General features: G+C 42.4%; 5 protein-coding genes across 15 annotated transcripts; 2 read left to right on the top strand and 3 right to left on the bottom strand.

Annotated features, from left to right (window-relative positions):
* Positions 1-36,999: 36,999 nt before the first annotated feature.
* TMEM65 (transmembrane protein 65) lies at positions 37,000-67,851 on the bottom strand. The gene is made up of 8 exons (XM_084223309.1): positions 67,416-67,851; positions 60,345-60,425; positions 46,903-46,947; positions 44,778-44,845; positions 43,971-44,025; positions 42,745-42,787; positions 41,997-42,102; positions 37,000-40,482 (listed from the first exon to the last, which is right to left on the bottom strand). The coding sequence occupies exons 1-8, from the start codon at positions 67,732-67,734 to the stop codon at positions 40,390-40,392; spliced, it is 810 nt and encodes a 269-aa protein (XP_084079435.1). The 5' UTR covers positions 67,735-67,851; the 3' UTR covers positions 37,000-40,389.
* Positions 67,852-99,458: 31,607 nt separating this feature from the next.
* Positions 99,459-106,585, top strand: RNF139 (ring finger protein 139). The gene is made up of 2 exons (XM_084210765.1): positions 99,459-99,839; positions 104,763-106,585. The coding sequence occupies exons 1-2, from the start codon at positions 99,659-99,661 to the stop codon at positions 106,571-106,573; spliced, it is 1,992 nt and encodes a 663-aa protein (XP_084066891.1). The 5' UTR covers positions 99,459-99,658; the 3' UTR covers positions 106,574-106,585.
* Positions 106,586-107,457: 872 nt separating this feature from the next.
* On the bottom strand, positions 107,458-123,050 carry TATDN1 (TatD DNase domain containing 1). The gene is made up of 12 exons (XM_084210779.1): positions 122,991-123,050; positions 121,690-121,755; positions 121,060-121,109; positions 118,635-118,698; positions 117,282-117,425; positions 117,139-117,181; positions 113,553-113,638; positions 113,406-113,446; positions 111,963-112,039; positions 111,232-111,302; positions 110,235-110,361; positions 107,458-107,596 (listed from the first exon to the last, which is right to left on the bottom strand). Exons 1-12 carry the CDS (start codon positions 123,010-123,012, stop codon positions 107,494-107,496), a joined length of 894 nt encoding a protein of 297 aa, XP_084066905.1. The 5' UTR covers positions 123,013-123,050; the 3' UTR covers positions 107,458-107,493.
* Positions 123,051-123,072: 22 nt separating this feature from the next.
* NDUFB9 (NADH:ubiquinone oxidoreductase subunit B9) lies at positions 123,073-126,653 on the top strand. Its single transcript, XM_084210753.1, has 4 exons — positions 123,073-123,196; positions 123,322-123,514; positions 125,358-125,471; positions 126,414-126,653. The coding sequence occupies exons 1-4, from the start codon at positions 123,111-123,113 to the stop codon at positions 126,543-126,545; spliced, it is 525 nt and encodes a 174-aa protein (XP_084066879.1). The 5' UTR covers positions 123,073-123,110; the 3' UTR covers positions 126,546-126,653.
* A 3,591-nt stretch (positions 126,654-130,244) lies between these two features.
* On the bottom strand, positions 130,245-254,863 carry MTSS1 (MTSS I-BAR domain containing 1). 11 transcript variants are annotated; one of them, XM_084217070.1, is made up of 17 exons: positions 254,494-254,863; positions 254,223-254,359; positions 238,040-238,101; positions 235,236-235,309; positions 163,708-163,792; positions 162,168-162,259; positions 160,395-160,469; positions 154,649-154,660; positions 149,315-149,472; positions 147,961-148,068; positions 146,939-147,036; positions 144,746-144,956; positions 137,029-137,148; positions 135,831-136,025; positions 133,617-133,781; positions 133,118-133,280; positions 130,245-132,060 (listed from the first exon to the last, which is right to left on the bottom strand). In XM_084217070.1, the coding sequence occupies exons 2-17, from the start codon at positions 254,292-254,294 to the stop codon at positions 131,369-131,371; spliced, it is 2,382 nt and encodes a 793-aa protein (XP_084073196.1). In that variant the 5' UTR covers positions 254,295-254,359; positions 254,494-254,863; the 3' UTR covers positions 130,245-131,368. The 11 variants fall into 11 exon arrangements, with proteins under 11 accessions (XP_084073196.1, XP_084073193.1, XP_084073197.1 ...); XM_084217067.1 differs by having other exon boundaries at positions 254,223-254,863; XM_084217071.1 differs by having other exon boundaries at positions 144,746-144,953; positions 254,223-254,863.
* Positions 254,864-288,358: the final 33,495 nt, after the last annotated feature.

The following is a 288,358-nucleotide window of genomic DNA, read 5'->3' as shown; positions in this document are numbered from 1 at the left end:
ATCACAATGAAATCCGAGGTTGCTTAAGAGGAGAGAGTTTTCATCCAAGGTTTTCAATGCACTTGACAGTCAGTAACTTTATTATTTAATGAGGCAACAGGGCCCTGAACATTCACATTTCAGAGAGGCAAACCATCTCAAACATCCTGAGTTCCTAAAATATCTTCACAGCTCCTAAATGAGAGCAGGCTCTAGCTCCAAACACTGTGCTTGTTTTCCTGTCTAGCCTTACAGCTCAGGGAATGCAGCAAGCAGGTAGCAATGTGTGGAAGGAAAGCAGAGGCTCTCCCCGGGGATCCTGCACAAGCTCCAGGCTCCTGGCAGAGGGATTCCCTCTGCAATGGGGCTGCTGCAGTTGGACAGGCCAGACACAGCATGGGAAAGCCTGCACTTGACCTGTCTCTCATCCCAGCAGAGCCAAGAACACAAAAATGGCCTTGCAGAGGGGGCACTCAAGAAAATTAGAATGAGAGTCAGAAAAAGACAAAGTCCAAAGCACACAAAAAATGCAATGGCAAAACACTTACTGAGACTCACAAAATGGCAAGTTAGCATTGTTGAAAGGAAATTTAATCCTTCTCTGGGGTTTGTACCAGGCTTCCCCCCAAATACCCAGCTGCAGCAGACACACCACAATTTGTTGTACATGGGGAAAAAGCTCACATCTTCTTCTCATTCAGTAAGTTCATTACTTACCTTTCCCACACCGAGGGGCTTTGTGAAGACTGACTGGCCCTGACTGCTGGACAGGCTGACAGGTTTAAATGACTTTTTGAAATCTTTGCTGCAAGCTGAATCCCTTCTCAGCATGCTGGGAATACAAGCAGATTTGGAGCTGGTTAAATTGGCAAACACCCCAAAAGATGGTTCCCTACATGTTCACATCTGTTGCTATTTATGTGTGCGCAGAGAGGTGCACATGTAGACTTTCCCTCTATTTTGCAATATTCCTGTATCTCAAATGCTTGCCTTGCAGGAGATTTGCCTTGTTGGCAGATGTCTGCTGAAATTTATTAGGAATGTCATTTTTTTTTTAATTTGAGGTATTTATCACTTTCCAATGTAATAGATACCATCTGGAAAATTTTTATGTAGTCATTAAACTAAATTCTTTTGCTTAGAGATTTCATGTGTGGAGAAAAGCCACAATGGAAAATCAGATTATGGATCCAGAGAAAACATAAACCTCCTTCCTCATGTACAATAAGATTGTTATGACCTCTAGTTTTTCGTCCCTTCCAATTCACTGAAGGGCTACACTTTGATTGCTTGATTCAAAAACTGACATGGAAAAGGTCCATGGTAGAGAAAAAGAACCTGGTGAGAACAGGTTTAACAGTCTAGCTGATCATGGGAACTCAGCTCATTTCTGCAAATTGCTGTTTCATGGCTTTTTCTTTCCAGTGTTAGGAAGAACTTTGCTTTGCAAAGTAACAGATAAAGCTGTTTCTGAGCAGATATTCTCTTTTCTGAGAGTCTGTAAAAGCCATACATCTGCTATATCAAATGTAAATCAGGGTTGATGATAATTTCTCACGTTCTCTCTTTCTCCCACTCAGCCTTAAATCTCTTTTCTTCTTTGCCTGCTTTGCCTTCCTTTTCTTCTTCTTCACCCAACTCCACCTCCCTCCCTGTCACCCTAATGGCAGAGTTGTGTGTACTGCAGCCAGGTCTGACCTCACAGCTGCTGAGACTTCCATTTTAACTCCTTATTTCAGAATTAGCAGAGCAGCAAGCCATTTGTCATTAGACTCTGCTTTTCTTCACTTTCTGCCCTTCCCCAGCAGCAGCCAAGCCCCCCACACCTTTAAAGGAGAGTTGACCCCTTAAAGCAATTAATTTTGAACACTTTCAGCCCATACCATCAGTGTGGCTCAATGTCTGACTCACTTGGGGTGGATTAGAGTGAAACAACATTGAATTATCAGTGTTTGTAATTACACATATGTAGGGCTTATTGTAGAACAGTTTGGTTGCACATGAAAACAGGTATGGAGGCATTTTAATTGTTGTTATCTACAGTAATATGACAATATAAAAGGATAAAAATATCAGTTCAGAAAATGTATAAGAAAGAGAAGGAAATTATAAGAGTAGAAAAATCTCACCACCCATAGGCCTTGTGAAGAGGCTCAGCTGCTGCCACTACAGTGTTTGCTGGTCAAAGTGATGATCCCAGTCTTACTCAAAGTGACAGTCACAGACTGGATCCATCAGGTGGTGAGGGAACCCCCAGAATACAAATGCACTCAGGCTCAAATAGGAATGCCCCAGTACCTCCTCTGGAGGAGGGAGCTTCCACTGGGTGATGTAGTGTTGTGGAACTCAGGACATTTTGGGAGTCTTTGACACCTTCCAAGGAGGTACAGCTGCCTATTACACCCGTGCAGCTGAGTCCATTATGGCCCATCAGCAGAGACAGACACCTCCAGGACACCTGTGAGGGTTCTGGTACTTCCCTGGCAGGGGAGTTAACACAGCTGAGTTTGCTGGAGCATTAACAGATTAATTCCCCATCACACAGGCTTTGACTCTTTCCTTACCTCATTCAACAGCAGCTGAAGCCTGAGGAGAGCTGTGCCCACCCTCTGTGCCTCTGCACATCTGCAGCTTCCCCCTGAATATCTGAACCATCAGCATGCCAGTCTCTCTTTGTGTATCATTCCTGGATCCATTCTCCTCCCTAGATAGGGGACAATTGGACAATAATACCCCCTTCATCTTACCTGAAATTCCTGTCACAATCCAAATTCCAGGTATTAGGCATATTTGGGGAGGGGTGGGCTTGAGTGCTCACAGACACTCAGATGTGTCTTTGCTGTTTGCTATGGTGGGCAAAAAGTCCTTCAATGATTTTAGAAAGTTTAAGCCATCAACAATTTCAGTCTCTTACACATGGCTTACTTCAATTCACAAGTCTTTGCAAATATATAGGTACTATATAAGGCACTAAGTAAAAGCCAGACTGACACTCACTTGGAGATCCATGCAGTCTCACCATTTGTCATCCAGCCCCCTCCAACTGTCTTCCCAGCTGAAGACTGGAACAGAAATGTTACTTTATGAAGCCCTAGAACAGAAATGGTGCTTTATGAAGCTGACCTAGATATAGATCAGTAAGCTGGTGAAATCTGCAACAGAGTAAGAAAAATGAATGAACTCAGTGAGCAGCTCCATCCAAACCCCAGCCTAAAGAGCCTCAAGGAACCACATTAAGATGGCAATTTGAATGAGATTTATGGCCTTCAGCTCCATACCTGGGGCACTGGGGGCTGTGAAGGTTAATCAGCCCACTCCAATCACTGCAAGTACCTCTTGTACTTCCTCTGTGAGGTCTGGCAAAAAAAGGAACAGGGGGAGGGGGGGTGGGAGTGATTGGCACCTTATCAAAGGAAGAGAATGCCAAGCAGGGGAAGGATCAAAGGAAATGCACATCATTTATGCTGGTTCTTCATTCCTGATAGCAGAGAAGTATCTAGTGGGACTAAAATCCCTCTGGGACAGGGACTGTGGCCTAGATCTGCAAATACACAGATATACTGAATTCTCACTGACATTTCTTTGACCATTAGAGCCTAGTAAATCCAAGCACCTAAAAAATTTCCTATATTTAACCTCCTAACTATATGTATAACTTATGCATGTACATGTGTGTGCACCTTTGCAATTTCACCTCTGGTGATGTAAAGATGTGCCTCAGCCTGGAAACCCCAAGGAAGGGTTCCCTGGCAAGGTTCTCAATTTTCCATATTGTTAAACTGTTACCACAGTGCTGGCAAACACCATCTCTGATAATGCCCAGACCTGGCACAGGCTGGCACATGGAGTGACACCAGTGCCAACACACACACTGGATGTGGGCAGGCTACACCATCTAAGTTTGCTAAGCTGGGCTCAGCATCAGGGAGCAAGTACAGGCAGGTGCCTTTATCCTCATCCAGGCATGGCATTCAGCAACTGCCCAGGGCCACAGAAATCTGTGGCAGGGAGGAAATGTCATGTCTGGGGCCCTTGCTGCAGGCATTTCTTCCCATCATGGAGCCAGAGCCGTGGGATACCCCAGTACCTCCAGTCCTCAGCTCAGCCAGAGCTTCAGCAGGAGACTTGCATTGTTTAATACTAAAGCTTTGCTGCCATTCCAAAGTAGAAGCTGAATTAGCCCTAATCAAGCACAGATGAACAGGCAGATACTTCACTGCCTTATTTATAACCTCACTATTAGGAAGAGTCAAAATGCTTTGTAAATGCACTTTCACTTCTGCAGATGGAACACAACACAGGTGGGGAACCCTCTCACCCTGAGCGGGGGCTCAGGATGGTGCTCCTCTGGAGCATCAGTTTGGGTTCAGGGTGCCTTTGGGCAGCTGAAATGCAATGTAATGTGACAACAGATGTATCAGCTTGATTGGAACTGTCTCTTCACAGCCCTCGATGGCTCCCGTGGAAATGACCTGTCTGACCTTTGTCTCACCACTTCACTCCAACTTTCAGTGTCTGTCTTCTTATTTACCCTCAGTGGGATTTCACTCCCCCATCTCCTTCTATCACATGCTGGCCTGGAGGAACAAGAGCCCTGAATTAACACTGAGGCTCTGCTCTTGCCCATCTTTTCTCCATAGTCCTCAGTGGATGTGCTATAATACAAAAACTTGATCTTGTATAGCTCCCTGCCAGGCTGATACTCCCACTCTGACTGTCAATCTGTTAAACCATGTTAAAGCTCCCTTGCTCCTAAAAGCTCACAGCAATTAACTGTCTGCTCAATGTTTATATACCTGTGATCCTACAGAAAATGGCAGAATTAGCAACAATTTGTGCTCTTGCCTCCACTGCAGTGCTCCCACCCACAGGGAATGATGACTTCTCTCCCATTCAAGTGTCCTTCAGATACTGTTTGTCTTTGGCAGTGCAGGCAGATAAAGGTGCACACTGTCATGGTATTCCCAGGCCACTGAGACTCCCACTGCCCACGCTGGAGGGGCAGGATTGTGTCTGCAGCTCTTACCTAACACACACCAGCAACAGACTCCTTGGGAAATACTTCCTGCCTGCTGCCAGACTCCAGCACTATATATAACTCCACTGATATCTGTGAAGTGTAGAGGAGGCAAAGTGAAAATCTATCAACAGGAGTATTTTAACTCTATGCAAAAATATCTTTCAAAAAGTAATTTTTGAGGCTGGGGGTGGCAGCAGTCTGTTTATATAACATGTTATTTTTTGATTAGTAGCTGATTAATAATAATCATACCTGACTGTAGAAGCAATCATTTTATGGGTGAACTACTTTCAAGCATGGTAAAAAAAATGGGTTCAGGTTTTGTATTTAAGACTATCCCATATGTTTTACCAAAGGAAAAGTGGGGAGAATCAACAATGCTCAGTGTTCAGCTGGAAAGTGAAGAAAATGGGTCCAGTAGCCAGGTACAAACTGGTACAGTCTTGGTCATTTTGCAGGTACACACACACACAAGAGTGCAGCATCTTGGGGACAGTGTGTCCACAGCCACCTCAGGAGAGAAAGCAGGATGGAGATTCATGGATACAGCTACATTCCTATCAGTACCACTGCTTGTAACAATGGCAAAAGACTGGCAAACTTTTTGGCAAAATCTTCCCATTGATTCTGCAGCACAAATTGAGCTGCTGAGCAAACTCTGCTGCACACTCTGTGAATGGCTTTGCATCAGGAAGTCAATTTGTTTATTCAGGACAAATGGATGGTTTGGGGCTTTTCTTTAACTGAGTGCAGGATTTAAGTCCATTGCAATAAATAACGGCTGACATGGCAATAAAGCTGGCGTGATTTTCATTTCCTGATAAAACTCTGTCCATTTTCTCTCCCTCCACTGCAAAGAACTTGCAGGATCTGTCCCTCTATGCCTAATTTTAATTTCCCAGTAATGTGATTGCCTTATAAAAAATGAAATGCTGCTGAAAAATATGTGTATAAGATTTGATGAGTGTGTCAGACTGGTGGAAAATGCACTGCAGCTTCCTATCATATTTATGAGGTGATGTGTGTTTACCCACCTCTACACAGTATTCTCCATATTTTATGGGCTGAGTGCTTACAACTCCCATCAAATTGGTGAGAGTTATTGGTGTCCTGCAAACCTCAAATAAGTAATCGTATTAAAGGAAACTCATTCCAGTATACAGAAACCTCATGGCAGCACAGGACACCCATCATCTCCTCTTCCAGGGACATTTGCAGTAGTAACCCAAAGCACAGAGGAGGTTTACATGCAGGGAGTTAGACTCTGTGCTCAGGTATAGGCAGCAGCCTGTGGTACAGCTCAGACCGCAAAAATTCCTTTTCTGTGTTTAATGCTTTTGCTTAAAAGGATGTTTTCTAGGTCAGGTACCGAGTAGGCAGCATCCTGGAACCTCCCCTGAAATATTTGCCCTAATTTCTCTGAAGTCATGCTGTTGCCTGAAGTTCCTCTTCTCTACAAAGGAAACATGTAGATCTGTACTAAGAAGCAGACCCAAATCTGACCCATCATCTTTGCTGTCTCCCTTGGAACTGCTGAATCTGAAAAGTGCCTCGGATTTCCAAGATATTTGTCTAAGAGAAATAAATGGACAAAAACTCACTATAACTTATTTTGCAAGCATATCAAAATATTGCCGAAACATTTCCAAAGAGGCACCCTGCAAAATTCATGCTTTCTTACTGGCTTTTCCTATGTGATTCCTGGAGAGAAACAAGAAAGAGAACCTTGAATACCATCCCCTGTAACCTTTTTGCCTTGGATTTCAGATCATAACTCTGATCTGTAGCAGTGCCTGATGACTGAGCTCCTCTTACAGCATCTTCTCCATGAAACCTGGATGAAACATCCTTGAAGTGAGAAGGTCCCATGTGGCATTCACATTCTGTGAAAAAATCCCTTCACCCAGGATGTTTCTCCTGGGAAGCTGAGAGGACTCAGAGAGGAGGAAAACAATTCTTATCTCATTTGCTTTTCCTGTGTTTTGCTCGTGTGGAATGTGTTTGGAGACTGTTTACCCACAGGTGATTGCCTGATTGGATTCTGGTGTGAGTTGTTTTGACTCATTGGCCAACTGGGGCTCAGCTGTGTCGGGACTCTGGAAAGAGTCATGAGAGTTTTAATTATTGTCTTTTACCATTCAGTGAGTACCTTTTTTTGTATTCTTTAGTATAGAATAGTATAATATTCTTTAATATAAAATAGTATAATAAAGTAATAAATCAGCCTTCTGAGAACATGGAGTCAGATGCATCATTCCTGCCTTTGTTGGGGCATCCCTGCAAATACAATAGTCCCACTTCCCAGTCCATGTGCTGGACAATTCCAGAGCCAGCCTAAGCACCAGCCTGCACCAGTCAGGGTCTGCTGCCCTGCCTGTGTGGCACCAGCTCTGGTCACTGCCTGGGACAGCGTCCTGGCTCTGCTGGTGGCTCACGTGTGGCACTCTGCAAGGAGAGGAGCCACCACTTTCCTTGTGCTTATCCCACACGGACGCCAGGGGTGATCCTAGGAACACCAGCTGACTCACAGAGAGCTTTTCTGTCTAAACTGCCCACTTAGACAGCCAAGAGCTCTAAATTTGGTTTGGGCTGATGGTAAGTTGAATTGAGCCAGGAGCAGGAGCTGGCAGCCAAAAGGGCCAACTGTGTCCTTACCACGAGCTGCCTTGGGCTGTGCCTACAGTCAGTCATGTTGCCAGGGAGAAAATCCTGTGTACAGCCATACTGCAACTTTTGCACTAAAACGTGCTGATTTTGGCAACATTTTAGTGTGAAAATCTTCAGCCCTCATCAGGTTTAGATGTGTAGGTTTAGACAGTTGCCAAGCTTGTTGAGTGACTGTTTAGCTTTTCAGTATGTGAAACACTCAATCCCTGGTGGTACCAATTTGTGCCACGCAGGTACAGACTGCGCTGTGCCACCCGTGCTCACTGTCCTGGCTGTGGCAGGGCAAGGCTCCCTGCCTGTCTGGGCTGGCAGCTGCATTCCAGGCACTGCTGCTGCTGGAGCAGAGCCCTGAGCCTCGTGTGGAGCCCCCTCTGGGCTTGGACTTGCCCGTGCCAAACTGGGACTGAGGCACAGGAATATATTCAATCCATATGATGTTGGTGGTGCTCAACCCACAGGAGGAGCAGAGGAGGAGGTGAGGTGCCATTGCTAAAATTTGCAGACAAGATGCCTAGAGGGAGGAAGCAGAGATGTTTCAACATTTCTAGGGAAACTAGGGAAAGCACCATGGGGCAGAAATACAGCTGAAGCTCCCAAAGGAAAACACAGTAGCCCCAGATAATGTACACTGTAGAAAGGCTATCCCAGAGCAGTAAAATAAGAATTTAATTTAGGGTCTAGATACCACCCTGTAATTCAGCTTGTGGAAAAGGAAGGCTTGGGCATTTTCCCAACAAGATTACAGATCTATACACTGTATTTATATTCTCAGATATTCCTGAGACACTTGAGTGTTATGCAATATTGTGCTGGTTTTGGCTGAGAGAGAGTTAATTTTCTTCATAGTAGCTGTATGAGGCTGTGTTTTGGATTTGTGCTGGAAACAGTGTGGTAATACTGGGATGTTTTATTATCCTGAGCAGGGCTGACACAGTCAAGGCTTTTCTGCTCCTCACCCCACCAGCGAGGAGGTTGGGGGTGCCCCAGGAGCTGGGAGGGGACACAGCCAGGACCCCAGCTGACCCCAGCTGACCCAAGGGACATCCCACACCACATGGCTTCATAAAGCTGCTGAAGGAGAAAGAGTGGGACATGTTTGGAGAGATGGCATTGGTTTTGTCAAGTCACAGTCACATGTGAGGGAGCCCTGCTTTGATGGCTGAACATCTCTGACTGTTTTTGGGATGTAGTGAATGAAATCTTTGGTTTGCTTTGCTTGAGCATGTGGATTTTGCTTTACCTGTTAAACTGTCCTTACCTGAACCCACAAGTCTTCTCATTTTTACTCTTCTTGTTCCCTCCCCACCTCACTGGGGGAGGGAGCGAGCAGCTGTGTGGGGCTGAGTTTCTGCCTGGGGTTAAACCCCAGGTGTGTTCATCAATCAACATCCATGACAGAGATGTGCACATCAGGGAAGTGGTCCCAGCACCAAGCCTGTCTGAGTTCAGGAAGCATTTGGACAATGCTTTCAGGCACATGACGTGATTTTTGGGGTGTCCTGCGCAGGGCCTGGAGTTGGACTCAGTGATCCTGATGGATCCCTTCCTATTGAAGTTGCTGGATGTCCCTGTCACGGGAATGATCGGCATCTGACTCCAAGGCTTCAGAATGCTGAACATTTGCTTTATTAAAACTAGATTATATTACATTATACTATATTAAAGAGGTGATATACTACAAAAGAATACTAAGGAATACTAAAGAAAACTCGTGACTGTCTCCTGACAGTCAGGACACAGGTTTTTCCAATTGGCCAAGGAAACAAAACAATCCTCAGCAGAATCCAATTGACAAATCACTTCAGGTAAACAATCTTCCTAACACATTCCACGTGTGCAAAACAAGAGAGAAGAATTGTTGTTCTCTTCTTCTCTCTGTGCTTTTCCAGGAAAAAGCCCTGAGAGAGAGAATTATGTCTCTCTGTTCAGAGAATGTGAATGCCCACCTTCCAACTCAGCATATTCCATTATTCTGTGATTATCAATGATTAGAGACATTCAAGGCTGGGACACATTTAAGTCTTCAAGCCTTCCCAGGCACCAACCATGCCACAGGAGACTTGTTTGGTGCAGGCTCCTCCAGAGATCAGACTCTCAGCCAGCACTAAATAAATGTTTTGACTGTGACAAACCTTTGTGCTGTGGAAATATGCAGCAGATTACAAGATCAGGCAACTAAAAAACAAACAAGAGAGTGTCTTACTTTGCAAAATGATCTGGACTACTTGGTAAAATGGCCAGAATTTAAAAGAATGCATTTGAATATGGGAAACTTGGTTAAAAAACCAGTCTCTTTACGCTAAAAGAAAGCATGTTTCAAAGCAGGGCATAGTGAGACCGATGGTTCTTTGACAGCAAAGCAATAAATGTGCTGACATCTGTTGGGTGTCAGAGAACAAAAGTTACAGCTTTTAGAAATACTCCTCAGCATGTTGTAAACTTTGGTCTGCAGGCTGAGGTCAGCAGGGCAGCTGCTGCCCTGAACAGCCCTCCCTGGCACTCCCGTGGGGAATTCCGAGAGGAGCAGAGCTCCCAGCATCAGAACTGCCCCAGCACTGCCAGGACAGACGGGCCTTGGACAGACACCACACCAAAACCTTGCTGGGGAGCTTTTTACAGACATGATTGAGCAACATAGAGAATTGAAAGAATAAGAGATGTCAGAAGAGCAAAAGTGCACATGCCAGTCAGAAAAGATATTCTGACTATTCAGAGCGTGGTATCAATATTTTGATTTGCAAAGGTCTCAAAGGAATGACATTAAACTGACAAGAAAGGTCCTAAACCAGCAACATATTTAACCTAATCGTGATTTATCTATTTAGTCTTTCTCTTCCTGATGGAACTCTCCCAAGACTGATAATGTAGCCTGCATCAGCAAATGACATCACCAATAACATGCAATCATCATTAATATTTATCTTGTAGGTCGATGACTGGGAAAAAAATAAACTATTCCAGGCAGTATTTTAAAATATGTGTTTCAAGGAAGCATATGCCCTATCTGAATGAGTTATTGGCAGTGAATATCCCAACATTCTGTCTTTCCTAACTACTGAATCCCCAGCCATGAATCCATGGTGTGAATAGAGGGCAAGCCTTTAGGATACAATTTTCTTTCCCCTCCATTTACCAAACCTGTTGGCCTCCCTGTGGCACCAGCCTCAGGAGCCCAAGCCCTGCCTGGAGGTGCATGGCAGAAAGGAGGGACCAGCGCTGGGGTCAGCTGTCCTGGCTGTCCCCTCCCAGCTCCTGGGGCAGCCCCAGCCTCCTCTCTGCTGGGGTGAGGAGCAGGAAAGGCCTTGACTGAGTCAGTCCTGCTCAGCAATAATGGAAATATCAGTGCTTTATCAACTGCCTCCAGCACAAATCCAAAACACAGCCCCATGCAGCAAATTAACTCTACCCCAGCCAAAATCAGCACATGAGAATCACTCCGCTGAGATTTTTTCTCTCTTTCTTAGCTGGTTAGTGTGCACTGTCTGTATGTGAAATGGAGGGAAACAGGCACTTTTATCTAAACAATAGATTCTAAATATGCTTTGCTCTAAGTATTTCTTAATGTAGTTTCCATCTAAAACTATAGAATGACACGAATGAAATGCTGAGACTGTGAAGGGGTCTGGATGACTTGCTCAGATGCAGATGTGCAGTGAATTGTGGGGTCTAATCCCAGCCCACACAAAATTACAGGTGGCACAACAGCACAACACACACCAGCCAGCTCTGAAGCCAACATCAGCTATGGCAGCCATGAGCTCTGCACAGAGGAACACCATCCCCACCACTTCCACTGAGTTTTTCATTAAGAATGTGTATTCTTATTAATACCTTCCCACTAGCAAAGCAATTTCTTCCATCACAATTTAACTTAGCATTTTCTATATAGTGCAAGGAAACAGTGTAGCAATTGTTTATTGGTTTCTTTAGCAATTATTTTCATGGAATAATCAGAATTAATTCAATCCAAATAGAAAATTTATTTATGTAATACTGTCAAATTTTGCTGCTGTGGTGAACTGCTGAAAAAATGAAACCTGAACTTGAAATTTAGTATAATAAAGAAATACTTTCTGCCTAGAGCTCAAAATACATTTCTGAAGATATGTTTAAAATAGGCTCACTGGGCAAGAATTTTTAAATTGTTTTACAGTTGAATAAACAAAAGTATAGAGAGATAGAAAGAAGATGACTGATTTATTGCAAATATCAGACATATCTTTCCCCTGTCAGTAGAGGCAGGCACTGCATGTTATTTCATTTTTAAGAGATCACTAGCAGACCTGTGGTAAATCAGCATTTATACGGAAGTGTCCCTTGAGGAATTTGGCTACTTTACTGTTCTGAAACAAGAAGTAACAAATCAGCTGTGAGAGATCACTCTTCCTAAAACTGCTCTGAAAACTTGTGTTTTCATTGCTGACTCAAAAGAAATCCCATAGAACTGCACAGTAGCAAAGATACAAGATATGCTGCTTTTTTCTAGAAACCTGACATTGTGTCTTCTCTGTCACTTGCCTATAACCCAAATCAAAACGAACTGCAGTCAGTGAGAGGTTTCCAGTGATGTGTTGAGTGAATGTATAGGAAAAAAAATCTAGCTTTTGGGATCCTATGGAGCAGTTTATAGGGAGCAGAAAGTAGAGGATGGAGCTATACATGAGTGCAGTGTAGGCAGCAAACAGGGGGACAGTTTGTGCATGAGTATAATATTTATATAACTAAGGTGCAAACAGGATCTTTTCATTTGGCTTTTAAGTGGTTTCTATGCCCCAAGAAGAGGCTGAATCATAATAAGCAAATTCAGCTTTGCCAGCAAGCACCTAAGTGGGTGTGTGCATTTCTGTGGTGCTGATTAATGGCTGGTGGACATCTAACAGCTCTGCAATACTTTTGTTGCTTAAAGTTTTCTGCTGATGGCAGCTTTTCCCCTTGCTCTCTGCCAGGGTCTGGGTGAGCTGTTCCCCACCCCAAGGCTTCTGGCACCACAGTCTGCAAAGAAATGACATCTGCCAGCTCACACCTCCCCTCCAACAGAGAATGCCAGCCACCTTACCTTGAGACACATAGAAACATTTGAAAAACCATTAATTCAGGCCAGAGGCATCTGACTACAGCAGTATTCTCAGGATAACTATGAAAATAAAGTCAGTGAGGCTCTCAAAAGTGCCCTACACAGGTTTATACTCCTGCTGAGTTCAAAGAAATCAGAGTTAGCTCAAAAAAGGCCAAATAGCAGCTCCAGAGAGGCTCATTTTAACTTGGTAAAATTCAATTATTTTTCCAATCTCTACCTGACAGATTTTGCTCATCCTCTTCCAGATTTAAGAGGCATTGCTTGTAAAACGTTCAGTAAATCTGAGTCTCAGAGTTAAGGAACAGGCTACCACCATAAAACACAGCAGAGAGAATAGACACCCATGATATGACTAATCTGAGACAGAACAAATACAAATCAAAAGAAACATCCAAATGTAAAATCACTGTTGCCTCAGAGATTCTGAGAAACAGACCTGCTGCCTCCGTCCTTTCACGCTCAGACATTTGCTGCCTTTCAAACATTCAAGTCCACTTTTTCTCTTAACAACATTGATTGATTTGATATTTCAGATAGTGGCTTTGCAAAAAGCATTTTCTTCATATCCCTTCCTCACACACCCTTCCCACACCTCTTATGGTAAAACAATAAACAGCATAATCATCTATTGTTTTTCTGCTCATCTTTCTTCAACAATACCTTGGCTTCTGCACAAAGCTGACAAGACATTTTTCTGTTCTACTATTTGCTGTGGAGACTGTTTGCTGTTTTACTATTTGCTGCTTTTATTTATTCCCAGTCAATCCTGGAACAATTCTTCATTTATGGAGATTTTTGGGCATAAAACTGAGAGTTTAATTTGTGATATTTGCTGTTTAGGGCTAAACTCTTCATGGTGCTCTTGCAATACTAACACATTTAGGAGCTGAAGTTAATACAGGAAGGCTGAAATCCTGATTTGTATGGGGAAGGCAGAGGTAGATTTCAGTAAATGCATCTACAAACTAAGTTTCTCAAGCAGGCTGTTCCTTAAGGTCAACCCCTATGTTCTTATGCTCATTTTTTCTCTAATATGAACCCAAAAGAGAAGTTACATATTATTTAAAAATTCTTGAACTCCAGCTACAGACTTATTTCTAGTAACAGTCTGTAGGCCTGCAGCATGGCTCACATGTGGCATGGACCCCAGCCAGCAGCAGCCTCTGAGGATCCCCATGGGACTAGAGAAGGTGAAGAGTTTCACCCATTGACCTCGGCCTGTAACTTCTTCACTGTATCAAGTTCTGTGGAAAAGCCTTGGGTCCTGACTCATAGATTCCTGATGAGCTATGGATTTTTAAAAATATCCACAAAGCAAAAATAAAGCAGATGAATCAGAGAGTTAACTGTTACCCTCACAATTCATCACTTCACTGACACTGCAATCAGCATTTATTTACTGTAATTAGTTTTCTGCAGCTCTTTAGTCATGAGTAACCACAGGGAAAGAGAAAAGCACCAACCATCCACCACTACTTTTGGATGCAATCATGTGGGGAAAGAGGCCCATATTAAAAAAAAAGGAAAAAAGAGGAAGAAAAGGGACTTCTCCTGCCATGGCAGCCAGCCAGGGGAAGCAGGTTAAGAGGCAGGACCCACGTGAGACGCTGGGCTGGGGTGCAGGGGGCAGAAGCTGAGTGCTGCAGTAGTACTGCCTTGTGTGACTTAGGAAAAGCAATTTTATCCCTCTTCACATCTCATTTGTATCCTGGAAATATCAGCAGCTTTCCATTCCTCCTCCTCCCATCCCACTCACTCACACTTGGAACTCTGCAGCTGCACCTCCCGTTGGTGTTTCCATCCCGTGCCAGCCCCGCTCGGCCGCGCGCACGGAGCTGCAGCGGCACCAAATCCCTGGTGCCAGCCAGGGGGGAAACTCCACTGCCAAGACCTGCCAGCTCACCTCCCACCCCATGCCTGCCCCTGCTTGCCTCTGTGGGGCATAAAACAGTGCCCTCAGCCTCAAGTATGAGTCCATGGGCAAGGGTGAGGTTTCTTCTTCTGCAGGGTGCTGGAGGCTTTCACAGTCATTTTATTCACTTTCGATTTTAACTGAGTGTCTCAGTAGTGAGAAGTAAAACCCACTTATGTTGTGATTAGATGTGCCAGAATTAACCTCATGCTTTTACTGACACTTAAATTAGCATTCATTGGGCATAAACCACTGTGAATAAGCTAATGAAATTATTAATTTGTTGATTTGCCTATGCACATTGATACCTATATGCCAAGAACCCAATGATTAGTTAACAGCCTCATTTATTTTAAGGAAGCTGTTGTCTTTCATAAAGCATAGGCCAACTACCATGCATCCCTTCACAAATTTCTGAGTAACCTCTTAAGCATCTTTGGCATTTTGGTGAGAAAAACAGCAGCGTCTATATGAAGACAACTGCAACTCATCTGCTCACCTTGCAAAGGTTTCTTGGCCCCTGCCCCTTCAAATTGCATCCTGTTGATGCAGCTCATTACTTCCAGCTTGCACTGACCTTTCTCACAGTCATTTGATGCTTTGTCACTGCTCTGTAAAAGAGGAGATGAAGCCATGGCTCTCCTCACCTCTTAACCAAGCCCATAAAAGTAATCATCAACCAGATCATTTGCTCTCAGCATGATTTTGAACAAAGCCGTCAGAAGTTGCTGTTATTCTCCATTAGACAGAATTTCAATTCTCCATCAGAGACACACACAAAAGAGCTGTCCCTCTGCTACTGGATTTGGCACAGAGGCCACCAGAAACCAGTGACTGGCAGCTTTCCCAGCCACAAGCACTGTTGGTGCTCATCCAGCCTCTCTGGATATTTCTGACCCATGTGAGACAAGTGGGCTGGTGCCATTACCTCTTTTTAGAAGTGGGCACTTGAGGCACAGAGCTGAAATGGCTCCTGAAGGTCACCCACAAGGCCTGATGCAGGAATGGAGGACATGTTTTCCCATCCCCTAGATTAGACCAAATCCTTCTATTTTGGGGGAAAGTGAGCATCCTTGCCCAGCCTGCTCCTAGAGTTCCAGAAGGTTTCAGTGGGATGTCTTGGGAAAACTTTCCCTGATTTTAAAGCAGGTATCTCCAGTTTTCGTGGTGGAACACAGTGCTGGGGTCACTAGGACTGTTTGGGTTCTAAGGAGGCAACTGCACCGTTTCAGCATGCACAGAGAAGAAACACTTCTCATCAGCCTTGCACAGGCAAGTCCACTTCTTTCCCTATCACAGCCAACCTGCAGCAGGACAGTACTGATGAATATGGGAGCCTCCATTTCTGTCACAGCTGAATGACAATGTCACCATCTGCTAAACAGTGTCACAGTTACTGCTCTTAATTTGCATTGCAGTAGTTTTCAAACCACGACCCACGTGCCCTTGAGGTCTGTGAGCAGTCTGCAGCTGGCAGCTTTTCCACAGTAAACATGCTCACAAACCGAACAATTAGAAGCTTTGGATACCTGGCACTCCATCAAATGAGTTAGTCCCAAAATGGTTTGGGATTGTCTGGATCTTTACTAACAAAAGGAAAAATATCTGCATCCTAGCTTGTGTTCCAGGTTTGGTTTTGTCATCATTTGCAAATTAGAAGAAAGACAGTGGGTATCAAAAGGAGCTGAGTACATTACAAGGAATGGAAATATAAAGGGAGGAAAGAAAGGAGTCACAATGGTGGAAAATCATGAAGGATGCAGCTTTGACATCAGGTGAAGTGTTGGATAAATCCTATAAATCCTGTTCAGGGGAGTGAGGATATTGGGTATGCTCAGAAGCATCTCTTGTCTGGGTAAGCTCAGGAAATCACTCTATTTTCAGGTCTCCAGTGAGCTCTTGATCTTCCCCTGGCCCTTTCCTAGCAGTGCCTTGGTGCTGCAGAGAACTTGCAGTGGCTGGGGTGAGACCCAGGGAGGAAGGGCTCAGCAAGGAGAATCACAACACCCTGGGACTGGTTAAAGCCCCTCCTGCTGTTTCCCACTTCCCTAAGTAGCAGCAACACATGTTCAGTGACACTGGTGCACCAAGTGGAGTTTATAATGGTAACTGCAGTCTCACTAGCTCACAAACACAAAATTGATGAATAGCACTGCTGATCTTCATCCTGAGCACCTCTCCTTCATGCTGTGCTATTCCCAGTGTGGGATGCATCACTAGGACGTGTTTGGAATGAGAATCAGCAACCTGCCCAGTGCTTTAGCTCCTTGGAATGGGATATACAAACATTTGTTTCTTATTCAGCCACCTCCCAACTAATTAATGCATGAGGGCTTCAGAGGGAAAAAATGCTTGCTTCTGATTTCATTAATGATGTGTTAACTTGGTGGTGTGATGCAACCAAAGTTTCAAGAGTACAAAACCAAAGTGTGGAAAATGATGGAAGCAGATAAGATTTGTGCTGCTTGGCTTTCTATCAAATAAGGTAGAAATTACTCCTGCACAGGAACAACAGCAAAGTATTTACTCTTGACTCACCTTGTCCTGCCCAAGTAGAGCTGCTTTGGCACATTCTGGTATGGGCAATCAAATGTTGAAGCAGAATGTCTCCTGCTGGCACCCTTCAGCAGCAACTCTGCCCTAAGACAGCTTAGTGCCAATTCTTCAGATAGGTTTTACCAGTATAACTGTAGTTGGATCCCAAGAACAAATTCATGGCTCTCACACAGCCACATCCAAGCCCATGTCACTTTCAGAATCATAGATTAGGTCAGGAAGGAACCTTGAAAGGTCACCTGAGGCAACCTTTTGTGGAAGGGGGAGCCTGGATTAAATTACCTGGCACCATATCCTATCACACCTTGAAAACCTCCATCTATTTGGACTTTGCCACATCCCTGAGGAGGTTGTTCCAGTGATTGTTCTCACTGTAAAAAATTCATTTTTCTACTGGGGTGGAATGATGCCCTATGATACTTGGTGACTGCCCCATCAGAAGCCCATTCCATTTTCCTGGTCATTTTTCCAGTGCACTGCTCCTGCTGGCTTCTAGCACATGACACTTGACAGGCAGCTGGCTTGGTGAGAGTAGCTGATACTTGCTCCTCTTGCAGCAAACAACTGGCTTCCATCTGCCACCACAGGACACATGATGAACATAATTTTCCAGTGCTCATCCCCAGAGTAAGGTTTCTACAGCCACTTTAGCATGTTTTTCTCCTTTTTTGCCATTTCATTTTCAAATATAAATGCTTTTGTTCATAGAAGGACCCAGACTGTCATTAGCTGCAGTCCATCTGCCCAGGGAAAAGCACTCACCTATATTTACAGGCACCTCAGTTCCTTCCTAAACCTCTTCCTGCTGTGATGCTTCACCACCTGCATTATGATGTTAATGCTCTGCACAAGGAGAGAGTGGAAGAGCTCCCCTAGGAAGGACAGCACCTGAGGCACCAGGTGCTTGTTTAGATCTGTGCTGTGTTTGGGCCCCTCACTGTGTCACATCCCCTCTGTACAGATGACAATTCTTGCCCTCTGCTATTCCTACTTCAAGCAGAGCAGCTGTGGCTCATCAGACATCCCTCTGCTGCCCCAGCACTGACAAGGCCACAAACCCATTTAGGTTACAGACGTGATTTGTCACCATCACATTAATAAGGCCAATTGATGATTTTTCATCAAGTGAGCAATCAGGTGAGCCATACATTAATTAGTCTCCTTCACCTGCCCCAGTTGTACTGGTGGCTGGTTCCTGGTGCTGAACTGACAAGTTCTGGCAGACCATGTTTATGAAAAGACAAATGCTCTGTCCTCCATCCAGGGTAAGCATTTCCAACTTACCCAGAGAGATTCAGAGTTTACATCCTTATCCAGCAAAGCAGATCCAAAGCAAATCATTAGGGGCTTAAGTATTAGTTTTAATATTTTTAGAGCCTCCTAGAAGGACCCATCGATACATTTTTCAGCAGCTGGATTTGTTACTAAGCCAATTCACTTCACAGCAAAAATATACAAGTGAAAGTACTGGTATGGAGTCTTATAGTCCATCCCTTTTCCTGTGCAAGTCTGACAGAAAAAAAATGGAGATATTGTTTAAAGGGAGCCCATATGATTGAAGTCAATAAAATATTTATGCCAGATACACACCTGAAAGAGAAAATCTAGACTTCTAAAATTTAACAGAATTTAAATGATAACTGATTCCATTTGAAGAGGGCATCAGTAAAATGCTTTTCTATGTGATTCTAAACATTCAGCTGTTCCAAAAGACAAGCACGAGCCCATCCTAACACAGGGATTTGTGTGGCTGTAATAGCTCATCTCTAGAGAGCTCTCTCTTCCTCCACTAAATATGGGGGTCAGGGGTTTTGATGTGGCTAGATACCATGACACTAATTCTACCCTCAATTTTTAAAAATCTGAAAACAGAAAGGCAAACACTTTTTAGTAACAGCAAAATGAGCTTGAGGAGTATCTTTCCTGAAGAAGCACAAAGCATTGATCAAAGGTGGTATTGACTGACTCATTTATTGCTTTGTCTGCCTCTGCCAGTCCTGCAGCTTTGACAAATTTTATAGGTCAGTGTGGCTTCCAGTGCAAAATCGCAGCAATTACAATTGTTCTCAAGTTTTAAATTATTGGCAGTATTATTCTGCTGTCATTACTACTGATGTAATGATGATTCATGCCCAAAAGACATTCTGATTCGCTACCGTTCATCTCAACCAACCACATGACTTTTATTTAACAGACAAGGGAATTAAAAAGTGAAATTTAAGGAAATCATTTATAACAGACAGGGTTCAAGCATTAAATCAGTTGATTAGATCACCAATAAGAAGGATGGCTTCTACTTATAGAAGTTATGCAGACTGAACTACCAAAGGCAAAAGGCTGAACCAAAGCAAATGTCACCTTTCAGGATGAGAGACTTACTTGCTTCCACAAGTAAAATGCTGGACATCCAGACTCAGACCTAGAAATTAAAGCTGAAGATAAGATGTTCAAGAGCACTTTCTTTTTCTTCAAATAACTGCTACCTGCCTAATAAAAATGTGTCATGACAATATGCTGTGTTAAGATAGATGAAGAACTTGGCATTTTGAGAAGCTGTCCTGGGAGTCCATCCAGCAAACTTTACCTTTGAAACATTGAGGTGATTAAATCTAATGTTTGCTCATAATTTTTAATGGCATAATAAGTCATAATAGAAAAAAAAATATTTAATCTCAAAGGGTTGGAAAGAGAGATAAACCAGACTACTTCAGAGGAATTCTTATCTGTATGGGAAACCACTGAAAAGCCAGATCACAATGGATTAGGTATATCCATGCTTAATTTGGAAATTTCATTTGTGAGATCTGTTTAACCTGTATTTAACCTAGAGGCATAAAAATAGTTTTTGCCTTGCTATTTAACAACCAGTTTAGAACCCATGTGACAAAGCTAGCCAGGGAAACTTAAAATGAAATAGAGAAAATTATTTTGGCTATTTGGAATCGTTTTAGGGTATAATGCACTTAGCTCAGAGTTGAAGATTTGAATCAATGAATATAAGGGCATTTAAGGTCACCTTCACCAGACAGAAAATAAAATGATGAAATTACAGGCCCTTTTCAGAAGGTCTTCCCAAAATGGCCAAGGTCCATTGGGAAAAAGGTCTCTGAAAAGCTGGGCAATGAGATCTTTAAGTGACTGTCTAAGAGCTGTCAGGGGGATGTGAGCAATATGCTGAGGAGCCTTGAAAGACAGCTGATGACAGAGTCATCAGAGATTCAGTTAAAAAGTACAATCTTAGCACTGTTCATTCAGACCATGCCAGAGATAAGTGCAGCACCTTATCAGCAGGAGAAAGGCCAATTTCATGTGCTGGCCTCAGCCCAGCTGACAGTGACCCAGAAATCCCTGGGGGCTTCTGCAGGCTCAGGAGTCCTCCTGCCTGATGGCATCACCCAGCAGGAAGAGGACGCTGCAGGTCAGCAAAGGTCTTTAATGAAATCAATTTATTCTGAATTTATTCATACTTTTGCTGGGGTTTTTTTCACCAAGTCCCCCATTAATAGCAGGGGGACTCCACTCTGGGAAGCAGAACTAGCAGAGCCAGAAGTCTGTAGTGCTATCACTGCATCACACTGAAAGGAAAAGCAAAAAAGCATCAAAAGGGCACTTTTATTTCCCTGTTCAGTTAAATTTAGATACAATGTTTTGTCTTGTTCTACAAATGATATTTTCTCAGCCAGCAGTGATTTTCCCAAAGAAACCATTTACATCTGACCATCTCACAGCTCTCCTCCCACCAGCTCCGTTTCCAAGTGTGACACCTTGCACGCTAATGCCTCTAAATATTGGGAAAGGCAATACATCAACCACCAGCTCAAGCAGCCAGAAACCTGACCCAAAGTTGTGTATTTATGCAGTTAGAGAACATGCCAAGGCTTCTGAGAAAACAGATACACATTTTAACCTGTTTTCATTATTTATGTTGTATTTTAGTCAATGCTGTGTGCATAACTGGCCAGTTACCTTCCCCCCTTGCAAGAAAATCCCTGCATCGAGAAAAACAAGAAAACGTTTTTACAATGGATTTTAGGAAATTAATAAAAAGTCAGATGCTTACCTGTCAAAAGGCCAGTAAATGCTTCACATTAATTGCACAATATTTATTCCAGATGAAAATGTGACCCACTCTCTAAGGAAAGCCTTAAAAATTCAGTAACCCTGAAAATGACACTTTTTTTTTTTCCCCAAAGGCATAGAGTTTCTCTTTAACATTCTACAAATCTCTTTTGCAGGGTAAATAATGTTCAGTCACCAGACACCAGACAAATCTTACAATCTCTGGAAATGAGAATTTCTTACTGCTCTGCAGCAACCCCTGCATCTGCTGGCAGCAGCCACTGGGCTCACTCTGCCCAGGATGCAGGGGAGGGACCACCCTGTGTGTGAGCAGGAAGATGCCTTGGTCTCTCAGCCTTCTCAGGAGAAGAGGATCAGACATTTTTTCCTCCACAAATACACTGAACAGCCAGAGCAGGGTGGTCCTGCTGCCAGCTCAGCTACCAGCACCTGCCAGAGCACTTTGAGACATCCTCCCCAAGCTGCTGGAAATGTGCAAACAAGCTGCAATGCATTCTCATAAAGCCATTGATCAGGAAAGTCATTGATGTACCATATGCATATTTTTATGCATCAAATATTTGTTTTACCCTACCAAGCCTGTAGAGAAAGAACTGCAACAGCTAGAGGGCCCTGGCTTTGCAAGCTGTGGTACAATTAAAGAAAAAGCACTTAAGTTAGTGTGGTGTTGCTGGTTTTCAACACTTGTTCAACAAGCCCTGAATAATTCAGTGGTACCTTTGCTTCTTATGAATAATGTACTCAGTCTTGAATCTGAGCCAGTAAAAACTTACATTGCATCACTGAATTTTCTGCTGGGCACAACACCAGCAGTGATGCTTACAGATAAATGTCTAATGGCTTAAGGTACAAATTTGTTTTGCCTGTACTCCAATACAGCCATACCCTTATGAATAACACCTCCTTACCATTACTTAAATGCCCCCATGACACATGTGACTGGAGTTTTCCATATCTTGAGGTGGTTGTTAGCCTGATTGCCTGAGACTGCTCAAGAGTCACAGAATTTGCTGCTCTGTCCTCTTCTTACTAATTCCTGAGCACCTTAACTTACTTTTTTGACCACTGTTGAGCAACCCAGGTAAACCACTCCTGAATAGCAATGGTCAGCTCAGAGCCAAACATTTTGTAGACTGGTTTTCACCATGTATATCCCTGTACAATTACAAATAGTGGGATCTCATGGTTTTCTGCCCAGTCACTATGTCTCCAAAGATCCTTCTCAAATTCTTCACACATGGTATGATTTTTTTACTGCCCCCAGAAGCTTACTGTGAATATATTGAACAAAGCACTCAGTGCCTTGGCCATAAAATCATTCCATCCTTCCTCAGGTTATTCATTCCTCTGCTCCATTCAAGTCAAAATAACTGAATTTTGGAGAAAGACAAAAGACAAAAATTGTTAAGTCAAGGTGTAGAAAAATTAGGAGCAGAAAGTAGATTGCATGCAAATATATAAAGCTGGGAGAGGAGGCAGCTTTAGTCCCAGCCTTACACTGTCCAGCTGGGACATCCCCCATGCAGCCCTGGCTGTGCCATGGTGGGACAGTGCAGGGCCACCTCTCTGCAAGCCTGCTCTGCACAGGTGTCCATGTGTGCCTGCCGAGGGAGGGCAGCACCCCAGGGCGTGGGAGCTCGGAAGCTTTGCTGGCTCAAAACATTTCAGGCTCGAAAGGCTGGGGAAGGGGCAGGGGCAGGTCTGGCCTTGGCTCTGGGGAGGTGATGCCCTGCCCACCCCACACCCCGAGCCTGTACCCCAGCTCTGCAGTGGCTGCCAACCCCTGGCACACCAGAGGCCACACTCCACACCCATCTCTGGAGCCCCTAGCCCAGCTCCTGAGAGGCCAAATGAGCAGAAGTTCCACCTAGGGCAGGGGCCCAGGAAAGCCAAAGGTTATTTAACCTGAGACATGAGGCAGGCATGTCTTGACCCTGCCTTCTCTTAGAATTTCTATCAGCTGAACACTGCTGGAACCAGAAGTGTTAGTTATGTTTGTTCTTTTTTATATCTTTTCTGTCTTTCTCACTTTCCTCTTCTTCTAATTCCCGCTTGTGATTTTGAGAAACTTAAAATCAGACAGGCTTAGCGTTTGCTACGTGAATGGGCTAAGTTAATGCTTTGAGAAGTGCTTTATGGTGATTGATTGCTGCTCTAAATCTTTTGTCAAAGTTCTTTGATTTTCTAAAGTTGCCAGTGAAAATCTTTTTGTTGTTTTGATTTCTTGAGAATATGACCAGCATTTCTCCTGTGTGTCTGACTCAGAGTATGTGAACAACTCAGTCCTTTTTGGTGTCTCATTGAGGGAGACTTTTGGGGCCTTACACAAACCCTCAGGGGTTTGGTTTGCCTTAGTGCTGAGCAGTGGCACCACAGTCAGTGCCTGCAGCAGCACCCAGAAAGAGAATTCTCCTGCTAGCCAGCAAGTGAATTAATTTGAATAAATAAATCCACATCCTGGCTCCATCCAGAGCCTGGCATCTTTACAAAACAACAGCATCTCTTCAAAGCTCATTGCTTAGGGCTGATTGCAGAATATTGTCCCTTGGCAGGTCAGGTCCCAAGCACCCAGGCCATGGCTGCTGGTGGTCCAGGGAAATGCTGCCTGGCCTCAGAGCTGGAGCCTGTGGGAAGACAGTCACCAGCAAGGGCACCTTCTGCACCACACCTCCATGGCAGGAGGTCTGGGGCCCTCCACTCATCCCCTGTACCCCATGGGAAGGAGGAGGGAGGTGGATGGAGCTCTGGGACATGTGCCAGATTCCCTCCCCGTGCCTTAGAAAAGCACCAGCCTCCAAATGCAACACCTTGCTCACCTCTTGCATTCATTCATTCTCTTCCTCTGTGCCCAGGGTTTATCTGACATTATAGTCCCCCTCTATTCAAGCTCCAACACAACGCATCAAGGGTCAGTTTAAGGGAATAAGATACAGAATTTAGAAAAGAATACTGAAGTAAAATTCCAGGAGTCTATGAGATGAGAGTAAGTAATCTCACAACTGCTCCAAATCCTTGCTCATAAAGCCCCTAAATACACTATACCTTAAGATCAAACATTATCACAGCTGAAGTAGATTTTATTTATAATAAATTCTAAATTTCTAAATTATAAATATATTTTTATTTATAATAAATAAACATTGCCAGTAGTGCCTCTGACAAGAAACTTCAACACCTTTCTTACATAATAAAGTCTCTGCTCCTTCTGGCACTTTTCATTTGCATCTTTTCCACTCACTCAAGTTTGAATATTGCATTACACCAAAGGGAATACAATAACCTCTTTGCAGACCTAAGTCTGAAAGGAACTCCTAGGCATTTCAGTGGAAAAAAAGAAAGCTACCAGTTAGAGACCATAAAAATCAGCAGGTATCAGGGAAACATTTCCATTTTGATGAAATTACACTCTTTGCTGGGAAAATATTCCACCTGAAGATTGAATTTATTCTAGCTCGTGTGAAATACTGCAAAATACAAAACATTTGAAATGCCTGCATGCAGGTGATGACCACTTAGTTCTGGTCATTCACCTGTGAGGAATGACTGGTTTGCAGCACAAATGCAGGCACCACCTGGATCGTACCAATGCAACCAGCCCATTATTCTCAAAACCATGGAAGAGACTCTGCACATCAGATATGCAGGTACCCTGTGGTGTCTGTGGGTCTGTCCTGAGAGCTCAGCAGTCCAGGTGCAAATAGCCTTGTACTCCAGGAGAACCTGCTAGTGAGACCCAGGAGACAGCTCTCTCTTCCAAAGCTGTAATAATGGTTCACAGATTTTCATTTTGCCTTCTTGTTCGCTACTTATTTATTCATGTTTACACCAAAAAATCCAAGATGATACCCAAGATTTACAACAGCCCTTAGAGAGGTTTCAAAAAATAGAAATAAAATTTAATTGTTCACCAAGCTGCATTGCTCTCATCCTACCTCCAAGTTACATTTGATCTCATGTCCATGTTATGTAAAATGACATAATGGGCACCTCTGCTGCAGGTGTAACTCAGCAGCATGTCTGTGCTTGGTCTTACACTGCGCTGAAAACATTCTCTCTGCCCAAGACAGGCTGCTCTGAAGCAATCTCTGAAAGCCCCCCTTGACCTGGCTCCTTTTCCTCCCCCCAGATTTCAAGCCCAGGCTGTACCCAAGCCCCAGCAGACAGGTACCTGCACACTTCTCTGCACTGACTGCCCATCTTCTCTCAAATGGCTGCTAAGGTTCACCATTTGCTTTTCTAATTACCACAGAAAGTTAAAGACTTTTTCTATCAGAATCCTTATTAGAGAGGTCTGAATGGGTGAATCCTGCTTGTGGTTTCTCTGTAATGAGCTGAAAGGCTCATAGGCTCACTTCTGGTGATCTGCTCATCTCTGGTCTTTGCATTTTCTTGGTCTTGACCAGCACTAGGGTCAGGTTCAACCTGAAAAGCCTCTGTACAAAGACATAGCAAATAATTACCCCAAATGGGAAAGCCTCACGAAATGGTAGGCACCAACAGCCTGGAGAACTGATTGCAACACAATTTTGGCTCTCTCTAAGCCAAATATTTACATTTACTTGAATAACCACAGACATGTTCCTTTCTCCCTATCATCTCTCGTCTGTTTACACATTGTTGCAAACACTTGTCAGCAACACCTTTCCTGCATTTAAAAAGACCAGCCTCATTTCATGCTGAATTTCAAGTGTTCAGAGTCCAAGGCACCCTCTGACACCAAGGGAAAGGAGCACTCTCCAGCAGTGCAGCTCCCATAAGGTGGGATTGAACTCACCAACAGCAAGGATCATCTCTTGCTGTGGCTGCTGAAGGAGGCTCATGCTGATGCAGGTGGGCCCTGGGAAACTCCAAGGATAAACACAAAAGGATTTGCTAGCTGCACTTCCTCTGAGTTCCAGAATTTCTGAAAATCTTCAGCTTTCCTCTAAATGTTAAGCTTAGTTCCTTGCAGGTATCCATAAGTATTCCAGATCCAACCCTGACCCATCCTAAGTGGGCCTTCCACCAGGCCAGCTACGATTCCCAGCAATCACTGACTGTCTCATCATCCTCTGTTCTTGTGTATTTTCAACCCTCACTCTTCCCTACCTCCTGCCCCAGTGCCTGGTGAAAGCCTCCTCCAGTGTCCAGCCTGAGTCCAGAGACAACACCTCTGACCAGCTCTGCCCAGCCTCAGAGTTATCTGAGTCCTGAGATGGTGCCATGGGGCTGAGCATCAGCACCCTCTGAGGAAACAGGGAAGTCAGCCCATCCTGAACTGTTTTCTGTCCCACTGGAAATGACTCCTCATCACTCACCCCTAGAGCTACTGGGCAGGGAAAGGCCAAGGGGCTGACCCTGCCATGGCTGCTCTGAAAGTCAGGGATGAAAGGGTACAGAAGAAAGGTTCTACCTACTTCTTGTCCTTGCAGGAGTGGCAGGATTTCTTTCTTGATGGAGAAATCCAACCCTGCATCCCCAGGGACAGGGATCAGCATGAAGTTTCTGTGGCTTACCCAGAAAATCCGGCAGAACCAGCATAATTTACTATACTCTCAAGGTACAGGGTTACTGCAGGATCTCTGTCTGGATGCAGATTTTGGTATAGTGAATTCACACTACTTCCAGATGGGCCCAAAAGTCTTGACTGTAAAAGAAACCTGAGATCCAGGACTCTAACACAGACAGCTGGAAGAAACGTGTTTTCATCATGTCAGGCTCATGCATTGCCCAAGGTCACCCTGTGGCTCAGGGTACAACAGCTTAACCAGGATTTGTCAGCACAGCTGTCTGAAGACCTTCCCCACACAGCACAAAAACATAAAGCAGAAAAGGAATGAAATGGGGAAAACAAGTGTTGATTTGAAATTAAATAACAGCCTTTACATTTTCCAAGCTTTATTCCAGCAGCTTTTACATCTCATTGTGCATAGACATGTCTCTTATTTAATGTTTGCATAGAGCTGATGATGTGCAACAGTTTTTATTAATAAAAAACCCCACCTCCTCTCCACTTTTTAAATTCACAATGATAAATACATTTAGAAGAAAATTTTCTACTCCAGCTGCAGCCTTACAGCCCATTCACACATGAATAACACTGGGGGTGCCTGTGACCAGGATTACTATTCAGCAGATACTACTTCAGCTCTTGCTGCTAACATCTTTTTCACCTACACTCCAACCAGTCTTTTCCACATGCCCACCACCAGTCAGCTGCAGATTATATCCCCTCCCTAGCCACTGTTTAAACTGTACATTAATACCAAAGATGGTTTAGAATAAAATTCTTCAGTTTTGTTCTCTTCCCTACAGACAAAAAGAAATGCCCACTCCTGCTGCTGCCACCTCCAGTTCAAAGAGCCCTCAAAACCTGCCAAGTTATTCTCTTCCAGTGATCAATACTCTCCAGGCTTGATTACACAATAATGGCTTTCAGGAGGAAAGCCCAGAGGGAACAGAAAATGCTCAGTGGTTGCATGGAGATAAACTTGGCCTGCAAGAGAATCACAGAATACTCGGGTTTGAAGGGACCCACAAGAGCAATTTCATACCAAGCCCTGCAAGCTACTGAAGTTTTAGACTGCATTTCTCACAAGTGTTCCAAGAAATTCATTCCAGGGAGATCAGACCCTGCAGCTGTTATACTCCCAGCTTTCTCAGAGCCAACCAACTTAGAAAGCCAAACACACAAAAAGGAAGGTAAGCAACAAATGAGATGCATTTAAAAAGCAATAGAGATCCTGGTCCTGTTTACTGCTGGCAGGGAGGCACAGAAACAGACAAGCTCCTCTAGGAGTTCTCCCCAGCTGTGGTACCTCACCTACAAAGGTAACACCACGTGCATGATACACTGCCTGCAGGAGCTCATCCTGCTAAGAAATTCAAAATCACTTTTTCCAAGCCAGGCTTCCACCACCAAAATTCTCTTAGTATAATTGAAAACAAGTGCCCTTCATTCTCTTCCAAGCCCAGGCTGGATGAGGTCCTGAACAACCTGACTTAGTGGGTGTCATCTCCTGCCTATGGTGGCAGAAGTGGAATTAGCAGAATTTTAACATTCCTTCCAACCCAAACCATTCTATGATTCTGTGCTCCTCTGACAAGAACTGACAATCCTGTAAAAGGTAAAACATGGACCTGAACACAGCAGTGTTTTCAAGTTTTAACTACCAATGAACTTTCAGCTACACAGTGCTTTATACTTCTATTTTGTCCTGAAACCATCTAAACAATTGCAGTGTCATTCCAGTGAAGACTTTTTTTTCCCCACATGATAACAAAAAGATATCCTACCCACAGAATCCCATCATGACTGGGGTGGGAAGAGACCTCTATAGATGGCTTAGTCCAATCTCTTTCTCAAAACAGAGTCACCTACAGCATGTTACTCAGTGCTGTGTTGCTAGGTTTTCAGTATCTCCACAATCTCTCTGGACAGCCCAGTCCAGTGTTGCATCACTCACAATAAAATGTTGGGTGTTCTGTTATGCTTAAATAGAATTTCCTTTCCTAACACTGAGAACTAGATCTCACTTCTTTACTCTCCCCACCCAGTCAAGGACTCACACATGGGTAAGGTCCCCTTGAATCTCTCCTTCTCCAGACTAAATAATCCCAGCTCTCTGAAGCCTTCTCATATGACACATGTTCCATTCCTTAACGTCTTTGTGGCCCTTTACTGGATTTGCTCCAGTATGTCCAAGTCTCTTCTGTAACAAGGAGCCCACCTATGGCACAGGTCCCAGATGTGGGTGGTCACTCTGCCTCAAGAGCAGTTGATGGCTTATGGTCATCTTGGGGTCCACCAGGACCACAAGGGCCTTTCTGGGGTCAGCCCCAGCCTGTAGCAATGCATGGGGCTGCTCCTGCCCAGGGCCAGCACTCACCATGCCCCTTGGTTGGACATCATGAGGATCCTGTCACCTTCCTCCAGCCTGTCCAGGTCCCTCTGGATGGCAGCACAACTCTGGTGCATCAGCCTCTCCTTCCAGTTTCACATCATCTGCAAATGTGCTGACACAGCAGCACAATCACCCAGGATCATTAACAATGAGGTTCAACAGCTCTGGCCCCAGTATCAACCCCTGGGCCAGCAGTCCTCTGGCTGGACATGGCTCTGTGCCCAGACATTCAGGCAGTTTTCAGTCCACTTCACTGTCCATGTGCTCAAGGCAGGATAAACAACATCCACCACTCTCTGCTTGACCACTCTGCCCATCATCCCTGTAGGAGGGTACCCAAATTCAGCCAGAACTAGAGAGAAGTGACACACAGGACACATTACATTATATCAAAGTTTAAATAATAATGATCCTTGAATTGTGGTTCAGTTTTATGCTTATCTAGAACAACACACATTCCTGCTTTGTTTAAGAATGACCAGTTTCTAACATCAGAGTGAGGTTTGTATTAGTCAGGTAAGTAGCTATTTCCTCCCATATCTCCCCTGGAAAAGCACACTTGCTAGAGCTCCAGCAGAGATGGCATCAAAATAAATGTGCTCTTGAGTGAAAAGAATATGTCACAGCCATTCATATGCTGACTTGTTCTTGTTGCCTCTTGACTTAAATTCATGATCTATATTAAGATTAATGAGAAAGACTAAGTATGTGCTCTGAAATATGCATGCTAATGAAGATGGTTTCGTTTGAAGCCAGTTGAGAGGGAAATATCTTGACCTCTATCTGCTATTGAGCTACACAATTATCCCCCCCATCAATTTACTCAATTTCCATTTTGAAATGCTGCACATCTCTGCCAAATTGTAACAAAATGCCAAACATATCTAAAGCAACCCTGAGATCACAAGGAAAACCATGCAGAGGCCAAACTTTTCAAGCATGTTAGTCAGAGCAACAAAATGCAAGATCTCAAGTTCCTCAACCAAAGCATTTCTGATTTTCAACACCCATAAACTGAGCCCAAAGAACACTGGCAAGGTGTATTCCTGCTGCCTGCCTTAATATCCCTAACAGTCCACACATCCCCATGAGGTTTTAATATGTTGGTTAATTTGATAACATTTTGAAGCATTTTTTCCTTCTTTCTAACAATTTCTTGGAAGTGAATTCTCATTCCTCTTTCACTTGTCTGTGCTCTGTCCTACTGACTCATCTCTTCCCCCTCCCTGTCAGCCCAGTTTTTAACACCCAAATACTGGTTTCTCTCACACCTCCCTATTTGACCCATCCATTCTGTGCACCCTAAGTAAAGCTCCATAGCAGCAGGCATCCCTCACATATGTCACATCCCTGTTTGAATAAGCTTACATCTCATTTTAACTACCATAAGTAGCATTACTTCAGTGCTATTTTTCCTCTTTTCCTCCTGTCTCTCTCTCCTCACTGACTCCACTTTTTTTTTTCTCCAGTTGTGAGCTTCTAACAATATTTTAGGCCTCTCTTCCACAGCACCAAGCATTCAGTATGAGCAGATGGACTTAGCACTGAGCTGCTGTGACAGTTGAGTTTTGTGTCCAGTGCCAAATTGTCTTTTAAATGCATTAACATCCCCCCGTTGCTGGTACAAACCCAGTCTTTTTGAGACAACTTTCCACACCTGAGTGACTCCAGCTTCACCAGACTGGATCCTTAGTAGTTACATATGTACTTTGGTGTTAAAAGCCCAAGTAAATTAACAAATAATACACCTACAGCATTGCAGAGGGCAGGAATGCACCATATCTATGGTTAGATGCTCTGTACCTATGCACAGATCTTACAGGCCCAACTAAACTTTAGTTAAAGGGTTCATCACAAGAAGGAAACTGGAGTGGCCTCAGCACAGCATGAGTTTACCCCAGTCTTGTGCACACAACGGGTGCTCATCCTGTAGCAGCTGCTCAGATCCAACTGGAGCTTATGCTCCTGGAAAAGGAGCTTCCCCGGTTTCCCAGACAACCACCATGCACCTTATAGAGACAAAAAATGCCCATGGTGATCTATGCATCTCACCTGGTGGAAAATCAGACCAGCAGCCACTGGACAGAAGCCCTGCTGTCTGTTCTCTGAATTTCACAGAAGTCTGTGCACATTTTCCATTCACTATTGTGTTCTGGATACAGCCCTGTCAAATCTGCTTCAAACTGTCTAGAAGACCTGGTATACCACTGCCAGAATCTGCTCTGCCAAGTTTCCAGAGCTGAATAGGGAACTAGAGGCTGTGAATGCAGTTTTGCAAAGAACCTGACCTGCTTTTCCAAAAGTCACTGAAGACATTAAGGCAAGTCTCCAACAGGGATGAGACACTGCTATTCCTTTCAGGCCAAGAACGTAACAGCCTCCCTCTTTATCCAGTGAAGGACAGCAGCCCTTTTATTGTCTGCCAACAGAAATGCCACTCTGCCAATCCCACACCACAACCAAAACCAGTGTCTTTTCTTAAAAATTTAGTAGTGTTTAGTCCTGAAGGAGAAAGTCTTTATTGTAGCTTTGAGTTTACTCCAAGTTTGGAGCACAGTCATGTTAAAATGAATTCTCATCCACCACTATTATTCTTCTCTACACTCACACTGATTGCAAAAGTCACTCATCTTCTAGACCCTACAAGCTATGTATCAAAGAGTCCCAGGAGTCAGGGAAATTAATGTGGGACAGCCCCAGGAGGAATCCATCACATCTGCAAATGGCCATTTCACTGGGCTGGGTCTTCCCTGTGATTCAGCTGCACAATAGATTTTGCTGGCTCATCTTCTCCCAGGATCCAGACTGGGCAGCAAATCTTCAAACTCAGCCCCACCAGCTGATATGCCATGAGCACAGGACCTGGTCCGAGGAGCCAGACACTGCACACAGCTCAAAAGCCATAAAGTGCTAACACTGGATTTACCTCAGCTTACCCACAAGTCTAAGGTTTGGGGCATAACTTAGAGTTAGTCAGCTATTCTTCCTCTTTGGAAGCAGGGGGATGCACCACCCTCCAGAGGCACCTCTCTGACTCCCTGCGTGGCTCAGACAGATGTGTTACTTCTAGACAGCCCCAGTTAAGTGAGACAAATACTACCCTGCAAAGAGAATGACAAGCTGACATGCTGTAGACTCCTCCAGCGTTATTATTAAGTGACAAAACTGCCAGTTTCTATAAATTGATTCACTAAGATCAGCAAAACCAGACTCTGCTCCTGTGGGTTGAACATTTAATAATTCTTCAAAATTATGAGATGGGGCAGGGGGGAAGAGACAGATTGTGGAGAAAACCAGCAAAAAATTGGTTTGCATGGGTGCTAAGTAATGCTGAGAATAAGCACAGTTTGACATAACCGGTGTTTAGAAGACAGGAAGCAAAATATTAATGTTAATATATAACTAAATACATTTTCCCCTTAACTACTGCTTACACTCTGCTAGTGGCAAGACACTGTCAGAAGGATTCAGAGGTTAGGAGAAAATTCAAACATTTTAAATACAAAATAAAATCTAATTGCACAGGCAGAAATTTTGGAACAGCCAGTGAGTGTTAGGAGGCATCAGGGTTGGAAAGCCAAAGGTGAGTGACAATTAAGGACACTCCTCTGTGCAGTCATAAAGGCTGACACAGTTTTGACTGCACAGACAAGAGTATCAGGAAGAAGGGAAAGTAACTCAGATTTTCCTACTTGTTACAGCTGTCTTGTGACAGTCCCTGAACTACTTCATGCTGTGTTTTAAAGCACTAGAAAATGGAGCTTATTTACTTGTAGAAATAACAGTGCTACAGGGGATTAATGGGATATACAGAAAAGAGTGGTTATGTTGCAACAGTGACTAAGTGTAGTTAAAAGAATGGACATATTTCCGATAGATGAATGTTTTTCAATATGCATATACACTTACCATGGGAAGGAATTACTCAGTGTGACACACTGAGGAGTGCTAATTCAAAGCAGCAAACCGAGAGCAGTTAAAAAATGAAGGTTAGGAAGAAATTTCCACACAACTGAAAGCAAAATGTATCAAAGCTGTAGGCCACAGCTTGTAAAAAAACTACAGCATCACCATGCCTGCAACATCTGACACAATGCTGCCAGGCACAAGCAGAACAGTCATTTATGGACAGCAACAGCTATGGATGCTTAATTTTTTCTAACATTTACACATCTCCAGAGCATTGATGCGAAGAAAAAAGCATATTTAGGAAATGCAGAAACTCCCCACCTTTTATTCTAACCATCTGTGGCACTACCACTCCTTCTGCATTTTCTTATAATGTGGAGGAAATAAAAGAAATAACCACATCACAAACTAAAGGAGGCTATCTGCAAACTTTACCCAGAATAAGATTAGATGAGGATGTGAGGTAAGATCTGCAAAAACCACAGTGCATATTGAGAGTTTATCAGAGGACACCCCTGTATGTTAGAAGACACACACGACTTGTCCTGCAGCAGACAGTTTCTTTCTTAAACAGGTGCTTCTGGCAGCAGGAGCTTTCCAGCCTGTGAGTTGCTGTCCATGCCCTCTGGTCTCTGGTATTACAGGAACAAAGTGTGGGTGCTGCCTCATGTATGCTTTAAGTTCCTTTTTGTTGAATTATCTGTTTAATTTAGCAGACTGCCTTTTTCATGCAAAGTAATTCACAACAGAGATCCCCACTGCTGTGCGATACATAACATTGGCATCACTTGTCGCAGCAGCTGAAATGAAAACCAAAACAAAAAACCATTGTAATTTGCTGCTGACACGGAGTGTCAGAGACAACAACCATCAAGAAAGGAGCAGCTCTTCCCTGCTGGAAAGTTTTAAAGAAGTCATTTGTTTCCCTGTCAACCCCGTTTGCTACCAAGCTGCTCCACTCAAAAGGTCAGTTTGCTTTACAACAGTCAGCAGTTTCCATCCAATGAACCAGTTATTTCATGGGGAAATAAACTCTTCCATTTCATGAAGCAAGCTATCTTGCACAATTCATAATTTCATTGACCAAAAGCAACATGGCATAGGGCAGGTCAATCAAAACCTGTGCAAACTCTGGGCAAAAGACAGGGCTGAAATTCCATTACACTCCAAATATTCACCATGGCTTAAAGAATATTAGAAGACTGTAGGAATTAATATTAGCACTGCATTTTTGGTGCAGAGGCTGTAAGCCAGTACCCTCCTGTCTGCAGCATGTGAGAAATCCCACCTTGAACTGCAACACCTACATCAGACAAAATACACTCTGCAGGACTGGTTCTGCCATACACTAAGGGGTCATGAGATATCTAAAACACAGATGGAGCAGCCCAGTTGCAACATGGAAAACCTACATTTAGGTGGGGAAATCCCATCTCAAGAATCCCCCCAACATATGAAAACTGAGCCTTCAAGCCTGAAGGATATCCACATGTGACTGAGTTTACAAGTACCCAAACCCCTCACATGTCATCTTGGTGACCTGTAGAAAATTGACATGCAATTGCCTTTTGGCTTTCCTAGGACTTTATAATCTGCAAATCATACAGCCAGGCCATTCATGCACTGCAGAGATTAGGAGAGGACAAGCCTATGAGATGTTAAGGTTTCCAGCGGGGGTCAGGAGGAACCTCTTCTTTTTTTAACGGCCACATGAAGGACTGCCCTGCTCCTCAGCATGTCAGCACAATGACCCCTGCCACAAATGAACACTATCCAAGATAAACATTTATTTTCCCAGAGAAACTATACCGGTGTCTGCTTCCCTTTACAATGCAAATGAGGACTACAAATGAAAATAAGACCATTTATCACAGCATGGGCTCTTCTCGGGATGTTTTCCTACAAACAATGGCTCTGGCTGCCGACTCTTCTCCAGTCCTGACATTCCTTAGAACATTGTGGAGCTCTCAGGGAGCAAAGTGTGTAGAAGGAAAATGATACTCCCTCTCCAGTGTTCCTAAACAAAAAGGGGCAAGTAACTAACAGCAGAAACCATGCAGAGAAAAAAAACAGTCACAGATCTTCATGAAAGCCTACCTGAAACTTCACCAAAAGAGATTGTTCCTCCTTTAATATCCTTTAATATCCAACTGGCTTTTGGTATGGTCTTTGGTAGCTTGCCACTTGTATTGCAAAGGGAAATCACCTGTAAACATTCTTCTCTTCCTGTTCAAGGACCCCTGTCCTTTTGTATCCCTTTCCTTTGATGGGTCCTTCTATGATTCAGTGGCTGAGATGAGCAGAGAAGCCAGTCTGGGGGAGGGAAACCTCACCAACCCTTTGGAGTCTTCCAATGTTCCAGCATGTCAAAAGCGCTCTCAAGGCACAGAGAATAGTAGGAAAGTATACTGAATAAGAATCATAGGGTCTTTTTCCTCTTTTAATAAGACCCCCATGCATCCCCATGTAGGGAAAATGACTGAGAAGAATCTCATTCTCCTCACTTTCCTTGTTACTAGCTGGAAGCAACGGACAAGTCATTTTCACAAAACTATAAAGAAACACCACAGTGCAAACAGACCACCCTGCCAAACCCAAGCAGCAGTGCTGTGCCAAGACAAAGCAGCACTCCCTGCTATTGTTCTACTGATCCATGGTAGTGCTCAGTGGAAACCTCTTCTCAACAGGAATGGCAGCAGTAGGTCCCATATGGCAAATCTTACCCTTTGGATCCAAGTTTTCTAAATAGTGAATGGTCCCACTCAGGACACTTCATGTTCCATAACAAGATACTCTATTTTCTAACAGATAAATCAATACTCATATGTTTGGAAGTGCTTAAGCTCTCCAGGCAAAAGCTTAAGGTCCTTTTCATACCAACAGACAAAAACAAGACACTCTGATAAGCACAGTATCAAGAACAGAACACAAAATGGACACAAAATGCATTAATTTAAGGTCTCAAATAATTTTGGTATTTTACAGCAACCTAATCTTTGCACACATACACAGAAGGAGTAATTCATGACTGTGAAGCAGCATTTAGTTCTTTAAGCCATTTGCTCACATACTTTCCACTACTAAGTTGAAGACTGTTAAGTCAGAACTGTTTCCTGCCCACAAAAGGCCTTACCTTGGCATCATCTACTAACAGGAGAAGTACTACATCAGCACTCTAACACACACAACTGTCTTCCAACACAAAATAAAAAAGTCTCTTCTGCATTTGTCTTGCCTGGCTTCAGAATCTCAAGTTTGCCCAAACCCTCAGCCCACAGCCCCTGCCCTGCCCCAATGCTATTTTGAAGCAACACTCTGGATGCCAAGGGTCCTGAACACTAAGACAAGGGAAAAGCCTTAACACCTAATAAAAACTTTAAAATGGGAGCTTGAATTTGTGTTATGAGATCTAGCTATTTTCTTAATATTTTAGATTGAAAAATTCCAGAGGCATAAGATTCTCAGAGCAGGGTGATAATTCCTCCATACTTTATTAAGGCCTTCCGTTTATATACTGCTGCTCTGTTAGCTTGTCATTAGACCATGTAAAACATCAGACCAAGAAGAGGGAAATGTCAGGTAGAAGTGTGACAGGCTCTCTGAACAGCAGGAATGAAGTTCAACTGCAAATGCAACCACAAGAGAGTAATAAAACAGCCAGCCTGTACAGGTTCTCAAAATTAAATGAGACCATCCTTACAGTACAGAAGTTTTACTCATAGCACTTTTTCTTGCACAGCCATGCACAAAAAGGACTGACCAACAAGTTAAAAAAAACCCTGAAGAGCTCCAAAGTCCAGGAAAATTCAAAAAGGTTTCATTTACCTACAAAAAATTTCAGTTAATTCCCAAAGTTCAAGTGCAAGTGAACTTCTGATTAATATTAATCACAAACACCACCAGTTTACCATGCAAATATTTTAATTATTTAAATTGCTCTCTTCTGAGCATAAAGAGACAGAAGTACCACTCCATGATGGTATTTCCTATGACAGTGACAAAGGACCGCTTGCTTATAACTTAAATATAATAAATTCCTGTTTTGTATAACTGAGGCTGAATACCCACAGGATATTATTAATATTTCCCCTCCAGCATCTGGTCTAATAAAGAAACACAGAACAGCTTTGCTGTAGTACAAAAGTTTACAGAAAGTTCAACAATTTAATTAAAGACAATACAAAATATGTTGTTTGAATTCAAATAATTTATGTAAAAGTACACGCATGAGAAAATACTGGCAAGAAGATTTGGGTAACCCTATTATCAGATGCACGTTCTTTGTTCCTAGAGATAACACACAGTCAAAAATACATTTATAATTTAAATTGCAATAGAAGACAGTATTTCAAACACAATTTTGGGTCTACCAGCCCTTCAAGGCAAAAGAAATTCCTGTTAATACAGGACAAACTGATAGGATTAAAAAAAAAAAATAGAGCAATACTGAAGTCACTTAACAAGCCTGCAGTGTTTTGTTTTTCCTTTTATCAAGGAGGGAGAAGATACCAGAAAGTAAAGGGGACTGTGTCTCCTCAGTTAGGTTTTTAGTAAGCATGATCAGAGCATCAGGGATTACTTTCATCCATATACCCCAAAAAAACTCATTCTCCTTGTGGAGAGACAGGGCACAGATCTTCTCTTCCACACACAGCAGTGCCATGCCCACGCAAGTGTGGATCCTGAACTACCTGGTTCTCAGGGGGGCAGCTTGGCCCCAACAAACACCTTCTCTGAGCCTCCAACAGCACCACTAATCCTCTCACATCACAAGTTATTCTTCACCTTTATCAAATATTGAAACCCCAGAAGTCACCTTCTTCATTATGGTATCAGACTGAAATACCCAATATTTCTTACCATGTGTCACTTGCCCTCCACATTTTTGTGGTCAACTAAACAGTTTAACAAGACGACACATGATTAACTTCTTTCAAGATACTTTAGTTCATTGATTCTCAATAAAAGCACTGGTTGCAGTACAATAGTTTAACATACAGCAACAAAAGGTACTCAATTTACATGCACAAGCTATTTAACAATATTACACAGTCTTTCCTATTGCCATTATGAAACAAATACTACTGTGACAGCTGGCACAACCTTCCAATTGTTCTCATGAGCTGTAACAGAGTGATGAAAACAGTGCTGCAATGGTACAATGCCAAAGAACAGAGATTTGGCCACTGCTGGAAGATTCCAATCAAAATGTCAGTATTGGAAAGGGAAACAGTGTTGAAGTAATTGTAAAAACAGCAACAAAAGAAGCTATGCAAAATTGCTTTGACTTGTACTTCAATTTAAGAAAACTGTGAAAAATACATAGAGCTTTGTATAGAAACAAAAGTGCATGCAGAGGCAGAAAAGTTAAAAGTTCAAGGCAAGACAAATGTGTGGATGAGTAAAAAAACCTCTGAACACTAAAGTACTGTAAACCAGCAGCAATCTGTTGGTGAAAGAGTGCATAATTCCCTTTCTGGATTGGTTTTGTGGGTTGGGGTTTTTTGGTGGGGTTTTTTTGTGTTAGAGTTGTGGGGGATGATGTTATTTGGATTTTTATTTAATTTTATTTTAATAAAGCTTCCACCTTTGAAGCACACGCTGAAACTCCTCTGCATTTGTGTTTGATGCTTGGCTGAGCTTTCATTCAGTTTTACAGCTCGGTCCAGATTTTCCTGGTTTAATGTGCAAAGTACAGCACATACTATTAGGACTACTCACTCCAAGCTTTCAACATCAGCTTTTTAAGAAACAGATACAAGTGTCACCTTCATTAAAGTCAGTTTCAGTATTGCTGTTAAAGGGCTTCTAGGAATCAGAACAGAGAAGTCAGATTTATAACAATGAGCTAAGCAATGAGCTTTGTAAAACACACACGTTACAATAAGACTTTTCCTATAGCAAATAAAAATCATCAGGGGACTTGATTTTTTCTTTTTTTAAACATTTCTCTCTAGGTTTCAGAAGTGCTAGCAATTTCAGCAACAAAACTTTCAAAGTGCCTTAGCACTTTGGGAAAGCCACTTTTTAGTGGCTTTCCCAAATGGTATTCAAACAAGTAAGAAACCTCCTCTAAGGGACAATTAGCAGTTTAGCATTATGCTATTGGCAAGTAAGATCCTGAAATATTATGAATATTCAATAGTTGTCATAATTTTTTCATAACCATATAAAAAAGCACTGTCAGGTCTCCAAGTAAGACTACAAAAATAAAAGTAAAAAAAAAGTAAAAAGGCCTCAATTCTCCTATTTTTGTTGCTTATTTTTTTACTAATTGTCTCAGGAAAAAAAAAGTAGCAAAGGCTTAATCTTAAACACAAAGGTATTGTCATCAAATCAGGTCCTCTAATCCAGACTGATGGAACACTTATTATTTCAACTGAACCACCCATAACAAATTTGCAATGCCAGCATTCATTCATACCCTGAACTGTTCCCTGGTCTCATCTACCCAATCAACTATTCACACCATATATTAAGCAGAACAATTTTAAAAGTCTTTTGTGGTTTTGAAACAGTTGGTCTGAATTCTTTAATACCACACTCAAAACAGAGGAAGACAAATTTAAGGATATTTCAACTCAATTCACAAAACACTGTTTAGAAAGGGAAAAAAGAGGCATGAATATGGAAGTACAGAAGGTGTTAAATCACCACTTTAAAAATGGACTTGGTAGAGAGCCTACACTGGAAACACTTACCTTGTCAAAGCATCAACATGATCATCAGAGGACAATTCAGAGACACTTAAGTCAGAATTGTGAAGAAATGAAACTATTATGTCAAAGATCACTGAAATATCTAATCTAAGGCAGTGCAAAATGATGGCTGGTGAGGGGCAACTAGTCTCCTTGCAAAGTGAGGGACTTCAAATTACTCATCACTGACCTTCCTAAAAATCTGCATTGAAGGACCTGATGAACACCAGTGATATTTCTGTCATGCAATTACAACTGTTAAGCAACCAATATGCAACTCAAGAGTGATACTGTCATCCATGGTGGATTATTGAAGTAATAATCCATTAAAGAATAAGTTCAAAGGGGAAAGTGGTAAACATCTTGCCATAAGTGAAAACACTTCCAAAATTTACAATTAAATAAAAAGTTAGATGATATCTTATAAAAAGAAGTACTGAACACAACAAGGCCACAATAAATTAGTGTTTCCATAAAATGACATGCTGAAGGTTTTGTTCCCAAGTCTATACATTTTTTTACTGTCTGTTAATTCCTAAATATTGACAGCATAATTGAATATTTGAGGTACAGTAGTTTACATTTGTATATGTCTTGTAAAAAGATTATTATTTTTCTTCCAGTTTTTCTTCCTCCTCGCCAAAGAACAACAAAGGAAACATTCCTAAAATGCAGCCAATGGTCACTCCAATAGCTTTACCCTAAAGAAAGAGGGGAAAAAAATTAAGTTTTTCACTGATCAGTTATTACTCATTTCCCATGTACCACCACAACCAGGGACACACAACCCTTGTTCTAGTTTTCAGCTGAGAATCATATTTTTCTTAGCATGCAGAGTAGAAACACAGCCTATGAGAGAGTGACAGATATGACAAGATTAGAAACAAGTGTTTGCTATGACAAAAGACAATTCTGAAGAAGAAGGGCAATGATCATGAAAAGCTGCACAAGTGGTAAAGGAGGAAACAGACATTCAAAGGATTAGCAGAATGGCCAGGAAGACAGAAAAGGGAAAAAAATAACCAAAACAACAAACCACCAAACAACACCTACACACATTTTAGGTGCAACTATAAATGCATCTGCTTGTATCTGGGACTGCAAATCATCAAAGGAATGATGGCTCCTTGCAAACATGATGGCTTTCAAAGGCACAAGGCAAAACCAACAAAAACTGGAAAACATTTCAGTTGACCTGAATGTGTAAGTCAAGAGGAGAGGAAACAAAGTAAGACAATCAGCCTCCAAACCACATCAATAGCAGTAGGTGGACAGTGTTGAAAAACTTGAGACAGCAGGTAAAAAAGACAAAATGCTACCATACAGGCAAAGGTGCACAGAAGTCTTTTCACAGAAAAGGAATATGAACAAACTGAGTGCAATTACAGGGCTTTGCCACAGGCTCAGGTTTTACTGAGAAGACTCTTGGGCTATAGGGCAGCCCCCTGACAACATGCCAACTCTTCACTGCTCTGTGCTCTGATCTATCACTGCTAAAATGTGACTTTTTGTACCATAACTTTTCCTCAGTAAGTGCTATTTCTTTTCCCTTAAATCTGCAAAAGTATTTTTCCCAATGAAGGTTCATTCCGGCAAAGTGAAGTATCTGTTTCTTTACACGGTTTCTGATAATCTGTTTCTTTAATCATTGCTCCCACTGCTGAAGTGGGACCACTTCAAATACTTAAATGTTAAGTAAGTAATCACTCTGAAAATGCATCTGCAAGGTGAGTGTCCTGTAACTGTAAACACAGGCAGTGAATACTACTCAAATGCTAAAAGTCTGGCCACAGAAAAGCTGATTTCATATCCAAGCTAATTATAGAATATTAGAAATTAGTACAGACCAGCACAGGTATATGAATAGCAAGCATTTGACAAAGAATGTATAGGAGTAAACTACTAAGTGGTCAAGTAAATTTTCACCAAAGCCAGAGCTCAACCCAAGTATCTGCACAGCATATACAAAGTCATTGCAGAGACTATCCATGTCACTTGTCACTTGGGGCTTGCTGCATACCAAAAAACCACTCAAGCTCAAAAAAATCCAATTTCTTGATTCTCCCTGACATGGGCTCAAGACTAAACCCTGTCAGGAGCATGCACAAAGTTGGTGGTCATTAAGGAATAAATGGAAAAAGTGACAAAATGCACTTATCAGCTAGTTTAAACACAAAAAGCTCCACACCAGCAGTGCTGCCCACAGGTTACTCACCAAGTGTGCACTGAGACGGGTCTGCCACATGTCAGCTTGTTTGGGTGTCAGGTCAGGGATTGACAGACCCAGGCGGGAAGCCAAAGCTTCCACATAACCTGCAAGACTGAAGAACAAGGAAATGAGAACAAACGATTTTGAATCTCACAGTAGATTCTAGTGAGGGTTTTGAAATACTTGAACTTAAAGACAAGAGCTTTTCGTTCAGCATACCAATAAAATGATTGAGAGAAAACTATGGGACACAGTTCAGACTTCTAAAGGTCACATTTTGCAATGTAATTTAATTATCTCACTGATTGAAGACACAATATTTCTAAAACACCTTATGCAGTACAACACAACTGGTGAGAATGTGAATGCATTTTTACAGAGCTTTTTAAGTAATCTTTACTGGAGAAAAGGTCACACACTAGTTAGTGGCAAGCCTTGTAATTTGCAGAAAACAAATCAGAGGGAAAGTGGGAAAAACAGGCATAACAAACAGCTTTACTTTCAGTAGCTATGCAAGAACTTCCTGTAAAACTAAAATAAGCTGTATCTGCTTTTATCAGAAATAGGTATGCCTAGACCTGAAGACACTGCAGAGATATTGTTTTAGCTGAGGAGAAGGAAATCTCTTCAGATCTGGCGATAACAGCCTGAGAAGTTATATTAGGCAGAGCTATATTAAATTTTAAAAAAATTATTTTTCCACTTTGCATCTCAATGAATGCCCTTAAGAATATTAACACAAGTTCATACATACCCCAGTCCAGCTAAATCTGAAACAAGGTTTCCCAAAGCTGCAGCTGGAGGGAGGAAGAGGGAAGAGAAAAAGGTATTATTTTAGCTACAAACAAAACCAATCAGCTCCCACCCTCCAGTGACCTTTGCATACACTCCATTTATAAAGAATTAAAGAGTAGACCAAAGTTCCTTATATTTTAGTTTTTATTCTGACCTTATTACAATTAAATAACAGCAGCAGATTAGAATTACTAAGAGGTGCAACTATTTTTCTCAATTTACATGGAGAAAACTTGACAAATCCAAAAAGACAACACTAACACCTGGAAATCAACATAACTTTTGAGAACAGGGATAAGAATGGCTGTGCATGTCAGCTTCATGCAGCTAATGCTGGACACCAAGCAAAGCCTTCCAGTGCCTGAAGAGGCACAGGAGCACTGAAAATAGGAGCTGTCACTCAGATATGCAGCTTTGACAAACATGTCAATATACCCATTAACTGAGTCAATTTAAGAAGAAATACTGTACACAAGTGAACAAAGTTACACACAAAATACAAGATTTCACAGCAGACCTTACTAAAATAACCTTCCCTGTGACTGTCTCACATTGAACCAAGGTCTGCAAATTTCCAAATCTTTAACTCGTCCTGCTGTAGCAGTTTCAGTTCAGCTCTCCCTCCTCGTGCTCTTGAGCAATGCTGCACCTGCAGCTGGTGGATCCATGAGCACCCTCTGACACAGCAGAGACACCAAAGCTGCTGAGCAGAGCTTATCAGTCTTGGCCCAGGGCAGGGGCAGGGTGGCTGCTTGGCCTTCCTGTGGTATCTCACCAAGGCAGAGGAGCCACCAAGAAGTGCAATAAAAAGACATCAACACTCATCTCCCCTTAGCACTGCAAGCCAACAGCAACATACAAACACACATCTCCACATACATTGATACTGGGCCCTGGGGAATTTAGAGGAGTTCCATTAAAGAAATGCAAATACACTTTCCCAAATGACCCAGGATTTGAATTATTAGGCTGAAATCAACAAACAAGCGCTTCAAAAGCTATTTGAACTGAAATTCCATTTCTACAAATGGAATATGTCCTAGCTTCACCCAGAGGTTGTTTCTTTATTAGGAAAGGCAGCTGCAAGACTGAGGAAGAGCCATTTCCAGCCCTGTGTGCTACTTTCAGCTTAAAATATAGGAATGTGCCATATTGGTCTAAATGTACTGCAATGTTAATACTTGCCTGCCATAGTTGAAATTCCTAAGACAACTCCAATTGACAATTCTATCTGGGTTCCCTGAAAAATAAACAGTTTTCTCATTATTTGAGGGATTTGGAGTTAAAATAAATAATATTGATACAACTGAAAAAAGTATTTATTGTTTATTGCTTGTCTATGTTAAAAGTCAAAGGATAAATGGACATTTCTTCTATTAGATCACAGAGATCTTATCTTCCTGGCCCTAAGGCAAGGGCCTACTTCTGAAAGTGTTTTAATATTTCATATGTACTCCCTCGGGCAGCTGGGGGACAAACCTGCAACCCCTATCCCTGCACAGCATCTTCCCCACTGCAATTCTTAGCTGAATGTAGAGCTCTGAACAAAAACTTCTACAAATACCGAGCAAACAAATAAAACACAGTATCACAGCTCCTTATGTTTTCAGCTGAAGAAACAAAACCACATGGTCTGCATTATGAAACACCAGAACGTGGTCAAAAGATGAGAGACAATGTGCATGAACTAAAACAAGACATGTTCCAGTTGGATATAGCAAATCATTTTCCATCCTGAGGACAGCTAAGCATTGGAACAGGTTGCTCAGACAGGCTGCCCTTGGATTTCTCAAGTCCCTCAGGATAAAACCATGAACAATTTGGTCTCATCTTACAGCTGGCTCTGCTTTGAGCAGGAGGTCAGACTAGAGACCCTGAGATCATCCTGAGCAGGGGGACTTTCTAGACTGGACCTCACAGGCCATTCTATTCTGTTCTCCTGAAAAATATGAATCTTACAGACTTGTTCAAGGAATTAAACAGTGAACTTACCGCAGCAATCATAATTGCGTTATCCAAAAATCCAAACCCTACAAAAGGTAATGCATTGTGGAAGAACACTAAAAGAAATAAGTAACAAAGAAAAAAAAATATTTATAAGAGAGTTCACTAGTGCACAGGAACAACTGAAATGTCTAATACTGGTTTTAAGAGAAACAAAGCAAAATACACAAAATTCCTTTCCTCCTGGTCACCTTTTTGTTGCTGGCAGGTGTGGTAAAACCCTTTGCTACACAGAAATGTTACTAATGGCTTGTGAGGAACCAGTTAAATTTGCAAATACTTTTACAATTTCAGGTGGAAACCACTTATGCCTACTAGTGCATAAGAGAAATATTTAAAACTAAAGGAACTCTGGTATTATTTGCAGACCTTACAGTGATGTTGCAGTATCACTGAAGATCACCAGACTGTCTCAGCAGACTTCTTGAAATAAAGGCCCTTTTTCTGCAAGTCCCTCATTATTTCTGTGCAAGAGCTCCATCTTCTTCACACATTCCTAAAATTTAGTATTTTAAAAGCATTGTCTGGAGCTAAACAATTCTTGTCAAAACTCCTTCAGCCAAATCTGCAAATGCTAAGGTGGGTTTCACTAGGGTGTCATATACTGTTAATTATCTCACAATTTCAACTGTGAATTGTATCATGACTTTCTCTGTGCATTCCTCAATGCAAGTTAGACCAGTAGCTGCTTCTTAATACAATGCTTAAGAAACCAAGCTCCACCTTTAGCTTCACCATTTTCTTCTTTTTTACTTCTAAAGCCAATTAAATCCTTTCTGAAAATATTTTCTGTTGCAGAAGCTTGGAACATGCTGGTCTGAGTAATTTCTCAGAAAGAGCACAGTGCTACTGTATCATTCCATTTTGTCCAGCTTAATTTTCTCTCACAGCTTTTAGCCTCTAAGCTTTTGATGGGGGTGGGACTGAATTTGCACAGCACTGCCTCCAGCTGAGTTTCAAGGTGCTCACTTCATAAGACTAAATACAGCATGAGAACAGACTGCATGACAACAATATGGCTGAAAGTTGATATATTTCATTTTTTTAGTATTTAAAATACAGCATTCAGTTTGGATTTGGTTTGAGTTCAGGGTATTTTTTTCACTTCATGTTGGACTATAGCTGCTACATTTTATAAACTTAAAAGAGATGCAAACCTAGAAGAGGGACAAAAGAAGAGTGCATGAACCTCAGAGTCATGTGAAAAGAAACTGGTATCCAGTACCTTCTGGGTTTCCTTTCTGCAGACAGTATGAATCCATGACTACACAAAAAAACCAAAGCCACATTCAAGATCTTTCATGCTCAGGTACTAGAACATGAATGGTCATCAGTAACTATTTTGTGAGAATGAACCTATTTTCTAAACTGCACAGGGAAAAGACTATAGCACAAAGCCTATGAAATGTTCCAATGAATTTTAAACTATCACAGAACAAGCCCACCAAAACATAAATAACAAAACAAGCACACAGATATGCTCAGTATTTTCAAAATGTGTGTACTGGAGCTAAATTGGGACCTCAAATTCTTGTTGAAATGCACAGAATTTTGGAATTCATGGAGTAAACAGAACACCAGAGAGAAAGGAATGGGGGGGGGGGGGGGGGCAACAAATTAGAAAAAAAAAAGTAGATAATTAGAAAAGGAAAATGTTTGCCTAAATAAATTTGCTCACTGCAGAGTACAAAACCACAAAAATACACTAATTTGGAAACTAAATCAGAATTTGAATCATGGTATTATAAATGTACAATGTTTCCAATTTCTTTGCAGTTTTTTACTACTTCTCAGTCCTTTTAAAACACAAAACCTGCACAAGGCACTGCAGCACCAACACTGCTTGGCTTAGAAAAACAATGTTTGCTGCTGGCTTTGAACAGCGTGCTCTCATTTGGGCTTTCTGTCCTACTTTCACTCAGTGTTGCTCATTCTCCAGCCGAGGTGTTATGAAATAAAGGCAGCAGGGTGAGTGCTGGTGCTTGCTTTGGTTTTCTCTTACTCCATACAACAGGGATGAGGACAGACCAGCACTCGTGGAACAAAGATGAAGCCAATTCAAAGAGAGACTGCACAAATACTGAACCACATTCAACAAACATTCTTCTTTTACCATGTCTCAGTTGTCCTGGAGATGGTGGTGCAACCTCCAACTTCTCTAGAGAAGTCAAAACGAAATGAGAAAGTTAGCGGCTTCATCACAATTTCAGTTTATTATCAAGTCTTTACCAAATTTCTAGCAGGCAAAAAAGCAGTTGTTATTTAACAGCTTTCAAATGGGAAAGAAAAATACTTCACACCTACATCTTTATTATTTTTATAAAAGAAAACATGGCATTAAAAGCCACAATGTCTTAGAATATTACAAGCTTACACCAGTATAAGTGATTATGCAAAGTAACAGCATACTTCAGAAGCAGTTCAACAGCCATCTTCATATGAAAATTACAAAACCACACCAAAATTAGAAAAATCAAATCTTCTACAGACAATTGTATGTTATTTTTTTAGAGGTCCTCTAAACATGCAGCAGACAACCTTCTTTCCCCCAGAGAGTCTGCAAAACAAATACTACCATTTATATTCTCACAAAAGGTATTTTTAATGGCAATATAAGAATAAAAGAAAAAGAGGGACCACTGATTTTGGTAACAGCCAATTAAGTTTGGTCATTTGGTGCATGTTTCAAGTATCCCAGACCTAAACCAGTGAGAGTTTGCAGGGACCAAAGATCACTCCTGAACCTGACAAAGTAATTTCTCTACAGGAAACCAGCACAGTTGTGATCAGAGATGCTGTGCAGAATGCAGCAGCAAGTCACTCGTTTAACAGCAGCAAGGGAAAAAAACTAGCTACTTTTTAAGGTTTCTCTTGTGCATTTTTTAATGTAGATATTGAGCATAAGACCTCCTTTTTAGAACAGAAAAAAATCATTCCCCAAGTATTTTTCAGTATTATGAGCCCTGAGATTATGACAAGTTGCTTCCATACTTCTGCTGAGGTAACTTCTAGAGACAAAGGTTAAAAATGGTAAAATGTGGAACCTACAACACTCAAGTATTCAAATTTTACTTGGGCAGACAAGCACATGGAAAGACAATGCTGCAAACACAGTGTGATTAATTTGAGCCTATGTCTGAGCACTGCAGACTGGAGTGAGAATTCTTGCATCCGAGCCTTTCTTATACTCAAAGCTATTTTAAGGAAGAAACGAAAACATTCACTTAAAGTACCTTTGAGGAAAAAACATTCAATCAGAATACCAGTATTTAGCCAACCAGGACACTGACTTTCAAAATAATTTCACTAACTGAAGGACTTTAACACTTTCTAGCTCTAGCAGTTACTGAAGAGGTGCTTCCTCTCTCTGCCCAATATAAACACTACCTAAGCTCTATAAACACCAGATGCACTCACCATGCAAATGGGACAAGTATAGCCCAAATACTACAGAAAAAAAGATTATTTTGCTCTCCCCCAGAAAATGCCAAGGAATCCACAGATTCAAAACTCAGTCTGGAAGAGGAACATGGTAAACAGAGAGGGGGCCTGTGAGAGTCAATCTTCTGAAGCCTCAAGTATAGATGGAAAGAAAACATCAGACCAAAATTTTCAGCTTGTGTTGAGGGTGAATGGGACTGGGGAAGGGACCCACTTTCATATGGTCTCCTTCTGTTCACACAGGTTAAGCAGATCTTTTACAAAAGCAGGGACAAAGAAAGAACTGTCTCTATGCACCAGTACTGCCCTTTGGGCAGCATTTCTCAGAGACAGTAACTTTCCACAACACTGGGGAGAATTGGAGCCACCTTGAAATAAAGAGATTATTAGCTGAGGCCACTGTCTCCAAAAGCTCCAGATGCCCTGAGGGTGGCCAGGAAACCTAAGTCAACATGGTCACATTCCTAATGAGGCTTCCCTAAACTCATTTGCTCCATCCTGCTGAATGCTGAATAAAAACCCCAAACTGAGCACAAGCACAGGAGGTCACAGAGTGCTGCCCTCCATGGCTTTCTGCTCTGATGGGAAGTTCCCACACCAACCACTGTGGTTCCTGGGCTTCCTGTGGCACTGCCACTGAAACCACCCCTGCTGCAATGCCCATCAAATTTCTAGATCTATGTCTCCATAGAAAGGATTTTGTGATAAGAAACTGTAACAACATAAATTTCCAGGAAACACTCTACCTCTGAGGAAGACATCTTTTCAGTTTTCCCTGATTATGACAGCCAGTTAGATTAGATAATTACAATCTATTTTGGGTATCAATACAGAATACAAAAGACTATTCAGCTTGTCACAAAATACTACAAAGCTCTAGAACATCAGTTCTCTGGATTTAACTACAACTGAGTTTGATAGCACCCGTCAGTCTACAAAATTACATTCTACTCAGTCTAGCTAGACAGCTGTTAAAAAAAGCTTTAAAAAAACAGTGAATATTGGATTTCAGAAACTTACTACCTAAAGAAGGAAGAATTAAAGGTGTTTGGTAGAAGGACAAAGAAATAAAAATGTCTTACATGTAGGCATAATGGGAGTTCCAAGTTATAATAACTAAAAAGAACATCAGCTCCTCCTTCTGAACATACATCAAGGGCTACCACGGGATGTTTCTAAAAGAAGGGAGGCTGGGGGGACACTGCTTTGAGGTTAGAGGAAAGATAAGTTAGTGCAAGCTAGAGGGAAATACCAGGGGATCAAATATAAACAAAAATTACTTAATCATTGACATAATCTGTTTCAGTAGCATGGGATTCCTGCTAAGTAGGCATTTTATCAAGCAGTCCTTCAACACTATCAGGGCAGAAGTTACAAGAGAGGTCACTGGGGACAGCATGATGGCACCATGCTCGGGAGACCAGACGGCTCCTGATCAGCCATAGCGAGCTCATGCCAGTAATGGCACCTTCCTACTGCACATGCAAGAACTTTATTTTATAAAAGGGAGTCCTGTAAATGCATGTGGAAGCATGCCTAGCTTACAGCTTCCCTCATCATCAAGATAAAAATTAATCTGTGAAAAAAATCTGTGATTACACATATTAATGAGACAGGGATAGGAGATGTCTGCCCAATGAAGTTCAGTAACTGGTGCTGGTGAGCCCTGCACATGGTCTGGGCAGGGCAGCTCCCTCTCTGCGTGAGCCAGGACAGAGCCTGAGAGAGGATCTCATTCCTCCCAGCACAGAGCAGGGCAAAGTCAGACCAGGGGGCTCAGGACCTTATCACATGGTACCTGCAGGACCAGGCTCATGGAAAAGCTATCCCCTCTGGAGCACTAAAACAAAGCTTTAAAGCACAAAGACAACTTCCCTGAGAACTGATGCTCTGCCTCTGCCAGGTACAGAGCAATGCCTGCTGCAGGAAAGGGCTGCTCCAGCTCAGCTCTACTTGCAGAGGCCAAAGATTGGTCTAAAGCTGGGACATGGGGAAGGAAAAACTGGCATGAAATCCAAAAACCTTTTTACAGAATCACTTCCAATATCACCTTTTTAAAGCATAACATACTTCAAAATTCTGCAAGACATAAAAGCACTGAGAGCCAAAAAAATTCTTCAAACCATTTTTTTAAAACTCCAGATAGCTAAATGTATTACAGTAAAGGGTACTTATTCATGGAAGTTGTTCTGACTATTTGAATTTTCAAGACTCAGCAAAAAACGAGAATAAAAATATTCAGAGAGTACAGCAAAGGAAACGTGTCCTTTGTTTATTTTCCCAGAGGGAAAACAAAATCCAAATTGCAAAACCCTCTTTAAAGAACTCAATTCAGTCAGAATCAAACAATTCAGAGTTTAAATGTCTGGAGGAAAAAGAAAACAACTCTAAAGTACTCCAGAATTGCATTTCACTATGGCCATTCACCAGCTCATCCTGCCTCACAGCACTCAATAAGACACAGAATTCATCTTACTGCAGAGGGAATAAAATGGAATGGTGAAGTGAGGAATTGCTATTTTCTAACTGACATTCATTAGCATAAAAGAGGTTATAAACCAAGGTTCAAGTGCAATACATGTCATGAGCTCATGAGCTCTTAATTAGCAAAGTCTGGGAAGCAGAAAAACATTTACTGCTTCTTAAATCTGTTCTTGGTATTTTTAAAATTTTTACTACCACCTTTTTCTCTATTTTAAAAAATAGTTAGAACCTGGAGGGGAGCACAGGGGTGAAGGAATGAAATACAAAACCATCAACATAAACAATACCATCATCCATAAATTGGTCCAAACCCAGCAAGTTAAAGTCACTCTGCCAATTGTAGGCAAGTACTTGCAATTTAGTTTTAGAATTATTATTGTTAGCTGACAAATTAACCACAATTGACTAACAGGTAATGGGGAATACATTTATAAAAAAAAAAAAAAACCAACCTAACCAAAACCCAGCAAGTTGTCATCACCCGTTTCTGAATTATCAGTTTTTTTAAGAACTGGCATACAAGAGAACTTGCATGTATTATATTCAGATTGCAGCTAACACCACCATAAAATTTTATAGCTGAATCTGTTACTGTCACCCAGGGGCAGGAAACACTAACACTGAATGCAGGTACTGCTGCCAGAGGTACCCCAGGAAAATAGTTGCTTCTGCTGACAATTGCCATATCTGAGATAAAAATATGAGCAGTGTTTTATAGATTTTTAAATAGTGACTGAATTGTTTAAATTAATTATTAACCAATGAGTATCAAGAAGATGAATACAATTAATATTAATAATCTAGATTTATTATAAAAGCATTTTAGGCTCCAAAGGCATGTAGAAGTTACAGAGGGTTTTGTCTTGAATTCACCAATTGGTTTCCTCCAAAAAGTCCGTCCAGATCATTTCAGCTAATTATTCAGATGCACATCACTGAAACAGCAAAAACATCACTTACACAGAACAAGAAATCAGAACAATTATTGTGTCTACTAAAAAGAAGCACTCCTTTGCACATGAGTTCATGAGAGGATCTATACAACCAAAATTCTGGATTGAAGCTTAAAAATGAGATGTGCTCTTGCTTTGTTCAGAGGTGGATCCTCAAAAGCAATTTCTGACTCAGATGTACAAGCTCATTCATGGAATAAGATCATAAGGCACCTCCTCATCATCCTTTTTTCTTCCTCTGCTCTTCCTCAGTGTTTGCACCAAAACTGCAACCAAGCAAAATTGAAAAATCTTGTCCCATTGATCTTCAGTTGGGTTCCCTTAGTATTCCAGATGGGGAAACAACAATTCATGAGTTGACAGTAAAGAAAAATCCTGCATCGTTTGTTATAACTCACAAGTGGTTTCCTGTTACTACAGCAATTAAGGCATGAAAGGAGGCTGACTTGTGCAGTGCTAAATATAAACCTGGCTGCCAGCCCCTTCAGTCACATGCACAGCAGAGGGAAAACTGGGCAAAGCTCTGGTACAAATAGACAGAGGAAGTGATAGAAAATTTTCCTATTACTATGGAGAAGGTAACTATGTCTAAACAAATATTCTGCATAAATAAAATTGGATAGTGGTTTTTTAATACTGTAACATTGTAGAGAATTACACAGTGATCATGTTGTATCACCCTCCCTGAAAAACCTCGAAGTAGCAGGAGATTATCACCTTTATTTGAAACCTTTGTTACATCTACTGAACAAAGAGCTGAATGAGCTTTGCAGGAATGCAGTGTGCTCTTGGGCCAATTAATTCCCTTCAGAACCCCAGTAGTGACTGCAAGCTTAGTTCATTCCTGTGATCCTCGGTAGTGAGTATACAATACTCTTATCCTATTATCCCTTCCAAAATGTGGCACAGCATTCATATCCTTTTAAAGATACTTGACAAAACAGAGAGACCTAAGATGGAAACCCTAACTGGAAATGTAGGAGAAAGCATGAAATGCAAACAGGTATCCAGAGCCTCAAATCACTGTCCTCATCATTAAGATGGTTTTATCCTTGACCTAATCCCCTCCTTCATCAGTGCCTTATAAATGTGAAGGTCAGCATTTCCACTCAAACAGGTTAATGCCAAAGTAGCATTTGCAGTGGTTTGCTTAAAAAAGGTCTCAAACCACAGATGGAAAAAAAAAGACTTAAGATGCTTGCCTTGGGATTCAAGGGGGTTAATCAGCTAAAGTGATGACAACGCAGAAAGGACTTGCAGCTTGTAACAGAGATGCAGCATAAGGATAGAAATAGAGTTTGAGCTATCTCCTTCAGAGAGAAATAGAAAATGTCAGAAAAAACAGCTGAAGTGCTTGCATAAAAGTGCCAGCAACATAGTAAAACTGCTGGGAAAGCAAACAGGAACAATAATGAGATCTCGGTTCCAGAAATAAAGGGTAATATTATTATTTAATAAAAAACAAAACAAAACAAAACAACAACAAAAAACATAAGAAGGTTCTTGAGAGCTGCCAAGAAACAAACTTGCTATAGCAATTCCCTGACTGGAAAGAACCATATTCAGAGTTAAAATTCTCTGCCACAAAAAACCAAATACTCCTACCAATAGGAGGCTGGCTCTGCCTTCCCTCCTCACCCTCTCCATTTCAATGCCTGAGGACTGCAAGGAGTTCTTGGGAGCCAGAGGATGGACATCTCCCAGTGGCACAGCATTTTGGATGAATGAATCTTTGCCTGGGATTATTGACAACCTCTCCACTAGATTTGGAAAAAAGACCGAATGAGTCCTTCTGACTAACACAGTGGAATTAATGCCATCCAAATATATTCATTTAACTGTTTCAGTAAGGTGAGGTTTTGGCATTTCTCTGTCAGCAAGGTTTTTTCTTGGGCCTCTCTTGTTCAAGGGAAGGATCTATCCATCATTTCATAGGTTTGCAGTTGAGCAGAGCAGCAGCACAGCAACAGTGCTGAACTGGAAACAAGACCATGGTATCTGTGCATTATCAGAGTTCAATACATACCCATAAAAGTACAAGCAAAGCAATTCTGTGGGACACCACAGAAGATTTGCTAACAAAAACTATCAGCACTCTGTGTACAATCAGAGATCTCATCTACTAGAGAACTTTCATCACCTTTAAATAGGGTTGCATTATGCAACACTGATGTCTAAACATGAGAGCTCATGAAATATCTAGGGAGTTATATGTACAATATCCTTTATTCATTTGTGTTTCCCCCAGGCCCTGCTTTAACAAGAAATCTGAACAGCCGCTGAGAGACAAGCTTGTTTATTCCTGCCCTCCTCTCCATCATGCCTTTTCCCATCCTGCACTAAACTATACTTCTTTCCCCAGGAAAGAAAGCCAGTGGGAGAACAGTTTTAAGAACAGGGAGCAGCTTTGGCTTTCAAGGCCAGGTCTGGTACCTGCAGGCAGCAGCAGAACCCCTTAGAGGAGACAGCTCACTGACAACAGCCTGCGCAGAACACAGGGGAACCAGGCACTCCCTTCTCCCCTGCCCTGGCACAAAACTGAGAGAGTGCAATGACACAAGGGGCTCGTGCCTCAGCCACAGCTGGGCTTCCACAGCCCCTGGCACCAGCAGTACCTGCACTCAGACAGCAAAAACCCTTCCCACAGCCGCCACCACCTGCAGGCAGCTGCAACAGCACAGCAGCACCAGGCGGGGGGGGGTGGGGGGGGGGGGGTCGGTCTGGCTCATTAAATTTGTTTGGTGGGATTCTTCTTTTCCTTTGAGAAAAATCAACTACAATCTTTACAGAGAGCTGAAGACAAACTGCTATTAAATCACATACCACTAACTACCAGCCCTCTTGTAAGCAGAAAGTTCCATTCCCTGCCGGAGGACGACCTTGGAAGCAAGTACAACTGCAGAAATAAGCTTCTGTCTGAAATAACTTTAAATGCATGTAGAGTTTATTGCTTTTCATCTGTCTCAGACTTAATAAAGCAACCCAAAATAAGAGAGACAGAGAGGACAGAGAAACTGAATGATTGCCAAACATTTAGTTACAGACTCATACTATGTAATGACATTCATCCTAATTTTTCATTGCATTGGGGCATTAAAGACAGAAGTATGAGCTGCCTTGAAGTCCGTAAGAATCTGTTCATTCCTGTCAGCAAAAGGAACACCCTAAGAAACCACTGACAATTTAAGTTCCAGCCATAAATTACACTCAAGTAATTTGTGCCTCTCTGTATAAATGCCTAATGAATACAGAATGCAGTAGCAATGAAGCTATTCTTAACTCTTCACCTGCTGCTAGAGGTAGTGCAGTAGATTCACCACTTTGATACCCCCTTCCCTTCCCCATGTAACTTAGCCTCATTTGTGAATCTACTCTGACACCCCCATCTACTCCCTGCATAGTCAAATTCAAACTGCAAAGACAGCTTCCTCTGGCAAATGGCTGAAGGAATTATTATAATATAAAAACAGATAAAATCACTCCACATGAACTTCACTTTAAAATATTTTCTTTTAATTTTTATGTTATAAGAGCATGAAATATCTACTGGGTTGTTCTGCAGCTGCATTATCTAATAATTTATTCTGCACAGGAATTTTAAGTTCTAGTAAAAAACTCACTCTGTTCACAAAAATTGTCTGAAATATTAAGATTGCTGGTTTTGTAAATAAAGTCATACAGAAGGAAGAAGAACACAAAGGCTACTGTGCTCTACTCTTCCTAAAAGTGAACAGTTCTGAGTTCCAAGCTCACATTTTATTCTTTCAACCAACTGCCTTTATTCTGCAAAACAAAAAAGGAACACCCTTCTCCTGGTCAGTGTTTCTCCAGCCTCTGGCAAGCATGAGACCACTCTCAGGAGGATTCAATTGCAAGTGCATCCCTACAGATTCCAGCTGCAGAGCCAGCTAAAGCTTCAGCTCCTGTCACACCCCTGCAAGTGCCAGCTGTGCACACACTTCCTCTAAAGCTGCTTCAAGACCTCTGCTCTATGGAGAGCTGCACATCTGGTCCACCTATTTAATCCCAATGCTTCTTAACTTTCCCAGAAAGTACACAGTGTCAGTTTATGAAATACACAGTTCTGCTACTTAGGACAGGTTTTTTTTTCAATTTTACACATTTCCCCTTTTCCACTGACAGGGTTTACCTGCTCTTTTGTCACAGCTTCACTGTAAGCAGGCAGCAGAATCCTGTGGGTGCTGAAATTACACCCTTCACCTCCAGTTCTGCTAATCAGCTTGAGAATTAGTGAAGTACAAACACAAATCCTCAGCTCAGAGTTTTCTGCATACAGAAGCCTGTTTTGTTTTCCACAGGAGAGGAAATATGGAATCTAATGCTGTGGCACTGCCCACATCAGTGACATACTGTAATGCCACTATTTACTGGAGATCTTAATGAAACATGCACCCCTGTAGTTTTTCACAGTGTGCAATGGAGACTGGTCACAGTGTGCCTCCAGCATCCTTCCCTGCCTCATTCTCTTCTCCCTCTGCTTCTCCAAAATCTGTGCAATGTTTACACAGCCCCTTTTCCAGCAGCAAAGTAGGGGATGGATTCAGGCTGAGGTTGCTTTTTGCAGTGCTGAAGCAAAGTCCTGTGTGATGTGGCGGGCAGCCACTCAGACCACGATGAATAATCCTGAATAGAGAGCCAGAGGAAGGAAGAAGAGAGACAGCTCCCTTCCTAGGCAAAAGACAAATGTTGAGATAAAAACTATAATTGCAAATAGTTGCCAAAACTTCAAAGGTAACCTGGGAGATGAAACCAGTATTGCTCACTAGTGCAAGTCACCACGCGCTGTTAGGGACACAGAGATCCCAGAAGGGACTCCTGCCTGAGACACAAGAACCCTCCTGGGCCTACCCATGAGAAACCAGAAAGGCAGAACCTTAGGTCAAATACAAAACTGCACCCTGAAGTGCTCTGAAGTCACGTTGTTACTGCAAGGAGTGTTTTGATACTTTTCCTCCTGTTTCTAAATTCCCTCCTGATCATGAATTTGGGACTTCTCCTTAATTCTGGCACTTATTCTTAGTCAGGTACACAGCCAGGCCCAGAGAAGAACAGCAGCGCTAGGATGGGAAGCAGAATTGAGACTTCCATACCCGCAGGTTTTTGGGACAGGGAAAGAACAGAACAGTCTTTACAACAACACAGGTGAAACCAGCAGTAAATCCACACCCATATGGCCCAGTCACATCTACTACACATCACCTCACACACAGCTCATCCAGGCCTGCTCTTACCCACTGTGTGAAACCCAGGAGAATGCTTTTTCTCTATTGAAAAAGTAATTAAAGTGAGCTTTTTTTAACTGAACTTTTAACACAGGATCAGATATAAATCATTGTAAAACTCAGCCATAGTAATGTGCAACTGCAAAAACTGAGGTAAGTATGGAAAAGAGGTAGACACAATAAGTTTCTAGTATCCAACCCTGAGATGTAATCCAACAGCGAAAATTTCACAAATCCAGACTTTTTTGTTTTGCTTTGGTAAACCAGATCCAATAAACAAGTTAAAAACTTATAAAAGGTCACATATAATTCCCAATAAGAACAGTCTTTTTCAGCCTGGACCATCTGTGACTTATCAGAACTCAACTGCACATTGGTAAATTTCTTCTGTTCAGGGAAAGGGACATTGAATCAGAAGACGTCTGTTGAATATTTGCAAGAGGAAAAGGTCACCAGACTGATTATTTATAACAGCATTGTCACTTTTGCAGCTACCTATTTACTTGATTAACTTTACTCCATAAAATAATATAAATATATAATGAAATTGCAAAAGGAGTGGTGGAGTGGTGGATTTCAAGCTGTTCTCCCATCTCTTCTTTATGGCAAAAACCTGTATTAGACAAGATGGCTGGAAATCGTTAAGTCTCACTAATGAGCGAAACAGTTAATTTTATATTTGTAACATCAAAGCTTTACCTGCACTTTGTTGCCAGAACTGAAGCAAAGAAACAACTGGATTAAGAGGTTATCTGTAATCTGAAAATACAAACTGATGGTATTTGAAATGGCAGCTGGCTAAAGAAATTGGTTTGTTATATGTACGTTTTTCTCCAGTCTTCCACAAAATTAAATAAAGCAGAAAAACCACATTTTCTACCAATTCAGGTTGTTATGAATGATGAGATAATAGCCTCATGGAGACTGATGATTCACACCTTAGTGTAAGATAAGTTACAGCAAACCATCCAGCACTAAGGGCAAACCATCCAGCACTGCACAAACGCTATCAAGTGCAAATAATTTAAAAAGTTACTGTAACAGTACAATAACCAGAAACTGATAATGCCTAAAAGAAAAATGTAGCAGGTCAAAGTGCAGCAATTGTTGGCTCCCAGTAAGCATTTGGACCTGAGCTATGTGGCAGTACAAGTTTACATACAACAACACAACTGAAAGCACAGACCTATGTCCATGGCACAGACAGGAATCACACACCGGGGACTGTCTCCAACCCCCCCACAACATTCCCAAAATGTTTTGGGAAGTCCAGGCAACAGGTCCCAGACAATCTCCAAGAAGTGAGCTCTGGGAACCTAAGGCCAGGCCACTCTGGACACTGTATCTGGCTCCTATTAGTTGAAGTTGGTATCACTGTAGAAACCTTTTTGTCTCAAACTTTTCCATTTTTCCTGAAATTGGAAAGATTTTTCGAAGCTGTGTCCTTCCCCCAGGTCATGCAGGAGCCTTTCACCAGGATCACTGCCAAACAGTAAGGCATGTTGTAATTCTGGAAATGCCTAAAAGCCATGAAGTATTTTAACACCAAGGTTTTATTCCTACACACAAGCAGTAGGAGATAATAAAACAAACCACCTTCTTCTTATGGCTGCTTTTAGCCAATAGGAGAGTTAATACAGAATCTGATCCATCTCAAAATACAGAGTCTTAAATATGTTTCTATTTCCCCTTTCTATTATCTAGAGAAAATAATGTGATATTTAAAAAATGGCCTGTTAATATTTGCCAAATGTATCTCAATCTAAATAAAATTTAATAAAAACTCAAAAGATACCAAAAAAATCAATTAATATTATGAGCAATCACATACAAAATGAAACTGGCAACTGATGCAGAAGAAAAGTATAGCAAGTAGCAAGAATCACTATGTATTATGGCTGCTAGGGAGGGTATTTTATTTAACAATTAGCATTTAAATATCGAAGAATCCTAAGTAAATAAACACTGGAAAAAACAGCTATGGTTTTATATCCCATAGTTTTGAATGAAACATGCACTCTGCTGGGTTGAACAAAGTATTTTGTGGGCTTTGCCTTAAAATACTCCCCATGTTTCAGAGGAAGCACGTGTTTCAGGCATGAGTTAGTCACGTCCCAAAAATTCCATGTTCACTCACTGTTAAAGGAAGTTCTCACACACAGAAACAAAACAGAAATAAAAAGGCATGCTTTCAGAATATTTGAAATATCACTGTGCTAATTTAAGGATAAAGTAGAAAGAAGGCACAAGGCAGCTCACATACTCATGTCCAACTTTCTCCAAAATGAGCCATTTTCATAAAAAAATCTTAACAACAGCACAGGGACCCAAGACAGCTTCTTTAAGTACTCTGCTTGCATGATATACTTATTTTTCCATTTACTTGTTGTTTTTAGAAAGGATTTTTTTCTGGAGATAACAGATGCCTCTGTAGTTTCATATTTGGATTGATTAAATAATAAATGAGGCTGACTAAAGCTCAGTTGAATGAGTCAGCTTTAAATAATTTCTTTCTTAGAGAAACTGGCAGACTTCCTTTTCTTTTAATTGAGGTTACACACTGGAACCTCTGTGCTCACAGAATAAACATGATCTATTTCATTCGTTCCTGTTGCAGGGAGATCTAAATGTTTTGAATCTATCACTCTCAAGGGTTTAAGTTGCACTCTAAGTAAAAGCTGCATTTCAAGTGATCTTCCATGAAAAGCTCTGAATCAAAAGCAGCTTTTGTACTGGACAAGAGAGTTCTTGGGAGACAGATTTTCCTTTTAGCTCTAAAATGTACTACTTTACAAAAGACACAGCTGAAGAACAATGGCTTAAGAATCAGATATTTTTTCTGATTCTGATATAGAAGATATTTCTGCATGTCACCTATTTTGTATTCATCACATGCTTAAGCACATGCAAAAGACAAAACATTTTAATTGGAGCAATGTTTTATTTTAATTGAAGCAAACTTATTTTACCTCTGGCAGGAAAGGGCAAAGGCAGCTAACTAAATAAAATTTTTTAATTATAGTATCATTCCTGTATTATATTTGGACCTCATAATTTAATGCACATCACTTTCCAAGAAAAAAGCATAATACTGAGCTGATACTGAGCTGCTTCAAAAAAAATGAAGTTGTTTCATCTGGTCAAGTATTAACTAGAAACTCTAGTACAGTGCAGCAGTTTCCAAAAGACCTGCGCTTGAAACACCTCGATCAAGTTAAACGTAAGTACCTGAAGATGGGGATTGCTGAAATTCTTGAGACTGAAGGCTTTATATGAACATGAACAAAAACTGTGTACTTTTATTTCTTGCAGCAATACATGCCAAATGCATCAAAACAAGCATGCAGGAAGTCTGTCAAACCAGCAGCCTGCTGGCCTTATGCAATGCACATGGCAGCAACCACACTTTTCCATTTGGGTTTTTTCTACTGTACCAAATTCACTGGTCGTCTCTGGTGACTCTACATCCTCTGCTGGCTTCTCAAGTGGTACCAGTGGTTTAGGATACCTTACAGCTACAAGTTTTCAAAAACAAAACAGCAATCAGTCATTATTTTAAATCTTCCAATCAATACTGGAACATCCGCCAGCAAGAAAAGATCCTTTAAAAATATTAAGACTGGATTTCTGTGGGTTTTACATCAATTCCACTGGATTGTTTGCAGGGTTTTCTCTGCAAAAAAAGTAAGACAAAGCTTCTGCATTTAAGCAGACTAGAACCTGCTTTAAGTTATGTGAGCAAGTAAAATTTCAGAATATGGAAGCAAACCAAACCACAACAAAAAAATCATGAACTTCAGAAAACATTACCTTGATGCAGGAGGTTAAAAGGTAGACAGTTACAGCTGACATTTTCAGAATAGTTTTACCATGAGTGACCATGCACCAATTTTCTTGTTTATGACATTAAACCTCAGACCCTAAATTACCTAACAGTCTGGGTTTGACAGGATTCAATGATCATCTAGTTCCAACCCCATGGGACACCTTCCACCAGACCCACTTGCTTCAAGCCCCATCCAACCTGCACTTGTAGGAAAGGGGCACTCACAGCTCCTCTGGACAACTTATGCCAGTGTCTCACCACCCCATAGTAAAGAATTTCTTCTGAATAGCTAATTTAAACCTACCCTCAAAAGCTATTCCTTCTTGTCCTATCACGAGATGTCTTTTGTGAAAAAGCCTCACCAGGACACTTGTAAACCCCACTTACATGCTGGAATGTGCTACAAGGTATCACCAGAGCCTTCTCCAGGCTGAACAGCCCAAACTTACTCAGCCCAGAGAAGCAGAGGGGCAGACACTGATCTCTTGTCTATGGCAGACTCAAAGGAAAGGCCTGAAGTTGTGTCAGGGAAGGCCGAAGTCGGATATTAGTAAAAGGCTCCACACCCAGAGGGTGGCTGGGCACTGGAACAGAGCACTTCCCAGGGAAGTGATCACAGCATCAATCCTCACAGAGCTCAAGAAGTGTTTGGACAATGCTCTCAAGAGACATGGTGTGATTCTTGGGGGTGTCTCTGTGCAAGGCCAGGACCTGGACTCAATGAATCCTGTAGGTCCCTTTAAACTCAGGATATTCTATGATTCTGTGATGCATGAGGTTCAGATATTAACGAAAATGATCAGCAGAGCCTCAGGAGCACTTTTCCTTTTTGCACTCTGCCTTCATGAGAGAGCTTCAAGACTCTGGGCAGGAGGTGGGGGGTATATTTAAAAAAAAAAGTTTCACAAGCAAAATGTAGCACATCCTTCCATCTGAAACACAGTATTTCTTTCACCACCTAGTATTTTTGACACAGCAGTGAGATTGGTAACAGTCCTGGTGTAGACTGCAATGGTTTGAGAGCATAAAGGAACTCACACAGGCAGGCCAGCAAGAGTTTGTCATTTTACCAGCTTGACAGAGCACTTCAAACTTGTGAATTGGACACTTGCCAGCAGTCTGCCAGAAGACCTTTTCCTAGAATAGCAATCAAACACTAGAGTTAAAAAAAATGTATTGACCTAGGTCACAGCAAAGGAGAGAGAAGTAGATGACACTGCTCCACACACAGCATGGCATTGACCTGCATGTGCTGGGTGTGTGAAGGAGAGAGGAAGAGAGCACTGTCCCCACCAGGTGCCATGGTACCTGGCACAACAGCATGAACAGTTCTCCAAGCTCAGGGGCTGAGGGCAGTGCTTACCAAAAACCTCACACTTGCATGGTGAAATCACTCTTCAAACAAGACAAGTACTTCCACGAGGATGGAATTATGCTTTGTTGTGTTATCACAGATTCAGTTCTAACAAAAAGAGGTACTAAAATCCAAGCAGTCCTAAACCACCATGGCAGATGAACCAGTTTGTTCATATCAGGAAGAAGCATCTGACTCATGCAAGAGAGGGAATCTTTCTCACAGGAGACTTGTTTAGAGTGTCTAAAAACCTCGGTGAAATCCACTCATCTTTGATGACTTTGCATCTTTTGAATTAACTCTTCTTGTAAAGCTGTGGAAGTAGAGGCACACAGACTCAAACACTCCCTAAGCTATTCTAATAAACTGGGGAGCTCATAAATTTAACACCAGAACATAAGCCAGTGAGGTTTCTTCTGACACCAAATGAGATTTCACCCAGCAATAGCTAAAACCTTGTGAATTCCCTGAGATTCTGCACCAGCTGTCAGCCCAACTGAATGCAAGGAAGTGGAGCCCTTTACCTGCACACTACGGTTTTGTTGTTGTTGTTTGGTTTTTTTTCCTTAACAAAAGGTGCACTAACTTGAGCTTATGAACAGTTTTCTATCAGAATGTACCATTTTGGTCAGATTATTTATGTATCTCAGATTATTATGAATGGTATGACATCCCATGCCTTCAAAGAGAATCTAGCTAGAAACTGCATTCTCCAAAATCTGCAAATTAAATTACAAAACCAGTTGTCAAGACTCATTGCTATGGTGTTTTTGCATGTTTTCCAGGTAATACACAACTTCACCAGGCAGAGGAAGAAGAAATTTCACTTCAAAAGACCTTTCATTTAATGATCATTTCACAAAAGTCTTCCACTTAAAATACACAATGCAACTGAGTGCTTCCAAGGAATTGTATTCAATATATAATGTACATACATTATATACTAGAAGCATCTATTTTATGTATTATATACACACATACATATGTATTTTATCTGTATGTACAGAAAGGTAGGAAAACAGGAATTGTTTTCCCATCTTTGCAACAAAGATGGGAAAATAAAGGATTCTTTCACTGTCGAGACCTGAGATTTCTTAGAGGCCTAGATAATCACTGTGTTAGTAATATTAATGAAAAGTAGTTAGATCAGGGCTCAAGAATATTGCAAAGCAACACATAAAATACCGACAGTACCCTAGGAAGCAATAAAGACACAGCAAAAATGCCAAGTTTAGTATTTCTTACCTAAAGTCAAACCCTTTAGTATTTTCCCACCTCATTACCAGGCTTGCTGCATTGCTTACAAGTGCATCTTTGATTAATCATCTCATATTATATACTGGAAACCAAAGGTAGAAACCCTAAATACAAGCTCCTTAAGTAAGAGGTTCTATCTTCTTCCTAATGCCACTTTTGTCAATGGAATATTGCTATAGAAGGTCAGAAGCATTAAATAATTCTCCATATTTCCTGAAAGATTTTACACTTTCATCTCCATCATGCAAGAAAGAAACAAGAAAAATCTGATTATCTGAAGCCAACAAAACTATGTCTTGTTTACAGGGCACCACTTCTAGAAACAGAGAGCAGGACTATTACATTTGAAATCAACGGGCCTACTTGCTACTTCAGTGTAACCATGAAAATAGAAATATACAAATTGCTTGCATTCAATTCCACATGTATCATCTCTATCTGGTATGGCTGAGTGTGGGTGACATGCTTACAAGAAACACAAGCTAAAATTTTAAATCTTTGTTTCAAAGCTCCTCCTGGGAAAATACGACACTTTATTCATCTTTCCAAGGTTCAAAAGGAGGAAAAAACAAAAAAAAAGAAAAACTTAAAGACTTCAATGCAGAACGAAAACTAAATCCAGATGAGAAAGGATTTGCAGCTGTCTTCAGAAAGAACAGCTCAGTGATGTTTTGACTAAATTTTAAGATAGTAAGATACAGACTATAGTCTAAATCAGGACAGTTTTCAAAATATTTTCTGAGAACTAGTCTATCAAGATACCGTTTCACAGTCTTCCCCCAGCTTCTACTATGCAAAACACATCTATGAATTCAAACTCAGGCTTTCAGCTCTCAGCCATCACATTCTCACAGACATAGTTCTGTCTTCTGAAGCACTACAACAAACAGCAGAGTTTCAGTCAGTGTTTATTCATAAGCTAGGCTGCTTAACTGACCTCTAGTGCCTGGTATCTGGAAGCTCCATGACCCTGCAGATAATACAGGTGACAAGGCGATGGCAGGCAGATATACACTCACAAACCTCTCCCCACCTACAGTTTTTGTGACTACAGCACAAACAGATGTTTTAAGTTTCAAAAATGCTTCAGAGACTCACCTAACTTACAGGTAACAGCTACAGCTCACCTACCTGAGGACCGTCCTTCAGCGTAGCAGCCGCAGCAAAGGATGGGTTTCCCCGCAGCCTCTGCCATTAGCGGAGGCCACAGATAGTGTGTCCTGTCATATTTCCTGCTAGGGCAATTAGCTGCTGGAACTGCATCCTTCTGGTGGTAGGCCTGGGAATGGGCTGAGGAACTTGCCCCATTTGGTTCTTGATGTGCCCAGGTCTCCCCATATTGCTGACAGCCTCCCCTAGCTGATATGGGGTCTGTTAAGGCACAGAAGAGGTAGTGAAGGAAGAAGGTCAAAACTTAACCCAATAAGGACTGTGTTAAGAAGGATATGGACTAACACCTCCCTTTCCATAAAGAATTATGAAAAGATCACAGGCACAAAACAAGCTTAAGCAGAGTAGCAAAACTACATAGACATTTCATGATCAAGGAGAGACTGATTTTTCAGACTCAAACAGAACACGAGAATTTACACAAGCAGTAAAGAAGAGAATTTGAAGGCTGTGTTTGGATCACTTTCATTGGAAATCAACACAAAAGTCCAACCAGGGACCTCAGCTAAAGAATCAGCTGCTGGGAGCTACAGCATGCTGCCAACAAATGAGAGGATTGATAACATTGCTATAACGGTTTTATCTTGACTGAAGTCATGATTTGTAAAGATCAAAAATGACACAAGTCAATCAGAGAAAGCACCTGGAAAGCAAGACACAAATAGCTCTCCCCTCATCTGTTATTCAAAACCTGTGAACCTATTCAGGTCATTGCTACACAGTTACCATTTCGACAGCAGGAAAGAACAATTATACAAAATATTTCTAAACATAATGAAGCATTTTAAATACAAAATACAAAACCTAGCTCAGAAAAGTTTCTAATTTTCTTTCAAGTGTAGCCCTTCTAACCGCCTTTTCTTTTTCTGGCACGGCACAGCGCTGGCAGTGATGATACATATCCATCACCTCTCTGCCCTTCTTTACACAAAATCTGAATTCTTTCAATAATCCTCTACAGAAAACAGCTATAGGCAATAAATTCAAGATAGGGTTTTTCTCCAATTTCTATTTAACACACTTACAAGAAGCCCTTTTCAGTTATGATTTTTTTTTTTTTTTGTAACACATGAAGAAACAGAATTTCTTATAGGTAAAAGCTGACAGCTGTTACCATGCTGCAGTCTGGTAAAAATATCCCATGAATAGAGCTGGCTAAAGGAAAAGGTTATCTACAAAAAAAGTGTTATCAAACTAGATGGGCAGATCAAGAATCTGACTCCAAGGATGAGGTCCGATGGCACTGCAACACTTTATGCAGCCCTCACTTGTAAGGCTTCTAAGCCCACAACTGAGATTTTTCTGAAACAATCTCTCAAACAAGATTAATGATTACAGCTTCAGGCACAAGTGAACTGCAATTTCCACTAGTGGAATAAACTTAAAACCAACTAATAAACTCCCATGCAGTAAAAATGTCTAAATGCAAACTGATGCTACTGTTACTTCGCTTCTACATCCTGAATCATCAGAAAGTCACAGCATTTTACACAACAGACTTTCACATTATAACTAACAGCATCTGAGCAGCAAGACATTAAATACGACCATCTGTTGATTTACATCTGTATAAAAGTTGAGACACTATACTGAAATTTTGAAGTCTCATTTTGATATCCACCACACAATCCTCCGCAAGGTTCCGTTCCATTTAACCTGAGCAATAATAACCGATGAGACAGAAACTCACACAAAAACCTCACAACAAGAACTGTTCAGATGCTGAGAAGGATTTATTTGGGAAGAGTATTAGTTGTTAGTATTCAAAAGTTAGTGTCAACTTACAGTTCAAAGCATTCTACTCTCTGCGTTGTAAAACAAATAAAACTGATTCACTGTCTGCAAAACAGAAGCGCTGCTGCTCCCAAAAATAGGCGTTTAAGCGAACTACTCTCTGACTAGAAACACTAATGTTTATATACAAGTGTGCTACAAACAAAACCAACGAGATACCTGGAAGGGTTCTGTCTCTTCACAAAAGCAACACTTTTACAGCTGACCCTCAGACCTGCTCTCTGCCCACCCAAATTTTCTTCCAGACATCTACAGAGGAGCCACAAGACACAGAAATGCCCTTTCCAAGGGCACGCTACTATCAAAGTCACAAAGAGGCCTAGATCAAATGCACACTGATCTCTTAAGTACCCGCTATCATCTTCGCTGCAATCGGGATTGTAAATTACAGCTGAGGATCAGAACTAGAAGTAAGGAGGCTGTAATTAAGAGGATTTGGTTTTGTCAGGTTTTGATTTGTTTAAGGAACAGTGTCAAGTTGGCAAGAACAGTTGGATCGGATGAGAAAAATCACTGTGAATTACTTAAACTGGCGTTGCATAGCCCTGTATTCAGAGATACATCTGTAAACCTTCCCAGCACACACACACACCTTCCGAATGAGAACAGACACTTCCAAGAAGCAGCGCCGGCAGGTCTCCGGGCAGGGAAGTGTAACTCATGAATGAGCTCCCAAAGCAGCAGCAGCCCGGCGTCTCTTAAGAGGTCTGAAATCAATTTACTGCTGCCCTGGTGTCAGGGGGATTTTATGAGACACACTTTCCTACTCCCATTCCGAAAAATGGCCACCCGTGGCTCTCTGAAACACCCGGTGAGATGACAGACCCACCGAGGATTTGGCACACTGGGCCGATTTAAGTTCCAAAGGTGCTGCTGATGCTTCTGGAAACTAAATTTCAGGTCGCGTACCTCATTTATACCAAATTACGCGAACACACAGGGGCGAGCGCTTTTCGATGCCTCCTTCTGCTGGAGTTTCCTACTCGCCCGAAGGAGTCGCTTGGGCGAGGGCGGGGGCACCCCCAAACTTCGGAGGCTCAGCCACCACTCCGGCCCGGCCCGACCCTCCCACCCCAGCCGGGCTCGGGGTGGGTCGCGGCTCACCTTGGGCGATGGCGATGGACTCGAAGCGGTGGAGCTCCCGCAGCAGGCAGCTCCGCTCGGTGGAGTGCAGGCTGTAGATGAAGTCGCGGGCCCCCTGCGCTGTGTTCAGCGCCTCCATCGGCTCCTTCTTGGGGTGGGTGCCGAGCGCCCGCGACCCTCGCGGGAGGAGCAGCCCCTCGGCGCCGCCCCGCAGGCTGCCCAGGCGGCGGCGGCAGCAGCACCGCGGGCCCCGCAGCGAGCCCAGGCAGGACGAGGGGACGGCGGCGGGGCCCCCCGGCCGCCCCAGCAGCAGCGCCGCCCGGCCGAGCCACGCCGACATGGAGCCGGGGAAGGGCGCGGCGCTCGGGCCGCCAGAACCGCCCGCGGCCGAGTCGCCCGGGCCGCGCTCCCGCGGCTGCTCCGCCGGTGGGGCCGGGCGGTCCGCGCCAGGCACCGCCCCGCCGAGCTCCCGCCAGCAGCGGCGGCAGCGGCGGCAGCGCCGCCCCGCCCCGGCCCGGCCCCAGCCCCGCTCCGCTCCGCTCAGGGAGCCTCGGCCGCAGGGCGGGGCGGAGGGCCCCGAGGGGCGGCCCCGCGCAGGCGCCCGCCCGGCCGCGCTGAGGGGAGCGGGGCGGCAGCGCCCGGCGACCTCCGAGCGCCGGCCGGGGCAGCGCTCCTTCCGAAGCCTTCCCTTGTACCCACTGCTTAGTGCCTGGGAGCTCACAGGGCTTCTCGCAGAGCCAACATCCGACAGCTTAGCCGGGCAACAGAAATGAGATTTTGCTTGTCTTCCCCGTTTTCCAGGCCCTTGCCTTAGAGTACTATGTTGTTGCATCATCCAGTTTAGGTTAAGTCCACTTCGCTTGCTTATAGCGGTTGTATTCTTTTAAATTAATTGGCAGGTATTCTACCTGACACACCCGGAACAGTTACTTTAAAAAAAACAAAAAAACCAAAAAAACAAACCAAAGCCCAAAACAAACCCATTAAGGACAGAATTTATATCTTGAGGGAACAGAGGTTACTTTAAAATCAGGTTTGATTTTAAACCTCTCTCAGTTTCGCTGCTACAAATACCATCCATGTGGGTTAATCCACAATTGTTCACTGTTTTGTCAAAACACTGTATTCAAATTGTGTTAGATATTGTAATTAGGCTGCGAAGACTCTACACAACCACAAGGGACTCACGTATTTTATGCCTAGTTTGTTTAATACGAAGGTGACTTCAGAAGGCACTCAGAATTTACTGCTGCACCTCTAGCTCTTTAACACCAAAGGTAGCAGACCTATTGATGTCCATCCAGGTGGTTTCTTCAGCCAGGGGGATCTGCTGCCTTCTTGGCGGAAGGCAAACAGAAAGTTTTAAATTTGTATGAAAAAGCAGCATTTTCTTTCCATTTCCATGGCTGCAGAGTTAACATATGGTATAAAGACAAAGATCTCATGATAAACAGAGGTGCCTTACTTAGACTATTCATTCAAAACTATGGGTGTTTACATATACTACGTGTACAGTACAGAGGGAGCAGAAAGTGAGCGCAGAAATGTAGAAAATAAGTTGTAAAGGCCTGGAATGTAATATTTTAATTCTCACCCTGTCAGTGAAATAGCGGAGATAGATGAGTATAGGCTACTATTTCCATTTAAGTGCATTTTCCCCATGCATCTAATAGAGCCTGCCTCTGAGAGGAGAGATTTTATTCAATTATGTCTCTCTGTACGCTCCTGACCCCGAGCCACGAAGCCTTTGATGGTGTTCAGAACTGTACTTATCTTCCCAACTGTTTCATTGAAAAAGCAGAATCTTCTGCTACTCTTTGGGGGAAATAGTAATAAATTTTGGGGAAATCAGTAATAGTTTTCAATCCCAGAGAACTGTAACAACAATATTCAAAATTCTGTTCAAAAATGCTGTTAAAATTTTGGTAACCAGATCTCTTTTACAGTAAAAATGCATGCTTCCACATGAAAAGGCAGGACATGCAATGGGGTTACAAACACCTGAAAAAAATGCCACACGAAAATAAGGAAAAAACAAACTTTCCAGAGGCCAAGCCTTTGCTACTTCAGTTTGATGTATTTTGGATTGGGTTATATATTATATATGATTTTACATTCACATAGCTGAATTGCACCACACTACAGAGACGGAGCAAATCAGGAACACTGGCCTCTGGCAAGAAAGAGACTTTATCTCTTTCCCACCACTGCAGCCCATGTCACACTGCTCAGATATTACAAAAAGGGATTGCATCTGGATTAGTCTTTGGGTGTTTTGACAGGACTCAAAACACTGCAGGTATTTTCAGACACTGAAGGACAATGAGCAGGAAGTTTCTAGTGTAGCCTTTAAGTATTTGCTGTAAAGGAATATTCACTCTATAGAGAGGTGCAAGGACATTATTTAAGTAGACAATATACAGTACTGTTATGAAAATAAAAGTACTTGTGTGTCAGGATTGAGATCAGGGTTTAGCAGACAGTAAATTCTTCTGTGGCCTTCAGCTGTGGTTTTCACCTTTCCGAGCCTTTAAACTGCATTGAACAAATTGGAAAAAAATGGCATTGGAGGAACTATTCTGCAAAGACAAGAAATTACCTAAATAACCTAATAGATTTTTTCCATATGTTTTTTTCTGGAGCTTTTATTTTGTGAAAAAAGGAAATTGAAACCATTGGCTGAACTGACACTTTAATTAATCAGGCTGTCTAGTTAACTCTGTTCAGTGGGTGGTGTACAGTAACTTTCATTAGTCCCTGCCACTCCAGCAGAGCTTGAGGACCTGCTGAAATTCCTATTTCTCAAAATGTTCTGAAAAATGCAGAAGTTTCCCTGTATTTTTTAGGTTTTTTGCTGACAGCCTAATTTTCTCCTAATATGATTTATGAGTGACCAAATTAATAGAGATGGCTTATGCACCAACTGACAGAACTGGAAGGAAATTGTTAAAAATATTACAGAGAAAGTTAGATAAGTTCAGCCTTGAAAACTGGAAGGCAGTTTATGTAGAAAGCAGCAGAAAAATGCCACCCATCTTTAAGAGAATTCTGCAAGGGCTTCTAGAGACTGCAGAGCTGAGAGACAAGTCTTTTTGTGGATATTGGCAGGAAATACTTTGCAGCCTTCATCCTATATAAATAATGGGTGTATAATATAATTATATTCTTATGTGGTCAAGTAATAGAATACTAATGAAGGAACTTTCTGTTAAGGATAATTACTCTGCCCACTGTAAAGGTGAATATTGTTAGCTAAGGTGAGACCAAGATTTAAAGGTTGATAATTGATAACATAAATTGCAACTACACACAGTTTGTGTTTTACTAGTTAAGTACTATATTTTTATAAAAAGTACTGTATTTTCACCTATGCGGGTAAAAATTTCTAGTAACTTGCAGATAAATAGCCCCAGAGAGCACAAGCTACTTTTATTTTGCCTCACATGATTTTGCCTCTGAAAAACAAGTGGCTCCTCTGGTCCTGCTAGACCAGCTAGGGGCTGACCCTATAGTCCTTTGTGTGCTGAAATATGCTCTGTGGAAGAATCCACAGAGTATGAAAAACAGCTGCTCACTCAAAAAAGGAGTCCTGAAATATATTGACCATTTGCTAAAATTAAAAATTCTATCTACAGTCTTAAATATTAATGTAAGACAAGTATAGGAGGTTAAATTACCATTAATTATTGCAATAGTGCAAAAAACTGAGTAAGATCTTATCATTTAGGAATAAAAGAAGAATTTGTAGTAGTCTTAAAATAATAATCATAGAATCACAGAATGTCTTGAGTTGAAGGGACCTGAGAGACATCTCATGTCCAACTCCCATGTCATGGGCAGGGATGCCATTCACTAGACCAGGCTGCTCAAGGCCCCTTCCAGCCTGGCAATGAACACTGCCAGGGACAGGGCATCCATAATTTCTCTGGGCAACTTGTTCCAGTGCCCCACCACCCTCTGAGTAAAAAGCTCTTTCCTGACATCTGATCTAAATATTTTCTCTTTTAAAAGTTTAAAACCATTGCCCCTTTTCCTGTCATGATATGCGTGTGTAAAAAGTTTCTCTCCCAGCTTAAGAACTTAAAGGAGATCAAGTGCAGCCAGAGGATCTTTCTCACCATCACCACTTCCCTCCTTGTAGAGCTATGTACAATCATATGCATTATAATATTGAAAAACACTTATAAATGATTTGAAGACAATTTTTGGCTTAGACTCTTCTGGCTTTGTCAGAGACAGAGTTAAAATTCTTTGCAATAACTGGTGTGGGGCTGTGTTTGGGATTTGTGCTAAAAACTGTTGATAACACAGGGATGTTTTAGTTACTGCTGAACAGTGCTTACACAGTGTCAAGATCTTTTCTGCTCCTCATCTTTCTCATGTAAATTATTCCATGCTTTTAACGTTCAGGAAGCAGAAGGTACAATGTGAGGTTTGAACAAACCTGAACATCACGGTAGACCATCAGTGAAGTAAGCTCCCTCTGGAATGCTGTGCCTGAAAGGGATAGTGATTCTTTTTTTAATTATAAACATGGGGTTATCAAATACAAGATGTGAAGTTACATATATTCTGTCTTGTCTGTCGTTCAGGATAAATGCTTTCAGAATACTGTATTCAGCTATAGCATCCTCAGTCTGGGATAATTTGCACATAGTTAAAAAAATATGGGGAAAATTAGTAAAGGTTTGGAAAAATGCTGGTTAATAAGAGACTTCAAAGATCAATTTATTAATTGGAAGTTTGTGAGTTTAACATAAACACAGTCTCTAAGACACTTGCTTTATAAAACAGCATTTTCAGCACACAATTAAATTATACAGTACAGTCACAGCCACCCATGTATATTGATGTATGGCAAATCTCGGAGCCAACACTACTCAGAATTAGAGTTTTATTTAAGCAGTTAAATTTTTGAAGGGTAATTTTCTACAAGATGGGATCTGCTTCATATAATAAGTGAAGTCTTATCTTAGTCAAACTCTTAATTCTGCTTAGACAATCTCTTCATTCTCTTAACTTTGAAGAGCCAAATATAGGTGTTTACTGTAATCCCTCACACAATTATAATATATGGTTCACAACATTTCTTCAAATGAGTCCTGGAGCTTTTCGCACTAAACATAATGGAAAATTTTGCCCTTTGTTCTCCAGTATTTTTGTTTTACTTAGAAAAGATAAAGATCAGTACATCCTTTGAGATAAAAAAAAAAAGATTGTGTTTGTAAATTAGTTAAGGTGAGAGCACTGAACTGTTTCAATTAGTTAACTGCATTAAAATGTGTCAGGGAATGTATGAAAGAAGAGAAATCTTCCAAAAGAGCGTCAGGAAGGTCAGAGGAAAGCAACATATGTAGCTTACATTTATTGAGCCAACTTAGCTGTTTTCTATTTCATCTCTCCCAAAAAAGGACTGGGTGGTCCAAAATTTTCTCTGATAATTTCTGCTGTACAGAGGGTCTCCAACATCAGTGTAAAGCTGTAACTGTCATCAGGGGGTACTTAGACATACTTCCAGGTGTGTAAGATTGATTTTTGGGTCTATAAAAACGTGGAGCAGGGCGTGGGGTGGCTGATGTGCTGCGAGGAGCGAGCAGCTCCTGCCCAGCTCTGCAGCCAGCTGAACACATGGATGCCGTAGAGCAGCTTAGCCCAGCGCCTGCGTCTGGCTGCTAAGTCCTGGGGTGGTGTGTCACACCAAGGATATCATACCACTGCCTTCCTGTGAAACATGAAAGAAAGATAAAGGTCTCAAAGCCTTACGACAAGCTGGGTTAGGGCCTTGGAGACATCCACCACTTTGCAGGGTAAAGTGGATGAGATGACCTATAGTGACCCATCTTGATTATGTTTTGCTGTGCTGGAGGCTGCTGCTCCCTCATGCTTTATAGAACATTGCCGTCACCATTATCCACGTTGCTGCTTGATCCTGTTTACTTCTAATGAGCAAAGCTAATTAGTCACAGGAGATGAGAATTAAATACCACCAAAAGGGCAGCCCAAGCCATTGTTCAGCCTATTTACACATTCGATGAAAGAGGTTCATGAGCAAAAGCTTTGTTACATCCCCCCAGAGGTTTTCAGGCAGTTTGACATCACACATTTCTCTGCTTTCCCTGCTTTTCCTTTACATGAGCCTGTTACTTTCTTTGGCTCTCTCACTTTCTACTCTAAAAGTCTTCCACCCACACTACTCTGTTAACATACTCAGCCTGGCTGTGCCTGATCCGTTACTTTAGAAGGGCTCGTGGCTCCTTTTTAGAGGCTTTCCCCAGTCCAGTTGCTACTTGCTGGTTCCCTCTTTTTCGAGAAGTAACCATGACAACTTGTATTGAAGCCTTCAGTGCAATTTTCAATCTCCATTCCCTAATTTCTTGGTAATTAGGTTGCTGTTTGAAGCTGCCTTGTTATACAAAAGCAAATATGATTATACACCGTGATAATGTGATGGCCCCTGTCAATAATTGTAAAATTTCATAGCCTAAACTCTTTTATGAAAATTCAATTTTAAAAATCACATGAGTTCTATGAACACAAGTTAGGATGCCAATTAATTAACTGATTCTATCACCTACATGGTTTTAAAGAAGGAAATAAACAGGTGTGAGGTACCAAAAAATCCAATGTCTTACTGTAAAATTATTTGTATCCTCACTGTCTGGAAGCTTGAGGGTCATCTAAAACCAGTGCATTAACTTGTTCCTGAACAAGGTCACATGTGCATATCCCCTCAAATTAAAAAAAATAATATTACTCAGAATATATTAGAATCCACAATTAGATGTTTCCTGTTGAATAGCTGCTGTGCAGATTTAACTGCTGGATTAATTCATTCTGAGAGTGGCAATGAATATTTAATTACTGTCTGTTTAAATTTCAGACAACTTCCACTGTTTCAGTGAGATCATCAAAAGTTCTATTGCCTACAAGATTTATTTAATTGTTTGTAGAGGACATATAAATCTATGTAAAATAAGGAGATATATGATGACAGAAAGATGAGAAAATGAGCAGAAACAGGTGGTGTGTAAGATCATGATGATAGTATGCACTAATATTTCATTCAGAAATGGGAAGTAAAAGCTATAGGCAGTTCATAATAACTACAGAGATATAATAATCTCTAAATGTGCAAGTGATTGTGAGATGCTAAATCCACCATTAAATCAAATGGCGTTTTTAACATGTTTTATGTCAGGGTGGTTTTGTTTTTAATCATCCACTTTATTTCTGTATGGATTAATAAAGATCAAAATTTTGAAAGTCTTGATTGCCATATCCTTTAGCAAAAAGAAGGTAACTTCCTAAGGATAAGAGTCACAAGGTAGAGAACTTTTACAGTAACTGGCCACTCACAGCAAAGAATTGGAATATGCATGTTATGCCTGCATGACTGACTCCTGTGCAGGTAAATAATGATGAGTTACTCCAGCCAACTGTTCCTAGTATTGTATTCAACCTAATATCAAATTGGATATGAGAGGAGGCAAAGAATTTGTTCATAAAGAGAAACTTCGCCCCAGAAAACCAGACGCAAATGTGAAATGGATCAGTAATGACCAAAAGGCACTCAGGCAGGGTCTCGGGCAGTACAACACCCTGAGCTCCTTCCTGAACAGCAGCATTTTGTGTCCAGCTGGAAACAATCTGAATCGTCAGGGGCAGCTGTCTGGGCACAAGGCACAGCCTGATGTTCTGCTTCACTGTCACTGAGGGTTCCCTGCTGTCAACCCCTCGAGTGCTTGCTGTACCAGAGGGGTGAACAGAGCAGTAGCACATGGAAAGAAGTCTTGCCTTGGCACTTAATTCCAAATGACCCAGAGAGGTTGATCCCCAGCTGTTACAGGTAAGGAATGACTATTGCATGTGTGTTATAATATTAGCATGTATTCTGTGAAAGTTAGTATCTGTGATGTTTTAGTAGTTTAGATTATAATTGTAATACATTTTAGTATATTTTCAAAGCATACTAAAGAAAGAACCTGGTTTCCTTCCCAAATTTTGAATACACAGCCTTATCCAGGAGACCTGGACAAGCACCTGACAGAAGGAATTCTCCCAGTCTCACAGGCAGGGGCAGAAATCTGTCAATATTCATTGCAACAAAGTATGAGGTTCTGGGCACTGCATTTTGGCTCCATTCCTTGTGTTCTCTTGATGTCCTCACCCCTTGTTTTCTGGGCTGTTGCTGGGAAAATTTTTATAGAACAAGATGCAAGGTATGAAATTTGTCCTTGTACAAGCCCTTAAGAAATTGCTCTGAAGCTGAAGAAGAGTCAGAACAAGATGAGACGTTTAGCAGAATGGTTATCAAAATTACAGGTGAAAAGGTTGGAAAAGAGAATGAACATTATGAGTCAGGAGTGAAGCAAACTCTAGTTATGAGCCACTTTCTGTGGAAAGCAGGTTATTCCACACGTACCTGCTGTGGATTTTTTGCATTCATGCAAAGGTCAGGTAGCAATCACTGTCAGAGGTGAGATTTGTGAACAATGGGCAGCATGAACAATGTCAGAATCAATGCTTCTGGATTCTCTCACACCCTTAGCCATTTGTTTGGAAGAAGATACAGTGGATACACAAGCAAACAGTCCTGTTCATAAAGGAGAATGCTTGCTGCCACTGAATCTCACTTGTCAAATCCAGGGATTTACCTTGCTTTTAAACTGCTTATATTTAACTTGAGTATTCTGGCACCTTCATAACCCATGGAGGAATGTAGTGCTGAAATCCTTTGACCCATGTTCTCTCAGACAGAGCAGTGCCACTGTTAAGAGTGGCTGAATTGTTCATTGTTCTGATCTTTTTAAATAAAGCAAAGGACAGATCAGTCTTGCATCCCTTCATTACCAACACAGTAGGCCACTATTGCACTCTTGTTTTTCTCTTTTGGTCTCAGTCTACAGCAAAGTGTCCTAGAATTACTGTCTTTACATATAGGGGATGAAATAAATGTACAAAATTTGCATGTGGGCTTAAGAGGTGCTACAACAACTGAAAATATATTTATTGATTTATTGACCTGTTTTTCTCAGGTACTTTAATGCTATACAGGAATTCTTTTCAAGATTATTTTTCTTCTGAAAGAAATAACAGATGGGGAGGGAATAAATGCCTTTTTGGGGATTTGTGTATTATGTAGATATTTGTATTTGATAAACAAACAGAGAATTTTAAGTGCAACACCAAACTTTTAGGTGCCTGGAGGTAAAGAGGCTCAGTGGAGCAATGACACTTCTATCACTCAGTGTAACGCTCCATAACCATTCAGTTTATAGTCTAGTTTTAACAGCAAAATAAGCTGCAAGTTTATATTTCTATTTTTATTTGTTTATTTGCCTTATTCCACTGGTTTTCTATATGCCTGCACAACTACAAGAAATAAAGATTTTATGTTAAAAAAACTTTTCCCCCAACAATGCTTCTCAATATCTAAGACTGCTTACCCATAGGAAGAACAGAGTCTCTCCTGCCGGTTTCTTCACAACTGTGTAATCTAAGAAGCTATTGATTTTATTTTATTACTCTGCTTCAGTACTGCCTCACCTCAGTGATCTCTTCCAGGCATGTGTCCCTTGCATTTCAGCTCTGTGCTGCCTCACCTCTTACTCCCTGCAGCCTACGTGATCTGGAGCAGCAACAGAAATTTTAAAGTTTTGATCCTCCTTAGTCTGGCTCATCTACAGTTTTCCTTCTGGGCTTTACTGCCTGAACCTCAGGTTTCCATGGACTACAAAGAGAGAATAGAGCAACCAGCTCATATTTGCACACCTAGCTTTGCAGATATCCAAGGTAGCATCTAAGTGCAGGTGTATGTGCAGAGGTGTCTGGCCTCCCAGTATTGGTGGGGAGGGGTGCAGACACCTGTGGAATACGATTCACTCGATTCAGCTTAGAGGCTTGTCCAGTGAGGAGCTTAACCACCCTTTAATGGTGCCTGGGTATCTGCCCAGACTGCAGAGGGAACTGGGGGTGACTATGACTTAAATGCTTAACTTCCATATGAATAAGCTTTAGCAGGTAGGCTTACTCAGAAACACCTTTAAAGCACAGATACTACTTGTCCTCACATGCTACTTTACTTTTATTGACTCTGCTTTTTCTACTGCAGACCCTGGATAGGATTTTAAACCTGCTTGCTCTTCAGGAAATAAACCCAAAGGAAAAGAGGACATGAGTTTAATGCATGGACTCTCAGCTGGTTGGCTGATTTGTGCAGAACAAGGGAACCCGCATGTTCTACAAGATGTGTCAGAATGTTAATCCCACAGTCCAGAATAACTTCATCCATATTTATCCCAATCTTTTACACCCTCTACTCTCAAATTATTCTGGAATATAAACTAGTCTTGCCAGTACAAATTATTATCTGAACTACAACTGGTATTTTCTCAAACCTATGTATTTTGGAGAGAAAAGGAAACAGTCTCTGCACATGAACTGCAACTGAGGGAGAAGCAGCTACTTTTCTAGAAGTTTCTAGTCATGATACACCAGAGGAGCAATTTGTTCATATCAAGCATTGCTATTTTCTGTTGTATTGCCACTCACAAATGTGATTTTTAAGTGGTTCACAAAATTATTGCTGTGGAGGGCTTCAAAGCACATTAAGTTTGACAAATATAGGTGGTAATTAGACACAGTGTTAATGACTGGAGGCAAATGTTCCTCTGTGGATGTACTGAGGATATGGTGTCCTCCAGAGAAGCAGCCTCCAAACTGGAGACTGCAATGCCACTTAAAAGTACAAGTGGAATCACGACCAGAAGTTTTGCTCTTGGCATTACTACAAGCCAAGTAAATGGTAAGTTATATAGCAGTGGTTATACCAATCATTGCAACACAATTTTTCCTGATTTCTGTTCCTCCCAATGCAAGATAATTGTGTGATTATATGAGAAGAAAGAACAAACTCTTCAAAATGTATGACAAAAAAGGCACTGTGTCTTCACTTGTGTTCTTTGTGTATTTTACCTCTTCCTCTTTGCAGTTCTATGAGCTTACTGTACTCACTTTTAAGTAAATACTTCCCAAGGCACAGAAAGAAATGAACTTGTGATTTGAAACTTTGCAGTTTAACATTGCTCATAACCCATAAAACCAAGATATGAGATGATTTTTTTAGAAAATGCAATCTGAGCTCTAGTAATAGAAAAGGTTGTTTTCTGTTAAATTCACAGTGTATATCAGACACCACAAAATGCATGTGAAGAGTTTCAGAACAGAAGAATGTTACTTTCCCAACAGTGGAAATTGCCTTTGGTTTTTCCACAGCACAAAAAGCTGAAGTTGATGCTTCCGTGGTTGTGTTGAATTTTCATTACCACAATGTGGTTGGCCGGAGAGATTTATAAACATAGATACTTGATTTGGGGGATAGAATACAAGAAAAACAAATTTTAACACATCTATAAACTGGGAATTGTTTCAGAGAATTAGCATCAAAATGTTCTGTGTTTTTTTTTATTCCAGTCTCATTTTCTGCTTACCTCTAGCTCTTGCTTACATTCACTAAATGGGAGACACTGGTCACTTTTAAATGAGACAACAGACTGCACCTAAGTCAGAAGTTCCCTTACAAAGTACTGCTTCATCTTTACAAAACACCATTTAGGTTATGCTCCCACTTTTACAATTCTTGGGGAGTTTGGGGCTTTTAAAGCACATTCTGTCAGTGTTCTAAAGGTTTTTTATTATACTCACAATGACAAGAAATTTCCATGAAGAAACAACAACAAAAAAGCAGCTACTGTGTAAACTTTAGACTTGAGCTCTCAACGCCCCACATGTTATCATCAGCATCATTAAAACTATTAATGATTGCCCAGATCAGTTTTACTCCATGGAAGGGTGATTGAAACTGCTTGCGCATAGCTTTTAGGTTTGCTTACCTCATCAAATTAAATGACATTATGGGGATCATCAGCACATATAAGATCAGATAGAAAGTGAGACACTGGAAATTTATGGCTGTGTGTACTCTAATTTGAAGGTCAGAGGTACTTAGAGAGTAGCCTGGTGCCATATGCCAATTTTGACTTTACAGCTCTATTTATAAATATTGTTTATAGTCAAATGAATAAATTAAGATTTTTAGAAGTGTTTTGAAAAAACTGTGCCAGACTTCCAAACTGTCTATATAATGAAATTATCCATGTTAATGGATTTCTGGGTACATTTAATCTAAAATACAGATCTACGACAGAGCTAATGAAATCTCCATGAACTCTTACAAGAGCTCTGTGCAACTGAAGCACAAGCAGCCAAGATTATCTAGAAAATTGCATTTCTTAAATAGAATATGAAATTATGCCTAAAGTATGTTACAGAACTTGTTTCAAATTCTACTTGAGCATGCACTTTACCTTTGGGCGTGTTCTGTCTTGTTTTGGAAGATCTGACTAAAACTTCTCTTTTTCTATCATGTTCTCAGCAAATAATCAGGAAGGGAATTGCTCAATAGAAGACTTAACAAAAAAAAATTACAGCCTGTGTAGGATCTCTTTATAATCATAAAATGAAAAAGGAAAAACTTGGCTCAGTATATAGAAAGATGTTCTGTAAGGATCCAATTACACAGAAGTATAGAATGAATGCCAAATAGGTAAAATTCTGTAGGCTGAAATATGGGAGAACATACACATATTCATGAATATTTAATACATAATCATCTGTGTGCATTAAATTATAAGCTGCATTTTTTTTTGTTTGTTTTACTAGTTCAAAGTCTCCACAGAGGTCTGTCTGCTTGCTGCAGCTGCTGCAAATATTGTGAGGAAATAGGAGAATAGGGTCCTGACTTGGAGAGCTTTGTGCCAAAGGAGTCTGGCACTGACTCAATAAGCTTGATACCAAACATTTATGAAATGGTAGTGACAAGAATACGCAGCAATCAAGGAGTCACTGGTAAATTTTCCTCCTGCCATTCTGGCAACATGTTTGTATAACACTTTATACTTCTGAAGAGGCAGATAAACACCAGTGCATTAATTCTCTCTGGAGGAAGGCACTTCCACTTTATTTTACAAGCACTGAAAACACCTCACAGTGAATCAGTGATTTAAGACCTGCCCAGGTGTATCCGCTGCATGTGAGGCTTGACTCATTTGATTCCCTCTCATCATCCTCTGCTGAGGCAGTCCCGAGTCAGGAGCTTGCTGTGCAGCCCCATTGCTGGCTCCTGCTCTGCAGCTGGGTGCAGTGGTCCTGTTTGCCAGCAGCATCCCAGAGCCCTTTCCCAGCCGCAGCCGCTGCGAGGGGCAGGAGCTGCTCTCTGCAGCTGGGGGCTGTGAGCTGTGAGCTGCTCTCTGCAGCTGGGGGTTGTGAGCTGTGAGCTGTGAGCAGCTCTGTAAGCTGCTCTCTGCAGCTGGGGGCCGTGCCCTGCAGTGCCCGAGGCCATCCAGCCCTTCCAGGAGCCACAGCCCGCAGCTGTAGATTTGCACTGTGATCTGTGATGCAGGCTTACCTTGCTATGTGATCTCACAAACAGGTATACAGCCAGCATTTGGACAAAGTAAATCCTGCCTTTAAAGCCACTGAAGTCCCACTGTAGGTCATGTGCCAAGCAGCCTGAATTGGCTTTAAAGCCTTCTTAAAATGGCTGTTAAAAATTCAGTAAAAAGAGTCCAAGGCACTAAAGCTTTGTCCATCCAATAGCCCCAACTGAGTTTAAAATTGACAAAGCAACTCTGCAGTGTGTGCAATGGGTTTTAAAAAGCTAATAGTAGCAATTATATCTATCCTGAAGCCTCAGCTTTGCTGTAGTCCTATACAGAGTTCACTAGAGACCATCATCTCTCTGTAATAGCAAATAAAGATGTTGAGCAACAAACATACAGTATCTTGTTTTGGGTAGATTTCAAAATATTTCCATTATTTAAGTGTGCTTGAAACGATGTATCAATATAAATTATATTAGGTTAGTAATGAATATTACTACACTATGCACATCTTTTTTTCTCTTATTTATATATATAAAATTATATATTTTATATATTTACCAATTAAACTACTTACCAAGACAATGATCAACTCACATAAAGTCTTTTTTACCACCCTTAAAGAGGGTCAAATTTTTCTGGTCATACAGACAACCTCTGTGCATGCTGAGGATGGTCTCGTTAGCAATGTGATCTCTACCTCTTTGCTGAAATCACCCCTCTCACCTGCTTACTCAGAATCCTGAAGCAAATATAGTTCAAAAGCCCATCCTCAGGCAGCCACCCAACTACAGCTCAGTGGGGTTTTCCTCAGAAGTGTGGCTGGTTACAGCACAGCTCCTTCTGGAGGCGATAAAGGGCAGCTCTCATGCAGAGCCGAGCAGGGAAAGCCGAGTTCAGGGGAAAGGGTGACAGAGAATAATTAGTGACTAAGTGTTTTAGTGATTTCGTTCATTTTTGGAGTTCTTATGGTTTCCATTGTGGAGTACACAAAATGAATCCCATGTGGGACAAATACAGGCAAAGGAGGAGCACCTTCTGTGTTTTTCAGCACAGAAAAATCATGATCTTAAGAACTGTCAGCCCTGTCCAAAAAAAAATATGTGTTCACAAACACAAACAGGGTGCAGCATGCCCAACTGTGACATGCACAGCCAGGCCTTTTGATGAAAGTTTGATGAAAATCCCCTCTATTTTTGCCCATTTACTTTAAAAATCTTTTTTTTTACCTGTCATATTGTTATGCCTGTGATAATAATGAGGGAGATTTTGGGACAAAGAACATGTGCTCTTAATTCTTACATGACTTTCCACTGGGCTATTATTCTGTAGTCATGTGATGTTATTTGTAGACCATGAAGCTTGGAAGATGATATCCTCAGCAAATGAGGGAGAAATCTGTATTATTTACAAGGAGGAAATGTTTCTACATGCTGATCCTGGCATTTCACTACAGCTGAAGAAGCACAAGCTCAAAACTGTTCGTCAAGTTTTGTTTCCAAAGCAGTCTATCTCTGTATTCCTCTTTAATTTCAAATTAAAGCAACATTTGACCATTAAACACCTAGACCTTTATGCAATCATTCAAAATAGCAAATTTAAAAGTTTGCATTACTTGATAAACTTGCAAATTTAGAAGTAATTTCAATGAAAAATCAGTTACATTAATTTTAAAAATTTCTTCTAGATCCCAAGAGAATAATCATACCAAATTAGTCTATACCAGCCAGATACTTGATTACCTTGTCCAGCAAAAATATATTGATATCATATAATATACTATAATTTCAGTGGAATGGAAATTAATAAATCCAAATGCAAGCTTCTGTACCTAGGGTGGAATAACACCAGGCACAAGTATAGACTGGGAGATCAGCTCTGAAGAAAGGGATGCAGAGGTGCTGTTCAGCAGCAGCTCAAAAGGAGCCAGCAGTGTGCCCTGGCTGCAAGGAGGACAAACCCCATCCTGTCACAAACAAAGCATGGCTGGCCAGGAGAAAGAGGAGATTATCCTGCTGTGTTCAGCCTTGGTGCAGCCTCAGCTGGTGCTCTGGGTGCAGTGCTGGGACCCACCAGTGAAGAAAGATGTGAAAGTCCTTGAATGCATCCAGGGGAGAGCAACAAAGTTGGCAGAAGAGCTGGAGGGCAGGTCCTGTGATGAGCAGCTGAGGGCTCTGGGTTTGTCTGGTTTGGAGAAGTGGAGGCTGAGGGCCAACCTCATTGCTCCCTAACAGCTTCCTGGGGAGAGGAAGGGCTGAGGGAGGTGCTGAGGTCCTCTCCCTGGGATCCTGTGGTAGGGTGCAGGGGAATGGTTCAAAGCTGCCCCATGGTGGGAATAGACTGGCTTTTAGGAAGTACTTCTGTACCAAGAAAGTTCTCACACACTGGAACAGGCTTCCTGGGGAGGTAGCCAATGCCCCAAGCCTGTCAACAGGCCTTAACTCTTGGTCAGCCCTGACGTGGTCAGACAGTGGGACTAGATGAACACTGTAGGTCCCTTCTAACCAAAACTGTCTATTCTACCCTATATTACTCTGCTCTATTCTACTCTATTCTTCAATACAATATAATGTAATATTTACTCATACTCACTTTTCTTTGACCTTATCCCAGATTCATCTGTTCCTGCTATATAACTCCATCTTACATGTGTAAGCAATAGGGAAACTTTTTTCCAAAACCTCTGAAGTTTGTGAATGAAGACAGTTATCTCTCCTTGACATACAAGAAGATCCTTTCACTGACTGGTTTTTACACAACTGCATAGTGGCAGTGCAGTAGTGTTTGAACTCAGCATCTTTCTTAATATTCCTGTCCCCTCACTTCTCTTATCTGTGACTAATGTGTCACTGTTCTTCCTGCCACCCACACTGTCTATCTAAACTGGGTGTCATTTGTTTCTTCCTTTTTTGAGCACTTCATTTTCACCATCAACCTCATTAATATAACATTTCTCATTCTCAGCTTTACAACCTTACAGGAAGCCCCATTAACTTCCTTTTCCCCTTCTTCCTGCATTCATTGACTTTGCCAATTATTTTGTGTCTTTTCATTCTCACAATTCAAGCCTCAGGATGGAATCTTAATGAAGCAACTCCACCAACACACCAGGGCCTTTCCCTGATGACCCTCTCCACTCGCACTTCTGGCCAGCAGCAGCAAGAGAAACAGCTGGATTCAGGAACATGCTCTGGCTTACATTCACAGTCAGCCAGACACATGTGTGGGCACTAATATTGATGGTTTATGTGGCTACAAATGCTTTAGGAACAGCAAATCACCCTTGAATGATTTTGATGTTGTGCTTGACATTTCATGTTATTTTTGCCAGTTCTGGAGGAGGGAAAATGATGAGGGGGAGTGAAACCTACTGTCAATATTTTTCCTGTGAAGATACATGGTATCTTTATCATTAACTGTCTTAAAAGATTCTTAATCTTAAAATGATCACTTTACTGTGCATAGTGGGCTGAAAGGAATCATGTACCTTCATGCATATTTGATTAGTTATTATGAATTTCTTAAGTTTTTGTACTGTGTGGTGGATTCAGACTTGCTAGTTTCTAAATTTCCTTGCCCTGGAATATATTCTAACCTTGGACTGACACTGCTGATTTTTTTTTTTTTTTTTGTCTGTGTGTGTTCTCTCATCAGAGTCAGAAAGATCCCATTAAAATGCAATTGTTCAGACTTAATTTTTGATGTTATGGAGTAATTCGTTGGTGCCTCAGCTGAATTCAATCCCAGAAGAGGAATTTTGGTTATATATAAAAATGAGACTGTTACTTTTTATCATAGTTCTGTTAGTTTTTAGGACACCCTTGGGGGGAAAGAAGAAAGCAGTTTTCTCAGCCTTTGCTGTACACATTCAGTTTTACAAATTATAAATTGGTGGAATGTTCTCTTTCTTGTTTACTGACAGAAATATCCCATACTAAATTAGTTCACTACAAATTTCTATTGTCAGTAATGAAATTTGTGTCCAAGTCATGTCCATATCGTATTATCAACTCAGATGGTTTAAAAGCAATCCAGAAACAAGGGATTTTATACGAATTTATTCTTACTGCTTAAAGTGGTTTCCACTTTTTTTCTGGAAAAGCAACAGAGGAACTGAAATATGTTATATTGAAGAGGATAATGTACATAAAGAGGCACAGGTGAAGCTGTCAGGTGATTTTCTGTAATACTTTTATCCACAGTGTTAAGGTCAGCCATGTGTTACAGGGAAGAAATACCAGCCTCCTCTGTTCAGCCATCTCAGGAGGCTGAGGCTGTTGTGTACAATTACTTCAGTTCTGATCCTGGATGGGCACTGGAGAAACAGGAGCAAGGAGCATTCCAGCTGGAGACCTTTCAGATCCAAGCCTGCAGTAGCTGAGACAAAGAGGCTGGGCAAGGATTAAGAAGATGCAGAAGCTTGTGTGGGACATACCTAAAGGTGACCAGTGCAGGCAGGTGACTCTGCTCTTCAGAACCCATCCAGCAGGCCAGTGAGGACACAGCTCATGACACAACTTTCACCTGTGCTTCTCTCCCCAGCCTCCAGAGCCGCAACTGGTGCAGCTGCAGGGCACTGTGCCTGCACCTGCACCCACTAGCAGCTGGAGGCAGCACCTTGCAGCCTCAGTACCCCCACGTGGGAGCCTCTGGACATGTTCCCATGCCTTTGCTTTACTTTAAAAACAAGTAAAGCCTCAAAAGGAGCTTGGTTTTCTCCCAACCCTCAGCCATCACAGTTTTTGCAACACCTGACAAGTTGGCAAAGACAATAGATGAGAGGCATTTGAATCATAAATTATCCTGAGTTGGAAAGAACCCACAAGGATCATTGTGTCCAGCTCCTGGCCCTGCATAGGACAACCTGAGGAATCCCACCATGTGCTCATGGATATTGTGCAAAGGCTTCTTGAACTCAGACAAGCTTGATATTGTGACCAAGAGAGCCTGTTCCAGTGCCCAGCCACCCCTCTGGGTGAAGAGCCTTCCTGATATCCAAACATCCCGTGACACAGATATGTGTGCAGCCATTGTTCTGCGAGAAGAGGAGCAGGGCTCTGAAGGCTCACATCCATCAAGTGACATGAAACCACATTGCACCAATTCAGAGCTGCAGGACAGCCACCTGCCCAGAAAATGCATGCCATCCTGGAACTGGCTCCAGCAGGCAGAACAAGTGGTAGGAATGGAAGCATTAACACAAGAACCTGCCCCAGTGAATTCACTTGCAAAATTCTCATTACTTCAAAGGACTAAGATGTCATACATTGCACTTGGGTATGGGACCATGTCTTCTTAAAGTGATTAGGAGAGGCTCAGCATTTTCTTTGAATAGCCCATTATGGGATAAATTAATCCTAAAAATCTGCTGGCTCCCATATCTTGCTATAACTGCTTGCTTGAGCTTTATGTTGAAGACTATGGTAAAAAGCAGCTACTAGGAAAAGAAGGAGGCTTTTTTTCTCTTCCCAGTTACAGTTCACCTTTTTTCATTCCTTATTTGCCATCTCTACTGATGTCTAAGCACATATGGAAGTGGGAAACATTTAGAAAACAGCAAATTGGTCCTTGTTCCAACCACCTCTGTGTACATGGCAGCAGAGGTGATAATGAGTCCCAGAATGGGGACTTAATGTGCTTGTCTGGTGGAATATTATATTTTGGGGACAGAGGAGTGAGAACAAGAGGTTTCATGTGGTTAATTGCCTAAGTAATGTGAAAACTATGTGAGTTTGAAAACAGCCTGAATGAGAAAATGTGCAGGCAATGAAAGTAAATTACTCACTTTGCTGCTCTCACATCATAGCGAAAAGCTGCTAGGTGTTTGGTACTAGCAAAAGTAGCAGTGTATTAAACTTTGTCACAGTGGTCGATTAGCACTAAAACCATGTCTGTGTGATACAGCATTTACTGTTGTATTCTGAATTCTTGCAAACAAAGTGAGAGAAAAGTGAGAACAAAGTGAGAACAAATTCATACTTATCTTGTATTTATCATATAAAGCAGATATCTTTCTGGGAAATGAAGGTTGAAATATCTCTCTACAAGTAAATCACTGGGAGTTTTTCTTTCAACATCAGAGAAGAAATCCAAAGACATTAGGAGATGAAGAAAATTAGCATAATCAGCTCATGTTGTTTAATCCCCCTAGTCCAACCCAGGAATGTTCTCTATGTGCTACTGGTTAACACTTTTATCCCAGCCAGGTTTAGATGACCTGTAATTCTCCACTCTGCTGCCTTTGGAAACTGTCAGAGAACTCACAACGTGCATCATGGATCTCACAGAAAGACATGCTGCACACAATATATTTTAAAAATGTAGTAATATTAAGGATAATGAGAAAGAGCACAGGAAAATATGGGAGCTACAAAAGAAAATGCTTTCAAATCTGATTATTTTATATGGTATAATACATGTATATTTTTGATTCCTTCCTTTAAAAGAGTTGTTAAGATTTGATAGTGACTGGAATGATGAACGCAACAAGAAGGAGGGCTTATAGTAGGAGATTTTTCAGAAACCAGAGAATTCTATTGAAAGCTGTGGAGTTTCCACTGGACAGCACAAGCATTGAGGGCTCAGAACTGCCACAGGTAAGAAAAATAGCTTCTGTTATGCACATATTTGTATCTTGCTTAAGTAATGCTTGTCACCTGTCTCTATAATGTTTATATTAGAAACAAAGTCCTGTCAGGTTTCATTTCAAATACAAGAGCTTCAAATTCTATCACTCAGATCAGTCAATTTTCATCAACTAAGGTGAAATCACCCCCAGATACCTTCCATCTGAAATGAACTCAATGTGCACTGATTGCAGACCATGCAATGCATGCCACAGTACTGCTGGAGTTTATACAAATCACTGTTATTAATGCAATGCCTGCTGTTACAGTAGAAGAAACAAAGTAAAAAGCTGAAGTTCTAATAATTTTCTCTTGAGAGTTGAAGAAAAACATTTAGATTTAGACACCTATGGTTGATTTTTGTGTCATTAAACAGAAATAATGCCGAATCTGGAGAAACTTTCCCCATTTGTCATAGGCTCAGCTGGTTTCCTTCGTTCCACTGAGCTCAACAGTCTGAGAATAGTTGACAATTTGTCCTTATGGCTAAATGTTATTCCATTATATAAATCCTGGATATTAATCTAATACACAAAATCTAAAAGAAGAAAAGGTAAAACTAGTGTATTACTTGGTTGCTGACATAAAAATCTTGACAGAAATGAAATAATGATTAAATCTAGCAACATAACTTGGTGGAAACAGGAATGGGTGGTTCAAAATGTCTCTAAGGATGTTTAACTAAGACGTAACAATATCAACACTATAGGTGGTCCCTGTATAACAGACTTTGGGCAACAGCCACAATTATTTTGTATTTTCTAGAGATTAATTTGCCTTTGAAAAAATGCAAAGTTCATAAATACACATACCTATGCATCATTTTCCAGTGGCACATTTGTAATTTGTTGTCTTCCAACACAAGAAGAAAAGCATTCCAGTTATGACAGTTTCAATTTTTAAAATGGCTTAGGAAAAAAAAAAACAAACCCAAACAAAGTGCTACAAAAATCTGCAGCAAGAGACAGAATAATAATAGGATGGGCTACTTGGCCCTGGATAGTCAGAAGCATTACTCTGAGGTCGAATGTACTAAGCTCTTTCCATGGCTTTCTCCTCCCTCCCACAATTACCACAGGCCTGTTTGGTTAGGAGTTTGTTTGAGCCAGTCTGACCATATGACATTTATTTTTTCCTGTGAAGAGCCTCACCAAAAGGGATTACTAGTAGTTGTCAGGGTTGTTTGTTTTTTTGGTTTGGGTTTTCTTGTTTTGGTTTTTTGTTTGTTTGTTTGAAATTTATTTCACTAGTTTATTTTTTTTAAAGGCCAATTCTGACTCCCAAGAGACAGTCCATCCAGGAATATCAGGGAAATATAATGGAAAAGCTACTAAAGCTCTTAGTTCCTGTAGTTACAATCTTTACCCTATGTGAACTGCAAGGTTTTGGGACACTGATAATAAAAAAGTACAAACAGGTTTTCAAAGATTGTTCACCCATATTCAGTGAGGAGGATCTGGCACAGGTGGGTCTGTCCTTATCCCTTTTTGTGTGTGATCCCATTTGCTTCCTCAGGCCAGAATTGCCAACGGTGTGTTCATGGGATAATGCAAATCAGGGAACTAATCTGGGGCTGGGAAAAAAGGATGCTCAGTCCATAGTCTGGTTCATTGTGAAGCCACATAGAGCTCCCTGCTGGGATGAAGGGAGGGCAAGGATTAAACCAGGACCACCCATTGCACCCCCATTTCACCAGTGACACAGCAGTCCATTGGTTCAAACAGATCAAGGAAGTTTAGCCAGATGGCCTGATCCAAATCCTGCTAAAGCCACTGTGAGCCCTCCACATTATCTCCTCTTGGAAGGATTTCAGAGAAGGGTGAGCAGAGAGAGAGAGACTCATAGTAGCACTGTGGACACCCTGACCAAAACATCTGGGGATCATCCACTGCAACTTTGCAAAAGTTTCTCACAGCACTGAGCTATAGGCAGTGAATCCTGTTTGATAAGATCCTGTGTAGGGACCAAGAATTTGGCTCTCAGAAGGGAGAATACACCATAATTTTTTGCTGACAGTGCAAATAAATCCTTTTGTAAGAATTGTCATGCCAGACAAGACTAAAGGTGCAATTCCAGGAACATTTCTTCAAAAGCAGTCCTGACACATGGCTTGTGTGGAAACACTAATCTGGACACAAAAACTTCCAAGCCAGAAGAAGAGAAGTATTTTTTCCTTCCAGATTTTTTTTCCCAGCAGAATGCCTTTTAAAGTTCACTGCACCTTGAAAAGATGCTGTGCAGCTGAATACAATAGAAATAGAATAGAATAGAATAGAATAGAATAGAATAGAATAGAACAGAATAGAGCACATCACAGTGGCACAATACAAATGTTAGAAACACTCCATCATTTACTATCTAGAAATTAATAATGAATGTTATGTAAATCAATACACTGATAGGAGGCATAAAAATAAATCTTCATAGCTACTTCCCTGCCCTCCTGTTACAAAAACCATCAATAGTAGAATTTCCACAGTTCACTAGGAAGCTCATCACTGTGCTGAGCTGCCTTTGGAGATGGAAAGCTTTCTGTAATACTTAATTTTATAATCTTTTAGTGCATATTATGCAATCCATTTTTTTTCTGCCCTCAGAAGGAATGCTGAGAATATTATCACCACTGGTCATTTTGTCCTCAAAAAATCAGCCAGTGTTGATTTGATTTTGATTGATATGTTTTCGTTTGAAGGCTGCAATGCTTTTAACTAGAAAAAATATATCTTAAATGAAAAAATGGAGATGAGAGGGTAACTCCTTCTTCCTCAACCTCATATATAACATCATCCTTGTCAGGAATAGTTGAAATTTCTGGCAAAGCTGAAGTGTTTTCAATAAGCAGAAGAAATCTATCCTTCCTGTCTCATTTCCACACACACTTTTGACTACTAAAACATCTAAAATTTCTGTTTCATTCCTTGTTCATGACATTCCAGCTGCTCAGAATGTGCATATGAAAATCAGCTTAGCAAAAGTCAACTATAATGGAAATGAATAGAAAAAAAAGGCCTTTCTCCTCTTTGTGGTATATTCTATTTTGTTTGCATCAGCCTTCTTTCCCAAAAATTCTTTTCCACTCCTTAGCTCCACCACAAGCAGTGATAGAATCATAGAATCGTAAAGGTTGGATCATTGAGTCCATCTGTGTCCAAAGTGACTGGAGTGTCTGGACAGCATTAGTGTTTGAGCTCATCCTGTGCAATGACAGCAAAAGGAACATTTTACAGAAGATCCATTTTCTCTCTGATCCTTGAGTGAATGCAGCCCCTCATGGCCTGGTCAGAGGAATCCTGTTTAAGCATTATCAATACTCAAACCTCACCTGCCTGAGCCATCATGTTCAGCCACTTCTGTGGCTAAAATGTTGTCTGAGGCCCCCAACAGCTCCCCTAAAACAGTCTGCAGCAGTGGGAAACATTCTGTGCCTTTGAATCAGCTGCATCACAGCAATACAACATGTCTGGCCTAAAACCTTTGACAATTGTCTTTGTAATATTGCCCTCTCTCTTCACAACCCAATCTTTTGGTCCCTATGATAGTTCATATTACAAAGTTTAATTAAGTTCAAGAACTCTGTCCTGACCCTTAGGGGAACCAGTGACCTGTGCCCAGGATATCTGATAGATCAGCTAAAGGCTACAAATGAAAATCAGTGCCAGCAATTCTGCTCTCTACTAGAGCAGATTATCTTACAACTACACTAAAGCTCCCTAGAAAGTCACACTTCTTGCAGTCCTGATCCAAAATTCTAACATGATTTCCAGTAAGTTCAGAGGCATTATGAACATCATAACGTTTTGCCCTAAGTGGTAAATGTATCCCCTCAATTTAGTCTTCCCTAAAGAAACTATTTCCACAGTGGGGAATGCCAGGTTGGTGAATAGGAGCTTTGTAGAATCTGAATGTTCAGCCCCCACTGGGAAGCAGGTATTTTGCTTTCTCCAATTTGCATTTCCAGCCAACTCAAAAATGAGTTGATAGACAAAGAGATTTATCCAGTTACCAGTGGCTGGAACACTAGACAGAGTTATTCTACTTCTAAGGAAGTAAAAGGACTGTGTAGCATTCTGGAAAGGATTCAGGAACTGCAAGTCTTTGATAGCTGAGAGAGAGAAGTGCCAGGCTGTAAAGCAGTATCTAAATTCACTGCATGCCTGTCCTTGCCCCTCCCCATGCCAAAGGTATGGAAGGCAAGAAAGAAATAGCAGAACAAAGCAATTAATTAACTGAAGATTGTAATTCACTGTCACTTCATAAGGCAAGGAATATCTCCTGCTCATTGTGAGGGCAGATGCTGGGTCAGAAAGCCCAGAGCTGGGAGGAGATGCTGGGTACTATTTGTAACCTGTGTGGCATTCTGCCATGGCTGTTTCAGAACTGCTCTTACAGAGACAGACACTAAATGTGGGGCAGCAGATGTGCAATGCTGGCACCTGCTGCATCCCTCAGGAACATGTCCCATGTCAGTGGGGTCAGGGGGATTTGCCTCCCTGAGCACTTCCTCCCTCCCCCTGAGTATATGCAGCTGTAAATTATCACAGGGTTTGTCTCTTTTCTTATCTCACAGTTCAAGCCTTACAAGGATCATGTAAGTAATGTGAACATTTCTAGTCTTGACTGTGAATTGTTTGATTCTTACACCACCAGAACACCTATCTGCCAGGCACAGTTGTGTTCTCCCACAAAACACGCTTGCCATCTTCTGGCCAGGCCACCAAGCATCACGGGGCTGGCTGGAAATGCACTCTTAAGTGTCTATACCACACAGGCTTTCCCAACTGTTTACACAACCACCCAAGCAAGCAGTTTGAAGTGAAATTTTGCTTTGGAAAGTTCCCCAATTAAGAAGAATTTAGCTTTCAAGCCGTGCAAAGTTTGTCTTTCTTGATTCATAAAGATTTGCATGAATTTCAGTTTCTGTCTTCATACCTGCAAATATCCTGAGTTTCTTTTATTCAAAGCTTAAAGAAAACAATTGTACGAAAGTCTGTATTATTATCCTAATTTTACATTTAAACCACAAGTTTCAGTGGCTTTTGTAGGGAGCTAGTGTTGATCAAAACTGGAATTACAGTTTTCATTAATAGTTATTAAACACTAACCTTGCAGTGGAAGGTGAGGCTGAACAAAGTACATGTGGTATCAGATTCCAACACAAATATTTGATGTGGGTGTAATTAAAGCCAGTGCTATAGTTTGATATTCACCTTGATATCCTCCTCAGCCAGGGAGGGTCTTTCAGGAGGATCACATCTTCTGTCATGGCAGATCTAGTCTCCTGTATAATTCTGCATTCTCTCTACTTTTGTCTCTGATGTTGTCTATGAACACATATCTCCCAGATCAACTCTTCTGAAGACTGAAATCATCCTGAGAGGTGTATCACTTCAGACAAAAGTATAAAAATTATTCTTTCCAGTATGTAATAACAATAATAACAATAACAGTTATTAGTGTGACTATTATTATTTAATGCTACTATAGAGAGCAGCTGACACAGTCAGTTGTTTGTGCCTGGTTTTGTATCAGCTAGCTGGTGTTATCTGGTCTGTGAGCTGTTTTCAGCTATCAAGAACCAGCTAAATTTAGCAGCCCACAGATTAGCAAACAGTTCCTGTTTGGGACTGCATAGGCAGAGGACAGGGGAACTAGGGACAGGCTTGTCCTGTATGTGACTTCAGAAAGTAGAGCCGAGGTTTTCCACTGTGATTTTTTCCACCAAAGCTTTGTGCTGACAGTGGAGTTTGGTGAGACTGGGAATGGCAGCGTGAAGCTCAAGGCAGAGGCAAGCCCGGCAGGCAGGCTCAGCTCAGGGGTGACAGGAGCCTGGTGTTTCACAGATGACATTCCCTCTACAAGGCAGGGTTTGCAGGAAGACAACATTTTCTGCTTTGGCATGGCCAGTTCCCAGTAAAATTCTGATTCTCTCCATTTCCATCTTCCACAAAACAAATAGCACAAATGGCAAAATGAATGTCAGGCCCAAAACTAAAGGAACTTGCCTTTTCCTCTGCTATTTCACTTTGTAAATCAGGAGCTCTAAAACTGCATTCCAGATGTTACTAAATATCTAAACAAATATTGAATTTGAATAAGCAGATCTTGCATTTCAGTGATACAGACTCCCCACATATAGCCATGCATCACCTTGTAAGGGGAAAAATGTTGAGTGTAATGCATAATTCATTTCCTTAGCTACAAAAAACAACATATAGTGCAAGGTTCTATATCTACAGCTGTTATTTACTTTGTTGTTTCAAAGGGAAAATTTTCATTAATGAGTTTAAAAATTAACACTAGATCTGCATTTTATTTCTTACATTTACAGCTGCCTAACACAAAGCATGGCTGAGGTCAGAAAAACTGCTATGATGGCAGCATGTGCTTTCCATGTGCTACACACACAATATCACAATCATTTCCATTCCTCCCTCTCAGGCACACCATTTCTGAGCTGCTGTCTGGCAATTGAAAAAATGTGCTGCACCAGCTGTCAGGGTGTTCCAGCTTCCTGCCTGTTTTAGCAGATACATTTTTCTTTGAACACATAGATACTGAACTTCTATTACAAGTAATAGTCAGGAACAGCTACAGAAGATAAACTAATATTAAAATACAGAAATATTAGAAATATAATGAATAGTAATTCCTAGGAAAAATTTCTAGCATCTGAGATACTTTTAAAATATTTTACTACTTGAACATTCTAGACCTGTTTTTACTGCGCATGCAATTTGTAGGAAAGCATGCTGGGGTTTTTTCTATGGATTAATAACAGGATTAGGGGGCTGGGAAAACCACTAAGAAAAGGGATGATACACAACAAGCAAGCTCATAATGCTGCCTGTCTCAAGCAAGATACACTCAAATACTGGAAAACAATGGCAGGAGACAAAAGAACACATGGCAATAATGAGGAAAAAAAAAATCTTAATTCTTTTTGTTTCTGCTTGCTTAGTTATGTCTTCAAACCAGGCCTAGGATACAGTCAGCAGCTCTGGGCAAGAAGGCAAAACTGCAGCAGGAGCTGCAATGTGTGTGTGGATAGACAGACAGATATTTCTCCGTGTAGTGCTTGGAAAAAAAAAAGAACAACAATTCCAAGGATCAGGAGGGATCTGGGAGGAGCGATCTTACGTGGTGCATTTCCCAGAGCCCGGGCAGAGAGGGGATGTGGAGCCGAGGAGGCCGGAGGGGAGCGCTGCCTGGGCACGGTGCCTCGGGCAGGAGCTGGGCAGAGCACACGGAGCTGTCCACCAGTAAATCCTTCCTTCGGGAGCAGGCGACACGCAGCAAGGGGCTGCACTCCTGAGACATACTTCTTGTCTCTCTCTTTCTTGTCTCCTTGCTAAGTATGCTGGTCAGAGTTAGGAAATGAGAGAAATGTGCCAATGACCAACTGTTAATATACTTTGTTCTCTTCGCCCTTTTATATTTTCACAGAAGGCAAGGCCAAAGGCCTTTTATCTGCACAGTTTTGTTCCACAGAAAATTGTAAAGCCATATGTTACAGACATTGTGCAGATAAGAAATCAAAATCAATCCTTCACACAAACAAGTTATTGCAATTTGGTTTGTTACATGTTAACTATAAGTAGATCTCTTTCTGCTTTGTTAGCATCTTTTAAGACATGCTATCTAAGCCCATGGCATTTAGTTGTAGAGGAGGAGGAAAACCAAAACTTAATAACTAAGCTTAACCACATGGATTTTTGTAGGGAAATTCTTAATATGTTCAGAAGATCCCTAGGTCAATAACTATACTTACAGGTTTTATCTTAGCTTTTAAAATATTACTTTGATTTGCTTTTTTCTTTTCAGAAGAAGACACAGATATAAACTACTAGTGAACAACTAGTGAAGATCATCCTAGGAGAAGAAAATCCACATTAGGTTCCTTTCACAAGTCTTTGGTTTTTGTTTCAGTCCAAAATACAGATATCCTTAGTGATCATAATGAAAAAACTTACAACAAAAAGAAAGATAGATTGTACAAAACTTTACTCTTATACGAGGATTGCAATATGATATCAAAGAATCCACTGAGATCTTGAAAGGTCTCTGGAAAGGAGAAATGAAATTTGGGAATAGTTAATGGATTGCTACACACATTGCAAACTAAAACACAGTTTTGACATGTGCATTTGCATTGTTTTTCAAGAGAGGCAACTGTTTTCATTCTTACAAAAATTACTGTTACTGAATCAGGCTAAATTTACACGGGGTGTTTCAAGGCAAAGGTATTATGTGCATTTAGTTTTTCAGGATCTTGTCGTCAGGAAAAAAAAAGCTAATCCTCTTAAAACCCTCTCTGCATTTTTATTCTTTTTAATTATCAAAATGTGATTTTTGCAAGACCATGTGATTTTTCACTATCTGATGTGAGCACTTGCATTAATCCAATAAAGCCTTTGGGTCAAAGGGATCATGAAAGCATTCAAGCAAATGGGGGAGTTTCAAGAAATCTAAAGTTGTTTTGCTAAAAAGTGGGTTTAGATTTTGTCATAATATATAGGCACAGTCCCTAAGCATGGTCTCAGCAGACTGACATAGAAAATAGGCTGTTCTACCATTCCAGAAGAAAATAAAAATTCCCTTAGTTAATTCAAAGCATGTGACTTATACAGCTGATAATTTGCGTTTATGCAGTTCCTCTTGTTCTAAAAATCTCAGATGAAAAAAAATGCTAACAGTTTTTGAAAAAAATTATATTAATTTTGACCACTCCAAACTATCAAAAATACCTTAACAATCATTTTTACATGACAGAGTAAAACCCAACCTTCTGCCACATACTGTGAAGAACATCAAAGAATTCCAGCGACTTGTTATTGAAATAGACTGATCTGCATCTGTCTGACTCAGCCTCGTACATGAGGTGTATTAAGTTATTTTGAAAATATTTTTGAATATTATATTCTTATTTATTATGAAACAGCTCCCTAGGGCTTGTTCTTTTGTGCTGCCGTGTCCTGGGTGTGGGCCTGACACCTGACACCAAGCCAGGGCAGGTACATCCAGTCCCAGTGATACTCCAGGGAACAACCTTCATCGTGAACCAGCACTATTTTCCCTTAACAATTCATCTATACAGACAAATAAAGCAGCTTTCTTCTTAATTTGTATGTTAGTTATGAATGAGAAATTGAAGAATTCCTCAACCAAGGAAACTTTTTTTGGTGTATTTATAGAAATGTACTGGGAATAGTATTTAACCCCCAAATATACAAAGAAGTTGAGACTGCATTTAACTCTCAAAATTATATGCTAAATTTCTCTGCACTTGTGTCTATCACTGAAGTGATTTCAGCAGAGGTTTGCTTGTGTAACGCTGATTTTGGTTTATTATTCTACATTTGAAGCTAGGTAGTGCAAATTGCAAAATGAAATATATCCAGTAGATGTCATCATCCTGCATCCCATGTGCCTGATAATCCAGTTTAGATTTACCTTTACCTTTTTTAAATTGAACTGAAATCAAAAGTAGGAGTCCTAACAGAAATAGGTTTTCTGAAAAACTTGTGTAAAACATACTCATTTGATGTGATGCACCTCACTAGCACTAGGATTTCTGGAATGTTTACAACCTGGAAGTGTTCATGCACAAAGTAATTTGCAGACATCCATGACTGCATTACATGCCCAAATAACATCTGTAAAATATGCCAGTAAATGCATGTATTTAAACCTGAAAATCCATTTAATGGGTTCCATTTAATCCACATGTCCTTAAAGCAATATAAATATGTACTACAGCATCACCTCTGATCCTGAAGCCTGTACTGCAAAAATAGATTTAAGATCCTCTTTACAAATGAGAATATTAAATGAAGTTGAAAGGGCTTTGGGAGGTCAGGGAATTTCATTTCCATAAATAGTGCTTTGAGTTGTTCATTTCTTGAAATTACACCTCATATAAATTAATATCTTCATACATATTACTGGGATTTATCAAGTACTATGATGTACTTGATTTACATTGTTTTTAATTTCAAATCAAATAGTGTTATTTACATTCAGCAGCTTTATACTTAGTTGAGGAGCAAAATGATTCAGGCAAGTCCAAATCACTGTGATTCAGCCACCTTCAAACGTTTTCACATTTTAAACCTTGACCTCTATTATTTGCTGTGGGGAGACTTACTAGGTCAGAGTAATGCCTCTCAGTATGTGATTAAAAATGCACTTTGTCCATGTCCATGGATTTTGTAACACAATCCTTTAGCAATCTGGCAACATTTCTGGCTTTGTTAGCTGGGGCATTGCTTAGGAAAATTCCTGTGCAATACTTTTGTGGTCTGATCCAAACCCCTTTGGAAACAATAGAAAGGCTTCCAAGGGCTTAAGCCATGGACAAATGAGGTTCATGCAAAGGCTGAGCCCCAGCAGGTGAAGCAGCAGGCAGACACTGGTGGGAAATTGCAGCGTGGCAGATGCCAACAGGCTCACAAACTCATCTCGGTTGTGTCCTGGAACATGCTTTTTATTCCCACAAGGGATGGGGTGGGAAATGTCCCAGTTTCAGATGGGCTAACATTGTTACACATTGCTTTCAACTTAGTAATCATTTCTTTCTTTAGTAAAAATGGTACAATCACAGAATGTTGAGGGGTTGGAATGGACCTTAAAGATCATCTAGTCCCAGCCTGCCCTGCCATGGGCAGGGACACCTACCACTAGACCAGGTTGCTCAGGGCCCCATCCAACCTGGTCCTGAACACTGACAAGGCTGGGGCAGCCTCAACCTCCCTGAGGAACCTGTTCCAGTGTCTCACCACCCTCACAGCGGAAAATTTCTTCTTTATGTTTACCCTAAATTTTTCCAGTTTTAATTTGTACCCATTACTCCTTGGCCTATCACTACAGCTCTTGATGAAAAATCAAGGCAGCTTGAAGTTTCCAGTTGCCCTTGTATGTGTAGCTTCTGTGAAAATGCACGAGGAAGGAGAAAGGATTTGAAAGGAAAATGCCGTTCTTCCTCTGACCCTTCTCTATGTTTATGCATTGGCTAGGACAGGTCTTGTGCATCTCACTCAAGAGAAATGGGAATTCTGATTAAAGCCCATTTAATCAGGCTGCACATCTCCCTGACAGCCCTGGACGGTACCGAGCGCTCCAACATTCCCGGCCAGCGCGGGGCAAAGCTGCAGCCGTGAGAAGCCCTGCGGGGTGGGGACACGGGGCTGACCCCTCCCAAGGGGCTGCAGCACGAACGCGCCGCTTTACGGCGGGCAGAGGATTCCTGCCATGAGGTTGGGCTTCAGGGGCACTTTAGGGACACAAGGGGCCGAAGCGCTCATGGGACCAGGCCCGCTGCCATCCCGTCATTTGAGCCAGCGCGTGCCCTCATGGGCAAGGAGGCCAGAGGCATCCGGGAGTGTATCAGGAACAGTGTGACCAGCAGGACCAGGGCAGTGACTGTCCTTTGGCACTCCCTGCTGCGGTCACAACCTCACCACTGTGTCCAGTGCTGTGTCCAGTTCTGGGCCCCTCGGTTCCAGAAGCACATTGAGGGGCTGGAGTGCATCCAGAGAAGGGCAGCAGAGCGGGGGAAGGGACTGGAGCACCAGGAGCAGCTGAGGTTGCTGGGGGTGTTCAGCCTGGAGAAAAGGAGATCCAAGGGGGATCTTATGCTTTCTACAATTCCCTGAAAGGAGGTTGTAGCCAGGCGCAGGTCGATCTTTTCTCCCACGAAAGCAGCGACAGGATAAGAGGAAATGGCCTTAAGCTGCGCCAGAGGAGGTTTAGGTTGGACATCAAGAAGTTTTTCAGAGAAAGGCTGATTGGACGCTGGGATGGGCTGTCCCGGGAAGCGGTGGGGTCACGGTCCCTGGAGGTGTTTGAGGAAAGCCCGGCGCATCCCTCAGGTCGCTGCGGGGTCGCTGCGGGGTCACGGCCCGGTCCCGGCGGCCCCGCGCCCTTCCCCAACCCGACTGACCCCAGCGGTCCCGGGGGCGGGGCTGCGCATGCGTCCCCTCGGCGCGGCCCCGCCCCCGAGCCGGCGGGCGGCGCTGCCGCGGGCGCGCGCAGGAACATGGAGGCGGCGGCGCGGGAGAGCCGGGCGCGCCGGGCGGCGGGCGCGGGGCGGTAGCGGCTCCCGGCCGCCCTCCCTCCCTTCAGCCCTCCCTTCCTTCGCTCCCGCCCCCTCCGCTCCTCCAGCGGCGGAGAGAGGCGGCCCGCCTGCCCCCCCGCGCAGGGCATGGCGGCCCCGGGCCCTCCGCGGCTGCCCCAGCTGCGGCTGGGCCCGCGGCTGCGGGCCGGGCTGGAGGTCGCGCTGCGGGTGCCGAGCCTGTTCCTCATCGACGCCATCTTCAACTCGGCCCCGCTGCCGGGCGGCTCCGTGAGCGCCGCGCTGCTGGGCGCGCTGCTGCGGCTGCTGGGTGAGACGCCTTCCCTTCCTCCCCTCCCGAGAGACACGGACCGTGCTCCGCCGGCCCCGCTCACAGCCGCGGGCACGGCGCGGCCGCCGCTGCTCCCCGCCCCTTACCCGCCGCCTGGCTGCTGCTGCTGCCGTGGCCCGTCTCTCCCTTTCCCCCGTCCCCGATTCCCGTCCCCACCGGCTCCTATTGCCACCGCCGAGACCCTGCTCGTCCGCCCGGGCTGGATCAGCACCTCGCCCCCTCCTGCCCGCTCCGGGCCCGGTTCATCCCCTCCGATCTATCTCCCCGTCTCCTTCCGCCTGCTCCTGCCCCCGCAGCGGTGCAAGGACCCCGCGAGGGCTCGGGGCTGTGACCCCCCCTCCCACTCCGGGGGCTTTCAAGGCGGAAGACATGTGACTTAGTGGGTATAGGGTTTTCATGTGGTCTTTTAAAAACCCTTTGGATAGCGTGATGTCTTCCTGAAATACGGTGTTCAAGCCTTATTTTAGCAACAGCAGTTCAGAAGTGCCGGGAATTTGGTTCCCAGAGGAAAGAGAAGCCTCTTGAAACTTACCAATGGTTATTTTCAAGCTTTTTTTTTTTCTTCCTATGATGGATGAAAGTCAGTGGTATAACTAGGTGATACGGTTTCCAGTGTTGTTAACTTGGGTTCTTATGTAGCCTCGGCTCACTGGGAGTCCCGTTCAGTGAACTGCTGTACAGGTGATACTGTGCTGCGTATCACGATCCTGAGGCAGGAAGAACACAAAACAAATCAAGTTGTTTCGGTTTTCTTTGGGGTGTTTTTTTTTTTTTTTTTTTGCAGGCCCGAGAGAGATGGATTTTTTTTTACGTTTATAGTAGAAGAGAAACAGGAAGGAAATAGGCAGTACAGCTTTTGGGGCAGGAAGCAGAGAAGAGAGGGTTAAAGGAAATGTGCACAGTGTGAAGTGTGGTGTGACTGCATCACACAAGTCGAGGAGCAGAGGGGGAAAAAGTAAACAATAACCAATAGCAAGACAGCAGGAGAGGAGAGCAAAGGAAGGAGGTAACACAATGCAGCAGGTGTTTTATTTTGGTTGTTTACATTTATTATATGTTTTACGTTTATTATATTGCTTTGGTTGAGGGTGCCAGGGAAAGTCGGTGTTCACATGAGAAGTGATGCTGAGGAGACCCTAAGTTGCCTCCTTTGCCTGCCGTGCCATGGGTATGGTGTGTCTGGGATGAGGAGCAGGGGTTCTTCCCCCCTGCTTCCCATTTACTTGACCTTTTGTTCAACACTTATGGAATTGCTAAGAGTGATAATTCCTTTTTAAAAAAATTACATTGCAGTGCCTCACCAACTTAATTTTAGGAACCCTTCATCATATGATCCAGATGCTGTAAGAAGAGCATCGAAATTAATCCAACCTGTGTAAATGAGTGGTGGATATATTGTTCAATGATGTCTCTTAAGTGTGTGGTACTGGGAGATTCAGTCACTTTTGATGTTTGCATTTATATGAGCACTTTTCTGGAAGGGGTTGGGGGAAGAAGGGGGTAACTTTTGCCTTCTGCAAAAAAGCTTTGGGAATGTTTTATACCAAGAGACTTATCTTGAACATTTAGAAAAGGGGTCTGTGGTTCTTGGCTTTTCAAAATTGAAGATTAAAATGTAGGCACCTAAAGATGATCTTAAACACCTTCCATCTGGTTCAGACAACAGAGTGCTTTTTCATGTTTTTTTTCCCTCATCTGAATTTAAGGATTATAGGGTTGCTTTTTGCTGCTCTTAGGAAAGTGATACAGTTCTTTTGGATCATTCTGTATTTAAATAATGGGAAAATGTCTTTTAACTTACCATTTGCAGACTTTGAAGTACTGATCCAAACCTTCCCTGTAGCACAACAGCACAGGATAAACGGGCAATCTGTCCACCAGACATAAAGATTGAAGCTCTGGAGAGATTGATGATTTTTGGAGGTGATATTAAACAGTTCTGAAATACTCTAGGAGTACAGCTCTTCGGGAATGCTAATAGAGATCTCTGTGGGTGTTACAAAGTTTTACAGCAGGATTCCTCGGTCTGATTCTTCCATCACTCTCTACACAAGTAAATAGAGTTATACATGGCACAGAACCAACTTCCACAGCTGGAGCACATTTTCTTTTGTGTTTCTGGTTAACCTTGCTTTGTCCCCAGCACAATGTTTACCTTTTGTATCTTTGCACTGGGTTTAAGTATCTCAATTCCAGCAGAGCCACCACCCCCAGGAGTGTGTGACTGTCACCTCAGACAGCAGTCCCTCCTCAGTGAGGACACTGAGTTTTGAGAAGGGTTCTATAAATACTTGAGTCTGCAGAAAGATGTGGAAGTAAATAGAATGACTGGAGCTAGGGAAAAATAGTTTGGCAGTTCCACATGAATGAAGTGCTGATGTGTAAAAGTGATTGTCCCCTGCACGTGACTGAAAGTAGAATCCTAAGTGGTGGGCTCCTCTAAAGATAATGACAAATTTCAGGATTTAAAGGAAAAAAAATGAGACGGAGACATTAATTGTAACACAAGAAATTATTTTCAAAGTAAGTGTATTGTGTTTTGGTTCAGTGCTATGTTTGGAGGCCATACTGGGACAGTTGGCAATGGGGTAGCACAGGTAGAAAGAGTAAAGATGAGTAGAGAGACAAACTTTACAAAGGAGGAACTGCAGCATTTCCTAGCAGAGGGAAAATGAAAAAAGACTTACTGTTTTGAAGGGCAAATGGGGATGGGTACAGGGCAGGCAAAGTCTTCTTCTGTTGAGATGGACTGTGGCATAAGTGGAGATGGGGGGAAAGGAGTGCTCACTGTCCCTTCTGAGATCCACTGCCTCTTAGGGTCTTTTGAGTCTCCTTCAGTGAGTCTTGACTTTTCCTTATATGTATTAACAGAGACGTGCTGTACTTTTTGTTACTGCCTCTTCAGAGGAACCAGTAGGACAAGCTCTATTGACTCACTGTCGTACTGTTTTTAGAGATGTGTCTTGCATGTGAAACGTCAGTGTTTTAGGATGACCTGCAGTATCTAAATACAGGCCTGTTACTGCCACTGCAAAGCACAAAAATAGGTTTTGTTAAGGCGTGTTTCAGAGCAGCCTGCTTACTGTAAAATGCATCTCCTTTGGCTCAAATGATCAGAATTACATAAATAACGATCTTGTACAGGCATGTGAGCCTTTTCTGTGACTTCTGAGAAAAGACAAAGGCTACAAACTCGCCAGCAGGATTGGCTTTCCTAAAGATGTTTGTGGTGGTTAAAATGACAAAGCAACTGTCAAGCTTATTTTGTAGAAAGTGCTGCATGGAACCAATATTCAGCTTTTCCTGGAAGAACTGAGCTATGATGCAAGGGGCTTTCTGAAAACTGATAGAGGCTTTTCCTCAGTCCACTTCACATGGTTACCAGGTTAATGATTAATTAAGGAGAATGTGTTTATTCCAGCCAGTGCTACTGGCAAGGAATATTGTTCAGGCAAATTCATAACTTTATTTGTAGCCTGCTTTTGCAGTTGATTCATGTTGTTCCTCTCCCTTTTCCTCAATCCTCCAGGATCTGAAGGTGGTTTGGGGTTTTTTTTTGGCATATTTTTGTGCGTTTGATTGTTGTTGTTGTTGTTGTTGTTGTTTTAAAAATCAAATGCTATTTCAAAGATTTTATTCTGATGATCAAGGGGCTATGGCTTAATTTTTTTTAACACTTGTTTATGGTGGATTTAGAACGGCCTGAACTGTCAGAACAGACCAACGCTGCCCTCCAGGAGAAAGAGGATTACTCTTGATTTCATTGGTTTTAGTACAGAGATTGAAAGCAACTTAGAATCAAATATAAATTGTGGAGATTGAAATCTCTCCAGACTGGTTTGGATGAGAAAGAAGTTGCATAGGGTGGAAGGCTAAATAAGAAGTCCAAAACAAAGGCAGTGTGTTTCCTGAAAAAGAAACTGTTTAAGGAAATTAATCTAGTGCTAAGTGCCATTTAATTTAACACCTCTTAGGGCAGAGCCCTTACCTATGTGGTGCACAGTGATGGAATTCATAAATTACACTACAGAAGTTTACTGCAGGGACATGTAACCCCAAACTCCCAAAGCTGCAGTTGCTCTGATAGGATTTCTCATAGGAAGGTGCAGACTTCCCAGGCATGGTCAAGATGTGGTCGTGGTCAATATGAGGGAGAGGTTAGCAAACAGGAATTTCAAGGCCTAAATCTGACTTCTAACAAGACAGACAAGTTTGCACTGGCACTGGCAAAGAGGCAATTGGTGCAGTTTTGGATTCTGTGCACAAAAGCTGTATACTGTGGAAGGTCTTCCTCATGTGACCTTTGTCACCGCTCTTACCAGAAATAAAAGCAAACTGAAGGGAAATAGAAGTGCCTTCCTCACAGCAAAGTACAGCAATTTTTCACTATTTTCCTATTAAATAGTTTAACTGAAGTGTTTTGGTTACTTATCTTTAGTACTCCATCTTAGACAGCTGTAGTTGAGTGCCTTGCTCAAGTGAATTAGGGGACTTACTAAGTCTTACTCATTTATTTTTTTGAGTGTTCCTTATAAAGGTGATGCTTTATCTGTTGGGGTTTTTCTAGTTTATTTTTAGAACTTGTCTACCCTTGGATTTCAGGACTAAGGCTGAAAGGCTGGGAATTGTCACTATTCTGGTCTAAAACTGCAACAAACTTCATAGTAATTGTGATTTTAGGACTTGCAGTGGCTTTGCATGACAGCTGTAGTGTGCAGATGTTAAATGCAGAGATTAACTCCTCCTCTTGCCTGTTCTCTGAAAAGGGAACCACTGGTAATGCAAAGTTACAAGTGACTAATGGGGAAGTGATACATTAAATAAATGTAGCTCCAGAGCTAATAGGTTAAAATCTGCTGTTGAACTTCTACTGAGAACTAAATGATTTCAATCTGGTTTTAGGTGTCTTTGTATCCAGCGTTGTTCTGGTCTTACAACAGCGAGCACTTTTCAAGTTCTACATGATCGCCTCAGCGTTTCTGCTGGCCGCAACTTCAGTGTTGGTGAATTACTATGCTGCTTTGCACATAAACTTCTACAGTGCCTACAACACAGCTGCATTTGGAATTCAGATTTTCCCACATAAAGGACCTTCGCTATGGATGGCACTTTCCATCCTTCAGCTTACCTTTGGAATTGGATATGTTACATTGCTAAACATGCAGTCCATATACTCTCAACTCATCATCTTGGATATACTGATTCCTGTAATTGGCTTGGTTGTTGAATTACCTTTAAATGTCCGGCAAGTACTTGTTTTTATTTCAGGCCTAGTTCTGACACTAAATACTACAGCCATTTTAGCTACAAAAATTAAGTGGTTTTATTATTCGGTACGATACGTTTATCTGCTGGTGAGGCACATGTATCGTATTTATGGATTACAGCTATTGATGGAAGACACATGGAAAAGGATTCGGTTTCCAGCTGTACTGCGTGTCTTTTGGCTAACAAGACTTACAGCACAAGCTGTGGTATTAACTTATGTAGTAAAGATGGCTGAAAACAACACGGAAGAAAAATTCTTCTTGATATCGTGGGATAACTGTTGGGAACTGATCTGCAGCCTGATCATAAGTGGGTGTGACTCTACTTTAACTGTACTGGGCATGAGTGCCGTCATTTCCTCAATAGCGCATTATTTGGGACTTGGTATCCTGGCCTTCATTGGGTCAACTGATGAGGATGACAAAAGGCTTGGGTTTGTAGCACCCGTCTTGTTTTTCATTTTGGCTCTGCAGACTGGTTTAAGTGGACTGAAACCAGAGGAACGATTAGTTCGCCTGAGTAGAAACATGTGCCTTTTGTTGACCGCAGTCCTGCATTTTATCCATGGAATGACAGACCCCGTGCTGATGTCTCTCAGTGCCTCCCACGTGTCATCGTTCCGCAGACACTTTCCTGTACTGTTTGTCTCAGCTTGCCTTTTCATTCTTCCAGTTCTGCTCAGTTACATCCTCTGGCACCACTATGCACTAAATACTTGGCTTTTTGCAGTCACAGCGTTCTGTGTAGAGCTTTGCCTAAAAGTAATAGTTTCTATCACTGTTTATATATTGTTTATGATTGATGGCTACTATAATGTGCTATGGGAGAAACTTGATGATTATGTCTATTACGTTCGGTCAACTGGCAATATTATTGAGTTTATATTCGGAGTAATCATGTTTGGAAATGGAGCTTACACTATGGTTTTTGAATCGGGAAGCAAGATTCGTGCTTGCATGATGTGTCTGCACGCGTACTTCAACATCTACCTGCAAGCCAAGAATGGCTGGAAGACTTTTATAAACCGCCGCACTGCTGTGAAGAAAATCAACTCGCTTCCAGAGGTAAAAGGAGCTCGGTTACAGGAAATTGATGACGTCTGTGCAATCTGCTACCACGAGTTCACCACCTCTGCGCGCATTACTCCGTGCAACCATTATTTCCATGCACTTTGTCTTCGGAAGTGGCTGTACATTCAGGACACGTGCCCGATGTGCCATCAGAAAGTGTACATTGAGGACAAAGAAAATGCCAATGTCTCTAACAACAACGGGTTTGTAGCACCAAATGAAAATCCTGTACGGGTTGCAGAAGAAGCTGCTGATGCTGAAAATGAATTAAATGAAGATAATGACAGTTCTGATAGTGATGAGGAAGATGGCGACTGTGTGGCACAGCACTTGAATGAGACTCTTAATGTTGACTCTAACTCTCTTGGTGATTAGGATGCCCTTTACTAAGCCGTGAGGTATTTGTTCAAGATTGACTCCAACAGAATAAAAGTATCACTTTGTAGTTATTGTACTTAAGCACAACAGCAGTATCTCAATGTTGAGTCTGTGAATGGTGGTTGTTTACTGTGGTGTGTGCTACTGTAAATATACCTCTAATTTTTGCTGGTCTCTTTCATGACCACCTTAAAATTATGTACATTATTGTACATGGAATAAAATGTTTTCACATTTTTAAGATGGTTGGAAAAACACTCTTTAATTGATGTAGTGATAATGCTGTGCCAAAGACTGTATACCAGTAATCCCCAATCAATGTCTTCTGGATGCAAATGAAAAATACTGGTGAAAATAGACTGTTCAGCCGGTCAACTCAGAAAATGAAAGCCTGAGCCAAAGCAGCTTTACTTAAAAATTCAGTATTAGCAGAGCTTTATTGCAAAAAACTAGTGAGTTGTGTTTAAAACAAAATAAATAAATAAATTAGGTTGGTAGACTTAATGCTATAGCATTTGCGTATGTGGAACAAAAGGCGACACTGCTCAGCTTTCTGGTGAAGCAGCAAAGTGCATGCCATGGATGTGTCCGACCCTCCTGAACTCCCAGCAGAGGCTTGCAGTGCTTTACATGTGAATGCAGCAGCCTGGTGCTCATCCTGTGCCTCCACTGCTAACTGGAGTTACAGGCATGGCCTGGCCTTGAAGTCAATGCTGGATCTTGACGAAAGGGGAACAGGGCTGAGAAACTGCACAAATGCAGACCACCTTTTCAAAAACAGCTTTAATCTTGTACCATAAAAACCCCAAACCCACACACATTGGCTTCCACTGATTAGAACTTGCAGGAATGATGATTTTTAAATTTTTGCAATATCTTTACTGAAGTTATGCTGAATAAATGTAAGAAAAACAACTTTACAGATTTGGAAAGAAGACTTTAATGGTGTTGTTATATAGAGTATTTGCCAACTCAAGTGGGTCATCTTCTCTTACTGCCGCCATTATTTCCAGTATTTGACTAAAAAAGAAAGATTTATATTAGAAGACTGAAACCCAGTATTTCAGAATGTACTTGAGATTGCTGCACGTGTATGTACAACTCACTAAGATTAAGCTGGAATAAAAACCTACACTAAGAGCAATAGGGCAGGGTGCTCAGATATGCAAATAGCTTCACTTTTAAGTTACTAACTGCCATTTTCTTTACACTGAACACTGGTTTGCTTACTGGTACAGATTCATCTTTGGTCTTTTGACTCTTGTTTGGAGGTAATTAAACAGCTTTCTGTTTTGAAGGAAGTGTCATTTTGTGGGTGTCTTTATCAATCATCTTCATTTTTCAAACAAAAATTCATTAGCCTGTCAAGGCTAAAGCTGCACTATGAATAGACTGGTCTATGGTAAATCTTAAATTCCAGACACAGCTTTATCAGAGCACAGTGCCACCAAAGTAACTTACTCCTACTTCCCCATTCTTTAGCTTAATTGTGATTAATGTGGCCAGGTATTTGCAGTAAATATTAAATGAGCAATTTCAAAAGGTTCAGGGACTTGATAAAAGCCAGAAAAAGTAGGCAAAAGAAATGGAATCAACATGATTAAAACCAAGCCACAACCTTTTCTCTGCAACTGCTTTCTTGATTTTACATCAGTCATTCTTGAAAACAAAACAAAAAAAAAGTAATATTCTGTACCCTTCCAGAGATGTGTCATACTTTGATTTTTCCAGTAGCAGCAAAAGAAAACTTCGAACTTCACTTTGAAGAATAAGAAGCTTAAGCTTGGTAGTAAGGTTTGGTTTGCTGAGGCAATAGCTAAACTTCTTGCTCTTACTAATTACTTTACTGGAAATATTTTCCTAGATGCAGAATTAGGGATGAGATGGAGCGAGATCAGGCCTATACAGGAATAAGTACCAAAGAATTTCATCCAAGAAGACTTAGAGCTTACTTATCTCTCCTCACTTGGATGCAGTAGAAGGCTGTATGTTACTGTAACACTGTGTATGTGAAACTGCTGAAGGAGAAAAGTCTCTTGTGGCTAAACTTTAAAAAAAATAGCTTTCAAGGGGAGTAGTTCTAAAAAAATATATATGAAACAGAAATATCACTATCAAAACTGAAAGGTGTCCAAAAAGCACTACCAAAACCAGACAAATGGCAATTTCCTCCTGCCAACTGAGTTGTATTAAACTGTATATATACCCAAAGCATTAAAGGCACTTTGTGGACTGAGTTACATTATCTCACACCAGATTTTGCTACTTGAGAAGTCACAAAATACCAATTATCAGTTACCATTCTTCATTTTTCTTAAGGTTTAAAAGGTTCTTGAAATTCGGCTGCTTATAATGAACATTACTGGGATAATAATTTCAAAGGTTGAGCCAAACAGTATTTTTTTCATAAAAGAAGGCAAAGGCCAAAGCACAGCATTTGTGTAATGATCTTGAGTGCATTTGTGCACTCTGCATCTATGCAGAACATACTGTGCACTTTGAGTTTGGGGGTTTCTGAAACATTTCTGTAAACCACAACTAAGGCAGCAGACAAATATGTGGGGGGCGTTGCTGACATAAGGGCTGGCTGAAATAGTAACAGTGGAGGCCCTTCCTTCACTTGTGATCAGAAGAGTGTTTTCTATTGATCTCTTCCCCAACTCCAAAATCATGGACTGACCCTAGAAAGTCTTATAATACTGAAGCAACCCTTCTGTGCTAATGTGTCCTCTTCACTTTTAAAATTAAAAAAACCCCAAGTATTACAATTGACTCAATTGCATTGATTATATCTGAACACTAGGAGATGTCACCATGTAAGTTTAAACTGTGCTTTTACATCATCAGTTTTCCAAGTTCCTTCATGTCTCAAAAAACATCAGAATTCCCTTCACTTCTCAAATTCTTGTTTAGACACCTTCATACCTGGATCTTTAGTATTATCCTGAGAAGTATTTCGAAATCCAGACAGGGAATTCTGAAAATTCAGTATTTTATCTATTAATGGTATTTAATGCAGATAACTAAACATTTCACTAAAACAATTACACCTTTTCCTGTTTTTCACACTTCTGTGAGGAACTGTGTGGAATGGAGGCAGAAAACAGTGTCCATGCTTACCAATTCTGTTCATAAGCCCCTGGAGTTTTTTTTCACTACTCTGTATCTTGGCTGCTGTCATTCATATCTAAATTGCACAGGATTCTTTGAAGCACAATAGCAGAAGTTCATGTCACAGGCCTGTGACAGCAGCAGTGTCACAGGCACTGCTGGTGCCTCAGCACTATCCCATCTGTGGGACTGTCCCCTGATGGCCAGGGCTAGATCACTTTTAAAAACTACCTGAACAACAAGTGAGTGAAATGAATATTCAAGTCAGCTTACTTCAGAGGGTTTAACCTCTTCTACAGTGCATCAAGTGAAAAAATAAAAATGGTACTGGTTTCACTTTCAGGGAGCATTGTATATCCAGAATAGCTGAAGTAGGAAAATTAAGATTTCTAATTTTTTCCACAGCTTATAAAGCAAAACCTTGCACAAGTTTCAGTACATTTAGAATTAATTTCTATTTTCTACATTACTAGTGAACTGGGATTCTTCTATGTTTTTTCACGTCAGAGTTGAAGTATTTAAAATAAGAGTGCGGTGGAACACTTACATTATATGGCAGGGTTCATTTCTGTCCTTCAAGCAGTGCCCTTTTTCCCATTTCTTTTTTGTAGGAAATGTAGTTTTAATGTATTTTGATCCAGCATGAGTATTTTTCACTCCACACCAAGGTGCATCTAGTTAAATTTGAATAAAAGAATTAGGAGTGCAATTGTTTCAGAATAGCATGAGATAGTTTGATCAACTACTTCTACAGACAAAAGCTCCTGCAATCTCCTTCCAGCAACAACCTCCAGCTCAAAAGGAAATTTAAGACATCTGGGCAATTTAACATCTTGGACTTTTATACCATTATCTTTGGGATTTTACACTTGAAAAGATCAATAATAATACATAACGCTAATTTCCTCTGACATAATAAAGAGAGCCAGGTACACTGCATGCATTCCACAGAAACTTCCTGTATAACAGGTCTGTACCTCACGTGCAAATAAATTTAAGGATTTAGCAGTTTGCAATTTTCCTTTCTCAAGAGTCAGAAATTAAAATAAATACTGTATTTGTACTGTCAATTATTGATAACTGAACATGAAAAAAGAGAACATGACATCCCTAATCAGTCCATTAAAATGACTGCTCAGTGGGCTACGAGGGGAATTCAAGCATTCTTCCACCTAATTCCATTTAAAGAGCAGTTGTTTCCAAATGCCATTACTGCTGCCAGTGGCTAACTCATAGCCACTGCGCTGTGCTTGGCACATCTCCAGCAAGCTACATTTTAAAAGATACTTAAGGAGGATTCTGGTACATTTAGAAATCCAAGTTGTGAATTTGTCCTTTTCATCTTCCCCTGCAATGTCAGGAACTGACACAGCAGCTTATTCCTTCCAGCAGAAGGCTGGAAAGGAGTAGTTCTGTAAACTGCTTTCTCAAGTAAAGTAAACAGCCAGTGTTCTGAATTATTTAGGTCTTGATTCTGCTTTATAATTGCTACACCAGTACACCATTGCCTATTGTCACAAACTGACCAAGATATAAAATCTTACCAGTCTCTATCATTAATCGTTCACTAGGAATTGATTTCAGTGTTTCCAAGTTGGCTTCTGTTTTCAGTGAACTAGAAAATTTAGAGTTTGGTTAAAAAAAAACCCATAAAAAGCATATAAAGTAATCACTGTGCCTATTAAAGTGTTTTGTAGCAAAGACAGTTTCCTAAATAATTTTGTTCATTAGTAAAATTTGCTTCGTTTTTTAACAATACTGCCTGTAAATTAAAACAGGAAATTTAGAGTTAGTGGGAGAAGTCATCTCACCCCAGTAAGCTGCAGAACCCCTTTGGCTGCCCTTGCTTGCCTGGTGACAGCCTCTGTACCTTACAGAGTGGTGCGGGCTGGCATTTGGCCAGATGACTGCTGAGAATCCAAACTGCATAACCAGGAGATGAGGCGCTCAGGTTACATGTGCATTACTCCAGCATTTGACAGGCACCTTAAAGTCAGGCTGTTTTTTAAATGTTCCTCAGAAGGAATCTTTCCATGTTCAACAACCTTATTTACTGACAAGCAAGGATTGTCCTGAGGGTAGTAGAGTGGACGTGGATTAGCTCACTGAGCTGCACAGCAAGAGCTCTGATGGCTAACAGACTAATGTGAACAATTCTAAATCTGTCAGATGACTAAAGAGAGCTTTGAAAACTTGACCTCACCGTTTAAAAGAAAGCAATGAGTTCATTACAGCTGCCATTTTAAAGCGGTTGTATTTCTTGTAAAGAACTTACCAGCCATTTATTCCAATATATAGATCCAAATCTATTAGAGCTGCTGCTTGTTCCTTTGTGCCATCAAAAGAATGTACCTAGAACACATAAATATAGATACACAGACAAATAAAAATACTAATGTACTTTTATTATTAAAACTCCAGTCATCCAAAGTACGTATTACCTTTTATTAGCATCAAATACCTTCAACAGTATGCATTACACATCATTACAAACATAAAGATGGGACATGGCTCAGTTGATTCTGAATTTAAGCAAAGTTCAGGCTGAAGTCACCTGAATGCTGCACTGGAAGTGGCTACTACACTTAAACAGTAAATATGTGTATAAGGGCCTATCCAGTGATACTCTTTTAGCCCTGGAACTCCCTGTAACAGGGAGATCATACTCAGGAAGTAATCCTGTGCATGCTGAATTTTTAGATTCTTTCCTCAGTATTCCCTTCAGGGCACTGTCAGGGCCACCATAAGAGCAGCATTCTGGTCTCCACAGATGTTAGTTAGTCCACTGGAACTAGCAAGACAGTCCACTTGGTCATTCCAGAGGAAAGAGGAGGGTCACAAGTTACACAGTGTAATGCAGCTGGGAACTGCATCTTCTCAGCCCGAGTGGAGCAAAGAGACTGTCTGCTCTGCTTCCCTGTGCTGTGACAGGCACAGGCAATTGCAGAAAATGCCTGCTCATTTCTCCCCTCTTTCCTGGCTGTGCAAGAAAAAAGAAAGGGAGGAAGGAAGGAGAGCCTTCATAGCATTACACAGGACATTACACATGCAAAGCACTGAGTGTGGGGAAGGGTTCTGTGGGAACAAAGGACAAACCTGGGGACTCCAACATTCTTGTAGGAGGTGTGATCTCATGTCAGAATCAAGAGCATTTATTACTTTTGAAAAATTCTGTCATAATGGAAACCTGAAAAAGCATTGCTTTTCACCCAAAGCTTTTCCTGTTAGACTTTTGAATTAAAAAACGTGATCTGAATATCTAAAGACATAAAGTAATCAAAAGTTCCATCTGGATCTAATTTGAAAATGATGTCCAACGTCAGAAGCAAATGTCTGAGGTTATGGCTTCCACTGGGAACATGCATCTAAATGATCTGTGGTCTGAATGCATTGCAGTTACAGACACTGAGGAGTTGGGAAAAGGCCAATGTCAATTATGAGGTGCTTAGACTGTCCTGCTGGCAGGCCAAGAAAAACTGTTCACATCAGCTGCAGAGCTTTTTCTCAGCCTATCTTCTTACCTTGCAAAAATCCTGTTGAATAAGCAATGAAAATAAAAATAGCAAAAGGAGCTGGAAAATTTACTAATTAATAAAAGCTTAAATGATGTAACAGGAAGCCTATCCAGATTCCATGACAAACAAGAAATTGCATATTAAACAACAATATTCACACACATGCATGGAAAAATGAATGCTACACTGAAGTCCATACTTACCACCCCTCCTACAACTCTATCTCTGTTTCTTCTCATTATGTCTAGGAAATGAAATAAAAATATAGAACAGCTTTATAACAGATGAATATAGAAGAATTTTTACATTCAGAATTTGCTCTAAATAGGAAATTCTCAAACAAAACCCACCTAAAAATTCAGCATGTGAGTTTCTACAGTGCAGAAACATGGGCAACTGCAGCTGTTCTGACAAGTCAAATTGCTTTTCAAAATACCTGTAATATAAAATTCACCTTTAAAGAGAAACTCAGTGTAAGAACAAACAGACAATAAAAGATTTTTTACCCAAGCTTCTGTCCACCAGAGCTAAAGACAGCATTAATGGATTTGCCATGCAGAAGTTCTTATTTGTGCAAGAAAGAACCTCTTTCCCATGTGTATTGCCACAGCTGTGATCTATGCTTGAAGACAGGTAAGCGGCCAAGAGCCTCAGTACTGCAGAATGTATATGTATACATGCTGAGCACATATTCTTGAGTAGTGTGGGTGCTGGAGTTAATTTTTATTTATTTATTTATTTATTTATTTATTTATTTATTGTGGAAGAGGAACTGACTGTTCTTTCCACGAAGTTCTGAAATGTCAGGAATGGGAGAGTGAGGATGCCAGAGGCCACTATTTCAAGAAGCAGTCATACACACAATGAAGGTGAGCAGGGGAGCACTGTGCAGGCTTCTACAGCCTCCAGTGGCCAAACTGCATCAGAGCTGCTGACCTGTGAGTAACAATCCACTCTCTTGGGGTGGAAATATCAGATTAGACATCATACTTCGGCCTATTGTCTTTACCTGTTTTCCCTCCCTTCATGTGTTCCTGCATCCTTTCCTTTTCACTCCTTTTTACCCCTCTCCAACTTTGTACTCCTCAGAGCTGCTCTTGATGGGGCAGCAACAGGGAGGCCCCACCCTGTGAAGAGACACTGGAATGTGGGCAGAAGGAAGGTAAGGAGGTAGCCAGGTTCCCCAATGCAATTGCCAAAGGAAACTACTCAGCACTGAACTAACCTGTGCTTGTCATTAGCAGGAGCTCTGCAATTACCATTCCACATCTCTGCAGCCCAGCTCCACTCAAGCAGGGGAATCACCCATGCTTAGGGAACACAGCAGAGGAACTTAAGCATGGCAGAAGGCCAGCAGCGCATGGGTGACTCAGTGTGCTCATGCCATTTGAAAGATGACGTTACTTGGGTGAAGCAGGAGAACAACACTGCCCATCCCAGCAGGCTGGGGCTCTAGGCACGTACTGGATTTCTTGAGGTGTTGCTGTTAAAACACAGCCCAGGGCACTGGGAAAATCCCACCATCAGTTATCATAGCCATTTCAAAGGGAGACTCCAGTGATCACACACTGCTGTGTATGAGTCACTTATCAATCAGGGGAAAGTGACAGCAAACCATTAGTTTGATTTACATTTTCCTAAAAAAAACCAACCAAAAAAAAACCACCAACCCTAAATAAATATGCAACTGGCCATTTAATTTAATGTCATTTTCACTATTTTCTTTACTAGTTGATATTTCTCAGATCAAAGTTACCTTCCCTCTTAATCAGTGCAAATCTTTGAGATAAAACAGGTTAAACAAATCAGCTGCAACCTTGAAATCTGACAGGAAAATTCATGAGAATGCATTACACCTACTTTGAATCTTCTTTGTCTAGATATCGTGCTTAGTTTAGCTTGTTTGACTAAGTATAAATTAATCGCAACTCATGATTGCTCTTTTGGTTAAATAGCTACAATTGCTTGATTTTTGGTGTCAGTTTTCTTTTAACAGAATACTTGTTTCATATGGAAAAGAGGTTTTAGAGAGAGAATTGCAAGTAGGCTCCCTAAGTAACCTACTGGCCAATTTCCATCTAACTTTGAGAAGGGTAGAGCCCTTGAAAGTAAAAAGTTTAGTGTCCCTGAAGATGGAAATGTGGCTCAGGCTTCTTCCATTCCTAGCAAAAACAAAGCTCAACTCATGTTGAAAGAGGAGGTGGATGGGGCAGCTAATGAAGAGGAAAAAAAAATAATTTAAAAAAAAATTAAAACCAGTGCTTAAGGAACAATCTGTTCCTTTGAGCAAGCTTAGTTTTGACCATCACGTTCAAATGCTACAGGACCAAGACAGTAAAGGAGCTAAAGCAAACTGGCCTTGCTGAGGTAGATCTCCAGACAAACACTTCTGAATTCATCTGAGTAATGGTGCATGTGATATTGTGATTATACAGATCCCTTCCAGCAGATGTGAAACTTCTATATGCTTACCAGGGCATTTATAATACAGCTTTCACCTTAATATGAAGGCAGTACCTTCATATTACTACCATTCAAATCACCGCTTTCTGTTGGAAAATATCTGAGAATGGGGAAGATTTCTGAAATAAAGAGTTCTTAGGAACACTACAGCAAAGAAATTTCATCTTTATTAGATTCTTATTAACTTTTAAACTGAAAAAAACCATAAAAAATAATGTACAGGTGAAAATTATCCAAAAGAAAACACAGCAGAAAAATGTTGATTAAGTACTAAATGAAAACGAGGTCATGCTCTGATATTTGCTGGGAAACAAACCTACTGCTCTTCTGTGGGGGAACTGTGCAGCTGCGTGCCAGCCCTCCCCGTGACTGCTGCACCTGAACTCCTGAACAGCTGCAAACCAGTGAACTGTCTCCATGTATTTCACACTCTGCCTTCCTCTATTTAGTTCACTGATCAGGCCTGTCATCTCTTTCTTTACAACTCAATTTCAGTGCACCCAATTAGCTGCTCTTCAGCTGCAGTCCACTGGACAAGGAAATGAGACGTATGTATTTTCTCTAACATCAAGGCGGTTAAGGACCTTAAAATCTGATACCCCATCAGTATTTTAGTTTGCCACACAGAAGAAACAGATTATGCTCTGAGCTGTGCTTTGCTGAACTTCATGTACACTGATTCTACCAGGAAAAAAAGTCCCGTCCCTTTCGCTGAGTATTTCACTGTAGCATTATGAAGAATTCTCCTACTGCTAATATGCAGCAATTAGAAAAAACACAACCAACCACTGCCCCCCACTGACTAATTTACTCAAAACAGTAACATGCAAATGTAATTCATTAATCACTCATGTGAATTTATCACTTGTATCTTTAAATTGCAGAGAGGAGTTCTCAAGGGAAGAATGCAGGCTGATTGCAGGGGCTGTGGTGGCTTCCTTCCATTCAGCATCTACGCTGCACCTCCTGAGACAACCTGTACCATCAGCTCCCCATTATCTGCTCCCAGCTAACACCTTCCTGACTAAAAGCTCTTTTTTATCCACTATTTTTATCACTGTTTTGATGTATGCTTTTGATAGTTCTGCTCCCTTCCTCATGCCTTTCATTCAACAACCCAATTCTTTCACACACTACATTTATGGTTTTTTTTCCCCATAATTCTCTTATAGCTCTTAACTATTAGCAAGAATTAACATCTCTCACACCCAGAAATTCACAATTCCTGGTCAGTTTTACAGAAAAAGACATTTTGACATAAGTCAACACAGGGAGGTAGCAAAATTTTGCACATTGCACTACTTGAATGTAGGCATATTTCTTTAAATTCCCATTTCTGCCAAAAAAACCTCTGGGCCCAACCCTGCAAATTTTAGGGCTAGATGTGACAGTATGTTACATGGCAGAACACAAGAGAGAAAACACTACTGTAAATTGCTACAAGTCAATTCACAATCATCAAAAGTTTCTTACTTGAGTTGGATGTCCTTTGGGCAAAATTCTAATCTATCGAAATCTACAAACAGAGAGAACAAAAACCCCATTTAGTATTTTAGATTTTTTTTTTAGTATTCGTCTAGAAAAAATAAATATTGAAGTAGTAAGAGAACACTTACCTAAGCCACATTCTCCAACTGCTACTACCTTGGTCCTATATTTTTCAATCAGATTTTTTAATTCAGATAAATACTGTTCAGGGCTACTCTGCTCAAATTCTCCACAGCGAGTAGGATGACAGCCAACTGTACTGAAAAACATGTCTAAAGAAAGAGAGTATTAGGAGGTTTTAAGGAAAAAAAAAAAAAGAAAATTTATTTAAGGCATAGACAACATCTTCCTCTGGAGATTTTTTTATTGGTCACAATTTTAAAAGAAAACTCCCTTTGGCCATATTTATCTTAGTGATAATTTCGTTAGACAGACAGTTTCTGCCTTAAAAATGTCAGACAGTATCTCCAGTGGGGGGGGGTGTGCACATCTTCTTCTAGTACCCATTATCTGTGCACTCCAAAACTGCAGCTTAGAGCTGAACTGTTCTGGTGGAGCAGCCCCCAATAAATCATACAATTGTTGAGGCTGGATGAGACCTCTTGAGATCATTTAGAAATACATCTTGTTTAAAGTGCATCAGGCTATCCCAGCTCTAAGAACTGCAGAGAGCATTTCCCTCATGTTCCCTGCATAAGCTGTTAGAGAATTTCAGAGCTCACAACTCCTGATTTATCCAAGTATCTGATCTAGATTACCATTGCAAAACTAACATTTCTGCTAAGTGAAAAAGCACTGGGGAAGGGAAAAAACAGGTAAGGCCCTGAGCAACTTGCCCTAATGTTCAAGCCAGTCCTGCCTTCCTGATGGGAAGTGGGAATATGGATTGGCTTGGACCAAATTATCTCCTTGAGTTCATTCAAACCAAAATTATTTTATGTTTCTGTTAGTAAACAGTACTTTTTCATGTGTTTTAGTTCAAATACATATTTAAGTAATTATTGGAATGAAATCTGCCTAAAGAAAAAAGAAGAGCCATTGTCCTTTCACAGAAAGAAAGGAAAAGCCAGAGGAATGATCAAAATAAAGATACCTCTCTTGATCAAGCTAGTCATAACAGACTGGTGAGTAAAAAACAAATAAAAAGGCAACAAACCCCACATATTTCACTACATGTAAGCATTTTATCTCATTTCTAGAACAGAACCTTGTATTAGTATTTTTATTCCAGAAATTTTCTATAATTTCTATTTTTATTTAGAAATACAACATGCAGGAAAAGAGTGATTCCTTCCAGCATCGGGGATCTAAAGAGCAACACACAAACTCATACACAATGCATTAATCCTACTTCAAAATGTAATTTCTCATTTTAATCTGAGAGTCTGTAGAGACCTCTGAGGCAGGTCCTCTTGAACTCACTTCTGAGAGCAGAGAAGGTTATATTTTTGAATGAAAATGTAAATTTAAAGTGAAAATACCGTTTGTCTGTGCCAGCTGCAATGCATCTTTACTATCTTCCAGACTCCCACCTGTAATCAAAAACTTGAAACAAGAGAAGTACTGTCAGTGTGGATGTTCTTTGAACATCAAACAGAATGTTTAAGAAAACACCCAGATACAAGGAAGGATCTTGACAGAGAACATCTGAATACAATTACTAATATACATATAACAAGATTTCATAAATCAGCAATAAACCTCAATGGTCCTCAAGAGCTAGTAAATACAGTAGACTGCAAAATATGACTTTTTTTTTTCCTTAATCTAAATATCTTGTAAGCTAAACGTTGATATCACTAAAGGAATAAAATACTTCAATTTGCAGCAATATTAGCTTCCTCACACAATGACTGAAGACTGTGTTTGCACTCAAGAATTGATACTTAGAAATATTCTCCCTGGCCTGCTGCTGGGGAAAGTACAGACTCTCAGAGACCAAAAACAAGACAAGAGTAAATAATTAAACCAAAAAATGAGTCTGTATCAGAGCTTGGATTATAAATTTAAGCATTTCCATCTCTGATCTTTTATTTTTACCTTAACGTTAGCACGTGAGAATTGTTGCCTACAGTGTACTTTTTGAACCACCACTTGCAGAATATTTCACCCTAGGTTGTAACAGCCATGTCTACAGTGGTTTTGGACAACTCTTCCCCCTGCAGGTGCTATCCAGCAGGCTCTGTCAGCACCAGCTCAGACATTCCCACACTCCCAGGGCACTCATGACAGACGGACACATCCCAACAACATCACCGAGAAATGTTAAGCTGAAAATGGCTCAGTGCATACCAACACAGCAAAACTTCACAAAAAACTACCACAAAGCAGCAGCTATACAGAAAAATAACAGTACTTTCTAATCAGCAGATTAAGGTTCTAGGCAAGCAGGAAAAATCTGTGATTGAATAGATTTCTGACACTGTACAGGCCAGTAGCAAGACTGAGAACAGCTAAGGGCAGGAACTCCTGAATAACATTTCTCAATCCACTGTGCATCTTGAAAAAGTTATACAGCTAATCTATTTTTGATGATAAATTTTTTAAAAATGCCCCTTATTTTCAGAGGGTGGTATAAAACTTAAATAGCAGTTATACAGCACATATAAATGTGACCTCACTCCTGTATTTGCTGCAGTGAGGTAAACTCTCCATCACTAGTTTTCTTCTTTTGTTTCCCAGGGCATTTCCCACTCTTTTCAGATGAGAGTTTTTCACCAAACTCCCAAGATGCCTGTTCTTCTGCTATAGGAGTGTTTACTTCTTTATTTCTAATTTGGTAGCCTTAGTAGTGCAGTAGAACAGTTTGTGACAGTATGCACTGTATTCTACGGTAATTCATACTTTTGTCAAAAATTTATTCAGTTTAGAGAGAAAGGGAGACAGGCAAAACCATGGGATGTGAGGCACTGCTGGAAACACCCATTTCAAGTTCAGAGTTACAAATTCTCTCATAAGGATGTTGTTTTAATACATGTAAGCCAGTATTTACCAGCAAACATGCAGAAGCCTCAACTTTAAGTCTTTGTGGGCACTCCCAGCTCTTCTGCAGTTTCCAGTTTCCTTTACATACCTGAAGACCTCAATCAGAAGAGTTTGATCTTCAGCAGTAATTGTTGGTTAAGAATCACAGAATCATTAAGGTTGGAAAAGACCTCCAAGACAACTGAGTTCTACCTCTGACTGATCACTGCCACCTTGTCAACTAAACCTGAGCACTGAGTGCCACATCCAGTAGTTTCTTGAACACTTTCACGGGAAGATGACCAGCACTTCCCTGAGCAGCCTGTTCTAGCGCCTGACCACCCTTTCCATGAAGAAATTCTTCCTTGATGTCCAACCTGAACCTCCCTGGCAGAGCACGAGGTCATTTCCTCTTCTCCTGTTACTTCTTGCCTGGGAAAAGAGACTGATCCCCACCTGGCTACAGCCTCTTTTCAGGAGTTGTAAGTGATGAGGTCTCCTCTGAGCCACCTTTTCTCCAGGTTAAACAACTCCCAGCTCCCACAGCTGCTCCTCACAGGACTTACTCTCTAAGAGCCATACAGAATATAAGAAAAAATATTCTAAAAATACAGGCAATATTATATTGCCTATAATACAACATGGAAAATTATGTACTGCTTCATTGCAGCCAGTCAGAGGAGAGCATCTTTCTGTTGAAACTACAAAATAACTTCTACATCCACATCACCTACAATATCACTGAACACCAGCAATCAGCTTCAATAATGATCTCTGCAAACGGAAAGACCATGCTCTGCACAAAACACTTTTGTTTTGTGCTACTAAAGGAAGTTACTGCATTTTCCATTCAAGTCCCACAAATACTGTTTTAGTGGGAGAGCACTAAAAACCAAATATTGGAAAGCAGCTTAATAACGCCATTTCATTATAAGAAATTACCTTTTTAATGCCAACTTTGACGGCTCTCTCTATTACATCCAGAAAGTCATCTGCAAAAGTTCATTAAAATGTCATGAATTGAACTTGAGGTTTTACAGCATAGTTTAACTACTTTTCAATTTTCATGCAGTCAAAATTCTTATAATTAAATCTTTAAAAAATACTTAATTAATCTTTATAAGACAATAACAAAGTGCAATAACTGGAGATCCAATTTAAATCCAAGAAGTCAGTGGAAGTTTTTCCGCGTACTTTAGAAGGCTCTCTGCTTTTACATCTGTATCTAAAGGTCACAAGAGCAAAAAGCCCCAAATTATAATTAGTAACTGTGATTCAGCAATGCAATACTTTGACAGAGCACTGTTCATAACTCTCAGTTTATCAAGGCAATCCTAAATAGATTAGCAATTGTCCATTTTTCTCCAGAAGCAGAGTTACCTGCATGTAAAAAGCAATTAAGACAATGCATTTTAGTTAGGGTATCCAACTTAGTTAGTCAGGCTTTCTTTTTTAAGCCCAGGTACATAAGGAGGAGAATAAAGAAACCCTAACATCATATTCTGACATGCAAGAGGCTTCTAATTCAACAAAAGGGATCCTGTCTTCCAGCAGATACAAAGAAATACTTACCTTGATGTTTCTGTGTTCCCCTGTAGACTCCTCTGAACATAGGATCTGTCAGGTTAATACCAATATCTATGGAAAACCAAAGACAGAAATTAGAAGTTTTAGCTGTTCTGTATTTTACTCTGAGTATTAATAAGCTAGGGAAGACAATAGAAACCCTATCTAAACCCCGAACCAGCACAATGGTAAGTCATAAAATGTTTGAACATAAGCTTACTTGCATAACTTGAGAACTTACTACTTACTAAAAGTGACAGAAAAATTAAACTTTTCCTTCTGTACAACTTCAGACTTTCTGTGAGTGTATTATACACACCCTCATAACCACCAAAGTGAACACACATATACTTTTTATTGCAAACAAATCTGCTTCTCACACGAAAACACAAATTAATGCAAACAAACATTAAAGAAGGGAAAATGCAGCATCTCCATACAGCCTTCCACGGGTGGGAGCAGCAGCAGCAGCAGAATGCTTCCTAAGGCTGCGTGTTCTCCCTCCTAGTGCCATCCCTGAGCCATGCCAGCCGCCAGCAGCACTGACACGGCACTAACGGGACACCTGCAATGCAGGTACCGGCTGGCCCTGCCCGGCCCGGCCCGGCCCTGCCCGGCCCAACAGCCAAGGCCAGAACACCGGCTCCAGAGCAGCCACCTCTGCAGCTGCCAGAGCTTCCAGCGGGGATTCTAGCGGACAGCGAAATTTTCCAAGGAAATACTAAGCTGCTCTGTAACACGTAGGGCTTCCACATGAGCCGACCTTTTGAAGTTATTTACAGCTTTTCCGTCGAATTTCCTAAAAATACTTACATTTTCACTCAAGCCAGTTGCATACAATCAGATACAACCACCACTAATGCACCAATGCAGGACAGGGAGCGAAGGGCGGCCGAGCCCCCCGGAGCTGGGGGTAACCGAGGAGCAGCAGCCCCAGGGCCGACATAGCACAAACATTCCCAAACGCTTCCCAGGGGCTCCAAGGCCGCCGAACCTCAGGACACCGAGAGGGACCGCAGGAGGCGACAAGCAGGGACTGGGGTGGGAAGTGCCAAGCCCTGGCAGAGGTGCTGGGACAAACCTAAGAGACTGCAATAAGCCTGAGGGACTGGCATAAACGCTGGGTAAGGGGCTGGAGAGGAGGCGACAAGCACTGCCACAGCACAGCCCGAAGCCCCGTCCGCTGCGCGCGGCCCCTCACGCAGTGGGGTAGCGGCGGCCGTCTCGGTCCGGCACCGGGCGAGGAGGGGGGGCCTGGGTCAAAGACGCGGGGACAGAAACCCCCCGCCCTCCCCGCCACCCCTCACCGATGAACTTGGCGCGGCTCATGGCGGCTCCGGGCGCGCTCGGCGGCGGCAGCGCGGGCGGGGCCGCGCCGCCCTCCCGGCATCCCCCGCGCGGAGGGACGGCCCGCGGAGCCCAGCGCCATGGCCGCCTACCTGACGCACCAGCAGAAGGTGCTGCGGCTGTACAAGAAATCCCTGCGGCACCTCGAGTCCTGGTGCATCCATCGGTGAGGGCGAGGGGAGCTGGGAGCGGTGGCCGCCCTCACATCGGGGCGCTCAGCCCCGCGCTTGGCTGGGCCCGGGGTGGGGGGTGGTTGTTTTCCTCCTCACTGTGCGTGACCTCTGTCCGTAGAGACAAGTACCGCTACTTCGCCTGCCTCCTGAGGGACCGCTTCGATAAGAACAAGGATGTGAAGGATATGGTGAAAGCCACCGAGCTGCTGAAGGCCGGCGAGGAGGAGTTCTGGGCCAACCAGCACCCGCAGCCCTACATCTTCGCCGACTCCCCCGGGGGCATTGCCTACGAGAGATACGAGATGTACAAGGTGAGACAAGGAACCAGGTGACAAGGGATCCCGGCCGCTCATGCTCGGAGCTCCTGCGCTGGCTTTGCGCGTTTTGTGTCACTTGACGGGGACCGGGCCGCAGCTTGGCCCAGCACTGTCACTTCACCGCTCCGTGAACGTCTTGCTGCTTGTGTGGGAGGAGCTGCTCTCGTCCTTGAAAACGGAGTTCCTTGATCAGTTTGATAACCGCTACTTGCTCTTTTGGGATTTCTTTTTCTGGGGGTAATCATCTGCTCTTTTGCCAAGCGGGTCAGGCTGGCACAGGAAAGGGCTGGAGCTGAACTGGGGAAGTGAATGGCGCCGAGGGAGCTCTGCTGCCTCCCGAGCACAGCCTTGGTTCCTCTGCTCAGGTGTCACCTTGGCTGTCGGGGACTTCCCTTCACTCAGTCCTATGGTTCTTCCAGCATTTGAGTAAGGGTACAGGTTACCATTTCCCTTCATGTGCTGCAGTGCCAGATTGTGCAGTTTGTGTGCTGCTGTGTGAGAGCAGCACTGGCTGCAAATAGAAGCCTTATGTTTAGACTCTTTGAGGCACTTCTACAGGTATTGACCATTAAGATTGTTTTATTTAGGAGCAAAAGTTCCATAGAAAAACACAGGCACTTTGCTTTTTTGACTTTGCTTTTTAATGCATTTGAAATTAATACTGGCCTAGAGACTGCCTGCACCTGTTTCCTCACAAATTTGAAATAAGTGCTGGCACAAGACTAGATCTGGTCAGATCTTTTTGCATATTAAGCCATGAAAAAAAAATGACATAGATTTATCAGGGGCAGAATAAAGAATATATGAGTGAAAAGAGAAGAACTTATTTAAATTTGTACCAAGGTCAAGGGCCTGAGCATTAGTAGAGATAATAGTGACAGAGAGTGGACAGAAAAAAAGGCAGCTGAGCAATAAATGGTCAATACTAGTCTTCCTACAGAAACACAGACTGGGTTACGCTTTCTTTTCCCAGTTTGATCGGCTAAAACTGTCTTAGAAAATGACTGTCACAAGGCTTTGGCTGGTTTGTGTATTAGTGACTGTCCATTCTGGATGCTGCTCCAAAATGTAGTTTTTAGAACTCAGGCTGATTGGTGGTGTTAATTGGAGCTTGCTGTGGGTGGATATTTACTTCAGCAGCTGTGCTATTTCCATTCAGTCAAAGGTTTGTTCTCTGATGAGAATCACAGCAGGAAGAGAAAAGTTTGACTATCATTAAATGTATGATGGTACTGGAGCAACTTCTTTTTTTTTTTTTTTTGGGGTGTTTTGGTGGGATTTTGTTTTTTAATCAGTGTTCCTCTCTTTCAAATGTAAGCAATTTGATTTTTTTTAATCACTGCAAAATTCTAAATATTTTTTTTCCTTGTCAGAAGGTCTTAGAGGTCAGATCACTCTCAAGATCTTAAAGGCCTAAGAAACTGCTCATTTCTTAGTAGTTGTAGATAAGCAGAAATAAGCTGTAATGTTCTGTCTTTGTCAAGTAAAGTAAATCAGTAGTTGGAGAGAAGGATTACTCTAACCTGCTGCCTTTGAGAGAAGGAAGAGAAGAAATCAGATCTTCTCCTCCACCAGATGGAATTATTTTAAGAAGTTTAGGATAAACTGAGATGATCTGGGACTTGTTGTGGAATGCTGTGATTTAAGCAAGTCTTTGCCATGTGCCTTGAGATAGGCAGCTCTTAAATGGTGTTTTTATGTAGTACTTCAGAATGGGAAAAAAAAACCCTAGGGAGTAAGACTGGCTTCAGCCTTTGTGCTTCATTCTTCTGTATGTGTGTACAAATGTGATTTCATATATAAAAGTAGTATTTTAAATCATATTTTTCTTCAACAGCTTCCTGAATGGTGCTTGGATTTCTGGCACCCTTCTGAGAAGGCAATGTACCCTGATTACTTTGCCAAACGAGAGCAGTGGAAGAAGCTGCAGAGGGAAAGCTGGGAAAAAGAGGTCAGTGCTTGCTCTATGCAAAGGAAAGTCTCTTTAGCACACAAGTATCCTGTGTGGCACAGATGTGGTGTTAGAATTACTGAATGCCTTCTGCTATATCAGACTCTTCAGTGCTGGAGCCCTTGTCAGTGTGAAATAACCTAAAATGCTTACACATTTGTTACAGCTTCTGGAGGGTTCTGAAGGGAATTTGAAGGTAAAGCTGAATCTGCAGCCTTGTGTCAGTTAGTAAGAGCTGTTACAGCAGTTTTGTGGGGGGAAAAAAAATCCAACGTGGGATGAAAGGAGACTAACAACCAGAGAATTCCTCTTCTTTTGCTGTGGAGCTCTGACACTTTCTGGTTACACCTTTGAAAGTGATGTGCTGCAGTGGTCTTCAGTTGGGCATTGAGACCAATTTCTGGGCTATCCTGAACTGAGAGTTAGTTGGAAGAAGTTGGTGTTCTTAGAGCAGTCCTTTGATTCAGGTGGATTGTATGGAACGTGGCACTTGTGCTGCTTAAAGAAATGGGTATTGAAAGCCTGTGAGGGGCTGCTGGTGACGTGCAGGAACAGAAGTCTCCTATTTACTGACTGCAAGGAAACTTGGTCCAGACCTGGAATTATCTGTCAGCTTCCAAAGCAGCACAATTCAGCCTGTTTGAGAGAGTCATGGTAGATGTGAACTACATGGAAATAATGACCTTTTAAGTGAAATTTCTCTTGTAAATCACTCCTTGCTCCTAGAAATTCCTTCTTAATTAAGTAGTATGAGCCTACAGTGATTACTGAGTGGAAGTTAAAGTTGGGAAACGTGAAACCTGTCAGCCAAGGGTGTTACCACTGGTTCTGCTCTGTGGAAATAGAGAAGAACCAGTGGTTCTTTGTTTTGCTCATTGCCTGGGCACTGAAAATGGAAGTGTGTGTTAATGTGCTAAAGCAGTTCTCTGTCTTGTCTTGTAGGTTAAGCAGTTACAAGAAGAAACTCCAGGTGATGGTCCAAAAACTGAAGCTTTGCCTCCAGCTCGTAAGGAAGGGCATCTGCCCCCCATGTGGTGGCATCATGTCACTCGACCTCGTCAACAGCCCATGTGAGAGCACCTTGGGTGTGAATGACAGCAGTCTGTGCTGCAGGCAGGTGGCATCTCAGTGACCACTTGCTCCTCAGAGTAATAGAATAAAGCCAAATAAAATAACAGAAAAGGTGTTTTTCTGGTACACTGCTCTTCTCTGACACACTGACACTTCACTGCCAGCTTGTGCAGGCAGTTCAGATGGAATGTGGTACTAAATACAGGCAAAGTGTTAAAGCTGGAGTTAAGATACAGACAGCAGCACACATGAGCTTTGGGTGCTCTTGTAATGAGGGTATTTCTGATCTTGCTGCAGGATAAAGACATCTTTCCCTCCCTTCCTTCCTCCTTAGGCCTTTAGCTGCATTTTTCACTTTCGTATCAAATCTCACAAGACACAAACTTTCCTTACAACATGGTGCTTTCCTCATGGCATGGATACCAGTGCTGTAGAGCACCAAAGGAAATTGTGCCCCACATAAACAGAATCCCAGATAATCACTGAGCTGTATCAGTTACCATGCTGCTGAGTATTGTGGCTGTTGTGTGCCCATTTATGGGTCACAAATGGTTCTGGCAGTGTGACACACTGAAGAGGGGACAAAAAGCTGCTTCCTTCTGGCCACAGTCCCAAAGCACTGGTACAACATGGGGGAAGTTCTGCTTACACTTCAGTAACTGCCCTGTGAGAGAACAGATGCAATACAGCCGCTGAGCAAAAGCTCACAGGAAAACCTGGCCCTTCAGCTGTTTTCCTGTTTTTAGGGCTAGGAGAGGTAGGTTACCTAATCTGACTTCCATTCTACAGAAGTTACTTGACTCTGCCCATGTTTAAGCCTAAAGCTTAATATTTCTCTGAACTCCAATTGAACAAAAGATGGCAAAGTTTCAGTTTATCTAAGAACCAAACATCTGTAGCTCAGGAATAAGGCTTTAATCTGGTTGGTTTTTAGAAACTTTTAATCTGCTCCTTTCCAGTCTGCATGCTAAAATAGTATGAATTTTGAAAATGTAACTCCAGAAAAACAGGTTTACATATTCCACAGCTGAAATTTTCATTCCTGCTAAGAAGCAGGATCTGTTCTCTGTGCTCAGTTAGTCAAAAGCAGTGATGGAATTGAGGTGTGCCCTCTTCCAGCACAGCTGTTCAGCACATGCCACACATCAGGCTGGAGCTGTCACTTGGAACGAGTGCCTTCAGTATTGAAACAGCTGAGCAAAGCACTGACACCCGAGTGAGACAAGATGCTCAGCAGTACTTCAAACACAGCCATGGAGAGAAGGGGGAATCAAACCATGATCCTTTTGGAGACAAGACATTTCCAGCCAAACCACATTGGTTTTTCCTTTAACACCTTCCTGACTGTAGTGGGATGGGTTAACTTTATACAGAGCAGCCCTCATAATCCTGGGAAGGTGTTAAGAGTACACCAGTGCTCTGGCTACTGCTAAGCAGTGCTCCACAGCATCCAGGGTGTCCACTTGGCATCCCCCTCACCAGTGGACTGGGGGTGGGAAAGATCTTGGGTGGGGACAGTCAGGACTCAGGACAGCTGACCCAAGCTGACCTAAGGGCATGAGCTCCTCTCTGCAGGGCTCCAGAGGTTCTGCCAGGAGCCTGCTCCAGCACAAGCTTCCATGGGCTCTCAGCCTACTTTGAGCACCCACCTGTTCCAGCATGGGCTGCAGGTGGATCTCTGCTTCCCCTTGGGCTGCAGGGACACAGCTGCATCACCTGCAGGGGAATCTCTGCTCTAGTTCCTGGAGTACCTCCTGCCCCTCCTTCCTCACAGACCTGGGTGTATGCAGGGCTGTTTCCCTCACATACTCCCACTCCTCCCCACCTGCTATTGCTGTCCCACAGCAACCTTTTTCCTCCTTCTTAAATCTTTTATCCCAGAGGCATTACCAGTGTCACTTCTGGGCTCAGCCGTGGCCAGTGCTGGGTCTATGCTGGAGCTGGCTGGCACTGGCTCTTTCAGACATGGGGAAAGGTTCTGGCAGCTTCTCCCAGAAGCCACCTGGCCTTACAGCCCAGTGCAGTAACAAGGATACCTTTAGATAAAAATGAAATCATTGCAGTGGCAAAGAAACCAGGCTACTGTGTGGCAACTCAAAGAGGGAACAACATACTCCGCTTTCAATGCTGAGAAAGCTGAACAAAATAAAGTCTTCAGGGGGAGCTGTGGGAGATGGTGCTGGTGTTGTGTTTGATGAATTCTGGCTGTAGCACGGGCAGTATTGACAGCAGCAATTTTCCTCTTCCGGCCTAATGAACTGTGGTCTAGTACTGAGATGGATGCACAAAAATGCAAAGTCATCTGTGCTTCCTGGCCAGGTAACAGCAGCAAGATGCAGGGAAATGTCATCTGTTATTGTTTCATGGGAATTTCCATTGTTAGCACTGTACTTCTGCTCAACGGCTACCCTGCTAGTGCCCATCAGTAAAACACAGCTTTATGCAATTTTATTTACTTGGTTTTTAATTCTCTCTTGCTTCTATGACACACAGATGGAAGCTGCATGATCTTGAAAGCCACCATTGATATCCATTGCTCTGGAAGCAAAAGGTTTTTAAGAAGCAAAATACGGGAGTTTTTCAGCAGTTCTTTATTTATAATGTAGGCTTAAGCAATCATTACAATGTAGAAGGGAGACACACTTACAGCAATTATTTATACCAGTTTAGAACAAAAAACTGCACAGGGAGAGGTCAACTCTCAGTACAAACTAGCAACTAAACCACAATAATTTACCATTAGAAACAATTTATTTTTCGGCTGTGACACTGCTTTTACAATATGCAAAAACACAAACAATAGAACTATCCAAAGTGTTTTGTCACATTATTTCTACATTGAATTTGGCAACATTTTATATTAAATTTTACTGATTATACTAACGTTTAAGAACTAAACAAGTGAAAAGCTGTACTTGGGTACAGTTACATCCATTTATTTCAAAGGTTTAAATAACACTTTTAACTATTGAGATTATCTCCTAACAGTTTTTGTTTATGCAAAAACCATCTCAAAGCCTCATTTGCACAATGCATCAGCTACTGTATCAAGATTGGTGGGCTACACCACAGGCACTACTGTTTATTATATTCTGTAATAAGGAGCTTGTTTTTCAAAGAAAGGAAGGTTTAATATTTTCTAAGAATCATGCTTTTTTTTTTTTTTGCTTTTAAGCCATAACAAAAAAAAAAAGTTTAGCAAGCACAGCAGTGTAAAATGTCATACAGAACACAGTGACTACACAGTTACTAGAAGTTTCACATCCAATGCAGTTATGTATTAAAGCATAAGAAGTCATGTAGGCAAGTCTAGAGCCAACAGAAATCTGCAGTGTGTGGTGGAAACCAGCCCCTTAGGTGTGTTATTTGGTGCATTTTTAAACAATCCCGGATCCGCAAGTCTGGGGTCCCTCCACCCGTGGGTCTGCTGTGGGTGGGCAGACAGCATCCTTCTGGATTGTCTTGACTGGAACACGTGTCATGCCAAGGGGTCTGCACATTTCTGTCAGCTTTAGGAGATGGGTATTGCAGCAATAACTTACTTTTATTTTAAGGAAAAAATCCAACTCTTAATGATTCTATCAATAGCGTTCCAAAAAACATTACTTAAAAGTACAAAAAAAGAGATTATTGTGGTCAGACTCCCAGTATTATCAAAAAACCAGTATCACCCCCCACCCCCCACCCCTCAACCCTTTTCTTTTCGGTATTTAAGAAAAGCCAATCAACTGCCATTTAAAAGAAGTTAAGAAAAACAAGCCCCTGTATTGGAAAGAAACATTCGCAGTTTATTAGATCACAAGCTGGTTTCACCTGTCAAATTTTTAAGTGTTTTCTCAAAATAGTTGGGCTTTCTAAGGTGCCCAGCCTGCTGGGCACAGTCAGAAAAAGGCATTTTGATAACATTTAAGAACTCCCTGCTTGCATTTTACAAATGTTTTCACATTTATAACTGCCTTAAGCCTGTTGTCCTTGTTTCTATTCAGCAGAAGGATGAGTGGAACAAAACGTGAAGGTGGAAGAACCAAGCCTACACAGTTAAGGCTGCATGCATGTGACTGAGAGTTGCTGCTGTGCAGTCAAAAAAGAAATGTGGAAAAACCCAGTTTTTAAAACACCCTACAGAAACAAAACACTGCAATCCAATATGGCTTATTCTGATGCATTTACCATGAAGCTACTAGTAATTCATCCTACTAGGCTACTTTGTGCAACAGCATCTGCTATTTTGATGGCATCTCCCTCCCCCACTACCCCCCAATAACTCTACCAGCTGCAGGTTTCTTCCTTGCATTATATATTGCTTTATTGTCAATTTTTATTCCTGCTTTTCAAACTTTTTTAAATACTTAAATGACGATCCGTTCCATATAGCTTGACTTAAACTGTAATAAGTCCCATTGTTCTATTTTTTAACCTCACTATTACAAGGCGCTCTACAAAAGCTTGCAAAAAAGCCAAATTTTCATTAAATCCCTTTGCTGAAGTTAACTACTCGACAATTTTTTTTTCTTCTATGATTTAAAACTTTACAAAGAGAGTTATAAAAAAGGTAAATGGGATTTGGCACCTTCAGAAAAAATTAAACGTGTAACTTAGATCAAAAAAATGCAGAAACAAAATCATTGATATTTACAAATTAAAACACCACTGAAGATTATGTCTTACTATGCTCTCTCATTTGTTTTCTCTTTTAGAGTGCTTTCAGACTGTCTGTTACCGAGTATCTTAAAAAAATCACTGATTACAGATTGGAATGGATAGAGACAGATTAGTTTTCTCACAGTTCCTTCTCGGCGTTCAGTAGTCTGGCAGCTTCTCCTCTCCTAGGAAATACGAGGCGCTGAGCGATCGTTCGTGGTCGTCTTCTTCAGCTTGACCCCGCGCCGAATGGCGTTGAGCATATCCTCCCCCTGCGGGACATCGCCGGGGCTCAGCTCGCCGGGCTCCAGCTCCGCCGGCCCCGCGGGCGCCAGGCTGCCGACCCCATCGCGCTCGCCCTCCTCGCCCTCGCCCTCGGGCACCGCCTGCCTCTGCTCCTCGGCAGCGCCCGGCTTCTGGCCCGACCCCGGCGGGTTGACAGCTGCTTGCCCGCTCCACGAGGGCACGCTGGTGACAGCCTGCCCGCCATCTCCCGCTGCTGGAGACTCCAGGCTTTGCTCGGGGCACTCTTCTGTCCCGGCGAGGGCACCGGGCAGCCCCCCCGGGATATCGGGGACAGTCGGTGTTTTGACGGGAATCACCGGCGTCTTGATGGGAATGGGGCCTCCGCCGATGGTGCCGCGCCTGACCGAGGGCTTGGTGGAGGGCGTCCGTCGGATGGTGGCGACGCCGGGGGTGGCCATGACCGGTCCCAGCGTGGTTGGCAGACCTGCGGTGGAAGCAGGACGCTTGGTTTGAAACATTCTGCGATAGGACTGGCTAATGTCACTGTTTCTTGGGATGGTGGAAGATTTGTCAAACTCCTGTTGTTCTGCCTCCTGGTCACCACTCACAGAGAAATAATCATAATCTGAAACTGATGCCAAAAGACAGAGTTAGGATCAAGCTGGAGCAGACAGCTGAGTCGCGTCAGTAAGTCTGAAGTATGGACAGGTAACCAAAAAACCCTGGAGTCAGTAAGAATGAAGGGAGTTTCCACCTTTAGAAGGAAGAAAGTCCACGGTTCTGCAACCAAGATTTGATGCCTGAAGGCATCACAGCAGACCAATCCTACAGCTGCAGGCAGCCCATGGCTCTTGTGAAAGAGAACGAGCTCCGTATTTGTCACCAACATGAAGATACCAAAACCTACAAGCCACGTGCCACCACTTGTAGATAAAAATGCTTGAAAAATGTACTTTAGATTAGGCAAGTGGGTTCAGGGGACCGTGTATCAGTGATTTCAGCAGCAAATTTTTTATTTTGCAAACAAAGTAAATCCCAGCTGTCAGCTCTGAAAACTCAACCTCAGCTTTAATAATTGCACTGGGTTCTTTCCTGCCCACATAAGTGCTGAGGAAACAAGGCCTGAACTGCAAACACCAAGTTTGGTTTCTCTCAGCTTGCTGCTGGTTCTGAAACAGGGTACATAACCAAACACCTTACTGCAGCTTCCTAGCTATGCCTAAGTCTCCAATGGAATCTTTTTCCAATTACAACACTTCTGCTTAGGCAGGAAAATAAAAGGTCACCAAGGGAAACTAAGAGCAGATTGAGAGTGCTGATGGAAGATGGCAAAGCTCATGAGTGTGTATTTGCTGAGACAGTAGTTCAGAAAGGACCCAAGGAGTATTGGTGTCATTTACAATCCCAGGATCCTCTTTAAAATGGGGGCATCCTTAGGCTGAAAGTCGCTGAAGCAGTGCACAAGAAAATACAATTGTTCAGTATACTCTGCAGCAGTGCAGGTTTCTATGTAGTTAATAAATCCAGGCTGCATTCCAAGCTGGAAAAATCATCCTAACAGCAATGCCAGCCTTCCTCCCCAGCTGACTGCAAAGCCAGCAAGCGATAGCTGCTCCTTGCACCATGGGGTGCATGTGTGATGGCCAGGGTGGGAATGCTCTAAAAAGGAACATCTCCTGAATGGGTACCTTGAGATGGGATCGTGTCCTCTGAACAGCACGGAGTTGTTGTCTGGGTGCTGTAGCCACTGGAGCACTGCAAGGAATCCCGACTGCTCCTCTGGGTGTCCAACTGCAGCCCTCTGGACAGAGCGAGTGCCAGCTCCTCACAGGCCTCCATCTCCTCACCCTGCTGCTTACACACAGGAGAAACACTCGTTACACCTGGAAGGGTCAGTCACCTTCACTCACTTGTAACTATCTCTCCTCCCCATCAGAGCTCGTCACCATCATAACCCAACAGGATTGAGCCCAGCCATTTGCTTGGGCAGAGGAACAGATGCTTCTTTGGAGTACCTTGCTCTATGAAAGTCAGTGCCCAATTCCCTCCTGCCTGCATGATTCCCACCGACCACACCAGCACCACTTCCCAGAAAAACACAACATCAGGGCATCTGAAGTACTGGCAGGAGCCAGCTCGCCATTCCTTTGCACCAAAGAGGGCATGTGAATGAAATGAGAGCTTCACCCTTGTGGCAGCTGACACCGTCATGCTCCGAGGTCTCTGGGCCTCCTCGGGGGGCGCGGGGGCTGCGCTGGGAGCGGCTCCGTTGGCGTCCGGCTCGCGCTTGTCCTTGCGGCGCTGCAGCGTGTTCACCACGGGCTGATCGTACGGGCCCGGCTTGGCCCAGTCCTGGGGAAACCAGCTCGTTAGGGACAGCCCTCATCAGGAACTGGGCTTTAACTACAGGCAAAACTATGCAACAGGGCAATTTTAATGCAACAGATTGTGTATCAAACTGGATATGCCCTTCTGAATAAGGTGAGAAATTAATTTTGAGGATATTAAAAATCCTCATTTATTAAACCTATCTCCTTTATTAAAAGGAATTTAAATTTCCCATTCTACCTAAATGTTCTTCTATGAAGGTATTTAACATTTTGATACTATGGTTTTTATCTAAATGAAATTCCATGGTGTCAAAGCCTACATTTTCAGAATTTTGAGCACAAAAATCACTGTCACACAGCAGAAGATACAGATAAATGTCCAATCAGTGATGAAACTGTTCCAGATATACACGGGTTCTAGTATTACATGCTGTTACAGATGTCTTCAGTTCTGAAAAATTAGGCTTGAACAGATTTTTCATACACATTAGTGGAGCAAGTTACTGTGAGTTATCTCTCAGTTTACTTACTAACTGAAATCTAGTTTATAATGATAGTCTGTACTGAACAAAGACTAACCTCACTCTGAATTACTGGTGCTAAATTCAAAACAGAAATTCCTCAGGCCATGAGGGCTGTATTCACTTGGGGCTCTATTAAGCAAAGTCCTGAGGATGTCCAGAACCCACATGCTGCACACAAAGAGCTTCACTGATCCAGGCCCTGTGCTGGGCTGCAGAACCAGTGCTAAGCAGCAGCCCCCCAACACCAGCTGCTGCAGGGGCAATCCCAATCCTAAATGTTTTCCTTCACTGAGACAAAGGCTGCTTTAAAAATGAAAGCAACAACCATGAGAATGGGCCCCACACCCTCCCAGCTGCCTGCTGGGCAGCTTCCCACAGCCTTCTAATGGGCAATTAATAATGGGCCAAGACCACGCTGTGGGTTTCTTGAGGTGTCTCAGTCCAAGAAACAAGAAGTGCAAGGCTGCTGAACTGACAGACCCCCTTGGACAGACAGGTATTGGTTTTGTTAACTCATGTGAAACTCTGCCTTGCCTTCACAGCTCTTCACAGTGTCTCTGCTCTCCAAGTGTTTTGTTGTGAAATACACTGTCAAAGTGCTTCTAGCAGAGACACAACAAATGACCCTGAAGCCCCAGGACCACTGTGGCCACCCCGCATGTATCCCAACAGCCTCCAGCTGCTGGAGAGAGAGTAGGGGCGTCTGTAACAAGTTATCTCAATTTAGATGTATATACATGGGTCCTGTGGTGCACATGCAGTATTACATAACCATCCACAGGCACTTAAAATCTGCACAGCTACTGTTGACTGCACATCAGCCTTGCTGAGGATCCACAGCAACAGACAAGAGACCTTTTCTCTTTGCTCTAGGGCAGAGCCTCCCGGGGGAACCACCTGGCAGGGATGAACTTTCAGGCTCTAGCAGAGCAGATTGTTTTGATGCCAAGTAAAATCCCTGCAGATCCAGCTGGAGCAACTGAAAGAAATTACTGCACTCTTTTTTGGTGGTCCCCAAGAGAGCAAAACGAGCTGAGTGAGCACATCCAGTCTGTGGCAGTAAAGCTTCAGTCACCACTTGCATTTACCTGGTGCTGAGCACCTTCTTAAACCACTCCAACTGGATCTAGGAGAGTGGGCCTGCCTACAGCCACAGGGAGAACATCAGGGTGTCCAATGTATGGTCCCACTCAAACTACAGGATGCCCTTCGCTGCTCAAGTGAGCGTTTTGACAGTACTAAATAAGCTTTTTTTTCCCCCCTGAATAGAGCCCAGGTGTTTTCACCAATGTTTCAGAGCTAAATTATTCCTTCCTACCTAGATGTTGTCAGCTTTGGTATGTTTCAGTTGGTGCCAGAATGCACAAGGTCATTCAGAAATACCCACAACCAGATTTTAGGTGTGATTTTCACCATGCAGTGCCCATTAAGAGTGATACCAGAGCAAATCAACCAGGAATTACACAGACCGAAAGGGAGCAACAACTGCCGTGTGCATGCTGTTGGAATGAGGAGGTGAGGACTGCCACAACAAAAGGAACACAAACCTTCCAGCTAGGGATCTTAGATGATGGCAACATGCCTGGCCCAATGGTGTAATAATGAACGTAGTCTGGAAGGAGGGCTGAGGGAGCCCGAGTCCACGCGCGGGAGACAGGCGGGAAATGAGGGAAAGGACCTGCACCAACTGAGGCTACGGATGGGTCACTTGATAAACTACAGTGATAAAACCCATTAGACAACTGGAAATGAAACAAATAAAAAAAAAACAAAACAGAGAAATTAATATAAGCAGAATGAACACGAAAATACACTGTGACTGATGTTCTAGGGAGAAAATCTCTGTATCTTAAAACAAAAGAAAGGAAATTCTTCAATTTGCTGCAAATAAAAAACAGAAAATTGATACGATGCTTGGTTCACAAGTGAGATCTCCTGAAAATTGTTATCTGTAACAACTTTCAGGCATCAATCTAGCAGTCATTGTCTTCAGGCTGAGCAGCTTTTCCTTCTGTCCATGAAAGCAGCACACGTGAAAAAGCCTTTGTAATTTAGTTACCCTGCAGACTCTCAACATAGAAACAGAACTTTTCCAATCCGGAAGGCATTTGCATTGGTGGTATTTAGTCTGTGTAGCTGGACAGAGAGGAAAAGCATAAAGCCTTCAAACATGAGGTGTTCTGGCTGTGTGATGATATGGAAGAACAAAACAACAAAAACCAACAGCAAGGATTTACCAGATGAGAAAGGAGACTGCTATCACTTCCTCCCCCAATTTAGAGTATATCCCATGTAATTTATTCCAACCATGTGTATTTTGATTTCCTTTTTGGTAAAAAAAAACCCAAAAAACCATTAATCAGTGTAAGGTATGCTATCTAATGGAAGAGATGGGAGAAGCCACAAACAGCACAACTTGGGCAAGGTGCTTTTTGTCAGGCAACCAGCTGCGTTTGGGCAGCATTCCACAATCTCTTTGAGTAGAAAAGCTGGAAAATGACCTTTTCTTAGAAAATTACCTCTGTAAAATGCCCAATTTGTAGCTTCTCCTAGTAGCTAGTTCAAAGGCAATTGTGGTTTTTATTCAAACATACTGACTTCTAAGGGAGCATGCAGCAGTTCCTGGTCTCATCCCCACAAAGAGGAATCCTGGCTGCATCCCATGCATGGAGGTTTTGTCGAAATGTTGCAGGGTTTGGATAACGAGCTAGTAGGTTTGTATGTCTTGGAGATGAAGTTTTTCACCTTATCTGTGGAGGCCCAAGCCCCCATGGTGGAGCCTGAGCTGACTGAGGTGGGGGAACTGCACTCGCTCACTGACTGGCAGGTTTCAGAGGCTTCTGAAGAGGCAGAGCTGGACGAGTTCTGCAGCATAAAACAGCACCGCAATGCAGGGAAAGGATACACACGCCACCAGAAAAGAAAAAAAATCACAAACAAAAAGACAAAAAGCACATACACAGAGACACACAGGAGAGGGAAGGATGAGAGAAGCAAAGGGTTAGGATTTTAAAGATCAATTAGAAATTGCTCAAAACTATTGCTAATGTTCATGAAATCTATGAAAAAAAAAGCCACTTGCTTAATGCGAGAACTTGGCACACTGCTTAGGAATGAGGGAATTGAGGCAGCGACCTCAACTCCTCATTGCAATTTCAGCGTCTCAATTCTGCTGCTGTCTCAGAGCAAGAAGCTGAGGGACCTGAGGGCACCTGTGGTCCAAACATGCAATATACTGAGACAACTGATTTATACAGAAAAGCAGATCATCAGTATTTCAAAGACACGAAGTTTAGATTTAAAACATGGAGCAGCAAACGTCACTTACATTCACAAGTTCTTGTACACTCTGATCTGCAAAAGTGCTTGTGAAAAGCTCATCTGAGTTCAAGTATTATGGAACAGAGAAAGAAGTGATACTTACCAAAACTGGAGGTTTCCAAAGCGCATGACCTGTATGCATGTGCCTCTGCAGGTAGGATGCATACACCAAAAGCACTCTGACTCAAACCCTCCTGCCCAGCAGCCAGCAGGAAGGTACATGTACTCTGCTGAGTGCAGAAGTGCTGGCATGTGCTTGCCACCTGCCTTCTCTCAACAGCTGAAGCAGAAAATACCAGGGACTTGGATGGAGAGTAAAGGAAAATGCAGGACACAAAATGTCCACTGAACACATCAAACATTTGTTCCTACCTAGGAACTTCTCAAATTTTCAGTGCATACCTTCATGTACCTTTGCTGCTGTCAGACCTCTGCAACTGCACATAATTCAACTGCACAAAAGCCAAGGGGAATAACCACATGAACCATTTTACCAACTACAAAGCTCTCCCATATCTCCCCCTTGGAAGTGGCATCCTGCTCTGCAGGGATGTGTGTCCAGGTCCAACCGAGAGCTTGGACATGGTCATGAGTACTGACAGAGTTGTCAGGGCAGTACTGAGCACCATTCACGCTCAGAAATTCAACACTAGCAAGACCAATTCACCCTTTAGTAGCCAAGGACCTGTGAAACAAGTCTGTCTAAGGTGTTTTATGGCAGCAGAGAGAACGTGCTGCTGTATCCAGTTTGTGTAGAAAGATGGCGATTTCAAGGAATGACATGTTGCAGAGGAAGGGAAATCTCACCTGAAGTAAAATTCGCCAGTTAACCTTAGGTAAGATCTGGGGTGAGTTTGCAATAGAAGGACACCTGGGTATGAGGCAGTGTAGGGGAGCAATTTCTTCTAAAACTACAAACTGTCTCACTGCTCACCAGGAGCTACAGATGGCTAATGTACAGCCAGCACCTGGGGAGAAGGAAATATAGGTCTCCCAGGATGGAACACTGTCACCATAAGGATTTTGGTGAAGGCTGCTGGGGCAGCTGAGAAGTCAAGACAGTATCAGCATCTTGAGCTTACTGGTAAACTGTGATTTAAATTTTGCAAAGGCTGCTAAAACTTTAAAAAGCATGCAGAGTGATGGAGTATTTTATAGAAATAATGCTCATGCCACCCTAGGCTGACATGAGATGATCTTAAATGTCCTTAGGGTACAACTCTGCTCAGCTAACAAGGCTTGTATTCAAAGTGCAGTAAGAGTTGAGGTGAAGGTACAGTCAGAGGGAACAGCAACAAATGACATACAACTGCTAAGGACAGCAGTGAAAGTGGTGTACCTGAGGATGCAGTGGCATGATATTTACTGCAACTTGTCACATTCTTGATTTACTGCAACTCCTTTTACTGGAGAAAAGCCCCTAAAAATAAGAATACTGACGAAGATGAGCTTCAGTTGACTTTGCCATCAGTCATAACCATTGTGCACTAAATGGAGATGAGACTACTGCCTCTATCCCTAGAGAAAAATACATTATAGAAAACTAGCTTTTACACCAAACTTCAGAGTTCTGCCTGACATTCCAGATACCTCAGCAAAAGAAGCCTCAGGAGAATACTCACACTACTGTTATGGTTTAGCCAGGAAAAAAAAACAAGACAGAAAAATGCAATTTCAGAAAATACTTTCTGAAATCTCCTACTTATGGCCTGAATGACCCTCCAGGGTCTGCATGCTCTGCACATGGCAGGAGAGAGAGGAAGGGTCCGAGGGCCAAGCATGGCATCTCCCATGCCACTGTGTTTTCTACAGATGCCCCAGGGGTGGCAAGTAAGAACTTGGGAATTTACATTTAATACACTATTTGTGTCTATGAGACAGAAATTTCACAAGGTTTTGTCAAGTAATGGCAGAGAGAGCTCATAAATTAGGTTTATTACCAACAAAGATGCATTTTAAAAGGTCAAAAATCCAGATTCTGAAGGTGCTAATAATAAGTATGGGCAGAAAAAAATGACTGGATTTGGTGAACCTATTTTTGCAATAAATGATTCCTCCAAAGAGAAAAAAAAGATTACAAAAAGGACTCTCCCACTAATTTAGTGACCATTTTCACCAAGAAAAGCTAGACAGAGGCTGAACCAAGATGCCATGGGGAAAACATCCTGGAAGCTGATGGAAATGCAAGAGGTGGTGGTACAGAAACAGGGTCTCCTCATCTTCAGAAACTTGCAAGGCACAGAGAAAGGGAATCTCTGGTCTTGCTAAAAAAGGATTCCAGCAATGGAGAGGGAGGCAGAAGAATACTGAACTCCTGAAGGAAAAACATAAGGAAAACATGACTGGCAGCAGGTCAAAGGATGCTTGGATCAGACTGGAGAGCCAGTCCTGAACGGCTGCACCCAGGTGTGGGAAGCACAGACTTCCCTTCTTACCATAAAGTACAGAAGGGACTGAAAACAGAAACTGCACAACTACTGCTAGGGCAAAGAGTCTCCAGACTTAGGAGTGCTTGTTCTAGATGCACAAGCCTTGGCACACCCTCTCCTGGGAGCGCACACACAGGGCAGACCAATTTCTACTTCCCAGCCCATGGTGTGAGTGAGAAATTTGACTTTCAGACTTTTTTCACCTTGTTTTAGTAGATTCCTTTTTTAAAATGACTGTTTTGTTTGAATAATTTTTAAAATCAGCTGTTCCATTTTAGCTGGTTTTTTTCCCACAGCTGCAATAATGGAAGTTCTGCTCTGTTCTAAGATTATCTCTTCTGAGAAAAAGCTTAAAATTAACAGTATAAAGCTAAAGCTTTATGCTCTGCAGTGACAAGCAGTGCCCCAAATGTACATTTGTGCAAGTGTAGCTTGGTCTCTGGTCTCTCAGATGAGCCATGGATAGTGTCCCAGCGCTTTTGGTGTGGAATGTAGAAGTGCCAGCAGGGATATAAAAATAATATTTTCTGAGCTACTGGACTGTACAATTATAATTTCCATCTGCTGTCCTACTAACCTATAAAAGGACCATGGTACCATGGTTATCTTGGATTAATTGAATCCTTTGTTTGCTATGTTTTCCACTCAAACATGGCATTGCTTTCTTAACCCTCTCCATTCTCAAACAGGAGACAGAGATTCCTGGACAAGGGTTTCCCAGGAGACCAAATCCTAATGATGAGCGAGGTTCAGTGTCCCTCTAGAGTCAGTGGAAGATGGGCTCAGCTACTTTTAGAAAAGCTCTGGATACTGACTCAAGGTCACCTCCTGAATTAGTCTAATTTCCAGGAATCTGCCTCTACTGACTCTAGATAAATATCTCTATATCTATCTTTCTCTGTATTTATTTTTCTAGTCAGGGACACACTAATGAGAAGTAACTTAGAAAAGGAATTTTAGAAGAAACAAACATCTGGTGATAAGTTACTGATGTGCTTCAGTTTGAACTTGATTTTTGGTTTTTGTTTTGTTTGTTTGCTTTTGGTGGTTTTTTTTTTGTTTTGTTTTGGGGTTTCTTTTAAGGTCTGATTCGGAAGCATTTCTAAATTTAAATGGAAAATGAACAGCTGTAACAATATATTTCCCCTATTCTGATTTGCAGCTATTTCAAGCAATGAAATCTACTCAAAAGCAGACTCTTTCCAGCTTTATAACCTGTACATGCAGAAGCAACTTCACATTCAGTTTCCCTCTGCTTCACTATTTAAGGGAAGTGCTTTCCAGATCATTCTAACCATAAAGACTTATCTCTCTGATTTCTGACAGCACATCAACATTTTTATCTTCATCTGCTTCTTTCTCTCCCTTTGCTTTCATCTTCATGAAGTCACAAGCAGCCTGTAAAATCCAACTGTGTAAGTGCTTCCCCCAGCATGTTCACCTCAAATCCAGTGGATCCTACCATTATCATGGCCTGGATCAAACATCACTATACTCCTATCTCATCATGTGAGGACAGGTACTCCCAGGCCTCAGTTTGTCTACCACACAGGGTGAGGTGAGGGTTTAGCAGCAGCAGCCACATCCAATGCCCCTCCAAGAGCCACTCTGAGCTTCCAGCAGGTCTGTCAGAAGGGCTTTGTATGAGGTCACTGTGTGTCATGGGCAATGGTGGCCATGCCTGACCTCACACTTGGCCTTTACAGAAACTCTTCCAGTCCAGAAAGAGATCTGTGATGCTTTTCCAGCTGTTCAGCTAACCCAAATGTACCCCTTTAATTAGGATTAAAGCCTTTTACAGTGACCTCCCCACATGTAGAGTCATGTGCTATAGGCTAGCACTTTTACTCCCAGCAACTGTAGAAAGGTGCTTCTCACACACCAGTGAAAGAGCAGTCTATTTTGTAATTGCTCTTTTTCCTATCCTCTATGCTAAGTGTGATAACAATAAAGACTTACTACTCTTACTAACAGCTACAGGCTGGAAAGCAATCTTCATTTTGTCAGACATCTCTCCTCTGGTATAGTCTGTATCTTGTTTCAATCTCCAGTTATTCCTTGTTTGAGATTCTCACCAACTCTCCACCCCCCATCTCTGATTTTGAGGAAATTCAATTTAGTTTTCAGTGACACTTGCCTAAAATATAGGTGAGCTTATATACATAATAGCTTCACAGAACTCACATATTCACATTCTTATAATATGGGAATTATACATGGCCCCCTTCTACTTTTTTTCCTAAAATACATTATTAAATGAAAAAGGGCTTTGTTGATCCAACATATGCCACAGCATGTAGCTAGCAAACACCATCAAAGTGTCCACCTGCACAAGATATACAGCTTTTGTTCTCCTTTGCTGGTTCCAGAGCTTGCTTTTCTGCCCTCTCAGTGTCACTACCAGGAACAATGTCATCAGTGTTTGAGACAGAGCAGCAGCCTCCTCCCACCCAGCACCAAGCACAGCCCCAGGGAGCTCTGTCAGTTGGTTAGAGACACACAACACAGGGTAATGCTGCCCACTGAACAGCTCCTGCTCAGCTCACAGTCACAGTCACCAGTCAGCACAACACACACGATTTACTTAGTGCTGAACATACAAAGCAAGACACTTAAGCAAAGATGAAGCAGCCAGGCAATGATCTGTTACCTTTTCCTCTGTGTAAAGGTAAACAGAACCAGAGACATACAGAGCACATATCTATTTGTTATACCAACACACTACACTTGTCACACTGCTGCAGCCTTCTACAGCTCATGAAAAGCTCAAGTGATGCTTGGATCAGTTTGCAACCTTATGGAGAGTTTCTAAAATGAAGTGAAGGCATATGAACTTAGCTGGTGTAAATCAGCGTGACTCCCATCGACTTTCAGGATGTTCTGCCACCTGATACCAGCCTAAGTTCTCTCCTCTGCTTAACAGGGGAATTTGCAAAGAGAGGTGTTGGTTTTTTTCATGCTAAGAGCAATTGCAAATTTACATCCTTGTCTGCAGACACAGCATCATCATGTGGATTACTGCCCTTTTATGCAGGTGCAGTGGATACTATGAAAACCAAAGATGATGCTAGCATGTGTAACTGATGTATGTATCTTAAAAGTCAATTTCCTTACCTTGTTACTATTCCAGTTTACTTTATTATTGCTCATTTACTTTTTTGCATTTCACTTAGGTTAGCCATAGCCAATCTAAACAAAACATTCATTTTATTAGTGTGCACAAAGTTCTTCAGGATGTCATCTATAAAAAAAAGCTGCTGTGTCCAGACTGGGGACAGAAGAGGTATAATTTGAAAAGAAAGCATTTCTATTAAAATGAAAGAAGGAAATAAATTTTAAAACCATTGAGTTTCCCTTGAGAACATGTTCCAAGCCTAAATGAACCAGTGTTGCTTTGGATGATACTTTAAAAATTTCTCTAAGGGCACTATTTACTAAATGTTCTGCAAAAGGCAAGGGTTTGTGTGCTATCAAAGGTGGTCTAGGGTAGTTTCCATGGGAAGGTGACACTTGATAATCACTAACACTTGCTCACTATGTGGATTAACACTCCCCAACCATGCCTAAAAATCTACCTACTCCTCAACATGTAAAAAGGAAGTACTTTGAAGTAAAAGACAGTTTTTCTCCAGTGACCTCAGGGTGTACTAAAGTAAGTAACACTCAACAAAAGGATACTAGGTCCTTTACAGTTTGTAGGTAAGATCTTTAATGAGATTTATAATGTGAGAAGGCAATTCAGCCTTCATTAAAAATATAACAGTTGCTGTGTAATTTCTTTAAAAAAAAACCCAAAAAACCAGCAAAGAGAATTCAAGTGCTGAAATATACATGCCACAGAGCATTGCAAATCTCTGCCTGTAGGTAGCCAGTGAGTTTATAGAGGAAGGATGCCATGAACAAATAGAGCAGCAGCTTCCCTCTGCAGACTCAAAACTGCTCAGGGCAAGTTTGCTTATATTTGTAGTGAAATCCTCTCCATCTGACTGGCTTCAGGATGTTATAATATTTGACTACACAAAAACTCATTTCTTAGGAGCTCCATAAAGGACTAACAATACCTCCCATTTTCATGCAGAAACCTTATTTCTGCAAGGTCCCCAACTGAGAGTTCAAAATTCAAGTCTATCCACAGAAATGGGTGTCATAAAAAATGGCAAAACAAATTCCATATGATAATGCTGGTAGCATTTAGAGTATTCCAGACCTATTGCAGAGGAAGAATTAAAGAAGTCTCTCTAATGCCAAAGGCACCAGTATCAATACTGTGGCTGCCAAAAGGATGTTCTGGCATCAATATTTGCCCATTAAACAGCAAAGAGCCACCAGATATTAAACACTTGCAACCTGTGCAGGATATTAACTGGTAACCTCAGTGGGTGAAGTGAATATTATTCCCTCTGTAAGGTGAGTCTTCTTGCTCTTGGTTGTCTGCATTTATCTCAAAGTTAGGCATCTAGGCTCCCTCCAGGACCAGAGGGAAAACTGTACAGCCCAATAGCGACTCATCTCTTTTATGCCAAAGCAGCATAAATCACTCCAGCTAGAGGCCCAACTTTTGGATAAATGAAATGCACTGAGACAACCCTTCCCCTCAATGCTTAAACTGACTCCAGGTACCCCAAAACCACACCAGATCCTTTTCCTGAAAGGTGAGCCAAGTTAGAGAGTCCAGCTCACACTCAGGTTTTTGTTCTCATGCTTGCACGTACCTGGTTAGGTGCTTCTGGTGGCATGGGGGATGGCGATTTGGACTGGAAAGCATCCTGGGACATGAATCCAGAATCATGGGAGGACACACTGGACAGCCTCATGGGTGCCTGCTGAGGCAGATTGGAGCTGCGATAGCGATAGTGTGAACTAGGTGAGTGCGAGTGCGAGCCACTGGACCGGGAATCACTACTGTTAACGCTGTTCAGACTGCTGTGAGAGACAAAAGGAACAGAGAAAGGAAAGGGGAGAGGAAAAGACACAAGGGTGGGGTGGGGAGAGACCCATATACAGTACAATTAACATTCCACATGTCTCTAGCAACAGGCAGCATAAACCGGAAAAGAAAAATGTTGACAAATTAAATATATATATATATATATGCACATATATATCAGTAAAGAACCATAAGCAGCTGCAGTATCCCTGGTGACCAGAGAGAAAATGGCATTTTATCTTGAGTGTCATTCAAATGATCAAATCTTAACCACTCAGACTTCAAACTCAGGTTAGGGATGAAGGAATTGCTACGTGCCCTCCCTGAGCATGGCACTTGCTCAGAAAGTGTCTGCTGATGGTTCTCTCCTATTTCTGACTCACAGTTGGACCAGATTGTCAATGGGATTTCTAGCAGGGGGACCAAAGACAATGCAGTTTATCTAAAAGTCTGCCTCTGGGCATGCTGCTGCAGACAGCCAGCAGGACAGTGTGTGAGACTTCTGAAAGCATCACCAAAGCCCCACACTTCAGAGTACCTGGGACACGTTTTGCTCACTTGAAGGCTTCCTACCAGCTAAAAACACATGACAGCACATGGAGTGAAGCCAAGCCACTGGGTATGGAGCCTCAGTCAGTAACAAGGACAACCAGAGAATGAAACCCCAAAATTAATATCCATTAAAACAAACCAAAGAGATTTTTCAGAAGAAGAGACTGGTTTTTAATCCTCAGAATCCATGTGTGACAGTACGGACATGCCAGCCACAATGTGGGAGCTTTCAGAATTTCCTGCTGGGGTGGCTGAGCAGGACTGGCAGGATGCACCAGTCTGATGGCAGCTCCCTGCTGCACTGGCAGCAGCCTGGCCTAAGGATGGCTCTAAAGGATACACAGGTGAGGCTGCACCTCCTGTGCACCAACACCACCTACAAAGAAGATGTGCAAGTCAGCAGGGAGCAGAGCAAGAGGAGCTCTGCTTTGTTTTACCCACACACGTCAGTCTGTGCCATACAGGTTTTAGCATACAAGAAGATGAATTTGATTAGGAAGAGATGATGAAGTTTTGGGGGGTTTTTTGCCATTTTCTTTTATAGCTTCAGGATATTGCATCTTTAAGCCTGTGCTCATTGCTCTAATATGCACGTTTTCACATATATATATATAAAATACTGACTTTTTTATATATACTGCATGCAGAGACAAGTAGGTGCATAGAAGTTGTGTTCACTTGCTCTGACATGCTGTAGGTAACTTTGCTCATACACAGGGAACCTGCAGTACGTAGCTCATAAAGCAAACTGAAAGGTAATCATTTGAGAGCAGCTAGAGAGGTGTTGAGCAGAATACACAACAGGGTATCTTCCTTTTCAGTAAAAGGAAAGAGTAAATGTGGACACCAGGATATGGGGGCAACATGCTAATAAACTGTTTTATGAGAGAAAACAGTTTTTACAGAGAAAGCATAGACAGAATCCAGTGTTTCAACATATTTCAGGACAGCATTAGACAGCATTAAACAGTCAAAAAAACTTGTATCAAAAAAGCATTTCCATCTACCAGATTGATAGGGCAATTGTCAAGGATGTTTTTCCCCTTTTCAAATAGTTTAACTTACTGATTAGTAACAGCTACTTAGAATAATCTAAAAAGTCATCACATGAAAAAACAGAAAAGGAAATTATGAATGGACAATCTCAAGAGTTTAGATCAGTACAGTCTGCTCTTTGATCCAAAATGGATTCAAGAGAACTGAATCAAAAGCATCTTCAAGTTGTGTTGAGTTCAAAAGTTGTTCAGTCCTGCCCATCCTTTTTAGTATCCCCAGCACACACTTAAATGAGTAAAGACCATGAGGGACTGTTTTACTAAGACTTACTATTTAAGATTTAAGAATGTATACAAATCCATTTCACAGTCTGAACTTGCCTCCCTTTTCCCCCAAACAGGTTAAAAATAAATATTACCAATTGACTTACCTGCAAACACTAGATTTTCTGGACATCGTAGTACTGGGAGAGGATGGAGGAGTCTGGTAAGACCAGCTGTAATCAGAACCTTTCAAATCTAAAATTACCTGATGAAAGATAATCAATAGCATCAAGGATGTGGAAAAATTTTCACCCTATTAAAAGAAAGCATCTGCTTGTCATACAGCATTCATCCCTGCCACAAACTTTCAGTGCCAATTGAGTCTCAGCTCTCTTCCAAAATTACACTGTATCCCACAGGTGAGTCAGTTTCATCCCTGGCTTTCCTGGCATTATCATACTTCAACACTAAGGCTGCCACCACAGAAAGAAAATTCAGATCTGAATGGAAAAAAAAAACTTTTAGAAAGTAAATTGGAGATTTATTTTTTGCATTAAGGAAGCTTCTCCGGTTTTTGTTTCTTTTGTTTTGTTTGTTTTGACTTAAAAAATTATTCCAGCCTTTGAGCTGAAGTACTGCAACATTTTAAACAAGTAACTGAAGATTCAGTATTCAACCACAACACAGCTTTACACTTCTAGGTCAATAATAAGGTGATTATAAAGTATGACAAAAAAACTGAGTTCACATGGCAGGGTTGCAGACAAATGTCCTATTTGGATTCATTTAATGACACACATTTTCCTATGCATTTTAAGGACAGCATGGAAAAATGCTCCAATGTTAGACTCCATCAGGCTACACAACCCCAGCAACTTTGTGATGACAAAAACACAGGGATGCTCAAACACAGGGCAAGGAGGTGACACTCATTTCATACCCCTCAAACTGTTACTGCTACCACTTCACTCTGGTCTCACCAAATATTTTAGGGGCACTCAGCCCCTGAAAACAAATTTTCACAACAAAACAGGTTTTTTTTAAAATAGCTCATGTTAAAAATGACCAAAAAGCTTCTACACAATATCACATTAAACCACTAAACATTAGCAGTCAATATTCCTCACAACACAAAAGAAAAAGTGGTACAAGCCACAAATAAAATGTTTTTCAGGTAGCAAGACCGAACCTGTTCACTCGAGGATGGCAATTTGTGTGGATCCATGGTGAGACTTTTCAGGTCATCTGATATGGTTTGTAAATGGGTTATTTCTCCTAGCATTGATATTTCTTCTTCCTGAAAAGAAAAACAAGCAAGGCTAACCACAGCCTTGGTTTTAAAAATCACACCTGTAACACATATATGACCTTTATCATTTTGCTGATGACTGTGGGGATGCTCAGTGGAGCTGCATTTTCTTTCCACATTAAGTAGTTATGAAAGATTGAAAATATTAATTTAGAGTTTTGTAACTACTTTCATATTTCTATAAATTCTAAGGCCCAAAAATTTTTTTTCTCATCAACAATAAAGTCTCAGCCTCCTTTTTGTGACATCTTCAGAATAAGCATGTCGGGTTTGCTGCACTTGACAAATACCTAACTGTTCTATGTACACTCACTAATGCGTCCTTATAATTTTAAGCTTGAGTGTAAACAGGGGTTAAATTCTTAGTTTTTGATAGTTAAGTTAAAGGCATTATACAAGTACAGAGCATTAATACATCTATGATTGATTCTGACTGAAATTTCTTTGACAGCTAACTCAGATGATGATTCCTGCACTGTAAACTACAACAGCAATTCCTCAGCTACCATTTCTTCCAGGTCCTCTCAGTGTGGAATTCACCTCCTCCTGCTCAGCCATGACTTTTCTAATTCTCTAACAATGGTCTTCTGTTGAGACTGAAGCTCTTTGTAAACAAGCACTAGGAACATTTTCCCAGTGGGTTGGTGACCCTTCAGAAATGCACCTTGCTTGCACAAAGCCATGAACAATTCCTTGTCAGGCTTCAGACTACCTGAGATGATGAAAATTTACCCAAACCTTTCCAATGAACTGAAAAACTGTCATGTAGAAGGAAAGGAGCTATCAGAAAGCTGCATGGAAGCAGCCTGCAATTTGTCAGATAATGTTATTATATACCCAGGGGAGGTCTTGAAACATTTATCAGTCCTAGCACTGGAGTAGAAGTAAGGAGGATTTATATTAAAATGTGATGTTAAGAAGGAAAGCAGTGGAAAAATCTGGATTTGCAATGTCTCAGGCTGGAATGCATAAAGAACACAAACTGACTTCAGTGTTTGTGCTCATTGTTTACCCATCAGTCACCTTGAAGGTGTTCAGTGTTTTCCACTGCTGAATTTCTCCAAGAGCCTACAAGAAAGGCCCCAACGCTCACCACTTGCTAGACAGAGAGAGATACAGGCTGTATTTTGGCTCTAGAAATTAATTCCTAAGACACAATGAGATACTCTCTCAGAGGCTTCTGGCCACTTATCTAATCTGTGAATTGTACTGAGTGAAAACGAAGAGCTCTTACGATCACAGGGCGCAGCATGGAGATGAAAGCGCAGAATCGACCGCGCTCCTCGATCAGAGCTTTTCTGACAGCTTGCTTCTCGGTTTCTTCAAGCAGCAGGTACTTATCATTGACATCTTGTAAAGCACTATCCAGCTGGGGCTGAATATCACCCCGTCCTGTATGCAGGAAACAATCAAGAGCACATATTGTCAAAACTGTGCCTCTCCAGAGAAGATGACATTATTTTCAGCCAGCACTGCTGCTGGATTGTGCTTTTGCAATTTGAGTCTCAACCAGCATTTTCCCTTAATTCAAATCAGTAAGGATGCTTTTCCCCTCAATTAAATCAAGCATTTTGAAGCATTTATTTTTTCCCCTTTTGCACAGAATAGAAATCCAGCTCAATTCAAAAGGTTTCAACAAGCCAAAACCAGCATTCTAAATAAGGACTTTATCAGAGCATTAGCTGTAGAAACTCTTCACATCATCTGTGCCGAAACCCAACATCTTACTAACTGGGAGAGTATAAATCACTAGCCCAGGTGTACTACTCTGCCTTCTTGCATTTGTGCCTAACAAGGTCCTAGTGAGAATTTTGTGGAGCCACTAAATGAACGAATAAATCTCATATACAAAATCTTACAATGGAAATGTTACTGATCATTGGACCACTGGGTTCGAGTACTCTGCACAAACCAACTGCGGAAACCATTTTCTTCATTCCAGAGCCCAAACGAAACCAAAACTCTCAACATAGGTTATATATACACATATATCTTTTACATATGTGTATATATATATATGTCCAATATATGTCAATGGATACAATTAAATTCCAATGTTTTGCAATGAAAAGCTTCACTGTGTTAATTACAGTCAACTTATAATACCAAAACTTCCTGTGACAGCTAAGTACCTTATTCTGTGCTGACTGATCATGTTGCATCATGCCAAAGAAATATTGCCCTAGGATTTAAGAGCTGCTGCTTAGATATACTGTAACCAATAATGTTGCAGTTGCAAGATGTTTTCATGCAGCTTACACCCCTAAATATTTTAAAGGACCTCAGTTGTATAAATTTGTTGCAAATCTCCCAGAAATGCCATCACATGCAATTTAACTACCAGGAAGATAACACTGAAAAAATGGTGGGTGACTCACAAGCAGCTACCTAAAATCAATTTTTTTGGTGATAACCTTTCTGCACAGAGGATTTAAAGCTAAGAGCAAAAAGAAAAAAAATCTCTTTATGTGTGTAGTACACAATGCAGATGACTCGATGTCAGGCTTAAAAAGGAAAAACCTTTGCCTTACTATTATATGTATTTCCTTAATACTCCAGAGCAAGGCAAAGCCATCAGCCTCCCTGCACTGATACACAGCCAGAGCTGCAGGAAAAGAGAGCAGTGGTGGAAGCAAAGAGAATCAAGCTGGCTTAGCGGAATCACAGGCTGGATATATCCAAATCTCCCCTGCAGAGAGTTCGACACAGTCCAGATAAAATGCACTGACACCCACATGCAGAGCTCTGCAATGGATCCTGGAAGAATCACATGCAGTGCAACATGGACATGGCCACTGCCAAGGCCACCTGGTACCAAACTTCCAGCAGTGTCTGATCCTGCAGATCAGTCTGGCAGCTCCAATGTGGTCATAAAACTTACTTACTTGGAAGTAAATAAACTTTAAGAAGAGCAGAGTCTGAAGGTCCTCTGCTTCCTCCATCAAAATCAGCATCTACCAGAAGTAAGTTATAGCAGAGCTTTGGGTACCTCCCTGAAGGTCCTGTGCCTTTTTGTACGTCACCCTCAGGAGACAAACTGGGGTTTCTGCTTCAAGACCATTCTGTACATTTCAGGCCCTCCCCATACTCTGCCATCAGATGCAGTGCTTAAACATTTCATACTGCTCTGGAGTTGTTCTTTCAAATTCTTTAGGAAACAGAAACTTGCATCATTGCTCAGGCCCTTTTTGAGTGCTGCCTGGAATTACAATGGGTAAAATAACTACCTGCTGTTCCTAGATACTGGCTCACTACCATGGATGTACCAAGTGCAAAATATATTAGCTGCAAACTAAATGAAACACTCATTAGTTTGGCTCTGGAGAACTGCTATAAACATTCAGCTGCTCCACCATAATCATGCACATAATGCAGTAAAGCCTTGTTAAATGCATTTGCCTATGCCGTGAGAACACACACACTCAAAAAGCAACTGGACATCACTGACAAACTGGGTTCAATTATAATGAACTTTGGTACTTTCTGTGGACCTTAGAGACAAAAATCTTGGACCAGAGAAACAAGAGCAGCCAAAACCTGGGGCAAGAATAAACTCCATTTGCACCTGTGTAATTCACTCAATTCAACAAAGTTACGAGGATAATGTTCATATGTTCATAATAATGCTGGTATTTTAACCCTTTGGTCAAAGCATGTGTAAAACTGCACCACTCTCCAGCTTCCTCTGTACCTCTACAAAATTCCCATTTTATTTCTTCCAGTGAGTCAGTACAGTAACAGACACACAGCTTCTCACCAGTATTTTCACACACCTGTTTTTATGCTCAGGGGCATTTGGGCAGTCTGTGAAAACACAGAAGCTGTCTCAGGTACAATTCAGAGCAGGAAACAAGCTTAGGTGAATCATTTAGATGAAGCTCTGAGGTCAGATGTTTACAGATGAATACAGCTCTCTCCTGGTACTTCTCATAACTCATCTTTTAGGAGGAGGAAAGCTTTATCAACATCCTTTGAAAGCTCCCCAATGCAGACATCAATCTAGCAAGTCTTTTGAAAGCCAGCATAGCTCTTCCCACTCCCTGAATCACCAGCTGCACTCAGCTCAGGAAATTTCAGGGATGAGATCTCTGCCTAATTGAACCAGTTCCCTTTGCTAAGCAGAGCAGAGCACATCCCCACAGCAGCACTCCTACACCCAGAGAACAGCAAAGGCGTGAGGACCAACTGCTGACCACCTCTGCTCCTCAGACACCTTGGGTCTCCACTGATTTGAATCTGCTACTTATCTCAGAAGGGAATATTGATCACTGGAGAGCAATGCAGTTCTTTTCCCATTTGAACAACAAGGAGAAGGTTAATTGGCTAAAGCAGTATTTTTGATTGCAGTATTTTTGCTGTGGTCACAAGGCACACTTTCATGAAGAACATCAGCAAGTGATTATTTCCTCCAGCCCACATTCTCTGGCCTTTAGGTTATGCATTCCAAAACACTTCCAAACCAACACCACTACCACAATGACATAAGACAGTTCCAGAAGAGTCTTATCATGCAGCAGCTGTGGAAGTGCACCTGGAAGGACACTCCTACCCCAGCTACAGGCAGGTTTGAGTGACCCACCACAGCAACCAGCAACAGCAATGGTCAAAGCCATCCCATGTAGTCACAGGCCCCTGGTCTGCAACCAGCCTGACATGAATGGGAGGTAGAGATGGCTCTGCAGAGCGTGTCCAACTGCACCCAGAACAAGTCAACAACCTGAACACTGACGAGGAATTCAAATCCAGCCTCTCTCAAAGAGGAGCTCTGGTGATGCAGAGAGGAGCACAAATGCAAGACCAGGAGTTGTGGACTGAATTCCCCAACAGCACCATGCTCCAACAGCCTGGTGACTGGCACCTGGACACAGGCAAGTGACATCTCATCATGTGCAGGGAGCTGAACTGCTCACCAAAGGTAACATGGATCTGCTGCTACTTCAAGGACAGTCTCAATGTTATCCTCACAGCAGGTGCTTTACATCATTACTGTGACATGCAAGGGCTTTAAAGGACCAACATGCAATAGAACTTGCATTTTACAGTGTTTTGTGTGAATCCTGGCTAAAAGCCTCATGCAATTTCTTAAATAACTACTGTTAAAAAAAAACTTTAGTGAAGGAAAAATATTAGGGAAAAAGGAAAAGGCAAATCTAATTTTCAACCCAATTTCATGCCTATATTTTATAAGGTTTACTAGCAAAACTCTCAGCAACACCAAATAATTTTTAAATTCTCTCTGTGCAAGTCAGACTGCTAAAGTTACTGCTGTTAATGACAATGCAATGCAGCAAATATTGGTGAAATTACTGTTTTCCATGTCCTCACAGAAAGACACTTTTTTAAACATCTGCACAGAGCTTGAATATTCAATACTGGACACTCGAGAGAGTGTCAGAATTTACATGAGACAATGTTGAGTACACCTCTACTTGTGCAATCAAAGTAGGCTCCATGGCAGTCATTCCCAAACCATCATCTTTACAAGAGCACACCTGCTCCAGCTGCCGGAATGAATAACCTCCTTTAAGTTCTGCACAGTAAAGCCAACAAATGAACTAACATGAATCTGGGCTGAGAACAAAGAATTCTGCCACCATAAACCTCATAACTTGGATTAACCTCTGACTCCTTCAGAAACCGAGTCTTTCTTTTGCCTATGGAGATCTGAGTCAGCTGGTCATGTTCAAAGTGCAAAGTTCTGCCTTAACAGAAAAGCTACAAGTTGCCAAATGACATTTCTAGATTGAATTACAAACCAGGAAAACCACAATGTGTGGTTTCAAAAAATGGGGACATGCAGCAGCCTCAATAAGGCCCAGCTCCAGGAGCCCAGTGGAGGCACCTTGTTTGAGAGCTTGCTGATTTAATCAATTCAGGCTTCTCCCAAAGGCAACACCTCCATCACTACATTTACAAGTGCAGGTATGAGTCCTTCGCTCAGATTCAGAAATACCATGCTTCGTTTACAATGGGATCCCAAGGCAGCTACTTTAAATTTTCAAAACAGCTGAAACAGCACCCCAATTTAAACATACTTGAGATGTGATCAGGCAACAGGAGACAACTGTGATGCTGAATTCCAACCCTTTCCCCAGCATGAAGTAAATAGAGTGATTTCTTATCTATCAGGTAAGAAAGATGCATGCGATTGTCATAAAAAGGGAATTTGGATCACAGGTTACAAAGACCAACATTAAGGACTTCAGGCTCTAGACTTTAAAAGTCATATTAACAATAAGATACTCAATTATTTGAACATCACCTTGATGACATGTCTATTCCATTTAACTTCTCTCCCAGCTGTGACAAGATTTATCTGTCCATGTTATCCCTTTCTAAAATAAACCAGAGGTTTATCCACAATACTGGTTTTCTTCTTTTACAGTGTTCCAATTAGATGCCAAAAGAAGATAAATCAAAAGATGGTTTGTTCATCAAGATTAGGCAGTATTTTAGTTGCATTAGAAATTAAAGTCTAGGCAGTTAGTGGAGACCAGACACCATAAAGAGGCCACAGCAAGGGCTACAATAAACCAGCCACCAGGGTCACAGCATGGCACAGACTTACCCAGAGCCTCAGCTGTCAGGCAGGTGCGCATGGTGAGAAATTGCAGGACACAAAATTGACACAGAAAGGAAAATAAAAAAAGTCAAACTGGTATTCCAGCATTCCTAGAATTTAGACATTATCATCAGTGCCAAGACAAGAGAGTGAGCAATTTGGACTAGAGGATTTTGACTTCTTCCGTTGCTGATAAAGACAAACGCATTAGTTTTGCATCCTGGTGAGCTGTTGCAAATTAAACCCCTGGTTATTTACCACACAGTTTTATTTAATGAGACTTAAACCAGTTTAGACTCCTCAGTGAGAAGATGGAAACCTGTGCTTCAGAGAAAGTGCACAACACAGATAACCAGACCTTGGTCAAGTGGCACAAATCGTTCCCTCCCATGGAAGAGGGAACTCAAACCTGCAGAACAATAGACTGATGCTGTGTGAGTAAACCACAGCACTTTTTGATGTTCTCTACTGCAATTACATTAACAGATTGCTAATTAAATGAAAACCTAATTGCTAATGTAAAGTGGAAGAACATCAAACAGATTAACTATGATATGTGTATTTTAATTAAAAAACTTTATATAATAAAATTTCGCAATAAAACTGGCTTGCTGTCAAAAAGAGGGGAACTATCCAGAGGCCTTAAAAACTCTAGAAACGAAAGTAAATTGAAGAAATGTCTTCAGTCACTGATTTAGCAACACGTCTTCACTGCATTTTTGTAAAGGAGAGCTCACACTATAAACTTGCAGGAAAAAACAAAACACACCAAAAAGCCCCGCAGGCACCATGGCCTCATCCACACAGGAGTTTTTTTCCTGCAAAAGATAATTTTCTCATTAGCTTCCCTCCTTCTGAGCTGCATCTTACTGACTTCAGAGTTTTGGCTCTCACTTCAGTTATGGCACCACACTTGATCAAGTCAGAGGAATGAGGCTCCCTCCTGGGGAGGAAGGCTCTGGCCAGGGATTCTCCCTCTCCAGCCTGCCACTCCAGATGGGGCAAGTGCCACGTACAGAAAGAGTGCAAAGTGCTTGAATGAGAAGGTCAGCACTTGCTGTAAGAGCCGAGACATTCTTCACTGGTAATTGCATTGAAGAGCTTAATGCTTTTTAGTTTAGAGTCACAGCCATCCCTGAGAGCAGTCTAACAATATTACAAAGACCAGAGGGGAAAAAAAATCCTAAAAAGGCTCTAAAGCACAAAGATGTCATCTTTGCTAACCAGGAGGAGGAAGAAAAAGCACTTTTGGCAGTATTACAGTAAATTAATAATCAGTTTCTAAGTAAATTAAAAATCATGTTATATCTCTGGATTTCACTAGAATCACAGAATACTTTCCAAAACTGCTGCATACTCAAAAGGAGAGACTGTCAGTTTGGATACTCAACATTGATGGGGACACAAGAAGAAACGTTGTACTAAATGTTAAGGGAATTCTGCAGAAACTTCTACATGTCTTACAGATAAAACTCAGTTTTCTTATTAACAGGTATTATATTATTGGGAGTGTTACATCCAACAACTTCTTACATATCCACTTGGATTTAAACATTTTTCTCAAAGCTCAAACAGTGTCACATGAAGAACTTGAAAATGAAACCTACCAGTCATGTTAGAGGTAGGAGGGAAACCTGTTTATTTATTCATTAATAGCCAAGCTGAAATACAGAAAATACGCCAAATATGCACTCCAGATTTTACACACACATTCAGATATATTTTAATTTAATCACTTGATCATTTTTTCCTCAAGACTCATGCATTTTGTTAACCTTCTCAAATGGTTACATGCAGAGCCACAGCTGCTGACTCTCTCCTGATTCAATATAGCATCAACAGCTTCTAGCAGCTATGGATCCACTTATGAGGCCCTGAATCAGCAGAAACGTAAACATGGAATTTATTTCAAGTATATGCATAATTATTCTGCTGACTCAGGTTAGCTGGGCTGACTTCTGATGGCCAGTGTTTGTCTGAAAACAAAGAGTAATTTAGAAGATGTCTGCAATTCTATGCACTGCACAACTTCATCTGTTCAGACAGGAGCTAAGTGTCAACGCTGGGGTGGGCAACAAGCCCTAGGGGCCTGTTCCCCATGGGAACAAGGGTGTAAGGAGGCCTTGAAGAAGAACCTTGAAGATCACCACGAAACCCTCAGGGATTGCATGGATCTGGGAGGTGCATCAGCATCCTATTTAAGACTACACAGATTTAGCTTCAGGTGGATTTTTTTTTTTAATAGTTAAAGACACCAAATAGGGTGAAAATTTTTTCTGTGAGGTCTTTTGAAATGCAAGACCTTCATTTCACAGTTGTGTAACTTTACTAAAAATACCCTAACAAACTTCCAGAAAGGGCCCTGGACTTCCTTTTGTTTTGTTTCGAAAGCTTGCTGTTTTCCCCATCACTTCAAGCTTTGGAAACACCCTTATTGCAATGAACGTACTCTGCAAACATAATTTCTAACACATGATCTTAAATGCCCAGCCTGAACTCTGACCTTGGCCACGTGGCACAGGAACAAAGAGATCCCGCAGAAGCCATGGAACAGGCAAACCCCCGTGGATTCGGCCCCCAGAGCTAAGGCAGGGAGCCCAACCTGCAGCACTCCTGCCAGGACAAGTCCTACAGCCCATGACCCTCCTTCCTAAACATCCTTGGGATGCAGACAAGGAGCAAGGAGCTGCTGTGCATGCTGCAGCATCAGCTGTGAGAGAGCCCTGCAGCCTGACACATCAGGGCTGGGGGACACCACTGCCAGGATGGGAACGAGGAAAGGAGAGGCTTATATGTGAGCTCCTCCACATGGAGCTGCCCAAAGCAGAAGAAAAGCACTTTCCCATAAGGTCAGATGGGAAATAGCACAATAAGCTTGAAGGACCTTTATAGTAGCATGCACAGTGTTGAAGCAAATCCAGAATCAGCCCACATCCCACTTGCCCACAGGTGATCATAAAGTTAATTCAAAAGTATTCTTACAAGTGCTAGGAAGGGAATGAATTGGTTGTTTTAGAGTTCCCACAGGTGAGTCAGTAACTTTACAGAAAAATCAAAGAGACAGGTCCTGCTTGAGGAAGAACAGAACAAAAAAAGTAAAACAGAGAAACAGGAGAGTTGAAGACACGGGAAGACATTCATGCACTCAGCCAAATGCCTGCCAGCACAGTTTTCCCATAGTTCAAACTACATTTGTGTCCTAAAGCAGAATCACTTCTGCAGCTTTATCATGTTACAAAATAAACCCCTTCTTGATTTTTTTTTTTTATCCCTCAGTAGAAGCAAGAGCAACATATTTCACCACACAGGACATTGAACAGATCTGTCAAAAATGGTACATACAAAAAACATTCTCACAACAACATTTGACACTGCAGTCAGACCAAAGCTTTATTCCCTCAAGATAGGGACCAAAGCAACAAAAAGGAGAAAAGGCATCTGCTCCTGTTTTTTTTATTTCTAACTTAAGCGTTGTTGATAACTTGCAAGAAGGCAGAGAGAACTTCCTCCCATCCCCTCTCTACTCCTGCTGGGGCCAACAGCCTTGGGCATTCACACTCACAGCCTTAGGAGCCAAGGCCTCCCCTCCCCAGGGGCCATGAGAACAACTCTCAGCTCTTCAGAAATACTGCAGCTCCTGCTTTTCCCTGAACTGGCTGCCTGCGAGCCCTCCGCTCTTCCACCTGCCCCAAACACTCAAACACCCCCTGACTCCCTGTGGTTTTGTGCTCTGGAGCAAACACCATGAGCCTGACAGCAGCTCCCAGAGGGACAGTACAGAAATACAGCACCTTCACCACACCTCCAAAAGAATACCGAACAGCAAAATTAAGCAAGGGAATTGGATTTCAAAAAAACCAAAGAGACAAAGTTGCAATCACATCATGGCTGCCACAACGCTGGCAAAATGAAGCCTGTTCCACTCCTCGCTAAAAGATATTTAATCCTGAAGGAAGGAAGACCAAACTCCAGCTTCCTTACTCTCATCATGAAACTTGGTTCAGATTTGAGGAGGGGGATATGAAAGCAGAAGATCCAAGGACCAAGTCTGCTTGCTTTAAGCACTGCTAACAGATGCAGGTAGCATCTGCAGTATGAGAACAGAGGGCTGCTTTTTTACTAGCAGCTTTGAAGTATTTCTCTTTCCTCTTCACACTTCACAGAAAATGATAGCTCCTCCTTCAGTATTGCAGAGTGATTTCTTGAACACTCAGAAGCAGGATAAAGGGGAGATGGAGCCAGACAGCTGTCAATCCACAGAAACAGGCTCAAAAAATGGCTCCCTCCTCCCAGATCCCAGACATCCACCCAAACCATTCCATGCTTTGATGTTTTCTCAGTGCCTCCCTACCATGCACTGATGGGTTGTTTGTATCACACAAGGAAAAGAAGAAGTAAGACTAGAAAAGGTGGGGGAGAGACAGGAAGAAATACCACAAACTCTATAAAGCTGTTGGTCTGCAGTCAGACATTTCATCACACAAAATGAGAAACATGCTTACACATTACCCAAAAAATAAAATCTTATCTCAAAAAGTCTTATCTCAAATGGTAACAGTCACCATTCTGATTTAGGACACTGAACTGACAGACACACAGAACCTACTGAGCAGCTAAGCTCCCTCTTGGTGGCTTTCATCTCTCCTTTCCTCATCTCTTATCTAACATCAGCTAACACTCAAGAGCAGTTTTCCAGTCATCTAGCTTTCCACCAGTGTGATTATTGATTCACCTATATGGAAGGACAGCTAGAGACAGCTCACCTGTTCTGGGTAACACACAATTTCAAAATTTCAACAAACTTGCCACCCCAGCATTTATTTTGCTTGTTCCTGGATTCACAGTTTTTAGGCAGGAAGGGAAGGGCAAGTTTCAACCTGCAGACTGAGAGCTGCTCAAAGCACACTTCTGACCCAGCTGGGAAGAGCCCAGTGCAGGAAAGGGAACCAGGAAAGGGAACCAGGAAAGGGAACCAGGAAAGGGAACCAGGAAAGGGAACCAGGAAGTCTTCTGTACAAGCTCAGTGTTCCAAAGCCTGGTGGGTTTTGCACTTGGCCAAGTAAAACCCTTAGTGATGGCAGTGCTGCAGCTAGCAGTGCTGCATGTTTCCATCAAAACAGTGATGAAATCCCTATGACAAGGTGGAGGTGGGAGAGCAACATGAGATACAGCTGCTAATAAAGACAAATTGTCTTTCAAGAAAATTCCCTTTTTCTTCTCACTCATCCTTAGTTTTCTATGATCGCCAAGAGCCCTTCTCCCCTGAAAACGACTCATGCCACTGTCTCAGTCTGATAGATAAAGTAAGGTTTAGGAGATTACAGGCTGTTAGAAAAAAAAGGAAAAGTGGCAGAAAGGAAGAACAGTGAGAAACATTAATAGTTAGGGAACATTTACATAATGGCTTTTTTTATATGATTCCAAAAGATTCTAGAAAATTTTACAGGTATCTGCACAAGTCATGTTAAGAGTGTCAGTGTTCCTAAAAAGAAAAAGTTAGCAGTAAAGGCTCTATTTTAAAACATGATTGACTTTGCACAAACAGTTTTAAGGCTTTTGTATAAGAACATTAGACAGCAGCTTCAGGACATGATTTAAATGACACATAGTAATTGTAACCTGCTACTCAAGTAGGAACCAGGAATACATTAGAGGGGCAGGATTATTACAGTAGAAAGTCCTACCACTGTTCAATCTTTGTCAATGAGCACAGCTCAAGAGGGTGCTAACAGTACAGTATGAAGCAAGTTACCTTTCTTTGCTTTCTTCTGTAGCTTCAGAGTATCAGATGACTTCTTTTTAATCTCTTGGCGGGCTTTTTTGTATTCTAAAAAACACACATAATCTCTATTATCAATATAATCAATGCCAAAATGAGCGCTTTTCACAGAAAAGGCTACATTTAAAGACATTAGACTACAAACTTTTCAAGAACAGCTACCATTAAACAAAGCAGCTTAGAACTCACATTTTGTAAAGCCTATACGTTTGGCTTAATATAACATTTTAGGGTGTGAGCACATTCACATACCAAAATCTTTCCCAAATAAACAAAGCCTTTACAGAAATAACAACTGAGAACACAGTACAAAATTAGAGTGCTTTTCATTTCATTCACTCTCAGGAATGGAAAACAGAGATGACAGGTTTCTCGAAACATCTGTGTGCAAAAAATAGCAATCCAGAAATGGCAAGGCAGAGAATATCCTGTGATCCCTCTCCAGCATGAGAGTCAGGCAGAGGAAGAGGTTGCTAAAACTCTGCCCAAGGAAGGGTCACATTGCCAGCTCCTTCTGATGAAGTGGAGCACACTGCACTTGTCCTCATTTTCAGATGAGCTGTACATCCCAGGAGAATTAAAATCCCAGAACAGAATATTCAACCTCTAGTGCAGGAACACTAAAGGTGCCACATATGAAAACTGATACTTAAAAAAAAAGAAAGAAGATACAAGGCATGTATATACATGTACACATACACTTTAACAAAGGAGATCAGTGTTACTACCCTTCTGTAGATGGAAAAACAGAAGCAGATTCATGGCAGGCACCAGAACTGTACTGAGGCCAGCTGCACTCCCAACACCCTAGTCTGCCCACTAAACTGTAAATCTCACTGCCACTTTGGCCTGGGTCACCCCTACTGGCAATGACCCCATGTGATTCCTCTCTCCTTCTCACTACATGCTTAACACTCTGCAGCACAAGGCAGGAAGTTTTTCGAGAGTTGCTGATTCAACTGCTTCTATGTGACCCCAGTAATAACGGGGCAAGAAAGAAATCCTCTTTTGGAGGTCAAGCCTACTCCTTCCTATCAGTTCCCATGGTGCTGCTGCTTCTTTCAGATATAATAAAAGTCTTAAATTTTCAAGGGTCAGTCAGTGGTGAACTGCAACCTGCTTTCAGCACCTGTGCTAGAGGGTCACCATTCCCATTCCAAGTTTTGCAGGCCAAAGGCATCTACCAACACATGCTTGCTGTGCAAGACTTGGCTGCCTGCAGCTCACTCCCCCAGGAAAGCCTCTGGAGCCATCACCAGCCCTGCAGCCCAGGGCACCCCATGTCCCACAGCAGAGCTCTCCTGCTCCACAGGTGCACTCTCGGTATGGGCTCAGGTACAAAATAACAATGCTCAGGGCTCTACAGGGCTGTGCACTCTCTGGGGACACTCTGGCTGAGGCTTAACATGATCTTACAAGCTGCTTTTGACAACACCCCAGGGCTCTGCAGGGATACCTGTGGCATCTCCAATCCTCAGCTCATAGTGGGCTAACAGAGTTAAACCCAGTCACTGCTTATCAGTCTAGAAAAACAACCCACCCCGGGGTTCAGCAAACTAAACCTTCAAAATGCATACAGCAAGGGTTAAATTTTTGTTAGGCACTTTGGGAGGGGAGTTTCAGAAGAGAAAAATTACCATACGTATTTAAGCATGTCATTCAGTTCCCCAGTACAAACATGAAAAGAGGAAGCAAAACTGATATCACAATCTTATTCCTATTAAAGAATTCTTCCTCTGTAACTACCTTTTGCATGGTCTTTATCCAGCTGATTGGCCACTTTCTTCCACTCTTCCATCTGTTCTTGAAGTGGGTTTATCAGACAGTCAATTAAAGCACTAATTTTGTTGAAAAAACACAAAGAGCAATCAAATCCTGCAGATGCCCTTATTCTTACAGAGAGAGCCAAGGTCAATACTGGAGTATTTTTACTTTTTGCTGTGACAGCTACCAGTGTCACAATGTAAATATCAGAACATAAAAATGTTTACACTAGAGAAAGCAAAAGAAAAAAGTAGATTAAAAAGAAATAAAAAATCCACATCACAAGATAACCAGAATTACAAAAGCTCCAGACAAAGAGGAACAGAGAATAAAGCAGAGGAGTGACCTGAAACAGTTCAGAGTAAACAGATCCTACTCAACTGTCACACAATTTAAATGGAAACTCTGGAGACCAGAAAGGTTCATGCAGCCATGGAGATTGTAAACTCAAACAGTACATGTATATACACAAGAAGACAGAGCAGCTGTACAAAAGAACAATATCTTGCCCACTGATGTGCCTCACCTCACACTGCTGGAGTCCAGCACCAGTAATGCTCCACTAATTAATGAGACTGGGATCACACCATTTAAACAGCTAACTCTGTGGTAAGTGGAGACTAAAATTGGCTCCTCATGGCCAATTTCATAAATAACTTTATTTTAAAGCAATCACAGCATAATCTGTTGTTAATCACAGCATAATCATAGAATGTCTTGGATTGGAAGAGACCTCAAAGGTCATCCAGTTCCAACCACCCTGCCATGGTCAAGGACACTTTCCACTAGACCAGGCTGCTTGTACCATCCAACCTGTCTTTGAACACTTTCAAGGATGGGGGGGGGGGGGGGGGGGGGGGGGAAGGAAAAAAACACAGCAGGTCTTCAGGCAAATGGTGAAGCATCATTTTTGTTCACCTAAGGTCAGGTAAAATTTTTAAATCTGGTTAAAAAAGGCACACTTGCAAACTACTACTAACTACTGAAGTAGGTTGTTTTTGTACAGCCCAGGTTGCGCATGAGTTAATGTTCTCTCATTACCTCTGCAGTCTAACTTCAACTGCGAAAACAGGATGAGAGAATTTGCATTTCCTATACTGCTCTGCTGAAGGTTTTTCCCTTGGCCACAAGCTATCTGGGCTCTGCAGTAAGCTGAGGAAGCAGTACAACACTTGCTACTGCTGCTTGTTTAAAACCTAGTGACAAAGCTTAAAGTCCTGAAACAAAGGCAGGTCAGTCGGTCACATCAGCAGTCACCTGCTCAGCACTGAGCAACAGGGACTGACAGTGGCAATCTGCAGCATTAGAGGTGATTTGAGGTGAACTGGCCCAGCCCCATAAATGCGCAGTGAAACCCAGCATGTTCACAGCACCTAATGTGCTGCAGGGAGAAAACAACTGCTGCTCTCAGCGACGGGCAGAGGTCAGCTGAGAAGCCAGTGCTGGTGAACAGCTTTAGGTGTTCCCCAGCAGCTCATGAAGGAGGAACCTCCAGTGCTGGGCCAGGTATGGAGCCACTCACCTTGAGAACTGCCTGAGTTTGGACTCTATACTTCTGTGCCTCATACACATCCTGGTGAGAGCAGACCCAATCTCTCTGGTACCACCTGAAAAACAAAAACCAAAAGGCAGGTGAGACCCCTGATGAGATTCCTGCCTGTGGTGTAGAGGCATAACAACCCAGGAGGGGGGTGCCAAGTCTTCCAGAGCAATTGTAAAACAGATTAATAATAAGTGTATAATCAACTAGGCTATTAACAGGGCAGATCTCAGTGGTATCTGCCACCCCTGAAGAGATTAATTCCTGTTCACCTAGAGACCAGAACCGAGCAACCAAACACAATTAAAACACAGTTCTTCCAGGCACCTTTGGTGCCACGAGGCTCAACCCTGCAGCATAAGACTTGAAAGAAAAGGGTTTGAGATGTCAAAAGCCAAGTAGCACAGCTATCAAGGGAGTGGGCATTTGTGAACAAATTATTTCCACATTTTAGAAACAGACCTAGGGGATTCGATGCAATTTTCCCGTCCCTGGATTCTTTAGACCCGACGCCTCAAAGGGGTCCGGCGGCCGCAGAGCCCGGCCCGGGTCCCGGCGCGCTCCCGGCACCGCCAGCAGGTGGCGCCCTTGGCCGCCGGGCGGGACCAAACCCCGCTGGCCGAGGGCTCCGCCCGCTCCCGCCGAGCCTTCCCCGCGACCGGCACGGCCCCGCTCCCGGCACGGCCCCGCTCCCGCCGAGCTTTCCCTGCGACCGGCACGGCCCTGGTTCTGCCAAGCCTTCCCTGCGACCGGCACGGCCCCGCTCCCGCCGAGCCTTCCCCGCTCCCGGCACGGCCCCGCTTCTGCCGAGCCTTCCCTGCGACCGGCACGGCCCTTCCCGGCTCCCGCCGAGCCTTCCCTGCTCCCCACATAGCCTTTCCCTGCTCCTAGCACAGCCCTGCCCTCCCCTCTGCCACCGGTAACACTGGCTCCGAGCAGCCCATTCCATCTCCATAGAACTTTGTTTCGGTTACTGCCAGTTTTGGTACTTGCTTGGTTCCCATTTGCACGTCAAATCTACTATTTCAGGATACAAACATCACCCTTCTTACGAACTGTTTCCCAGCTGCAGTGCACTCTGGAACAGTAAATCTATCAGCATCTATTCAGAAGTCTTATTTGATTATTAAAATAACCTTAGACTTGTATAATGGAGTAAAATCTTCCCTAGGCTTTAAAAATAGTATTGCTCAAATAAATTAAAAAATCTTCCTAAGAAACTTTAACATTTTTGGTAATTTTGATTTTTTTAAACATGAAATCAAGTCACCATCTTCCTGCATTCTTGCAGAATTAAATCCCGTGCCCACGAAATGGCTCTGGAACAAAGACACTAAATAACTGGAACAAATTGTGGCTATTTGGTATTGTTCAAAAAGAGAAACACAAAGTCCTTTGTCACTTGCCTGATTAATCATGATTTTATAAAGAGCTTTTGAAATAATATTATTTGGTAACATCAAAGAACTGTAGCCTCGTTGCATACAGGTGGGAAGAGCACATGGACTCCAGGCTAGATCTGTACCCAGCTCTTCCAGGCATGCTGCACTTGCACAAGCTGAGACAGACTCCAAAAACTCAAAAAAGCAACACAGAAGATGGCAAAAGGTATAACAGCGAGAAAGCAAGTGGAGAAAGGGAACAGTATCCACATAGACTGGATTTCTGTCCCAAAACAAGAGCATTCTTCTCTAGATCCACTGCCAAACAAAAGTAATTTTATTTCAGAGGCTAATGTACACAACTGCAATGGCAGAGAAGAAGAAATGAACCAAAAATTTCCCTGGCTACCAGCACTGAGTTTAAGAAATAGTTAGGTTTTTAAGGTTGAAAACTCACTGAAATACTGGAATATTAAGGACCATCAATGGTTAAGTGACACTGCTTTCCTAAGTCTGTAATATGAAAAAAAAGAAGGGTTGTATCAGAACAATAAAAAGGAAACTGTGTGTTTGGAGAGACTAGGAAACTGACTAGGTCAGTTATTATTAACATTAAATTTGAGAATTTTAACTGAAACACAATCAACCAAAGTATAAATATATCCCCCCTCAACACATAGTACAGATGATGGGCAAGGTCAGCAGAACAGACAAACAAAGTTCAGAGTAAAATAAAACCAAACAAAAAACAAAACAAAACAAAACAAAAAAACCCCCAAACCCACAACAAAATAAATTAAGCCCTGAAAGCCTGGAATAAAGAGGTTTTTCCATGGGAAAAAACCAAACACAACTGGTTGGTGATGAGTGGGCTACTGGTTCTTCCCACCTTTTGAAACTTCATGTTATCCATAAGTGTTTACAAGAACATCAAATGATGAGGTGTTAATTTTATTCTGTGAATGAAAACTACTCTAATGAAGTGAAGGTAAAAGGAACAGAAATGGTTCTGAGAAATCTTTGATGTCACTTCTGGAAACACGGTGTTGCTGAAGATGGGTTTAGGATTCTGCTTGGGAAGAAGAATGAGGGGGGCTGCTAAGATGGTTGGAAGAGCTGAGGCAGCTCTGCTTGGTCAGCATGAGCCCAGGGAGCGGGCTGGGGCTGGCAAGGATCACCAGACTGAGCAAAGGACAGTGCCAGCCCATCTTGTCCCACACCTGAACCCCACTGCTTCTCCTTCCCCACTGACTCCAACAGCACTGGAGATAAACAGAGCTTTACTTCCCTGTTCTCAATTATGTCACCTGTCAAGGATACAAATGCTTCCTGAGAAAGTAAAAAAAAAAAAATAATTAAATACAAGCCTCTCACCACCCCCTGATTTATTGAGCCGCAAGACCATGGCCATCACCAATGCATTCAGCTGTTCTTCCAGGAACACCCACAGTGCAAAGGGCTCATCTCAGCTTTCAGCAGGCTGTTGGAGGGCTGGTTCCCACCAGCAGAACTGCACTAATGCTCCTGTCTCCAAAGGCCTGGGATCAGCTGGCTACACAAACTGGCAGAGGGAACCACTTTGTACCACTGCAGTGGTTTGAAAAAATCCGAATGTAACAAGGGATGGTAACTTGGATTTGTTTCTTCTATCCAATATCAGCTGCAGTGAACAAGACTCACCTATGCTTTATATAAATTACAGTTTGATGAATAGTTTGCTCACAGCCAGAGCAGGTAGCCAAGATGTGCACTCTGCAACAGGGATGGGTCTTACAAGCAGCATTAATGTCTGTGCAAGTCCTGGTACTGGCTATGCACCTGAGCAATCAAAATCTAGGAACGAGGTTATTGCAGTGGGCAATGCCACAGTCACACAATACCTGCTTCACCTTCCAAATTAATTTATGGTTTATCTTTTCAAAACCTGCTCCATAAGTGACCAATTGCCTACTGACCCAAGGATGGAACCATGGGCCAGGCAGACAGAAGACCAGTGGAGTTAACTTCTTTTTCAGTGCTGTCAACCCCCAGATGTGGTGGCAAAAAAAGCATTGGACAGAGAAGTGTGTCAGGAATACACCAAATGCACTGTCCACCTCCACTCATAAGCAGCTCCCTGGAAGAAAGTCAGGACAACCTCCAGCAGCTGTGATTTCCCAAACAGAAATACTGAGGCCACACTAGCAAACCTTTCACCAAACCACGAGCATGTTGGGTGGGTGACATGGGCTCCATTCACTGCCCTGCAGCTCTGCAAGTCAAACTGCTGTGCCTTGGGCTCTCAGTTTATAAAATGAGGCCGTGAATCATCTGCTTCTCTGACATACTATAATAATTCATCCAGTAAGGCAAACAATGCCTGGGAACAGTGTAAAGTAATACTTGGAAACCGGAGATGAGAGCTGTATTCATCAGAATTCCCACTCAGAGAAGGTGGCTTAACAAAATTCTCCTGTCAAATTTGATTAGAAGGTGGGTGATAACATCAGCCTTACTTCTCATAAGTAAAAGGCAATTCTACAAGGCAAAACGTGCCTTCACTCTCACCTTCCCTGCCTTTCCCTTTCCAGCCTAAGCCTGTAAAAGACCATAAAGTTTTTTCATGTGAGATAATTAAACAAAAGTCTGTGGACCACAACACTACAATGAGTCCACTATAAAGGGCATAAATGATTTCTTTCGATGCTTGATTGTCATTCGACATCACAGAGAGACAACAGGGAGAGACTGTAGGAAAGAGACTCAATTGTTTTATGGGAGTCATTATGTTTGTATTTAATCATGATCATATATCAAGGAAATGATTATTTGATGAAATGTGCAGCTGTACAACTGCATGGCCTCTATATACTCCAAACAACTCGCTACAATCAACCTCTTATCTTCCTCTTCTCACTTCACTCATGAGCAACTCCAGCAGCCTCAGAAGATGCTGCCTTTCAGGAAGTGCCTTTAAGGTTCCAACTTACTAACGAGCTCACCTTGATCTTCAATGCCATAGTCCAAATGTGTCAGCCACTTCCCTCTTTACCAAAAGGGAGAGAATAATGAAAAATGGCTGTAATATTTTTGTAATTTCTAAGTTATCAGAAGAGGCTTCCATTTCTGAGTAAAGATTAAAGCAGGAGCAGAATGGAGGCTGGATTATTAAATGCAGTTCTGAACATGGAGGCTATGACAAATGACTAACAGTAGGACATTTTAAGCTAATGGCCATTTACCCAACCCTTATCCAAACTCACGCTGCTAGAAGAGCAAGCAGTTTCCACCACTGATTACATGGGGCACAGACCTTGATCTTGCTGAACTTTTATACAGATTCCTTCATGAAACTCAAGGATGATGGGATCAGTCCCAGGGTGTTACAGCAAACAGAGAAAAAAGGACAGCTTTTGCTTAAAACTGGCTAGCACAGGTATTACTGCTGGGACAGAAACCTGAAAGTGGAGCTATGGCAGCTCTCTGTGTTCAGGATGTCAACAGTCTCCAGATAAGGCTTGCAAGTTGGAAAAACACATCAAAAACTGCAGACAGACCGATGTTGTTCAGCATCCACAAGGCAGGAAAATAAAACAGGACACCCTTATTCCTACAGCTGTGAGCTTTTCTGACCAGACCTTGGTAAAGTCTTTGTAAGCTGCTGCTCAAAATGAAAAAAAAAAAAAAATCCTGATGCTTTAAAAAAAAATAATTTAGAAACCTCTCAGTGAAGACTGGATCAACAAATGCAGATTCAAGGTCAAACTCACCTATGAATTTTAGATTAACCAAATTTAATAAAGCAGCTCTGGCAGGCCACTGTCATGTACTGCACCTCTGCAGTTGTCATTGCAAAGAACAGATTGCTTGCAATGTTTGGTCCTGTGCCCTTTTGGGCAAATTACTTGGAAAACATATTTACAGAGGTCTGCTATGAAGTTTTCCATCACATTTACCAGAGCCCCACACCATCCAGCTGAGAGGAAAATGCAGGGGATGGCTTATTTTCTCATTTGCAGAAGAAACTAGCATTTGTTCATGGATGGGACCAGCAGGATCTCGAATTGCATGGTCATTGATCTTAGATGACAAAGGAGTTGAGAAGAGTGGCAGTGGCAGTTAGTTAAAGCAGCAAAGAAGCCAAAGGAACAGGAAACCTGAGCCACCCCTAGCCCACAGCCTGCCCTGGTGACCACCACCTTTCAGAAGTCCTTGTAACAGACTATGACCAAGCTGTGACCATGTTCCAGTCACTTTGTTAAAGAACATGCAAGAAAGTTCTTGTGACTTCTTCTGAGCTTGCTTATCCCTTCAGCGAGCAACATTTTTGCTTACTTTTGCTGTTCTAGCTTAGCTCTGGGTAAAATCCTCGCCCATGGGAGTCAGCACAAGCACTGCCATTACAGAAGCAGGGTCAGAAGTTCACCCATGCACACAGAGGTCACTACACAGTCCATCCAACACAGAAACATGGTCATGAACCAGCCCTGCTCTCATCTCTGGACACTTTGGGTTTAGTCAGCCTTCAGTGCGTGCAAAGCTCACCCGTGGCCCTCTGCTTTGAAAGAGGATGTCACACACACACGTGGATGGAAGTGCTCTGGCAAGGTTTAAGTTATCATAGGATGCATCAGTTCAATTCCTGAGAAACTAAGTCTGTTATTGATTCACTAACTTGTAAGGAGATATAAAATGCAACACTGAACCGTGACGTCCTGTCAGAGAGCAGAAGTCCAGGCAGAAGTGTTTCCCAGGAACAAAATGCTCAAGAGTCTGAGGTGTTTGTGTCAGGAGTACAAACTGGCTTGCTCCCTCCTCCTCTCCCTTTCACAAACTGTGTTGCCAGCACAGACAGAATTTTGCTTCTGGTGATTTTTTGTAAGAATTAATATCCATCCCTCCTAACAGGTGCCTGTTGTTCATTTTTATGAACCTAGAATTCTGCATCAACTTTTTAATGCCACAAAACCAAAGCGTGATTAAAACCAGATTTGTTTAAAAGAGTAAATGCCACAACAGTGTTTCCCATTATTTACATTTTATTCTTCAGAATACAAATAATTTCAGTACTGAAAACAAACAGGGTCTGCTAAATATCTGTACTCACAACCAAGCTGTCCACTAATATTGCCCATACTTTTTCCCCATTTCTTTTCAGATTTATAGCAAAATGTATTTCCAGAAACAGTCTATGCACAGCTCAGTAAACCTTACAGTCTTAATCTGGGCGGATCCAACTGCTACACCCATCAATGGCTCAAGGAAAGCAGGTGCCATGAATCACCAAGCTGGTGCTCCCAATGAAAACCAGAACAGGCTAATAAAAAGAACTCTGTAAGGAAAACAATTCCTGAAGCTGAAGAACACAAGCCAAGCCTGTGTGCTAATCTGGAGTAACCCCAGCTGTGCAGGCCCCTGGAGCTGAGCTGCCAGCCAAAGGGCAGGGAAAGGCAGCTCCAGCAGCCAGGGACACTCGTGGCACTGAGGACCACACTCCACTGCACGCTCCAGATGGTGCAAAGATGGAGATCTGGCTCAGGCCTATCGAGATGGCCAGACCCACTGATCTCCATACTTCCATGAATGTGGCTCTAATGAACACTTAATGTCAGCCCCACGTGTGAAGAAGGCAGGAACTCAAGATATTTATGTTCTTTTGAAGTGCAGCTCTTTATTGTGCCTGGGCCCAGCGATGAACTGCGATGTAATCTGATTAGATTAAAGCAACATTCAATGAGAGGAAGGGATAATACACTTACAGCAAATGGCTTGGAACACCAACTGCAATTCCACTGCACACATGGCAAAACACACACTGCTTATTTTGAACTGACAACTCCCAGAGAGGCTCTAAAAAGCCTACAAGGTCTTTCTCCCCTTTATGTTTAGTTACTGGCCTCACGAACACCTCTGGCCTCAAAAGCCCCGTAACTCAGGTCTCCCAACCACCTGTGCTGCTGATCCCAATCCAGCAAGGATTTCAGCTACCACCAAATGGCTGCTGCCTCTGAAGCACAAGATCAAGCACCGCCAGGACAAGCAGGTGCAAAAAGCAGAAGAAAAGTTTATTTTTAAATCCAAGTCAGCAGATCTAACTGAAACCCCACAGCAAGCAGATCTGCAAAATAAGGCAGTGCTATTTTTACATGCTGTCACTTCTTCCAGCAGAGCACACTTCCTTAGTGAACTGAGGGGAAGATCATGAGGCTACAAAGGGAGGTAAAAATCATTCAAACCACCTTAGGAAATTATCAATTCAAGACATTTTGGAGACTGCCTATTATTTTTTCAGTTAGTTATACAGAGATAAATAATCATCAACCCATCAATAGGCTCAATGCACACCTAAGCATTGAATGCAACACCTCAGGTCCTGGGTGTAAGGGAAAGCTCTGTCCCTGCCCCAGGTATTCAGGGACATGGCTTCCTCTCCTGGGGCAATCTCGTGCCTTTGCCCAGGGTTAATAATCTCTAACTGCAACTCATCCATAGGTGGGGTATGGTGGTGCTTCAAAAGGCCATACATTCTCTTTCTGGTACTTTCTCAAGGCAGCTGCTCTGTGTGCTCCAAAAGCCAATTAAAAATTATCTCAAATATGTATTGAAATACCCATTATTCAACTTCATCCCCACTGATTTATTTACTATGACTCCAAGCTCATTGCAACATGGCTTGGTAGAAGAGATTAAAAACACACTGACTTTGCAGACTCCTCCTCTAAACCCCAGGAGAGTCTGCAGCAGGCCCATGAAGAACCTGTGCACCTCTTTAAGCAAGATAGCAAGAGGGTAGCAGGAACCCAGGGCACTGATGTTTAGTTATTCAGATTGCCTCAAAGCTCCTATTGCCTGGTATAAAGACAGCTGAGCTGCTTATCAGGCCAGCTCTCAAACAGTTAACTGGTTTTGTCCTCACTGATAGGCTGCTTTTATTTTAAATTTGGCTGCATCCCACTTCAGCTTCCTCAGCCTTACTAAAATATAATGAATTTTCACAAAGGCAAAGGAGAATGTCACTGCATGGGTTTGACACCAGCTGGCTGCTTGAGCCTGCAGTACAAAGGAATTTGATACACAACAGTGAACCCAGCTTAAAAAAAAGATATATTCCACCTGTTAGAGAAAGTGAAATGAGGACAGCCATCTTCAAGCAGAGAAACTGGAGGTCCCTGTGCTTTTGGCCTGAAACTCAGTAAACACATGTTCTTAAAAACACAGAAAACTCTGAACTTTTGAATTTAGAAAAAGTACATTTTCTCCTTGTAAGCAGCAAGTGAAGTTCACAGAAGGCTGCATGCAGAGGTGAGACATCTTACAAGCACAGGGCTGGGCTCACAAGATCTTTGGCTGCTTTGAATGCACAGATTCACATGCTCTGCAGGCAAACTCCTGTTTATCCCGTGAATCCTTCCAAATAATCTGTCAGGCTGCCTTTAAAGTGTGCCTGCTTAAACCATGAAGAGTGCAGCAGGAGGAAAGCTTTGATTCTCTGAGCCACAAAAGGACACATCTTGCAGAAAAGCTCAAATGAAGCTGCCCTGGTGTACAGCATGACCAGCACAGCGTACAGCAGACACTCAGCAGCACTGACTGGCACACCAACACCAAGGATGTGCTTATCCCTTGCTGTGAGGGCAGAATAACTCCATTTCCTCTGGCAAACAAGCTCTGTTGAACTGCAGTGAACACACCTCGACCCCTGGAACAGCAGATGCACCTGACCTGGCTGGACTTGCCTGCTGTGACCCACACACCAGGTCTGTAAGACCTGGGCAGGAAGGCCAAGCTTTGAAATATCACTCCATCACCCTCAGTAGTGAGGACAACTGCAAGAAGCTCCAGAAAGCCAGGACCTGAATCAATGAGAAAGACTAGAAATCAAAAGGCAGAAGAAAAGCAAAGATTAATTAAGACCAGGGCTTTACAAACCTTCAAATTTAAACCTTGAAAGAGGAGCAGAAGCTATCTTTCTCCATCACTTTATCCACTCTCTCACTGCAGTGCAGAACACCTTTAGAACCCCCTCTCACTGAACAGCCCCCAGGGAGAGGACCAAGAGGTATTCACACCTCACACAGGACACACATTTAGAGCACTGTTACTATTCTAGCCATGTCCTGCTCATCTCCTAGTCCTTGATGACTGGACCAACTGGGGCTGGGCAGCTTTAAACAAGGCTGCAATCCACATCCAGGGTACTGCTAAGGCTTTAGCAGTAGCATGTAAACCTATATTGACACTCTTCCTAGGGGATGCCCCTCCTTCCAGAGGAGGGAAGTCCCTGCTCCCCTCCAAACACTGATGTAACACCTTTGGTTGTTAGTCCTTCCTTTCAGTATGTCACTCGGCAAAAACCATAGAGACAAGACTGGGAGTGACCTTGGGAGGCTGTCTGGTCTGTTCACTGCCCACTAAAAGCAGGGCCAACTTTCATGAGGTTCTTGAGGGTCTGTCCAGTCTAACTTTTGAGTGTCTCTAGGGGTGGAGATTCTTGACCTTCTCTTCCAGCTGCTGATTAGTGCCACTGTGAAAATTATTTTCCTTACCTAAAATCCAGAGTCCACTGTCCCAGCAGCTCAAACATACAGTTTTTTCCAAGCAGCCCTGGCACAGCTTTGTCAACATAACACAGCAAATATATGTGGAAAATGTTTATTTGTTTTATGCAAGTAAAAGCTTTGACATCAAAGGAATGTGAACACCCACCATAAGTACACAAACCAGCATTGTCACAACCCAGTCTGTGAAAAAATGAAGTCTGTGGCATTTTGAAAACTACACAAAACCAATTAAAGTTTACCTACAAAAAGCAAGAACAGTGCTTTACAATTAACTTGATTTCAGCAGAGAAACATTCATCTGGTCATTTGACATCTCTGGTAATGCAGGAAATCAATCTAAACCTCAGAACTCCTCACATGCTCTGGTGCTCCCTTGTTCTTCTAACAGACCTCATCAACCTGCACCTACAGAACAGCTGGCTGTGCCCTACAGCTATTCATTTGGCCATTAAAGACAAGAGGAGGTGCCAAATTTGCATGGAGGATTTCTGACCTAGGCTTTAAGCACTGCAATGCACAGGACTAGCATATAAATTACAAGTGTAGATAAAGTGCTCAGAAAGGGTCACCTCCTATTCAGAATTTATGAACTGTGTTCCCCCAGAGACTACCCCGATTTAGCACCATGTAACCCGTGTTCCAATATTTCACTATGATATTGCTACATGAAAGGTTTCCCCTTACTTGCATCCTGCTCAGCCATGTGAAGCAGGATCAATTCCACCAGCTCTTCTCCCAAAGAGAGTCAGCCTGAGGACAGGTCACTCAGAAATTACACACACAAATGTGCACACAGTCACAGCCTGTCTGAGGAAACCCACATTTGTATTACTGTGCTGGACATGCTGAGAAAAGTCTTGGATCACTCAATTCTTGCCATGTGGTCTCAAATGCAGATTGTAACAAGAAGAGCCAATAGAGATGACGACATTTTAGTCTGCTAACCTCCAGGTTTTGGAAGCTTTCACTCTTAGGCTTTAGTCCCACATCACCAAGTGTAAGCTTGACTCAAATCCACCTGCTGCTACCAGCGTGGTCAGCTCAGTCCTAGACTGAAAGGTTGAAATCTCACAAGATGATGGAAAATACAGGCTGCAGTGTAAGAATGCAGCTGCTCTGAAAAGGTGTGCAGGGAAAAGGGAGTTACTGAACTGCCTGCCTTCCCCTCATGGGTAGGCAGCAATGCTTTAAGGCACTGACTCATGAGCAGTGTTTTTCAAGACAATGCTGAGTACCCTACTACAACTCCACAGGCTGCGCAAAGCCCAGGCTGCAACACAACTGTGCTGAAATCCTTGCAACCAAATGCTCTACAGAGCAAAGCTCTGTCACTTTGTACCCAGCAACCTCCATGGGAGCTGCCCAACAACACTCCTGTGCCTGTAGTTAGCATCTGCATTGAGAAGTAATTTATGGTTTTGTTTAAGGAGGGCTTCTTGAAGAGGGCAGAGGTGCCTCAAATTGTTTTCCCCAGAGTAAAGTGCATCAGCAGACAGTTCCTGAGGAGCAGCTAACACCCAGTGTTTAATAACACAATGCTGTTCTGGTTTCTTGACAGTCTCCTGGGCATTGCAGAGTCAACGCAGGCCAAAACTTCTGCAAATTTAAAGTTGTCGTTAAAAAGAAAAACACATATACTTTTCACATTATTTATAGACACAACTTGTTCCAGAAAGATATCCATCTTCTATTTCTTCTGTTTCTTCTGCTTGTACAAATACCCACCAACCAACTTAGCCACGCTGGACAGCCAAACACACTGGTAACTAGTTTTGTTACCACAACATGCCAAAGTGAAAAAGGAACCTTAATAATGTGACAGAAGCAAGATTTAAAATATATATATTTTTTAATGCGCTCGTTTTTCATGTGGTCGACTTCTGCAGTTACACTCTGGTAAGCGTGTCGTATCATCAGTCTTAATGGACTTCCAATGCAACAGCAGTTTCTGATTTATTCCTCCCCACCCCACATCCTTTTCAGAGTCCATTTCTATTTCAAGCATCAGTACCCAATGCCTGCAACATCTGCAGGTTGCCAAGCCAGTTTAGCTATGGAAAAATGGATACAAACTACTTGCCAACAAAGAAAATACACTGTGCACTGCAAACTGGCTAGCTTGTGTTTTTTCCATCTATCTATAAATAGGGCTATGCCAACTGCTAATTAAAACAGACAGGTTCAAATGGTGCAATGCTGTAATCACAAAATGACATGTGTAAGTCTCTAAACATATATTAAAAAATGAGGCTAAAAAGCCCTCCAACCCAAATGCTGTAAATGGATAAGCCCTCACAGCTTTTTACACTGCATTAAGGAGAACAGAGAACTGCTGATAGAGGCTTCCCTGCACAGAAGGCACAAGCTATGCACCGGGAAGCACAGAAAACACAGACCATGAGATCTGTTGTTCCATGGTACTAAAGCCACGCTCTCCTCAGGCTCCCGAGGAGCCCTTGGGCTGCTGGAGTGTCTGGAGTGACGTAAGCTGACAGTAACTGCAATGCAGCACTTGCACGGGCCACGAGCATCTCTGGATTCCTCTTCCGCAGCAGCGCTGCCACTCATGCTGAGTGAACTCAAGGGCATGCCTTCCACAGAAATCACTGCCACATTTAATCTGTCCAGCTGCAGTCCATTTCAGATACAACTGCTTGCAATAGGCATTAGCCTGGATTTTTTGAACAGCTTGTTTAAAGTAGGTAAAATAAATGATTCAATTAAAAAGGTAGCCCCCAAAGAACTGGTTTTTGAAACGGGAGTAAGGATGGTATAATTGGGTCTTGATGTAAGGAGTATTTCTCTGCTTAAGAAAAAAATCTGTCCAAAGTAAGCAGCTAGTCTCATTAATCTGGAATTCCCAACAGGATCAAAAGGCTATGAAAGGAATGGCTTACAGGTGAGATGATAATAAAAGAAGAAAAAGGTACCTCAGTTGTCAACCCAGGATAAACCACCAGTACTCACAGGGCATGCATTATGTTCCTGTGTGGAAGATATGGCAAAACCCTGTGGAAGCAGAGGTGGGAAGCACTAAAAAATCCCGTGGCAGACTCCTGAATTGTAAACACTAGTAAGAACAGAATTACATTGAAGGAGCTCCAGTTAATCTATTAACAAAGCTTTACACCAGAACTGCTAAAATGCAGGCGAACTAAGGGGAGATTTAGGCATGAAGGAACAAAAAAATGCATTGAGCTACAAAGAAAGACATGGAAGTTATCTGCTATGAAAACAAAAGTAAACTTAATACTATTTTAAAGCACTTAATAATGTGACTTAAGAGAAAACAGGAATAAATCAGCATCAGCAATTACCCATCCAATGACTGCCCCTTACTAGAGGCAGCTCTTGCAAGTCCAATCAGCAGTCACAATGGGCAGGAAGAGGGAGCAGATCCCCATGCACACTTTTTTCTACCTATAACCAAATGTGTGAAGACTCCACTTAAACCTAAAGTGCATGGAGAACATGGTATGATACAGCTTCCTTTGAAGTTTGACTGCCTTTTGCAAAAGGAAGAATAAACAACATGTAAAGAAATCAGCTTGCAAAGAAACAGTGAAGGGACTTTTCAGCAGAAGCTGTTTTCTGAGAGGGCACCCCCTTCCTTCAGCCTGTTCCCTGTCTGGAGTCACCTTCACAGAGTAATATGGACCGGTGCTCCTTAGCCAAATGTAGCTGTTGACTGTAGAAAATGCACCTTTGCTTTAAGGTGTTGTTAACAGAGTTGCACTGGACACATTTCCAAAAACTTCAATGTTATCAGGCTTTGTCAGTGTGAAACACTGACCTGCTTCTAAATTGGGTGTACCTCAAATGCTTGAGGCAGGATAAGCATCCACCTCAGTAATCTCTCTGCCAAGGCACACCTCAAGAAAAAATATTCTGAGACAAGCATGCAAAGACAGAAAGTACAATCTGCTCATTTAAAAATACATCCTCCATCAATTTATTCTACCATCTGCTAGTGAGGTCAAAGGTCAATCCAAAATCTGCACAAGCCAGCAGCCCTCACAAGTGAGGTGCCCTTTTCCCTACAGCCAGCAGCACACGTTTGATGGGCTCAGGATTCAAGACAGCTCTTTGGCCAAAGTGACATGGTGCACTTCAAGCAAGGCTGGCCAGGGACAGCCTCAGGCACACTGCAAACCCAGACACAAACAGGGATCTCTGGATGTACAGTAGGATGCTGTTATCCACCCTATTCCTTTGGAAGTTTTGGGCCCTTCTGTCTCTATGTTACATCAATGCCTCCCAACAGCAGTTCTGCAGCCCTGGAAAAAGTCACTAGGGCATCCAAGGATCCCTCCTAAAAATATGAACCACTACAGATGAGGACACCCACTAGAAAGATGGGCATAGAGACAGAAACCAACACAGAGCATCCCCCAACACCTCACCACAAGTCAGACCAAGGTCCATCTTCCCTCACTTCACAAGAATGCTTCACGTGGTTGCTGGCCACCAAGGTATCACAGAATCTTAGGTTGGAAAAGACCTCCAAGATCATCAAGTCCAGCCTTTGATAAAACATCAACTTGTCAACTAAACCATAGCACTAAATGCCACATCCAGTCCTTTCTTGAACACTTCCTGGGATCAAAACTCCTCCACCTTCCTGGACAGCCTGTACCAATGCTTAACCAACCTTTCAGTGAAGAAAACCTTCCTGATATCCAACCTCAACCTTCCCTGGTACAGTCTGAGGTCATCTCCTCTTGTCCTTTCACTTGTTTGCTGGGAGAAGAAACCAAACCCACCTGGCTACAGCCACCTTTCAGTGAGTTGTAGAGAGCTATGAAGTCTCCCTGAGCCTCTTTTCTACAGACTAAACACCCCCAGCTGCTCGTCTTAGGACTTGTGCTCCAGCCCATTCACCAGCTCTGCTGCCCTTCTCTGGACATGTTCCAGCACCTCACAGTTCTCCTTGTAGTGAGGGGCCCAAAACTGGATACAGGACTCAAGGTATGGCCTCACAAGTGGTGAGTACAAGGAGACAATCACTGCCCTGGTCCATAAACCCCAGGTTTGTTTCTGCTGGGCAGCTTTCCAGCCACTCTTCCCCAAGCCTGCAGGATTGCAGGGGGGTGTTGTGACCAAAATACAAGACCCAGAACCTCACCTTATTGAACCTCATGCCTGGCTTTGGCCCATTGATTCAGCTTGTCCAGATTGTTCTACAAGAACAAGAACTTGGCAGCTGATAGGAAACATGTTGTTCTGACACCATGCTCTCTCTGGCCCAGTCCAAAGAAAGGCAATGGTCAAATGGTCAAGCTTAAAACATGCCAGTGGTCTATCAGTTTAGTACAGCCAACACTTCCAAAAGGAAAAACTTCCAGGCTTAAGTCACATACAGTCTTTAATGCAGCCTCTCAAACAGAGTAATTTATAGCAGGATATGCTTCCTGCCATAAAACATACATATGCAGAAAATATTATAAACTTCCTTCAAAATCTGTATTTAAATTGGAGTGCTAACACTCTGCTGATGTCGCTGGTGATATCCACTGCACTCACTGCTTTTGAAGTGACCTAGAGGTTTAGATGTTTTAGCATGGCTTCCCGTTATTTTATCTGTAAGTTTTCTTCCACCACCATCTGAATACTTCTTCAGGAGAGCCACCAAGGCAGACACCACCTGTCCTGGTGACTCACAGCAGTGAACTGGATGTAAGGAGCATCAATCACTTAGAAGAGCTAGACCAGCATTTTGATAGAAAAGTGTATCACCTTCATCAACCTGGAAGGCTCTTTTCCAGCGGAGTATGGGAAGATCCACCAGGCAAAGAGCCACGTCCTCTCTCTACAGAACCTTCCTGACAATGGCTGCTGCAACTGGGAACAACTGCAGGCACAGTAATGATTGTTCCATCGAGGTGACACAGTTCCTCTGCTCGCCCACACAGACAAGTTAATGGCAGAAAGAAACAGTCTGTTCTTTTCCCAGTCCGCTAGAGAGGCCTACAGCCCCTCTAGGCAGGACCAAGAAAACTCTGTCTCCTTTAAGATGCTCTTGCCCAATGAACAAAGCACTATTAATTGAAAATACTCAACTTCCCTGGCTGTGGGAATAAGGATGTGAGCACCAGCTTCACTCCTGGAATTCCTCGTGAACAAAATGAACCCCCAAATATCTATGACTGGTGATGTTTTGGGGAAATTTGTGCGGAGCCAATGCAATGTTTTTCAGCATGATCTCTCTCATAAATGAACGCATAGAGGTCTGCAGTGTGAGCCTGAAAGATAAACATGCTGAGCCTCACCTTCAGAACACAGACCTCCAGAGTATCTGCTTGATTTCCCCTAGTAACTTCAGGCATAATGGGATTGGAGGAGGAAAGGAGGAAAGCAACACTAATACAGCTAGGATTATGACCTTTAAATGTTTAACTAGGAATCTATTCTTTGCTGTCAAGACAAAGCAGCAGGTGATTAGCTTCACTATGAGTCACTCCACTCCTGTGGCACCGTAATTCAATGAGACATTTTAACAGCCTTCAATTTTGTTTGGGATCTGCTTACTAGAGCTGTCGTCCCCTAGCTACAATTTTGTTTTGCCTCATGAGCTACACAGGGTCAGTACAGGTCTGGACTGAAGGAGATGCCTTGCAGAAAATCCCAGATGCTCCAAGAAATGGGTCTGTTTCCGGAGCAGGCACTGGGATCTGGGAGAAGGTCTGGAGCTTGTGCCTGGATACAAGCTGCAAACTTCCAGCAAGCTACAATGGAGAGCCCGACCTCTCTTTCTCACTAATCTCAGGATGCAGGTACTTCACTTGCTTAGGCTACCCACTATCCTTCAGCTACCTCTGACACACCATTCTTCACTTTCTGCTGCAGCTGCTGCAAATACACTCTTAAAGAACTCTCTCACATCTCCAGAAATGGTTTCAATGTGGCAGTGTATGAACACCTACCTACCCTCACCTTCTGCCCGATCCATTCCTCAGCTGTTGTTTTGGTATCAGAAAACTGCCAGAGAAACTGAATAAAAGTTTCCCATGTAATATGCAACACATTGTATTCATTGTATTCATTGTATTTCAACCACACCTGGATTTCAGAAGTTATACAGGAAAGGATCTGCAAGCTCTAACTGCCTTCTTGACAGACAAAGCTTTTTCCACTTCTCCAGAGTAGTTTCTTTTTCCCCAACAGCTTGACAAGCAATTCTGAAAACGAAAAACATACATCCCTCCTCCCTGCAGCTGAGTCAGCAACAGCAAATTCCTGAAGCATGCCTGTACCCTGCTGGCCTCTGGACCCCTAGAATTGCTTCACTTTCCCTCAGCAGTTGAGTTCACCGAGCCCAGGCACAGCACAGTGTACTCAAGTTGCACTCATGCTTGCAGGACCAGCCCCTGTTTCTGCTCACAGTCCAGAGGGTTACCAAAACACAAATATAAATTAGTGGGCAGAGCACATGTTTCTTTCATCGCCCCATTGTCGAACGTGCTTACTGAGAATTGAACTATTACACAGCGTCTCCTGTTCCAAACCTGCACCATTAGGCACACAGGTCAAGTTTTTACTTAAAAATTACCTTTGGTCACCTGTTACTTACCATTTCATAAGGCTTAGGAATCTCTTTCTGGCTGCAAGCTAATAGGTAAGTGCTTAACCTTACAAAACATTTGCTCATGGGTTTTGATCCAGAAATCCTGGGTTCAAACTCCACTGCTGTGGTCTGTTCATTTGGGTTGTACAGTTGCAACAACTAGGAAAAAATAAATTACAAGCCTTCCCAGAGAGCAATGAAACATTTTCGTTCCACAGCAGGTAGTTTGATCAAAGCCTGTTATTAAATAGTCTTCCATTTCTTAAACCAAGCATTCTGCCTTATGGAAAGGCTTTTTTTTACCTCATACCTACCCTGGTTGTATTTTAAGGCCACACTGAATATGATATATTTTTTTAATCCAGATTAGACTCAACAAGATTCTTTACAGCATATCACTCAGGGGTTTGCAAGGAAAATATCTGTACTGTAAGCTCCAGCATGTATGAACATAGCTTCATTAACATAAACACTTTCATGCCAGTAAAACTGCATTTTCATTAGGCATTGCACTGCTATTCACAGAGGTGTCAAAGCAGGGTTACTGCTTAATGGGCATAATATTGCTGCGACACAGGGAAGCCCTAATGAGAGTTTTGCAACACACTATTGCAAAAGGGCTCCAGAACCAGTTATGACAGGAAGATCTGAGACATCTATACCTATTTGAATAGGAGATATTTTGTTTTACAGGGGTAAAAAACTAACACTTTGTCCCTGTAACAGAAAGTGACTCAAGAGAAAAAAAAATCATCTTACACAGCAAGAAGATAAGCTGGCCAAAAAAAAGCAGGTGAAGAGTGAAGTAATGTATCAACTTCATGACTAAAAAGCAAGAAAGATGCAATCTCTTTGGTTTATGCTTAAATCCAAATCCTCATATTTCTTTCTAAGAAGGCCTTGAACTGTGTCTCTTATAATCTTATACCTTGGTATGCACAGTAACTGTAGAGGTGCAGTATGTAGGCACCACAAACTTTGCTTTCAACTAAAATCACCTTCAGTGCTTCAACCCCTCAACACCTCCTACAAGAAAAACCTGGAGAGTTACCACAAGCAACCAAAATGCCAAAATACCTGTTACAGAGCTGTGAGGCTCTTCTACCTACGAGATTTCACCTCCCCACCAGATGATGGCCAATTCTGAGATGGCATAAATGCCTTCAAAACTTGAACTGGTGACTTAGGGAGCTTTCTGCTGAAATGAGGCATGCCACAGTCATCACAAGTGGAGGTTTAAGGGAGAAAAAGTCTGAATAAAGCATATGTTTGACAGCTAGGCGAGGAGAGGCCCTAAACCTTTCCATTTCAAAAGCAGTGCAATCTCTAGACCACATCCCATGTCCTAGGAGTGTGGAAGCAGATATATCCTTGGCCTGGCAGTCTGAACACACTGTAACCTCCTGTCTCTAGTGGGTAAAACATAAAAATCATCATCAGCTTCAGAACAGGCAGAGGTTGTGCTCATGTATGCTCAGCACAGGGGAGATGGTCCTTCCCTCCAAGGAGCACAAGTGATTGACATTTGGTCAATTAGTTCTCTATTAACATGCAGCCAGGGACCTGGTAGCAAGAACATTTTTTTTCTTCCTGATTTGATAGAAAAGACATGGAAACATGTTTTAATCTGCAACACAGTCTGATAAAACCAGCTGCCCAACAGACAGGCTTAATTCTCCTTGAGGGCTTGAGAGCAGCTTTACTGCCTACTGGATAAGTCATGTTTACAGCAGATCCTCTGAGCTGCTCAGCCTCCTGGATGAATTTAGAAATCAGTCCAGAGAGTAGATTTGCAGAGCAGTAATTAGCACAGGCGACAGTGGAGAAGTGATTGAGAAGAAACATTTAGTCTGTGTCAACATGGGGGGACTTGTCCAAATTTCTGGGTGGCTCATGGAAGAAACAAGGGGGATCTGCACTCCAAAACTACTTTCCACAGACCACCTTGAGGAGGCTTAATCAGCTTTGCAACATTTCCCCTTCCCATTTTAGGGCTTTTTTTTTTTTTTTTTTTTTTTTTTTTTTTTTTTTTTTTTTTTTTTTTAATGTTAAAGAAAAATAAAATAGGGCAGGCTATGGGCATCCCTGACAGGCAGCACCACTGTGCTGCCACAGTGACTGTAACAGTACATGGTCAGTTGGCAGGCAGAGGATTTCCTCACCACTGTATTTCTGCTAATGAGTCAGCAAGTGCCTTAACTTAAACACACCACCAGCTTGATCAGGCTTGTTACTGTGCAACTGCACACCAGAGCAGAGCAGATGGAAGAGCTCCTGTTGTACCAGTTGGATTTAACCCCACTACCCTCTAAACCACTTCCACAAAAAGCCAGCACAGGGAACGTCAGCCACTATTTTCACAGAACTCAGCATCACTGTTTCCATCTCAGATGGACTGCATCAGCATCAAAACAAAATAGAGAGATCATTAGAAGTTAAAAAGATACAAGTATGAACCCTCAGGTCAGAGGACAGCCAGGAATCACCAGGGAGTGCAGCTCCTTCTGGGTTCTTCTGAAATAAAACTCAGCAACGGCAGCAAGACTCACATGGTGCCTCTCATGTGAAAAGAGAGTAGAGAACATGTCAAACAAGTTTCTGTAGGAAGGGTTGGTTTATTTGTACTTCTCTCCATTCTCAGGAGCTACACATCTTTTTTTCAAATCAGTAACAACCTGTTACTGACATTTCAGTGACAGACAAAAAGCAGCACCAACAGCGTCCATTCCAACACGTGCTCCTCCGGTTACTCCTAAAATGTTCCCACTCCTGGATTTAAATTTGTGAACACAGGTCCCAGAGTACAAACAATCACTGCAAACTCAAAAGCATAGAAACTAAGAAAAGCATTAATTTACCCTTTGTAGATGGCTTAAGTACTCATATTCCTTAGATTTCAATATGTAAAACAACACAAGGAGATTCATATTAGAGTTAAATATGGAGTTATGGACAGATCAAGTAGGAGGTGGACAGGTCTTCTTGCCAGGGGTATTTATTGACTTTCTGAAAAGGGCAATTGGGCATTAACTCAGGAAGTAAAAAGTGGTTCAAGAAGAGAAACAACATCGCAAGTAAAAGGAGATCAGATGCAGCCCTTTCCAGCTTCCAAACTGACTTTGCCCTCGCTCTCATTTTCCAAGGCATTTCCCATCTCTGTCTGTGCCTAGTTGAGAAAATTGAGTCTGACACAGCAGACAGTCTGCTCCCATTTGATGAAGGAACAGCAATTCCTGAAAAAAAAAGCAGGGCTAAGAATAAATCCCAGTGGTCAGAATAACTACATGAACTAAGTACAAGGCACACATAAGATTTATTAGGTCTCACACTGTAAGAGCACCATGAATCCTAATGGTGCCCTATTTGCTATCTGTGTCTGCCTTTAAAGCAATGACAGATGTCCACTTGGCACAGTAGCACATCATGAGGAGTTTCACCTGCAGTGGTTTACTTCTAGCCCTTCCCAATTCACTTGTGTTAAGCCAAAAACTGGTGGAAAACAATGGAGGAGTCCTGCAGTGTCTACAAGCTGGTGAGCACGTAAGGCTGCCAACCAATTCACCGGGCTGGGACTGCTGTGCTATGACCACTAAGCTCCGAATGCACACTAGGCATGTGAGTTACTCAATGACCATGGGAAGGAACACTAACAGCAGATAATTTCACCTCCAAGGACAGACTCCTTATTTGGAACCTGTGATATGAACCCTGAAAAATCGAGGTATTACAGAAATGATGCTGGTGTTGCTGTTACAGCCAGCCTGCAAATGCTGCTGGAAAAGGCACCTTGGAGGGGAACATGGGCTCTTCCAGGCAGTCCTATTTGCAGGTGTGCCAAAAGGCCACCAAAGAAGCCCACAGAGATGATGCCATGAAGGGCAGGACTGTTACCACCACTGGTAAATGACCAAAGGAAACAACACAGAGCAAAAGGGGAAGTGAAAGAGTGGAATGAAAAGTCTTCAGAGCACAAAGCCACCAATGGCAGGTCTGTTCTTCCTCCTGTTTCCCACATAAAATGACTACACATCTGCCATCACTACCAGACTCCTCTGCATGGCAGGATCACCACCTCTCAAGGCTACAGAAGATTTTCATACCTTACCTTTGAGCCTCTGTTGCTCTGTATATTCAGGACAGGGGACAGTGACCCTCTAAGGAGGTACCATAAGCATTACCCCACACCCTGCTGTACAACCTGGCCCTCAAGGCTAAACATAGGTAGTAGCTCAAGCCTGTTTGCTGTGGTCCACAAGCCTCTGTATTGCTCATCTGAATCAATACCACCACATAATTTGATCTAAAATGGTATCAACACCTTCAGTTCACAAGCAGACACTTCCATCAAACACTAACTTTGGTGCTGGCTTCTCTGCTGAGAGCATGTCTCCAGTGCAAAGAGGATAGTCAACAAATTTATGTGCACAAGCCTTTGGAGAGCTTTGAAGGTGAAGCAATATTCAGTCACAACCAGCGTGCTCCAAGTTAAAGTACAGCTAAATAGTCCTGCAGCCACTCATCATCTCTTAAATCACTATTTTCCTGATACATCATGAATGTGAATAAAACAAAAGAAAATATATGAAATCATAATAATCCTGCCCTTTTAAACACACCTGGTATTTGCTGGTCCTGCATCCCAATTGCAAAACTTGCCTGGGATCACTGGGGAAACAAATAGATGGAAATGTTAGCTCCAAGGTTTACATATTTTGTCCATGATGAAAAGGGTCCCTCCAGGGCTGGTTCAGACACAAACTACAGGAGATGAGGAACGTCCTGGCTAATGCCCAGGGGTCTGTTCCCATTCACTGCATGTTCCTTAGTACAGCTGCCTACAGTACCTCTGACTTCACAACAGGTTCTTCTGTCTGTACAAACCTCACTCAACCTTTGCTGGCCGAGGACAAACAAAACCTAATGGAACCCCACAGTGCTCCCAACAAGCTACAGCTCAGCTCTTCATTTCTCTTGTTCCACAAGAGACTCAAGGTGACCAGCTCACATGAGCTCAAAAGCTGTGATCTCTTCTGGCAGGCAGTGCAGGTCTTGGAGAGACGATTTTTGCTAGAAATTTCTTGATGCTCAGCAGGGAGAGAGGCCTCACAGCAAGAGGCTGGAAGGCAGAGATGGGATTTTGCAGCAGCTCTGAGCCCTCAGAACCAACAGTGGCTCTGCTGTGTATTTAGGATTATTGATTATCCTCTCCTAATCCCATGATTGAATGCCCAGGGCGAAAGAAAAAAAAAATTGTATTATATACAGATAGATAGCTATTTAAAATCATTAACAGAGATTTATATCTCTGAGCTAGTCTTCTGTTCTCTGGGGAAACCAGACAGCTACATAGTAAGAGACTGAAAGCTACAATGAAATGAAAAAATGAGTTTCAATAAATCATTAAGCTAAAGTTTATAATCTTTATTTGCAATGTCATGTCCTCACAATCTACAAAAGCAGATGCATAACTTTTTGTTTTTCTTCTAGTAACTGTTAAACTGTCATGTAACTATTACAAAAGATTGAAGCTTTTTTTTTTAAAAAAAAGCATTGAGCATCAGGGACTGCAGTTGGATACCAGAATGCCAATTTGTATTTCAAAAAAGGAACAGGAGATAAAATACACGCAAATAAAGGTTTGAGGGTGAGGCTGTTCACCTTCTGCTGATGATCCAGCAGCTAGATGTGCCCAAAACTTCATTAACAGGACACCTCTGTGAGATTATTTTTACCAATTCTGCTCCATCTTCCCTCCTTTAGTCTTCTGGTACACTCCATCCCTACATTTCCAAGTATATGATACATACAACAAGGTAAAGGCAGCAGCAGAGCCAGTTTAAAGCTCCTCAGCAATGAAGGAAAGTCCTGTGAGGACTCCTGCCACAGGAGGGGAGGACAGGCAGAAAGCCTGGAAGAAGGCAGACTCATTTCAAGAGCAGAAAGAGTTTTTCAGGGTCAGCAGCTGCTTTCCTACTCCCCTCCCTTGCACACAGCACTGGTACTCCCCCAGCCAGCTTTGCTCTCCCTCCCCAGCCCCAGAACAGCTGGGAAGATGGAAGGCCCAGGGCTGGGCACTGCTACACAGGCAGAAGGGTGGAGGAGGAGGAGGAGGAGGAGGATGGCCCTGCAGACATCCCTCTGAAACACCAGCTGATGGCAGATGCAGACAGCTGTGCCCCAATGTCCTCCCCCACAGGCTGGGGCAGGTGCACACAGAGGGGCAGCTGCAGCCCAGGGAGACATGTGGCCGTGTCCCCAAGATTCAGCAGTAATCAAAACAAGGGGCAGCCGGTGTTGCATCAAGAGCAATGCGTTTGCATGATCTCTCTGTTAAAAGCTCAGCTCTTCCCACTCTGGGTCGCTCCATGAATGCCGCTGACATTTTCCAGCCTTGCACTCCAACAATACACAGGCACAGACCCTTCACCTCTCCCTCTCAAGTTCTACTACAGCCACCAGCACAGAGGAAGGAGAAATTAGCCTCAGGTATTTTAGGGATCCAAATAATTATATTAAACCTTGTTTCCATTTTTTAGAAGAGGAACAGAGCATTAGAACTCTCAGCTCCCTCAGGCTTGACATCCAAAAATTTTTAGCATTTGTCTGTTTTACAGAACAGGACTTGCTCTATTCAATTTAGATCCAGTCTGCTAATCTAGAAACAAAAGCATTTAAAAAAATACTGAAATTATGACTAAGGGGGATTTAAAAAAGCCTACACTTTACACTGTTTTTCTGAGATATTAAGAATAGACTCTAACATTTATTCTACTCTATCTCCTGCTGGCACAAATGCAAAATTCAAAGCTGCTGCGCTGCTTTTGTCTGCTGCTGTGCAGTGCACTATATGTTCAATCCTGGGAAGGCTGCTCTTTAAAAGCTGAGCTGAAGCATGATTTCCAAAATCTTGGTCATACAAATCCATGAGCAAATCTCTCAACAGCTCTATGCAAACCCTCAAATTACTGCTATGCTCAAGCCCTTGAAGACCACCAAACTAACAAGCTCTAGCCCACATGACTAAGGTTCACAGAAGTTCAGCCCCAGCTTATGTAAGAGACAGAACTTGTGTGTTTGCCTTTAAAAAAACCCACCAAGATAAATCCTAGGGTCAGCAAACATGCTGTGCAATATTTAACAAGAAAAAGCTGTGACCTTAACAGGATTTGCAGCCTAAAACTGCTCCTGAAGGCAACAAACATGACATGATCATTCTGACAGCTGTGACAAATTAGGTTTCATTTGCCTGAGAGCCAGCCATGTTCATTTAACTGCAATTACGGGCACATCATGATCCCCATGCTGGGGAAAGCACCCAGCCATGGAGCCAGACAGCGGAATAAAGCGTCTTCTACAGATCAACCTCTTCAAATGCTGCTTCTCTAACAACACCAAGTCTTCAAAAACAAACACTTGTCAACATGCACCAGTAGCTTCCCCAGGTGTTTATCATGGTCCCTCAGCTCTTTTTCAACCAGTGGAACAGCAAAACCTGGTTCAGATGCTTTAAGTTCTGCATCCCTTCCCTGCATGCCTGGTTGTAAAACGCATGCTTGCAGGGGAACATGCTATTTATAGCTACTTACTGTTGGGTCCAATCCAGGAGATTTGAAAATTGTTTCATCCAGCCTGAAATACTAATTTGAAAGACTAAACACATAAATTAATTAGTTTGGGGTTTTTTTTTGTAACTTGTCTTTATGCCTGAGAACAAATCTAGACCTTGTGATCTTTAGAGCAAAATTCTGTATTCTTACCTTTAATTTCATAAAAACCCTTTCCTTATCTGCTTATACTTCAGCCCCACCAAAGAAGAAAGCTTTCATCAATTATACATTCACCATTTCAATGTACTTAGTTGGTGAGTTAATTTAAAGGAAAAAAAACCTCCTCTGGGATGTGTCCATCAGCTTCCTTGAATATTCCTAGATAACAGATCCACAGTGAGTCTAATCCATTTAGACTCAAAAACCACCACTCACTTTTTCTTTACGACATCATTTCTTTATTCCCAAGCAGGACTTTCCAAGCCAATGCAACGGGTAGGCAGGAATGCAGGAGCCCTGGTCCGTCTGTCTGTTTGCTGTTGGGGCACCAGCTGCCAACACTAACAGGTGCTTTCTGGTTTTCTTCTCAAGAGAAAGTCCTGGGCGCTATCTGCAGTGGAATGCAAAGCTCCAGCGTGGCACGTCGGGCCGGCACGGAGCCGCATTCCTCCCGGAGCGCGCAGGCAACACAACCTCCAGCACAGCGCCCTATCTCGGATGCTTTCCTGGGGAGGGAGCTGCGTTTGGGTACATGCACTCCAAACATTCAGCCAAATCACCACCTCATGACCGCTTTTTTTTGCAAGGAAAAGCTTGCTTATCAACAGCTGTGAAGCACTGTACATTTGTGTAGTACAGCATTAATTAACAGGACAGGGTCAGCTGTTAGTTCACCAAGGCTGAAGGTTCTGCCCTGGTAGTACCTAGCTTCTATTCAATGTTTCTGTGCAGGGAAAATATTCAGAATTTATTTTCAGTTACATTTTTTTTATTTTCAAAGTCTTCAGTGAGCCAGCTGAGCTAAAATTTCTGAAAATAACATACACAGGAGAAAAATGAAAACAGGAGAATTAAGAAAAACAAGCAGTGAAGATGAGGAAAAATGTGGAAATAGATTTGTGAGAAAAAAACTGCAAAATAACCCATGACCAAAGCAAACAGCCATGTAACATGCCGCCAGCATCTTCTAAGAAATACTTAGCAGTGAGGCATCACACAATGTAACACAAATTTGAAATTAAATCAAGTTTTCTTCTGATCTTCAAAGCCTTATAAATGCGTTAACCTTTACTCACTCTGTCTAGTCCTACATATCTACAGTGAATTAAGCTTAAATAACTGTAAGATTCCATCATAGACTCCCTGTAGGAGTGATTTTTCTCATCCCGTTGTACACTGGGAATTTTTAGACAGCAGTTTTCTCACGGTGGAGACAGATGACAGCACCTAACATACTCCAAATGGGAATGTGATACAAGCAATAAAGCAGCCACCCAAAACCTACTCATGCTGTTCATGTTTACGATGTAAAAAGTTATGTTTATACTGATAAACACAGCTTTTGAAAAGGTTATTTCCCTCCTCCTCTGCAAACAGAAAAGGTTAACTTCATCATCTGCTGCACACACGTCAAACTATCATGCAAAGGAAGAAGCTGCAGAGCGCAGCCCTGGATTCCTCTGCACCAAAGGACCTCTCGGAGGATCCCAGCAAAATGCCCCAAAAACCATCCCAGTGCTAGACTAATCTGCCTCAAATTCCTCTGACACAGCCTGCTTCTTTAAAAGACTCAATTTTAACAGCAAGCCTCCAAGTTACAGTTTATGGACAAGTCCTCAGACCAGTAAATACAGAGGTAAAACCCAGCTTATCTTTTTGTTTAGCGTAGTCATTAACAGGGTAGTGACAGGAGAGTTCCTTCTCTGCCTGCTTTCAGATTAACACCACTGACATAGCTAAATCACAAAAATGAATGTACTTATTCAGTGATAAATGAGAGCTCTTCTGCTGAGAGCTGCATCCATCTCAGCTTATTACTTTTTTTAAAAAACTTTTTCTTTTAATTTTTTTTTTTTTTTTACAGGGCAGGGACATCAGCACTGTAACAGTAAATACAGCAGCACTCAAGCTCAACTGCTGCCTGTGAAGTGTACCAGCAAAGTTCAGAACAATAATTTAATCCACAGGCAGGCAAAATGCTCAAAATATAAGAGGTCATTTCAGCAAAGCCCAGAGATGCAGGAGCCACGGCTCCTTTGACAGTTGCCTGGCAACGCTCTGCTATCTTTTATTCACTTATATTATTTTTAATATACTTATACTTATCCCCAGGTCTCACCCATGGGTCACTCCAAAGAGAGTTCAGCATTTTCAGTCATTGGGGGTGTCTCTTCACTACAGATTTTCTGGAAACAACTGAGTCCTGCTGCGAAGAGCACAGAACAGGAGGGCTTTCCAAGGCCAGATTCTGGAATGGGCTGTTTGCTCCTTCCAGCCTCAGTTTTGCGTCACACCGTGCACTTTGTCAGGATGTTTCCCAACAAGTACCTCTTATGACTGCTGCCTTTCGTCAGCATCCAGCCAGCCACTCAGTGCATGCCACGAAGACACGAGCTGCACAGATTTTGTGAGCTAAAAATACCAGTTAATGGGAAGCTACTGCAATATTAAACACATTTTTATTCTGAAAAAATAAATCAAGTTTATTCCCTTGTCAATAAAAACAAGGCAAACTTAGAATTCAAGAGGACTTTGATTTGCTACTAGGTTTTCCAAATGAAAGAAAAAATATTCAATTATTTATTGCTGGAGAGAGAAACCTCCCCTTGTTCCACATCCTCACTTAAAGAAAAAGAAAACATAACCAGTGCCCACACAGAAAACACCCTAAAACCCTTTGGGCATGTTTTGAAGAAGCTATTTAGAGTAAGGAACATGGGCATTCTCTGTCCTTGTATTTATAATGAGGCTCCACCATCCCCAGGAGCTAAAGCAGAATGAAAATGGGTCACATATCTAATTAGCACTATTGATGCGTGAAGCCCAAACATCCCTGAAATGTAATAGATTTCTTTTTTTTTTAATAACTCCAGCTTTACTAGAATATCCCACAGTCACCTATGTCAACAGCCAGAAGCTTAAAAAAGGGTACCATGAAGCAGGCACATATCCAGCATCATGCTACTTTACTGCTGGGGAAGGGGAAACAGTGCTTTAGACAAAATCTTATCTATTAACTAAAAAAATTAAGCAATCAGTTGGTCTAGCACAGCCTGTTCTTTAGTCACTTTTTATTGTAAAACAACCCCAAACCTCAAATAAAACGATATAACAAAAATAACACAATCCTCTTGACTACCAAAACTATGTAGATCCACTAGCATGGATGTGGATGAAGCGTATTCAAGGAGGGCAGCTTCTAAAGCAGACAAATGGACAGAAACTGCTGGATTCCCACTTCCTCTCACTAAAGATGCCACAGTGCCCCATGCTCTGCCCCTTTCTGCATGTTTATTCAGAAGCTCTGCAGCAAGAACCCCCAGCTCTGCTCCTCATCCACACCTGTCTCACACACAGCACTTGTGTCAGACAGGGGCAGGCCCAGGGGCTGTCACACACCGTGTCTGAATTACAGGTGTGTGCATGGCAGGGAGCACTGGGGAGCTGCTCCTCCAGCTCACCAGAGCAGGCACAGGGGGTTGCACAGGTGGCTGGAGGGGAGGAGAGGCAGCTGCCAGCTTCTCCTCGGCGCGTTCACAGCGCACATGGCTCAAACCTGCACACTGGGCTGCCATACTTTGCTTTTCCCTCTGCTTCCATAGCCAGATCCTTGCTTTTGCCTCCCTGGGCTTGCTTTAGCTCCAGGCAGGCTCAGCCTCCTGTGCCCAGCACCCAAAGTTCCATTTGCTTTGGGCGAGACGGATGCCAGTGAAGCTGTGGGTACGCAGCAGCTCAGGCCATCCACCCAAAAAGACATCCAGGGAAGACTTTCACATGCAAACTCACTCTGGTTGTGAGCAGCACTCTGCACTGCACTTCAATCAAAGTCAACAAGCCATAAACACCACTCACCCGTGAGGGTTTGGAAGTCACTGCAGCCTCCTGGGAAAAAAAAATACTATGAAAAAAATCAGAGGGGTGAATTAATTGAGCCTGCAGCTGTCTGCTCTACATGACATGTCACAGAGTTCATGTTGCTGCACAGGTTTTTTTTACAAGGGATGAGCAGGTGAAAGCAGTGCAAAAACCAGAACAAAGTGTTTACTCTGCTCATCCCTGACTGTGCTTTCACCCCACAGGCAACTATGTCTTTTCCAGGACTTGGCACATGAACATTGTGATGCATCTTTTGCAAAAATTCTGCAATTCTGTTTATTACAATCAAAATATTTTTTCTTTTATTCTTTTTGTTTAGCTTCTTTTGTAACAGTGGAGAACAAGGGATGCCACTGCCACTGGTGTATTACTTGGTTTTATCTAGTAACTTGATCTGCAAATGGAAACAAAACAGACTCAGATATAGAGACATATATACAAGTGCATGTATTTTTTAATTGCATGACGTGGTCATTCACAAACCACCAAGTTCTCTAAAAGTGCTTGGGTCTCAGAAGCTATAGGTAAAGCAGAGCAAACAACAATGCTTGATAGCAAAGCAACAATGCTCAGTGATCAATACCAATGGTGGAGATCAGCAAAGGCTGGAGATCACTGGTCCAGTGTCAAGACCAGATCTTATGTTATCACATCTAGGGTAATAATCACCATTTGCATCACTTGTTATCGTGAGAATTTCAATTACATTAGTAAAAATACAGCTTATACCGAAACTTATTCTTCACAATTTCTTCTGTGACCAGAACTTGCTCTGGCTGTAAGGACACTCAGCACCTAGAAATCTCTAAGTGGCTCAAATGGTATAATGCTTGCTGTACCTACTTTTTTCCCCTCAAGAAAATTGTTCAGCAATTTCTTAAAGTGGCTCCAGAAGTCCTGACACCATATCCTGAGAAGCTCAGCATCCACTGAGGATCTCCCTCAGCAGCCTCAGCAGCTCACTTCACACACACTTCTCACAAGGGGGCCTCCTGCTTAAATATCCAGCTGGAAGATGACTGTGATGTGCTTCCCACCATGTCTGATCCTGCGACCCCTCCAGGCTGTCAGAAGTGCCTTTCAGGGGAAGAAGCCCATGCAGCAAACCAGCCTCCTTGCTGCCTGAATTGCAGGTTTGAGGCTTCCCACACACAGCAATGGACACAGCCTGTCAGGAGCCAGGAACAGCATCCAGAGCCTCCACCACCAGAAAGCCCCATTTACTATGGAACTAGAAATAGCAGAGGGGAGGCTTTCAGTGGAAAATGTGATGAGAATAGAAAGCAAGAGAGTAAAAGCCCTGTCAGCACATTTCATAGACAGTCTTTTTAATGAGGAGATAAACAGATAAAGCTTTCAATCCATGTATGGAGGTTTTTTTTTTTAATTTGAAAAGAAGCTAACCAAGCACTGAGGATTCAATATAAAACAAAGGCAGAACAAAACATTTTTTAACAAGGCCTAAACAATATGAAAATTGTCAATTCTAGTGCCACAGAAAAAACAGAGGTCTCCTCCACTCCCTACCCACCCTATTTATTTTTCTTTAATTATCTTTTCCTTTCAAGTAGGTGACTGCGCAGTGAAGTTAACAAACACACACAAAAACCATCCCCCAGTCCTGTGTGGGCCCCCCAGCTTTGCTGCAGCAGCGCTGCAAGTCAGGGCAAAGCCTGGGAGGAAGCTAAGCTTCCCTGCTGGAGTCAGCTCCATACCACACAGTGTGGATCCAGACCTCCCCAGATGTCAGAGCTCAGTGTGACAAGACTTTGTTCCTAGGACACAGTTCCCAACTACACTATCTGCCACCCTCTACAACCATTTGATGTGCAAAGAGGCTACCCTGCCAATAACATGCTGTTTCTTAATCTGATGCAACACATTTAAATCTGGTGTAAGTAGAAATTCAATGTTCAAAAACCTGCCTGAAGCTACTAAGGAACAAGAGAGATTTCTTCACACAAAGATGATTTTCTACACAGAATTTAGAAAACATGAGATGGGACTGAGAAAAGTAACTTGCAAAGGAAAGTCCTCTCTTCACATGCCATGAAGCAAAAGCAGAATTCTCTCCCCCCATGGTTTCTTCCATCATAACCTGGAATAGTAATCCCCCTTGAATGTCCCCTTCCCTTGCTGCTGACACTCATCCTTTGGGTGAAGTCTTCAAGTGAGTTCTCTCCCATGCACAAAGACATTAAAAGCCAGCAGCCTCCAGTGAAAGGCTTTATATCCTCTTTTTATCTTCTATGCTGTGCTCTCCTGGGGAGCTTCCAACACCTTCACATTTCATAGGTGGCACCTTCAAAGATAAATGATTTAGAGGGGCCTTTTTGCCCAACCTGCAAGTACCACCAAAGCTTTACCCCTGCTCTTCTAAGAAACTCCATGCAAACATATAGCTCAGGACTTTTCCCTAGACAAGGTTACATATACATATCCAAGGCCCAAACTTAAAAATGGAGACAAACCAGTTTAATATACAAAATCCAACTGACAGTCATACTTGACAGAAGACAAATATTGTTGGGGGGGAATGTTTCAGACACTGTATTTCAGGTTAGCAGAAGGTGACTGCATCCTAGAGAATCAACCACAGAAACCCACTACAAACACATATACGCTTAAATATGAGACACTGCTCCCAGATATTTTCAACAAGCTGCAAATCTACTGTATATTCAGACATCCTGAATAGTCCCCAGGAGCCATTTTCTGTGTTAATATTCAGGATTTGGAAGTTCCACTCTGTAGGAAGCTGCACAATCTGTAACCTGTTACCCAGGTTGTATACAACATGCAATTTAAAGCATGTAGGTTTTTATGTTGAAGCAGTAAAGTAGGGTTAAAAACTGCCTCCTGCAGATAGTTATTAATATGGAAAAGTAAAATTTAATCACTGACTACATGACAGATGTCCTAAAGTCTAATGTGGTTTCTAATTTATAACATCTGGGCCAAAATTATCTCCAGACATTAAGGGTCATGATCAGAGCAGCAACTACACCACCACAGCCCTCCAGAGGGGTATTCCAGACCTCTGCACTGCAGGGCTGGCAGTCCCTGTCTCCCTGCACAGCAGAGCCTGTGCTCAGAGCTGCAGGTACAGCAGCCTAACGCAGGGGCAGCCGCGGTGTGCAGCAAGCCTGGGCTGCTCTGTGCTCTCCTGAATGATGATGCCATGGTGTGTGACTTTGGGTGTCCTCACCACTGTGCACTGCGGTCTGAAGACATCCCCCCAAAATCCCCCCCTCTCGTCTGAGTTTGTTCAACTAGCTTGTTAGAATGGTGTTCTTCCCAAATGACAATGGAAATAAATATCTGAGTTTGTTTTGTGAATTCTTGCTTTTTTGCTTCTCTTCAGCAGAAGCGAGTTGGGTCAGATTTACCAGTGTACCAAGGAAAGCAATAAATTCATCCCCACTCAGCCTTCCAAATCTGAGATTTGAACAGCCTGCCCAAATGCTCTGGGCACAAAAGCTTCCCAGTCAAATCAAGGAGATCTCTTTACAGGAATTTCTTTGTGAAATTCTGGTCTGAATTGAGTAAGAGATCAGGCAAGATAAAGAGACAGGGTGTTTTCAAAAACCCCATCAAAATACACATGCTCTCTGAATAGATGCAGAAGTTAATATATCTCCTTAGGACTACAGAGGGATATATCCAGTGATAGCTCTTGAGCTCACAGAGTAAGCCCAGATGAGGGCAAAATTGTAAAATTAAATACTCACAGCAAGGTCAACCATCCTAATTTATTATAATAGTAGGCCAATCCAACATGAAGTATGATTGCTCTTTTTCTTGCATCTAAACCCTAACTCTCAAAATAGACCCTGTACTGCCTTCCTCCAACACCGTTTTTTAATTTGTACACTGACTTTGATATTGAAAAATCTGCACATGTTACTTAAATTTTTAGGAAAGGAATTCAGCAGTTAAGCACTTTTTTTAACTGGTTATTTTAACTGGTCAGAGCATTCACCTCTTACTCCCATGAAAAGAGGAATTTTTTAATGGACTTTGCTTCAGTCCCACTCATTTTCATGGTATACATCCACAGCAAAGAAGTTTCTCCACAGATGGAAAATTTCCAGCATTTGCTTTCAGGCTGCTTATCATGAAAAATATAGATGTATTCCTTAAATATTATATGAATCAGAGCCAGAACTCAAAGCCAGAAATAATTACCTTCTCTGGACAACATTCAGCAGCCCATTCCCTTCTTCCCCAGCCTGCCAGCTGTCTTCAGAACAAGCAGCCATCCTCCTTCTTTTAATTACCCTTTCATTTGTTTCTTGTGGTTTAGTCTTCTCCCATTTTTCTCCTCATCCCTCCCGCTCCAGCTGTTTCCAGGAGTCATACATGGCTCCATCCCCCAGGCTTTTTGCTCTCTGCGCTCTGCTCGGCTTCCTCCTGGGGAACCAAACTCCCACTGAAATACTTTTGTTGTGATCAGCTGGAGTGAAGCATCCTCAACCACTGAATAAAGTATCTGTGTTTTCAGTATTCTCAAATTCAAACATAAAATAAACAACTTCATGTGGATGACTCAAATTAGCTTTTCAGTCTTGTTCCCTGTCTTACATCTCGGATCACTTCCATTTTTTAATGAGGTTCAGGCATTACTTTAAGAGAATCACTGCTGAAATAAGGTCATGAAGTCCCCTCTAGCCCCATTTTCTGATCACTGGAGACACAGCCATCCAAATGACAGACCCAGCCATGGGGGGGCTGCTTTCTGCTTCTCAACTCTTTCTCCTGATCCTTACTTTCCCCCTGAAAGCAGCAAAGATGGCTCTTCCCATCCATCTGAGCACCGTCATTCATAACTAAGTTTGGGTTTTGGTAATGCTAATATTTCCTTATTTGATCCATGTGTCCTGTTGCTTTGTTCAGACCTGGCTTTCCTTCCCCTAGTCTGTTATTACCAATGACTCTTAAAATCATTGCTTGCCTTCTGGTTTTCAGCTTCTTTCCTTTCATCAGCTTATGCTATTTCAACCTTCACAGACTGACTACAGTGAGCTATTGAAATGTCAGCTACAGTCCCAGGTTATCCAGCTGTCACAGATAACCTGGTAAGCCACAACATACACAATCATGACATTTCTCCAATGAACTCACTGTTCATCTGTCATGTACAAACACCCAGCTGTCTCTCCTCACAGCTTTTGCTGTGCTCAAGTCAGCTGTAGCCTATCATATCCATACTGTTATCATGATTATATATATATTATATATATGGACTATTTCCACAATATAAACTCCAAGTCTGTGGGGGGGGGGAAAAAAACTTTCACTTGGTTCAGCTCTGTACAATCTTGACTAAATACCAGCAACAAAGTAACCCACATTTATTAAAAACTAGCCACAAAATAGCTCAAAAATATTCCCAAATATTATTATAACTGAGAATACTCCCAAGTATTTCATAAAAAACATTCCCTGTCTAATTACTGCTTTTTTCTTTGGAAGGCAGTCACTAATAGCAACACTGATAGTAGCATATGGAGCAGACTGCAGCATTTCAAAATTGCCAACAAGTTTAAACAAACAAATTGCAGGAATTAAAGTTTAAGCAAAACTTTCTTCCCAGAAACAAATACTGACAGAGGATACAAAATATGAAAATGCCAAGCCAATACAAACACCAAAGGAGACAAAACAAAACCAGGCAGGAATTCCACTTTTACATAAGTGACAGCAGTTTTGTATCTGGATCACAAAGGAACCGTTTCACTTCTTAAAAATTAAGTGTCTGTACCCTCAGGTAGGGAGTGAAGCACCTGGCAAGGCTGGGGAGGATGATGCAGAGCTCTGCTTCCCTCTGCCCACTGACTCACCAGGGAGACACTCGGCCAGATCTTTTCAGTTTTTTAATTGTTTCACACCGGGAAGACTGGCAGCTCCTGAAGGAAGCTTTTCCTAGTAAATGTGATGCCAGGAGATCACAGACTGCATCAGTGGACAAGCCTTGGAGGTAAAAACCTGGGTATGCAACTTCAATGATAGAGATATCTTTTGATGTGACCTACAGGATTAACCATAACCCTGGTGTGACTAAATATGTTACTTGCCATCTTTATTGCCCATGAAGGAAAATTTAAGGACAGCCCTACTTCTTTCACTATTCCAGGCCAGCAAAAGACTGGACTGGAGACAATATGCAATACATTTAGGCCCTATTTCACAACAGCCAGTTACTTTTTGTGCCTTGTTTGGACAGATGCTGAAGTAAATAACTGTCAAGACATTAATAAAAAGAGTAATCCAACTATCAAAAATTAATAAAAAGCAAACCAGGCATCCTTAGTATTTTCCTCCCAACAAAAAATATTCTGTAGTCCTCAGTTCCCAGTGAACTGCTGCCAGGCACTTAAAAAGCATCTCCATTTGCTGATACAGGCAGAGGCAGAAGGGAGCCCTCTCTGCAGGGAGCCCTTTGAGTAACCTAACAGGAGCCAATAGAACTAAAGCACCCATAGCACCTCAATCTCAAAGCACTGGCATTAAAGTTCAAAAATCCCATGCAGAACAGCAAGCTCAGGCTGAAGCTTGGCCTTTCATTGCTAGAAAGGGCTGCTTTAAGAGCATGCTGAATAGGACAGCTAATTTTTTCAAGTTATTTTGCTACAGGACACAATCACTTCAGACTAACATTAAATCTGACCATTGCAAATAAGAGAAGCCAGCAATAATGCAGATCACAAATAACCAAATCTTATTCCATGACCTTTTCAATCAGATGCTACATAGCAACTTATCTCTGTTGCAGATCATTGGTATCATCAGGGTTGCTCCATCAGATACTTTCTACAGTCCAGTCTAATATTACATCAGCAAGTCAAGTGAGGACACAGACATTTGACTTTCTCCTTTAATTGAGACTTTGCAAAAGAGGAGCAATTCCTTAGGGCTTTTTTTTCCTGCTCAAAGGAGGCCATCATATTCACACTTAACTATCTGAAGCACTTAAAGCCCTAAGTGGTCCAGGACCAGGTGGTCTCAAAGACATTCTCTATGGGCAGTTCTACACTACCTGTGCAGAGCAGGGTCTGGGTATTCAGTGTGGAACCAGCAGCACCTCACCCAGATGTTTTCATTCTAATAGTCAATATACAACAGACTGGCTTCAGTTCCTTCTGGCCATATTTTCTAGAACTAACTTTCAGAACTTTACACATACTTTGGCTTTGCCTCAGCCTGACTGCTACCGGCTGAGAAGCTCTGGTTGCTCACAGCTCCGTGGTGGATGAGCAGCCCATTGCTTCAGGCAGCACTGCACCATCACTGAGAAGCCATCCAGACAGCAGTGAAAACCCAGGCTGAAGAACACACAGGCTCCTGAGCCCAGGCAGACACTTTTCAACTTAATTGCCTTCCCCTGTTCTTTAGATTGCCCCAAAGCCATCTGTCCCAGCCTGCATTCCTTCAACTGCTTGCTCATGTTAAGTACCTGCTTACTTAGCTGTCCTCAGTCACGTACACAGCTTGCACAGCTCCCTGCCCACGCTCTGCCTTGCCTGGAAATACAGCAGCTCCTTCTTGAGCTGAGTTTGAGTAACATTACACTTCAGCTCAGGGCTGAAAACAAACTCACACAGGTCTGACAGGCCACAAGACAGTTTAGTGGAGGGGAAAAGAGCATGAAGGGTAAAAAGGCTAAAATGCCCTATAAAACCACTTTGCAAACTCGTAGGAGGAAACTTTTGCTAAGTATTAAAGGATTTAAGCAAGGAGAAGTCACATGCCTAAATAACCCTGTGGTGTTTTACTCTCATGCTGAGGCTTGATGGTTTTAGCTTTATTGCAGCATAGTTGTCTTCTTGCACAACTGCAGGCTGAACCTGAGAAGGAAAATCAGCTGTGCTCTACCCTACCTAAAAGGAGGAGGTGCTGTGTTTACTTACTCACGTCCAAACAGCTTCACAGAAGTCCACATTGGTAGCTCCTATCAGAAGCCACAGGATTGCCCCAGTATACACTGTCTATTATCTGTTATCATCAATAACATGAAATCTGGCACTGCGCTTACAGGACAGACAGCAGGCTGCTCTCCAGTGTTCCCAGCAGTCTGCACAAGGTGAAAAATATAACTGCTACCCATTTCTGTCCCTGATAAAGCTCCCAAGATAAGAAATCACAGCATCTGTAACTTTACACTTGAGGATGGTGGAGGAATGAATCATTCAAACACATACAAAAACTCCTTTTTTTTTTCATTATTAGCCTCACATGGCCATTTCTGCCAGAGAGACTGGAATAACCCAGATGTAGGAATTAAATTCAGTTTCACTTCTCCCTTGCTGTTACTCAACATTAAGTCCTGCTATTAGTGCTATGCAGAGACTTCATTTTTTATAGAAATGCCTGGATCTTCATTCCCATTCACAGCACCCCAGTGGCCACAGCAGCTAAACAAAGGACCACCAAAGCAGAGAACATAAAACTTTGGTACTGCTAACATAGAGCACATCAGGCATTTTAACAAAACTAAACAACAATAGCTACAGCAAAACCCAATCCCATGCCCATTTATCACTGCCTGCATTTAAGTCTGTTGCAGCCTGTCAAGTATCTGGAAGCTCTTCCTGCCATCTGTTTCCTTCCTCCAAGGGTGGTGCAGTTTTCCATGATTACTCTCTCACACACACACATACATAAAAGTCTTTATTTCTTGACTTGTAAGAATTATTTCTGAAGAGGGCTATGAATTTTGAACCTGCCTGTGCAGCATGTCATTTGCTTGGATTGATAAAATTCACGGTTGCCTGTCTCCACCTTCTCAGAGTAACAACAAAATCTATTTTCCCCACCTTTTCTTTGTGGACTGGTAATACTAAAGCCAGCCAGTTAAAATGACAAGAATTTACCGAGCTGTTTCCAGAATGCAGCAGCTTGCTGCTTCCACAGAAAGCTGTCACAACAATTACCAAACCAATTAACAACAACTAAGCAAAGGGACAGATTTGTAGAAAGACTCGCTTGAGCTTCGGTGCTGAGTGGGAGTCTTACTGCTGCCCTTTGAACACCGGAGTTTACAACAGATTGTAAATGGTAACTTTTCTGCAGTGCTGCGATTCCAGCAGATGAGCATCTGCCTCCTTTCTGTATGTAAATATTGCCCTTTTCCTCACTTCCTACAGAAGGCACCTATGGATTTTACTGTCTCAGGAAAAAGGCTGCCCTAAATATTTATGGATCCTTTCAGAGTTGTACAGCAAATAGCCCTAAATGTTCATAAACATCTATTTGCACTTTTAACACCCTAGCCTAGTTTTCCTGTAATGTGGAAGTTATATTACATAGTTATCTGTCCTTACACCAACAAAAAACCTCAGGACTTTTAGCTGTAAGCAATACTCTAGAAGAATTAAAAATCTTTTAAACAATTTTCTTTCTGCAGCTATTAGCTTTGATAACCAAAAAGCAGGGATGGACTGGCTACCTAGCATTCATTTTACTTTTTGTTTTATGCTGCAGCGCTCTTGCAGAAGTAGGGCAGAACTTCTCACAGGAAAATGCCTTCATTTTTAAACTGAGCCTAAACTTGTAGTGAAACATTTACATTAAGAATATCACTGTAAAAGAGTCAGCAGAAATACTCTGGTGTTAATATCAAGTTTGAAAGTAAAGAGAAAAAATCTCCTTAGAGTATATTTTGCAACCGAACTTCAGGAAACAAAGAGGAACATACACAAAAAACACCCTGCCGTAGGTGCATCTGTAGCATTTGAGAGTTTTGATAGTAATAATAATGTGTTTACATAATCTCACTGGAAAACATCAGACCAATCTGACCTACATGTTTTAAATAACCTGTTGCTTCTACTTTATGGAGAAGCTGGTATTAAACCATTAAGCTAATAGTCAGAGCTGGCTACTGTTTGGGTTTTAATAAGATCTGGTGCAGCTGATAAAAGAAGTGAGAAAGAGTTTTGCAAATGGAAACTTTGCATGAAAGCCTGGTCATGGTAACACCAACTCAATCTCCCCTCTCAAAAGAACAGCCATAAAGCCAGCACACTAAGCTGACTTGCTCCATCTATAAAAAGGTATCAATATCCACCCATATTCTAACAGGTTGTGGGAGCAAAGGCATTTACAGAACAAAGATGTTGGTCAGAAGGGTGTATGCTTTGCTCTTCATATAAAGAGAGCTGAACCTTATCCCAGTTCCCCATGTTTTGAATACTGAAGACCTATTCAGTATAAAGGACCATAGGCCATGTCAAACCAAAAACCCAGCAAGAGAATTCAGCACATCTGCCTCCAGAAACTGCAGAAGGGCATAAAGAAGCCAGCGCTGAAACGTTTTTAATTGTGAAATTGTGTGGGAAAACTGGGAGGAGGCTGTGTTGTCAGACAAAAAGGAAAACAAAATCCAAGCATTCTTTGAATTAACTCCCAACTGCCAAGCACTGCTTGCCTCCCCTTTTTCCACCCTTACAACCTCCCCACTATGAAAGAGTAGGCCCATGCAGCCCTTCCCCTGTGCCTCCCCTCATAGCAGTACCAAGGATGTTTGTATCCTCCAAGTCATCAGCCCAGCATCACTTCTTTCCCAAGAATAGAAAATAGCAGCAATTCACAGGATCATTAAATAGGAGCTAGGATATGCTGGACAAATGAGCCCTGTGAGACTGGGAGCGCTACACAGTTCAAGATGACCCTCACAATTTCACCTGTGACCATGGGTCTGGCTGAAGCTGCTGCCTCTGCTTATTAGACGAAAGGCTTCTGTCTGCCCTGTTCTCAAATTCTTTTCCCTCTTCTAGCTCGTCATTCTGCAAAGCCAGCACGATTCTTTTTGGACAGCAATGCCTAAGACATTTCCCAAGGGATTTGTTCCACAGCATTTCCTGCATGCTGCATCTGCCCAAAGAGAGAGCACTGAACTGAAGGCCCAACCTTGCTTAATGCATCATTTTTACATTTTTACAGCAAAGGCTTACCTGTCTACCATGACACTGGCACATCCAACATCAACAGTAAAAAGGTACTGCAGGTAAAGAAATTGAGCTGTCTTCTGCCTTTTCAGTGTTTACAGCACATCCGGTTCATGTTTTCACATTCTCCTGTACTGGAATTCTTTTAATCAAGTCTTTAGTAAGATTCACAAAAAATTGAAAAAATCGTGGAAGACATGATTTGAATAAAAGCCCAGTAACACTCCATATTTACTGCATCCCACAAAGGCCACCTTAAAAGAAAGGGCTTTCTAAAATAAAAAGCCAGTAGCATAGCACTTTTAACCCCTAAATGGTACAGCTGCTTTGGGTTCAGATGTTTGGGGTGAGCTATGCTGTCTGCACAACCCTAACCATTGCCTGCTGTCTGCAATTCCCTTGAGGAATATAATTAACATCAAGTTAAAACCCCACCTCCAGCATCAGGGAGATAATTGAAATCTAGGCAGTCCCAAGACTCTTCTCAAATTGAGAAGTTGCTAAACCAAAATGTAAAGCTGCAGCAAGATGCTTATATTAATTATACTAACCAACCACCAAGGGGGTCCTATCTAAGGGCTGTTTTCCATGGATAATTCATGGCAGCTTTTGAATGACGGTCCATTCCTCAACAACACAAGCTGTTAGAGCTACTTCAGGCTTCCAGCATGAAAGTGCAGTGGCTGCTGAGCTCCCCAGAGGAACCAATCTTTAAAAATACCATCTTTCAGTGACTACTTCGTCAAAACAGATGGGCATTTCATAGGTTAGTTTCCAGCAAAGTACTGTCTTGTTACACCCTGGAACTCTCAGCACTCAATGAAGACACAGTCTGAAATTTCAGGACAAAACACCTTTGAACTTGTTTTTAAAAGTCACTTCAGTGGTGAACTGCTTTTTGCAATGCCTTCCCTATTAGGTTTTGGGTTTTCCCCTTGAGGTTCTGTCCAAGCAAAGCCTTTCACAACTCCTCTATACAAAACTACATTGCCAGTTACACCAATACATTGGGTAAATATACCCCCCATATATGAGTAAATCAATTTAATTGACCAGCTACAAAGTTAATCAATTAGATTAACGGTTGACCTACTTAAAGATAGAGAAAGTATTTGATAGTTATTTTCTGGAAAACAGAATGCATAGAGCATCACCATATAAATACTCAGGCATTCCAGATAAAGCAGGATGAAGGCAAAGGACATGCACAATACTGGAAGAACACTGGGCTCAGTGGGAGGCAAAGGACTCCATTTCATATTGATGCATTTACTTGATGTTTGCAGTCTTGGGGGAGAAGCAGCAGGATAAAGGTTCTCTGTGATATATGAAAAGCTATCTCAACACACTGAGATTTTCCCAATAGCAGCAGCTTAATGATCAAGACATCCCTTTTTGGATTTTTTGAGCCCTCTTCAAAGTTTGTGGCTTAATGAGTAGACGAGACAGGAAGAAATTGCTACAACTCCCTTTTCCATGGTCCCTCTCTCAGACAACCACATGAACTCCAGAAGCCCACATTTCACACTGTTGTATCTATGCCCTAATAAGCCATTTATCCTACAGCAAGCTACAGCAGGAGAAGTTTATCTGCATTCAACCTCAACTGCAGTCAGCAGTTATCTCACTGCATATGCTCCTAAGAGCCCCTGCTTCTGTCTAGAGATCAATTTACTGGACATCTGATTCGCTAACCCACTTTTTCCTGTTCAACTGACAGCATTCTGGGGATCTACTTTATGAAAGCTGATTCACGCCACTACTACAAACTACGTGTTACTGTTGGGGGAAAGGTGTGGGGCTTTCCTTGATTCCTTTTTTGGGTTTGGAATAAAAAGCTTCACTGGGAGAAACAGTGCCCAGATAAAGTTTACAAGTTCGTGCTCCACAACTGAGCGAGCAACAGCAGCTTAGCACCATCAGCCTGCTCACAACACTACAGCTCCTCAGGCTGCAGCGTGGTTTCACACCTGCATCACTGATTAAGGCAGTGACTACAGAGCAGAAAGCCCATTCAAATTTTTGATGAAAGGCTCCTGTGGCAGTGCCATGCTACTCAAAAAGACCTATTTGTACTGAATGCTGGAGCCAGAGCAATCCTAATAAGTCATTCCTTCAGCTATTTGTCAACCAACAGATGAGTACATTGGTGAAGGCTGCACTCTCTCCTAGTGAAATGTGCTTGCTTTCTGTGCAGTCAATCTGGAAGTTGTAATTCTAGCTCATATCAGACTATGTGTAACATCACTTATAATTAACAAACCTGAAAAGCAGCAAGTAATTCTGAAAGACAACTGAACAAATGATGTCAGGTTTTATGACAAGACAGTTGCACCAGAGGCAAGGCATCAAACAGCTACATGACATTAAACTTTCTTCTGAAGAAACACTCACCTGCTCTCTATTAATTCACTTACTTGATATTTAAGGACTGACAGTGCTGAAAAATGTGTCATTCCATTAGATAGATAGCTGTCCTGCCTCAGGGGAAATGCTGATAGTGTAATGGAAAGAGTTCCAAGGCTGCTGTGTTGTCAGCCTGGGTCTGCCCTGAGCAGCTGTTCAGAAACCCCACACAACCATTCCTGAGGAAACCACAGACACAGCAGCAGAGCCAGAAGTTTCCAAAAAATGAAAAGCATCTCTCATCCCCTCAAGAGAACCTGGGTAAAGGGAGAGGAGAACAAACAAGGAGGAGAAGCAGAGGGAATTGCTGGGAGTCAAGGCCTGCCTCTGCTGAATGTCCCTTGAATGAGGCAATTCCAGACAGAGGATAACAGGGAAAACAACTCTGCTTTGCAAGGTAAATTAGAACAATTCACTCAGGGTTCTTGCTTTGAAGGTAGTCAAACATATTTCATACAATATCTAGTACACACAGAAAAAACCCCCCATTTATTATTTGTATTCTTATTTACTCCCAAGAATATCCCTTCCTTTCAGTTAGGTCATGCTTTGCACTGGTAGCTAGAAAGGTGTTGATAACACACCACTGTGTTATTTTGGCAACTTATTTTATTCATTCCTTCCCCACTTTTCCCAAAGGTTTTTCCTGAGCGACAGTCTTAGATGGCTTCAGATGCATACTTTCCCTTCAGTCCTGATCTCCTTAGTGAGTTTTAGGGTCTCTTCATGAGACATTGCCAGACAATTAAGTTCCCAGTCACCTGAACGGCAGCATTGTGTAAGGACAGCACCAGTCCTCGGGATGGATAAATTTCACCCTCCACCAACAGCAATTTTATTACTCACAATGCAAGATGAAAGGTAAGAAGTAGAAAAACAAACACTTAGGGGAACCTGATTACAGGAGAGTCCAGCAGTAAAGGGAGTCTCCTGCCATTTCCCTTTGTCTATATATTCAGTGATGGCAGATCCCTCCCCTCCACAGCGTGTACTGCTACTCCCTGCTGAATGGAAGTATGCAAGATAAGAGATCCTGACTATTGGGTTGCAGGCTGCACATTACTCCCTAATCCTTTCAGACAAACTGACCAGGTCACTGTTTTTCTGATGCCTGGATTTGTTTCCTGGCACATACCTATTTCTTAGCTTAGAGGTGTGAAGAAAGCTGGGTTTGATATCTTGAAAGCAGCATGCCAGTACTTCTCAGCCCTTCCCAATCCCTCTATCTCAAAAGCAGAGCAGTGCTGATGGAGTGCCATCCCGACCAGCTGGCCCTCTCAGCACTCTTTACAACTGTCTATTATCTTTGTTTGACCTTCACAGCACTATCCAAGTGCAGAGAGGAGCAGGCAAACAACTCAAGGAAGAACACTAAAAATATCCCAGACTTGCCTTAGTCACAGGACTGTGGCCCTGCTGAGAGCACCAGGCACTGCTCAGTTGAGCCACAGCCCTGCTCTTCTGCCTCAAAGGGATCTGCACATCAAGTAAACTCAAACTCTTTCATTTGGGTTATTTTAAAATGACAGTAAAGAAACACATCTCTACTGCTGAGTTGTGTCCCATGACCAAACCAGAGTATTAAGAGGCAGCTCACTGATCCCAATCAGCAATGGCATAATTTAATGTTCAATAGCTTCCTTGTGCCAGTGCACCACCACATCAAAGCTCTGCCACTGTGGGTCATTCTCCTGTGATTTAGTGAAACCAGGCTTCCTCTCACCAGTTTGTCAGAAGACTCTGCAAAGGAAAGTATTTGTTCAGTCTTTAATATGGAAAGAAACTCCCTGCAGACACAGGAACCAAGCCATACAACCTCAACACTGAGACAGGGAATACCAGGAGCTATTTGGAACAGCCCTCATCAACTGGATTCAGCTACTTAATTCTCATCTGGTTAAAATAAAATGCAGTGTTTTGGATGGATGGAGGCTAAAAGGAACTAAAAAAAAAAATAATTATTTTAAGTTCCTGGACCAGGCAGGGTCCCAGGGATTAAAGGGCAAGCAAAGCATCTAAGACACGGAGAATTTGACAAATGGATATGAAACACAGAATGAAAACCAACTTTTCTGCTAATGTGAATGGTCACCTGTAAATGAAACCCTTTCCTCACTCACAGAAAAGCTGTGAGTGAGGAAATAAAGCATCTGAATTTTCCCCTCAGTTTTAAAGTAACCACTCACAGAAACACCAGTGCATTTCTCAGGTACATCAGACTTGGGTGCTCTTTTAATAACCTGCAACGAAGACTCCCAGCCAGCCAGCAGCCCACAGGCAGTTCAGAGGAACAGGAATGTGGGGGTGCAGAGACTTTTCTCTGTGGCTTCCCCACCAGCTGGTGCTGTGGAAGGGAGGGCTGAGGGCAGCTGCTGTAGGATGCAAATAGGCAGCAGCTGTTTGGCCGTGTGCTCAATGGGCTCCAAAGGGTTAAACTCTGCCACCAAAGCAGAAGTACACAGGCCCAAAGCAATAGCCCCGGCTCTGTCTGCAGGATCACTGCTTCCACCCTTTGGGGTATGGGCAGGGGAATAAGAGGGAAAAATACTGTCTCTCGATTTCTTAATATTTTATTTTGAAGACAAAGGCAAACCTCTGAGGGAAGTCAAAACTATTGGCCATTGCTACATGCCACTTCTCATGTGAAGGCACTGATGCAATGCTGCTCACATCAGTGCTATTTCAGACCAACAAATAGAAGTGCATTTCAGTGCATGGTGACAGTCATCTTCAAATATGAGGCACTTCTTGCTGCCTATCCCTGCTCAGCTGGAAGCAGCTCCACACCCCACAGCAGCTTGCTGCTCCACTGCATGTTTACAGCCCACAACTTGGCCTTGCAGGCTCAGTTACCAGTCCCCTACAGAGGTTTGAGTTTTACTTGGCACCCTTCTCCTTTCGGGGGGCTGACAGTGACCTTCCTCTGCCTCCCTCCACCATCCACAACACTCCAGTTTTGGTGGGAACAATCTCCTGACTGGGGCACACAAAGGCAGCAGCTCTTTTTGGAAACAAGCTGCTCAAGAGGAGTTGAGAGCAACCACAAACTGCAACTTTACAACAAAATCTAAAACACAGTCTCCGCCTGGCCTTCCGGTCAGCCACAAGCACAAGGAAAGAAGCATTTTGGGGGAATCCTCTCAGACTGGGGTGAGACAGACTGACCCACTGGGTACACAATTACAGCACTGTACTGAGTGTTACACAGGGGCAGAATGGAGCCTGAAGTGGTTTTTAGACTGTGAACTTTATTAATTCTCAAATCCTTCCACCCCTGTTTTAAGGACAGCTTATGTGCTGTTGTTTGTTGAAGGAATTTCCTGAGCTTTGCTGTTCCCATGGGGCTGGAATGGGGCAGACTGAGCTGCTGCCACAGCACCCCCCCATCCAGCTGTGGTCACTTACCATCCCAAATAGTTTGCATTCTGCCTCTAATGCCAGGAACTCATTTCTCTCATCACAGCACTCATGCAAGATTTAATGAAGACACACACCATACCTGAAAAGAAGTGACTGAAAGAAAGGGATGAATTATTTAAACTCCCAGTGTCTCTCTTTTCCCCATCTCTCTTTTCCCCAATCATACAAATGCTCTCCTCTGGCACAAGCCCTTACCAGTTAACCAAGTCCCACCTTCCCTGGAGCATAGACCAGGAGTGAACTCTGCTTCTTCCAAAACCAGTTCTGACACAAACATTTAAAAAAGAAAAAAAAAAGGCAACACAACCAGCTGCCTCCCAGAGAGCTGGAGCAAGACACACTGACAACACAAACCACTGTACATTAACAAGAGCTCCTATTTCTGGTACAAGCCTGGGCCCCTTGTTTCCTTTGGCCAATTAGGATAATAGTATTTGGCAACAGTACCAGGACTAGTACAAAAACAAGACCAAAATGTTTATATAGAGAATCTGCAGCACATTTGTAACCTCTGCAGATACTGATCTCACCAAGCCAGTAGCATCCCCACCAGGGCTGAGACATGGAGAGCACAGAAGAAACCCAGGGAAGCAGAGTTAGAGGCTTGCAGGAGCAATGGGGATCACACCATAGATTTACACCCAAGTAAAGCAAATAGTACCGCAGTAGTCCTGTGAAAGAGGCCACGGGAAAAAGGCATGTGTAATGGGTAGGATTTGGCCAGGATTCTCCCATTGATTCCAATGATTTCTCCTCTGTGAAGAGATCCATTTATTTCTTTGGGCTATATCAGGAACATCCTCTCTTGTCACTTCCTATGACAAGCTGTAGTCACAATGTCAAAGACCACAGAAGCCAAAATGGTGATTCCCCAGGAAGAAGATAAGCAAGCTCCTATTTTTTCAGGTACTGTATAGGAGATTTTAAAGTCACTGGTACAGAGAAACCATTTGCTAAATCTGGTCAAGAGAAACTACATCATTCCTAAGTGTGACTACAATGCAACTTTCAGTTCCAAAATTAATGCCAGAATGCAAATAAATAAATAAATAAATAAATAAATAAATAGATAGATAGATGAAAGAAAACACATAGTTTAGCATGAGGTGGGGTTCTCATGCAGCAAGTACACAAGGTGATTGTAGAAATCACCTAATTACATAAATACTCACTTCCCTGTCACTACTATTTCACAGTACTTGCTGCGTTAGCACAACAAACAGAACACAAAGTTCTGCAATAAACACTGGTGCTATTTATTCTGGTGCTTTCTCTATTTTGGATGTAAATACATCCATGATAATATAATCACATGAGAACTATCCAGCTTCCTAAGCCTTTTCCCTGTCCCTCTGAGGTCACGGGTTCCTAGCACAAATCACTGACGAAACTGGCTTGTCAATAAAGTCATGGCACCAAATCTGTTTATCTATAATCAGGCACTCCACAGGTATTTTTCCCAAAGCTGTATCCTTAACCAAGTGCAGCTCCTTTTTATATCTTTTTGAAAGTTAAAGGTAATGAAACTAACTGCTGCAAGTGCATGCACCAGGCACACTCACCACCCCCTACAGACCAGACAATTATCTTCAGCAAGCAAGTCAGGCAGTGTGAGAAAGAATACTGGGATACATTAATCCATGTAAATCAAACACTGCCAGCCTGTAGGAAGCAAATAAGGTGGTTAGATACCAAAGCTCTACTCTTGGTAAAATACTGCGAGTTCATACTCCCTCCAGTTTCACTACTCATGGTGAGGCCATATTTAAAGGAACTGGGAACTGTTTCACCAACTAAGAGCCTCCTAGGAGGGGACAAGTCAGGCTGCAGACAGCTGGCATCAGCCACTTGGCAACTGCACTCAAGCATTTGGGAGAACCAAAGCTGAGCTTCTTGGAGAGAGGCAAGGATTTTCTCTGGATTCTGCATGAAGAGGTCAGTCTCAGCAAGTCAAGGATGATACACTTTCATGGAAGCCACACAGCCTGTTTTCATCCTATTTTAAGAATCCAACAGTGTTTCCTTACGGTTGGTTGACATCAACAGGATGCAGCTTTCTGCTAGCAAGTGCAGGTTACCTCTCTCCAAGGCATATCTTCCAGAACACATTTTATGCCAGTTATGCACTCATATTTAGATTAATGTATTCTGTGTGTCCTATTGTTTCTCCTTCCTTCCCAGGAGTTCATTTTCCTCTTGCAAATAGTCACAGGAAAATAAATTGCTCTTTCAGAACTGAAGGGATATTCAGCCGTTAATTCATAAAACAGGAGACCTATCTGAACCCTTCCTATTCCAGTTTCTGAAAATAGTTCTTTTCCTTTCACAAATTAACTAACTGGGCAGTAAAAAAAAAAAAAGGGGGTGGTGGTGGTTTTTTTTTAGTAAACTACTACTGGAATAGTTACAACTGTATCAATGGTTATCAACTGTACCTTTTTATGGTGGTGAAAAAACAATTCCAAATTCCAGAATTAATGCTGTTAGTAGACACTTGTTTGGCTTGAGAATTAAATAAGAAAATGTAAGCTTCCAAGTGGCTTTCTATTTGAGGCCTGGGTGACTAATTATGTATTCAGATGCTACTTGTTTTAATATCTGCTTGATTCCCATTCTCTTTCTGTGGGAAAGAGATTCAAAAGAATAAAGTTTTCCTGACTGTGAAACAGAACTTTCTGATGCAGTATTTAAAATGGAAAACATAATTCCACAATTGGAGCAACATAAACTAATCTGCTTCTTGGCATAGAAAGCAATAACATTTCTGGCTGCAACATGTGAAAATGGATAATGCCAGCAAAATTTCAACTGCACCCTCATCTCCCCCTTCTTAATACTAACTGTGCCACCTCAGCATTACCTTCGTTCTGGTAAAATGTATATCAAGAACAGAAACTGAAAATCAGCTGCTTCAAATTCCAAAGTCCCCCTTCACTGAAATATCAAGGATTTCTGATCCAACAGAATATTGAGGGGGAGGCCAAAAGAGATCAAGTTCCATGGGAATGTGCAAATTAATTTGAGTTTACATCAAAGTAGAAGGATTGAACATTCCTTTTACGTGTCCAGGAAGCCTCCAAAGTAATCCCTCAAATTTTCATTCCTCATCATACAGTATGGTAACAGATACACTACCATACATGACTGATGTAAACCTTGGCCTCCCCTTCAAACTCTGGTTTTCAGAAACCTATTTTTGGTTGTTCGACAAGTATTCAAAACTAAAAGCAGACACCTATTATATGTGGGTGTGCAAATATAGCAAATACGCTTTTTTGCAGGGACTTGTCTCTGGAAAAAATGTAACCTAAACAAGTCTGTTACTGGTTATTTCACTGCAAATAAGGTTAATACACTGCTGTAATTAAATGAGTAAGTCAGAACAAACAAGCCATTTAATTCTTTAAAAAACTAAATCCACGTATCTGTTTAACTCTTACTTCTACCATCTCCACATGAGGTTATGTGAAACTTTTCAATTCCTCCTTCCCTCCTGTTTAAAATGTTGATAGTTTTGAGCTTTTAATGTTATGTGGATGTAGGGAATGGGAAATCAAAAAAATTTATGTAGTTTTAATTACACAGTTACAGATTTACATTTTACTTCCACAAAGACTAAATTACAGCTTTTCCTCCAAAAACTAAAGATACAGAATGTTATACTGGGCATTCATGCTGCTTTTTGGATTGTCATTTACTGCTAAAAATGGCACCAGCAAACACAAGTGCAGTACCAAGGCATGCTCTCAAAGGGGGACTTAGTAAGGCCACATCTCATGTGCACTGAATTACATCCATTGGCAACAGCTCGTGCTCAACCCAGGAAAAGGCACCTCAAGGCTTGAATTTTAAATCTTTACTTACAAACTTTTTAAAAACACATGTGAACCAATTGAGCCAGACTTGATTTTCACAGAATCATCAAAGTTAGAGAGACTTTCAAGATCATGTGCTCCAACCATCAATCAGCACCACCACAGTCACCCCCTAAACCAATCCCAAGTGTCACACCCAGATAGCTCTTGAGCACTTCCAGAGATGACGACTCCATATCCTCCCTGGGAAATTTATTCCAATATCTGAGTGCTCTTACAGAAAATCAGCCTTTTCTAATATAGAATCTGAGCCTTTCCTGGCACAATTTAAGGCCATTTCCCCATATCCTTTCACCTGAGACATGGCAGAAGAGACCGACCCCCATCTCACTACAACCTCCTTTCAGCTGTAGAGACAGTGAGTCCCCTGAGCCTCCTTTTGTCCAGACTGAACACTGCCAGCTCTTCCTGTAAGATTTGTTCTCCAGGCCCTTCACCAGCTCCACTGCCCTTCTCTGGGCACACTGCAGCACCCCCATATCCCTTCTGAGCTGAGGGGCCCAAACTGGACACAGCACTCCAGGTATGGCCTCACCAGTGCTGAGTACAGGGGGACACCCCTGTCCTGCTGGTGACACCATTCCTGACCTAGGCAGGTGCCACTGGCCTTCCTGGCCACCTGAACACACACTGGCTCATGTTCAGCTGCTGTCAAGCTGCCCCCCCAATTCCTGTTCTGCTAAGCAGCTCCCAAGCCACCCTCCCTCAAGCCTGTAAGGATGCACATGAACTTCCACGAATCTGAAGCTATGGATTTACTGCCAAACTCGCCTGCTTTCAGTGCTGATGGGACTGTGTGATGCTAAATACTTTAGACCATTTTAAGCATTGCCTATTCCAATGCTTCCTCTCTTGCAATTAAAAAACAAACAAACAAACAAAAAACCTCCCAACCCGACAACTCTGGAAGTGCAAAACAGTCAAATCCAACCAGACTTTTTTTTCTTCTTCTTTCAGGCACCGAGGATGAGCTTCACACTAAGGCAAGTCAGCGTTGAGACCTGCAGTGAGGTTGCTGTCACCTTGACTTCCTTCAACTTTCATTCAAAAGTCCACTTGAATTGAATCCTGTTTCCTATTCTGTTCAAATGCTGGAAATCCTGGGGTCCTCTCCCAGCCCCTCCCAGCCCCTCAGGCACTGCAAGGAGCACAGCACCACTGGCATGAACCCGAGACGCTCCTGTCATCTCTTGGCACACGTTCCCAGGTCAGCTGTGCGATGCTGCTTCCTCTCAGAAGAATGAGGAAACGTTGCCAATCTCTTTTCCTCCTCTCATTTTTTAGACACTATTTCACAACAAAGCACAACCCTCATGACATTTAAAAATAAAAATGCCCAACCGTCAATTTTCTCTTCCTCCCACCCGAAATGTGTTTGATGTGTTTACTCAAATATTCAAATTATGAGGTTTTCCTGTGCCTGATGTAGTCATATTTAAGGCATTGCTGGTATTTTTACAAGATGCAGGTGTAGTCAAAGTAATTACCAGTTAAAAACAGATTGATCTTTTACCAGTTATTAAGAAACACTGAACAGCGCTATTTAAATAGATAACATCCTGCTTCCAAGAAAATATGATTAAAAATGTATGCTAGTGAAAAGGACCCAGTATGTTATTACAAAAAAGGAAACAATGGAAACAATAAGCTCTGCAAAATGCCCTTTTTAAAACAGACACTGTGCTGAATACAATGCAGATTATCTGGGAGAATATGCAGATATCGCAAAAGAAAGATGAGACAGGAATTTTCACTGTGACAGAGAGGATTTATCGAGAAGTTAAAAAATAAATTCTTTGTCAATTGAGAGAAAACTCCTTTTACAACTCTGGCATCTGATACCAATTCAGCACTATTTGCATGCTCTGGATTCTCCTTTTTGTCTTAACTTGGTCTGTCTTAGAGACCACACAAACATTCTTCTGCTAGAAGCATTTGTTTCTTGAAGTTATTATTAGCCACAAAGATCCAAAGCAGATCTGTTCTCAGCTACATTCATAGCCCAGATGTGGATATTGTGAAGACTCTGCATGAAGAATCAAAGCCAAGATTCCAGAGTCCTGTACAAGAGACCCACAGGAGATGAAAAGAAGGCTGTCTTCAGCATTTTCATCCTACAAGCTATTTATGGGACTATGACTTCATACTTTTTTGTTCTCAAGTAGCACAGATGTGCTGTATCAATTCATAGATTTGGAAAAAGATGTGCAGAATGAGTGCAAAAAAAAAAAAAAAAATCACTTTTTGCACCTGAAGTTGCAGCAATACAAACATAGAACTGATAAGATGTGCTACATTATTACTGGGGCAGATTGTTTGTTCACTGAAATACTTACATTATATTTTGTCTGACCATCATTTGTCTGAAGAGATTCTGAAGCCAACAACAATAAAAAGCCTATTTTTAGTACACAAGCTGAAAAACAAGTTATTTTGTCCCTGTCCTCAGCTTGTTTAATATGCAGGAACAAATCCTGTCTGAATTAGAGCGCCTTGCTTTTGACTTGTATGTTAGCTGCATGGTAGCCATTTTGTTGAAGGTTTGTTTTATATTTAAATCAAGCACTGTCACTTTTAAACAACACATCCTGCCTTCAGAGCTCAAGAGAGATAAAATTAAAACAAAACCTGAACATTACTGTTAGACTAGATTATCCTAGGTCTTTTCCTGCTTAAATGATTGTATGATTCTGTCCTCTATAAAAATGAAGGTATTAGGAGGTCCAGAAAATTGACTTGCTGTGCCATAAAACAACTTCCAAGTATGCTAAAGAGGGTGTATTAAAATTCCTTATTGTAGATGTAAATTTGCAATACTTCTGCCAATAATATTTATGGGGAAAATACTTTATAAAGCAACCGATAAAGTTTCCCTTCCTGTAATTTTTCATTTACATATCACCTTACTATCTCTTTCACATACATGAAAATTCTATTTGCCACCAACTGAAAAACATACAACATCCAAGGACAAAGATCAAAATGTATGATGAATTCAAGAATTTGCATTGGGATGTCCCTGAACAGCAGGATGCTGCCCCAGAAACCCTCCTGATTCACTTGAGTGTTCTGTAGAATATCACACAGCATCACAGAGTCACAAACAGACCTGCAAAATTTTAAGGAATACATTTTCAGTGCACAGCCCTTATTCCACTCAGTAGTACAAATTAGCAAGGGAGGCTACTTAATTAGGAAGTGCTAAATTTAGGATTGCAATATTCATCTCACAGGGTCACAGCCATCTGTGTTTGTTCCAGCAACTACAAAAATGCAGCTTATATATGTGCATTATAGTGTATCATTTACTGCACATAACTTTAGGTTTCTGAAAAATATTTGCCCAGAAAATGTGAACACCCTCCCATTTCTTTTTCCTCTCCCAATCTCCCACTTCTACTCAAATGAGGTTAGCTAAGAAATACCCTATTCATAGGAATTAAGAACTAAATATCAGTCCACTCTCACAATTAACAAGTAGCCTCAGTCAGTGTCTGTGCCATAAACCTGGCTCTGGAGGTTTATAAACAGGCCCCTGTATATTTTAATTTGAATGAAATATGTCTGAGCTATTAGAGATGCTCGTACCAGTAAGAACTACTCACAAACTGCAAGACACTTGTTCTGCATTGCATTGATAGAAACAGAACAGTGATGCCTTAAAAGTCATGGATTAAAAGAAATCATGCTCTGGGCTAAATTCGTATGCTTTTGATTACTTCTGTGGTGTAAATGTCTCAGCAATTGGAGGAGTGAAGGGTTCTCAAGCTGTTATTCTGATGGTACCAGGCACATAAATTTTCCTTCCTTCAAGACAAGCCAGCCACACACAGCTGAGGATGCAATCACAATGTTTCACAGGTCTTGCACTCAGAAAGTTCATTAAACAGATTGTTAACTATTAACTTGCAACTAATCTGCAATGGCATTGTCACTCAGCTTCCATGCCCCTCATCCAGCTCTGAATACAGTCTAAGCCTCATCTTGTTTTCAGGACATTTAGCAATTGACAAGATCAGTGCTCTGACAAAGCTCAAAGCAGGGCAGATGTATGGGTGTAGCACTAACACTTTCTGCAGAGTATCCCACTTAGTGTAAAACACTGAGCTTCAGTCCTGAGACATAAACCTCTGTAAACCTGTGCAATTCCATCTTTGACCAACCAGCTCCTCAAACCACTAGGATGACCACAGTTTACTAACAAAGAGGTCCCTGCATGCCAGAAGCAGCTTATTATGAGAGGAGGATCATACTTCCTCCTTGTCTCCTCAAACCTTGCACACAGAGAAAGACAATAGCTGGATAATGGGTATGCTGCAATCCTCCCCATTTTACATACTGCCTTGGTCCACCATTTTTTCCTGCATATTACAGTAATTAATCCATCAGATCCATGAAGGAACCACACTGGTCATTTCCATCAGCTAACTTGCAGGACCTATACATCCTTCCAGCAAAGCCTTGGAATAGCTCATTTTCAGTCCCTTTATAGCAGATGCCAGGTCATACCACCTGTAAATTTATGATCCATTGGGAATGTATGATGGAAGACACTGGAAGGCTGCAGCCTGTGGTACAGACTAACTGCCCAGGTCACAGGAACTGGATACAAACCAGAGATCCACCTCTGAAACTGTTATTGCTTTAACATCAAAAATACGATGCTTACCACTCAAAAACAGGCTCTAAAGAGAGTAACTATGAGACTGGTATGCTGGAGGAACAAGCAACCTGTTATTGCAAATAACAAAAGTATTCCCTGCCACTCTGGCAGCTGCACAGAAGCACTAGCAAATCTGAAAATGCTGACTGTTTACTCCAAATATAGTGGACACATCCAATTGAAGAGTGGAAATCAAAATTCCAAGTAACAAGCTGTTGCAAAATCATCTGTTAATTCTTTCAAGTCTTGTCAAGTAGATCTCTCAGCCTCTACCAAAAGAAAAATCATCTAGCAGTAGTTGATATAATTAAATTTAATGCAATAAAAAATTACCCAAACTCTAAGACCAGCTCATAAATATGTAAATTTCATTGTTATGAAAAGACTAGTCAATCAACTCTATAAAGAGATAGTGAGATATTAACTTCTTTATATTGTTAAGTGCCCATCACTTTTGCCCAGATAGTTGAAATTGCAATTTGCAAATACACAAAGCTAGCTGAATAAAGACCAGCATCTCATTTCTCTCCAGCTAAAAAAAGAAATGAATGTAATCAGCACATTTTCTCTCTAGATGAGAATGACAAATACAATCGCTAATGCATTGTGCTGCATTTCTGGTCTTACAGCTGCTTAAAGCTTCTACTTCCAAAAAAAGACTCTCAAAAGTAGGCAGCTGTGAATGTAACTTGCCCTATGCAAATGTTTTCAACTTTAAAAGAAAACCACCTTCCTCACTGCCTAGCTCCTTCTTGTAGTGCAAATCGGGAGGAAAAAGGAGGAGAGACAGCATGCTTAGATTCCTTCTGTCTGTTATTCCAGGAAGCTGTTTGGGAAAATAACTGCTCAGGCTCTACATTTCAGAATAGCATCAGCTCCCCCAGCCACCAGCAAAGGGCTTTCCTCAGCCAAAGATCATGCTGCACCCACGTACTCTTCAAAGCTCCTCCTGCTGATCCTCATGACCATTCCTGGAAACTGTTATTTGTGCAATCCAAAGCACAGCTCCAAGTACATCTCCCTGGTCAGAACAACACATACCTAACTGCTATAAACCACTCTGCACACAGTGCGAGGAAATCCATGCAGCTCCGAGGCATTGTGTAAACAAGCAGACTGCATAATGGACAAAAAAGTTTAACAGCATAGGAGGACTAGGAACTTTAAATGCATACAGGACATCTCTGACTTAATTATAGCAACCATCACATTTTATTTTTCTTTTTTTTTTTTTTAATGCTTATGGTTACTTACTGTACTTATCTAGCTTTAAAATGTCAGAGAACAGGCATAAAAATGGGTATTAACCACATAAGCAAGCAATGCAACATGCTGCTGCTTTTCTTCTCTTTATATATTTTATGCAAGCAACACCTGCAACTTTTCTTCTATTTTTCCACATCTTCTAGACAGCAGAGGACAAACCTGCTTAAAGCAACATGGGAAGAAAGTACCTGAAAGACTGAACATGCTGGCAGGGAACCACTCACATTCATCCCTTGAGCCTGATGCAATTTTAGCTCTTACACTTTCATAGACTTCTGGCTAACCAGAAAGGTGGCAGAAACTGGACGAAAGCTAAGTCCAGTTACTCCTGTTATTTTGTATTCTTGCTCTTATTTCCAGTCAAATAGCCTGCAAAAAAAATCTCCACAAAGCCTCACCACAGATGGCAGCTTGGCATCCTCCAGCCAAGCTCACACCTGCAGCTTCCATGACCGCTGCTGCAGCTGGGCTTTTTGTCTCCTCTCACTGACAGAAACTGCAAAAACCACAAGTGTTAAGTGACCCACTACTACCATCCATTTCATTAATGAACTAAGTCCACAGGAAATCAAGATGCAAGCCTCTACTCTTGGCTCTGCTCCCACCAACACAGCCCTGCTTATTTCCCAGGAAGGGGTAACCTTCGGGCAGTTTAGGCATAAAATCATTGGCCATGGGGAAATTCCCATCCACAAGAGGAAGGAAAGAAAAACACAAAACTGACAGTTCTGAAGAGGACTTCAGCCACCAACACCAGTGTGAGCCACGAGAGCCCTGAGACGAACAGGTCATGATCCCTGCTAGGGCTAAGGCAGATCTCTTCACAGCAGTTCCACTTGAACTCTTGCAGCTAGCCACCCCCAAATGGGAGTCACCAGAATCTCCAGAGCACTTTATTGTCTCCTGGCCACGACATTTCACTCCAGGCCATGGTTTGATGCAGTCCATGAGGACCAGGACAATCATGTTATAGAAGGTGGTATGTTTTCCTACACTCTCTGAGTTGAGGCAAGACCATCTTTCCCTTTCTGTGAATTTTATGCAAAACCCACAGATGACAGACACAACCAAACCCAAAGTCTATATTTCCTTCAGAAATCCAAACAAGACTTCTTATGGGTACCAGTTTGATTTAATTTTTTTTCTACATATATATTTATACAAAGAAGATGCACGGAGAGCATTTTCCAGCACACCTGCACTGCAGAAACGCTGCCTGTTCCCACGCCTCCCTGCGCTGCAGGGCCCCAGCCATGCTGTGTCCAGCACAAGGCTTGCAGCAGACTAAGCCCTGACCAGCCCTCCAGAGATAATCAGGTTAGATGATCTCATGGTCCTCCTGGTCCTTAAAAAGAAAATGAAGTGTGAATCACTTTGATGCTTTGAAGCCCTGGTCCGGTTTCTCCCACAGACAGAGACCAGCCACTGCAAGATGAAACTCAAATCAAAGCCAAGTTTTACTTCTGTGGTCAGCAGCACAGACATATTTCAAAACCAAGGTGAAGCAGATGACCAGAGAAGAGAGATGAAGCCAGACAGGCTTCTCTCTGTCTGTAGGACAGGGAGGTATTCAGCTGGCTAAGAAACAAAAGGGTAGGGAGACAGAGAGCCTGAGAGGCTTTCTGGCCAGATGCTTTCCATAAGTAAATCCTAAAATGGCAGCCACTGGTCCCCACTATTCATTCACTCAGTCATTCTCACCAAAGAACAGTTCTCACATCAGCTGGACATAGTTTTGTATCTTGTACAGGTAACTGAATAATCCTGTGCTCTTGCTTCACCCTAACACTTTATACAAGATTTTTTTTTAAAAACCTCTGAATTGTGCAGTAGCTGGCTATGAACAAGGATAACCCAAGAGGCTTTTTTCTAAGCTTAGAAGCTACTTCTTCTCCAAGACTGACCTGTCCAGTTGTCCATACTAAAGCAGCTCACAGGATATTTAAATCATGCAAGGCCATTACTGTTTAGTGCTTTCACAGAAAGCTTCCCAAACAGAATTAATTAGCTGATAAATTATATTGAGAACATATCCATCAAACCTAAGGATGCTGTTCCTCATGTTTGTGCCAACACAACTCTACTCCTACTCTTCCATCAGCATAAATGAGTTTAAAAATAGCCTTGTAAGAATATTTAAATGGATTTCATTATAGCTTAAACTAGTGAGAAGACTTTGACAACTATTCCCACAAAGCAAACTCCCTGCAGAACCTTTTAAAATATCCTAAAAGGAGTTGCAGCTCTACCTGCAGAATTGAAATCAAAAACAAGTTAAGAGAAAACAAAAGAGAGAGTAAGTTATTTCAAACAAAGTGTTCATTGCTGCATGGAGAAGTCTTTGTTCAAATATATTGCATGTAAGAAATCTTATTATTCTGTAATTAAACCCTGAACTAATATGGCCAGGGAAGTGGAGCCTTAAAAACAAGGCTTTCAGGATTGTCTAGTTTGACACCTTCTTTACATGGCAGAAACAAGTTTGTCTGCCTTAATCCTTCCTCTACAACTATTGAGAAAGTTCTGTATGTGCTACAAGAAGAGCGCTGGAAGTTTTCAGGGATCAAGAAAAGAATAGCATAACTTCAGTTACACCTAATCCCATTCAACCAATCAATACTGCATCTTGCTCATCTCTTGTTATTACCAACTCTCTTGCAAAATGAGGCTGTTCTACACACATATTTCCCAATCATCCATCTTAATGCAAATATGCTGAAGATGTTGCAGGGAACATGCAGAGCCACAGTCAGAAAGGAAAAAGCACAGAAACCCACAGAAGCTGAAAACAAAAAACCACAGGTAAGCCTCTTTCCAATAAAAACAAACAATGCCCTCTGCAAAGCAGAACTAAGTGTACCAGAGAGGGATATCCAGACAGAGCCACGAAACACCAGAAAACAAGTTACCCCAGACTTCCTTTTAAGAAAGAAAAAGAAAAAGAAAGTGGGGGAGTGTGAAACTCTAGCTGCCCCCTGGATCCTGTGAACAGTTATCCACCTATATGCACCTGTCCAGTCCCAGTAATGCTTTGGGATAGTTCTGGGCATGCAAAGCAGCATATCTAGGATCCTAAATAACATTACTGAAGGAATTAGGTACCAGGAAGTACAGACCCTCCATTTTTAATGTAGACACTTTGCAGGAATTACATGGCATCTCACACAGATCTCCAAAGCACCATCTCACCCTCCAAATAACTTGAACAAACTCGGCAGATCTTGAGATCAAAATAAATTCTCATTGCTATAGACATCATACAAAATAGATGTGCCTGACATCCAAGTCCTGGGGTCAAACTACCACTTCACACCTCCATCCCAGCAGATGTCAAAACCTCTACAATCCAAGATTATGCTTGGAAGTCTTTATTTCATTCTCCCTTTAAACCGAACTAGAGCTCCCTTTAACTAGAAATCATTGCAATTATGTGAATTGCTGTTATTATATTTTTTGCTTTTAAAAAACAAAAAAAAAATCCTACATTTTATAAATTATAAATTTGTGCATCTAGTTACTGAAGCTATTGTTTGAGGCAAAATATGTCATCACAAGACAAAGCTAAAGGAAGAGACTCCTATTTGCCTTGTGTCCCTTCAACCTTTCCTTATGGCTGGAAGCAGTGAATCAAAGGTAAAATGAACTGACTTGCCCCAGTTTGTTTCCATGCAACTTAAAGCTGCATCATCAATGTTTAATGTTTACTCCCATTGGTCACAAAAAGCTTTTTATATGCTGAATATGTTCCATCTAAGAGATCTTTTCTCTTAAAGAAAGCTATTCATACATCTTTCACCTTATAGGTACACCTAGAAGGCACAAATTTTGAGTCCAGCTTCGTTTTTTGGAAAAAAAAAAAAAAATCCCACGTGAAAATAAGTTGAAACCAAACTGACTAACTTGAAGCAAACAAAAGTTAAGCATTAACAAGAAAACATACATTGCTTTATCCATGATGATCACGACCTGAAAAACTGAACTCCAGAGAGGCTGAAATTTGGACCAGATTAGGCAACAGTAAACATTGGAAACAAGACACTTTGGAAAGGACATTAAATAGATAAATTTCTTAAACTGACCAAGCTTTAGCCTTCATTAACCAGTCTAAGAGGACAGGACAGACTTCTTGCCACTTAGGCTCAAAAATCCCTTAGCAATATTCATGATGGGCAGATGGGTGGCTGTATGCTCTTCTGAAGGCATTAGCTTTTTTCCTGTGAGAGTCCTTGCTAACCCTAACAAAGCCTTAACAAGAAAGCTTCATTTTAACAGCTACATTTGCTTTAGAATACTCCGATCTAAACTTTAAGCCTAATTACACTGTGCATAAAGTCACCCTAAAAAAAAATCTCAATGAGCTTCTTCATTGTCTCTAGAGATGAACACAAGTTTAGCAATTTCACCCTAGCTGGGAATATATATGAACAAGGCTTTTTCTCCCACTCCTAATTTTGAAAGCCATGTTAAATTAGTAAGGTTGCCAACAAAGAAAACATGTTGTGAAGAACAAAGTCTCTGAAAGCAGGCAGCCACTTCAGACAGAACAGCTAAAAACACTTGTGAAAGTGCAGCTTGAGAAAAATGGAGTTTATAGCTCTGAGTGAAGCCGGCCTCAAGCTTACAATGAAAGATTAAAATCTGTTCGTCTAAATCAATTATCCATCCTGAGCACACATTGCGCACTTCAACCCAACAGTCTGGGGAGGGCTTTGCATCACAGTACACACTCAGTGACAACACTCATTTCCCCAGCAGCAAGCTACATTTCAACTTAATAGCTAAAACATTCCCTTGACTGTATTCATAACCACGGCTCCTGCCTCTGCAGCAGCTCCATAAGAGCTACACATGAACTCTTTACCTTTGAACCAAAGTGACTAACGCTCACACAGAGCTGCTATTCTCCATGCAACACAGCCTAGATTTAAAATGGATACACAGTCACAACAGCATCCAACAGAAATGTGCTCTACTGGACTCCAGTGATTTTGCAAACTAGCAGAAAATGAACAAGCATCAAAAACAGGGATAATCCATCACAATATGCACTTAAAGTACTTACTGAATTTACTTGGGATTTAATTTATTTATAACAACTCAATGTTCTGGACTTCCATCACTATATTGTGTAAATGTAAGCAAGTCTTACGCTAAGATTCTCATTTCAGCACTCTGCTCAGTACCTGCTTGAAAGAAAGGGAGATTTTTTTACTTCTACATAAGAACAAAGGTGAAGATGATTTCACAGCATCATGAGTCATTATAGTCTTAAATGACAGTTTCCAATCCTAGTTCTCAAGCTGTAATCTGGTCATATCTCAGTGCCAAATTCTCTCAGATTATTCAAATGCATCATTACTCTCTTGACGCAAATAGTTTAATCCAGTCTTTTATTTGGTTTGTTTAAATCACTGTAATACTTTTACTATGGACTTGTATACGTAAACAGTGAATATAAAAGATGACCTGTCTGAAAGGATTTTTTTAAAAAATAAAACCCTGCGCTTCTTCATGGATATGTACTGGATGTCCCCAAAATATTCTCAGCACAACACACCCAGCTCCTCTTTGTTCACCATACAGTTCCTCCTCTCTACACTCACTTTCCTCAGCCTGCTCCAGCATCCCTAAATACCAAATGAGTAAGAGGCTGCTCTGAAGGTGGCCAAGCCAAGGCTCCCCTTGAGCTGGCTGAGCAAATGGCACTCCTTGTGTGTACACACGTGTCCATGTCTACAGGTACGCAGGACACACAACTTCACCCTCTCCTCAGAGAACCTTGGCTTCTGGGGGAAGAGGGCTTGGAAGACAAGCATATCTGATATACATTTCCTTTTCTAGTACAGCCAGGAAAAACAACCTTCAATTATACAAAATGACATCTTCACACTTGAGACTATTTCATCAATGCCCCAAGTTTACTTTAGAGATCAGGCTTGATCTCATCACAATTTGGGGAACTTCTGGGGTTGGGAAAAAAGAGACCAAATCGTTGCTGTCTAAGTCTAGTTTCTGTACTTAGAGGACTTGTCTGAACAGCAAGCACTGTTCTGCATGCCTTTTTCAACTCCATCACATTATTCAAATTTTAAAAGTGAAGTAGAATAAATAGAAGAGTCAGTTTCATTTTCATGCACCTGACCACTGGACTAATTCTGGACTAATCGTAAATGGTGCAAATCAGGCTTTGCATATTGCCGGGCACCCTGGAAGCCTACAGTCTCTACAAGCCAAGCTTTAACACTCCCACCACTGCTTAACCCTGCAAAATCAAATACATTAAGCAGGTGTGTCTGGGACTAAGGGCAGAAGCTCGTCCTGCAGACAAAAACACATTAACAATGCTATTTATCATGCTCAGCAGAACAAACACCAGCTCTGCTTCAAAACAGAGTAATGGCAATACCAATGGCAATACCAATACTCTTGGGAGAAAACGGACCCAGTTCCCAGGCATATCTTTCACTTCAGGGTGGGCTGAAGTGACTCCAGGACAAACACTCATTTATGTATTCTTCAGTGCTTCCATCTGGCAGCTCTGCCAAGGGAGGGGAGTGGTGTTAGAGAAAAAGACATCCCCCTCCTCACCTCCAACTCCATTTTGCAAAATGCCTATTTTTAGCCCTCAGTGTACACACCGAGGTGCACAGCACCACTACTGTAGTAACAGCAGCCACAAACCTGCCTGTTTGTCATCCATCAAGTACACGCACAGGGTTGCATCAAACTGCAGAACAGGCTCAAATACTGCTCCAAACTGAAGTCCCAGCCAGCTCCTTGATATTAGTTACTATAGAAACCAGTCCCTCGGCACAGGCGCTCACAGCAGGAAATCATGCAGATTTCAATTTTACATAGTAATAAATGCTGCGGGAGAGGAGAATTTCACAGCAATTGCAGGGGCTGATTGTACAAACTCAGACCTCTTCTACCCCACGACACTGCAGATGAACGTGCCCACGCACACAATTGCTAGTGCTCCTAGTTTTGAAGTGGTTTCCACAGAGCTTGAGTTGGGATGGATGCTGGAAAGGTGGTAGCATTTTTCAGTGGCTTCATTAGACTGGAAAACGTACTCATTTCTACATGCAGGAAGCCCATGTGAAAACAACAAAACAAGTATGAACTGCAAAGCAGTAGGAAGATTTAAGCATGTATGTAAATACAGACAGTCCAAACACTTTACAGGAAGTACTGTCAGGTCACAACCCAGGGCTTCATTGGAATCTTCCTTTTCTTCTCCACCCTGTCCAAAAAAACAACCTGAATGGAGGGCAGGTCACAGATTAATTTCTAGAAAAAAAACTGTTATAGAAAGCACAAAGACAAGAGGGAGCACTCTGAGCCCTGAAATGAAACAGTGAGGTAATATTATTTTAACTTTTCAGAAGTAGTTCTACAGGTTGGACTCCATCATGCGTGGGAGTGGAAGAGGAAGACACGCAGCACAATGCACTTCTTGTCCCAGGCAGAACTTAATTTTCTACTGAAATTCAAGAACCACAGGGGACTCTTCCCCATCTTTCTAAATGAGCCTATAAACCTGAACAGGGCAGGTTTTACTGCATCAACCAGGGAAGAAAAGAGCAGGGAACTGCTTCACTGAAGAAAACTAACGTGAAGGGAGGAGGGAAGGGGTGAACAGCTTGCACAGCAACAGGGACAAACATTTGTGCTGGCAACACCCGACAAATCATCAAGCAAACAGAAGGACAAGAAAATGAAGGAAGCTGGTCTATTTTTAAGCAAGACCTCATTATTACCATGAACATGCACTGCTTCCCAAGAAGCAGCAGGTATGCAAACATGAGATGAATCATATCACAGACTAAATCACCTGGCAGCAGCACACTCTTTTGCATGGACACACACAGAGTGCACACATACGATCTACAGTCCTGACACCTACGAAAATGTGTGGAAGAGCATCCTTCTGGGAGGCAGCCTGAATTATGGAGAGCAAAAAAAAAAAAACCTGTTAGACAATGCAAATGTCACTGCTGCTTCTGAAAATGACTTTTGTTACTGCTTTTGTTAATGATTAGATGAAGTCCATTGTTATGGACACCCCACTTGCAATTAGTCTGCTGCAGCTTATAATTTCCCTTTTTGTATAGCTCTCTCATATCATTAGAAACAAACAAAGTTTTTGTACAGCCAGGGTAAGAATAGACTGAGGGAATTGCAGAAGACACCCCAAGTGAAAGCACACACTTTATATCACAGCCTTTGCACAAATTGCCTTGCTGATACAAAGGAACTTCACAAGTGGTTCAAGGACATGTGGACTGGGGTGCAATGAGGTTAACTGCAGGACTCTGGCCAGTCCATACTCACACCCCCAGAGGTCTGGTGAGTTTGCAAAAGCCAGCTGACAGCACCAAATCTGATACTCCACCAACACATGTCTTCTAGGAAGCCACCACTGAGGTGACCACCAAAAGGACAGCCCCCAAACCTGCATGTCCAGGCAGCTGTGAGGCACAAAGCACGAGGCCACAGATGCTCAGCAACTGCTCTGCAGCCTCCACAGGTGGTTAAATGCAAGGTCCATGAGGCAAGAAGCACTACCCTACTTCACAGAAACCTTGCTTAGTCTGAACTGATTTTCTAATTCTCTTCCCACGACACAGAACTTCCCTTTCTCTTGCATGGCAAATAAAAAAGATACTAAATAAAACTCTATGTGAACAGATCTTCAGCTACCTTTGTTACCCAGCTGGTGACAGATTAAAAATAAATAAGAGCTGCAACAACTCTCTTGTTGTGATTACTACAGGATTGTAACTATGTGCCAACTAGTAATTTATCACATCAAAAGGCTGCTTGAATTAGCCTGAAAGGGGATCTCCCACCACAGAAACATGTGCTACACTGGGAAAACCAACCGCCAACCAAAACCTCAGCCTCCACTTTCAAATCCACATCCCATCATCAAAAGGATGCTTTTGCATCTTTGATTCTAAACTAATAAATCATCTGAAGGAAATCCTAGAGCCACTTAAAATTTATCCTCATTACTTCCCAAACTGGATGATTAAGACATTAAAAGTTTGGCTCTGTTGCCAAGACTGAGAAAATTCTTCTCAGCTACAAAACCAGTATTTAGCTACTGAAGTGTAGGTGCTCTGCATGAAGATGCCCACAGAGATATAAATTAATAAAGTAGCTGGAAACAACAATCAATCCATCCATCCCAAGCCTGCAGAAAAACCAGGATCTGATAGTCTACCCTCCTAAAAGCAACACAGCTGTATAAGTACGGAGAGAGAAAGAACCACAACCAAGTGTATGAAAAATTAACTCTGAGCTGTTCCCCCTCCCCACACTCCCAAAGATTTCCAATTCAGATGACAGAGAGCAGACTTACATTCAGTCATGTGAAAGAAGTCCAGCCACTGCTATCTTAACACACCAGCCCACTTCTTGGACAAGGTACTAAAGAAGTTTGTTTGCTTCTTCCTCCCTCGCCCTTTTTTTTCCCCCCTCACAGAAGCTGGTTTTGCATTCAAATTTTCTGTTTAGCACACACAATCACCTGGTGGCTTTACTCCCTTTCCTAACAACATTTCAGTCTCTCAGCACCTCAGCAAGCTCAAAAAAATACTGGGTTGTAGGGCGAATGCAAACTCCACTCCTGCGTCACTCTCTGCACTGTACAAAGGGACATCTGACTATGTAAGTTATTATAGCAATTATTTCTGTCTGTTGCCCTGAATATTACTCCTTAGGTAGGGACAAATCAGCACAAATGTTGCCAATGACCCTGAGCTAGATTTTGTCTTGACCTCAAGGTAAAAAAAAAAGGCATAAATAAGTAATATTTTTTATGCTGCAATGCCTGCACTCATCCAAAGAAAAGACAACAGCCATTTTTTACCTGCAGTGCAGCTCTTTCAAGCCCCTAAATATAGAATCTAGTCATTAATAACCAAACCCCTTCTCTTGTGTTTGAGCATTTTAGATGTTCAGCCAATTTTGACTGTTCCAGCCACACGGGCTCACATCAGAAGCAGAGTTCTCAGGGGGACACACTTGTTGACAAACATGGACTTACATTTGCTACTGGTCTAGAGAGAGATGGGAACACAGAAACAGTGCATAACACAAAATGGCCTTTGTAATTTGTAGTTTTAGCTGTTGTTAAGCACAATATCCAAGTCCCACTTCTCCAAACAGAACAGATATGTAATATGCATCCAGCTTCAAAATTATCTGCCAGTGATTCTGATTTTGGTCCTGCGTTTTGCATCATCTTCATGAAAACATAATGGAAGACTGAATGGCTCATTTAAATACTTTTCTTCCTGATTATTTTATATATGAAAATCCACAAAGAAAAAAGTCTGGACTGTATCATTTTTCTTTAAAGACTCCACAGGAGGAATAAGTACTTATGACAAAGTCTTATCTTAACTGACAGGAAGCTCAACAAAGGTTTTGCGATTTGAGCATGAGCATCTGAAATTAAAGAGGAGTCAGACGAAGGACTGGAACAATGAGAATGCCTTTCCTCTTGTGACCAGCTTTGTTTTCACTCTGAAATTAGGCACAGATCACCATCACATCTCCCCAGTCCATAGCCAGGAGCAAAGCAGTCCATTTCAAAAATGGTATACAGCTGTATACAATCTACTGCTGTAGATTGTGATGTCTTTCTCCTTTCTCCTCTCCAAGCTTCACTTCTGTTCCATCTTTTTTTTCCCCCTCCATGAAAAGAAATAAATCAATAGAAAACACCTTTCAGTACTGTCCATTACATTTTGCTGCAGCACCAAGACCCTACTATACCTTGGCTCACGCTCTGCCATATTTGCAGTGAGCAAGGTCCTGGTTCAGGAGGCCTAAGCACACTTACCTGGGAGACCACAGATAATTCCAGCCCTGCAACACTTTGTGCAGCTTGGGAAACCACTTCAATACATACAATATAGATCCTGGCCAAAATAAAAATGGATCACCCAGACTAAGGACTGTCTGAAGGGGTACTTACTACCTGGAACAACACGGATGCAGAGTCTGTCCAGGAACACTGATCTGCAGCAAAGGTACTATTTTAAGCAGCCTTGTTAAACATGAAGAGCAGTCACTGAGTAGTGCCATAGAAGAGCTACCTGACGTAGACACTCACAAATATTAATCAAATTTAATTTTGTAAGTAAAAGTGTTAAACCACATTTACATTTTTGTGTGCTGTTGAAATTTAATTTAATTAATGAGGCCTAAAAAAAGTGCAGGCACTTTAAGGTACCACTTCTTCCACACTGATATACCCAGCCCCTCAAAAGGGTAACATTAAAATTACTATGCTGATTTTGATCCCTGCTGCTGCTGCATGCCATGCAGACACAAACTGAGTTTTGCTTCCAAATCTACTCAGTGCCCTTTGGGAGCTAGCTGACTACCCACAATGTCCTCCTTGATCTCAAAACCCTCAGTCCAGCAGAAAGGGTCTCCTACTCAAGTGGAATTTCCTGCAACTCTGCACTGCCTTAGAACCCTCCCAGACACCTGTAAAATGAAAGAGATGGAAAACATACTAGATGTCAGAATTACCAAAGGCAGGGATAGCATACCTCTAGGAGCACTTGCCAAGAGGGAACTTCAAACAGCATTACAATCCATGGAATCCAGCTGGCCAGAGAAAGCTGTGTGATACACTGACACCCTCTTGAAGTGATTTAACTAATCTGCTAATATCAAGCACACCTATGTATATGCAAAACCCTTCAATATGAATGAAAAACAAAAAACCACAAGGCTTGAGTATCAGCTGCCTCATTAGCAATCTCACTTTGAAGATCAACTTTAAGCTTGGGTAAATCAAAGCTTTTAGATCATCTTTCCATAAATTTTAATTTACACCTGTGCAGATGCAGGTAGGCAAGATTGGGGCAGGGTTTTACTCGGAAGCTGCTGATGGTGGAGTAAGTGAATACAGAAGAAGTGTGCATATCTTCACATTAATCTCCCTCATAACACAAGGAGGATAGCTACTTTTCACACCTACTTTTTCAAGTTCCTGAGCTCTAGTACTTCTCTACAAAGGACATTCAAATGCAGCAGAGGCAGAAGACCAGCATACAAAAAGCAAAGCAATTTACACGTGCCCTTTTACATACTGTTGAAAGCCAACTTGAACATATCACATATAAACACAGTATATGGGATGCACAGTTCTTGCCTTCATAAGGAATATATTTTTATTGCACAAATAATTAGGTGAACAGAAATGAAATCAAATTAGATTTAAATTTCTTCCATGCTTCAGTTAGAACTGATGCAAGCAAAAACATTCAGAATCTCAAATATTGAAAGAAATAAGCCATATAAGAAAAGCCTGAACTAAAACTCATGAGCACACATCTCCCCAAAAGGAAACTTCACTTTTAAGATATTCAAGAGTTATTATTACACTATTTAAGGCATATTAAGGATTTAAAGGTATCGTGACGCACCTGATTCATTTAATATTTTGTAAGCATTCTCTTTAATAATCATAGTGAGAGATAATACAGATTCCACAGCAGACTACCAAGTTCTGCTGGGCTGTATGCCAAACAGATGCAGCTTGAATAACAAAAAGTGCTACAGAGATGTCTCTATTTTGTCAGAGCTCAAAAATCAAAACATCTGAAGGAATTTTGTTTTCAAAAATCTCTGATGCCAGCAAAAACAGCACACACTGCTATATAGCTAGCATTACTTTAAATTAGCAACATAACAATCTCCCCCATTCAAATGATGATTCTCAGATGACCAGACCTACAAGAATCTAACATTTTGGTGATACATGCATCAGAACTAATTTCCCTGTGTTTTCCCTTGTCAGACCAAAATCAAAGCATTAAACCAAGGGAACTAAACTGAGGATAAAAGAGACAACTTTGGGTTGATGCACATCAAAATGGAGGGACAGCAAAGGAGGAAGCAAAAGCTGAACTGAGCTGGTTGGCAATTAATTTGTGTATTGAGTCACTACAAAACATCAGGTACTTAACATTCAGGGCTTTTCCTACTTCAGAAGCTACAAAGGGAAAAAATACAGCAAAGTACAAGTTATCTGACTCATCCAATCACAGCTTTTACCACAGGCAGAGCTCCAATTATGCCTTCTATCCGAGCTCCAGATGGGAACGTGAGGATTAACACTGCTACCACTGCAGGATTAGAAGTAAATGGCATGGAGAGAACAATGCACCAGAAGAGCAGAGACAGTGCTTGGGACCAGCAGTAATGGCACACAAGGTAAGGCTACCAGTTGGAACAGGGACTGGCAATGATGGAAATAAGCTCTCATTCTTGAACACTTGGTGACTGAAAGGAGATTGTCTCCCCTTGCATGTGTGTGGACATGTATATCCAGGCAAACACTTGTTCTTCTTTCAAAGCTAATGCTGCTGCAAACAGATTAAAGAGTAGCCAGAGTTCTTCTGTTGACTGATAAAACACTTTCATCAGCTAGATCAATGAGTCTTAAAATAACAGGCCACTTTCTGTAGAACTACAAGCAATTACAAATTAAAGGCAGCACCAGCTTCACAACACTTCAGTCATCCTACAAGGAACTAACACTGTCCCTCCAGAGCAGGCACCTGCTTCAGCATTTTCATACACAGTTAGTTCCCAGAAGAAGCATTTTGGCTCATGCAATGATAAACCAGCCTCATGATGTAAAATATGCCAACCTCCCTGCCTTTGTCATGGGAAGTGCTACTCAAGTCTCATATATCCCAGCAACTGAACATGACTTTGTCTGACTTTGTTTAATCTGTTAACTGTAAACTTTGGTTTATCTGTTAACCCTCTAAACAGTGTGAAACACAGCCAGATGTTTGATTAGACAATCAGATACATAATTTTATATACTGAGTAAGTAACAGGGAAAATTTAAGAAAGGATTTTTCACTTTAGGCAACCACTCAAATGGAAAACTGAGAGCCAGTTAAAATTCCCATATCAGAGAAAAAAAGTATTAAGCTTTTCTGTTTCAGTTTTGGAATAGAATTCCTTAAACTGATGGCAAAATACATTTTTATTGAACTGTGCCGTCATAAGCCATAGGGATTTTTGCCATCACCTTCCCTGGTGCTTATTCCTGTCCACAGCAAGGTAGCATGATCAGGATTTGTTAAAGGAGCAAGGTGCAACCTCAGAGATAAATCTGAATGGGCACAAATGGAAGTCAGGTTGGGTGGCAGATCAGAACCACCAGCTAACTTGGGAGTTTTGACTCATTGCCCAGAACATCACTTTCTAAAAATAAAACCAAAATTCCCTTCTATCCTTTCAGTCAGGGAAGGCAGAAGACAGAACAGAGGAGCTATACAAATTTGGCATGCCTGGATTCACAGAGCTCCTTTTGTAAAGGATGTGTTCGAAGAGATAAGAGACAAGACACGACACAGCAGAAAGTGCAAAATACCCTTCAAAAACCCACACAAGCCATTTTTGTTTGAGAGTGGGAAAGTTTCAGTCATTCTGGTATCTCAATGAAAGTCCTATAAGCCTGCCAGCATAGCTAGAAGACAAGTCTCAAGGGTTTTAGTAATTTACTTTGCTTCCCCTTGGGAAAAGCAGAAGAAAGAGAAGAGAACATGCTTGAAGGAAGGACATGTTAGAAATCCAAGTGAAGTTCTTCCTTGAGTCTCATATTTAGTTTATTCCACTTTCTGTCATGTTTGTTATTTTATGTGAGTAGATTACCTATAATTTACAGTAGGCATTCATATAATGAGGAGCTTCTTATCAGAATGTAAATATTAGCTTTTTTTTAAAATTAAATATTAGACAGGAAAAAGAAGTATTCTTTCCTCTTGTCATTCTATGACTTGGAACTCACTCCAGCAGCTGCTACTCCTCCTGTTAGCCAGAGGTAAAGGAAGTCCGACTGAGCTTGCACTCTGCTAGCCGGGAATGAACACCCTTCATGTCAGCAATATTGCTTTCTTACTTTCCAAGTCAATTGTCAACAGCACATTAGGACTTTAAAAAATGCTACAAAACCTTTAGGGTTAGAGGTGACCAAGAGTTGCTCCCTCAGCAGTGATTTATCTGCACTCTGGATTTATTCGTCGGCAGCAGTCCAAGGACAGTGACCATGGGGAATGCCCTACACCACTGCAGGGACATCTGCACATGATGCCTTGGTCACTGGGCAGCCATCATCAGAGAGAAGCAGCCTTTTGTCTCCTTCCAACTCAGCAGTCTGGAAAGAATGCCAGCTGCACTATTCTGGCTCTCCATACTCATCAATAAGCTAAGACTGCTACCCAGAGAAGCCCACACCCCAGGAAAATTCAGTTTGACCAAGAACATCAGACTTAAAGGGGAAGCACAAGCAAAGTCTTTGCTTAAAGATAGAAGTACAGGTCACTGTCATCATTACTGGCAGACCCTAAAGGCCATAGCATCAGGCAGTATCTGCTCTATCTCCAGCAGCCCTACAGTTATTTATTCCAGCTTAGTATCAAGCCTTTTACATTTACACAAGGTACAGAGGCGTCAGTGAATACAGATTTCTGTAAATCTTGCTTTCTAAAATATTATTCATCAACGTATAATTCAAATGGTAATTAAGAAGTGTTCACATGATTGATGACACATTTAAATTACAGGTTTCCAGCATTTTTTTTTCAGTAAAGACAACTTCCTTTTTCACGTGCCACTTTTTCAAAGTGCAAGTCCATCTAACAGATGTCTCACAGATCTGCTTGTCAATGTAACAAGACTTCTTTTTATTACTACAAATGGTATAAACCACACAGCATTCTGTTAAACTCAATATTGACACATCTGCTTACCACGTGTATTAGTAGCCATGTCAGCCACTTTCTGAAAGGCATCCAAAAAGGCAGCAGCTGCTACTACTGTAGTCCTGAAATGCATACAGATAACAAAACATTAGCAGTGTCTCATTGATGCCTATTTAATTACTGCCAAAAACATTTAGGCTTATAAAGAATAACACTGTGAACTTGCAGAGGCCACAAGAAGTATTCTCTTTTATATCTGAACTTAGCCTTTTCCCTCCTTCATTTCTTAATCCCTTCCTTGCTTTGTGTTAGCACTATGGACTTGGAGGCAGCCACGCTAATTCCATGCTGAGAATTGCACAGGACAGGTGCTGTTTCAAAAGAGCACAGCCACCCTCCTTCTAGCTGATTTCCTCTGAAGAACTAATATTAAGCAGTCAAACATGAAAAACAAATCTAACACACATTATACTTCACCCATTAGTGAACAAATTATAGCCACTGCTATTTTCAGGGAACATGCATATTTTAAGAATAAACATGCAGGAACTTCCTTTTATCTAGGATTCTAGCCAAACAACTGCCTGCATTTTTCATGTGGGGAGCATGAGCATCCCTTGAAACAGAAAATTTTTTGGAAATCAGCCTGGCCTGGAGTTTTTGGACAAATGGAAAAGTGGGAAAAGAAGGAAAAATACCCCTCCATTTCAAGAAAAAAACAAGACAACTCAAACCCACAAAAAAAAACACCAACACCCAAACTCCCCAAATTACCAAAACCTCTTTCTGATCTAGTGCTCCTCCAAGCAGGACCCTTCCTGAGAGGTACACCAGCAACCTCAAACTTCACAATCCAAAGTGTCAACCTCAGTAGCCCAATCTCCCCCCATGTTTATGGAAAGCACCCCCAGACCTGTGGTGGATAGATCTGTTCAAGTGGACAGCAAACGTGAGTTACAATTTCCAGACACGTTTGTTCTAGATAAGCATGCCCCAGAGCCCTGAACACCTCAGGTCAGTCCCAATTTCTGAAGGTTTATAGTCTGGTTGACCCAATTAAAGAGAAAGTAGGCCAGGGCTCTACAATTGTGCCCTCTCCACAGTTACCTCATGGCTCTGTTTCTGCACATCTTTTCTAACAGTAACTCTGATTTTCACTCCTGGTGGTGTCAGTCAGCCTTTTCAAGCAAAATCCAGAACAGGGACTATCACATTCACTTTGTTTCAAGAGCTCCTTGGTAGCCTCAAAAAACCCAGCAGAGCTGCAGGGAAGCTGATCCTCAGCCAGAAAGACCACAGGACTGCTTAATTAGGTCAGATTTTATGCAAGCCTCACTCCAAAAATGCTCAAGGTACAGAGGACATAACTGGCAGTGTAGTAAATGGCCTACTGACAGCACAAAAGATTTGAACAGACACAGAAAAAAAAAACACCCCAGGCATGAGAGGACCAAGCAAATGCATAAGGACTCTCCACATGCCCAGGAGATTAAAGGGAGGGCAAACCCCCCATCCTGACAGCTAGCTAGCAATATTGGGCCCTGGAACCAGAAAATCTTTTCTAAAATTTTCCTTAACACTGTTTGTGATGTTCATCTTCCAAACTTGTGGGTCACACTGTTATTCATGTAGTATGTTGTTAATTATTAATTATATTGCTAATAACAAAGTTCCATTTCCCCAGTAACAAGATCCAGAAAGATCTGGCTCCAGCTCAAATGACATCTGCTGTCCTTTATCAGAGCACACAGAAATGAAACAGCAGCAAAAGGCTCACATTTGCTAGAAACAAACAGCAAATCCTCGAACACAGGCTTTCAAGCTGCCTGCTTGCATGTTCCTGTAGCACTGCACTGACAGAATGCAGCACCACAGGACTGGGAAATAAACAAAACTATGCCTCATGCCATCCCAGAAGGCCTGTGTTTGGAGAGTACAAAACAGTAGGAAAGTTCTCCACTTCTCCTCTTTCTCTACTTCCTCTATATCTTCCATATACACTGTGACATGATTGCTGGAAAAGGAAAAAAAAACCACATGCAATTGTGGCATGTTAAGCACAATGTAGCAGAACAACGTATTCCAGCTGTTTAGGAGAAATGAAGCAACTCCCAGCTTCTCTGTGAATGGTTCACAAGGCAACACAGAACCACAAACCAGACTGCCAGCAGCCTGTTACCACTACAGCTGCTGGGGAAAAAAACTGGTGCTTTGCAGGGCAGAGAGGAAACTGTGGTTTAGGGAGAGTTGTGGGGAAATGGAGCTTGTATTTGTATCAGCAGAAACAAATTTCACAAATGAATGAATTCTAAAGGTAGAACTGATCTGTGCACGATACTTCTGCCATATATCAAAAAATTCAGAATGCCATTTTCAAAGTATACCCCAACCCTTGAGTTTTAATAATCACCAATGTATGATCCAGCAAAGCAATTCTCTTCATTTTTAAGTCAGAAGAAAATGCTGTTAAGGCTACCAAAGATTTTTTAATTTTTTGAGCCCTCTTCCAACCCCTTTGTATTCTACACTAATAAAAAGGGCAACATAGACCTAACTCCAACTGTGTGTTCACTAAATAACAGTAAACTCCTTCCAATTTTTCATCAATATCCATCAAATTTAGTTCATTTTATATTTATTATGTATAGCTGGTAGCATATTGTGAATTTTCCTAAATATGTTAAAACTCCAGTAGTAGTATTTAAAAAATTACATGCAGGTGTTGACTAAGAAATAAGCACAATTTTACTAGGACATGCTTAGAAAATTATCCTGCAAAAGCTGCATTTAATCTTAATGTTTGCACATCCAAGGAACTGCAGGGGATCTTGACTGTGTAACATAAAACTTACCGAAGCTGAGACTGCAGTTTCCCAGCTTTATTTATAAAATCTTCCCACACTGGATAACTTCCCTGCAACAAAAAACAAAACGCAACAATGAACAATTGATTTGAGCAATTCTGATTGTAATACTATAGATCAAATCAAACTAGATGTAAAACAATAACTAAAACTGTACTAAATCCTAATCCATGAACACCAAAATTGACAGCTTCTCAATCCAGATGTAACAGTAGTCCTCTAATGAGGCTTTACAATTTTTCAGAATAGAAACACTGAGCAAGAGGGATTTCAACTGAAGCAGCAAAAAGAAATGCCTTCCTTTGGATGGATACAGCAAAAACCAAGCCTGTTCAAAGCAGGGTACTAGTATACTGCAACAGCATGTACAGAGAAGCTCCCAAAACCACAGGCAGCATCAGAGTTCTTCTTCTTTACCAACTGATCATCTGTGTTTTTTCCAGGTTCAGAGGCTGTACAATGAAAGCGTGACTTGACCAAGACACCACCTCCAGCACTGCCTCAATATAACTCTGTAATTGCACACAGAAAAGCACAGTGACAGCTCAAGACAGCCAGCTTTCCCAACAGCTACCTTGTCACTGCAAGAGCTGTTTCCAAAACAATCAAAAGCCTTGGAGACAATTTCTGAATTGAAGCTGATAAAACAGCATGGCACTGAGGGTATACAAAGCGCTTAGTAAGGTTTAATTCTTCCTGACTTCAAGTTTCCTATAGAATTTCCCCCATTTTTAAAGACTGGATTAAACCCCAAAATTTTACTTACAATATGAACACAAAGTATTCTTGAAAGTCCTGATCTTTATTTGCCAAATTTAAAACAAAAAATTGCTCTCCGCTCCAAAATTACTCTCTGCAGAGCAAGTACAAATTTTCCGCTAACAGCAAAAATGCAGTAGAAAGAAACCTCAACATTTCCCTTTGATTGGAGTCTAGAGAGTAAAATAAAATATCCCTGCTTCCTTTAATAAAGGTATAAGACTTGCTGTTACCAGAGCAACAGCACAATAAAATCCAGATAAGGCAGATCCTCAAGGCTAACATTACCCCAGCTCTGACTGGAAGAGGTTGCAAGTGCAGTTGCTTGTAGCAAACTCTATCCAGCCTTATAAACTGGTCTGATTTTTGTAAGTAAACCCAATTCCACTGCCGTGAGAGACAGTGGTTTGTTTTCAGGGCAAAGACAGGTTCTTCCTCAAAAGCTGTCAGACAAATTCCAGCTCCTCAGTACACCCTGGCAGGGCAGCTCCCAGACACCTGCTAGGAAGCCTACCGGTACTCTACTTTTCAGCAAGGCTTGTGGGATTTTTGCAAAAAGGAAAAAAGAAAGGAAAAAGACCCCAAACAATGCAAAGCAGGTGTTAATAAAACCTTGTTATACCTTACACATGACAGAGCCAGTGGCAAATTCAGAAAGTGGAAGAGAAAATAGCAGTTATCTGAATGGCAAGACCCAGAATATAAAGTGCTTTGTGCTAAGCCAAAAACTGTCAGACATTTTAAAAATGAAAGAAACCCCATTATTTAAAAGAGGCAAAAAATGCTATTTCCTTAAACCTATTAGTCTCACTGCAATCCCTGCTCTGGACCCGGTCTCTCACTGTCACCTTCGTTGCATGCATTATGCATGGCCATGCCAGGAGCCCTGAAAGCCCTGACAATACCAGCACAGCCCAAGGCTTTACAGGATTCTCCAGCGAACACAGGCCGGCAAGCAGAGGATACCAAAGCAGCCTGATTATGTTTCCATCTCCCTGGTGTACTATCCAGCTAAACACACCTGATGGCATGCAGGAGATTGACACCAGCCCTGCATTTAGCCACTTCCCAGGCAAGCTTAAGGCACTTCTATCAAAACACAGCTCAGGAAGAAACCCCCTTCTTTTTACTGCTTTGTGGTCAGTCTGGAAAGCAAATTTGGAGAAGTCAAACATTTCCACAACTATTTAGTTCTTGTCTATAAAAATGGTGTTTTCCTCAAACCAAGCCTGCTCAAGAAAGCGTTAAGAACCCACTTTGTTTAATTGTATGCTGTAGTTGTTTGGTTGAATTCAAAGCAGTTTGTTTACCTGGGCTCCCTATATAGTGGCAAAGAGCATCTGATCTCGTTTCAGCCAGTAGAAAAATTGAGCTTTTGGGGATTGTTAATGTCACTGAATTAATACCTTCTCTGGTGGATTTTGTTGGAGTTCTTTTTTTTTTTGCTTTTTGCATTTTTAAAGAAAACCTTCCAGCAGTTTTACATTAAGGATATGAAGTTCTATATTATTTGCCACATCTTGATCTCGCACTCGGCTGAAAGTAAGAGGCATGTACTTCATTTGGGTTCCAAAATAATTTGCTCTCACTTTTCCTTGCTGGAGCCACATCCACAAGTTCATCTCTCCCTCAGATCTTGAAGTCATGCACTAAACTGCATCATTGCTTTAGCTTTTCCAAAGAACACTTCCACCACCACATCCCTACTGAAACGGAAACCCCTTCATTCCTACCTACAGTAAAAGTGCTCAACACCACCACCATTTCACAAGAACAAATAACCAGGGGTTTATCCCAACTCCAGCAGCTAGGAAGCAAGGAAGCCATCTAAGTGATGCCTGTGGGGACTAACGAAGGAGATGGCAGGAACCAAACCAGTGCTGCAAATGTGCACAGCCCCAGAGCCCTGGGCAGCAACTCCTTCCCCAAGACCTCTTCCTGTGCCACCTGGAGCACGGCCGCCCTGCTGTGTCTCACCTGCAGCAACTGTTCTCGCTGCTGTCAAAGCAGTGTCAAGAGACATGTTAACAGTGGTGAAAAATACACATCCTTGATTCAACATGTATTACTTTCTCAATTTAAACACAAAGAAACAGCAGGTGGAATTTGATGTCTTTGTCCAACACATGCTTTTGTGACATAAAGCCTCATCTGAAGAATAATAACACACTATTTTTAATGCTGCCTCTCCCAGAGCTTCCTCTGCTCCCCCTGCAATTTCCAATTTCAGCTGGCTGATAAAGAAACTAATTTTTCCCCTTTTAAATGTCAGGGTTACTCAGACCTCGTGTTATCTGTGAAAGCAGGAGGCCTCCCCCAGGTGCAGGCACGCTTAGGGAAGAGCCACTGCAGGATCCTGGGTCACAAATTCCCATTTAGCTGCTCATGGATTAAGCCAGAGATTGATTACAGTGAGGGTTTGTTTAAATAATTTTCTTTTAAAATTGTTAAAGCATTAATCCAAGGACTGTTTCCCCCAAAATAACTTTGTGCCAAATAATGTCTTAGTCATCGAAGGAAGAAATCTGACCTGTCCTCCACGGCATGGGTGTTTCCCCCCGCCATCTGACACTCCACGGCAGCACGGCCCCTGGAGCTCCTCAGCGGAGCTCAGCTGCCGCCCAGCATGTCACAGTAAGCTGCAGCATGCCATTATCCTACCCCATGGCTTAATTAGTGGGCTTATAGGTGATTAGTCACCTGATCCCACAGCCCAGCTCCAGCTAATCTGTGCCAAACGCAGGCAGGGCAAACACGGCAAACACCTTTCGGCCTCAGGGCGGAGAAACACCGCGGTGCCCCGCGCCCGCCCCTCCGGCAGCCGCGCCGCAAGCAGGGACATGAAACAACTTCCCCCAGGGACAGCAAGGGCCAGACACCAACACCCAGACCTGGGCAGAGCCCCCCAAAGCCACAGCTCCCAGACTGCCACGGGGAAAAGGGTGGGCCATCATCACTCAGTGAAATCCCATCTGACACCCAGACCCACGGACGTGGGCAGATGTCTCAATTTTTGTCCACCTTCCTCACCATTCACAACTATTTTAACTGGCAATAAATTTCATCTTCTCCACTCAGGTCTGGTTTGCTCTTGACAGTAACTAGTAAGTGATTTCTGCATCTCTGTCTCAGTCCTTGAGCTTTTTCTTACGATTTTCTCCCTCACCCCACTGAGGAAGGAGAGAGAAAAAGCAGCTGGCCAAGATCAGCCCATCACACCAGGGAAGAGCACAAAATCATCACCAAGATGCAGCTTGGGAAAAAGAATTTAAGCCTTGGGTGGAAACTTTTTTATTTTCGTGAACCAGCACAACTCCCCTACATAAACACAACTCTACAAAAGATTTATGCATTATAGGTTTTCCCTTCCTTTCAGGCCAGTGATCCCACACCAGGAATGAGAAGAGACACACATGAGAAACTCAAAGATTTGTCAAAAAAGGAAGGGTAGACTTGCAGCAAAGGATATTTGCTGAAACTGTTATTGATGACATCTAAAGACAAGAATAGGAACCCAGATTGTTGTATCTAAGATTACAACTTAAGTATCAGCAGCCTTGACAGTTTTAAAATGTGCTCTCACTCTTTCTGCCAAGAAGTTATGATTCTTTTTTTCCCCATTAGGCAAAAAGATGCTTACTTTATTAATTTCTTTCCTTGCACCCCAATTCCCACACAGAAGGCTCATTTCATCTTCAAAAAACCCTTGACAGTGTTTTAAGTGCTTTCATTTATCAGAAAGGCTTTGCAGCCCTATTACCAGCTCTTGCTGACACATCAAGTACATAGGCAGCAGTAATAGTTTGGAATTTTGTTCACAGCAGCTACCCATCTAAACTTCTGGGGCAGGGGGAAAGAGACAGGGAGGTGCTCTTCAGTAAAGCAAATCCAGAATCTAATTCTGACTGTTTGAGCTAGAGGTAACAGAGAGAGCACTGCCTTGGTTTTGTCTCAGGGGTTATCAAACCAAGAGCTGCATGCCTTCCAGCAAAGTACTAACAATGACTAACTGCAAGACTTCAATGAAATGGAAAAGAAAACAACTGCACAGACTACAGGAGCTAGAACTTCTCCACCTCAGTGTTGTTGTTCAGCTATGATAAGCTAAGAAGTTGAGTCCCAAACACACAACAGTGTTACAGAGCTCCACGCCCTAGTAACACATCCAAATGCCATAGATCTGATTTTGGAACAAAAATTTTAACTTGGCTTGTGCATGTGTACTCCTACCCCTCCAAAGTAAATCATGCTGGAAACAAAAGACTTCTTTTTATATTTTACCAGATAAAAGAATCACAAGGATTACTATGAATGTCTCATTTCTGTGGCATTCACTACTCTACCTCCAAGTAGCAGAGACTTTATTGTGCTAAACACCACACAAGGTCACCGATGTTACACATAACAAATGGCAATCAGCAAGTATGGTTTGCACATAGAGACTACCACTTTTCCAGAGTCCTTTAACAGACAAAACCAGGAAAGAATGGAGGGGAAGAGAACAGGAAAACAGTAACAGTCTGAGAGGAAAAAAAAGAGGGAGGGAACAAAAAAGAAAAAATAAAAATTAAAAAAAAAAAAAGAAAGAAAAAAAGGAGGAAAAAAATGGTTGCAGTCACAGATGTCTCAACACATTCAAAGACACAACAGTTGACAGGCAGTTTCCCTTCTCAGGTAACATTTGGCACTGGAAGTTTTTCCTCTTTTCTAGAAGAATCAGTAGTCAACTGGGTGAAAGAGCACTTGGCCAGCCATAACTGCAAAAGTTAAAAAATGCTACCAAACACTAATACATCCTCCTCTGTACAATCCACTCATTTAAACAAGTCCACAAGTCACAGACAGGACTGCCTAGACCCTTAACAAGTCACAAAAGGTGAGAACAGAATCAGCATCACCTTGCCTGAAGTTCATAATTGCTCTTCTCCATCCAAAAAACTCTGCTTGTTGGCTTTGCCTCTTTCTGTTCTGAAAAGCATCAAGAGCCTGTCTCATGCATGTTCCTAAGCTGCATATAAAGTCTCAAATCTTTCTACACACCGAAACAGGAATTTTGCTGGCAAGAGAAACTTCATTCTTTATAATGACATAGAGATGTACACAAAATCTATTCCATTACTCCATTAGTGTTCAAGTACACACATTCACAGAATGGCTTAAGTTAGAAGGGACGTTCAATGACCATCTAGTCCAAGCCACCTGCCAAGAGCAGGAATATCTTTTACTAGATCAGGTTGTTCTCAGTCCCATCCAGACTGAACATGAACACTTCCAGTGATGGAGAATCCACAACTTTTCCATGACATTCTGCACTGTCTCACCACCTTCACTGTAAATTAAATCAATTTGTGTCCAATCTAAATCTACCCTATCTACTCCCTATTTCTGATATTCAGAATGAGAACTCAGCCAAGTCCCAATACTGATTTCAAGAGCATTCCTTGATGCTGTCCATCGTCTCTTTTCCAGTGGTGCAGAACATGAAATAATCAGTTTGGCTTCAGCAAAGAAGTTTCAGATTGCACAACCCATACAACTATAAGACCAGGTAACAGGCAACTCTGAAAGGTCAGGCAGCTTACTTTCACTAGAGCTCTTTCAGGAAGAGTAACACGTTTGTGTAGAGGTCTTGCAGAAATACTGCCACAAGACAAGGAAAGGGACCAGCTGAATTCGAAGTCCCATCTGTCTTTCTAAGCTGAAGGTACTGCCAGGCATAGGGGAAGTTTGAGCTTAGCTAGGGACTCTCAGCTTGTGCTGGGCCAGGAGTGAAAAGGCACCAGCAGCAAAAGACAAACTTCACAGGATCTCACAGCAAGAGCTGAACACACCCATCACTGAGCAGAGGAGCAGACAGGTACAGACTCAGGGTCTGAGAGATTATAGTGCATGCAGGTGAAAGTAAAAGCACATCAAAGATCACAATAAGATGTCATTTAAGCAATAACTACTCTTCAGGAAAGAAAGCAGGGGTAATTAAAATCACAGTCTTGTATCCATACATCTACTTCCATTATTTCTGCCTCTTGTTTAGGGAATGGCAGGATTAGAAACTAGTTTCCCTCAGCATGCATAGTATAAACAGGCATGCCAGGCTTTGCTTTTCAAGGACATATATTATCAGAACATTGAAAATTATGCAACAAAATGCTGCTGAAGACATACGCTATTAAAAAACCTGCCAACTGAGTGTTTCTTCTATGTATCACAGAACCATACATTAAGTATTTTCAAAACTGTTTAGTTTTTCATTTAAATAGTACATTAGAACAATAAAGAAAACAGATAATGACATGAAAAAAATCAAAGACTAAAATCCAGTCAGCAAAGTCCAGAAAAGGGTATTCACACCAGTGGGGTAAAAAACCCAAACAACACCACCACAGATACCCATTTTTTCTACATTCTCAGACCACCTGAAGAACTCTAAAGAATGCCCAATTCCCTTACCAGCAGCACTGAAATGTGTGTTCTTGCACTTTGCAAGAACACACATTTTTATTAGATCTCACTAACCATCTAAAGGGGGACGGAACATAAGTCTGGTACCATTCTGTTGTCAGAGCTCTGGAGTCTTTAATTTGAGTTGTAATAATGCCTGCAGTATGTTAGCCCATGCATAAACATCCCCAGTGGAGGATACCACTTGCTCTATGGTTGTGACTCCAATCTGATGTACAACAAGGACCTGTGAAAACTCAACCTGGCTTACAAATCCAACTCATGAGCGAGCCTCCTTCTATGTCAATAGGGACGTCAAATCTGTACTGTCCACAGCTCAGTTTCATGGTTTATAAGATGAAGAAACTCTGGTCCAAAGCAGCCACTTCATGGTTTAAATCCAAGATTGGGTAATTAGCAAACAAAAGTTAGACTCATACTGTGAGAAAATACATCATGCATAAACATACAGTCTCTCCTTCTCTAAACATAGGAAGTTATTCAAAAGACATGGGGGGTGGTGGGAAACAACTAGCCACAGCATCTAGAGACCTTTTATCCCATGCCACATGAAAAAAGCTGGACATTAAGTAGTCTTCCAGAGGAAGCATTTAGTTCCACATTCTTCACTGCAGGTCTGAACAAGTCTGCAAGCCTGAATAGCAGATTTCTCCTCAGAGACTCATCAATACCGCCTTTCATCCACTCAATCATTAAGTGGCCACTGTACATACTCAGCAGCTATTTTCTAAACCCACAATATTTCAGCTGGATCAAAACGAAGATAATTAAAATATCAGGAGGCAGTCAGTCAAGTTAATACCTACACAGGACAGCCTCAAGCCAACAGCCCTGTGTTGGTAATAACACCAACACCACTGGGGTCTCATCAGTTCTTTCCAAGCAAGCAGAAACCCTAATTTCTGACCATCCACTCAACACAATCTCTGTCCCACAAGCAGTCATAGCAATCTCCAGGACCCAAACTACTAACAAGCACTTGAGTTGACCAGGAAAGTACCTACTGGGAGAAAGACAGTAGCCAGGTACCCACATTTTTAATGCTTATTGACCTTTGCCTCATGACAGACAGTGAAGCACAAGTATGCTTATTGCAGGCTACTTTCTTTCCATTTTACTCATGAGAAGATAAATAATCCCTTTCAAACTCCAAATTAGACCCTTGGTTTGCTCATGGACAATGAGTATCCATGTGGTTTGCTCATGGATGATGCTGTTAAGAGACATCCCAAATACAGCTTTATTAACAAAAAATTCTAAATTATGCCTCTATACAGGTGACTTCAGATAAATTACAAAGCACACACGAGACTTTTGTGGCAAAAAAAAAATACATCTCATGCTCAGGTGAGAAGCATGGTGGCAGTTTATGGGGAAGCAAGAATGAGAACAACTGTGAACCTTTCTGTACTATCAACCAAGTGTCTCTAGTTACATACTCATCAGCAGCATTTTACACACCAACACAAGCTCATTCCTGCAAGAATGGTTTGTTAAAGGATGACTACTCCAGCTAGCATCCTAGAATTCAAATCAACAACATATCACTTATGGCTGTTGACCAGAAGAGTGAAACACACAGAGCTCACAGAAAACCCCCCCAAGACACAAATTCCTCATGATCAACCAGCTTATGATTAAGATGGTCCAGTCAGGCTTCTCCACAAAAATCTGAGAGAGGTCCTGTAGTTTCAGTTACAGGAGAGGAGTTCAGGACACTTCTGTTGAGAATTTATCAGTCATCTTTAGAGGTCATCTCTTCTGCCCACAAACACCAGGTTATCACAGGGGTGAACAGCAACACGTCTTAATCAGTAAAAACAAAGCAGTGTGTACATGGAGATAGAAACCTATTATACTGGGAGCTTAAACAACATTCCCTCATTAACTCCATGTTGTAGATGCACCCAATTTCTTCTTGTCCTGGGGGAAGGGAGTAGAAGTCACTAAACCTGCAGCCATAGCTTGCCTTTCTGAAAAATGGGAGCCATTCTTTGGAGCCAAGTCACACAGAGAGCACTTTGAAGATGAAAGCTGCTATGGTCTTAGCCACAAAGCTACTAGACATTTTGTCTCCAATCCTTCCAAACATCTTGGCATTCAAGCTATCTCAGCCCAGCAGGAAGAAGTCAATCAATGTCCTGAAAGGTCAGCATAGATCCCAGCAAACAAAGCAGTGCTTGGCACCTTACAGTATCAAGGCAGACATAATTTTCAAATTGAAAATGTACTCATGAAAAGGCATTTCTATATATCTAGCCTAAAGAGACAATCTTATTCTGAAGGGTAACCTCTTTATGATACTGACTCAAACTTCTCTGTATTCATCTTTGCGTGCTCTGAAGTAGACCAAGAAGCCTTTTTAGATATAGTTCCTATTTTGCTCCCTGCTTATCTTCAAGTCAACATGGTCTTTGGGTAGACCATGAACCTTAAAAAAATGTTCTTCAGAAGTTGAAAACACATAGACTACTATGCTACAGATACAGATTCACAAGTATACTCCATCAACTCTTGCAACTTCTGTACTTAAAAAAATTAAATTATCTTCTCAGGTATGTTATAACAAAGATATGGGTTCAGTTCATGCACACTCAGAACTCCGGAAGGAAGCAGTAACCTCCACTGAATATCACCCTCTGTTAGGTATTAACCAGCACTAAGCCCGTAATTACAGAGACTTCTTGTTCTCCAACATTTGTTCAGTCAATTGTGTTTCATGCAGCACTGCACAACTCCTTCCACACTTAGAACCTCACAAACCTTATTGTGCAGCTCTTGGCATCCTGCCAGGTCCAAAAGGAGTACTCTCAAGAGATTTTAAAAATCCTTGTTCTGGGTATGTCACAGGATAAGCCAGCCCAGTACACACTTATGTAGCAAATGTTCAACAGTTGTATAAATTGTTAACACTCACATAAGAGTATTTGGATCAAGAAAGCATGTGTCCCTAAAAAATAAACTACTTGTGACTAAGTATGTTCCCAGCTATGCCCTGTTGCTTCAATCTCAGTGTCTGGGCAGGCATGCAGAGGCTCTCGCACCATCTTTCAGCCTTTGCTGCATGTCAATCCCTCTCCCTCGAAGATGTTCACAGAAATATACTGCAGCTGCTTGGAAAAGGCAAGAATTTCAGTGTACACAAACCAACTGCCTGAGCAAGCAGGTTGTAGGGAGGCAGAGGGATAAGAAATCACAGCAGCCAGCTATGCTCCAAATGCCTTGGTGGTAAAAGCTTTGAGGAACAAAATAAATGGTAAGAAAAGCTCCAAATTAACTCATTTCAGACTTTTTGTGAAGGGGAGGAAACACCAGTTTGCTAGGTTTGAAAGAGATAGTTGTCCTAAAGACTGCTGTATAAGGCACATGCCAGTGCAACATGGCAGGTGTGCTTCCTCTCCAAGCCTGGACCTACCTGTCTGTTGCACAGAAAAATTACAAAATGCTTTGGGTTGGAAGGGCCTTGCAGATCATCTGCTCTAATCCCACCAGGTTGCTCAGGGTTTCATCCAATCTGCCCTTGAACTGATCAGGGAGAGGCAACCACAACTTCTCTGGAAAATCTGTTCTCAACACACAGTAAAAAAATTCTGGCATCTAATCTAACCCTGCCCTCTTGATTGAAGCCATTCTCCCTTATCCTGTCACTACATGCTTTCGTCAAAAGTCCTTCTCCAACTCTCTTGCAGACCCCTTTTGGTACGCTAGGTGCAATAAGGTCTCCCTGGTTCACACAGCCCTCCCTGCCTCTCAAATCTGTCCACGTCCCTGTGGATGGCACTGCTCCCCTCCAGCATGGTGACTGCACCACCCAGCTGGGTGACATCATCAAACCTGCTGAGGAACACTCAATCCCACTGTCAATGTCACCAACGAAGATGTTAAACAATACATGACACATTTGTTTTTCCTTACGGTAGTTATCATCCTTAACAGCTGGATTGAAACTAACCCTTAAAATCATCCAACTGAACATTCCTAATCTCCACAGAGATCTCAAGCTTCAAATAAAGCACAGCTGGGGAAGAGCTGTTGCACTAGGACATGTCACGGTAAAATAAATTTGCCCAGGTTCTCTGGTACATGCGTGCTGTTCCCTGGATTAACGTACACGCTGAGCACTTGCAGCTGTACTTGTTGTAGTAACTGTCTCAGCAGTTCTATTTGTTCCATCAAATATTTTTTCCTCAGTTTATATTATTTGTGTGAATATTACAAGGCCATCCCTTGTAAGCAAACAGGGTTACCTAAAAAAGAACTCTCAACCCTTGATGTGGCCACCTCTGGTCCCAACTTCTTCAAAAGCAAGTTAAAATGCTGCCTCTCATGGATTACCTTCTAAAAGCAGGTAAGAGGCTGCAAAAATATAAATGTTTCTCATGCCCATATGTTCATGTCTCTCTCTTCTGCTTCAACCAAGAGGTTTGCATAGGTGAAAAAAAAGGTGCACCACTGCCTAGTCCAGGAGTCCCAGCACCTCCTCTACAGTACTACAGTAGAGGTTACTGCCAGAAGCAAAAAGATTATTTTATTGTGCTTTCAGCTAAACAAATATAAATAAGGCACGCACACATATAATTAAAGTTTCAAAATCATTCCAAAAACTCACATGTCTGTTTGGAGCCCTGTTTCAGGACAATACCTGCACATCCCTCAGATGCAGGGAGATGAATGAGACTAACTAGTAATACACACCTGACCCATAAAAAATTAGCAAATCATCTGACTTGGTATAAATGAAGTCACAGACAACCTGTGTTCATCCAACTACTCATTACCCATCTTCCTCCCATGCCCACCCCACAGTTGTCAGGTGCTGTACACACACAGAAAGCCCCTGCTCTGTCAAAACACATGCTGGCAAAAGAGGCAAGACAAATAAAGAGAATGCTAAAAGCCAAAGAAACACCATCAAGCAAGTGATGAACCACAAACACAGCCAATTTCAATGTTTTCAGAGGTGGTGTTTTTCTTCTTCAGGATAGCAGAGAACAATGTGATTAAAAGGAATGTAAAATCAACTCAGAAAGAAAAGAAGCATTAAAGAAGATCTGCTCTACACAAGAAGACAAGTTCTTTTGAAACCCATCTGCAACAGGCCCTCCCAAAAATTAACTGCAATGATTTGCTTTGCACTAAAAGAGATACTGAAATTAACAGCACATTGCAGCATCTCATTTCTCAATTGTAAGAAATGAGTTACAAACCATTCAGATCAAATAGTCCCTTCCCACAGGGAGCTACAGAAAATTCGCTTCATTCAAAAACAAGTCACAGCATCTGCATGTAGCACACAGGACTACTCCTCTGAGGGGACATTTTATTTTTGTTTTTATAAACTTTAATTGCTTTGAAAAAGATCTTGCATAAGAGTGTAACTAACTGTAAGTGCCACATGCTCAGTGATGTATCATAGGAACCATCAGGGCTGTGACAATGGATCAAAATAAGGACAGGATGGGCACACACACTCCCACCTTTATGATTCTTTAATCAGGTCCGAAACCTCAAAGCAAAGAAATCCAATTCTAGAGCACAACAGCCAAGTTCAGTTCCTATTGTGGACTTTACACAAACAACCCTGTCACCATGTACACCACCATATTACTCAACATGTAATGAGTTGTTTGGCATGGAAAAAATCGACTTCCCTTGTTAGGGGACTGAAGTTCCAGATGTTCTGTTTGGCCTGGAGGAGACTGAGGGGTGACCTCATTGCAGTCTACAGCTTCCTCATGAGGGGAAGTGGAGGGGCATCTCTGCTCTCTGGTGACCAGTGCCAGCACCCAAGGAACAGCATGAAGCTGTGTCAGGGGAGGTTTAGGACGGGTATAAGGAAAAATTTCTTCACCCAGAGGTGTTTGGGTACTGGGAAAGGCTCCCCAGGGAAGTGGTCACAGCACCAAACCTGACAGATTTTGGACAAAGCACTCTGGCACACAGTGGGGCTGTTGGGGTGTCCAGTGGAGTGCTAAGAGCTGGATTCAATGATCCTTGTGAGCCCCTTCCAACTCAAAACAGTCTGTGACTCCGTGATCTACAATAATGTGCAGTACAAACAGGATGTTTATTAACTGTTCTTACATTCACTCAGTAACATCATTTCTCCAAATCATTTAGCTTTATGCTGAGCTGTTTTGGAGCAGGTTTTGTTGAGTATTAGACACACAAATATTTTTGATAGAGGGTGGAGAGAAATTTGGGGTTTATGGAGAAAACATTAAATGCCATTCAAGATACCTCAGCCAGCAAGACACAATCTTGCTGTCAAAAAATGTGATGTGTTAGTCACACTGACATATATTGCCCATATGAAGTTTCAAATCTAACACACTATAGGGAGACAAATGGAAACAATCACATTGCTCAGAATTGTAATTCCAGTTGCTGCAACCCTGTCAGAACGAGGCAGAGCTCAAAATTAACAACAGGTACACCTGAGCCAGTTCTGTGTTACTGTGAACAAAGAGAGAAATCAGTCCGCATGTACTGTATCTTCATCACCTCAGCTGCAGCACCCATCTGCATCCACTGGCAAGACTTCAGAGTAATTGAAGCTGTTGATTAACCCTACCATCTTTATAACAAAGTTTAAGGTAGAGCAATACATATGATAAAAGAATCTGTGAACCATTTGGTTAAAAAAAAGGCGGATGCTGCATCAAATCCCTCAGCACTGCAGGGCATGTGGGGCCTTGATCGCAGCCTGCGATGAGAAATAGGCACGGAGAGAGCACTTGGGGATGCGTGGGCAGACCCCTACGCAACATCTCCGAGATCCTGCCAGAAGCCTGCCCACACAGATCTGACTACGTGAAACAGCACTTAAAATGCTAATTTTCACTTTACTACTAAAGGTATGATTAGTTGAAAGGTTCTGGTTAACTATCAAAAAAACAGCTACTTTTCCTTAGAAATTGTTGTGCTCCTTTGTGCACAATTCACAAAGAATCCTAGTGCAGCTCAGTAGTACAGCATCAGCTGCATCAAATCGAACTACAGGTAAAAATTCTTTGTTCTACTCATGCTAAATAATGAGCAGATTTTTTTAACCATAACAACCACCATGCTGCTAAAGATCTGGAGCGATTCCTTCCAAACCTCCCCCTTCAGTAATTGCCACTTCACAAAACAGGTTCCACTACTATGGAGCATTAAGAAGAAAATATTCACACCTGTGCCCATCTCCACACACTCACGTCAACATGTTTTCTGATGAGCAGCATTCCCATGCAAGTAGCAATGTGTAGAAGAAAAAAAAAATGAATCCACACAGAGGCCCACTGGCTTAAGAGCAAGAAAAACCAAACGCATCACTTATGAAAAGAAGGAAAGAATAAACATACTCTGTGTCCCTCTGTGATGAAACCCAAAACCACACTTCATCTGGAACATGTCCTGCCTGTTCCCTGCATTGACCACTAAAATGATTCCAGGATTTGTGATCGTTTCCTGCTTTTTGGGGGGTTTCTTTTATTTTAAAGTGCAGGTATTATTAAAAATCCAAGGAGGCTGAGAGCTTGAGGACCACCACTGCTAGGTCTGCAGCATTGTCTTGACAGATAAACACAGACTCCCCCCTCCCCTCTGCAACCTGCCTGCTCTTGACAAGCCACGCTTTTAATTAAACGTCTCCTAAGATCTGTTGAGAGGAACGTGCATATGAACATTTGCCAAAAAATAACTTCTAGTGCAAACAGCTTCTTCACCCTGCCCAAAAAATACACTAGAAGCCATTCACCTCTGCCAGGCTCCCTCTTAGAGCAGACCATGTCCTCCAATACTACCTGGCAGCTCTTTCTCCCGCAGCCCTCGCTGCTCACCAGCCCCGCATGAATTAAAACACCCAGAGAAATCCCATGCCCTGGCTGGGAAAAGCACAGCGTGCACGGTTGCCGCCTTTAAATTACGGCAGTGCCCATTATCTGACACGTCCCTCAACATCTCCCGACAACTGCATCCTTCCCAGTCGGCCCTGGCAGGAAGACAAGCTGCCCTTGTACAGGGGAACACTGCAGTATTCTGCAGTACGGCCGTGTGCCGGAGGCTGGGCGCCTCCAGCCCTGGGGTTTGGGGGAGACATGACGGGCAGAACACAGCAACGCTTTTACGCTATTTACTTCCACGAGAGAAGGGTGGGAGGCACCCGCTCACCCAAAGCAAACCCTGCAGAAGTGCCCTTGGCTGCCAAGGATAGAGCGGGAGCGCCTCTCTCAAAGGGACCCTTTGGCAGAGTCGGGATCAGCACACTCAGGTTTCTGATGGCGAGACCGCCGCACTTGAAACCTTTGCATCCATTCACAGAAAGAAGGAAATGCCACCTCCACGAGCATATACAGCGTGAAAATAACACCACACTGAGCCGCTATTTTAATCCAGGCACACATCAACTTTTGAGCATCTCCAGGCAGCGATTTTTTTCCATCGCGCCCATCAGCTTGGCACCGAAATGCTCACACTGCCCTTCCGAGCCCCACCCCACGGCTGACATGCTCCGTGCCCGGCTCCTCCGCACCACGCTCCCGCCCCGCTGCACTCATTCTGCTACCGATCTGACAGCCCACACCAGGCGAGAAAAAAGGAGAATAAAAATATTTGTAAAATAAAGAGGAAAATCGCTGACCCTGGTGCAAGGTAACAGCTTGCATGTTTGAGCAGGACAAATAGAGAAAAAAGGGAAGGAGGAGGGAGAGCGAGGTGGTATCCTGCAACCAACTCGCAAGCCCCAAACCCTGGGTGTGAAGCCAGGAGCCCCTCTGCCAGGCCGGTCCCGCCGACGGGGACGCGTCCCCAGCCCCGGGGCAGCGTCCCCAGCCCCGGGGCAGCGTCCCCCCGGCGCCGCGGGGAGGTCGCGCCGCCACCAGCCCCCGATGCGGCTGCACCGCCCGGGGCGAAGTTTCGCCGGGCCAGGTGGGAAGACGCTTCACCTCCACACACCTCAGCCTCTTACCTTCATGTCGCTTATGATGGTCTGGAAGAGCCCTCCGAGCGCACTACATTCCTTCTCTATCACAGCCTCCATTTTCCTGGCTGGAGCTCACAGGAGGAGCAGGCTTTCACCGCTACCGCTGCAGCTGCACTGCTCAGCTGGAGGAAAATCAGACACCCCGGGCTCCCACCTCACCCCAAAAAAAATTAAAAAAAAAAAAAAAAAGGAGGGGAGAAGGGGCAAACAAGCTGATGGAGGCAACGAAAGGAAAAAAAAATACACCCCAACACACCTGAACCCCTGTCTGCCTGCACCTCTACAAGGAGATAAAATCCAGCGCTACTGGCGCCTCTCTCCTACACGCACCTCCCCGGCACCCGGGCACTCAGCACCGAGCGGGCACTAGGAGCCCATGCGGGAGCAGCCACAGGCCCCATCTCTGCGCATCGCAGCCCCGGCCCCCCGCGCCTCCCGGCACGGCAGCGCTCAGGGCAGCGGGCGCCCACGGCGCTGGGCGAAGCGCACCCCGAAAAAACAAGGGGGGAAAAGATCGGTATCTATAAAAAGGGATCGAGCGTCAAGCCGGTCCTCGTGGAACAGCCTGGAGGGGGTCTCTGATAACCCCAGCGCACCAGACCACAGCCAAAGCACCCGACCCACTCCCTGCCCTCTCCGGGAACAGCCCGCTCCGCCCGCCCGTGCCGCTCCCGCGGCGGCAGTGCCCGCCCCCGCCCGGCCCCGCGCCCAGCGCCCCGCCCGCCCCGCCGCGTCACCAGCGCGGCCGCCGATTGGCCCCCCGCGGCCGGTGGGCCGGGGGCCGCGGGTTCGCGCCCCGCTATCGACGGGGCGGCCCCGAGGAGTCCGCTGGTCCCGGTCCCGGTCCCGGTCCCGTTCTCCAGGGCAGTAACTGACTTGTATTTTTAGCTTCGGCGAAGAAATTGTTTTATTCTGGTGACATTCGCCGAAATGGCTCGAGTTCGGCTGTTTCTGGTGACAGGCGTCTGCCTGAGCCCCCCGATACCGAGCTGAGAGGCCTCGTAAAGCTGCAGGCTGGGGAGCGCAGCCGGCAGCAGCTGTGAGGCTGCTCATTCATCCTCTCCCACAAATGCCAGACGATAGGCAAGACTGTGAGAGTGGGTTGTGTAAAACGTGGGGGTTTGAAGTTACTCAGTTGGCACGTTAACTCTGCCAAATTTTGTGAAACATTGTGGTCAAAATCCCCTGTTTCCGCAGGCAAACAGGCGGTGGCTCACACCGTGCGCGAGCGTGACACTGGCACATGGCCCTCACGCCAAGCACACCGAGTGTCCCAGACCCTCCCTCGGTGTGAATGGAGCCCTGCCCGCAGGGTTTGGGGTGCAGAGCTCCAAAGGTCCCGCTGCTGCTCCCCCCAGGGAAGTCGCACACCGAGAGAACAGCACGGGCGGTGTTGTACGTGTTCTAGTAGAATCAGGAACATGGATGTACAGAAGAATAAGCCTTAGACCTTGAAAGAGGTGCAAGGGTCTTTCCGTTCATACACACAGTGGTGCATGAACAACCACGGCTGAGACGGAAATGTAGGAATTTGAGTTATTAAAATTTATCTTACAAACTCTGCCCGAGAAGATCCAGTGTCTGTGCCAGTGCATTTTGCTTCGTTTCAGCCAGTGCCTGGGCAGGTGCCCATGAGGGATTGCATCCTCTGTGTTAGTGATCTCTGAGGGAAAAGGCTGGGCAGGTGCCCTGTCTCCAGCAGGGCCATGGTAGCACAGGCTGCGGCAGCAATTTCCCTCTGCTTTGACCCACGTGGGTCTGAGCAGGCGATTCATTTGGAGCTCTGCATGACCCTGGCTCCCAGAGATGAGCCCAGCAAATGTCCCCAGCGGCTCGTGATAATGACTCTGCTCCTCTCAGGCCGAGCTCCAGGTGCTGTCGCATAACCAGCGTGACGGCGTTCCTGTGGGACACATTCACAGCCAGCAATCCGGCAGGGAAAGTTGGTGGCCTACTTTGCTTTCTTCAGCCACCCCATTTCTGGGATGATCCTTGTTTTAGTGCAAACAGTGGCTTGGCTAACCTCATTTCTGGAAAGGTTTCAGAGTGCAACGATGCGAATGGGAGAGGAGGGTGAAAATCTCCATCTGCAAGTAAAGCTGTTTAAGGACTGCATTGATGCTTTAGTAAATTAATCAGGGCTGCCTGCTCTGTGGCATGCAACAAGTCTTCGTACAGTGATGAAAGAATATGCAGGCATAAACAGAAAACTTAATAATTTTAAATCTCAGTCAGTTATAACAAGTAAGTTAGGCGTGCAATGTAAGATAATGGGTTTTACCTTGCAAATAAGCAAGTGCACCTCATGATGAGTAACTTTTTAAACCACTGTAACTTGAGTGTACCCAGGCACAATCTAGAGAGACTTAATCAAAACTGCTTGGGTGGAATAATTTTTCTCTCAGAAGGTTCTAGGGCATGAAATATGGAAACAGGAGGATTTCAACAAACTTTTATATTCATAGGACAAAAAATCAAAATGCCAACAGGAAGGTGTTTGTTCTTCCAGAATTTTATTTTTCAAATCTATTTTATTAAATTTTGTTTGTATATATCACTTAGAACAAAGATTGTGTTAATTTTATATTTAAAATTTTTGTTTGTTTGTAGCCTAACATAGCTAAAAATAGAGAAAAGGCATATAGCCTGAAGGCATCAAAATAGAGTCTTGATAACAGAATATTTTTTTCTTTCACATTGAAGGACATTTCAGACTTAATTTTATCCTGCCTTTTACTGATTCTAAGGACAGAATTTTCTGTGGGGTGACAATTCAGCTTCAACCAGCTGTAGAGTGAGAGTGAACATTTTTCTTTAAAGACCTGAGTCCAAATGGTTGTTTGAAGTGCGAGTAAGAAGTAGTTTGGTGATGTTGCAGTAATGTCGGGTTACCATCTGCCACATTATTTCTGGGCTGTGCTTGATTGATTCGTAGCAAATCACTTCCTGCAAGCATTATTTGCAAAACTTTATTATGGGCAAAGGCTATTTCTGTGTTTGTGAGCCATCGTTACCGGGGAGCACTTCATTACCAAGTGATGACATTCTGTAAAATATCCTGGTGCATGGACAAATGCCAGCAGCACTTCTTCACAATGGGTCAGCTGAGTGCATCTTGCTCAGCAGCCCCCAACAGATGTCAGCCCTAAATTTGTCAGTGGTGCAATAGTAGCCCATGTTCTGACATCCTTCAACACGTTGGGTGCTCTGCTGACAAAAATTCTGCTGAAACCCCAAGAAGACTGATGGTTAGGAAAGAATTTCTCCAGGCATAAGTGGGCAGGTTGAGCAATGACTTGGTCACTTTGCCTGCCCTGGATGGTTCCTGCTGCTTCTCCCATGCTGAGCACCAAGGCACAAAGTACAGCTGGAGCAAAGCTGGACACACAGGAGTCCACAGTGTGTTCCCAACGTGTTCAGCAGACTTCCCTTATGACCAGAATGTATCCACTCACATTCCTGTTCCTTGCTTTCTCCTTCTGTAAAATGAAAATCCCAATTTTAAAAAGCATTCCTACTGTTTATGCACCAAGCACAAGTGTGAAATGTCATTGCAATCAGAACAAATACATGCTCTGTCAATGTGCCATAAAAGGTTTAACTGTGGTACTTATTTAGGTCCTGATCTTATGAGGATTTAAACCCACTTATGAATGAGAGTAGCCCTGTGGAAGACTAGATTACACATGCACTTAAGTGTTATCAGATTGAAGTCTTAGAACAATAATCACAAAAGGTACTTAATCACCTTTAAATTACAGTGTTCCTAATTTAGCTAATGTTATTCCCCAAGGAAAAATTGCCTCATCTAGCTTACAATCAAGAAAGAATCAAGGGCTGTTCCTTCAAGTGGTTGACAGTTCAAAAAGAGATATGGTTTTAAAAGAATAGGTTGCTAAAGGCTGAACTATTTAATTGAATTATCTCTTTAAGAAATTGATGCAAATTAATATTATAATACTCCATTATATTGCCTCAGAATCTTTCATGCTTGAGCCTTCATGAAATATATCAATAAACTTGAGAAGCAAATGCACGCTTTCTTTTTTTTCTGAAACCAGTATATTCTGTCCCCATTTGAGGCTTTCTAATAATGATTTATTTTTTTGAAGGATGATGGTGTTTTCCTATTTATAGATTAAGAGAAAAGACCCCAAGAGCTTCCAAGAAATGGAGTCTCTCACATCTCTCCAGTCCTCACAGTGCTCACAGGGTATGGTCCTGCTCTGTCCATGGAAGCAGATGAGCTCACTTTGTAGTGCCCTATTGGACAGAGAGGTAGGGTAGCAGGTAACACAGCCAGAAGGAAGACAAAAGGAATTGATGAAAAATGGAGCAAACCAAACAGAATCCATTTACACAGCTGTCCCAACAGCATTATAAATATTATATTATTCACTGGCCATACATAGAGGTGAAGGAATTCCCTTTTTTTCAAGAGTGTGCGTTTACAGTCTGCAGTTTCAGAACAGGAAGAATAACAAGGCTGTGGTTCCCCAGCCTTATGCGGGTTATTTTATGTCATGCATTGTTTTCAAATTACCAAGTAGCATTGCTGTAGTGGGGGTACCTCTGCAATTGTTTCTGCCTGCTGCGTGCTGGCAAAATAGCAGCTGTTATTGCTTTACCAGGATTGATTTCCATAGAACAGCTCCATCTAAAGCCTACCTACAGGCAACAACTCTGCAGCAAAATATCAATGCAGTCTCATTTTCAGCTTTTCTCAGAAGGAAAAAAAAAAGCATTTTCAGCAAAGTTCAACATGGGATACCATTTATTCAGGGCACATAGAGGACAAGATGCTTATTTTTAAGGGACCGAACTTGTCTTCCATTTCCCTGTCACCAACAAATAGGGGAAAAAAGTCCTGCTCCCAAGTATCTCTGTGCAAGGCACAAAATCTGAAAATTGGGGTTTGTGTATTATATCAAGGGCTTAACAGAGAGGCCACATTTTGCAGTGGTGGGAAGGTAGGATGTCTTTGCTCACATGTGCCATCTGAGGTTGGCAGATTCAGAAAAGGAGCTCAGGTCTGTCATGTCCTTCCAAGCAATGTTCCCGTCATTGCTTTTAAACCTCCCCCATGATCAACCTCAGTAAAAGGCCAAGGGGGTCCCATGGCCAACATGAAGTGGGTGCTTTCATCCTGTGTAAGTCTGCAGTATCACAGACAGTGTATTTCCACTGTCACCTCCCATGCATGGATCCTTCCTGCCCTGTCCATGCCACCAGCACCAGCTCAGGCATCCATGGGAGCTGATTTGGCAGAAAACTCAGCCTACAAGGAAAGATCATTTTGGGCCAGAGGAGGACCCTGCCTCTTTGCGTTTCACAAAGAAAGAGCAGCTTGTATAACCCTTCCCATGCTCATTCCCCACTAGACACCTTCTTGTTTCTCATCTGCAGCCAACACAAGTTTAGGAACTGTTGATCTGAACCCTTGTTCAAACTGGCTTCATCATCTTATATCAGGTTCTGGTGAGGACACATTCACTCCACAAAACCAGGCCTCCCTTTTACATTTTAAAGCTGTTCAGCTGATGCATCTTGAAGTCATGCCCTAAATTAACTTGGATACAATTTCCTGAGTGCACCTGTGTAGTCAAGCAGTAAGTTTAAAAAAAAAAAAAGGGTGATTCTTGCAGTTACACACATGCTTAAATGCCCACAAGAAATAAAGCCTATAATAGGTGTCACTTTTGCAAATATCTCTCATTCTCATCTCCAGAGCAACATCAACTTTGACTTCAGGATAATTACACATATGTATCAAGTTGCCTGTTGGACTCTATCACCAGCACATATATTAGTCTAAGCCTTTGTTGGCCATTTCTCCTTTCAGGTGTTATATAAATGAATCTGAGCTCTTCTGTACTTCCCATCAAGCAATAATTTTTAGTAAATCACTACTCCTGAAATCTCCAAGATCTGTATTTATTGGTATGCACAGAACTCAGTACATTGAACCACCTCAGGACATGGTCATGTGAAACATAATGCAACACTTTCTCCTACAAAAGAAAATATTATTTTTTGCCAGTTCATAAATCCAGCTTTTAAAACAAGAACTACATTCACAAAGAAATGGCTTAGAAAAAAAAAAAAACAACCCAAACTTATTTCAATGGCAGACTCCCAACTCTGTGTAACTGGGGAATAGTCAGGCTTTTATCCTCCTATCACTGTAGCTCTGTTTAGTTTTTGAAATTCTGAGGAAAAGAGTACTAATCCTCTTTTCCAGACCTAGACACCTGGGATGTCAGTAAGGAGAAATTGTTAGGCAGTGGTCTTTGCTGTGAGACCAAGTTGTTCTGCTGCAAACTCTGTGGCCAGAAAGCATTTTGGGGACATCAGATCATGCTGACAGCCTGCTAGTGTACACTTTCTTAAAAGAAAAAAAAGAAACAGAGGGATTAAAAAAAAGAGGAGCCCTTCCAATGAATCAAAAAAGATGGACAAAAAGAAAAATCTAGTCTACTGATCCAGATAATACAGGCAGACTAGCACGTACTGGAATTTGGGACTGAAACCAATGAGAGCTGACATGAGGACATACTGCAGGGAAGGACAAGCACAGCCATGAATGGTGCCATTGTGTGACTATTTTAATTAATTTTTGTAATGAAGCCGAAGCTCTAATTTACCACATCCCAAAAGTAAATAGAAAAGGTTATGACCTTAATTGCAGAGGTGGGGAAGGAAAACCTAATTGTTGAGCAGTGAGCTATCACTCATCACTGCAGTTGGATAGATACAGTTGGTGTGTTACTATGAATAGTGCAGATTCAACAGTCAAAATAGTGGGTAGTCACAGCTTCATTCCCTTTTCCCTTCATCTTCTTTCCAAGCCTTTGATTAGCAACATTTTGTACCAGTTTTATCACATGGATTGCAATACTCCTGACTCCACAAGACTCTGACTTAACATGTCTGGGAACATAATAGCCTTTATTTTCTTAGTAAGCAGATGTGTGAAGCCTCAGGAGGATGCAGACATTACAGGAGGTCCTCCCTGGCTTCTTATTTTCTGCTAAGCCCTCATGGGTATATACCTATGTAGGAGCTAGTGAGGACACAGTTTTTCAATGTAACATGTCTACAATGTGAAAAAAGTACAAAAGTCACATCTCTGTAACCATGGCCACTAAATAAATACAATTAAATGTGAATTATATGCTGTTCAGAACACATCTGTGTATCACTCAGACTGTGAACAACCATCCCTGCACTTAGTTTATGAGGTCATCTCTGGACCAAGGCAAAAGTGCATGGACAGGTCTGAGATTGGTGTGAATCCTTATACCTTGTCAAATCCTGTACCTCTATGTGTCCACATAAAAAGAGTACAATGCTATTTATTCAATAAATTAAGGGGTTTCTATTCCAGACCTTTTTGTCTTTTGCCGTATATTATCGGTTTGAAGAGGAAATTATCCAGAATCAGAACATGAAGGATTTGAGCAGAAGTGTTCATAGTAAAAAATTCTGTTCTAGCAAGTTCTGCTATGGCAGAAACAAAGGAATGATCTGCATTAGGCTGACTAGTTCAGACAAGGCATACCAGTATTAGGGTGAATATTAGTAGATAAACACCTATAATGTGGCAGCTGTCATCAAAAATTCCAGTAGTAAATAGCTACTTCCTCAAAATCCTTGTGTTAATATCCACCCTCCTTTCAAGCATATGCAGAAGCAGCTGCTGTTATTCTAGAAACACAAACATTTCTTCTGGCCTTGACCTTTCCTCAATATTCATGCTGAAAATCAGGCACTTCTTCTATATTGTGTCTTTAAGCATTGAGTGGCAAGGCAGATTAGTTAGCTGCTTGGTGTCACATTTTACCAGTTTAGGTCCTGAGCACAAAACTTGATATATTCTGCCAGGAGTCAAGATCATCAGAAAAATTCTCCTGGTGCTTTCAATATCTGGGGAAAAAATCTGAATGACTTTCTAAACTTTGGTTAGTAGAGGGGAATAACAGATCTTCCCTCTTCTGTGCCTGTCAAATCAAAAGTGGACTACCCTTTTTTGAAGGACATGTTTTAACAAAACACAGATCAGCACAAATCCTGATGACCTGTGCTACCCGACAGGATGATCTAACAGTGCCATTTGACTTTGAAGGCTGTGGCTGTGTGAATCAACGTCTAACAAAGGGTTTAGCACAAATCTTGAGAGACAGCTGCCAGTCTTACTGATGATCAGGGATGATATATAAGGAAAGCACTGATCCTTTCATGCTCCTGTCCCAGTGGGTTGAGGCACAGAAGCAGAAAGGGGAAAGATCCCATGATACATGATCTGTGTATGCCCAGTGGGCAGCATGCTGGTCTCCAAAGCTGTATCTTTTCTGAGGGCACTACAGCTGTCAGAAATGTAATTTCTCTCATTAGACCTAGCAGAATATTTGGGAAAAGTAGCCAAATGTTTGAGTGCATGAATGAGCTTTTCCTAAAGCCTGCCTGAAACACAAAGATCCTCAAAGCTAAGTGAAGACCTTTAAAATACAAAAAAATTTCTCCTGGTAACCTTTGACATTGCTCTCGTGAGTAAAAAAAGCAAAATGTTGTTTCTTAGAGAAGAGCTTCCACATCAGGTTTAGTTAGAGCAGAAAACAGCCTCCCTGTCTGTTTGGATACTTGGTTGACATCCACATCTTTTGGCCTTTTGTAGCCGAATCCCATGGCAACGCTGATTTCCCAGCCTGTGCTCTGCTGAGCAGGGATGGGTGAGCAGAGCCGACGGCGTTAGTTCCAGCTGACAGAGGCTGCAGCATGGGGTTCCCTCCTGCAAATGCTGCTTGAAAGGGGGAGCAGATTTTGCATCCCTTCAGTTACAAAAGGAGCCCTTGGCTCTACTGCCAAGGCTGGCCTTCGGCTCTGTCGGTCTCAGTCATCTGCGAAGAATTGCTGCACGCTGACCCAGATACTCCATCAGCTCTGCTGCAGCGCTGGCTTAGCGACGGGGCTGCCATTTCCCTGCTCTCTGTTCTGCCCCATACCCTGCCACGGAGATTAAATTTAAAAAAAAAAAAAAAAAGTGGGACAAATTAATGTTAATCAGAATAGCATTTTCCTCCAATGATTTTTCTGCAAAACAGTTTCTCAGGGAAATCTGTTGCCTTAATTTCCCCCTTCTGTTCGCCTTCCCTGACATCTCACTATGCTGCTTTAACTCAGGAATCCTGACACATTTCTTGCATATGCTGTCCTTAAGAGAAGAGAAATGTGCCATCTCCATTCTGTGCTTTCCTTGCATCTCCTCCATGTGTGCCACAGAATGTCAACAGAGAGTAGGGAGAGCAATTTACGAGCTAAAGAGGGTAGCCCAGAGCGAGGGCAAGCCTAGGCCCCTGACAGCAGCCACCTGAGATGCTCCCGCTGCCCTGCAGGGGTGTGTTGTTAACAGGCACTCAGTCCAGCATGTGAGGATGCACCTTGAGTCCTGTGTCCAGTTCTGGGCCCCTCACTTCAAGACATTGAGGTGTTGGAGTGTGTCCAGAGAAGGGCAGCAGAGCTGGTGAGGGGTCTGGAGAGCAAGTCACACCAGGAGCAGCTGAGGGAGCTGGGGGTGTTTAGCCTGGATCAAAGGAGGCTCAGGGGAGACCTTATTGCCACAAATACCTGTAGGAGTGGCCAGGTAGGGGTTGGGCTCTTCTCCCAGGAAAGGAGTGGCAGGATGAGAGGACATAGTGTCAAGATGTGCCAGGGGAGATTCAGGTAGGACAGCAGGAAGAACTTAATGGAAAGGGTTGCTAAGCATTGGAATGGACTGCCAAGGGAAGTGGTGGAGACACCATTGCTGGAAGTGTTCAAGAAATGAGTGGATGTGGCAGTGCTGTGGCTTATTTGACAAGGTGGTGATTAGTCAAAGGTTGGACTTGATAACCTTGGAGGTCTTTTTCAACCTTAATGCTTCTGACATTATAAGCAGTATAGTGCATAATATTAAAGTGTCCTTATAGCTGCTAGTGTCTACTAGAGAGGAATTGACAAAAAGCCAAAACCTTTAATTGCCTCTGAAATTTCACTAGAATCAAATTACATTGTCAAATCTAATTTTTTTCTCTAAAAAAATTACAGGTATAAAGGTATATGTGGCAACCCAGTAAAGGGGAATGTTCATCGTTGCAGTCTTCCTGTAGAGTACTACAGGGCAACACCAGCAGAAGATCCCAGAAGGCAAACTTCCTCCTCCTGGTTTGCTTCGTGTGACAGCACGAGGCCTTGAGAAGTCACAGCATCCTGCAGCAGGATGAAGCAGGTGTTGTACTACCTTCCCACCTCGGTAGTACAAGGAGAAGAGCTGCCTGGGCCTGGAGACTCCTTGGTCGTGCCTGGTCCATTGCTGACTGCTGTGAATAAAATCCCTGCCTTTCTTTCTGCTCTCAACCATGTGGGGCCACAGGCTTGGTTCTCTGCTTCTCCATGCCACACTTCTGTGTGTTCTGAAATGAATCATTTGGACCAGAGAGCTCACACTCCATCCCTTGGTTTCCAATGTTCATTAGAATGCTGCTGCAGCCTCAGAGGTACCAACTGCCCCTGTGTGCTGCACCAGAGCTCTGGTGGTGTCTGTCCAGTGAGATGGACAGTGTGCTTTTGGCTTTGTATTTGGTGGCATGAAGCGTGTGTTCAGCCACATATGACAGAGGAGACCACTACTGACAGGTTATCTTGCAGGCAAGATTGTTCAGATTAGTGGGAAGAAAATACTGCAAGGCAGAGCAATAAACATTGTACAGCAGGATTTGCAGGGCAGTAAGTGAATAATGCAGAAGCCAGGGGAAACAATGCAGCCTTATTCCAAGATATATAAAAATACAACTTTGGAGCTTGGCAATTTCTTAGAATTTAAAAAACCCAGTGCTGTAAAGATGACCATCTTGAGAGAAGTAAAGGATTCCCTGACTTCAGGAGACATCTTTTGCTAAAAAAGGAGGAAGCCAAAAGGAGATGGGTTCTGAGAACCCTGGCCTACAATCTTTGTCTGCTGCTTTTCTTCTTGATATAATAAAAATAGCAGTGTTTCCTGGAGGGCTCTTGCCAATGGAGGGACTGTGACAAGGACTGGTCTGGGGAAATGTCAGCCTCAGTTTTAACTCAAGCCACTTATTTTTCCTCCCTCACTGACCTCTGATTAACCTCTGATCTTTCTTCTACACCCACAGTCTTGCCAAGGCCAAATCCTCTAACACAGAGTGAAGTCAGAGTAACAAAGCTGTGGCAGGAGAGAGTGATGGAGAAGCTGTGTGGCAACAGGATTGGGTTTTGAGAATAGATCCCTAAGTAACAAGTATATACAGGATGTTTTCTGACTCCCTGGAGACTTCAGAGCACCTGTGTGGTTAGGGACAGAGGCTGGACTCCCTCAAAGGAAGACTGGCAGCCTTGAAAGTCAGTGCTCAGCTGACTTTTGTGGAGATTGTCAGGTGACAGAGGACACAGCACCCTAAAGTTTGGTGCCTCACTACTCTGGGGAAAGGCTTCATGTTGCCCAGTGCCACACAACTTCATTTCAGCTGAGCAGAACCAAACTGAGGTGAAGCTTGCCCCGGGACAAACAATCGAATCTTTTGTTCCCATCTTTCCTAGAAAGGGCTGGGAATTGCCTTGCCTTCCCCACCTCCTAGTGCACATTGCAAGGTCCATCTTCCCCAGCTGCAAAGGCAGACAGAGTAATGTGATCAGAGATGTAGGTCTGGAGGCTATTTTAAGCAGACATATATGATTTGGGAGTATAGACTATATTTGGAGTTTGTGGTTGGTTTTTGGTTTTGTTTTTGTATTTTTGTTTGGTTGGTTTTGGTTTGGTCTTTAGTTTTTGTTTTGTTTGTTTTTATTGGTTTTGGTTTTTTTTTTTGAGGGGGAGGATGTTATTAGAAGTTGTTCTATTGAAATGTTGAATTGACTACCTCATTGAAAAGTGTAGATGATTTACTTCTTTCTGCCTATAAAATCCACTGCATAGCATTGCAGAGGCACCAGTGGATTAAAAATAAGGTAATATGAGAAGTCAGTGAGCTGATTTGTCTGTCACCTGTCATGACATTTAACTTTCAGTTGAATTCAGCAACTTTATTCTTAAAGATACTGAGCTTTCCAACTAATAAAGTAAATGCAAAGATGGCAAGCATTGCATTTAAAATATTTATCAGGGCTAGCAAAATAGATATGTTCCATTCCCCCATTTTTATTTATGAATTTAATGCAGCTAGATGAAGTAATTTTAAAAGGAGCACAGTAATATTCCCCTGCATTAATCACTCATTGATTGCCAATGCAATCTGAGATAGTGGTACCAAACAGGAAATATGCTTCCAGGTTTTATCTCTGTCCCACTGTGATCACTCACTGTGCTTGCTTTCCTCCTCCGTCCTATGCCTCCATCACAGGCAAGAAGCTGAGTGTGCCAAGGAGGAACGATGGTTTGTGTCTGTGTTGTGAAACCTGGTCCTCCTGCTCCCACATGGACCAAACACAGAGTGCACAGTACGTGCCCAGCTGCTGCAGCATAAGCTCTTTGAAGCACTGTGTCAGTTGTCTCTCTGATATCCCAATAAAACAGAGCTTTTGGAGCATTAATTTTTCAAGATGTGGGTGTTTATTTATACCATTGCAGTCTATGTAATGCCTGAGCTGTATTTTGCCAGGTTGCTATTTTATTTCTTCAGCATTCGATGCACTTTCTATTGGTGCTGATGGCAAGTCTCCCACTGAGAAATGCTGGGAGGAGGAACTGTCTATTGTGATAACGGCATATTGTATGTAAAATCTGATAATGAGGATTTTGTAGATATGGCACTGCATTATTTAATTGATTTAATGTCCATGCCTTGAGCTGCATTAAGACTCTGAACTTAATGTAGTCCTTGAAACAAAAGCAGACTTTCTAAAATTATTTTCTGTAATGGCCAAAATAAAGGAAAAAAAAAAAAAATGGATGGTTTATGTGCCAGAGGCTCCTGCATTTCACAAGTGACAGGAGAATTTTTCTCTCTCGAGACACTGAGGGTTTTATCTCCAGGTAGGAGCTGGGAGGCAGGAGCAGGTGTCTCTCCCATGGGCCAGCTCTGTGAAAGCCTGCATCCACCTCTGAGCAGAGAGCTCAGCAGGCCTTCCTGTGGTCCCCAAATCACTGCCAGCTGTCCAAGTGAAATGGTTCAGCAGTGAGTCTCCCAGGCTGCATTCTGGCCAAAATTCAATTGGATTACAAACCCATTGCTCCAGCCTGTCCCAGAAGTAGGAAATCACTGTCAGCTGGCTGCTGGGATCTGCTCACAGTGACAGACAGTGCTGCTGCTCACCTGCTGCAGTGTGTCTGCAGGAGCTCACTGGGAGCAGTGGCTCTCTTTGCTGGTCTTATGAATGCAGCACTCCCTCCTTCCCCAGGCTGGGGGAATGATGACTTCCTGGGGAAAAAAATAGATTAAAAAAATATAAAGTGAGAGGAGAGGCAAGGTGTACTGCTGCAAGCAGCCTTCTCTGATGGGCAAAATGTCCTCTGAAACTCCAGCCACCAGAATCTCTCAAAGCACTATGACTGAAACAGCTAATAGCTTTCACCAAAATAAGGAAATTGCTTTTATTTCACATACATTTTGCCTGTGGACTGCTTGGCTGTAGGTTGACTCTAGAATCAAATCAGAGACCTTGCCAATTCTACAGGTAGCAAGGCCATCTAATCCCAGTTTGTCATAAATTTTGAAAAGGAGAAAGAAGTTTCCTTTTGGGGACTAAGTCAGGCTCTGATTATTTGTAATTAAAGGTAAGACATTAATGAGAAACAGACTGTCATAGATACAGCCTATCATGTTTCTTCCCTCTTCAGCACTCACTGCCTACAGCACACTGAGGGATTTGGTGATTTGGGCTCAGCTAAAGCCCCACTTCGGCCCATTTGTAAGCTGGATCTTCAGCAGGACTCACTTGAAAGAAGAAGTCATTGCCTTTTCTTCACTTGTGGGTGCAGTGAAGCCATCACACTTCTGCCTTGTCAACCTTTTCTGACTAAGTATAAAGGTGAACAAGAGAGCAGGATGCTGTTAAGCTGTTGGCTGATCCCACAGAGGAAGAAGTGCCAGCAGTGGAGCATTGCCAGGCTCAGGGGTCCCATGGGCTCCTCTGCATTGAAGGGATGAGACCTGTAGGAGAAAAGGAAGAGGAGAGCAGAGAGATGTGGACTTCTGAGGGTAATCAGGAGCATCTTCCTATGAAAGAGATGGGGGAAGGAAGCTTTGATTCTTCTTTCTCCAACATGCCTTCACTTCCCTTTTTCCCCTCTTTATTTCTAGTTCCATGGGGAAAACATTGCTATTAAAGTAAAGCTCCAGTGGCTTAAAATATGCATAGGGATTCTTTCGGGGAAATCTTGGCTCTGGTGAAGTCAACAGGAGTTCTGGAATCAACTTCAGTGATGCCTGAATTTCACCTTGTTGTAATACTGTCCTAAAACATTTCCAGGGCTCTACAAAAACCACTGTCTGCTCAATGCTGACCTTTCTATCACAGCTGGACAGAGCCTGGTACCCTCCTGTGAAATTCACCATTCTTCTGTGATAAAGCACATCCTTCTCTCAAGGGGTAACAACAAATAAATACCCCCTACTCATCCTGAAAATGGGATCAACAGTGTCATATATCACTGAGCACCATGGACAGACCTTTGTACCTTCAGTGGGAAACTGTTGGAAATCACATGTTGCTACAGAGGTTGTTTATTTGAGGGACAACTAGAATATTCCAGTGATCCAGACTTAGTTATTTTTGGTGTCCCTTTCCATAGGGAGTTGGCAATGCATTTAAATTTGGGGGATCATGACTAGTTATTCAAGTTCTGCTCTGCTCGATTTGGGCTGTGTATATTTTGGAAACACTGTCTGCTCTGAGCAGCAGATAGCATGATGCCACAGCCCACATCAGTGAAAAACTCTTGTGATTATTAATTTTTTCATCTTCCATGTTCAGAGAAGGCTGTGTTATTTTCTCCTCTCTCTCTATTTTATTGCCAATGTGAAATGCTTTAAAAATGCCATTAAGGAATGTGTTACCCAGTGGGATGTATGCTATATTTAACTTTCTAGGCTCTCTCCAAGAGCAGTGTAGCTCTGAATCTACAATATAATTGTGATGATTGAAAAAGTACAAGCATTTTCTTTTTGATAAGTGTAAGTTTGGGTCTATTGACAACAGGCTTCTAACATTATGTGTAGAGCCCATGTTCCCATAAATGCACAGCGATTTCGATCCGATTGGCCTGATTTTCCAAGATACTCAAATATCTTAGGATCTTAAGCTGGTGGTCTTCAACTTCTCAGCAATGAGTCCAGACACTGGTGATTCAAAAGCTAGATCCAAAGAAGGAACCACCCAAATTTGCAAAGTCCAATGACTTTATCTTTTTCCTTACCCCCCTCTTTGCATTTCCTATTCCGAGAAGAACTCAGACTGATTTCTTCACTTCCACTCTACCTTTCAAAAGCACTTCTGGAACATTTGTTTCACCATCCTCAAAGAGCCCTGGGATCAGGGAGTGTATCAGCAGGAAGGAGTGACTCAGCAGTGAGAAGTGGTTTTCAGCCAAACCTGCCTCCCACAGCAACTCTGAGAGGGAGTAAGCAGCCTGTGTGTGCAAACACAGCGAGAGAGGATGGCAGCTGCTCCTCACACAGTATCTGCCTCCTGTGTCAGCTCTGTGTGTGCCCACGTTGCACCACCCTCAGCAGCCAGCACCAGAGTGGATCTCCCCTTGCAATCCTTTCCCAGCTGAGGATCCCTTCCTGCCTCTTTCCTGTCTCACAGCTTTCCTGGCACCTGTGTCTCTCTGCAGACCTCAGCTCTAGTAGGGGACAGCAGCACTTTGGGAAGTCCCTGAGAGAAGATGGGACTGTAGCTTTTATATGTTTTATACTCAAAGATGATGTGATGAAGTGAGGTTGCCCTCTGCACTGCTTCGTCACCCCCAAGCCCAGCCTAGGGTTGGTTTGGCTGTGTGCTGTGGGATGAGACCACAGAGGGACTGGGAATAGACTGGCTGTGCAGGAGCAGGATGCTCAGAGATGTCCCCACCTCTGCTGCAGACTCACTGCATGAGGCTTCAAGGGCAGGTATCTTCTCTGTTCTCTGTATTAAAAGGCTGAAAAAGCAATTCTGACCTACCAAGATTAAAATAACTCAAGAGCCTGTTCTGTGTCTTAATAACTGTTCATTGCCAAAAAGGAAGAGAAAAAATAAACTGGGAAATTAACTCTTTCACTTGTTTCATCCCACTGCTGTCTAATTCCCACAACCTCTACCTGCCTCCCTGGGCCCCTGTATATCTCTTAGCACAAGTAGCAAATTTATTCTACTAAGAGACAGAATTCTGGTGCAATGCATAGGGAACCCTAGCATGTAGCTGATAGTTAAGTGCAAATTTCATTTAAAATACTTTTGAAAGACAGAGAAGGTGGATAGTGAACCAAAGGCTGGAACAGAGGGGCTCCTGTTGACATCACTGAAACTACTTTGGTGTCTTCAACAGGAGTCACATTGGGTGTGGAGTCTGGGACATTTTGTAGACCTCAGCCCTCCACTGCTGCGACCAGTGTTGAAGGAGGATGGTTTTGAAGTCCCTTTCAGGCAGTTTTAGGCCAGAGAAATGTATGTATCCAAGATGGTAGAGATTATTAGAGTTATTTTTGCTAGCATAGTTCATTAAAAAATGTCCTTGGTGACACAGTTACTTTGTTCTGTGAGTCATAACATGAGAATAAACATTTCCTTGCATAGGGAAAGGCTCTCTACTAAATACACAATGAGTAGCACCAAAACTGTGACCTTGATGAGCTCTTGTCAAATAGGGGTAAAATGTTCCAAAGCCTAAAGCCCAGCTTCCACTCCTGGGAGAAGCACCAGTAGTGTGCTGTATGCTTCAGGATTCTGCTGTCTTCCTTGCAGGTGCTGGCTTGCTCCAGCTGATCTCCAGCAGATGATGTCCTGAGTTTAGTATCTGGAGTCTGTGGAGTTGGCAAGGCAAGCAGAGCACTCACAAATTGTTGGGGAGGGAAGAGATCCTTCAGCAGACCCTCTTCCTCTGATTTCCATCAACCACTGACTTCTCACATGCTGCTCCTGCTTGGCTACACTGGCCCGTTGCTGCAAAGACAGTGTCTGGTGGTGAAACATTTTTTTAGCTGTGAGAAACAGAATCCCTTGCCACTTGCATCAAGAAATTCCTACAGCATAAGTCTATGTGCTTGTGTTTTTCCTCTGTTTACATAACTATAACTATTTTTAGCTAGGCAAGGACTTTTCATTGTTACCTCTGCTTATTTTCAAAAACTTTAACATGTACTATCATATTAGTCCCAATTATTTTGTGTTGCTTTTGTTCCCTATTCCCTTCATTCCTTGCCCCCTCTCCTCAGTGAATCCTAGCCCATGGTCTCCTTCCCAACAGGCATAGGCTGGTTTCAGCATGTCTGCTCCATTCCAATTTAGCCTAGCCCCTTCCCCTAACACAAAAATAAGAAACCTTCTCACAATGCCCAGTCACTATTGCTGGTGGTTTATTTACAGCTCTTAAACTTACAAACCTATTTATAGCTCAAAACTCTTGAAAAGAAATCATTAAGGGAATACATTTGTGAATGTAGAACAAAGATCTGATTCTGGGATTTTCTTTATGCAATTACTTAGTGTAAATAACAGTGTTTGACACCCACTTTCCTCTCCCGTGAAGTCTCAAAGCAATTTACATCTATGAATCCATTGAGCCTGAGTGCTCAGAGAGAGGAACCATTCATGAGGATCTAACCACATCTTCTGATCTACTGATGTTATTTTTCTTTTAAATTCACTGACTTGCTCTTACTCTGTCTGTGACCCCACTCCTGCTCCTCCTCACTTCAGGGGCTGAAGCGTGGGTGAATTAGACCTTCACAGATTCGAATTACATCAAAAATATAGCACTACAGCCCTAAATGGTGACATTCAATAGAGACCCTCAGCTCCTTGCTTTATTCTAAGCCATTAAGCATCATCATTCATCTATAAAATACAGCACAGTTGCACACTGATGCAGAGATTATTTTTTCACTATTTCTTCATTTCCCTTCACTATTAATGTAATGTGAATATCATTCACATTGTGAGTGTGGGACTAAGGAGCTCCATCCTAGTGTGCTCTGCTGTGACAGCCTTAATACAATTTTTGTGCAAATTGTGTTTTGCTTTTTTCCTTTGGTTCTGATGAAAAACTGCAAACTTGCAGTTAGTGTTTGAAAACCAGTGCTAAGTTGAAAAGTTCACGCATTACTCATGGGACTGAACTTCAAAACCAGAATTTCTCTTCTGGATCATATTTCTACACAGGGAAATCAGGATTCAAGTTAACAATGACAAACCCCAAACACTCAAGCTAAGAACACAGCCACATGAGCTTATAATTACTTTTTTTATCCTCAAATTCCTATTTTTCCATTTCCCTGTCCCCTTTCAGACCTAAGTGTCATTTGGCTGCACTTCACGAAAGCTCAGCTCTGTTGTGGGCCTGTTCATAGTTTCTTTCCATGGAGGCCAGGGTTACAAAGACAATCATGTTGATTTAACCAAGCAAAACCATCCACCTGCCCCTGGTAGAGCCCAACAGTTGGTGAAAGTACACCAAGGCCAGCTATTTCAAGTACTACATGAGTTCTTTCATAACTGTTTTTAACAAGGTAATTTGTTTTAACTTGAATCCCATGTTCCTAAAAAGTGTCTTTTGGTGGAAGGGTTGATGTGCTTGGGAAAATTTATTCTTGCTGTGAATCATCCTTTCTTGAATCTTTACTGTGAGCCTTGACAAATCTTTCAAGTCCATTCAGTTTTCCCTGGGCAATCATCAACATGCAGATCAGAGGTCTCATTCTGAAAACTTCTGGCCATGCTCTGGCAGAGCTGAGTTCAGAATTCCTCTACTACACAGATTATTACATAGATCCCTTGTACCCAGAGGTGTGCCTAAAAGATATACCACACATTATGTCCACTGGAAAATAAGGCAAAAATTAGCTCTCTTTATGAAGAGTGTTTTAATCTAAGTCAAAGTATTATGCCTCTTCTAGGAGAATTCAAGGGTATTGCCGTTTTTAGGTACCTTCTAGGCGAGGGATGTAACATAGTGGTAAAGGGGGGACACAGGGAGTGAGGTAAAGGGTGGGGAGAGGACCTAGAACCACAATTCTTTCCTGCATCACAAGGTGTGAGTTGGGGTGAGACCAGAAATGCCTGTGTAGATGCCAAGCACATGTCTAAACCTCCTCAGATTCCAGAGGTTTTCTTTGCTCATGTGCAAAGCTGGCTTCACCTTGTTGGTCTTCTCACAGCTCATGTAATGAGATGGATTAAAAACCCTCTTATCTTTTACTTCGTCAGTCTGTGCAAGGCCCAGTCACTTTGAAACCATGATGGACTTGGCAAAAAGACTTACTGAGATTCTTTCATATTCTTCCTTGTTATGTTCACATGTTTTTGCCCACAGCTTGTGCACCATCACTTTTTATACACCCTAAAATATGCCTACACTTAGACTGAGCATTCAGAGCTTTGTGGTATCCTTCTGTGTCTCATCCTCCATCCTTGGCCCAGATACATCTCCTTTACACCTTCACAGATATTCAGTAGAGCAGAAACCTGTTGGCTCTGTGGAGGTGCCAGCTGCTTTTTAGGGCATAAAAAAATTGCAGCCCAGAATGGGGCCAAGTGGCTGCTGAACAGCCCTGGTGGGTGCCAATTCACTGATGGCTGTGGGGCCTGTTGGCCTCTCCTGGCTACACCTGTGCCGAGGAGCTGGCACCAGTGCTCACCCTTGGGTCCTGGGGCCAGCTGGCATCATCTGGCCATCTCCCTGCTTTTAGCTTTGCTTCCCAAACACATTTGCAGTCTTCCTACTGTTACTGTTAGTCCCTGGTCCAGGCTAACTGCTGAACCTCTGCTGAGGAGAGTGCTGGTTACCCTGGGCCATGGTCATGGCCAAGACTTCTCCAGACTTTCAGAGTGTTGATGTTCCAGTATTTGACCCTGCTCCCCAGTAATCTCTATGCCAAATAAGTGCTGATTTGCTTTGTGGTGTAGGAATATCTCATTTCCAGACATGAAGGAATTTTTTCCTGTTTGGTGAGTGTTAATTTCTGTGAATCCCCTCATTGTATCCCAGTTTTCAGTGCATGTGTCCCTTGGCATATCTCCAGCAACACTATGTGTGTATCTTCACTACAATTAAAAAGTGGCAGCAATATTGTAGAGATACAACAGAAATAACTGGTTTAAAGTAATCATAAACCATAGTTCACTAATTTCCCTTATTTATTTACAGCAAGATAACCAATCCTTGTTGAATCCCAGGCTGCACATCCAGCTGGTATTTCTGCAAGATAGACACATCCTGTGCCCCAGGCCTTCCAAAGTTTTAAGACCCTGGAGGTTCAGATCCTAAATAGCTCAGTAAAGGTCATGAGGAGAGTCTGAACAGGATGTGAAACAGCTCTCCCAAGAGACAAGCCATCACAGCAGCCCCTGGAGCACATTTTTCTCTAATTTAATCGGTGATGGGACCTCGTGAGGTGATGGCCTCGTGAGATCTCACCTGCATACTGCTCGGGGTCTCTCAGCACAAGAAGGATATGGAGCTGTTACAATGACTTCAGATGAGGGTCATGAAGATGAGCAGTGAGCTTGAGCTCCTCTTGTATGAAGACAGACTGAGTGAGTTGGGGTGGTATAGCCTGGAGAAGTGAAGGCTCCAGGGAGACCTCACAGCATCTTCCAGTGTGTAAAGGGGCTGCAAGAGGTCTGGAGAGGGACATTTTAACAAAGGCATAGGACAAGAGGGAATGGTTTTAAACTGCAAGAGGGTAGATCCAGATTAGATATTAGTAAGAAATTCTTTACTGTGAGGGTGGTGAGGCACTACTTCATGTTGCCCAGAGAAGCTGTTGATACTCCATCCATGGCAGTGTTCAAGGCCAGGTTGGATGGGGCTCAGAGCCACCTGGTCTAGTAGAAGTTGTCTCTGCCCATATTTGGGGGAGTTGGAACTAGATGATCTTTGAGGTCCCTTCCAACCCAAACTATTCCATGTTTATGTTCCTTAAATTTATTTTCTTCTGTAAAAATATATGCAATTGTATGGAAGAGGAGGATTATGAATGAATTCATAATTAAGGAGCAACCTTAATTTATACAGGCCAGAGTCATAGCTGCAAAAGTAGAAAGCAAATCCCAAAGAAAAAGAAGGGGCCCCATAGGGCAGAAGAATGGTCCAAATGTCTTGGTTGTATGTGTATTCATATATTACAACTCAAAGGAGAGTTAAACAACTCCCATGACAGTGATATACTGGGGAAGGCTGAAAAAAAATAAAAACACTATAAACCAAAAAGAATGAATGGAAAAGAGCAAGGAAGGCCAGCTGTGCACCTATTGATTACAAAGAGCTGCTACAAAGGGAAGTCCAACTAATGTTTGCTGACTCTGGTGTGGTAGGTATGTAGGTAGCCCATGTGAAGATGGGAAGTAGCACACATAGCTCCAGACACAGGAGCACCCTCTGCACCAACTGTGGGGGGCTCCCCAGCACCCACAGAGCATAGACACACTCAAGAGCAAATCAGGTCTCTTTATGAACAGCCCCAGTAAGTCCTGGAGCAAATCCTGGCAGATGCTTATCACAGTCAGGTTGTGGTGGTTCAATCTGCCTATATTAAAACTGGGGGAAAATTAGAGTAAGGTAATGGTAAGGCAATCACCTTCTTAATAACAGAGGGTTCATTCCTCACTTCCCCACTTACTAAAATAATTTATTTTCTACCATGCTTGGATCCTGGGATCTTTTTAATATTTTAAAATAACCTTTTCATTTTCCACCATGCTTGGATCCTGGGGTCTTATTTCTGCTGTCACATCCAGTTTGCTGAGAGAGGTAGGTTCTGTATCTTAGTCTGAGGTATGATTTTCTGTTTGTTCTTTTGAATGACTTTGCCCAAAGGGGTGATAATAAAAAAATGTGAGAGATGGTGTCAAAATAATTTTTCTGAGCCTGGAACACACTTTTTTTCATTATTCTTGACATTCTTTTTATTTGTATTTTTTCCCTTCTCCACTTACATTCAGTATTAAAGAAAAGTAAAACACATAGCACATATTATTCTCCTTTCATATTTCTTTGCTAGCATTGGCCCATTCTTATGTGAATATTTGGGAGCTCTGAACATCACATCTGGTCTTTATATTCCTGTGATTTATGAAGACACATGATTTTCCATTCACAAGTGCACAAGAGCATGGTCATACGACTCCTGCTATTGGGAGCTCTCCTGCTATTTATCCAGAACCAAAAGCTACAGAAGCATCCCAGAAGCAATCTCATCCAGCACCAAACTGAAAAAAAAAAAATAAAAGAAAGAAAAAGAAAAAAGAAAAAAGAAAAAAAGGAAAAAGAAAAAAGAAAAAAGAAGAAAAAAGAAACGCCTAATATTGTCACACGGATCACCCAGAATAGATCATACTGTGTCCTCTCATTCTGCTGGCCTTGTGGGATGATGCTTCCAAGAGGAGGGGGGATAACCCAGTGCTTCATGCTTGTTATCCATTTGATTGGAAAGCTGGAATCCGGAAATGCTTTAGGAACAGACCCCCCCTCCATGCTGTTTAGAAGGGTGTCAGAGATGTCTGGTGTTTTCTTGGTACATGGTGCTGAAGAACTGAGAGGAAGAGGTCCATGCTGCTGCAAGGCTGCTGCCATGTGCTGTCAAGCCTTGACTGCCCCTATAGCAAGGTCTGTAAGTGGTGCCAGTGCTGGTGCTCCCAGTCCATCTGTGTGGCTCCCAGATGCCCTTAGCATGGAGAACTCAGCCAGGCTGGAAAGGATTGAGAACAGATGATGCTGTTCCAGATCTCATCCTCAAATAAGGCTGCTTTAGGAAGAGAGTTCATCCCATGGTGATACCACATTGGCACCGTCACTGGCACAGCGGGCAGGGCCCTTCTCCCTATCTCAGTCCTCTTCACCTCTTTCTAAATTGCCTCCTCCCTACCCCAGATTTTCTGTTTTACAGCCTGCTGTAAGGGACCTGGCCTGCTTCTAAACACATTCTCAGCTATTTCATGCAGTCAACAAAAGCAGGGGACTGATTTTTGAATGAGTGCCACCCTTTTGACATTTGCATTTGGGAAATAGCTTCTCCAACCTGTATGTCAGGGGTGACATCTGAGGATCAGGAGGTTTGGCTGGCACCATGGCTTTGATCCTGGACATGGCCACTTCTCCCAAAGGCAGTGCAGGGTAAACATTCATGCTCTCAGTCTAAATAAAACAAGCTGACATGTTTTCAGTCTTTACTATAGACATTTTAGCAACCTTTTAAACAATGTATTAGATAATGTAGTGACATGAAGGGCACAGTGGTGCAGCTGCCACATTAAAGACAATGAAAAAGGTGGAAAAATGACAGATGCTCCATGTGGGGTTATTTCCATTCACCTATGACTTTAATATCCACAGCTGAAAAATGGTTCAAATGAAAATTATTGTTCGCTCTGGATTCCTTGGCAAACCATAGTGCCACAAAACTTGTAAAAATTAATTGGATGCTACAGTCAGTAGGTGTTGGTGAGCTACTGATGTCACTGCAAAAACAGGATTTGCCTCGTGGCTGAAACAGGGACTGGGAATCTCCTGGCATTTGTTAGTTTCCACCACTGATTTGAAATGCTGGCTTAGGGCAAGGCTTTATTTTTCTTGCTGTTCTCCTGCCTGCACCAAGCAGTATTTCCTGCCTTGCAGAAATGCTGGTGCTGAAAAATTAGCAAGGTGTACCCAAGAGCCTGGCATGAGGTGGCCACTGCTGAAAATTCCAGGGACTGTTCTCTACAAGGGCATAGGTTAAGTAAAAGTGATATTTTTGTTTCCTTGTGCTTTTTGCTGTCAGCACTAGGAACACAGCAGTGAGCACATCATCACTGTCCTCTGGCGTAATGGAGGAGCTGGGCCACAGGCTGAGCATGGGAAGTTTACAAAGGTAGGGTGCACAGTTGGTTTTTACATGGGAACAAACATTTTCCTGGCATGGCTGATGCCCACAGTGTGAACAGTTCAGAGAATTGCTTGAAGCAGACACACTCTGCAAACAATGTTTGTTTTGTTTCAAAACAAACAGGGAGTGATTGAAAAGCACAAAGGTATTGGCAGTGCCACAATGAGAAAATTATAAAGGCAGTCACACGTGAAATGTTGGCTGAGTTCACATACCAGGACACCTCTGGAGCTCGAATTTGTGAAAGAACAGGAGAGAGCTGGGTCTTAGATCCTACAGTTTTTCAGTGGGTTTTGAGTGACCAGCACCTTTCAGCATTTAAAATAACAAACAATTCATACTTGAATTTAATATGAAAATGGGTAATTATACTCTTTCCTCAATTCAGACCAGTGATTCTTGGCTTAGGTTGCAGCTTCGAGAAGGTGCTGTCACTAAAAGTCAAAGGTTGATGTGGGTAGATGCAGGGTGGCAGTGACCTGTCTGGCTCCCAGCTGGTAGGGCTGGCAGGAGTGGCCAGGGATGGATTACACCAGAGCAAGGAACCAGGAGTGCTCCAGGGAAGAATAAATTAGCCACTGTAATTATCCACAGGCAATCAAGCAAGGACAGAGACTGTTTCCCCATTGCACAGCACACCATTTTTGCAGAGCTTTCGTTGGTTCAATTCTTTCTCAATATAAAGAATTTTCTTCTTTTTTATTCCAGTCCTGTAGTTCACCAGACAATTCCTCCCAGCAGGTGTTTCTGAATAATAGAAAGTGCTGTGAGGTCTCTTCAGGACACAAGGATGACTAACCCTGCAGCAAGTATCTCCAGCATAGATCAAGCAATGAGATGCAACCAAAGGACCTAGAAGCAGGTTCTAACCTCCTTTACACCAGCTGGATTCTCAAGTAACTCCAGGAGCATCAAAGGCTTTATGTATCTTGTTTTAATATAAATAATCCAAAATCTGAGCTGACCTCCTGCTGTCAGCAGCAGCAATGATTTCATATGGGCAAGGGTGGATCCTTCCCCAGCTGGTTTGGAATGATCTCTGTTTTTTACACCACTCTGGCAAGCAAGGTAACCTGGCCCACTTTGAGTTGTGCCTTACCATAAGATCTGCTTCTTGAGCATGCAAAGTATGAGGTTCTCTTGGTGGGCTGCCGTCCCACCTTTCTCTCAGTATGGTGAGTCAGAAATAAGACCTGGTCTGTTTCTTGCTGGCACACAGGTGGAGGGAGTAGTAGACTGAATCATTGGACAAAATGACTTGCATTCTGCCTTCCATTGCCTCTTCACCATAATAGAGATTTGGATAAAGGAGGAAGAGGAGGAGAGCAAGTGGTGGGAAGATTTAAGGAACAGATTTAAGTAGATTTCAATATGTAAGCTAGATTTTTGTGTTATATGTATTTTGGATTGGAGACATCCTACTTGGATACCTCACTACTGCAGACTGGAAATGTGGGGAGCACTCTTGGCACTTTAGAGAGGGATACTGTGATATTCTTGCATTATTTTTTAGTACAAACATGGCCTTTTCTCTTTTCCTCCAGCACTGACTGCAGGAAGACTTTGGCCATCCATGGGTTTTGTGTTGCCTCCAAAATGAGCCTTATTTTCAACCCCAAGCCTTACATGGCAGGATGTGATTGTCAGACACTGCTCTACTTGCTCCATGCACATGCTCTGACAGCACTGACATGTTTATTATGATTAATAAACATTATTATTCATAGCACAGTGGCAGCTTGAGATTCTAATGATACATTAGGGCCCTGTTACTCTAAGCCTGAAACTCATAGGAAGAACAAGTAATTTAAATAGACAAAGAATGTTATTACTGTTTTACAGGTGAGACCCAGAGAGAAAATTCATTTGAAAATTCATCCTATGCCTTACAGGAAGCTGTGGAGAATCAAAAGCTGAGCTCACATCCCCCACACTCCAGCCTCTAATTTTACTGAGATGAAAATGCAGGAGGAAAACCACTTGCATAAAACCAAGTGCATCACAAGATACACACTCATTCCCTCAGCCCCATAGAGCTGAAGAACTTCTGGGGTTTTTTTGGTTTTGTTTTTGTGTTTCCCTTCCCTTGTGATTAATTTTTCTTTTCTTCTTGACTTGCAGCTTGTGAGTCATTGTTGTAGAGACAAAATTTTCATTCAAAACAAATAGAGCTCAGTTTTAATCAGGAAATCAAACACTGTTCCTTCTTTTTTTTTTCTTTACCTCCTTTTTTGTATTAAGGTCTATGAGATCAGGCCCTACAAAAAGAAACCCAAGTTCCATTTGGATTAACATTTGATTGCATTTTACTGCACCAAATACCAGTTGACTTCTACAGAGGCTGATGTGGAGCAATTTATCACCTCTTTACTGCTGGGTTTCCTCATCCTGCTGGCAGTGGGGATGTTCTTGTCCAGTCCAGGACATTTGGCACGATCACATAGAAATAGCTCAGTTCTCTCTAGATCACTTGCAGCATGAAATGATGTCTCCATGATCTCTGCCACAAAAACTTAGCTGAGATTAAAATCCATCTTGAAATCTTAGCCCTGTCCTTTCGTTCCTGAGAATTTGCTGACCACTGTGTCCTGCCTGGGCAGCAGCTTGAGAGACACCTCTATATGCTGGCCTATATCTGACTATGACTGTGCCATCCTGGTTTTCCCCATTCCTCTGCTGCTTCAATTTATATTTTCAGCCCCCTCACTGCAGGTGGTTTGTTTTCTACCAGAAATCCCCTTGGTGTTGTAATTTGGGTGAGGAAGGGGGTGGTGAAGTGTTATTTCCACATTGGCATTTGCTTTCCTCTTTCTCGTGCTTCCATGCTCCATTTCATGTCATCCTCAGCCAGACAGGTGTGGTCATAACTTGCCAGCCTACACCTGTGGATCCTGCATGCTGTGGGTCCTGTCCCAAATACCACTAAGCTCCAGCCTCTTTAAAACCTTCAGGAAACCTGTGTGCCAGATGGGGACATCCAGACATTCAGCACATAACCTGGGATTGTTCCTGGTGGGATTTCCATGGCTGGAGAGAACTCATCCCTTCCTCCTCTTCAGGAAGAGGCAGCAGCTTTAGGATACCAAATGCAAGTACAGGCAATGGCTTGAGATATAACATTGTGTGGTTATTAATGTTCCTGCACTACAAGCTGCACAGTACCAGCTCCCTGAAGAGAGATGACCCTTCAGCACAGAGAGGTGGCTTCCTGGCCCTCTGCTCCAGCTCTCTTATCACTTGATGTGGATACCTTTTAGAGGTTATAAATATTATAAACCTTTTAGAGGTTATAAAGATATTGCAAATTTGGTCAAGGATATGGACTTGGGGTTCATTTTGTCTCCTGATGTACTGCAACCCAGTACAGCAAAGTGCATTCCTCTTTATGATGTTAATCTTCAAGGGAGATAAAATTAAGCAGATTTTCCTTGAGGAAATAGAGCAGATAGCAAGATCTCAAGGCATGCTGCATTTTGAGTAAAGAGAAGGCATCATGAATGGCTGGATTTGAAGGCAAAGACCAGATATTATTTAGTCTGTTCTTTCCTCCTATTCTTTTTATATAAGGACAACAGATGACTGCCTTTCCACTGTGTTAAGGACCGCCTTAAATGGTGTGCTTCAGCTCTAGGCATCTGCTTCTTCCCAAACACTGAACCACCATGGTGCTTCACAACACTTTTTATAGCTGTGAAGTTCAGGGGCACTAAGCACCTGACCGAAGAAAAACTTCTGAGTTGATATTCAAGTAGGGAGGCACTGGAAGCTATGTGATGCCTTGAAGATAAGGGACTTCTTGTTTTCTTTGGAGAAATGAGACTGCATAACTCTTGCTGATCAGTTCTGAGCTCATCACACATCTACAGATTTAAGCATAGATGCCAGGTGGCAGGAGGGCACAGTGGCTGTGAGGAAGCCTGTTCATTTAGACTGTTAGAAGACTTCAAGCCTGATCATCTGTCCCCTGAGTACCTGCTTGACAGAGAGGTTGAGATTGTTCCTGCACCTTCCATTTCTCTTGGGTGTAATAGACTCATCTCCTCCTAAGAGCAAGAGACACAGCTCTTGGTGGCCCATTCACTGGGTACACACAAGGAAGGGAATTCTTGTGCTATTTCCCCTCCAGCATCCTCAAGAATACATGTTGTGATAGACTGTAGGAAAAAGAGGAGCTTGCAAACCCCATGCTTTTGATTTACCTTGACAACAGTTGTGTTGCAGTTCCCCTATCTTTGTGGGTTTGCTTTCTCTGTGCTTTGGCATTTTAAACCAACAGCTGATGTCAAAACAGAGTTGGGCTTCCCCGAACTTTCCACTTTTGATGGCAGACTTGTCAGACCTCTCAAACCACAAAGATGTATGGGTGGTGAGGAAGTTCTCTGAAAGGGCAGACACTGCGGGGAGCGGTGCTGACTGTTCATTGCGCGTCACTCTGAGTCACCACTGAACCCATCACAGAGACGGGAAAACACAGTGCTTCTCAAGGTACCATTCCTGAATGAAACAGAAAAAAACACCTTGGATTGTGGATACTAAGACTTCTGTGGAGAAAACTTTGCTATTTGAAATGAAAAATAACAAAGAGCATGCTCAACATGATGAAGGAGTCATCTGGGGGGGTAAGGCTGAAACATTACATGGTGCCAGATCCCTTAAAAGACTAAATGAGGAGTTCACCAATTAGCAGTGTATGTGAGCAGCTCTCTGACCTAAGTTCACTTTACTCAACACACATTATCTGATGGCTTGGAAGTGAGAGGGAAGCTGTTCCCAGGAGGCAGACGGTCACTGTGATCTAATGTCTGCATTTGCAAAGCCAAGACTTGTTACTCATCCTTTAAATAGCTATTTTAAATAGTATTATTTTTATAAGTAGCCACAAGACAGACTTGTAAAGCAATTCCTTGTACAAAACCACTGGTTCAAAGACCAGTACTCAAGTAGCCTCTTCGCATTGTAAATATGTTCTGTGCATTTCAGATTCTTCCTGCAGTAAATAATGGATTAAGTAATGAAAATCCCATTATAATGAGAATGACATGAGGCTTAAATGAGACCAGAGCTAGGAAAGCTAAGCCAATTTTCTGTTTTCCTCAGAAATCAGGCTGAGGTTTATCATTAACATATCATGACTGGCTTTAATTAGGTAATTAATGAGAGTAACAAGGTAATAACAAGGTGCTTGTCAGTGGTATTCTAGCTGATTTATAGACACATCACAAAAAATCTGAGCTCTGTCTAGAAAAATTTACAACTGAAGTGTGAAGACTATCATGGAAAGTCCAAAGCTACCAACTTTGGGAACACCCCAACAACAAAGTGGACTTTTCCTTACATTTTCCTGTTGGAGCTGAACCCTGCACAAAGAAAGACCAAGACAGACAATAGACCAGCTACAATTAGTGATGTGGATGTACAGAACATTTCCTTCTCTAATTGACCTTCAGGAAACCTGTGAAGATGCTCAAGTGGAAAGGGAAGCAGAGGCACTGAAATCTCTCAGGCTGAGGGTGAAACCCAGGTCTTGCAATTTCTGGGCAAGTGCTTGAATTAACTGTTTTTTATACAAAAAGAAGGAATTACCTGCTTCAGGTATATTCAGGAAGAAAAAAATTTTAAGAAGACCTACCTGGTAATCTCCAGCCAAGGGAGGATTATGGTGATATATGGGAGTGCTCTGCAAATCTCCAGCCTGGATGACTGCCCTTGCCACATCCTGACTGTGCCATGGGGACACCAAGGGGTGTAGTGGCCTTCCATTCTCTTCCACTGTTTGGATTTCATGGGAAGAAGAGGTGGGTGTGTGCGTTGGAAGTCCTGGCCTGCCCCAGCCAGTTCCTGGCTTGTCTGTGTGGAGGTCTATGGGGTGAGTTGTGCATCATCAGAGCTCTGCAGCCACATGGCCCAAGCTGACACCTGATCTGAGCTTTCACATAAATACCTAAGTCAAAGACAGCATTTTCAGGATTGACTTCTTCACATTTCAGTCTCTCTAAGCAATGTCCTGCTCAGAATCCTTGATGTGTGGGCCCCATTCTGGGCTGCCAGCCTCCTCATTGTGAGAGTGCTATAGGAGCTTTAGCCCATGTCATCCTCAGGGCCTTCTGGCTGCCATTCCACAGCCTGCCTTTCACCTGCAGCTTTGGACCCTTTCTCCTAAGATGCCACAGGAATGTTTCCCAGCACTTCTGGGATGGTTGTTTCCTCTGTTGTCAGTTATTCTCACTGCTGTTGTTCCCATTCTGCTACTCTTATGGCCTTGAACGTGCCAACCTTATACTTTTGTTTAGGTGAGCAAAGGGAGCAAGTACCGCTGGGGTGAGACTCATGCCCACCCTTTCTCTTCCTCTTGGGGGTATCTTGCAATGAGATACCCAAAGATAATCAGATTAACAACCAGCAGGCCTGCAATACCCACCCTGGTCAAACTGTTCTCCCAACAGCATGGTGAGCAGGAATAAAGCACAAATTCTCCCAAAACAATTCCTGATTAAAACTGTTTGGTTATTATGGGACATCGTGGTGGGGGGACCCTCCTACACAGAGAGAACACCCAACCATGGGGACCCATTATTTGTCTTCCCAGCTGTCTGCTCAGATAATTTTCCTTTCTCCTTATCTCTTTCTCTACTTCAACACTCATGCCTTGCTGTCACTGATAGGGTGATAACAGCAAGGGCTGCTTGATAAGATGACTGCAAGCATGGTGCCCTAATGCAGGATGTGGTTATGGCTGTATCTGAGAAAATTCATACATCCAAACCCTTGTCTTCATAGTATGTCGTTCTTTCAACCAGCCAATTCAGAAATGTACTGAGCTCTTTCTAGGAAAGGACTCATGAGATGTTCAGGTCAACTTAAGATCAGGTCTTAAAAAGAATTCTTTTTCCCTATTTATTATAAGAAAGACCATCAGCATCACCAATTCTACAGTGATGGCTTGTGTTAAGGTTGTGTTTCATAATGTTACAGAAATGTGGACCTACTTCTTTGACAGAAAGAAGTATGTTAGTTCATGGCTGATGAATTTTTCAAATCCCCTTTATCTTTAGATCGACCTAGTCATTAAGACTCAGAAAAGGACTATACAAATATGTTTATATGCAAAAGATGGTGCTCTGTGTAGAGTAACTGATTATATTAACAGCTTCAATACTGACTGAAAAGTTCCTTAGTCCTGCCAAAACTCAGGAGTCAAGGAGTCACTCCAGCTAAGAAAGATGTGATTTCTTTGTATATTTTCCAATTGTTGTTGGAGATTCACTTCAGTCAGAGTCCTAACCAGCACAAACACAGACAAAGCATGGTGAACACACAGAGATAGTGAAGGCTCAAACTGAGAGAGCCTAACTTCCCAGCATCCTGAACGGCAGCTGTGAGAGGGTTATTACCGTGATGATGCATGAGATAGAAGGAAAGATGACTAACAATCCTTTTGCTTGAAGTTGCGGCTCAGTCTCTCAAAACTAGGAACACTCAACTGCCTCTAGGCAAAACTCTCCATCAGTCCCAAGGAGCAGACTGTGCACTGAATGAGTAAACTGAAGCCAGGACACAGCGATTTCTCAAATCACTTGCCACTGGTGATTTCCACCCCTGGTGCTTTGAGCTCTATGCAATGCCCTGGCTCCAGATCATTGTTGGCTCGACAATGTCTAACATAACTCACCCATTACACATTGTCTAGGGTTCAGCTGTCATGGCTATAAACAGCAAAGTAAGAAGAGATAAGAGATTACCCAGATTACTGGCAGCGGTAGAAGCTGTAGAGCAACCTTGGCAAAGCTGCTTTTGCTATCTGGAAGAAAGCTGAGTAGAGAGGAAAACAAGGCTCTGCTCCTATTGGGGCACAGTCCTTGGCATCCTGCTAGGAGAGCATGACACAGGCTGCCATCACCCTGTCAGCTCAGCAAGGCTCTGTACAGCCTTAGGACATCTCCCTAAGAGGAATATTTGCCAACAGCATGGCCCTGCTAAAGGCTCAAACATGGGAGGGAGTTTTTAAGGAGCCCCGCCTGGTATTAGGGACCATTTCTCCATCATATGCTTACCCTGAGCAGGCAGTAGAAAGGGTTTATGCTAACATGCTCCACAGCCCCTATTTGCAGCAAGCTAAGTGTCATTATAGAGGGGTTGGAGTCATGGATGGGAGCCATGGATGCTCAGTGCAGTGTTGGGTGCCCACGTTAGCTGAACTGCAGGAACAGCTCATGGTCATGCTCTCACTCCTTTATAAGAATCAAGGAGAGCACGTTCGTCCAACCCTCTTCCACTGAGGCTTAACATAATGTGTTTCACCTCCCGGCTGCCGTAGGCCAAGTGTGTGAATCAGTCAGCTCTTGCAGCAGAGCTCAGCCATGTGTCTCAGCCTTCCGGGCTAACTATTGTCACAGTGTCCTTCCTCCTGTATTTATCTCAGCTTGTTTATGACCCTGCGTGCTTGGGTCACAACAGATTTACTTCATGCCTTCCCTTGGCAGGGGACAGGTTCCCATTCCATTTTAGCCATGCAGCTTTCCCTTTTCTGGGCTGCTGTAGCATAGGCTCTTTTCCCTCTATGCTGGGGGTGAGTTGCTGAGCTTCAGAAGTATTTTTTATGATTTTACTTAAACCCACCATTTCTGACCCTCCCTATTCATATTCAGACATGTTCCTCTATTGGTCTCCATGCAAGTAATAAAGCTTTCCTCATAAGAAAGCAAACAAACAAACAAAAAGCTTAGCACCAAAAGCTGTTTAAAAAAGATAAAGTTTAAAGCCTTATATAAAAAGTGGGGCTGATTTTTGCAGTCCTCATTGTACTCAACAGAGCATTTTGTCATTATCACTTTGGACTACAGAAAAAGAACCTTGCAATAAAAGGCTGCCATAAACTGACCTTTTTTTGCAAATTCTGCCATTCAAGCATAAAGCAGCAAGAAAGGCTACATAAGCTGTGTTAAAAGTAGGTCACTGTACATCCACTGTTGCCACGGCTGGGCCTGGCTGCATGTTGCTAACAGGGTTTCTTGGTTTGGGCAGCAGTACACACACAGGAGAGATGTGAACTCACACCACTTCATACAGTGCAGAAAGGCCAGAGTGGTGTCAGGGGGATTGAAAGCCTTGTTCCTAGGTAGGGCAGGACCCCTGTGGATCATCTATACAGCTGCTTTCTGAGAAGCAGGGCATCCTGTTAGCAGGGATGGTGTTACTGCAAAGAGCCTGGTGGCTGGCACTGCCACCCCTTGGGTAGGTTCTAGGCCTCTAGCCCAGGGTATTCCCTTTCCCTCAGCAAAGACCTTGCTCTGCTATGCTCTGGCAGCTACAGGGAAACAGGGGTGAATAAATGACTGCTCTGGGGGGTCTCATCCCTTCCAGTCTCATTGGTTTAGTCTCCACAGTCACATAGAGTCACCCAGACCACTGTAATATTAGATGTCTCTCAGCTAGAGGGCAGAGAGAAAGAGAGCCTCCACAAGTGTGTGAACTGTCACTGACTCTCCACTGTTGGTCCGCTGAAACATTCAGATGGTCTCATCCCTGCAGCTCCAGGACAGACCAAGTTAAAACAACAGCAGTGGCTTAACTCAACCTGACCCCTTGTAGGGCTACATACTGTGGATGATCCCTGGGTTTTTTTCAGCACTGTCAACTTTAGTAAAGAGAAAGCTGATTCCAAGAGTCTTTCTCCATTAGCTCCACTGGGATGGCTACAGACATACCTCAGAAAGCCACCACGCTCCAGAAAAATGTTTTAGTGCTCAAAGCTCCAAAATGCCCTTCTGAATTTGAGTGAACAAAGCTCAGGGTCATATGCCTCCTTGACTCAGACCCTAACTAGCATACTACACATAATAGGAACTCCTCAAGAGAACAATTATAACATCCATGTTTCCCCTGACTGACCAAGCTTATCTGGCTCAGCTGCACTAACTGGTTCAAAACAAGACTGGACTCAAGATCCAAGCTGCCCCTGGAGACTGGCAGTAGACTCTGGCAGGTGATGGAGAGTAAGAGCACTTTCCCAGAACTGTTCTCCCTTGTCCTCAGCTTAAGGATTTCCTGTTAAATCTTTTTCTCAGC

The sequence above is a fragment of the Fringilla coelebs genome, assembly GCF_963513975.1.
Source record: "Fringilla coelebs genome assembly, chromosome: 1".
Taxonomy (NCBI): Eukaryota; Metazoa; Chordata; class Aves; order Passeriformes; family Fringillidae; genus Fringilla; species Fringilla coelebs.
This window is presented reverse-complemented; position numbering and strand designations above follow the sequence as displayed.

What these genes read in the sequence shown, in the direction of transcription:
- TATDN1 (XM_084210779.1), bottom strand. Translation starts at nt 123,012, where the DNA reads ATGAGCCGCGCCAAGTTCATCG. An exon ending in TCAAAGTTGGCATTAAAAAG is followed by an intron (nt 118,699 to 121,059) that starts GTAATTTCTTAT and finishes TCTTGTTTCAAG; the next exon opens with TTTTTGATTACAGGTGGGAG. An exon ending in TATATTGGAATAAATGGCTG is followed by an intron (nt 111,303 to 111,962) that starts GTAAGTTCTTTA and finishes TAAATTTTCTAG; the next exon opens with TTCACTGAAAACAGAAGCCA.
- MTSS1 (XM_084217067.1), bottom strand. Translation starts at nt 254,294, where the DNA reads ATGGAGGCTGTGATAGAGAAGGAATGTAGTGCGCTCGGAGGGCTCTTC. An exon ending in AAACTGCAGTCTCAGCTTCG is followed by an intron (nt 235,310 to 238,039) that starts GTAAGTTTTATG and finishes TATGCATTTCAG; the next exon opens with GACTACAGTAGTAGCAGCTG. An exon ending in CCATGCTGCGCCCTGTGATC is followed by an intron (nt 148,069 to 149,314) that starts GTAAGAGCTCTT and finishes TTTTCTTTTCAG; the next exon opens with GAAGAAGAAATATCAATGCT.
- RNF139 (XM_084210765.1), top strand. Translation starts at nt 99,659, where the DNA reads ATGGCGGCCCCGGGCCCTCCGCGGCTGCCCCAGCTGCGGCTGGGCCCG. An exon ending in CGCGCTGCTGCGGCTGCTGG is followed by an intron (nt 99,840 to 104,762) that starts GTGAGACGCCTT and finishes ATCTGGTTTTAG; the next exon opens with GTGTCTTTGTATCCAGCGTT.
- NDUFB9 (XM_084210753.1), top strand. Translation starts at nt 123,111, where the DNA reads ATGGCCGCCTACCTGACGCACCAGCAGAAGGTGCTGCGGCTGTACAAG. An exon ending in AGAGATACGAGATGTACAAG is followed by an intron (nt 123,515 to 125,357) that starts GTGAGACAAGGA and finishes TTTCTTCAACAG; the next exon opens with CTTCCTGAATGGTGCTTGGA. An exon ending in GGGAAAGCTGGGAAAAAGAG is followed by an intron (nt 125,472 to 126,413) that starts GTCAGTGCTTGC and finishes CTTGTCTTGTAG; the next exon opens with GTTAAGCAGTTACAAGAAGA.
- TMEM65 (XM_084223309.1), bottom strand. Translation starts at nt 67,734, where the DNA reads ATGTCGGCGTGGCTCGGCCGGGCGGCGCTGCTGCTGGGGCGGCCGGGG. An exon ending in ACGCAATTATGATTGCTGCG is followed by an intron (nt 44,026 to 44,777) that starts GTAAGTTCACTG and finishes TTTATTTTTCAG; the next exon opens with GGAACCCAGATAGAATTGTC. An exon ending in TCAGATTTAGCTGGACTGGG is followed by an intron (nt 42,103 to 42,744) that starts GTATGTATGAAC and finishes CTTGTTCTTCAG; the next exon opens with TCTTGCAGGTTATGTGGAAG.